This window comes from Aphis gossypii, chromosome 3 (assembly GCF_020184175.1).
Source record: "Aphis gossypii isolate Hap1 chromosome 3, ASM2018417v2, whole genome shotgun sequence".
In the NCBI taxonomy this organism is placed as follows: domain Eukaryota; kingdom Metazoa; phylum Arthropoda; class Insecta; order Hemiptera; family Aphididae; genus Aphis; species Aphis gossypii.
This window is the reverse complement of record NC_065532.1, coordinates 1,872,600-2,144,823: the sequence shown is the minus strand read 5'-3', so window position 1 is coordinate 2,144,823 and position 272,224 is coordinate 1,872,600. Positions and strand designations below refer to the sequence as shown.

At 25.6% G+C, this 272,224-nt stretch overlaps 10 protein-coding genes and 2 long non-coding RNA genes across 26 annotated transcripts; 7 read left to right on the top strand and 5 right to left on the bottom strand.

The window, feature by feature from the left end:
* Positions 1 to 1,537: 1,537 nt before the first annotated feature.
* On the bottom strand, positions 1,538 to 53,587 carry LOC114121243 (uncharacterized). Its single transcript, XM_050203344.1, has 4 exons — positions 53,442 to 53,587; positions 22,847 to 22,972; positions 14,585 to 14,791; positions 1,538 to 3,394 (listed from the first exon to the last, which is right to left on the bottom strand). Exons 2-4 carry the CDS (start codon positions 22,908 to 22,910, stop codon positions 3,249 to 3,251), a joined length of 417 nt encoding a protein of 138 aa, XP_050059301.1. The 5' UTR covers positions 22,911 to 22,972; positions 53,442 to 53,587; the 3' UTR covers positions 1,538 to 3,248.
* LOC126550858 (uncharacterized) lies at positions 14,655 to 21,899 on the top strand. Of its 2 annotated transcripts, XR_007604902.1 has the most exons (4): positions 14,655 to 14,797; positions 18,189 to 18,972; positions 20,515 to 20,608; positions 21,066 to 21,899. It is a non-coding gene; the product is annotated as an uncharacterized LOC126550858 (long non-coding RNA). The 2 variants fall into 2 exon arrangements; XR_007604901.1 differs by having other exon boundaries at positions 20,515 to 21,899.
* Positions 53,588 to 68,308: 14,721 nt separating the features above from the next.
* On the bottom strand, positions 68,309 to 144,192 carry LOC114121224 (extracellular serine/threonine protein CG31145). 3 transcript variants are annotated; one of them, XM_050202682.1, is made up of 11 exons: positions 144,068 to 144,192; positions 134,280 to 135,083; positions 120,865 to 120,945; positions 95,928 to 97,130; positions 94,611 to 94,703; positions 82,950 to 83,074; positions 82,796 to 82,874; positions 80,325 to 80,417; positions 78,679 to 78,986; positions 75,828 to 76,101; positions 68,309 to 71,183 (listed from the first exon to the last, which is right to left on the bottom strand). In XM_050202682.1, exons 4-11 carry the CDS (start codon positions 96,431 to 96,433, stop codon positions 70,898 to 70,900), a joined length of 1,764 nt encoding a protein of 587 aa, XP_050058639.1. In that variant the 5' UTR covers positions 96,434 to 97,130; positions 120,865 to 120,945; positions 134,280 to 135,083; positions 144,068 to 144,192; the 3' UTR covers positions 68,309 to 70,897. The 3 variants fall into 3 exon arrangements, with proteins under 3 accessions (XP_050058639.1, XP_050058641.1, XP_050058640.1); XM_050202684.1 differs by lacking the exon at positions 94,611 to 94,703; XM_050202683.1 differs by lacking the exons at positions 120,865 to 120,945; positions 134,280 to 135,083; positions 144,068 to 144,192 and adding an exon at positions 100,372 to 100,477.
* LOC114121211 (cytochrome c oxidase assembly factor 4 homolog, mitochondrial) lies at positions 144,170 to 146,579 on the top strand. Of its 2 annotated transcripts, none has more exons than XM_050202685.1 (2): positions 144,170 to 144,194; positions 146,351 to 146,579. In XM_050202685.1, the coding sequence occupies exon 2, from the start codon at positions 146,370 to 146,372 to the stop codon at positions 146,577 to 146,579; it is 210 nt and encodes a 69-aa protein (XP_050058642.1). In that variant the 5' UTR covers positions 144,170 to 144,194; positions 146,351 to 146,369. The 2 variants fall into 2 exon arrangements, with proteins under 2 accessions (XP_050058642.1, XP_027839240.1); XM_027983439.2 differs by lacking the exon at positions 144,170 to 144,194 and adding an exon at positions 145,702 to 145,977.
* LOC114121210 (peptidyl-tRNA hydrolase 2, mitochondrial-like) lies at positions 146,572 to 147,093 on the top strand. The gene has a single exon (XM_027983438.2). The coding sequence runs from the start codon at positions 146,572 to 146,574 to the stop codon at positions 147,052 to 147,054; it is 483 nt and encodes a 160-aa protein (XP_027839239.2). The 3' UTR covers positions 147,055 to 147,093.
* Positions 147,094 to 149,489: 2,396 nt separating this feature from the next.
* Positions 149,490 to 152,136, top strand: LOC114121252 (hydroxyacylglutathione hydrolase, mitochondrial). Of its 6 annotated transcripts, none has more exons than XM_050204484.1 (7): positions 149,490 to 149,757; positions 149,812 to 149,901; positions 149,965 to 150,202; positions 150,976 to 151,202; positions 151,502 to 151,605; positions 151,678 to 151,822; positions 151,880 to 152,136. In XM_050204484.1, the coding sequence occupies exons 2-7, from the start codon at positions 149,841 to 149,843 to the stop codon at positions 152,002 to 152,004; spliced, it is 900 nt and encodes a 299-aa protein (XP_050060441.1). In that variant the 5' UTR covers positions 149,490 to 149,757; positions 149,812 to 149,840; the 3' UTR covers positions 152,005 to 152,136. The 6 variants fall into 6 exon arrangements, with proteins under 6 accessions (XP_050060441.1, XP_050060443.1, XP_027839301.1 ...); XM_050204486.1 differs by having other exon boundaries at positions 149,493 to 149,757; positions 149,878 to 149,901; XM_027983500.2 differs by lacking the exon at positions 149,812 to 149,901 and having other exon boundaries at positions 149,493 to 149,757; positions 149,977 to 150,202.
* LOC114121253 (uncharacterized) lies at positions 151,998 to 153,836 on the bottom strand. 2 transcript variants are annotated; one of them, XM_027983501.2, is made up of 5 exons: positions 153,348 to 153,836; positions 153,138 to 153,208; positions 152,967 to 153,072; positions 152,672 to 152,908; positions 151,998 to 152,243 (listed from the first exon to the last, which is right to left on the bottom strand). In XM_027983501.2, the coding sequence occupies exons 1-5, from the start codon at positions 153,507 to 153,509 to the stop codon at positions 152,127 to 152,129; spliced, it is 693 nt and encodes a 230-aa protein (XP_027839302.2). In that variant the 5' UTR covers positions 153,510 to 153,836; the 3' UTR covers positions 151,998 to 152,126. The 2 variants fall into 2 exon arrangements, with proteins under 2 accessions (XP_027839302.2, XP_050060444.1); XM_050204487.1 differs by having other exon boundaries at positions 152,979 to 153,072.
* A 36-nt stretch (positions 153,837 to 153,872) lies between these two features.
* LOC114121251 (uncharacterized) lies at positions 153,873 to 173,825 on the top strand. 2 transcript variants are annotated; one of them, XM_027983496.2, is made up of 8 exons: positions 153,873 to 154,525; positions 169,495 to 171,240; positions 171,313 to 171,557; positions 171,630 to 171,747; positions 171,830 to 172,057; positions 172,129 to 172,411; positions 172,707 to 172,893; positions 173,597 to 173,825. In XM_027983496.2, exons 2-8 carry the CDS (start codon positions 169,714 to 169,716, stop codon positions 173,664 to 173,666), a joined length of 2,658 nt encoding a protein of 885 aa, XP_027839297.2. In that variant the 5' UTR covers positions 153,873 to 154,525; positions 169,495 to 169,713; the 3' UTR covers positions 173,667 to 173,825. The 2 variants fall into 2 exon arrangements, with proteins under 2 accessions (XP_027839297.2, XP_027839298.2); XM_027983497.2 differs by lacking the exon at positions 153,873 to 154,525 and adding an exon at positions 166,372 to 166,529.
* A 2,788-nt stretch (positions 173,826 to 176,613) lies between these two features.
* LOC114121225 (organic cation transporter protein) lies at positions 176,614 to 195,774 on the bottom strand. 2 transcript variants are annotated; one of them, XM_050204479.1, is made up of 9 exons: positions 195,559 to 195,774; positions 185,530 to 185,903; positions 184,225 to 184,328; positions 183,640 to 183,794; positions 182,404 to 182,572; positions 181,879 to 182,324; positions 179,000 to 179,187; positions 178,054 to 178,199; positions 176,614 to 177,050 (listed from the first exon to the last, which is right to left on the bottom strand). In XM_050204479.1, coding segments are annotated over exons 1-9 (1,653 nt in total). In that variant the 5' UTR covers positions 195,560 to 195,774; the 3' UTR covers positions 176,614 to 176,980. The 2 variants fall into 2 exon arrangements, with proteins under 2 accessions (XP_050060436.1, XP_027839261.1); XM_027983460.2 differs by lacking the exon at positions 195,559 to 195,774 and adding an exon at positions 186,738 to 186,995.
* A 13,124-nt stretch (positions 195,775 to 208,898) lies between these two features.
* Positions 208,899 to 230,343, top strand: LOC114121216 (uncharacterized). 3 transcript variants are annotated; one of them, XM_050204480.1, is made up of 11 exons: positions 208,899 to 209,011; positions 209,528 to 209,722; positions 209,826 to 210,031; positions 210,153 to 210,341; positions 211,102 to 211,301; positions 211,370 to 211,566; positions 211,632 to 211,712; positions 211,789 to 211,881; positions 212,853 to 213,072; positions 213,149 to 213,362; positions 229,829 to 230,343. In XM_050204480.1, the coding sequence occupies exons 2-11, from the start codon at positions 209,656 to 209,658 to the stop codon at positions 229,838 to 229,840; spliced, it is 1,479 nt and encodes a 492-aa protein (XP_050060437.1). In that variant the 5' UTR covers positions 208,899 to 209,011; positions 209,528 to 209,655; the 3' UTR covers positions 229,841 to 230,343. The 3 variants fall into 3 exon arrangements, with proteins under 3 accessions (XP_050060437.1, XP_050060438.1, XP_050060439.1); XM_050204481.1 differs by lacking the exon at positions 208,899 to 209,011 and adding an exon at positions 209,018 to 209,156; XM_050204482.1 differs by lacking the exons at positions 208,899 to 209,011; positions 209,528 to 209,722 and adding an exon at positions 209,018 to 209,156.
* On the bottom strand, positions 215,528 to 265,184 carry LOC114121215 (uncharacterized). The gene is made up of 10 exons (XM_050204478.1): positions 264,739 to 265,184; positions 246,978 to 247,189; positions 229,837 to 230,115; positions 224,864 to 225,097; positions 221,543 to 221,653; positions 219,378 to 219,511; positions 218,162 to 218,312; positions 217,720 to 218,090; positions 217,383 to 217,619; positions 215,528 to 217,294 (listed from the first exon to the last, which is right to left on the bottom strand). The coding sequence occupies exons 2-10, from the start codon at positions 247,153 to 247,155 to the stop codon at positions 215,846 to 215,848; spliced, it is 3,144 nt and encodes a 1,047-aa protein (XP_050060435.1). The 5' UTR covers positions 247,156 to 247,189; positions 264,739 to 265,184; the 3' UTR covers positions 215,528 to 215,845.
* LOC126551371 (uncharacterized) lies at positions 234,795 to 245,775 on the top strand. The gene is made up of 6 exons (XR_007605266.1): positions 234,795 to 236,015; positions 241,412 to 241,546; positions 243,311 to 243,389; positions 244,273 to 244,322; positions 244,536 to 244,721; positions 245,538 to 245,775. It is a non-coding gene; the product is annotated as an uncharacterized LOC126551371 (long non-coding RNA).
* Positions 265,185 to 272,224: the final 7,040 nt, after the last annotated feature.

The window sequence follows — 272,224 nt, the reverse complement described above, 5'->3', positions numbered from 1 at the left end:
CGGTTTACAGGAGCATTTAGTTTAGTTCGACGAGCCCGTTGTATTGTTCTTTTCAAACTAGCTAAGCTGGGTAATTTACCTTCAACCGATAAGGGAACCTAAGAAAAATAACCTATAAATAGCATAAAAATAAGCGAAACATTTTGAAAATTATATTACGTAAAGAAAATTGAAGTATATTTATTCTAGAACAAAGATTGACCGAGTTCTACTCAGTCTGCGTAAACGCGTTTTGTTTATGATGTACTTGTGTAAGACGGAGACAACACACGAGGGTATGACATCCCCTTAAGGTGAAATTACAATGTTTCAAAAAATAAAAAATAAGCAAAATACAAAATAAAATAAAATGCAAAAAATGTAACTTTCTTTGAAATAGTTTTAACGTGACATGTATATTATTCTTATACACATTCAGTCTAAAATTCAAGTTCTCAACCCAAGTTTCGAGCACTTTTTCATAATTTTAACTTAAGATTCGTAATATTTAGATAATTCAATTTACCTGGCTTGCTAAATTTCCTATGACTCCATGACTTATAGTAGCGGAGGTTCGTGCGTCGTGTTTCATGTTATAGATTTATTCCTTTGTCTCCACTTGAGCATTATCTGGTACATGATTATGTTCATACCTTTTGACAACTTCGTCATTTTCCAGATGAACACGACTACCACACTTATATTTTTTATACAATGAACATTTCCAATGTTTTTGTTTCCGTTTGTTTTTACGGTGGAACATGAACTATTATGTACGAGTATATTTGTTCCACAATCACTTTTTACGTATTTTAAAATCACAGTAAATAAATACTTAAATAAAAATAAAATTGGATGGTCAAAATTACTGGTTGTACTGTTGTATAATTTTTGTGACAGGTATCGGTATGTGTTAGTATTAGTATTGTTATTAATAGGTACCTAGTACCTACTATTCCAGAACACATTGGGATTTTTGTACCCATTATATTATAATGTTCGATAACGAGATACGTTATCGATATGATTTTAAAACTTCACTCATTTCACACTAAATCAAATAGTACGTTATTTATTAACTGGTATATAGATTACAAAATATATTTTATGGTAATTAAGTCTTATTATTTTTTTTTTACGAACAATTTATGCGTGAACAATATTGTCTTATTCGAATAAATGTCACGCGAGCAATTGTCGCGCGAACTATTTTCGACTAACAATTATTGACGTGATACCTAATAAAATATTAGGTTGAAAAAATTAAGAATATAATTCATAAAACATTTCTTTTATTTTCTAGCCAGTTTGTGAGACTTAGTATTTTCGTAATAAATTACTCATTTTAAAAACGTAAAGAAAATAAAAATATTTTGTTTTAAAAATACGGATCTGTTGTAAAATTTGGTGCATAAAACCTTTATATCGATGGTTTCGAGTATTGGGGATAGGTGTTAAGAAAAAAATTCAATACACATATTCATACACAAGTGTAACTTAATTGTTTAATATATTATATATATTTCGATTACATTAAGTATTATTATAAACTGTACTAAACTATATTTGGACCATAAATTATGATATTTTTGCATAATTACTATAATAACTAATATGTAGGTACTAAATTTTATAAAAATTAATCTAAAATACAAACAATAATAAATATATTAGCTATAACTCATATCAAATTTTACCATTAAAAGGACTTAGAAACTTATTTTTCTACATTACAAAATTTATATTCTTTATACATGAATATTGAAACAATATTTTTTTTTCATTTACAGCAACCTGATAATTTTAGCGAATATTCTATAGTTTAAAATAGATTTACAACTTAATTTGGGTACAATTTAAAGTAAGTAGATTTATATTTTATTAATGTTTCATCATAACGTATATTGCCATAAATTATAAACACATACATTATGTGCGTGGTATTGTAAACAATGGGGTGTAAATATTATTTTATAAACAATGATCTGGAAATATTAAAAATGTTACATTATATAATATTATTTCTATATTGTTTTTTGGTATACACATTTCATTGTATTCAAAAACAAACAACTAATAAAGTAAATAATAATAGGTACTCTATATTCAAAACCTTCACTATAATATATTTTTATGAAATAAGTATAATAAATAATATATACTAATGTTTTACAATTGTATTAAATAATATCAACATATTTTTTTCTATTTTATTAAAATTAAATCTAATGCCTTTTGTTTTATAAGTAATTGACAGTTAATAAAAGGCTTAAAACAAAAATGTATACACGATCATAAAGTATATATTATGTATATACATGTATGATGTAAATAATTGACAACTAGAAGGAAAAATGCATGTCCAAACGGTCAAATGCACAAGGTTACATATTAATATAATATATTATAAGTTCACATCAAAACATAAGATTGAATTTCAACGGGTCACTTTATATATACATTTTTAAAAAAAAAAATGGATTTCATTATTGGATAATAGGATACTTTATATGTACAAGTTAAAAAAAAAAAAATCATACTTATGATAGCGGTAATATTACTAACATGATATTTTAAAAACAAAATTACATTGAACTTTATATGTATACTATATTATATACTATACTTATGTATAGTAACTTAATTCATGTTGTTGGGCGATCGTAAATGGGGGAATAATTAAATGTTATCGAACATCAATTTCAACTTTTTTATCTCGAAAATATCTATAGAATTTCAGAGTTTAAGATCAATATTAGCTTACATTTCACCAATGATGTGGATTATTAAACGTTATGATTGTATAGTATTATTTTCAATAAAATTAAAATTAAAATAAAAAATGAAAAACCGTGTTATTTTAATTGAATGCATTTGAACATGACAAACAAGCGTAACGGCGGTCAGTTGGACTGAAAACACAATTTATTACGACATTTACGATGAAACAAAAGTCAGTGAATTTTTTTTTTTGTCGTGAATATCGATAAATCTCTGTTAGAAACCGTTACGATCTCATAACATAAATTTCCATATTATTAATTAATTACCCATCATTTCCGACTGATAATTATTACTAATATCATTATATTAATAGTATTGTTGTTCGTTTTACGTTGATTTACGATTTAATAGTTTCTTCGGTCGGTGAATTTACATAATACGTAATATTGTACAAAAATGCGAGGTTAAATGCAAATCAAAACGTATTAAAATTTTTGTATTATTTACTAGGTATGCGCTGTTCAAGACGACAACAGCGGACGATCTTATATCCATCGATGCCGGTCGTGCCACGCTATTGTGTAGTGTTGTTCCGGTTCGGGTGACCAGCAATTGTCCGATAACCAACAGCCGACTATGACGGTGGCCATGCCGATCAACAGAGCCAGTATTATGTACAATTCGGCTTTGCCTGGAATATAATTTTTCGAGTGTCATCATAAAAATATAATAAGAGTGTAAAAAACAAATTTCATATAATATTTTTTCTGCAATAATATTAACATATTATGTTAACTGTTGTGCATAAATGTTTTAAAATAGATTTCAGTAGATACAGAATATCGATAAAACAGAATAGGTAGGTACACTCTAAAATTAGAACTCAATACTAAAAACGATCAATACATTTATACCAATATTGTATACTATTACCGGTATATAGTGAATTACCCGAATCGAAATCTAAAATCCGACGTCCAAATAAAATAATTTATTCGAATCCTTAGTACTGATTAAAAATTAAAAAATTAATATAAATGTAAATAATATGTATAGTTTTATGGTTTTACCGCATAATGTTCATCTATATATTATAGTTTTTGCGTTTTTCCATTTCCTGTTTTTTTTCCTAAGCGTTTTTGTTTATTTTTTGTTATTTTTTTTATTATGTACAGCTTTCGCAATAAAACGTTTTCATTGTGGACGACGAAAACACAATGCTCAATTCAATATTTAAAACACGAGGGTAGAGAGGACGAGTCTTGCATTAGAGAAACGAATCATATGACTACAAGTACGATACATATATACGCAATGGAAAACATAGCGTTATTTTCACCACATTCAGGCGCGAACACTTTTACTACCTACACGCGTTCATAATACTATATATGATGTAGCATTGCGAAGTATATATTTCGAAAAACTCACTCAGAGCATGGTCGCCGGGGAATTACATGTGGTTACTCTCTTTTTTTCTTTATATTACTATACAAACTTAATCTCGAGAGAAATTGACAACGCACGTTTAAAAATACAGAACCTTTTCCGGCGTCTAAAACGTTTATAAGACCGAAGGGTTTTTATAAGTCCCGTGATCATGTATGAATCAAGTGTTACATGCATGTAACTGTATATTATGTCTATGGTGACAACCTTGTAACGCGTGTATAATAATAATAATAATAATAATAATATAACGAACAATCATATTATTGTTGTTGTTATTATTGTATTGTATAATGACACGAGAGAAACCATATTCAAAGGAGGAAAAAAACCGTCATATTGTTATTAAAATCCATTGACTTCGACAACACAACAATATAAAGTTAAAACATTCATTTTTATTCTAAAAACCAGTGAGTGAAATTTGTAAGGGTCACAAGGGAAAAGAAAAAAGTAAATATTTTTTATTGGTTTTTTGTTTGTATTTGGAATATTCTTTCGTGTTAATTTTTAATTTTTCTATATTACCTAATACACACACACACACACACCACACACACACACACACACACACACACACACACACACACACACACACACACACACACACATATATATATTTATTTACATATATTTATAAATATAATTGTATTAAGGTCTTTTCTTGAACCAGACATACTCGGTTTTTCAACCACTTAATTTTCAACTCAAGTAAGTACTATCATAAAAAATCATCGATCTACATAAAATATCTTCTTGGACCTCCTTTATTTTTAGTTCTTTAAAAACGAGTTATGATACTGTTATGGTTATGCTTAACAAAATATATCATGTTATACTACTGACATTATACAGTTATGAATAATACATTTTTGTGGATTAGAAATTGATCTATAGTAGGTATTATGATGCATAAATATAATATTTGTATTTATATGCCTTTAAGATGATGTTTTTGTTATTGTTTTCAATCTGACGTTCTAAAGTTACGAATAAATATTATCATATTGATAAATTATTATTATACATTTTAGTACGTATTTCTAAAATTAACTGGTTTAATGGTATGGTTCACCTGATCGATCGGAATATTTTAAAATAATAAAACATAATTGTATTAGAAAATTACCTATAATGACCATTTAATCTTGATTTAACATCAACAGTGGTGACATTAAGATTTTATACCAGGTAGGGAAAACTTAAAACATGTAATTTTACTATAGGGCCAATTTAATATAATACCTATAATAAGATATGAAATATTTGTTCCATGCTTCCTGTCAAAATCGTATGCAGACAACGAATTTATGAGGTCTAGACTCCAACAAATGTTTTGTTAGAATAATGATTATTAATGAAATAATCATTCATACGAAGGTTTAAAAAAATGATCGTCAATTTAGGCTCCCTCCATAAAATAAAATACAAGCTACATCAATGCTTTCTATTTCATAGCACCCAATTAATTCACAATATCATATTTAAACCATAATACACATATACACATTACACATAATACATTATGTAATAATATATTTTGTATAAATCAAAATAATAAATCATAATATTTGTATTAATTTAATAACACATTTTTTATGAAATACATACTTTTAACTATTCACTTGTATATTTAAATAACTACAAATATTAAGTTTTATATGTTTTTTACTAAAACGTATAAGTTTGAAAATTTTTATTTAAATAGAATAACTAACATTACATAAAAACAAAATGTGTATTTAATTTATTTTAATGTTTTCCTTATATTTTTATATCCATAACAAAGAACGTTAACAATAACATTAAATACTTCATAGATTATTGAAGATACTATTTATCGTGTTTTAATAGTTCGCAGTTATATTTTCTCCTCATATACGTAATATACTAATAAAAGTCAATGAAGAATATTTAATAATAACTAAGTTTTTGTGTGAATTTTAAAATTTAAAATTTCAAGGAGGTAGAAGACCCATTCGTGTTTGCTCTTAGTCACCACCACTCGATTAAAGGCTAGTGTAAATAGTCTTCATCGATTTGTAACATTCACGCCGTTTAAGCAAAGTTAGCTCCTCAGGAGAACCACGCGAGTCAATATTTATTTTCTAATTACTATGTAGATAGTGTAGACCTTATTTAAAAGAAATTTAATATCATAATGTCATCTTATAATATATTTTATACATAGGTACTCGTATATTTCAATATTTATTCCAATACTTTTTTTTTTTTTTGCGTATACTAATATAGTTATTTAGACAATTTTATGATTGATTTAATGACTACAAATGATTTAGTTGAAGTATGTTTTTCAGAAATGTCATTTTTAAGGAACGATGAAAATGTTTTTAAAAATGAAATAAAGTTAGTTGGAAAACGAAGGACTAAAGAATTTAAGCAAGGGTAAAAAATGACAAAGAAGAAAATACTCTGTAAAATTAATTTTGAATATATTGATAAGTCATAACCGAAGAACAAATATATTGAAACGCCATTTTAAATAATTTGTTAATATTGTTAACAAATTCGAAGTATTAAACTCGCTTAACAGATAAATGAAAATTTCGTTTCAATAATTGTTAACATTTTATAAATTTAACATTAATGAACGGATATAAAAGTGAATTATCGTTAATTTTGCATGGATTATTACAACCAAGTGTATATGAAAAAGAAACCTCTTCAAATAAATGAAGTTTTGAAGTTTCTGATACATCGAGATATGCTTTCTTGGTATCCAAATTTATGCTCGTTGTATACATTTTATTATGCATTATCAGTAAGTAGTATAACTGCAAAAAAAGTTTCAGCTGACTTAAACTTCTAAAGATTTACTTCGTTCGACGATGACTGAAAAACAGCTATCAAATTTAGCGATAAAAGCTTTGGAAGCATCATAGCTCAAATAATTGATTTTAATATAGTGAGAAATTTTTTTTTTTAGAAGAAAAAACAATGTAAATTACTGTGATTTATAGTTTTTATTTTTTTTGTATACAAATACATTTACGGGTAAAATAAATTATTTAATTGTTGAAATTGAAAATACAAGATGTAAAGTCAACAATATTATCATTTTATTAGATTATGACAAAATGATAATATTTAGAGCTGGAATTTATAAACATATTTTTTTTTCAGATTTTGATTATTGCTTTAGTTTGAAATATTTACGAATACGTCATGATAAAACAAATAGTAATTATTTTATTTTGCATATTTTTGCATATTTTGAATGAAATGCATATTACTGCATATTTCAACAGTAATCACAAAAAATACATATTTTGTGATATATTTTAGCCATGGCGGTTAGTAAAAGAAGAAAATAAAATATTACCAATCCAAAGTTAGGGCTTTATATTGTCGTGAGTTGAAATTCCGAGATCTATTTCCTGAATAACTTACCAAATTTTCCAAATCTAAACTTATACGATAGAAAACTTGGCTAGATGCCGTATTATATTATGCTGATAATTAATTAAATTCTATAAAACCAGTATTTTTATCTTTAACGAAAACACTAAGAAGTTTATAATTAAATATGTAATAGTTTTATTTTAAAATAGGAAAATGAAAATTAATTTTTGCTTTATAATTCGTTTTATTTTAAAATTAGAAAATATGTCACTTTCACTTTAAGAACGCTTAGAAATTGTTGGAAATATTTAAATTAAACACCCTAAATAAAGGAAAAACTACTAAAAAGGTCAACAAAAACTTCTAAAACATTTTGGAAAATTATTGAGGACAAAATTCTATGTTTGAAGAAGTACACGATAGAACTGATTTAGATAAAGATTTCATTAGGTACAATATAATTCCTGATGAAATTGAAATTATAGAATTAAAAAACGAAAAACTACTTCATAGTTCATGCTGAACTAGCTTTAGTAAGTACAAAAACATACTAAGATTCGTCGTTTATTTAGGGTGAAGATGAGGAAGATATATATCCTCCTCGACTGTATTAGCTTGTATGGAAATATTAAAAACGTATATAGATAATTTTACATTTAATCAAAAAGTAATGATTATTAAAATTTATAATGCATCAGTGGCGTATTTACGGGGAGAGGGGGAATGAGAGAGATATATTTCCCCCTTGACCTTTTTTTTAGCTTATATCACATTGTAATTAGCATTATAGCTTGTATCAAAGTATTAAAAATATATTATATACATATAAGAAATTCTCTATTCGTTAATGAAATATTTGTTGTATTTATTAATTGTTTAAATTTTGAATGTTATTTAAATTTTAGTCTAGATTGAATGGGCTTACAAAGTTTTACATTCATAACAACATAAAATTGGATGTTGAAGAAATTATTAACGAAATAGCTAAAAAAAAAGAAGGCTATAGTTTATTTTGTAAATGATAAATAGGTAAATAAATGATTCATTATTTAATATGTTCTAATATATTATAACTATAAGGTTTATGCACCTACTATGAGCATATATAATAAGGGCTCGGATTTTAAAGCATATGCTCCTTTTTATACATGAGATAGAGATCTAGTTTGTATACATAAATTCGTTTTACGTCATTCTGATTCCAAATGAACTAATTTTCTTATTGCTTATTTTAAATTTATTCTAGCTGAGGATTTTTTATATTATGCTAATTAAAAAAATTCTATTGTAATAAAAACAAATGAATTAATAAAAAATGTAAAAACCCAGAATATGGACTAAACGGTTATATTGGATTATTATTGTTTTTATTATCAGCTTGTTTATTAAATGTATTAAACGTATATAGATTATCGATTTACATATGGCTTCCCGTACCTATACGATCAGTATGCCTATAACATCGATATCGATCGTTTCAAAATTTAAGATTTAGTGTTGTAATTTAAAATCTCTGATATAAAGTATGCACCGATCACTTCAGTGAATTTAGATAGTTAATTCTTTTTCTATGTATACAAATATTCTGTCAGACATTAGAGTCAGTTTCACGACTAATACAAATCTAGGGAAATACATGGTACCTAAATAAATCATCTTTTTATTTATTTAAGTAAATTTTTCAAATTTTTTTCAAATTGGTAAAGTTCAAATAATTATTGTAGTTCAAACTTTTACAAACATGATATTTTAAATCTCAGGATAAAAAATATTATTCTACTATGGTAAAGTTCTGATCTATATTTCGAAATAATTACCGCATAAAAGTTTATTGAACAATTATAGTTTTGTCCCAACGATATGTTGATATGAAATAATTTAAATGTTTGTTTTTATGTAGATAAAATGTTTTTTTTTTTAATGTATTAATACATTACTCAGTTTAGTTAAGCTATATTTTATTACGAAATAAAAATAAATGGTTTATTTTTTATTATATACAAATATAATATAATAATACCAATGTCCAGTATATATATCTTTTAGAATAACTGATGGTTTATAAATATTTTCAGAGAAGGTAACTTAATTATCTATATTATATTATATTCGTACTATAAACACAGCTGTATATTTAAATAGTTTATGAAGAACTTTGTATAAGAGATTGAATTTTTATTACTATTCTCGTTATTATGCTATAGTTGACAAAATGTATATTTAAGTCTCGAGCTATTTTAATGTATGCCAAAAGCAACATTTTGACAAATATGTCGTCTGTTCCTGAACATGATGGATTATCTAATCTCGTCATTTTAATGATTTTTGATGGATAATTCCGTACATTAACCCTTCGTAAATCATAACCGCAATATTATCACCTTTAACGTTAATCAAACGTATTAAATGCACATAATTTTAAATTAGTAAATATTGATATTTTATCGAATAAAATAATTATAAGACATAACTTAGTCACTTAATGACTCACATTTAACCAAAAACGGTAAACTGTGTTATGAATGCTATTTTGTAAAGTTGTGAATATGATGTTTATAATAATATTGGGAATATTTATATTATGCAGATTATCTTTGTTTTCATTTAAAGTAGTTTAAAAATAAATTTACAATTTTTCAAGTGTTTTAGTAAGAAATACTGTATAATATTATGTTAATAAAACATTCATATTCTATATTTTTATGAATTAATTAAGGCTTATTCATACATAATCCAGACTGTATGACGTTTCATTTTATTATATTTACACGATTTAATTTAAATGAAAAAGGTATAGTACACAATAAAATCATAGGCCGGATGGTATATTTGCTATATTATATATTTTTTATTTAACACGCATTTATAATACTTTTTTTATTTTAATAATTTGTCTACATTTTACTTTTTCTTGTCTGATTAATATGCCTACACGGTCCCTTACTTTTATTAATCTTGTATAGTAACAAAATGCAATTTCAGAAGAAAAAAGTTTAAAAAAAAAAATCGTGTAAAGGTTGGTAGACGTAAAAATTATTGTGTGATAGAACCTACGACAAATCTCGAAAAAGTTTGCGCATGTAAAATACTCAAAATATCCGTTAAGAAATAAAATGTGTTAAATTTCTAAGTTTATTTCACACTTTATGTGTGCTTCTGCTAAGTCAATGTACATGTGGAAAAAAAGAATTAAATTATTTTGAACGTCAGCGGCGTGATGTACGCGAAATCCTTTTGGTTTTTTTTTCGCTGCTAGTAAAGTTTAAACGAAAACCAGCCAACCAGAAACAGATCGTGCACGAAATGCACCACCTATGCGAAGTTTTTGAATAATAAAAGCATTGCGTGTACATTAGATACGTGTATGCGTGATGGTGATAGGTAGGGGTGGAGGAGTTGGTGGACCTATATTAAACGCGCAGAACGTAAATCCGGACAGTATTTAACTCCACGATCCGCCCGACGTTATTTAATAATAATAATAATAATAACATAGCCGTTTGAATCTTCGCCTTTAAGTTTATACGATGTTGATACCTTTCGTTTCCATGAACAATCCACACAGCATCTGGTGAATGGCGATCATTCGCTTTATTACACAGCGGTGATAAGTACGTGCGAAATAATATTATACCAAGTGGCAGCATGATAATATATTATCAAGTTGGCTTGTGGAAGGAAGTGCACCATGTATCGTAAAGTTATTTAATAGTACGACGCTAAATAAAGTGCCGAGTAGGAAGCTTAAATGAGGAGGTTTAAGACGCGTAAACACAATGAAACATATTATAGTAAGTTATACTACTATATTATCATTATACATATTTTTTATACTTAAATTAAATTACGATATTTCCATAAATAATGTCATACAGTATTTTCTATTAATGACAATTAATTAATATATCAATAAACAGTTGATTTGATATTGTAAATCTTTACTATATATTTTAAACCATGTTAAATTACGACCAATAAATTAATTTTTATTTATTTAATAAATTTAAAAAAAATATAACATTTTTAGATTTTTCGATTCATGGACAATTATTTATATTTTTTAAATATCTGCATAGAAATCAATATATATATATATATATAGACATACATTAGAACTGATATATTATTTTTTAAATTAAAAATATAAGATTACTTATTGGCTATTGGTATAGTACCTACTAGAATAGTGTCTGAGTAAATATTTACATAAGGTAATACTTTTAGTTGTGAGATCTATGGTACAGTAAATTCAACTACACATCTCAAAATCTAAATTTATGACTCAAACTCTCTTCGGTACGTCGTAACTGCCCGCGAATCGTGGCAATACTATAAAATATTACTTTAATTCCGCATACAATTTTAACCGTTTTATCAATCCATATTCTGTAATATGATAATTAATTTTATTTTTATATACATTGACATAATTTTTTTTTATTTAGTATAAAATAATAATAATAATAATAATAATACAAATTAAAACAAAAAAACTACATTTACATTTTAAACATTTAGTAGCAACCCAAAAACAAATAATAATTTTTTCACTTTTTAATTAATCTTGATTTTGATGTATAGAAAACATTGTTGGCTTACACGTAATAAGTATAGTACTTTAATTTTAAATATTTTTTGTATTATAATTTATAATTGTTTATAAATTAAAATATTATTAAATTATAAAAGTTCTAGTTATTTATTCTGCCTGTATACCATTGATATATATTTATATATATGAGAGAAATATTTAAATTTGTACTAAATTAAATTTATTGATTTTTTATTTCTCAAAACTGTTTTCCATTTTGTGAAATGGCAATTTTATTTAGAAAAATAGTTTTTATCTATAGACATCACTGCCTTTTAGTTGTAAATTTAATTTATTTCGACAGCTAAATAAAAATACCCATCAAATTATTATGATTTAAATTTTAAATTGATTATACTAATAAATAATTAAATTTTACTTTGAGTAGACCTCTGTATAAGATCTAACAATTTTTGAATGAATAGGGATTATCAATACGAGTTTTTTGTGAATTAAGTATAGTGTACCAACGATTCGTGGTAAGATTCATGCGTACTTATATAATATTCGTATATAGATATTTCGTATGAATAAATTACTATATAATACATAATATTATATATACTTTACATCAACAAAATGGCCCATCATGGTTTATCGAATTGAACGAGAAAACTGGAAAACACGGCGAGCCTTCCTCTGTATAATATAATATAATATTACAATATTATCCTTCCGGTGAAACTTAATCGTTGGTGTATATGAACATTCAGATAATAATAATATAAAATTAATAAATTGCACCGACGCTCATATTCCACTATAACCATAAATTAATAAGAATACATGATAATATATCATATTATCATATATTGACTCATCTTACAAAACTGGCGATAAATATAATACGTATTTAATTTATATAGGACAATTTACCAAACATGCATAGTCCCCTTTATCTTCAATATTGCAGTTATTCTAAATCTAATTTTTAGAATTTTTAAGCAAACTTTAGAGTTTAAGGCCGAGTTTTAAAATTCTTGATACTTTCATTTCGATTCATGGTGATAAAAACTTTTGTTTATTTTTTTAATAAAAAATAACCTTTTCCACTATATAGTTATTTATTGGATAATTTTTCTGAAAATGTTAATGTGTTAAAATTAAAATTTGAACGAGTAGTTATCTTCCTACTCTATGTCCGAGGTCCACTCGATACTTACTATAATATAGTAATATTACTATATTATAGCAGAGCGTTACCCACTTTACTACCTTTTTTTTTAATTGAAAATATAGTCTTTGAGTACAATATTTAAACATTACAACAATCAGAATTTGAATGAATGCATTATTAAATAAATAAAATTGTGTTAACCACGCTTGGTGATTCATTCTGAACATTAAAATATATTATAGAGTAGCCGAATGTTATACAGTATAATATAATCGTCTCTTGCAAAGGGTTTGGTGGATATTATATATATGTATATATACTTATAATACACGATGTAGGTACCTAAGTAGTTTCCAAATGCACAACACACGCGTATTTTATACTTGAATATTAATATTTCGACTACTTAATAATAAGTATAATAATATTATGCATATAATTATGTGTACATCTATTATAGTAGTCGTATATATATTGTACGATAACTACGGTGTGTGTTGTACCAGTAGTTATAAATAAAATATTTATACGTGTGTATATCCGGGCGCAAGGTGAGTTGCTTATACATACATATATATATATATATATATTATATGTTATACTATTATAAATAAATATGCGAACCTATTGCATATATGTATAAGATAATACACGCATTTCCGTTCAGTTCTTGTTTTATTCACAGTCCGCACGCCCCTGTAAATTTTTTATTCATAGCTGGCATCAACGATCGCTACCACTACACCTTTGCAGTTCTCCGGTAGTCCGGTACCATTACTAGCTGTTATTCACTGAATGCCGTTGAGTGAAACACACATTATTTATTTGTTTTATTTATATTTGTAAAGTTGATACAAACTTAGACAAAAATTGCGGAATATAATCATCCATATAAGGAAAACAAAGTTATTAATTTAAATTGATTAACAAGATAGTATATTGGTAGGTATAGGAGATTATATTTAAACTAAAATATAGTTGGATGATAATATATAGAAAGTATATTACATCGTATATCTTATGATTACAATTATTCCCTCGATCGTATAGTCCAAGAATATAACCCGTCAAATGAATAAAGTACATGAATAAAGCAATTAAAATAATATTATGTAATACAAGAGGATCCACCGAGCATATTCACTTCTATTTTTTTAATTTAATAATGAATTTATTCAAATTCTTGTGATAAAAATTTTGAAAATTAGATTATAAATAGCTGCGTTAGATATTTAAGAAGAAAAAAGAGGTTAGTATGTTTTGTAAATCGTTCTACCTAAAATAAACTTATTAATATGGACTATACAATATAATGCCCTAATTATATTAATGTTCTACGTATTTTGTTTGCACAAACTTACCGAGCGGCTGATCACTGCTCTTCCAAATGGAACTGTACACCGTGCCAGGATCTGTTCGCCGCCATTCACCCCGCCAACCACGACGCGATATGGCGCTGTTGTTATTGTTGATATTGTTGTTATTGTTGTTGCCAATACTTGAGTCCAGAGGCGATCCGGCTTGTGGTTGACTTGCAGGTTGTCCTGTTTGGGGTCTACAATTTCCATCTGCGAGTAGGTATAAATAAGATATTATATAATTTGCAATTTTAAAAAAATGACAATACAATAAAAAGTACAAATAGTTATACGAATAACGTAATTACTAATTAGATGTAATATTATAAAAGTGATCAATAGTTATCTCTATTTTATTTTGTACAATTCCCTTTATTTAAAATACATACATGAATTTTAAAATGTTACATTTTGGTTATTTAAGAATATTGTTTATAATAAAATATCGATTACAATAATAAATATGTTCATTTTCAGTGCACTCGTTCATTTGAATTCTACTTTTTAATTAGGATGATAAAAAGTTTCCTAACTTGCATAATATATAAAATATTAATTGATGTATCAGTGAAAATTATGATCAACAACTTAAATTTTTATTTGTAATGTGCACCAACGACGTTGGGACATATAGACTTAAAGAGATATAACTGTTTTTTAATGCATTACAATAGAATTATAATTATATTATATATATAATTCAATAAAAACTAATAAAGTGTTAACATTATTCAAATTAATTTTAAATTATTATTAAGATGGTATTTTTTTTAATTTATTGTATGAAAATCCCAATATACTAATCATATAATCTTTGTTTATGAATTATTTTGTCTTCATCAACAAACAGAGAAGTTAATTTTTCTTCAGATATCGATGGTTTACCGAAGATCTAATTTTAATGTTTAAAATATTTGTTCACCTTCACATATAATACAAATGCGAGGAAGTAAATAATTAAAGAACATATTTGAACCCTATGCAAAATATATTGCTTAAGTTCGTTACTGTGGTTAGTTTCAAAATAATTTGAAATATTTCACTACTCGTAAGTGATTCAAATATACATTTTTCAATTTGACTATGCTTCTCCAATATTTCAAAATACCCAAGAGTACTTGTTATTGAGAAAATAGGTATTTAATTAATAGCTTTTAGTTCATTTAATATATTATTTAATAATATGCTATTAAAACAATTATATCCAATTATATTATAGTATACGTGAAATGATTATTTAAAATATACGAGTAATAGAATAAGTTTTAATATGATGAATTAATGAATTATTATTGCAGTATTTGATCTTCTGACTGGTGGTGATTAATTACAACTATGCCCACAATTATACATCAAAAACACTAATGGTGTTCAAAGTAGAAATATTGAAAACGATCGCTTCCGCGTGTTACAAGTTCAAAACATTTATACAACCATAATAAATATGAATTAATTTACAATACGTCGAATTCATTTTAATGAAAATTGTATTAATCCTTCAATGATAAATCGATAATTTAAGTGCAAATACTATACCCACATACATCTTATTATAAGTATACAATAATGTCTAGTGGGTTCCAAACTCGGTGTTCCAATTATTAAAGAATAATATATGTATTTTTAAATATATAATAAAATATAGGCCCTAAATTATAAAATTCAACCAAGACGTTTATTTCATTATTATTTAATTTGGTTTATACATTGACGAATTGTTTATGTAAATTGTTATGAAAGGATAATTGAAAATTATGTCATCGCTTAAATTATTAAAGGTTACGATGATTATAACTTTGTGTTCAAGTATTATTGAAAATTAATAGGATTTAAGTATTCATAAAATTATTTTTTATGAAACCGACATTAAAATATGAATATTACATACTTAATACATAAAAAAAATCCTTATTCTTATCCTAAAAATAAATGAAACTTACTTAAATAAATTACTAGCAATAATAAACTTAATGATAAATAATAACTGATAAATTACAATGAGTTTTTTTTAGTAAATGTTTGCCAAAAATAGACCAAATGAAAGCGCAGGTATTTGTAGGAAAAAATGTCATGCAAAACTAAAATTAAAATATTGTCCGGTAAATTGAATATTCAAAGAAAAGTTAATTTTCATAGTTATATTTTACTTGACAAATCAACTTTTCTAATTGTAGGTTATTTAAACCTTAAAATAAAAAAGTTGTAATTGAAAGTTCTCAGAGAAGCAATCTGTTTGATTACTTTTTAGATTCCGAGAAGAAGGATGATGAATGTATTGATTTTACAATGACGTGTGGTTTTTTAAAACTTTTTTTGTGTCATTATATACATTTTGTAATAGAAAAAAATGTTTAAATTTTCAACTTGGATAGTGGTTTCTGGGAGAGGTTTCCAATGCCTATACAACGAGTTATACATGAGACTTTGAGACTTGACACCTATTATATACAGCAGAGCAACTGCCTTGGTTTTTTTTTTTTTTGGTAGCTTATTTTAGATTAAAAGTGGAAGTTAGAATACTTTGCTTTTATAACGGTTTATGACTTATTTTTCTACGCATGTACCAGTCGTCTTGTTTTTGAGTTAATAACGTGAAAATGGAAGTATGTAATAAACACCAGCTTTTAACAAAATGGCTTATGTTTTTGTTGTCATTTATAAAGGCAATAACCTTTTTCCGGATTTTAACGAAATGTTTTAATAAATAATAATGTTTATAAATGATATAATATTCAAAATATTTTAACTTCTTAGTTTATTATTGAATTCAAAATGAATACATCTACTATAGTGACCCATTCAATAATAATATACATTCGACAATTATTATAATAATATAACTATTCGATTATTGTTTCCAATATTTTTGTTTCATGGTAAGATATGTAAAATAATACAAGATTTTACTTATTATTATTTATTATTATAGCAGTTCAATGTAAAAGTACATATTTAGGAATTCACAATTTTACTTTTTAGTGTTTGAAGTAAGAATATTACGAAATCAGAAACTCGTATGTAATATAACGATTTTTCTTCAAAAGATTTTTTCCGGTAACTCTGTATATAATATGAATATAATTCAATTGCAGTAGGTATATATTATTATATTCAATTATAAGAGTTGAATTTTTAACAAAAATCGTTTAATACTATAAAGACTATAAAGAACTATACAATGGGCATTAAGTTGATCGATATACAACAGGACAATTTTTAGAGATTAACTAATCTGAGATGGCAGAAGGGTAACTCCATTATAAGCCTTAAATCGGTAAACCTATTCTTGGCAGACATTCCGTACCAACCTGCGTAGTAAAAAAAGCAATGTATAGAAACTAACACATCTCTCTTGATGGTCTGATCGCCTTTAACGCATTTTCTATTTGTCGCTTAAATACAGGTATACACACACACACACACACACACACACACACACACAAGCATACACTTAAATGAAGAAAATGTATTGTAAAACTTTAATGTGGCTCTATGCGAGTAAAGCGTTCGAGCAATTATTTAATTCGTTTATACCGTACGAGAAATGCAGTCGTTAACCGCACACTAGTCTTTGAGAGGATATTAATTTATATTTTTTTTTCGTTAGCACCAAATCCCGTGAAGTCTGCAATAAAATCTCACATACCTGCCTAACATTTGAGCGAAGTGTGTGTGACATGAAACTACTATCTCTGATGCAGGATTGGACACGGTGACACTACGACAGGATTACAGGAGCAGGATCCGCCAGGACTTGACCCCGTCGTCGTCACCAGGGCATTCTGTAATTTCTGGCACGGTCATTTGTCATTGGAGTTTTCCGGTTGAACGTCATCAATCATGGTCTTTAACATTGTGTGCGGCGTGCCATCCGTCCGCCCGTTCGTTTTAGGACGCACGCGCGCACGATAATGCGACGACATGCTGTCATTATGCGCGTGTGTCTCTGTGTGTACCTACTACGGTCACAATGACGACACGCCACTAACTGGCGGAGCAAGAATAGAGGCGACGGCGGTGGTCCCTTGTGTTTTCACACGCGTTTTCGTTCACACGTATCCCATTACTACGGTCTTATATACATATTTATACCTGGTATATACCTGGTTAAGGGTTATGCTGTGGACGCGAGCCGCACGTGACCGGCTGTGCGGGGTCGATATTATTCAAATCGTTCTACCACGACGCGTGGGCGTTCGGCAATCTGGACTGCTAAACGATTTCTATATGATAAAAATAAGTATAATAATATCATGATAGGTGTGTAACGACTGCCGTCATTTGCAGTGATGGCTGCAAAACCACCGGCGGTTACTAAAACCGTTCGAACACAGCACTACATTCGATGTGTGCTCATGTGTGTTTTCAATGGGTCACATATGTCCCTCCTGGTAAGTGCATATGGCTATATAATAGTACCCAACAGTGGATAAAATCCGTTAATATATTATGTTATTATGTTAATAGGATAAGGTATTCGACCATAATATCTTATTCCAACCCCTGTGACCACCATATCCTCTAGACTCTAAAGGTTATGATAATGCATATTGCAGTTAATATAATACAAATATCCCGTATGAGTTTCGTAAAAGAGTTAGTGAGTTCTGAGAGAAGTCCGATTTTCAGAAGCACGATAATCGAACTAAAACGATTTTCCGTCGAATTCCTATTGACGCCCTTTGCGTCGCTCATTTTCAAAGCCGTTGATAGTACCTATAGTGTCGTGATGGATTTTTGCCGAGTTTTTTTACTATGATGTATATATACATAAAAAAAAAAAAAACAAAAACTAACGCTCGTCGATTCATCAAAATGTCACACGGTCGCCCGTAGTTGAGAACGACGCCGGCAGAATGTTTTTGCGTAAATAGAATCACGTGAGACAGAATATTTTAAACAATACTTACACCGGTTGTAATATAATACAGTGTGTTTAATTTAATAACTCATTCTTTATTCATAAAACTATGAATATTTTTAAATATATTTTGTTACATAATTTCGTGTTATTGAAAATAATAAATAATATGTACATATTGTACGCCTTTAAAGAACCTAATTTATTTGCAAAGGGATAAAATAAAATTTTTTTAAAAAAAAATCAATTCACTTTTAGGCTTATTGCAAAGACATCAATAATAGTTAAGATCTTTTTACAATTTGGATATTAAAATGTTGGTATATCAATTTTTAAAAATTTTAATTTATTTTTAAAAAATGTAATAGAATAGAGAATTATTATAATAGGTATATTACATAAATTAATTATGTATTATTATTATAATTAATTTAATTATACAACAATAGAAATTAAATCAAAGAGTATTTATTATTTTAAATTTTAAATATTGTTTTTATTATAATGAATTAATTAGTTTAAATAAATAAAACCAATAGTTATCCAAGACATATATTTACAATAGCAAATTATTTTTTTTGTGGAAACTTTGAGATACATATAAAGTGTATTACTTTTTTTTTTTACAAGTAAAACGAGTCTAGCTAATAGACATTTAATTGAATTTTATTTTAAAATTTATACTTTTTCCTGTTGCTTCGTTTAATAATTTCATTGTTCAAAGAAATTTAATTTTATATACATTTCTTTGTCTTTATTCCAACCAAAAGCCTTACACTTTTAACTTTTATAAGAATAAGATTTTAATTTTAACCTTTATTTTTAAATTTAGTCCAGGCTAAAAAACTTTCTTTAAACGTTTCTATTTCTTTTTTGTTTTTTTTTTACTTTATAACTTCAATAAAACATTTGTTTAAACTGTATTCTTATATTTTTCTTTAATTAGTGCATTATTATGATGTTAATGTTATTGTTATGAATATTTTTTTGCCACTTCCAAGACATAAAACAATTTTCATCACAAAATATAATTTAATTTTCGTATTATATCACTATACTGATTTTATTTTAGATACTAGACAGTTAATAATCATTAAACGTGCAAGCCATTCTTAAACAGATGAATCACTAAATGTGCCTGTGAGGAATTCAAGAAATTTATGAAGGTAACAAAGAAAATTGAGTTGTCAAAAATAGATATTGAGCTGTCTGAATTTCTCTTTGACCAAATATAAGATAGGTACTATGTAATAATGGGATTTTAAAGTAGATGCGATGGAGAGGTTTACTTTCATAATAAATGGTAAAATCCGAAAAAATAATCTAAATATTTCAGTGGAACAATTGTGTAACTATGGCATCAGTAGTAGTTCTTCACTTTTAAGCTATATAAGATTAATAAATTTTTTTTTTTTAATCTTGAAATTTAATAATGAAAAAAACATTATACACTAAACATTCTCCGTGGCGTCCCCAGTCGGTTTATTTTTGCTCTTGTTCTCCCATGTATTTCATACAATACTATTTATCTTTGCTTTTATCGGTTTGCTGATAAAATATTCACAGGATTCCCGTTACTGTGGTGGTAGTGTAATGCATATCTAATGGGAAATTTACCGGTAGGATTTCAATTCACAAGAATAGAGGAGGCCGTACGGAACAAATATGAAGGTGGTGGTTGTTTTGCAATAACAGTTACAGAAATTGGAAGAACCGGCGGAACGGGAAAGTTATTATACGTATACCTTAGCCAACGGTTGTATTGTACTGCTCTTCCGGTGTAAGCTATGATATAAATTATTGCTAAGAGCGGACAACGGCAATATCGTTTTCAAAACTATCGGTACCTAACCAAAACATGGATACATATATGTAGCATCGGTATACACCTACAACCGCTGTATCAACTTTGCTATCCAGTAGTTACGTTGAAATATTTTTCAACCAACATTATCTGTTTCAAGGTAATTTAGTTAATAAGACCGTATAATATTATGTATCCTGTATACACAATAATATGTAAATCAATTTTATTATATTGTCGTGCAACGAAATAATTAAAATAATTATTTAATCTTAAATGTGATTGTTTCTGTAAAATTAAAACAAATAACCCGAGTAATATGCGACTCGTAAGGGCGAGCTTTTAGTTTCATGTTAAATATTTATGTGTAAATTAAACTTTTAAAACCGGATATTGTTTACATGCATGCAATTCAGCCGTTTTCCTTGAGGATTTGAGAAGTATAATTCAATGAATCAAAAAAATTGAAATAATAATTTTATTACAAAGAAATGTATGTATTATTTTGAACCACAAATATGATAAATTATGTACTTTGAAATAGCTTCAGGGAAATTGTAATCAAATTAAATAAGTCACTGATATTTATTCTAGAATATTATGCGTGTTAAATATTATTTGATATATTATTATACATCAAACAGTTGTATAGGTTCTGCCATAATAAATGTACAATTATAATACAAATTAAAAGTAAAAACATGTTAAATAAAAATTTTAAGATTCTAAAAAAATAAATAGTGTTTATTTTAAAATAATATTTTTTTTTTCAAGACCAAACAGAATAATAAATTTAAGACTTTTGGACGTAAACAGAATCTCAAAATACATATTATAAATGTATATTTATTAATTAAAAATATGTTATTATATTATAATACTCCTACAAAAGTATTATTATAATAATATACTACAGGAGTATCAGATATGTAAAGTATTTATAGTTGTAGGTCTATTATAATAAACGACTCTATCTGAATTGGTTCCCACTGGGATACTTATATAACATCATTTCAGGTCCTATTTTTGAATAGAATACCGCTTATAACATTTACGACAGTTTAATACCCTTGCATAATAAGTACCAAAAAAAAAAAAAAGATAAATGTATTGAATAATAAACCAGACATAAGTTGGTAGGTAGATATTACTTTTAAATAATTTAAATATTAAAGTTTTGATAAAACCTAATGTTAAAATTTTATAAGTGTTTATTTATATAATTTAAAAACTTAAACGATATATTTTAAAACAAGAAAACATCTAAATAAAAATCCTAATCTAATCGCGGGTATTCATTTGAGACATTTTGGAACTATCAATTTCAATTTTGTAGAAGTTTACAACATACAAATCTAAATTCATGATTTAAAATGATGTATGTATCTAGGTTAAGTTATCGAGAACTAAATTGTATTACATTTAAAATAACAAAATTGTTCACTGCGTGTATAGTTATAACGTAAAATACTGCATTTTTATTTTATGTTACTATAATATTATAACCGTTACTAAATGTATAATATAACATATGATATATTATGACGTTTGCGTAATTATAATATCGTTTTGTATTTTAAATCAAATATGGTTGACGTACAATTATTTACGGTTATGAATATCAGTATCAGCAGTACATGGATCACAAATGGTAAAGTCTTCATGGTTACGTGGCATTGTATATTGTTGGAAAAATACTGCGTCCAAACTTCCAGCTCAGCGTCATCTGCAAAAGGAAACAAACATTTGTAGTCTTAAAAAAATAAAATCTTATATTTACACGGATTTTATTTTATTTAATAATGGTGTTCTTGATTTTGTTCACTCAACCAATATATATATATATAGATTTTTACGATCACGGTTTCTAGTCTCTTGTGCACACAAGGAGTTTTATTAATAGCTGATGAGACACGTCTTCAGATGAGTACAGGGACTTCCCAACTCATGTTGACCGAAATGCATATAAACTGTGCTATTTTATGTCTGTATATTTTATTCCAGTCTGCACGTCGATTGAAATATGAGTTTAAGTACTAGGATGTAATTCAAGTGAGTAGTAAAAAAATAATAGGATAGGTTGAAACTAGATCGATACATTTATACGACTTGGTTCTAATAAGAAATTTTATTTAAGCAAACACAAATAATATTAAATATTTGTTAGAACTTTGTAACAAATCAACAAAATCGTTTTTAGTTCTAATGAAATGTAGGAATATTTGAGTTACAAAAACATTTATTAATGCTCAATTACATTAAATATTATATTAATATATATTATTGCTTAAAACTTGAAATTAGCAATGTCAAATAATTTATTTATCAGATGTATTAATAATTTACGTATCATTATTAACTTTTCGTCGTTATTTAATTAATATTATATTTTGTTGATTACAACATAACGTAACATTCGCTCTAGTAATTACATTCAAATCGATTTTAGTATACTTATTAAGCACTCTCATATACGCACATACCAGATAAAGACTAACATTAAAATCCACTTTGTACTTAAAGCAAATAGTAATTAGCTACAATAAAATCGATTTGGAATTATATTAACTTGATTTGAATAAATACCATAGTGATTAAGTATAAATGTAAACATAATAATTAAATTTTAATAAATTACTCAATAAACAAGTAATTAATAAATATTGTATTCGCGTGGACACGATTATGAAAAAGTTTAAAATGGGGGAAGGGGGTCCAATGTAAAGGTAGATTATAAAATAACGATAGTATCTGTACGTGACGTTTGAACTATTGCAGCAAAACGTTACAAACCCGCTTTATATAATGTGTTTTCAATATATTTTAGTAAAAATTCATATTACAATAATATTGTATAATAGAACAAAGGTTTTCAAGAACAATAAATTGAATAATATTAATTATACAATGTATTTAGCTATAGAGTTTGACAAGCGCTTGTTTTTACCATGGCTTACATTGAAACCACGAAAACGTATTCAAAAGAAAAACAAATTACATCGAAAATCATATAGGTATTATGTCGTTATAGATAGATTTCATTTTAGAAAGCAATTATTGATCGAATACAGTTTTTCAGCATTTTAAATAGCCGTGCAATGCTTTAAGAGTCTTAATAACTGACTGATTTTAACTTTTAAATCTCTATATTTTTTATTGTATACATAAAAAAACCACAAAAAGAAGAATACAATTAATAAGAATGTTAACACTATACTGGAAATATAAGTATAGAATTTAATATTCTTAATAGGGTGTAAATAATTTCACTAATAATACCAGTCTGTAATTTATATTTTAGTTTAATAAACTCATTGACATTTGACATTGACGTAATTAATACGGTTAAACAATGGTAGCGGTTTGATTCGCAAGAAAACTAAAATTCCATTAAATAGTTAATCCAGAGTTTGAGGTTCAATTTAGAATCCTGTTCAAAAGTTTTGTGTGATTTTATCCATTTTATTATAAATTATATATATATATATCTATTCTCTATAATATATAATAAATATGCCTTTTGCAAGGAGTTTTATTCTTTTTATTTTAAATTAAAAAATAAATAAAATGATAAACTATTGGAGACGACTTTGAACAGAGCAAAGTTAGTCAAGTGGTTATTTAAATTTAAAATTATTAAATAAATTATTGTAAATTTCCAAAAAGTACAGCATATAAAATTAAAATATTTTCCAGTGAATTGAATTTAAATATAGATAATTTTACATTTAATCAAAAAGTAATGATTATTAAAATTTATAATGCATCAGTGGCGTATTTACGGTGGGGGCAGGGAATGAGAGAGATATATCTCCCCCTTGACCTTTTTTTAGCTAATGAAATATTTGATGTATTTATTAATTGTTTAAATTTTGAATAATATTTTAATTTTAGTCCAGATTGAATAGACTTACTAAGTTTCACATTCATAACAACATAAGATTAGATGTTGAAGAAATTATTGACAAAATAGCTAAAAAAAACCTTGAAGGCTACAGTTTGTTTTGTAAATATTAAATAGGTAATAAATGATTCATTATTTAATATGTTATAATACATTATAATTATTAGATTTATGTACCTACTACCTATGAACATATATAATTAGGGCTCTGATTTTAAAGCATATATACTTCTTTTTTTATAAATGAGATAGAGATCTAATTTTTATACATCAATTCGTTTCAAGTCATTCTGATTCCAAATAAATCATTTTTTTTTTTTTTTTGCTTTTTTTATATAAATGTGTTTACATAAATATGTTTATTATGCTATTGCAATAAAAATAAATAATTAATAATTAATGTAAAAACCCAGAATGCGGTTATTGGATTATTATGGTTTTCGTTATCAGCTTGTTTATTAAATGTATTAAACGTACATAGATTATCGATTTACATATTATAGTCTGCAGTACATATTCGGTCAGTATGCCTATAACATCGATATCGATCGTTTCAAAATTTAAGATTTAGTGTTGTAATTTGAAATCTCTTGTATAAAGTATACACCGATCACTTCATTGGATGTAGATAGTTCGTGTTCTATGAATAAAAATAGTCTGTCGGACAATAGAGTCAGTTTCACTACTGAAAATCTAAGGATATACATGGTAAATAATTATTTTTTTAATTTTTAATTTTTTTTTTTTTAAAAAAAAAAAAAAATAAATATGCTTCTTTTTGCATTTTTAAAACAATTGTGTGGTTTTTTTGTTTGTTATTATGCTTTAAAATCCGAGCTCTACATATAATATATACTTGGTATGCAGTTATAATAAATTGATAGTATCTTCATATATTTCGATTGGAGAGAAAAAACTATTTTAGTCATATCTCCTCCTCAAATAAATCCATAATACGCCACTGTAAATGCATATTATACAGAATTACAATCACAATACACAAAATATATTTGATATCTGTAATAGAAATAAATTAAACCATAACTTTAACTCAATATTATTTTAAATACTGTAATTTTAAAAATTAATTATAAAAATAGAATAGGCTGAAGTAATTTTTTTGATAATCCAAATTGCTGATACAAAGGTAATTGAAAAATATTACAACTTTAATGATAGATACATGGTTGACATGAACTTCTTCTAATTTCCATCATACAATGTGTTTATGCTTGTACTAAAATTAAAGCTATTTATATGCAGTTAAATAATTTAAAATTTAAATGTATTAACAAAATAAAGACAGAACAAGTAAATTAATTTTAAATTTAAGCGTATTTTTAATTTAAAATACATTTAATAAACTAATATGTAAATAATTTGAATTTATCAAATGATTAACTGTTACTTAATTTCGCAACTAATTTTCATAAAATTCTATATTTATTTTCTGTTTCACATAACTTAGGCATGATGATTTAATATAGTATTATATTATTATATTATATTTAATATTATATTAAATTGAGTATTTATGGATCCAATTAGAAATGTATGCTTCAACGCTCAATATAATACATAAATATTAAATATAATACGTTGTGTTGCCTAAGTAAAATATCCTACAGTGAAATTCGAAATATCTCCAATACTGAACGATTTCAACAATCATGCATCAAAAGTTCTTGAAATCAAAATTAATAAATCCCATTGGTATATAGGGAATGTTTTATCAAATACAGAGTTGCTATTTTTATTTATAGCGTTATTCTGTTTAATATAATATGATAATAAACATTTCATGTTTGTTTTTCTTAATGTCAGTATACGTCTTATTGTCTATTTGATTTGGATATAGTTAACAGTTATATTGATCGGTGTGATATTTGTTTTCTCGTTCTACATCCTATTGGGAGCTAATGTCCTGTTGAGTATGTGTATACACATTATACAATGAAGAGTGAAAGAAAGGTTCATACATCACCTTAATAGGTTTAAAATAAATATTTTGATTGTACATTAAATAAGTTGTTTTTTGAATCATCCAACGGTATGTAAAAATAATTGCGAAAATGGGAAAAATAAAATAGTTGAACCATTCTGTTTCACAAAAAAATATATATAACATAGGTATATATGAAAAAATTGAGATCAACCTGCTATTTGATCGTTTTTTATTGTTTGGAATTTATAGTATTATAATATCATTATTTTTAGCTATAAACATACCAGTCCTGGCGATCAATACTTTTTACTTACAGTCATGGTAATCGATTAAACTTAAGTAAAGTTTTTCTAAACAATATAAACTACAATCAGTTTTTAATTGTATCATATTAATTATTGCATGAATTTCGTTAGTTAATGTGGCCCATGAACCTAATTAAGTTACGATGTTACTACCGTAGTTGATATTACATTGCCCAATATAGAGCAAGTTAATACAATATTTATAATTTATTCAATTTTTTAAACTATAGTATATGGGTATGAACTAAACCTAATATATTCATTTTGGAGAACGAAAAATGAACTTTTTTTAGTGTCCTAAGTACATATTTTAAGAAATCCCTTTGAATAAAGCAAAACAAGTCAGTGTGACTTGTCCATATGCTCAACGGCTGAAACATTATTATAGAAGTACTGACATAAAAATAACCGTTAAATTAGCCCCGATCTTAATATTACCTAATTAATTCGAATACATGTCAATATTTAAAAAAATAATTACAAATAGTTGTGAAATAGCTTTTAAATTTTGGAATTCATTATTTTTATTTAAATTAATTTATAAGTTTTTTTCCAATCTTCTAACTATTTTAGATTCGAAAATAAGCCAATATTTTTCAATCAAACAAAGTTTTATGTGAGGAGAAGGGAAACTTCAATAAACATAAATGAGACGATATGACAAAAACTTTGGTTATTAATTTTTAGCAATAAATACACTCGCCACGTATCGTAATACGTCATACGTAGGTTATATTTTAAAATGCCTGAATACATTATTATTTTTCAGATAAAAATACAATATATATATATATATATTATACTGAAAATGCAAGTCATTTTGAAGGAGTATTTGAAATTATATTTGAAATATAACTCACTCATCCAGCTTTGAGTGAAGTATGTCATAATTATACGTACCACGTATGATTATGGTATCGTTTTAATAAATATGAATTTTATAAAGTGTTTTCTACTGTTTTCTATATTCTGTAGATATTTATATATATTGTATTGTACACGTTGTGCTTCATAAAAAAAATAAACACATAAAGAATTCACATGTAAGAATAAATTGTTTCATTTTCATTTGTGCATAGGTTCTGAGACGTATCACGTTAAATCATAAATGAAACATTTTAATGCGTCACACAACGTCCACGTGACTTCAAGATACATAACATACTGCTTAAGTATTTCACTTTTAATGCATTGATAAAATGTACATAGTAATTCATCTTTTGTATGGTATAGGTAGTTAAAAATATGCATGTTAAATTTAAACTATCTACACATCGTAAAAAAAAAAAATATTATTATTTTTCTATAAAGTAATAATAATTACAATGATCCACGTCATTTACTTATTATCATAATTTAAAAGTAAGTCCATTATAACTATTACTATACAATTAGTAATGAATTGAAAATTCTTGATACATATTCGTGCAAGTCAGACAATTTTTAACCGTAAGTATCAATACAGTCGTACCTATTTTATTTTCTGGAAGATGTAAATAATTGTAAAAAATAAAAATAATTTATTCAATTGAAATATGTGTTCATCGAATAGGTTTTTAAAACTATTCTCTAGACTATATACTATATGACTATCGTGGATATATTGTCAGGTCAATTAGTTATCGTTAAGTTTACACAATATCATATGAGTTGTCAATAACACATATTGCTGCTTATATGGATTTACGTGTGTGGTGATACGCACGTGTTTGCTACTTCCTATTTAATTAAGTTATAAGAAATTGATAAAAAATAAAAACAATAATATTGAAAATTTGACATTTTATGTAGATGTAATTTCAGTCTGAAATTCTTAAACCTGCAGCTGCACTCTGCATAATATATATTGTATTATAGATAATTATATTTCTCAACTGTAAAGCCAAATTTCTGAAATCTACTATTTAAATATTAATATTATAATAATATGGTTTTACAAACATTTAATGTTATTTTTCGAATTAAATTGGTATAAAATACTAATTTTGTCTTCATCTTAATAGCTCTCTCACACTTTCACCACCCCTCTCTACAAGTGACAAGAAATGCAATTGAACTGTTTTTGTGAAAACTAAACGCACACTTTGGACAATATCCAACTCAGATTGGCCAGGAAACAATGCGCTTATAACCCGTGGACAGGCGATACCTATTGTTCTTAAGTGAAAATCAGTTGGCAAAGTAATATCGCACACGATTCCACAAAGGTCACAAGAGGTGGATTTCTATAAATTTAATTTCGGCCACACAATCTATTTTCTCTGTTTTATTTAATTAACCAATGCTTCCGGAAAATTACAGAAATCAATTTCACATAACACTGTTAAAGTTCTTAAAAGAGATTATAAAAACCAAATCGATATTGGCGAGGAGAAAAAAAAACAAAACCACTCAAAACGGTTAGAACTAATGATTTAATTTTATATTATATTGTGTTATTTAAATATATTTTATGTATTAATAGCATAATATGCATTGCTTTATTATTATTATTATTTATTTATTTTTTTTTAATGGCTATATAGATGAAGAAAACCTAAAAACTCTTAGAACATAAATAGAAATTAATAAAAAAAAAATTGAATTAAATTTTAAATTTTAGTATTTTATAAATGTTGATACTAATAACTTAAAAAATACCACAACAACTCTATTTAACATACAAAAATACTTGAAAATTACGGATTTGACACTTAAAACTAAGTTTAGTAATTTTAACAAACTAATGAAAGTTATTAGAGTTTATTAAAGTTTATTAAAGTTTTCTAGAAATAATTATGTTACATGTACTTTACTGAAGAAAGTTACACTTAATAAATTTGAAATAGAAATTGTATTTTATATCATTTTTCTTTAATTTAAAAGGTTTTACTTTTATTAGTGAAGTGTGAAGTATCTACCTTTTTTAAAACAAAAAAAAAAAGATATTAATTGCATTTAATAAATGAAATATTTTTTGTTTGAAAATTCAACATATATTAATTATGCTTATATTATTTTTTCATAAAGACTAATGAATTATATTACTTTAATATTGTTTTTATTTTTATAATACTTAAATATTTTTGAAAAGTCTTTAATTATAAGTTATAATACATAGATAAACTAGCAACACATCGATTACATTTTTTAACTTAATACTCTTATTGTATATACAGAAATATTTTTTTCCTTTATAAGTCGTTAATTATTATAATCATTGTCGTTTCTCTACGTTTTCAAACTCTTGACATAAATATTATTTATGAGAATGTGACTTTTCACATGGTCAAAACACAAAATAGAAACTTAAGAAACGCCAAATAATTTAAGACAAACTCTATTTTTGACAAGTTGTAAACACTTAATAACATAAAACTTAAAATAAGTAACTACATACAAAATTAATGTATACATTTCACAAGTTTAAATCTCAATTAATTATCATTAGTTAAAGTATAAAGTTTAATAAATTTAATTGAAAATTAAATAAAAATGTATAAAACCGATGAAGTGATTGATTTTGAAAACTATTTAAGAATTTTAGAACCATCAAACTATACAAAAAAATTTTTTTTGAATGTTATAATAATTATTGTTCATTATTGTTTTTAATTTAAAGACATTGTAGTGATCTATTGAGCTTATTTTTTTATATATTTTAAAACATTTAAGTCATTGTGCTTTTTAATAAAATGTATACAACAACTTTTATCATTAACAATTACCTTTAAATAGTATAGTACATACTTATTATTATTATTTTTTTGTTATACGTTTCTTTAAAGAATTAAAGAATAATTCTAGTAATCTTGTCATTCTTAAAAATAAAACGATTTGTATCATTTCAAGTCTCAATAAGACAATAAAATATAATCTATGTTATAATATAATGCAAAACTTTTAAAAAATATATTAATATATATATTATATATAAACAATAAATTGTGATCTATAATCAAACTATAATCAACAAGACGTGTATAATGTACATAATATTATAAAATATGTAAGCTTATATTATGTTATTAATTTTATTATACATATAATATACGTATATTAATGTATTATTCGTAAACAATATAGCTATTGCACATTAAATATTGTATGTATACGTATATAATACATTTTAGATCATACCTAATTCATATTATTTAGGTAAAACATTGTAACCAATAGTTTTATGGGTGGTCATCGTTTCTTCCAAATCTACTTCTACTTATATTATTGAGATGGAATTTGAGAACCCCTAGTTTATCTGTAGTTGTATCAATCATCGATATATATCGAGATTCGGGATAAACCATTGGGCTACGCAATAGAAAAATATAAAAATAAAACAATTTCAAGAATGACATTTTTAAAAAAGGTATGCAACAATTATTTAAAATAATAAATAATTTAAAGAATTATCAAAAGTACTTGACTATATATATACACAAATTTAACTATCTTAATTCAATTGAAGTTCAAAAATATTAATCCGAAAATTAAACAATTTTTATGAGGCAATAAGAACCATCTCCTCGATTTGGCCTCTGAGTAATTCTAAATGGTTTTGAAACTATAATTTAGACAGATGAGTAAATATAGATTTGGTGGAAACGAAAATAACCTAACCTTTTTTGTTTTAACGAAAACGACTGACGCCTAATTTTATAAAATATGAAACAATATAGTATATCTATTCATTTAATACTTTCCACGACATTGTGTGTATGCAAAATAATTATACGATTACTATAATTAATTTCTCAAACTATTCTTTTCATTTAAAGTTTTTCATTATTCAATTCCATAGATACGATGAGCCATCGACTAAAGTACTTAAATCAAGAACAGACCTTATAGTAAGAAATTTGTTCCAGATATTCAATAGTTCTAAATGAAACATTAATATTAATTTCATATCATTAAATAACCTACTTTGAATAATAATTTTTTTTAAAAAAATCAATCAATTTATTTCACATAAACAAATAAACTTAAAAATAAATATAATATAATTTTTAGACCAAGTCATAAAATATCGAATGTTATAAAAACTTAAGACTATATTTTGAAATTAAAAAAAAAATGATTATTCCCTAAGTTAAGTTGTATTAAAGATGCAGAAAATGAAGAAAGTAAAATAATAAATTTCTAAATATAACTGTAACATGATCATGTGCACACTTAATGAATGTTATATTAAAAGTTTAATGATGGATATTTGAGTAGGTACTCGTAATTACTATTCAATCAGTTTTGGTTGTGACTTAGAAAATAAAGGTTTTCATCTAAACGTATACAAAATTCGAAAATAATTGTTCTAAATTGTATATTATTATATATGTATACCTATATGATAGTACCTAATCGTTTTTTGCACGTGAAGATGTATAAACAAAAATCGTAAATTTTTAGAGAATATTATTTTCTTTTAATAATTATTATCATATATATTAAATAATATTAAAATTGAATGCAATAAGTAGAAAATTAATTGCATCACAATAATAAAAATAATAATCAATAATTATTTCTATATACATTACTAATAAATAACGCATTCATTGATTTTGGATTCTCAATTGCATTGTCATCAAATGAAAATTAAATTTTAATTTTAAACCTATTAAGTATTGAAAAGTTAGTTTTCTACGTGACCAAAATATTTTCCAAATCATATTATTTATTTAAGATAACATTATACTTTCCGAAAACTATTTTTAAGTCCATTGATAATTTAATACAATATTAAAACATTGTTTTCTGATAACATACAGAGATAATACAGTTACCGTAACATTTTTGGAAAAATTTTATGTAATTACACATAAAAATTTAATAAGCTGATTATTTTGAAACGTATATCTATAAAAAAGATTATTTAGTAAATGTACTGGACGATTAAACAATTTTTAAACACTCCCCTGTCATTGTATATTGTAATAGGTAGTTAATATTTTAAATAAATGTATATTAATATAAATATATATATATATATATATTTGGAACTTTGCCTGGTAAGTGAACACCAGTGTATTGTTTGAACAAAAATTACCTTGTGCATTATTTTTTTCTTATTTATTTATCTAGAAACATAAAGATGGGCCACTGCTGCGTGATAAAATGTAACCACGCAACGTATTAAATCATTAATGTATATACCTAAACTTTACCATCAGTGCTCACGATGTTTTCTAAAAGTTCAAAGATTGCATTATAATATATATATAAAAAAAATCATCTAAGTGAATAAGAAATATAATTATTTTAACAATTTAAAGGTAAAAGTATATTCTTTATTATGGTACTTTCATATATTATATAATATATTTCTTTGATAAGTATAATAATAACAGTAATATTAATAATAGATGTATAACTATTATCATGATAATATATATGACATAATAAAAAATATATTTATTTTAATATAACTTTTACAATACCAATATCAATATTTGTTTCTACTCAAATATATAACAATAATAATAATATATAATATATATATTTATCTGTGTTGTTGAATATTGAAACCTTTTCGGATAACCTATTATTCATGATCACTCAAATACGATTGTATTATGATTCTGATACCAAATAAATGATAAAAATAAAAAATTGAAAATTTCAATTGTAGATGGAAAATATTTTATAAGGCATACACGAACAAATATTGTATCAAGAAAAAATAATATCGTTGACAAAGTACATCGTATCAAAATGTTGCTATTAGAAGTAATATTACTTATATAGGAATTGTGAGTAGGATATTATTATATGTGACATCACAGGTACATAACCTTTATTATACTATACATAGTCTTGTACATTAAAAATAAAGGCCCTGTTTTCAGATTTGTTGGTACATTTTAAGTTGTGAGCAAAGCTATGGTTTTGTTTTATAGTTATGAGTTTTTTTTTACGAATACTTTTTCTGGTAGTAAAAAAAGATTAAAAGTCTCGTGTTTTACCTTTAGAGACAGGAAACCTTATTTACACGATGTTTTATAAAAAATATTTTAAATAATTTCTTTACAGTTCCCCTGAATCTATCAAAAACTAATAACCTACTAAAAAATAAATGTATAAAAAAAAAATAATAATCAATTGAAATGTGAGTACTACTTAATTGAAATTAAAAAAAAAAAATATGAGCATTTAAAGTTTTAACAGATATATATTTATCAAAATTATAGCAGTAAATCGATATTTATTCAGAATTATATTTTTCATAAACAATTATTTATTGATGCGTTCAAATATTTAAAATATTATAAAATAATTTTAAATCGCCAATAATATGTAATTTAATGAAGTGATATAAATTATAATATTTTTAATATTTAGTTACCAATATTACGTGTATTAAAGCATGTGAAATTTGTGTTTATATTTATGGAATACTTTCATAGACATATTATAAATGTCATAATCAAATCATTAGTTCTTTGCAATACTTAAACTACGTCTGTATTTTTTATAACAGAATAAAATAAGATATATGTTTTTAAAACGCGATAATTATCAAATAATAAAGGTTTTAGTAATTATCTGATAAATTAATTTATATACATTTTTATCGAGTACTTTATATTTTGTATGTATTTTAATATTTAACTGTCATAATATTATTTTTTGTGCACATTTTAAATTTAATTATTAAATGTCAAAAAAGTTATCACTAATATTGTACAGGTAAATTATTGTCTTTAAATGTAAAACTTATTTTTCCTGTACATTTAACGGTCTCATTTAAAAACATAAAGAATATATCTATATGAATAAAACAAAACTGTATTTTATCAACATTCATTTCCGGTTATATTAAGCAATGGTTTAAAAATAAATAACACCATTAAATAAAATATTATTTAGATAATAATTGGTGTAAATTCTCTTAGTACTCGTATTTATATAGTGTTTATTTGAAGTTGTTCATGGTTTACTAATAGGTATTATTGTTATTACTACTTTTCCGTGTGTATATGAGAAGGAAATAGAGATAAAAATTATTAAATTGTTAAAAATACAAACTTTACTGTAATGTATTATTTTATATTATTTAATCGTAACATTTGTAAAAATCATGTTCTATAATATAAAAATTATAAAAAAATACAATATTTCACCCAATATAAAAGGAAGCATTAGAACTAAACATTGAAAACATCTCAAACAATAAGCTTTCTAAGAAAAACCAACTTATACAATACGATTTAATAAATATATGTATTGTATAAACTAATAACCTTTGTTGTTGATGTTTTTTTGTCAAATGAAAAAAATATATATTTATTTAATTTTTAAGTTGAATGGGTTGCTCAGCATTTATTTAATTAAATTAGTTAATTTGTTTTCTTATCAATAAATTTAGAATTATTGTTGAATTAATCTATAATACTAAGCTACTAGTTTAATCGTATTAAGTATATTATAACAAACAACTAAGAAAATAAACGCTTTTTGAATAATAATTACTTTTTACTTTTTACTATTCTTGCATACGATAAAATATATTGTTCTAAATACTATATTATTTAAAATTGTATTCTTGTAGTTTTATACGTTTGGATGTTGTGATCAATATAATAATTTCTAGTATAAATAAAAATATTTTTAATATTTAGAGTAAAAACTTATATGAATCCTTTTTTTGTGAATATGAATTTCTGAAATTTGAATTCAATATGATTTTAGAAAATTTGATTTAAAATTTATTTTTCAGTTATTCCCTTTATTATTACATACTATTTAATATATTTTTATAAAATTTATTGTACTAATTCATTATTTTATTGCATAAATTTCACCAAATCCCATAACTTACCACCTTTTCAGTTTTCAACATTTCTTATTAATATATTTTAATGATTAGCTTATAATATAAGAAAATATTGTATTATCAATTAATGTCTTTTGATATTATAATATAATTCAGAATTTCCTAGTCACATTTGAATCATATTTAATCAAAGATATTAGCTAGATAATACATTATTAAAGTATATACAGTAATACAAATATTATTATAACAAAATAAACTCAGTTTTTATTGATATCGCCTAATTAATCAATTTTAAAATTCTAAATACACTTTATATACCGATATCCTTTCTAGATAATACCTACTTATCTTTGGCAAAAATAAATACAATACAAACATTTTCACTGTAGCTATGCCATACTGGAATTACTAAGTACAAATATAGCTTATTGAAATTTAAATAATTCAAAATAGTTTTAATGCAATACGTGCATAACAGTGCAGCGTACGTCTTACCACATCAAGAACAATCTAAACTCAACCCGTATAAAACTGATAGCCGGCGCATTGTATAGGCAAATGTGGTACATTAGCGTATTTAGTATAGAACAATAACTATAATAATTCCTCAGTATGTTTTTCATCATAAATTGACAATAACGATAATTATTAATTTCTAGGTCAAATATTTTAGGTATATTTATCAATAAATATAAAAATTTTATATGCAGAAACAAAGTAAAAAAAATTGATATTTTATATAAATTCCGAGCAATATTATAATAAAAGAATGGCCAATGCAGGTTGAAAATGTTTAAATTATCACGTAATAACAAGACATTTTATACGATTTAGCAACAATGTAATACACGAAGAAATATTTCTAGTGTTATTTAAAAATTACTAAGTAAAAACTATAGAAAAAAATGGTTTCAAATTAGAGAATTTAGTTCAAAATTACTTCTAAGAAATATTGAATGTTATAAAGCAGTTTACTAGCTTTAGCTCTTTGCATTTCATTATTTATCGTGTTAAACATTTCTTTAAGTATTATGCGTATTTAAGTATCATATTTAATTATAGCTGATTCCCGCTAGGTATAAGTTATAGTCATAAGTGTGCGCATGGGGTAGATCTAGATAGTTATGTCCTAATATAACATAATATCACGTTGTAAGTATAAAAACAAATAAATTTTAATGATTTTAACGATATTAATACAATTTTTATAATAATTTTAACAAATTAATTATGTGTAGGGTGGGAAATATTATATAATTTATAATAATAATAATATATAATATCAATAAATAATAAAATATTACACTTAATCAGTAGTTATTATTTACTATGAAATAAATTTAAATGTATTTCGTTCCTAAATATAAGAATTATGTATTAAATTAAATTATTTAAGTTATTTTTACATATTTTATTTATTATATATTTATTATTAACATAAAATCATCAATATTGACGTTTTGTACATTTGTTTAAATAAATCCATAAAATAATTGTACGTAATACAGTACCTATACATGTATTTATTACAATATCATAACATTCTTTGATCTGATAATTTATTTTGTAACCTCATTTATTAATGTTGTAATAAAGTTTTTCGATTATTCTAAGTATAAATAATACTTTATTTATCTTTATGCATGCATAACACGTTTCTTAAAAAAAGTCAGATAATGATGCCCAAACTAAAGTGTGTAATCCAAGTATGACAATAAATTATATAATCAAAAGGGAGATAGAATCAATCATTCGAACCAATGTTTGTTTTTGAATCAAACATAGGTATATAGATTAAGTTGATGTTACATTATTTTTGTAAAATCTGGTGTATTGTGGAGTAAAATATCTTTGAATTTTGATCGATTGATGTAACATGATCAATCCATAAATATTCGCATATTTTAGATTTCGAGCTTCAAATATTTAACAAAGATGTAGTACTATTTTATTTTAGCATTATCAAACAATATTTTTTGGTATAATATAAAAACGCTCAATAAACTACGTACATTATATTTTTAAATTGAAAATTGAATTGAGATAGTAGTGTATTATGTCTTATATACATTTTTATAAAATGTATAGGTAGAGACTAGAAAGTATAACTAAAAAATAGTTATAATAATTCGTATTGTATACAAAAAAAAAAATAATAATAATAATTAAACACTTGTAAAATATACTATTTTACCTATATAAATTCAATTAAATTTAAATAACATTTACTTAATATACATATTTATTATCTATAGGAAATTATGAAGACAATGTACCTATTAAATGTATTGATGTTAAAATAAATAATTTGACTATGAAAAAACTAGTTATTATTGTCTATAGAATTATTCTTGCTGTATTAACCTAATTTACTTTTATTTTTAATATTAATTATTAATTATTTTAAATTATTATTATGTATAACATTAATCCATTTATAAACATAATATTAACAAACTAATTTAATCCCTAAAAACAAAAATCATTATAGTTAATCGTTGAGTTTTATTATCTATACAGTTTGCAATGATTATCTTGATTTCAACAACATTTTCAATTTCATTTTCATTCTCGAATTGACAAGCATAGATCGATCAAAGTATTAACATTAAGTTATATATTTATTAAAGTTGAGTACCTAATGTATTTTTTTTTGTTTTAAACATAGTTTATCGATCACTGGAACAAGATTAATCAATTTTACGGTGCGAATATAATAAGAAAATGTGCAAATATGATTGACAGACTTACAAAATTGTACGTTGGTAAAGGTTTTAAATATAATATTATATCAGTTACTATATATAATATATAATATATAATATATTATACTAAACATAATAGATAATGGAATCTGAACTGCTAAAAATTAAACTTTGCATATGGTTTGGTATCATTGTACTTATATTTTGTCATTATTAAAATAGAGAATAACAAATGGCATTTAATCTAAAAATAAAGAGTTTATATTATTATATAAAGACTAAAGAAAGTCGCTTTTATTTTATATAATATTTAAAACATTGAATGACGACAATATTTTTTAATCGAATGACATACTATATGTTAACTTGTTAACAAATACTAAATTATGTTCTAATAACAATAAATTATAGTAGACAAAAACAAACGCAAAACAAACAAAAACGTTATGTTCAAAAAATTAAAAAATAAACAAATGAATAAAAATTAATTTATGCACATACCATTCATATCTGATAAAAATATGTACAATTTCATTCAGAAATAAATTTTTATTAAAACACAAAACACATTCAATTTTTTTACCGTCGTAAATATTTTTAACGACATCACTTGTTAATTATATATAAATATATAGTTGTGACTACAATCCCACATTACTTGACTAACATATGTTCCAACTACAACAAACAGGATAGAAAAGGATCTGCTTTTGACAGAATTTTAAAACATAGTAATTCTCCGATGTGGACAATATAGAACGTTGGCTGAAAAACAATATTCGTAGTATTCGAGTGTATTCTTTATATAATAAAGTATAGTCGGCCGAGCAAATGATAATAATAATGACAAAAATATCAAAACCAATCGAGTCTTTATCAATTAAAATAAATGTACGTAGTCACGTGTATCGCGCATGTGATTAAAACATTATATTATTGTTAATCTGATTCATCTGTCTTTATGCAATTGTCATTTTAATCATTTTATCCAGTTATCCTAAATCATTTTAGCTACAACCAACGCTAAAATTAAACAAGCGTAGTCTATTATATTATCGGTTAAGTAGCAACAAATCACTGTGCTATGTCACTCATCATCTGGTTACGCGCGGTATCACACGCATTTTTCAAACGCTTTCAAGTCTTGGCAAAAACAGTGTGTACTTGTCATACGCCATTATCAAACATTTGTATAGGTACCTGTCACACGAATATCGTGACGTAAAGTGTTTCGGACGTTTTTACTTTACCGCGCACACAATATACCTACCATTATATTATTATGTATGCAATATCATGTTATATATTATTATGAGAACGTCAACGAGAAAAAAAATAATATACCGTCCAAACTGCATAAAAACGTTTCAGGGGTTGAAATAATCATTTTTGTGGTATTTCATAATGCCAGTTTGTATACTAAGGACCAGATGATATAATAACATAATACGAGAGAACACTTTAGTAAGATTTTGATTTAAATTTTCAAACAAGTTACGCGACTCGTTGCCTGTAGGTATTATTATTATATACGTATATAATATACGACACGCGACAAACTCAATGGCCACGCGTACAACCTGTGCGGTTTTATCGTTTGTAAATATTATATTGTTCACCAGAAATAATCACGACAATACACGACTTCCACCTTGATTCGACTACTCTAAACGCAAGCTTTAAAATAGGAAATATAAGAATGGGGAAGGGATTACAGGACTTAACCCGCCTTAAGTGATTCTCAAAAACAAAAATCTCTTAGTTTAAAGAGTATTATTATTTTATACCTAACTGAGTAATGTTGGGACGATTTATTGTTAATTTAAAATTGGATAGTATTTCGCTTATATGTTTGGGATCAATAGCAAGTTTTTATATTTGGTACGGTCGTATTATTTACAATGATATTTAATAAAAAGTTACATATATTTATTGTTGTTTTTTTTATTTTAGAAATTTTATATTTTTAATTATTGTCCATTCCTTCTGTAATCTACATGATTTATGCATCTATTAAAACTTATTGTACAATAAATAATAATTGTGCGAAGGGATTTTTTTTATATATATATATATATATTTTAAATAAAATTGTTTCTCCGAGTGTAAAGTAGCTTTAAAAGTGTCAGTTAGAAGCTTAAATCCGTTCGTATTGTTCTAAACTAGTATTTTATAATCGGCTAATAATAATATAATAATAGCATAAAAAAAAAAACAATTTAAAAATCGTTTCCAAGTTACACGTGCAATATGATACTATCGTATATTTGTGAAAGTGAAAAATACGATAGGTATCGGTTGATAACTTTGTTGGACATTTGTAAATTGATATAGATTTAAAATTGGGGTCTGAGCACAACCATACATATTATTATTTCTGCGCACCACCCATATAAAATACCTCGTAAAATACGATGACTGTGATTGTAGTGATTTATCAGAAAAAAAATGAACAGAAATCTAGTCAAGATTCATGATATTGAAATTCAACAGTGTATAGGTACAAAAATAAATGTACATTTTTGAAGTATCTAAAAATTCTAGTTGAAGAAAATTGAAGAATTGTATAGAAGCATAAATTTACCACAGTTATTTACTAAAATATAGCAGAACTATCCGACTCTATAATTGATATTTTCATATTTAATAAATTTTATTTTAAACTCTTCATTTTCTCAAAAAATAATAGTAATGTATTACGTACATCTCTAATATATCCTTTATTTAATAATATATATAATATATATATATATTATATAACATTTAGAATTAATAAAATAAATCAAATCGAACTTTATGCTTTAACTACATTTATAAGAAATACTGATTATATTTACGACACAAATTTTAGATTAATCTCTCATTAATCATTATACAATGAAACACGTATTCTTATTATGACAACACGGAATACAAATAATGACAATATAAATATACAAATAGATATGTCTTGGGTCGTAATATGACACGGTACGCAACGGTCGCCAGTACAAAGTACAGGCACCGCAACGACCGGTCGGCACCTCATCAACCGCCACCACGACCTACGACGATACGACTTAGTTGTCTCTCCCACCAATGCCTTAAAGGCTAGGCGGGACGGGAAGACAAGTCGCGCCGGACGAGTACGAGCCGCCGGCGATCGTGGCCTGCGACACGCAAAACGCAACGTCAACGCGACAACACGGTGTTATATGATCGCCCGTGTTGTAAGAACGTAAGAACGACGACCGACAATCGTACCACGTTGGATACGCCAGCCCTCGTCCGACCACGGAGATCGACCGATCATTATCTCCGTCACCAGTACATTATCGACAACGGTTACAGCTCAACAGACGCCGACCATACACCTGCGAGGATGACCTACAATCAACCTCCGCCCGGTCCGCGTCAAATATTAGACTATTAGAGTATATTATATACTCGTATTTCTATTAGATTATATTAAATTATATTCAAATATCGAACAAATATATTATGTTTATTCTGAACATAGGTTCAGAATATATTGAATGATATTATACTATTAAGTTTAAATAACAGAATACCACTAAAAAGACTTCACGCTGTGTATATAATCCTTTCCGATATAGGAAACGGCACTCAGGCGCATTATCAAGCTTTAGACGTTATTTTTATTTAAATTATACAGTATCTTACTTCTTCTACTTATTCTTATATATTAATTATTCATAATATTTGTAAAATATTTGTAGAAAAATAATATAAAGACTATTTTGAATGTTTTAAAACAGGTAAGACATATTTATTTATGCACAAATATATTATACGCCCCTAACTATATCTAATAAGTAATCCTAAGAGATTTTCGAATTTATTCTCCGTTAAAATATCTATAAGACAAGTTATAGATATGAAATTAATTTTATTTTTGAATTTAATAATATACATATAAATAAACATAATATATTAATAATTTAGGAATATTACTTCACCATCTTACATTCACGCAAACGTTAAATTTACTATTGATGCTATTTTAGCCAATAGTTTCTTATTTTATATTTTTAACTCGTTACAAATGTCAAATTTATTACGTAAACATTTATGCAGCTGCATTAGGCTCAATAGAATTTTAAAATTATGTTAGGTAAACAAAATTGTATTGTAAATAACCTCATTAGAGAATAATAAGCAGTTTTATAAATATTAATATTATTTAAGTATTATTGTTAAGCTAATTATAACTTAAATATGACATGAGATTCTCTCGAAAAAGACATCGTTTTATTTATACTGCAACGCAATTTCAATGTAGTTAAAATATAAAATATAAATTTACAAATAACATAAAATAGTTGCTTATTATAGATATTTTGTAAAATAATAAAAATAAATGTAAAATATAAAATATAAATAAGCATAATAAAGGTATTCTGTTCATTTTTAGTAAAAATATCAATGCATGACATTTGAAAGTTAAAATTTATTCACGTGAAAATAATATGTAGTCGATTTGTAAAAAATGCCAGTAAATAGCTGTTGAATAAAAAAATCATATAGTATTTTGCATCTTTCGTTGAAAACGACAAATTTAAAACTCAGTAGTCAGTTACAATATAGGTAGGTATTTGTTTTAATTAAGAGACTAGTAGGCAGTACTTCATTTATATGAATATATTATTAGTTATTACACATACGTATATAATCTTATAACTACTTTGTGTAGGTAATTACTTATTATATATTAGCATTCTATGATTGCATATATGTTGAAATCATCATTATCAGATAATTTAATACGTAGGTACATGTTATATATTATTATCTTAAAATTATTTGTGGTATAATTCGCTAACTAAAAATAAATAATGTTTCTAATGAGTTTATTTATAGAATTTTTTTTTCCTTCACTGGTAAGTGATAACTTTGAAATAAATTACTCCAAACATTAGCTTCAGAAAGATTACTTTAACAAAAACATATATAATAATATCATCTAATAAATTAATAATTAATATAATAAATTATAAAGACAAAATATACGGTTAATCAATATCAGTTACGTATACTCGATTACTAATCAGCATCGTGGGTGCAGTTATAACACGGGACCCTAATAATAGCATATGATTCGCCTTCCGATTAGCGCTGTGCTATTGTGTCGTAAACTCGTAATGATATAATCGCTACATAGGTACCTATCTCGGGTCGTTGCGAAGACTACACAAAAAGTAAAAGTATTGTACGAAAATACCTACTATTGTAGTTGTCTACAGACGGAAACTATCGCAGGGGTCGATCAGTAAGTCGCTTACCCGTCAGATACTTCCGTAATCGTTTTAGATAGCAGTGGAAAAATTACGTTAAACATTATGGAATATTTAAAAAAAACCATTTAATTTGTTATATATTATCACGAGGAATTTTTCACGAAAATAATACCTATAAGTCGTGTTTTTTAAGGAATAAAGCTATACATTTCAAATACAGCTAGCCAAAATAAATTATATTTTATAATATAATAATATTATAAAATTAGTAAGTGAAGGTTTTCGACTTTGGTGATATAATATATAATATTATTATGTTTATAAGCTATTGAGAGATTTTTTAGCTAATTGTTTCTGATTTTTATGAGAGAATATGTGATTTAAAAATACAATACATTTAGGCATTTAGCCATAGGTCAAATAAAATGCTATCAATAGTCATCTGAATTTGAAAAGTTGTCTATAAAATGTTTTCATAACAATACACTTTCCAAAAACTTATTAAAATAATTGAAGAAAATCATAAATTTGTTAAGTTACTGAATAATATAATTTTAATCAGCAGTTAATTTATATAATACATGTATATACCTAGCAAATAGTGGTAATAATTTACGACTTGTGGGTGGTAACAAACTCGTCAACGATATTACTGTATAATATAAATATACAATAATTATAATAAAAGTTACTTTTTAAATACATTTGTCTATAAAATAAAATTCAAATATAACTTCGCATTGTTTAATATAATAAAAAGTATAATTTATGTAATTATAATTATTTAAACGTTAGGTAGGTAAATAAATAATAAAAAAAAGTGACTAATAATATTATTAATTTTAAACTCAATATTATCTTAGTATATAAAAAAAATTTCATTATTATTAAATAGTAAGTTGTATTATTATTATTATTATTTTTTTTTAATGTACTGAAACCCATTTTAACCCAATCGATTTGAAACTGTTTATCACTCTAAGTTATTGTTTATAACTTAATTACTGAATTATTGACTTGAGAGATTTTAACAATGTGTTTTTGACTGAAAAGAACAAACATTCTACGTATATGAATAGTGAATACATAGTAACGATCAAAACAAAACAAAATATTTACTTAAGTTCACAGCCTCTAAGTACACATAAATATTTTTTTAATTTAAACTTATAATCATCCCTAAAGTTACATTTATCCCAAACCCAAGAAACAATAGATGGATGGATGGAGTATGTCAAAATCCATAGAAATTAGAAGTAATAGATAGGGAGAAAAAGATTCGTGATTATTGGAGGTTGTGATAGTGGCAACTCTGAGTTTCGAAGGTATAAACAATTTTATTAATTAATTAATTTTTAATTTTAATTTTCCATCTATATAATTTTATAGGTATAACACAAACTAAATCTAACTATGGTATAACACTATAATAACATGACTAAATGTAATCTCGTAATGTCTAATACGAAAAATAATTTTCACGAAAGCAGTCGTTTATTGACACTAAATTCGTTAAATATTAATATGTATAATTTAAATATACATATAATAATATTATTTATAATATTTATGTATATATAATATATAGGTATTATGATTGCATATTATAAAAGATGTGAATTAAATATTATAATGTGTTTCCACTCGATTAAAAAAAAAAATTATTTTTATATTTTAAATAGATTTAACTTTAATATTAGATAAATGTATTATTATGTTTCATAAATACAGATGGTTCTAAGCATTGGTCTATATTTTTACTCGTGATTTTCTTAAAGCTATATTTTCTACTTTGTTAGACGTCATCAATTATACATTTTCTAAGAACATTCCACAACAAAAAACCAATAAATTTAAAATCATGTTCATTAGATATCGGGTAAATAAAACCTTTTGGTGGTAGATAATTATGAAATAACTTTTTTTAATCATTTCACTAGAACGTTAGATTTAATTTCTAAAATATTTCACAGCTGCACGATTAATTGATGTATTGAAATTCAATGTATTTAATAAATATGTTGAACTATGAACATTATTATGCATATTTTATGTATCTTTAATTACTGTAGGGTAGGTAATAGTATATATATAAAACATTAACAAATAAAATTCTTTACTAGTTTTATATCACTCTTTAAAATTACTTATATAAATTCAAACATCTTTTACAAACCATTAATTTATGTTACGTAAAATGTTAGAATATCTAAAATATAATAATATATTGATTAAATAATAATATTTACTTACAAAACATAACAATATCTATTTTTATGAGTTTTTAATCAAGTATGAAGATTTCATACAATAGGTTATAATTAACATATTTTTATTATTAAAATATTCAAATCACTATAGGTACTGCACTTAATCAAAATATGAACGATTTCTTAAATATGTTTAGATTGAGTGTTCAGAAACTTAATTATTATTATAGATCTTCATTAATGTTAGATGATTTTTATAGAATGTATTACATTAAAATATTTTTACCTATTTATGGAAAATTTATTTCCTCATGTTCTTAATTCATTATAATGTACGACAAGATGTTAAAATTTCCCTATGATAAAAGTTCAACTTTCTCGATTTGGTTAGAAAATAAATGCAATATTTTTTCACACTTTCTAAATGATTGAATATAAGTTTGACATATTGAATAATTCACAAAAACATAAAATAAATATATGGAACGAGGCTTTACACATTCCTACATAACTTATAAAAATCTAAAATGAATGTATAAAAAGTTATGAACGATGACATTTTGTCTGTAGATGGAATACAACCTAGTATAATCTATTTACATATATTTGGTGAAAAATGATTACAAAAAAATTATATTTATATAATATAATGTATTTATATATTTACATTTAATAATATTTTTTTAAGTTTATAACTATTTTAATGATGATAATATACATTATCAGTTTGAAGTTTCATATTCTATACTTAAATAAAACTTATGTAAAAATAAAAATGTATAATAATCGATTTTCGAACAAAAATTGATTAGTTAGGTATAGATTTTAAATTAACTGAGAAATGGATTCTAATATTATATACTCTACCACATTTAGTTAACACACTGTAATTCAAAGAATAATAACGGTAAAATAAGTCAAAACTTATTTGATCATTTTAAATATTATTTAATTACGTATTAAAAGCAAAAAAAAAATATCATTTTCAAAAATTTGAAATAATGAATGTATACAAATTACAGTGATGTATAATTAAACTACATGGGCGACATCGATATGATTTTTCACATTTGTAGTTATTACTTTATTATAGATTTAGTAATACAATAAATATATTATTTTCTATACACTTTCAATCGTGGACGTAATAATTTTTTTTTTTATAAAAAAAATGCAATTCTTTTAAATAGAGTTAAATAAATTCATCTTTTAAATATTTTAATTTAATTGAATAGTATGCATAAAATATTAAGGATAAGTAAATTTTAGTTTATATATTAGGTACTTTTGTGTGAAAAAAAAATTTGAAAATTCGATAAATTGATAAATGTAATTATTAATAAAAGCAATTAACACTATGTCTATCTACCTAGCAAATAATTTTTAATCGGAATTCATAAAAAAAAAACTGACAATTTCTTATGCCTATAAATAGCTCAACAGTTGATGAAATATTTTGACATTTTATTTTAAATAAGAAACAATAATATAAACATTTTGATAAAATTGCTAGCATCTATAACAGTTGTTATATGTTATCGAATTTTATCAAAAAAACAAAATTGATTTTGTTGAAAATTGGATTTGCATAAAAAGTTTTGTTTTTTTTCGTTTGTTTTCCCAATTATAAAAATAAGTTATAGGAATTTCTTTTCCTCTTCAAAGTGCAAACTAGATCCAATTTTATATCCAAAACTACCCTATTTTTTAAAATAGAAGCAATTTAGCGATGACTTATCATATACTAAGTACTTACACAAAAAAAACTCATCATGATAAAATCAATACATTGCTCGTTCCGCTCAGAATCTAAAATACTTCAATAAATTTAATCTTTTCATTTAGTATAGCCGGTTAATATAATATGCTAGCAATATTTTTTATCGTTTACGCTCGAAATTTTTTATAATATAATGTGATTCGAAAGGAATAATAAAATGATATTGAATATTATACATTTGATAATTATATCGAGTTATTAATTACAGCCCACTTATTAATAAATCGCGGTAATCAAAAAACAATTACTTGAACTCAAATAGAAAGCATATAGCTTCTCGTTTTCCCTACATTTTCAGGAATAAGGTAACATACCTATTTGTATCTTTAGATCGATATTTCCCATACACTTCAAACGAATATACCTTCGGTAATGGACTTTGAACGTTCATCAAAATTGTAACTTTAGCAAAACACTTATGTTTCGTAGTCCTTTTACATCAAAGAAAAAATACGTTATAGAGACTTCACCCATTTCATAACAAATTTAACGTCCTTATTCAATTTAATTGTAGTCTTGTAGTACATTAGAAATTATTTTAACTGTGTTATCCTAATATAGTTAAAAAATAATATTTTTCATGAAAAATTATAACAAATAAAATAATACATGACTTAAAGTTATATTGAAATTACTATCGATTTTATATGCTTACTACTATTTACTCAGTCGTGATAGATGTTAAAAATGAAAAATGCTGTCATACTATTGGTTATTAAATGTTCATAAACTGTTAATTGTTCATACAATAGTCTGTATTCTACACTATGCATCCATTAACAACAAAGAAGACATAATTTTGAAATTTATCCTTAAAAATATCTTCAACATTTTCTTCATATTTACATGATATTTTTTTTTTTTATTAGCATTTAAGATTCCGTTTATGACAAAATTCATCAAAATTACAAAAATTATTTTTAATTAAAAATATATAAAATATTTATTTTTTTATTTAAGACTTAAAAATTAAATACAAAGTACTTCAAAAGAAGTTAATTCATTAAATAATAATTCCAAACAATAATATATTAGAACTTTTTCTAGACATCGTTCAAATTTGAACGAAATTAAATATTCACTCAAAATTAATATATAATAATAATAAATTATAATATAATATATATTCGTAAAAAATGTAATCTACCTACCATAATATTAATAGTAAAATAAATTACTAATAATGATATCAAAAAACATATGGTATTATTATGCGTAATATAGGTTGACAGACAGTCTTCGTTCAAAATCGTTTATAATTGTGGGCAGCAGTTCATTGTTAAATTTAAATTGTACACGTACATTACAATGACTTACATTAAATATGTTTCTTAATAACGAAGTACACTTGAGATCTACCATATAACAAAGTAGTTCTCCCTTTTTTTATTTTGTATTATTGCATTAGTCATTATATAATTGTTTTTTTTTTTTTAACTTACACATTATTATAGTATCAAACTTATTTTACCAAACTATTCATAAAATCGACAATTTTAAATAATACTATTGAGTATAAATACAATTTTTATAAATTAAATAAAAATACCTCCACTTAATAATTTTAATAATAGTAGATAGTATAATATATTATAATAGTTTTGAAATCAAATACACAAATAGCATAGCTTAAATATTATTATTCATATTAATATACCTAATATGACACTAATTTATTTTCAAAACATATCTACAATCTACATATTATATAAATTATATAATATTAATTAAATACCTGAGATGGTCTTTTCACGCTAACAAGTTTGTTTCCTATGTGTTTAGTTTTATTTAATCGATATAAAGTACTTTTAAAATTAAAAAAATATATATAATTAAATAAATTACCATATTTTAATAATTAAATACTATAAAAAATAAAAATATAATAATTTGTTTTTATTATTTACAAATATTCTTAATAAAAATGCAATAAATATTTAAAGAGTTTAAAACAATATATTTTATAAAACTTTTCTGAGCTACTTATTTACAAAAATGTTTACAAACAACGATTTTGAATAAAGTCTAAATGAATAAATTAAACTTTTTTTTACAATTTGACATTTTGTTTTATATAAATGTATTTATATATTAATATAGGTAAGTACTATAATATATTAGTTAGGTATTATTATTTAGACCACCTTATCTGAATAACTATACTTTTGTAGCCCAATTTCTTTTGGCATGTTTCAAAAGAATGGATTAATTTAAATATTCAATATTATTAAGTATTACAATTGGTAATTAAAATGTTTTAAGTATGCCTCTATCTCAAAAGATTTAGGGTTAAGAAATAGTTTCTTTTGTGAAATGATTCATTCAAAGAAAACATTTACAATCGATTTATAAACTATATAAATACGAGTTACCTGTTATTATCAACTAGGTTAATACAATTTTAAACAAAAGGAATGTACTAAACAATTAATCTAAAGCAAAAGCTTTTTAAAACATTTATAAAATTAAACTCGTATATAATATCTTAAAACGTGCATAATATTCTAATCTGATAACTAAAATTTGAAAGTACCTACATATGTGATTTTTATAATGGATAGACTTTTTTACTCAACTGAATAGCCAACAATTGTTTTTGTTTGTCTTTCATTTTATAATGAAAATAAAATTAATAAAATTATAAATATGCATACATGAATATAATTTATAATGTTATTGAGGACCTGTAGAGTAATATAATATAAGAAAACGAATATTTATAAATGATCATTCAGTTTATCAGTTCAGCGAAGCGTACAATTTTAAACTGAAAGACGTGTTCCGTGTAGTAAAGCTAATAATAACTGGAATAGTGGCAACTCATATACCAAGTAAAGTAAATATGGGAAAATTCGCCTACCTCGTGTTATCATTACAAGTACACTGAATATTTATTTTACATATTATAGGATCAGTTTGTATTCTTACATCTTAACAGTTTACAACCACATTGTATTCAATAGAATGAATATAACGAATAAATATGAACTTCCTCAATATAAGTAAATATACATGAATTTTACGATTCTAATATAAATTAAAAAAAAAACTATCTAGTAGATAACCACTTTGCTGAACAATTGCAGGTGTCAAGTGCACCTTGTCGTGAGTAGGCTATAAAAGATGTATTCAATTTGAATTGAATGATAAATCATTATATTATACGATTAAAAACATTTCTAAGCAAAGACGGTTAATTGTTTGGTTACCCTTGATTATCAAAAAATTATTTTAACATTATAATAGATGTTGGTATTTTTAATCCCTAGAATATTTTAAAAAGTACTACGAGTTTTAAATTTTGACCTTCCAAAAGCAGATCCAATTTGCTATCAGAAACCTCCATTGAAGTTGATTATAGGAGCATTTTTTCCACTAGAAAAAGTGTTTTCAGACATATAATAAAAAAATTAATAAAACCGTACATCATTGTAAAATCAATACATTCTTCACTTTGCCCAGTATATCACCTTAAATATCTTACGTTTTATTTTTAAATTATTTACCAAATTAACCCAACATACAATGTCATATATAAAAAAAAATAATAATAACGTATTAGAGTTATTAGACAGTTTTCGAAAATAATAAAAATATCCCCTAATAATATTTTAAATAATATCAATTAGTTTTTTTTAACTGCTTAATTGAGATTTTCCAAAAAAAAAAAAAAATGAATCATGTACTTATCATAGAGTTTTTAGTTAAATTGTTGGATTATAATTTTTTAATATGCCAGCTAATATCTGAACATCTTAGATCTAAGTATGAAAAATTTAAATAAAAGATAGTTGTTTCGTTTCGATAAAAAAAATATAAATAGTCTAGCTAAGTTTGTATTTATTGTATTAAATATTCTAATTCATTGAAAAACTACCATAACATAATATATCCTATGGTAGTTACGAATAGGAATTGAAGAAAATTTGTATTCTATTTCAATGATACTTATTTTATTTAGGTAGGGAAGTTAATTTATAAAAAAGTGTACTACAATACCTCTAACATCAGTGTTTAAATATTTTATAGTTTACAAATGGTTTATCAGTTTATAAAACTATAAATATTTAATTTATATTTATAATATGATTTATATGTAAATACTAAATATTTTTTGTTTACCTTTTTTTCCTTTACCCAAACCTATATACGATAATATATGATTATGTTATATTCTGCAGTATATTATTGCAATAATTTAATATTTTATACAATATTAACTACGTTATAATGTAAATGACATAAGCCTAACATCTGGAACAAATGTTGTCATTACAATTATAATTATCTTGTGTATAAACTAAAATCTATGATTAGTTAAGTTTATTCTCAAAAGTTAATAATGAAGAAAATAATTAATGGTTTATACCCCTTGTAATAATAAGTCATTACAAGTTGTGTCGGTGGCAACCTTCATATTATTAAGCGTCATACTATATTTTTTCTTAATAAAATTAGTTAAAAAACAAAAGTAAAATGTAACGTTTATTATTAAATATTTAGATACTAAAACCATCGACATTACGTATTCCATGGATGGTATTATACTTTATATTATATATATAGGTATTATAATATTATAATGGTTATTACTATCTAAATATTGTTATGCATCTAAAATTGTAAAGAACATTTTAAACTTCGTAATCGTGGAATTTTTATAATTTTATCGATTAAGCTTTGTTTAACATTTTTTTAATATCCTGAATTTTTCCATTTTAACAACATAAAACAAATAAAGGGAAATAGTATATAAACTATTCATTTTTAACGAAGTAAACTTGTATATGTATGGGTAATTTATTTATTAAGATAAGTTTAATGTACTTAGAGAATTATCATAATAATTTAGAGAATGGCGTAAATTATTTCTCAAACAATTTTTTTTGAAAGTATTTTGATAATTAGGTATATTATTAATGCATGCACGTTTCCGCAAACGGAAAAGGTTTTTAAAAGCCAACAAAAACTTAAAATATATATTTTGCGCTGTATATCGAGAAAATTGAGTAGCTATTTTATAAAAATCGTTATTTCGATATTACGACAGTTATATAGTTATACTATACCTACTTACATATAGTAGTAAATTGCGTTTCTGAACACGTGCTCAAATAAAAAAAAACTATCGGATCTAGCCATTTATATAGGAAGATTTCATCCATTAGATCTTTTATATATTAGTTACTATGAAGGCATGATACAGACCTAATCATTATTACAATCAACAGTTATAATATAAAGTATTAAAGTATGCATCATTTATTTTTATTTTACTATATTTTTCGAGGGCTTTTAAAAAGGACGTCGAAATTTTTCCGAATTTTATCTTTAAATGCATATTTTACACTTACCTTTTTTTTATTTCGTTATTTTTTTCTCTTTTCGATTGTAGCCAAGACAATCGTCATACATCTACGGTTCTAACATAATATAAATTATATTCGCGGTACTAGAGTAGATGTACCACGCGAACCTCCAGTAATTGTAAGTATATGGGTATCAACGATCACGCACTACAACTGAACGCATAACGAACGACGAGGAAAACTTTCGATCGGAGCGCGCGAGTGTCACGTGCACACAGTTCGGCGGCCGGTGCGTTAATGTCGTGGCGGTTGCAGGCGGCGGCGTCGTCGTCGTCAGACTACCTGTTGGGGTGCCTAATGTTTAATATTATACTCGGTTGTGGGTCAGTCGTGCCAACGCCTGTCGCACCGCGGCTGTAGGGTATAAAATAATGTTATGTCTCGATAAATTCTCGTTACGATGTACAGTTTGGTTACTTTTGTAATTGTATATTGTGATCAAGTGAAATATTGATGTGTTATTATGGTTACGTACAAAATTATAGATTAGGTATAATAACATAATATTCTTATACCCAAGAAATTTTATTTTCTGTTTTATCAAGCACTGCTACACCGGTACCAAAACACTAAAAAGTAGTAGTTATTATATACTATTAGTGAGCATAATTGAACTTTTTTACAAAGTTTCCTTTGAGATTGACTTTTCCGAATTTTTAGTTTTATCTTTCTAAGACCTGAATAATTTTACGAATGTAAGCTGGCAGTTAAACATTGTATTATATTAGTTTTAAAGGAAATAGAAATGAAAAAAATCGAACATTTTTGGAAATTGATCTCAGTTCATGACATAATTATATACTCAATACAAATTTCAAAACGAATCTACTGTAAGTATTATACAGCTGAGCTACTTCCTTGGTTTATTATAATTTTGATTTTACACAGATAAAAAAAATTCAAAAACTTATTATAGCTTGTTATTATTGTGTTATTTTGTAGTTATTATTGTTATTGATTTTATCCTTATTATTGTGATAAGAAACAAAACTTAATATACTTTTATATATTAAACTTTTGACGAATTAAAAAAACGTATGCAATATGAACGCATATACAATGTACTCTCGATTATTCGTGGAATAGAGTGGCAGGGCATCCACAGATAAACAAATTCCGTGGATAATCCGTGAATAATGATTTTTTTTTTCATTAAACGTATCAATAATTACCAAAAAACATTAATATTAAACAAGAGTATTATATTTTACGTAGTTATAGATAAATCGATTATCACAACCCAATTAAGCCGATAATGATGTATAATAAATGTATAATACAAAGATATATATATATATGTGTATGTAGATGATTCCGCTGAAGACAACGGATAATCGAGAGTACGTACACTATATGACCTTAAATATTTTACTATTTGTAAGTTGTAACTGTTTAATACCTAGGTATATACATTTTTTAGTTAATTGAAATGTTTCACAAAATAGTTTAAAAATTACAAAGGTTGGAACAATAATAACTGTCACAAGTTATTGTTTTATTCGGTCCAACGGCTAAACAAGAGTTTTCGTTGTTGGCGGGTGTCATATCAATATAAATTTTCACTCAAGTTATTACCATAAGCCGTCAGCGAGTACGAAAATCACAATAGGATTCACCAATGTGTGTCCTATTTGTTTTCGTGAGTAATCAAGCACCATGCTCTCACACAAACCAAAAAACATTTTATGTGGACAAGTATTCTGTCCTTGGACATAAAAAAGCCAAAAATGAACATCTCCCAGTTATACAAGACGGAGTGCGATTATTTTAAAACAAAATTGGTCAGAAACATAGGTACGCAGTACGAACAAAATGCACATCACACAGATTTTTTACTGTACATTTAGAATGAACTGACGATAGATTTCTAAACCATAGAAAGGAATAGATTAGATGATTATATTGAAACTATTTTTTCTGGATATCATTGTTCAGGCTATTTTTTTTTTTTCATAATACATATTTATTCTGAACGAAGTGATGAATGTCTTAAAAAAGTGACGGAAAAACGGGAATTTTTACGCAAAACCAGTTTTCAACCAAATCGATTTTTTTAAATGGTGGTAACTCAAAAAACTAATCACTGTAAATATTTGAAATTTTCTCCACGTGTTTATATTATCGTTATTAATACACGGCTAAATTTTCAAAATATTTTGACTTTTTTTTAGCTATTTATAGACCACTGAAATTTTCTATTTTTTCTGAAAATTTTATTTTAAAGTGTCGATAAAAAATTTCAGATGGACAAAAAATCTTGAAAATTTAATACAAGGTTACTTATGAGTTGTTTTTATTGTAGTTTAAAAAAATCAAAAATCATTCGTCACAATTTTTTTATACAAACGTTTATAATTCAAATGTTTACGAAATTTGTCGAAATCGCGAAAATTTGCAAGTAATTTTGAAGTTGCAAATCATAAAAATGTTTGTGTTTTTAACTAAGTTTTTCATAAGTTTTCCTTCAAGTAGCTATAGAGGAAACTTGAAGCATCATTATATAAAAAATGTTAAGTGCGTTTGAATTTAAAATTTTTACGAAATAGCGTAACGATAACAATTTATCCTCAAACGATTTGAAATATTTGTTATTTTTCAAAAAGTATTCGTAGATACTTGAAAATTTCACCAATTATTTAGATTGACATATTCATTATATGATTTAATTTTCAAAATATTTCGAATTTTTTGGAGCTATTTATAGACAACTAAAATTTTTAATTTTTCTGAAGTGTGGATAAAAATTTTTTTGCTGCGTCAAAATACTTGAAAATTTAATACAAATTTTTTCATAAGTTATTCTTATTGTGATTAAAAAATTATAAGAACACATAGGCCCAATTTTTTTTATTAGCATTTGAAGTTCAAATATTGACAAGAATTCGTCAAAATCATGAATATTTGCAAATTATTTTATAGGTATAATTCATAAAAAATTTGCATAAGCAGCTAAGAGTTGAAAATTTAATACAAAATTTTTATAAGTTAAGCTTACTATAATTATAAAAGAACTTAAATTTTGGTGTATTTGGGCCATTAAAACATAAATCACCTTTTTCCCCAACCACTGGAAATTATATCCTAGGCTTACAAATCATCTTCGTTCAGAATCATTTTTTGTATACAATGATACCTAATATTGGATTAAAATTTAACACTCCTATAATATATATAATTGATCCACACGGCACCTAATGTACAGCAGAGTGGTACCCACTTATTTTTTTAATTTTTATAATATAATATACTCATATATTTTTATTATTATATTTTACAGATCACGAATGGTCGGCAGGTAATGTCTAGAGGTTTAAGTTTTTACCTATAAAGTAACAGCTTGAACATTAATTTTCCTTGTACGCAAACGCACCTTTATTGCGGTATCACGGCACAATATTTTAGGCTATTAAATTGATTTATTATAATATTTTCCTCTCGACATAAAAGTTTGCTGAAAACAAGAACCTTTTCCTCTCGATTCTTGCTACTCACCTTGCCATTATTCTGTCAAAATTTAGTGTAACTCATACCTTTATACGCACAAAATCGATTTCTTTTATATTGACCAGAACACAAATTTTTAAAAAATTATTATATGTTTACTTAGTGAAATACAGTAAGTTCCCATTTCAACGAATACCGATACAACGAAAAATCCCGTTATAACGAAAGTTATAGAGGTCCCCTACCGAAAAGCTACATACAAAAGCTATTTCGTTACAACAACATTTCCGTTATAACGAAAAAAAAATTCGGTCCCTTGGAGTTCGTTGTAACGGGAACTTACTGTATATCAATATTGAGATCAAGACTGTTGTAAGTATTTATAATTATTATAATAAAATATATTTATTATTATTATTATACAGTTTCAGAACATAGAACATAAAAACTATCATAAATAATTTAAACTATTAGTAGGTATTTAATAAATATGGAGACTTAAAAAAATATATCATGTAGATTTATATAAATACTTACCTACATACGTTTTTGTGAGTTAATAGTTACGATAAACTTATATAATAACCATTCATTAAAATATTTATAACTACTTATAAGAAAATAAGAATAAATCAGCATTAAAAATATACTATTAAAAACATGTATTGGTAAAAATAAAAGCCGTGTATAATTCAATGTAGTCAAAAAAAAAATTATTAATATTTTAATTACCTATAATATCACTGAAAAAGCATTTAGTGCACTGACTATTGAAATGAGCTTTCAATAACGGTCAAGTTAAAAATTGGTATACTTTATGAATTGTACGTTAATTAAAACAGCGAATCTAATATAATTGTTGACAATCAGTTAACAAAAATAATTAAATACAGACCAACTAAAATCTATTCAATTTTCAATTTTACAGACCAGCAAAATGTAATATTAACAAAACTGATTCAATTTACTTAAACTAAATTTCAGTATGCGTGCTTTTAATTACCTTGAATAAAAGAAACCTTGCCAAATATTAATTCATTATATTGTAAAGTAATGATTAAATACAATACCTACCAAATAAAATCATAAACAATTATACGCAAATATTCACAATTACCTATAGAGTAAATTTGTTGTTTAGTATCCAAATATATGGCAATCGTATATACTAATTGCTCATAATTAGTCCTAAATGTATATTTAATTACACGTCTACTGACATATTAATCATATTGATTTAGTAGGTACCTAAACTACGTAGTCTAGCAAACCAATTACTACGTATATATGTATACCTACTTCATGTGTAAGTAAGTAAATAAATTAGTTGATATTTGAATTAATGTGCTTAAATTATTAAATATTTTTTAAATATTTTTATAAAATAAGCTTTAAGTGTGAAATTAATCGCGAAATTTTATTTTCCATTATATCTAGATTTTATTATTATTTGTTGGCAAAAAACGTGTAAAATATAAACTATTAACTACAGAGATATTATTTCGATAGCTTCGATTATCTCTACATTGATTGTCAACTCAAAAAGACCAAAGAACTCTTACCAAATAATGTTTTATATTAGTTGAATTTTTGTATAAAGTTATATTGCCACTTTCTATGCCATTACTTCAGTTATATATATTTTGACTTATCTCGGGAATGACAAATAATGAGAATTTAACATAATTTAGATAAAAACACTTATTTATGATTTTTCAACCCAATTTTTCAAAAACTTCATCTTCCGTTTTTATTTTAATACTATTTAACGACTCATTTTTATTTACTTAAAGTATTTAAATAGAGTTTTTCATGATTTTGACTACTAAAAACTAGAATATTTTAATATTTAATCTATATTTATTGTTAATTAAATATTTAAATTTTAAATATAAAATATGTCTTAGAATACGTTTTCAATATTTTATACTCAATTTGACTGTAAATCTAGGGACCCAATTGTACGGAACTTGACAAAATTATAATAAAGTTGTTCATGTATAAACTTATTTAAAAATTAAAATAAGAAAACTGCTTGGAAAATATTAAAAAGTATACATCGTCATTTTATTATGTAGGTAAATCAAATATGAGCATAAATGATCACTAACAAGCTTTATACATATTCCAATACATTATATAATGCATGATCATCATCTTGATAACTTCATAGAAACAGTATCATTATAATTACTATATCTACTTATATTTGTGATTACATTTTATATTGTGCAAATATGTATGCATTTTTATATCTGGATATAGTTTTTATTCTTATTTTAAATAAGTTTATACCACCTATGTGAATAATAAACAAGGAGCATTTTAAAATTTCAACATTTTATTTTTAATTTATTTAGAATTTAGATGATAGGCGTGTAATTTAATTAATGAATCATAAACTATTATATCTCATTATTAAACATTGTACGTACATTATTGTTAGTTATTAATTTACTCGTATAAGTTCATAAATGTTTTCATAAAGTAAACGTGTTCAGTGTATATAATATAAATTAAATTATAATTTATAACATATAATTTTAATTAGTGCACCGATATGGTCCTTCGAACACAAAAATTAAATCAGTTGGAGTTTAAAAATGTGATTCTTATGAAATAGCATTGCAATTAATGAATAAAATATTATTACTCATTGCAGTAATAAAAAGTTTTTAGTTAAGACATAATAAGAGTGTATATAATTTAAATTTATTTTTAGATTATTTTTACACTATCAAAACTATGAATTTAATTCAACTTAAGTAGGATATACTTGAACCTACTTAAAATATTTATTCCCCCAAAAAAATTCTTCTTATATAATTTCTATGAGGTATTTTTATAAAAGTATAATTTTCAGAAATTAAATATTCCGGTCTTTAGGATTATACATATGACTCTGATAAGTGTAGAACAAATTACGATAGTTACAATGAATAAAGTTTACATACAGCTACATAAGAATTATCTGATATTAATTTTACGACTTTAAATTTTCAACATCAAATTTAATATTTTAAATAATAAAAACTTCCCAACAAAATGTAAATGTTAAATGAATTATTTTATCACTATTTATTTATACAGTCTATATTTTTTAACTTAAGTTTATTAATATTTTCCAAAATATTATAATAATCTCTTGGTTGTTAAGACTTATATTGTTAGTTGTTACATAAATATGAATATTAATTGATTATACAAAAAAATATTTTCTTTCAATTCATTTCTTATGAAACCTAATGGTTGAAATAATCAGAAAATTGTATATACTATTTTTAATTAATATTAAAAGAGGTAACATTTTAAACTAGAATAAATTTATCAATATTTTACAAATTATTATGTATTTTAAGTATGTAATTTATAAAATATTGTAATAATTATTCGTGTGAATCACGTACATGTTTTATAGTAGATAGTCATAAAAATTCGTTTAGTATTATGACTATAAATGATTATAAGTGCATTATACGTTACATCCTCAATCGTACCTAATTTGCAAAACTAAATACCGAGACGCGTTAAATCAGTAATGAAGCCAAGTTTATTAGATTAAAAATTGTTTATTAAACTGTATAGGTATATCAAGGTGTAGTATTAACAATATATTGTTATTATAGATCTATTAAAATTAAAATATTATTTTGTTTGTTAACTCTTATTTTAATATAAAACTTATACTCGGTTTGTTGTAACGGCTTGTTAGAGGTCAAAAATAAAATATTGTGAAGAAAAGTTAATAAGTATATATATGGATGCAAACTTTTTTCATTTTGGTATATTCTACCATTATAGTGTTACATGTTTTCAATCCCAATAACAAATTTAGCTTTTAATAAAGTTTAAACTTTATATTAGAGTTAAATATTAATGATTATAATTAAATCAAATATTCAATTACTTAAGACACATATTAATACTTTTTATTATTTATTTAATTATTTCATTAATAAAAATACGTAGGTAACTGATATAAAAGGTAATTAAATTTATTGAGTTCTTTCTTTTTATATTTAACTAATTTTTAGAATTTATTAAGAAGTTTTTTAAATTCTTATGTACTATACATTTTCTCCGCAATAGTGTACCTATAACCTGTTTAGTTTGATGAATTTAAATTAGTGGAAGTCCATAACACCTAACATATTTGCTATAAAATATTTATAAGTCATATAGCTGTAACTATAATATAAATTCTGGGAAAACCTTTCAGTCTCATTTTGTTTGATTCTTTACTTAGCAATTTTAAAAAACACGACATCGGGTGACGGTTCATTAGGAAATGATCTATTGTGTTGTTTTGTTGAGTTGTTTTCAATTAAACAGTAAATTTAATTAATTATAATTTAAATTACTAATTAGTAATAACTCTGATTCTAGTTATTATTATATTATTCAAATTATATGTCTATCAGAGATTATATAAACTTGTCATGATTACATGAATGTTTTAGACATGATTAATACGATAAAATAAATGAATAAATAAAATAAACTATAAAAATAACATTTCTACTTTAATACTTTTTATACTATTTCAGTTACCATAACCCTTTGATATCAATATTTTATTATTTAGTTATTAAATATTATAACGTAAACCAAAATAAACAACGATTATGTAAATCCTCTAATATAACCATCATTAAGGATTTCATTTATATGCAATATAAAATGTTGTTTAATTAAACGTGAGCTACATTACAATATGTGCATAATAATAATTAATATCGATTTAAAAAGATAATGTCTTTATTATTTTTAACTGTGATAATAATATTTCAAAACATCGAGACATTCAAGTAATTAGCTTTTATTTATATTTTAAATAGTAAAAATAAATTATTATTTTAAAAAAACCGAGTGATTAGATATTGGAAAACAAATAAATCAATAATAATATTTTAATACCTAATAATATAAGTAATCTTTAAAGCACTCTTTGACATTTTTATAGCTTAGAATACATGTTTTAAATAAGTCAAGTATGTTGATGTATTTATTATTCATATTTTTAATTTGAACAGTCAGAACAGGGAGACAATTACGAGTAGTGACCCTATAAAAAGCTATAGTAATAAAAATACATGCCTAATATACTCCCTTTTGTTGTCAATGAAACCCAAACATCCCTTTTGAATTTAATGTCCAAAAACCAGGTCATATTGTCTGTATCTTAGACCTTAATTATCCTAATTATCCTAGCTTATTTATTGTTCTGGTACTACGGCATTAATAAATATTGGAAATTTTTTTAGTCATTAATTCATTATATTAATTACCTGAGATGTATTTATACCTAAATATAATACAATATACATATATAATTAGCAATTAATTTGAGAGTGATTTTAATTTTATTTCTGGCCAATACCATCAAAAAAGTTTTAAAAATCAAACAAAAAATAATTATTAGTCCTTAATATACAGTTATGGAGTGATGAAGGATTAAAAAAATGTACACCTCAAGAAAATTTATGGATATCCTTCATAAAACAAAACAATAAATGTATCTGAAAATATAACCGGTCAGTTTTTATAAATCTGACTTCGAACAAATTACTAACCTTTGTTAATTTCTCTCGGTTAAATTACCAAATGTTAAAATATTAAATGCAAATTCTCAAGAAGAAAATGAATAATTAGTACTTCGAGTTAAGAAATCTTAATATCTTATAATACTTTTACTGTAGTTTTATTTTTTGATAAGTTATTATTTTTTTTTTTTTGTGCATACCATTTATTCTCAATAAATTAATTATTTTGCATTAAGTCAGTTTTACATAATATGTTAATAAAAATAAATGTTTTTAATAATCAAGAAAAAGTATATTAAATAATCTAACTATAGTTTAACTTTTATCTTTATTTATATACAATTTTTTATACCTACTCTTTTCAATTTTGTTTAAAATATATTTCATAATAGTTATTTATTATTTTATCATTTTTATTACTAAATAATGATTGAAAGCCAATAAAATTTATTAATATAGTTAAATTTGAAAAATAATAAAATGATAACTTGCAGTAAGTTATAAGTTATAACTCTTCTAAAAATATAAAACTATTTATAACTATTAATTATAGCTGTATGAATACAAATAGTATAAACAATATTGATATTATATAATAATACTAATTCGGGTTACATAAATATAATCAACAAGTAGGTAAACATGTTCAGGCTTTTTTGATGAATTAAAATAAAATGTACTTGTTTGATCTTTTAATTTTATTTAAAAATGGCTAACATTGTACGAACTAAATTAACTATTTTCACAAAGCTATAATAATAAGTTCAAAATAGAAATTCACAATTATAGCTATACTAAACCAAATAATAAAAACTAATAACATAGTACGAATGTATGATTAAAATTAAATTGGGCTGTATAGCGCATCATATAAATTGAAATCAACTAAACCATTAATATAAATTATAAGTTAAGTCTAATACAATAGTCTTATAATGTCACACGCCATCCCTTGTGGACTGTTATACTGAAAAATAATTATGAAACACATCTCTGAAAAAAACTATTTATTACTATTCTTGTCAAGTTTTCATTTTAAGATATGGCTGAAGATAGAAAGGGAGGTAAATTCAGTGTATTAGATATTATACTTATAGGAATATTAACTTCAAAGTTATCTAATTATTTTTCTTTGTCAAATTTTGGCGTTTAAAAGAAACACAATCATTTTCAAAATTATAATATTTGAAAATAATAATCGATTATAATTTCATAAAATGTATACAATATAATAATTTCAAAATTATACAAAACCAAAATAAATTATTTTGAAGAATATTCATATTTTATTTTAGAATTGTATGATCAAAATTTCAAGAAAAAAAAATATTTTTTAAAATAATTTATTTTGGTTTTGTATGATTTTTAAATTATTATATTATATACATTTTATGAAATTATAATCGATGATTATTTTCACACAATGTCATATTGAACGAATTAAAGTAATCATTTTAATATAAAACGAATCAAGATATAGGTAAAAAGGAGTTTTTAATGTATCCATTTAAGTTTAAAAGTGAACCAATAGCCTTTTGAAGCAAAAATCACTTGATTGAGAACACCTATAAACTATAAACCATTAAAAATATAAAGACCGTAGTTCAGTTTAGGATTTTTCCACATAGCGATAAAATATATTTAATCAAAATCATTATTACAAAAAAATTTAATACATGGAATAACTTTTTTTTGGTACCTACAAAAAACATTTAATAATATTAATTAAAAAAATTATGGTTACCACGAATTTATGGGCTAGTGGCGTAAGTCTTACTACGATCAACAATTTATTACGCTGAAATTATTCTTTCCATTTGAGCTTTATGCACATGTAAATCGTATGAAAATATAATTCTTTATTTTGTAACAATTGTAATTTAATTGTATACCTACATGAATTCCTTTCTAAATTATCATTATCAGTTACATAAATATTAAAAATTATTACCTATGTAATAAAAATCTTGTACTAAAATTAATATTTTAGTTCTCACTATAAATAAACTTCATACTGTCTTTGGTTTAACGTTTAATACCTAATAGCATACATTTTAGCCAATGTATACTTACTACTATTCAAATAAATATATATTAATATTTATTGCACTTACAAAATAATTTATCAATCATGGTATTCCGTGTTTCAATGATTCGAGACATTATTCTCAATAATTTTATTTACGACAAAGCAATTCGATAATATTTTTTCCACTTGAAAACCATTATTTGGACAGTAAAAGTACACTACATAAGTTTCACATAGTAAATTTACCTTTATCTATTGGATAGTGAACGAAGGTGATAATTTAGAGAGGTCCGTTGCCAAAATCGACTAAGGTGTATTACTATATAACCATTATCCACGTTGTTTTAACAGTTACTTCTTTAATATTAATGCGAAACCGTAGAAATATTTTACAAACTAAGATAAATATTTATTTGTTTATGAAAAGAGTATTTCAAACATAAGTATTATTATACATCGTAGTATATTTCTTATAAATGCTATACATGTAAATTAGCACTTATCTATATTAATTTAATTTTAATAGGTAAAAAATTTTTTTTGTTAGATTTTGATTATTTTAGTTATAAGTAGGGCTCAAATTTTAAAGCATAATAAGCAACTAAAAAGCACAAGATTGTTTTAAAAAAGCAAAAAAAAAGTACCTATATTTATTTTAAAAAAAAGCAAAAAAAAACATGACCAAAAATTAACATGAAATATTTATGTAAAAAGAATTTTAAATATTAATTTAAATAAAACACAGAATTATTTACCATGTATTTCCCTAGATTTGCAGCAGTGAAATCGACTTTTGACCGACAGAATATTTTTATACATGGAACACAAACTATCTTCATCCATTGCAGAAGTGATCGTTACATACTTCGTACCAATAAAGGTTTCGAATTACAACACTAAATCTCAAATTTTGAAACAATTGATATCAATATTATAGACATACTGACCGTATAGGTACTGGAAGCCACATGTGAATCAATAATCTATATATATGTTAATACATTTAATAAACAAGCCGATAACGAAAACAATAATAATCCAATATAAACATTTAGTCCGCATCTGGGGTTTTCCCTACGTTTCCTTATTAATTTTTATTTTATACATTTATTTTAAATAATTAATTGATATAAGTACGTCATATAATATAAATTACTTTATATAAAACTATAAAAGTTCATAAAAAAACTTTTTGTTAACATTTTAGAAATATATTATTAATGATTATTGTAATAAGCAATGGGTATTAATGTATTATAAATTACTTATTACAACCAAGCAGCAACTACTGTCTACTGTCACCAAAAATGTATATCCTAGTATTACATTTTTACAATAATTATGAATAAGTTTACTTCGTAATATTATTTACTTTGTATAATAATTACTTACATTTTTAAAAGTACCTAAGCTAAATTAAGTTGTTTAAATATTAATACTTAAAGTAATCACTGTAGCTATAAGTGAAATGTATAATGGATTCAGAGGTGATAGGGGTGGTAGATAAAAATGATTATAATTTAGGCCAAGTCTTTAAATACGTTTCTGAAAATAGATAAACTACATAACAATTAGCAATAAATAGTCTAAAAATAGACAAAATATTTTTTAAAACAAATAAGCTTATATAAATATTTGGTGAAAATTTTTAAAAATGTTGTCAATAACGAGTTTTCTTTAAAATTTTTCGAATTTTGATATTATTTTTTTCCTATTTATTTTGAAAAGAAATATAACTTTTTTCTTTTTCCAATTTTCTGTCATAACTACTCATAAAATTCAAGATTGGTAAATAAAAACCAATATAATGTATATTAATCATTTTACTCAGAATCTAAAAAAAAGTCATTTATATTTTTATCTCATATTATGATAAGAAAAAAAAATTTAATAATTTTAATCTTAATCAACTTTTTACACGTATAAAACCTGTATATATTCCTACTTTATCTCTATCTACTGGAAATGTTCTCAACCATATTAAAGCAGTACAATAACAATAATTTACTTGGTATATAAAAATGTATGATTCTTATTTTAAGTAAAAAATATATATACTTCATACTTCCATATTTTAAATATTTGTAATTCTATAATTTAACATTGAATTATAAATAATGTAAATAAAATTAATGTTTTTCTTATGATGAATTTCTTTTTATAGTTATTATACTTAGATACTCATTTTAGTTGCTTTTCGTTAGTCCACTTTATTTCTGGTAGATGGCATTAGATATATTTGATTTAAGTAGAGGAAAAAATTATATATTTTATAAATACATTTGTACATTACATATTATGTTACTTGAATAACATACTTAAATAAATAAATAAAAAGTAAAAAAAAGCCGAACACACAGCTAATTAATGTACTGTTTAAGTATTGTTCAGTATTTGTAAGTCGTGATAATATTACCTATTTATAATAATACATTATAATACGAGTACCTATACTATAATGATGAAATTTATAATTTTCATTATCATCAATTTCATAATTTATGAAATCACTTTGTTCATTTTAATTTGAACATTTAGTCATTTTTCAGTACGCCAATACACAAAATGTACAAAAAACTAGGTACGTAGTTAAGTATTTAAAATATTAAAATACATTTATAACCATATGAACACATTTTAATGTCATTCTTTATTTTAAATATTTAATATCAAATGTTTACATTTGAATAGTAATAATATCTTTTTTTCTATAGTAACACAAACAGTAAGTTGCTGTATTTTTTTTTTTTTTTTTTGAACGGATAAACGTCAAAAAAATACTGCTGACTTCAGTTTAAATAGATTTAAAAATTACATATTATATTAAAAGTCTCTAGTTTCTAATATTATAATTTAATATTTACATTATTATATTATAGTAAAATTATCTAATATCTTTTATTTGAATCTTATGACATTTTTAAATACATCGATAAATTAAAATCCAAATATTGAGACAAAAACTAGAATAGGTAATAAAATATAGTTATTTATTTTATAGTTACCTGTAATAAAATTTATCATATTTTAAGTGGAATAATTCTTAACCATATGTTTTTTTGCTTTTTATTTATTTTTTTAATCAATCAATAATGAAATTGTAGATTGTCATTAATTATTTTGTAACATACAAATAGAAAAAATATTTCTTAATTAATCCTTTATTATTTAAATCACGTCATGCTTTATTTTAAACTTAAATATTATAATATTGTAAGACTATTTTTTTTATTATTAGTTTATCGTAATAATTAAAAATTATTCAATTTTTGGTTTGACTTAATAGTGCAAATACGTATTCTGACAATAACTAGATTACAGATCACTATATGTTCTAAAATTCGGATAAAGATACTTTAATACAACTTGGATATATTTTGTCATTATGTATGTTTTTGATCAATTAGTGTTTTATACAAAATGTGGTTTTTCATGAGTAATTTTGGTGTTAAAATTTAAAACCTCAAAAATATGTGACACGTTAAAAACTCGCACATCTGTTGTTTTCGAAGAAAAAAAATTTATGCGACTAATGTATGTTTATCGTCATGTGTCTATCCACATGTTTGTTTAGCTCATCATACTATGCAATTTACAATATTTTACATTTTATCTTACATATTATTTACTATGACAGTATTAACTTTTTTATAGACATAGCATATGTTCAAAAATAGACCAATTTTATGTACATATATAGGTACTTGACATATTCGATAACATATTTTAGCACCTACATTTGTAATATTTATAAAATGTTCATTTATCATAATGGAGGCAAACAATAGTTCATAACTTTCAAGCTACGTGTTATTGTACAAAAAAATAACAATAAATAACAATAGGTAGTATAAAAATACTAAATTTATTCAAACACTTGTAACCAAATTCAAATGTGTAATAATGTCATAATTCATTACACATCTGTAAAATATTTGGATACTTTTTATACAGGAATTTCAGCATTTCGTTTCTGATTAATATTATAATGAAAATTATGTGTAACATATAAATTAATATAACTTTACTTTAAATAAAATATATACAAACAAACAATTTTAACATGTATAATACATGTTACATATCAGTATAACCCACTAACATTGAACAGTGGTAAGTATTAAATATAAAATCGACTATACAATATTGGTAGGTACATATATAAATATATAATTATTTCAAAATAAACAATACACGCATAAGGCATAACATACAATACTAATTATAGGCTTATGAAGTACTGAACATAAATCATTTTTTTTTTTTTTTTTTTTTTTTTTTTTTTTTTTTTTTTTAATCTAAAATGAATAAAAATTAACAATCAGTATCATTTAATATTTTATTATTTGTTTTGTAATTAAGTGGGCTGAGCATTAAAAATTAATAACATCATAAAAATATAAATATATGCGTTTTAGCGTTTTATAAAGTTTAACATTGAAAACAGTACATATATTTATTATAATTTATTACGTTATTGGATAATTTTATAAAATTTTACTGCAATATTGTGATTATAGTTTGATTTGGAATAATATTTACTTGGTATAGCTTTGGAAAAACATATTAAATATTATACTCTTATGGTACCTACCTATGTATTATATACTATTTATTTACACATAAATAAAATTTAATTTAAAAATTAATATTTTTAAAGCTTGGAAACACTGGAATGTCTAAGATAGTATGACAAAATTATTCTTAAGATTCTATGGTACCTAATATCTTTGATTTTTTTTCAAACCAATGTAGAACTTGACTATTTTTTAATATATATTATAATCAAATAAAAAAGTGAAGAAATATCTGTCAAAAAAAATTAATAAGTTTCATTTAAATATTTTTTAAATGTAATAATTCGAGCCTAAGTAACCATCATGTACTTTAAACTTCATAAAGGATAACTCCTATCATAGATATGGGGGAAAATTTAGCATAATTTATGAATATCACATTATACGTGTAAAATATTATTTACTACACATTTGACAGGCGTGGCGAAGATTATTCAATAAGTAGGTATATTATTTATAATAGAACAATTAAAAATATAATATAAATAGGAATCGTTGTCAGTTCCTTGAACTATAATATTTTACATAAAAATAATTCTTATCATTATAGGTCCCTACCTAACGTTATTTATACAGTGACAATATTATGTTATTCTTCTACAAAGATATCAACACGTTCTTTAGGGTTCTATGTCTCGCAACCCTCAAGACACAATATATTACAATATAGTTAATAGTATAATATATATAACCAATATAATTATACAACAGTTGTCATGAATGCATCGTAACATTGTCTGAACCAAAAAACGCCATCGTTTCAGGTTATTTGTATATGTGTATTGTGATATGACATAAGACTAATGTCTAATCGTAAAATGCATTATGATTATTTATGCGACACGTCTTTCAAAAACAAAAATATATAATATATTATAAAGAACTCTTATAGGTACTTTACATTATTGATATCATTCTAGATGAGTAACTAAAGTTTAACACAATATTATCGGATACAATAATGAAAAGAGAACAATGAGAATCAACAAATTATAAAATTACAACGATAATCGAACATTTTCCACGATATTATCGATTATAATAAGACCCGTAGAGGCAGCTAATTATAAATAATAATAATAATGATAATGGTTTACGACAAAAAAATTATATTTACTCAACATATTGGAAGATCGACGCATTTAGAAAATAAAACCACTTAACCACGACAGGTGTCCGAATTACACAACATTATGAGTCTGAAATCCGAATTGCATGCCATCTCTTAAAAATTATGTATTTATTATTATTTTTTATTGACCTAACAACCTCATACGATATCGATTGAAGAATTACTTTGACAGCTTTTTTCGTTAGAGTTAAATTTATCTACATTTATTTTATACATTACATGTTTACCAGGCAAGTTATTATAATTGTATTTACTTTGCTTAGTTCTTAATTTATTAAAAAATAATATCAAACATTTTATTTGCCACTAAATACAGTAACTATTTTAAACAGTTGTTATAACCTGTAAAATATATGTTAACGTATTTTAATTAAACCCTAAAAAAAATTCTGGTAATAGTTGATAGAAAAATATGTGAATTTGGGACTTAAAAAAATATCAATTTTGATTTATTTTTTTCATTAAAAAAACAAAATTATCCTACAAATTGACTTCCAAAAATTTTAACCAGTAAGCAACAGTATCTATATGATGTCGATGGACCGAGTGGCTTCCAACTCGGACAGACCCTCGAGATGGCAAGTAAACCGGACAGACGTGACCCATAAAACATTTAATATAATATAGATTATATTTTAGTTCGACGAGCGTCGACTCGATCCGTCCGGAAACGAACACAAACGGAGCCGGTTCAGAACCGAAAAAAACAACATTCATCAGTCTTGCGTTACATCCCTGGACCTGGCCGTGTACTTGACTTCCTGTCCCAGATCGCCCGTGTCGGTGTCAAACGTAGCATTTGTGGCGGTCCGGACACGCGTTTCGTCGGCCGTGTCCTCACCACTCATCGTGCTGACCGACAAACATTCGCGGACTTTCTGCAGCACGAGTCCTACACGTCGATCGATGGCTGTCAAATGAGGTTCCCAAAGTATGGGAGACAGTGGGTCTTCAGCCATAGATTCTCTCATGTGTTCGCTGAGTTTTTTGACGTTGTGAAACCTGAAAACAACCACAACAACACGGCCGTTAAAAAATCATGCGGAGAATGTTAATTAATTTTTATACTTCATTAATTAGTATAGTAATTATTCATCAAACATCGTTATGATGACGGACGTTGCATGAGCGAGTGTAAATATGTACGTAAATATATAAACTTATAATAGTAAATTCAACCGTAACTAAATATAGGTAGTTGGTACATATATTGTAAGAAAAAAAAAATTGGTAGTTTATTTTCACATAGTGAATATTAGCGAGTTGGTTATCGTTGGATTGTTCGAAAAATTTGTTGGAACGTTGTTTTTGGGGTCAAAACGCTCTGTAAAAATTAAGCTAGATAAAAACAAAACGGCTTTATAAAATAAACAAAGTCCCAACAAATGTTGGGACCAAACCAACGATGATCAACAAATTTGTTGGATGATTTCCAACGTCGACCGTTGACTTTTCCCTGCCAAATTCATGGATATTGCAGTGGGCGTAACAATATAGGATTCAACGAACTTATAATTGGAGATAGATTACCACTGGCAGCTGTACTAGTGATCGATAAATATAATATTGCAACAGATAGAGTGGCGTATATATTATATAGTGTGTTTGGTTCAAACGGTGTGTACACTTTTGTAATGTCATAGAGTCACCAAGAATTGGTTCGACTAAAATACCCTTTTACTCAGCATAACGAACTCGCCACGGCTAAACATTAAACCAATATAATGTTCATCGATATGTGATTAGAGTATGAAAGAATACGCATTTCGAAATTCAATCGTACGATTATTTTGTGCTACACATAATTTTTATAATTCATATACGGCTTAATGATATGACTGCGTAATCGAAGAGGATCGAATTCACTGTTTTCCTTTCCATATGCTTTGACGGTTATTTTCATTCAATAGTGTTTACTAACATTAAAGAGACACAGGGAACACAAATATTATTGGTTCTCCGAAAAGGATTTATGAGTAATACATAAAGCTTTTACACAATTTTCAGATACGTGGGGGTCTTTGCGGTCTGTCAAAATTCATCCAGACCCCTAAAGCAGTGTATCCCAACCTAACCTGGGGATGGTTAAACATTGCTGATGAAGAGCAAACAGTCATTGCAAAGTAAAATATTATTTATTAAATAATTTTTTACTTAACAATGAATGAAAAATAAATTACTATAGGAGGGGAACGCGATAATTTTAAAAACCTACAAAGTGGACAGTAGGATAGGAGAACTGCCCTAAAGACAAAATAATCAAAGAACACTGTCATAAGTTAAGCAAAAAAAAAATGTATTCAATCTAGTCTTAACTGAAAACTCCCAAATCTTAAACAAAATGATCAAAGCCCATATATCTACTATTATCTATTAAGTATAAATTATTTAATGAAAATACAAATTTAGGTATGCACAATTTTTTTTTTACACTTGCGTCCTCCTTTTATTTTTTCCAATTGAAACACAATCAATTATAAAAAATTGATTATAGTTTTTGATATTGAGAATTACAAAGATAAAAGATTATTATTACAGTAAAAAAAAATGCCTTATATTTGTGATACACCATTTATTGGAACCTTTGGAACTTAAATAAGTCTATAGTAAAGTATTAAAAGAAATCCACAAAACAAAAGTACATTGTTATTTATGCGCCTATATAAAAAAAAATATATGCACCTAGTTTAAACACTATAACATATTCCCTTTATTTGCAATGTTCCACTTCACAAACCCAATTTCATCTAAAACAGCTATTGGTTTCTCGCAGTTCGATTACCAGGAAAATGACCAGACGTTTAAACTTTTCACATATAAAAGTTTTTTTTCAAATTGACTTTTCAAACGATTATATTATCCGACGCACATGTGTATTTGTCTCAGATTGTTTAGGTATTACATTTCAGTTACAATCAGAAATACATTTTATGTGTAGGAATCTATAGGTAAGCATGGACCAAACATTTATTTTTACTTTTATTACATTTTTCTCAGTAATTTTAATACATTATTTTATATGGTTAAGTTCCTCACTACCAACCATTAAAAATTGACCTTCTAACCACTTTTATCAACTTTTTTTTTTTGATCCAATAAGTTATTTTTTAAACAATTTATGATTTTTTTAAATAACTTTTTTTAATAAAGTAACACGCCTTATTTTATGCAACTATTAATTACAACAATTAATACCTATAGTTGTTTATTGTTGATAAATAGTAAATACTATCGTTCAATGGCCAATAAACATTAACAGACGAGGTATGGGATCATACTATTGTGCTGAATCCTGAATTATACGAACGTACGTATTGAATTAGGTATTGATTTTAATTATTTGTACCTATTAGCTATTATTAACAACTTAAAGTCATAATAATTATATCACACGGAACTCGTAGTTAATATATAGAAACTTGGTAAGTACTCATTTTAAACTTTAAACCAATTTTGTTTATTTTTAATTAAATTATTAAAAAAAAATACCCTGAACAAAACATTAGAATAATAATATATACCTATATTGAGTAGTCGGCGTTTAAAGTCAAACCGTGACAACCAAAACAATAATAATAATTATACATAAGTATTATACAACGCACACATATTTATTTTGTGTACACCAGCAGCTGTTGTATCTAGCACAATATATTACGTATATATATATAAATTGCTGTTGTTGACGTGTTCGAAGAATTATATTATTATTACACAGGTACATTGGCACTGCCGTATTTTATCGAATTCCGGTAATAAATGCGTTTCCTTTGAAGAACAGTTAGTAGTCGCGGCTAAAAGCCGTATCGAAACGTTAAGCGCGTGTACAAAAGTACACGGATTCAAAGAACTACACCAAAACGCGAATGCATATTATTTTCATTCGTGTGGCCTGGTCGAAATGCACAGATGCAGCGGGCAAAACCGCGGTGCAGTGCGGTTTATAATATAATGTATATTATATACCTGTACCTAAGCCTATGTTATACGAACCGAATGATGATTTACCAATTGTGCACTGATGACTGGGAATTATTTGTACCAATATAATATAGTCCGTCATGATGATAACAGATAATTATGCTAAGTGCCTGTGACGTGTAAATGTGCAGATGCGGTGCGCTAGAATGTATATAATATTGTGGTGGGCTCGCACTAGGGCTTTTCAAAACGTCGTCTGGCTTTTTGTCCTCGTTGAATATTTTATTGGGTCCACCTTGTGTGTTTGCGAATGCTCGTAATGGGTTTTCCCAACCTCTTAACGGCTGCCGTTTATTTAAGATTATCTCTATCGTACATACTATATATATATAATATAAATATAGGTATACGCGAGGCATGGACCAATCTCCTTACCACTTTCCGCCATCCACCAATCGCTGGACAGCATTGGCACACCGCCGTTTATTCTCCCGAGCCCTTTTATCCGTCGACGTGCAGTTAAGTCCGAATATCTGCGCTACCGACAACTCTTCCCCCCTACACACTCGGCAATAGACACCCACCAGACGCCACTCGATAGCAGTGGCGGTGGGCCGCCGGACGTACGTAGCAGAAAACAAACACACTTTGGTGGTATTATATATATTTATTATATACATTATACATATACAGACGACGCTTTTCTTCACTACCCAATACTTACGTCCTAAAGAGCGTTCGTTCGAAAAGCCGTTTTAAATTTCTTGACGTTTTACGTTTTTGTCAAAACGTCAATTAAGTGAACGGTTTTTTTTTTGTACCGAAGAGAATATATATTATCATTAGTCTAAATAATATTATATAATCTTGAATACGATAGTATAAAATGTAAAAGCAATTTAATATATTATATAGACGATCGTTATTGATGCGCAATTCTCGGAGGAGAAGATAAGCAGTTTTAAGATCAATACACTCGCAATTTAGTATGTTAACAGACTAACTCAGATATATTATTATATATTTATATCCGAAAGATTGGCCAGATAAATTTGATATTATGACTAGAACTTCCACTGCCTAACGTCGTAACCTTTCTCCAACAAACAAAATTGGATAAATTAAAATAACGCATTGGGTGATTATTATTTTTAATTTAATTTGTATTGTATTTTACTACCTCCTACCCTAATAAGAAAAAAAATAATGTCACACACTCGCTAATAAAAAAAAAAATTGTATATATATTTATAAAAAGTGTAATTCCCGATGAACATCATGCCGAAAGTTATTTCTCTGAATAATTAAATAAAAATACGGAGATGTAAAGAATTTGTCCTATTAAATGGATAAATCGCTTTTCTACACTGATAATATTTTGAAAGACACACTTTTATCCACTATTAAATTTTGTAAGACTATATTATTTGCAACGCCGTCAAACGTTGGAATGCCTTTTGAACAATATATGAAACGTTGTTTTTTTTCTGTCCTTTAATAATATTTATTTTCACACGACTAGTAAGAGAAAAAAAATAGAACTTTATTACTGAAGTCCTACCAATGCTCTACATCATAAGCATGTGATTACAGTTGTATACATACATTAATCGGATTAACATAATATTACATGCCTCCCTAATGCCTAATAATAATTCTCCAAACCATGGAGTTCATGCATTTATATTTATTTAAGTTAGTTAACACAATACGAACAACCAATACCTGAGTAAAGTCTCTAGCGTAGATTTTCGTATATGACAGCACTGTATGATTGGAGCCAGTATACTCATCTCGTCGTGGAACGCCTTGCCAAACGCTCGACCGTGGTCGAGGTGAATAGGAAACGAATCGTTGCCGAACAGTGTAAACGTTTCGTAATGATGACGGTCCATGTTGCCCATGAGAAAGTCAAACACGGACAAGTCCATAATGTCCAACATCCGGCGACCGCTATTATACGCCGGCACGTTTCTGACTAATTCACAGTAATTTGGATCTACATCGAATATGAAAAAAATAAAATAACTATTACAATAAGTCATATGTATTAAGTAGTACAGTGCCAACTAATAAAAGATAATAAAAATACTTTGGGCAATTATAACGCAAATATGTTTTATTATTTATTTGCGTCACCTCGAGTACGATATTCACATTGCACAGTGCTATTTTATCCAGATTACTATTTTAATATCATATTTTTATTACAGACTTGTTTTGTTTTATAAAAAACTACATCTATTCAAATAAAAAATCTTGTTGATCGCAATAATTGATTCTGATCTATTTATTTTTGTTAACCTTGTGTCAACGTTTATTTTTAATTTTAAAATAGTTAAACAATACGTGATTAAATATATTTGCTACAGCCTACAGTAAAGAATTACAGTAAATTCAGATGTTGACATTTGTACTTTAAAAATAGTAATCTGATGTTTGAATTAATATGTATGTATTAGGAATAATTATAAAATTCCATACATTTATTTATTAATTACTTTTGTTATCAATAATAAAATTCACTGTATGGAAAATTTAAACGTTTAAATAAAACGTTCAACTATAACTATTCTTTAAACCAGTGCTATAAAATAATAATGATATGTAAATATAATTTTATTGTTATTATTTAGATTTAAAAAATAATCTGATAATAAGTCGCTATAATAACATTTTTATTAGATAAAATAACTTATAATTGAAATTTAAACAATATCGTTTTTATAAAACAAATAAGTTAAACATCAAGACGTAACTCAAATTTCAAATGAAATATATTTGTCGCAAAATTAAGTAATCATATGTATGTATTAACAAGTATATTTTTAATCTAATTTCATTATATATTATACTTTCAAAAATCAAAATTGCTTAACTATGTATAATAATTGATAATTGTCTAAAAATGTTATCACTACAATATTATGTCCTATTAAGTTTTAATTTTAAATCGACATAAATAAACATTTTTGAAGGTTATAATATAATAGGTTTTAAACATGTCATATGTTTTTTACAATAAAAACTGTTAACGTAACGCGTTGATAAAAATAAAAACTTTATTTAATTTCAAAATCATAAACTACTTAAGTATTTAACAACTGAATATTACAAATATAACTAAAAAATAAATATCATGAATCACTCGTAACATAATAAATTGTTTGTTCTTTATCTGCACGTGATTCTATATTAGATAAATAATAGTATCTAATTATTTAACAAAAAATGTCTATAAGTTATGGGTCATTGTTGTGAATAAAACAAAAAAATTATCCACCGTCAAAAGATTTCTATTGATAAATCTATTATAAATGATCATCGTGCAAAATTTTTATTGCTCAAAATAACTTTTATAATGCATAAGTATGTTATGTTTTTTATTTAATTTTAAAAGTTTAAAAATACCAGCTGCGCCTATAACCGAAAAAAATCTCATAAAGAAGCCCAGGTTATCGAGTAATTAATAAAAGTATAAACTACAATCATTGTATTATTTTGCAGGTACCTATTATATTATAAATTATTTCATCTCAAATTTTAAGGAACATATTATTATTTCATAATAAAGTCGATACAATTAATTGCATATTTTTCTTCATACTTAACTGAACTTATTATAATAATAGAGTAATTTAATAATTAAAATAAGAAATGTACCATCTATTAATTTACTCAAATTTGTATGATATTCATGATGTTAATATTATCAACTAAATAAACATATTTATTATTTTAATAATTCCTTGAATTTAATTAATCAAAACCATTAATAATGAGGATAGATTTTAATTGATTTTTTAGTTTCGAATAACTTTCAAACGCGACAATCAAAAAGTTGCAACAATACTTCATTAAAATATATTTACCATGATATAAAAAAAAAAAATCGGAAAATAACATACAAAATTCACAAGTTTTAATTGAAAACATGTTCAGGTATATTTAAGACTATGATATAATTATCAAAATATACTACAACGTTATAAATATATATACTAAATATACCTAAACTTACAATAAAATAAAAGTCAAACATATTTTGTTAATAAAAAAAAAGTTCAAATTTACAAAATTTCAAAAATATAATTGTTGGTATGAAAATATTAAAAACATACACTTTTAATGTATTCATGGTGCGAGACTAACTTAATGTATGGCATTAAACATATGAATTCAATTTTGTTTGCTCTTTTAATTATTTTATCTAGAAATAAAAATATATAGATATAAAAGATTTAGTACCTTATGGTCCTATTTGAAATTTTATTAGATAATTTTTAAAGTATTTGACCAGAATTATTGTGCATATCGTTGATAAGATTAAAATCAATAGATTACATTTTAAAATTCCAATGTTCGATATTAATGTCTCACAGGCACGTATACAAAATAAAATTTCGGGGGGTTCATAAAAAAATTTATAATAGTAAATATTTATCAATGAATGATGATATAAATAAACTACGCAACTATTAATTTTCGGGGGGGGGATTGAACCCCCAAACCCCCCTGTATACGTACCTGACGTCACACATAATTAATCATAAGTAATATCGTTCATGGTACTGACCTGTTTCCCATTTGGCCTTCCTCCGCTTATGGTAGCTGCGCCTCCACGGATGCCTCCACGTTTTTCTCTCCAAAATGTCTTGGCTTGGCAAGTATGCGGCGAACGAGCCCTCTAACATGTCTGGATTTCCACAAATGGCATGCGACGTGTCACAATAATAGGAACACTGTCCGTGAAAGCACACATTTTTGTCGGGCGACACGAAGAACGTCTTCAATAAATCGGACGCGGTCACCTGGGCCATGAGTTCAGATGTAATGTTCACCAATCTGCCACTGACTGGCATTGCTCTCCGAAACCCCAATATCCTATGAACCATATTATTATAATATTATTAAACAAACACTTTCTTATTTAACTCGTTTAAAAACTGTGACGCATAGAAAAATATACAATAAGTATATTATGACTAACTATGTGTTCATATAACAATGCTATAGTTTTATTGAATATAATATAATTCTATTGATCAATTTATTTTTATTATTGTTGTGGTGTGTAATTGGTAACAAAATTTGTTTATGTATTACGAGTTAAAAAAGCCAGTTAGGATTAGGTATATTAACCTTAGGTAAATAATTCTTCATAATTTTAGGAACCACAAGATATCTGTATTATATTATTGGTTAATCTATTGACAAGTCACATGGATGCATAAATTATATTATAAAAATGTATGTTTTAGCTTTTCTATAGACCATAAACATGTATGGTGAAATCCAATAACAAACTACACTTATTATTTAATATATAAAATGCATTTATAATGCAATTATATTCTTAAAAGTTTTAAAACAAGCTCTCAAATTTCTGAAAAAAAATCCACGCGAGATTATGTTCAGATCTGGGATAAATACAAAGTGAGATATAATGAGAAATACTTAATGGCTCGTGAATTTCATTGTTCTAAATATTGTTTTTAAAAACATTGGATTTGAATTACTTGATAAAATAAAAATGTAGTGCAAATAATATTTACATATATCTTTCAATAAAATTATTATAAACGACGTATACGACATACGTTGATAATTGTATAGTTTTACGTCTCAACAATATACCTATACATACTATAACAGAGATTATGTGTTTATTTACTATATGGATAAAATAACTAGAATCGTTATAATAATATTATAAAACATTGTTATGAAATAAAATAATAATGATAGTTTTTCATAATTTCTTAGATACATGATGCCACCAAAAATAACTTTAACTCTATTTTTTTGACCTATTGCTTGAGTTAAAAAAAAAATAACAAAAATACAATTCTAAGTACATTTTATAATAGTTATCAAATTTTATCAATTACCCCAGATATCGATACTCCGTTTTTTGATAATTATCTGAAATTGGTAACAACCACATCACTTTTGATAGATCTCACTAAAATTATTACTCTTTTTTTTCAGATAACAAAAAAACAAGATATCGTATTTATTGTATTATATATATATATATGTTATATTACATATATTTTATATAATTTTTTGGATCAAACTGCGTTGTTTCACAGTGTACAACACCGTGATGTAATGCACTGGATCGCACGGACGAGGGAATTGCTTCATTCACAATAACGTTTACAACCAACTATCATTCGGAACTAATGCGTATGATTTTAGTTTTAGCGATGGACTTACCTGTCGAGATGAAACGCAGCAATTTCGGCATTGTGCCTTTCGTAGTCGGTGAAGTAAAAATGATTCGGTAGAGTCTGTTGTTCTCTGGTGAACCTGCAATTGTATAAAAACATAATATTTTCAAATATATCTATCTAACTCATGTTTTCCCACTTATATAGTGGACAATATGTAATATATGTATAATATTATAATATGTTAAATATATAAACCTATACGGGTTGTTTATTTAAAAAAAGCTTTGTTTTATAAACTACTTCTTGATCAAATGTTAATTTATTATGATTACCTGTATTACATAACTATGGCTTTTTACTTAATACACACATAATTAAAGGTATTATACGAATACTATATTATTCCAACATGATCCAAAATTGTAAAGCGATTGCCAAAAAATGTGCATGTTCATGTAATAACAAATATAATACGAAGGTAAACTTAGTGGACTAAATCGGCTAAAGAAATTTAAAATGCGTATAAATAATATCATACTATAAAAATTACAGTCAGGATAGATGTTTTTTGGCTGTGTCTCGATTTGTTCACCTTGGTGCAAACCAATATATTTTATTGTTTTTATAGGAATAAATATATAAAATGTTGCACTAAAAAAAAAAGATACCAACCAGAGTTACAGTGTACATAGAAATGAAGTTGATAAGATATTTTAAAAATTGGAGATGTTAAGATTAACATCTTTATTAAAGATATAATACAATTATTTTATACATTTTATTTTACTGAAGTAAGAGCCTACGAGGATTAAAAATGAAGTATACAGTACATTGAATTAAAAAATTTAATTTTTACGTAAAATACTATTGTTTAAATTCATTAATTTTTCTTTTACATAAATTCAATATATATAAATAACTAATTCTAAAGTTTTTATCAACGTAATATTATAATTATATTCAAATGAAAATCTATTTATTTCCTTTATAGTAATATAACGTTGTATAATTTTTGTTTCTAATATTTCAAACGGTATTAGATAATAAATAAATAAACTTGTAAGAAAATTAATAAAAAAACTTTTATAATACAATCCAAATAATATATTATAGTTAATAGTTATTTATAGTATATAAATTAAAGAAAATGCGTCTATAAATTTAATAATATGGTTCTTTAATCAATATATTTTTAATGTGTAAAAAAAACGCTATTGTTGGTGTATATTATTAATAAATGATATAACATTTTGAAAATTCTAACTTTAGATAAGTATTGCATTATTGTAAAATATTACGCAATACATAATATTACTGCGAAGGTAATGAATGATACACCAATTTCTATCTATCTACATATTCTTATACTATATGAATAATTTTGTCAGTTTTCACAAAATAATCTACATTTTATATACCTATTAAAACTGAATAATGATTTAGCTAGTTTTTTATAACCATATTATTATTGTATCTTATATTAAAAATTACGAAATCGATATAATACGATATAGCAGTTTAATATAATATTCGTAAATAGGTACATCAACATTCTCAGTAATCAACATCTATACTATATACAAACACTATACGTTGTACATTATTCGGTAGTTATTCTATAATAAATATTTCATCTAATAATTTCTACCTGTCTAGCTGTTTTATATTGTAGATGATATTGTGTTTTCTATTTTTATTATTTATTCAAAATTATCGACAAATTGTTAATTTTTATTTTTCTACAATTTATAGTGCAATAATATGATTCGATTACTGAGTCATCATGAAATATCGCTTCGTTACAATAATTTAATATAACTTTAGTAGTAGTTGAGATAAATATTGAATAAAAAGACGTTATCTCAATTCTCTAGCTAAAAATCAATTTACTTTGGTATTTTTAGATCTAAATATTTTTATAACTATATTTTTAATCGACATCAATGAACCTAAGCTAGGTACTAAGTAGTGGGAAAAAATTATATTATTTTCTAGAATTTTTTTTTTATTATTATTTATAGAAATCGTTAAAATAATACTTCCAATAAAAAAAAGAGTATATAAGATATAGTAAATACTAAATATAGAAAGCACTACAGTATTATAGTGGATAAAGGGAATTTATGATACGCAAACAGTCAAAAATTCCCCGAAAAAAGTATCTTCACTGAAAAAGTGTCAACATCGAAATAAACAAGTTACAAATTAGCAGTAGTGAATTACCAATTATTTCAACATTAAAAAATACCTGACGGAACTAATAAGCTATAGAACATGCTTTTAAAACATCAACATGACTGAGTCAGTTTCAAATAATAAGTACGAAGAGCCCATTTACATACATTAAATACTAATGGTTCAATTAACTGTTACTTTATTTTATTTTCATTTTATATTATATTTCAATTATATAATTTAAAAGTCATTTTTTATATATGTAAATAAATTAATAATACGAAAGACCAACCTCAAAAATATTTTGAAAAAATACTTTATTAATAAATATTAATTTACCTCATAGGTTTCATAAGGGCTTTGTCTCCGTTTAAATACTCAATAACAAGTTTGAGTTGTGTGCCTCCTTCTTTTTGGGCTAAAATATAATAATTAATATTAGAAAACTAAATATATGAAATTAATAATAAACAGGTTAAATCGAATTACTTACCTACGCTTAAAATAGGCGAAACAGACATGTTTTTTAAAATTAATGGCACATACGTGTCGTTCTTAGGATACATTTCTCTTTTTGATATTCTTGAGTGAAATATTGTTAATGCCGTAGTGTTTAGCCTGAAAAATATAATGTTTAAGTTATTAAAACCATTCATTTTAGTAAAGTACATATATGTATATTTAATTTATAAATAATATTATATCCAAGTACATAGGTAGGTACCTAAGTGTTTAATATTATTTACACAATTTAACTTTTCGTGACTCCTTTATTAAAATGTACATTTCAAAAGGTATACAAGTCTCCCTATAACGGTTTTGAATGTAAAATTAAATTTAAAAGTAATTAATGGAAACTCTTGGTGGAGATTTCTTCGCGGTTGATTAAAGTGAAAAACGACCCAATTATGCGCCATGTTTTCAGTAATACAGTAATAATAATAATAAAATAAAACCATCGGGTTTTATCGCGTGAGAATAAAAATCAAAGATATATGCGCTTTTTCCTCCTACCTATGGAAGGTCTTAATGAGAATTTTCCCATTTTATTTTTAATAGAAAATATTATTTCACTGGTCTCAAAAACATTGCATAACCTTTAAATTCTTGATAAATCAAGAAGATTTAACAGGAATTTTTTTTTATAAATAACAATATAGTATCTATTTTTATAACTTAATGCTTAAACTATTACATAAAATATTTTACTTCAATAAATACTAATAAAAATGATAAGTTATAACTAATCAATGGTCTATAATTTATGCATATTAATTTAAAGTCAGATAATTTTATTATATTACAATAAAACACAATTACAATCTTAAATGCTTTGGATGTCATTCAAACCATCATTCATCTTCAACAAACACAACGATTAAGTTCTTATTTAGGTACTCATAATTTTCATTTAAAAAGCATTATCGTTCTGGTTGGTATTTTAAATTTATTTTTCATTATGTCATTTTTTCATAAATACATTTCAGAATATTTAAATTTTGAAATAAATATTTGTTATGTTCTTTAATCTTCATGTCTAAATACATAGTTTAATAAATATAGATATATAATTTAGTTTATATAGTTTATTAGGTATTTAATATAATATGGATAGATACTAAAAAAACCTTTGGTAAATACAATCAAAAAAATTAAAAAATAAATATAGTCATTGGCTTAGTATTACTTATTTCATATACATATATAGGTATATATTTTAACGATGTCAATTCTTTATTTTTTTGTAATTTAATGAAACTTATTGTACAAAATGCGTACACAGAAGAATAAACGTCTTGAAATGTTAAAATTAATTGTAATAGGTATTAATTTTATGAAGATCTACCAACAATTTTTTTTTAAATTCAAATTAAAATTCCACAAATAAACTACTTTATTTACTTTATAAGTATACAAAATAAATAAATATTTATTAAGTTTTTAGCTGATTATTTTTATCTTTCATCTAAAATATATGTTGAAGATACATTAAAAAATATAATGTCAACAATCATAATATTAGATATGTATATCAAATCTGTTTAAAAAAATGGATATTTAAATTTAGTATTAAATTTTGAATTTTGACACAAACATAAAATAATACCGAATACAAAAAAATTTTAATATCAAAGTTAATATTCTTAAATCATAAATAACTAACATTTATAAATAAAATATATATTAAATACAATTTAGGATCACACTAATAACCTTACGATTTTATCATATGACTTTGAAACCTAAGTCATTGTTATATTATTTAATTTATGAATAGTATATTATATTTTATACAGCACTATGACTTTTTATAACCAATAATATAAAGTTTCTTAAACTTTATAAATAATTCAATGATTATATTATAATAATATAATAGGTATGAATTTAATTATTATACAATAGTCAAATTACAATCATTTGAAAACATTATTTTAGTTTAATTTCATAATATTTATTAATAATAACGTTGAAATATTTTAGATAATAACAGCAAAATTATTATATGAGTATTTATAAAAACGTATTTGATTTTAAATTCAAATTTTTAATATATATAAAATGAAGAGGTATAAAAACATATACAAGTTACAGTCCACTCAACAAAACTTTAAATACTTATAACAGTTATACCTAATAAACGACTTGTCCAAAATTTGATTTTTACATATTAAAATACTTCAAATTTAATAATATTTTACTTTATGATATTAATTAAAAATGTAATAATTAAAACAGAAAAAGTAAAAAAAATTACTTTCCTTAAATATTGTCTTTTTAACAATCAAAAATTATGTAAAAAAAATATTTTTTTAAATATAATATTCTGAAATAATGAGTAATAACATTGTTTTACTTTCAATAAACCATCCTATCGTATATACCATGTATATAACTATACTCTTAAAATTTAAACCAACGTCTTAAATTTTATTGTTAATACTATTTTCGTATTATGTATTTACAATAACTTTTTTTCGTTTATGATCTTCGAATGATAAATTAGCAAATTAGTTTAATTTCCCAAGTCCTAATTAACAATTATAAAGATATAATATAATATTTTAAAAGTACTGACATAATAATATAAAGGGTGACATTACGAAGAATAGATTAAGAAATACGATACATTTAATAATATCGCGATAATTTCTTACGAAACATATTCTGTAAAATAAGACGTTGATACAAAGCAGTAATTATAAACGACTGCTGTAAAATAAATTTTAATTTCATATACATTGCATGTGTAAATTATATTTAAAACGTATAATTAATTACCTAATTATTTCTCAGAATCAAAATAATATACGTATTACGAACGTCAATCGTATTTGACTTTGACATTCTACATGAATGCATAAATTAAATACCAGGGTGGTTGGCCAACGAGAAGAGCACCGTCGTGAGGCGCATCGATAAATAGGTGTAACGTGAGCGAGAACCGACAAAATAATGGTTTAACATAAGTTCCGTTTCCGCTGCAGTCACGGTTGAATGCATTTATCTCTGTTTTATACCGTACATCTGAGTACGTCTATAATATTGTATACTGTTTTTCGAAATCACCGATAAAATAATATGCTCTTCTTCTTCTTGGAAGGCTGTTCAAATGTTTTACTTAAATCATTTTCGTATTTTACTCGATGATGAATACGCGTTCACTATTTACCATCCCAGAGTGAAACCACGAAAAGTAGGTCTAACGTGATCTTTAGTAACAATTCAAAATTTAATTTTAACAAAACAATTTAAATTTATACCCTCTCAGAAGTTCCGGAAAATTGCAGAAAAAAACATAACGTATAGCCACAAACACAAATATTTTTAGCGTTGTAATATCATAACAGTTCAATTTTTTAGTTGTCACTTATTAGAAACGTTATTCATCGATAGCAATATATCTTACAGTAATATAATATGTAAAAATCCACAGAATATTACTATCTGTTATTGTCTATATTGATATAGTTTTCATCTTATAAAGTATAGAACACGGTACGAGGCAAGTGCGAATATTTAATACTTCAAGACAGCTGTTTACAATTTTACACACAAATTGTATGAATTATATATATTTTTATCCAAAACGACATCACGAGGCATTCCATCGGTATAGTACGACGCATATCGTCATAATATTATAAACTGTCATACCGATATACAGTACGCCTACCACACTACACGCGACGAGTGATATTACCTATGTTTCGTCGTTGTGTGACTTAAATATGGTTTTATTTAGGCACGCAATTGCGTTTTTTCTTCTTAAAACATTATGTTTTTGCGAATCGTGATACTAAATAAAGGGACATCCGCAAAGATTAGTCATGTATTATTATAATATATTATTGGACGATGCTGCAGTTGGTGCAATAAACGACTATTCCCGACATCTTCACCTTTTAACCGTACGTTTTAAGCATGGGTATAGTTCCAAAAACACCGATACAGCCGATAAATCTTCAATCGCAGCAGAGGAGCAGTGTCAAAGAGATAACGCCCCCTTTTATCTCCCCCTCCTTCGCCACAGACGATATAGATATCGTGGATGGCGGTGATATAAATTACATAAACGTCGTTTTGTATTCAACAGGGACGGTGCCGGTCATTAATATTCCATATATGTGTGCGGTTTTTTTTTCTCCGTTTTATATAACGTACCCACATTATATAGGTATACATATATATTTTTTTTGTTGTTGTTTTACCACGATTTTACGTAGATAATATATTATTATTATGTATATAAACGCGCGTAGGTGCGCGCAATGATATTGAAACGACTCGGTGGCACGGCAATAAAATAAAACAAAAAAACAATCCGTCTCCGCAGAGGTCTCGCGACGATTCATTGCACAGCGCCAAGAAATTGACCAGAATCCAAAAACACCGACTAATAAACACACAAGGGACCCATAAGTTTCACTGAAGGACAAACGCAAGATATTTGTTATTATATGTATTGTACGGATATAGATATTTATTATTGAGTTTCGGCGGTGTACGTATGCATATTGCATATCATATTATTATAATACGTGATTCAGTATCGTGCAATAATATGCATACACTGAGCGTGCATATTATTGATATAGATTTTATGATAGATATTGGGTATACATGTATACGTCATTATTAATATTATTTTTATTTAGATGTGTCCGATATACTTTTTCTTCGTGTAAAATTTTTCAAATCTACCTTATACATATACATCACTCACGAATGCATAAACTACAGCTCTGAGTGCAATACCAAACACAAATAAGTTATTCATTCTGATACTTAGGTAAGTGTACGACTGAATTAACTGTTCTAGACGGTCATTGTTGGAAATGTATGGACATGCATCGATAAAAAATAAAAAACGATATTTTATAACTGTTGGAAAATAATCATATGAAGTCTAGACGCATTACCTTTAACGTTTAGACTAAATTACATAATATTTACAATTCAATGTACAATAATATTTCCAACATCAAAATGTAATTTACTTTTGCCTTTTTGTACCTATTGGTAAATTGTTTAAAAATACGAAACGCTTCTGTTATCGATTTGTTCTTTTCAGTAGAAATTTATTTTGAATATTTTGGAAAATACTAATTTTGTAGGCACTAGGCAGATAGTTATAAGCCTAACATTAAAAAAAAAAAAACCATAATATCTAATTATAGGTAATAAAATATATTATGCGCCAATTACACAATTACATTGTTATAATTTTTAGATAAACCAACTTAACAATAGATAACGATTAAAAAGTACCATGTCGTAGAATTTAATAAACGTTGTCAAATAACGTAATAAAACGAATTTATTTTATTATAGCATACGATATATAAAAACATATATATTTAATAACCATTAAATATTAACATAAGAAGTATGGATAGAAAGTAAAGTACAGCTCAAAACTTTTTAATGTATCGAAACATTATAAACTTGTTATATCGTTAGTCGTTACAGCTACAAGTTACAACACACATAAATGCGATTTCACCAATTCTAAACAAATTTCGCAGTTATTATATTTTATCATAAAAAACTACGGTCTGTAGGCCACGTCCACGATTAGAATCACAATAATATACTTTATTTCATAGAATCATTTCATTAACATAATATTTTCAATAAAATCGGTGAACCGTCTTATTTTTATCCGTTTAACTCAAATTTTGACTTTTTTCGATGTCGAGTATTTTCATGGATTTGACCAACTTAAGAAAAAAAAAGTCTGTTATAAAAAATAGCATGTCCGACGACTGCATCAGGCTCGTCACGTATGTGTGTTTGTTATTGGTTGGGAAAATGTTATGACAAAATATATTTATATATAGTGTTTGTTCGTCCACTAGTAAGTTGGAGCGAGGACGGTACCCATTCGTAATATTTTTCAACGTGATGAAATAACAATGGGAAACATGTTTTTTCAAAAAATTGTCGAACGCGCTTGAAATTATCATTTTATTTCCTTTTCAACGTACCTATATATAATTCCGTAGAAACAAACGTGCGCGTGTTTGGTATTCTTCGCGACTACACATAGTCTACGATGTCTACATGTCGTGGTGTAAATCTATTCCAATGTCAGGAACATAATCGAAAATTTGCAACCAACAGTTGTAGTAGTTTGAACTTTGAAATAGGTATACGAGTACTTACATACAAAATCGAGTATTTAATTGTTTAATTTGTTATTGCACAAAATTCGTATGGTAGGTAACTGGTAAGTATGTATTAATACGACATACACACTATACATCATATTCAATATTATAATATAACTGCGCCCTTTACACCTACTCAACCAATGCAATGTATAATGTCGTATACCTTTTACATACAAAATATATATAATTACTGTGTAGGTACATTTAATGTACGATGTATTCGTTATGAAATTATATTATATTATATATTAATAAATACTTTTACGTAAAACGGATAAGAGGAATTCATAATTGATGTATACGTACAGTTCGTCGCGTGCAAATGGCAACATTATTTCAAATATAATATTGACGTGGGCGAGCGGTGTTCTCGTATATTATATGAACAAATTCGTAAAAATAGAACTATGTTAACTTACTTCATTAAATATTATCTTATAAGTTATAATTTATAATTTATAATCTTTAGACATCGTATTATTATTTTTATATTTATAATTATAATGTTTACTTGTCAACTAATGTAAATTAGTAATCTTGTGTTACCACTTACCAGTTATAATCTTATATAATTATAAACCTATATTTATTATTGATTATGCATTTTAAGTATAACTACAATTATAATTACGATTATAATAACCAATGTTTGAACGAAAGTAGGTATACATAAAGTACGTTTAGCCGTTGTCAAGAAATTGCGTGGACAAACACAGACAAGATTTAAAGTTTAATAAAAAACCTTTAAAGAGGGATGAATGGGAGTCAAAAATACAGACATTTCTCGGTAACAAAATAAATTCTGATCAGTTGTGACTTGTGTTAACAATGTACTGACCTCTAAAATTATATGTTTTAACACGCTACAATATTGTACCAATACTACACATTTTATAACAATATAAAATTTATTTATTACATTTCACTATTCAATAAAGAATTCATTGGCTAAATGAAAGATCTATCATCGTTCCTATTGTTTATAGACAACTTACATACAATTTATTAGAACTGTGTTCGCTAATAAATTGAATGGTTTAATTTCTATATAACGTAAATATTGTAAAGGTAAACTTATGTTAATTTAGGGAGAAAAAAAAACACCACTGATTAATAGAAATATCATCACGTAAATTAGTGCATACTAAGCTGTGTATTTAGATAAAAGTTTAGCGTAGGTATATAATTTATTATTACAGAATATATTATAACTATCTCATAATATATCTTTATTGATATTCTATGTTAGATCAACAAAATTTTATAAATTCAAAAATATAATATCAACTATATTATATTATATATTTAATATTTTTTATTATTTAGCTTATGTATTCTAGTATTGTAAATTATAACATTTGCCGAGTATTCATAATATTCATAATATAATATAATATTATATTATAATAATATTCATTATATTCATTTAAAGTTATATAAGTACTTGTTATTACTTATTATACAAAACATAATATAATGTTTGTTTTGATCTACAATCGACCGTTCATTAGAATATGATAAAAACAGTGTAGGTACAGTGTGTACACGCCTAATCATGATTCAAATATTGAATTATGCAATAAAAAAAAAAAAATATATGTTTAAAATTCTCACTTGATATAAAGACGATTACCGCGATATACTGTAAATTTTTCCACTATATTCATGTTGCACATTTACAAAGTCATGCAACATTCATAGGTACTTTTAACTTTACAGGATACAGCAGTTAAACAGCATAATTATTAGATTCAAACTATACTCTATAACACAAGGTACTGTTATATCATAAAAACAGCATCACTATACAAGATATAGGAGAATTTAGGATTACACGCATATTGCAAGCAAGATAATGATGTTTTATAATATTATAGTTTTAAATAAAAATGTTTTCCACTGTTAACGTTTTTCGTTATTATCTGTCATACATTAACAAAACGAGTCCAGTTATATTTTTGATTTTCTAAGTCTACTATGTACCGTTTCTACCGAGCACTTGAATAATTGGTTCTTTCACAATTATTTTATGGTAATCAAATAAAAGTTATATTATCTCCAATCTGCACTTTGCCAATATTCCTACATACTTTAATACGATGGAATTTATACCAATGAATATTCATTTAAATTAAAATCTATATTTATAATGTTTATATATCTACTTATTTACTAATTAAAAATAATAAATTTATACCTGCATTTCATACTATAAACATTAAAATGTTTTGAGACATTTTTATAAAAAATCAGTCATACATAATTATTTATCATCAAATATCGGAATATAAATATTAAATTTTAAACTCGATCACTTATTTTGGTCACGATTTCGATTTCAGCTAATTTATGTTAATGCACTATGTATTTAGTATTAGTATACCTAAGTGTTTTTACCGAAGAACCCAAATAATGCGTACAAAATACAAATTATTATTTCAACTAAAAACTTGAAAGTTTTTCAAAATCAACAGTTTTTAAATTAATAATTGAAAGTTTATTCAGTTAAGGTATTTGCATAATAACCATCCTTCAAATGCTGTTTCAAAATATGTTTTAATATACATTTATTTTAAAAAGTTTTAACATAAGGCTTAGATTTATTTATTCTTTGTTTAGGACGTTATTTGGTTGATCTATATAAAATGTGGTTATAACACCAGTAGGTAATTATAAAGTAAGTTCTAACTAATAAAATCAAAACGATATCCGATCAACTATATTTATTGTAAAATAAGTGTATATAATAATTTTATACTATAATAGTACTATAATAATAATATAATAGTACATTTAATATAATATATTATAAATTATAATATACTAGTTGATCAGAATGAATTTCAAACATGCATTTGTATCATAACTCATAGTTTCATTTAACCAAATTATCAAACAGCTGAGCACAGACTTTACGTCTATATACACATAATGTTCATATAAAAACCAAACATTTTAGGAAAATAAATAATACACAGACCAAAAATAGGGACTAACAATCATGAGATAACAACTGTATAAGGTATCACGTGTTAAAAGTGCTAAGTTATATTAATTATATGTTTACATGCATAACTGCACACTTGTGAAGTGTGAAGTATTTAACTACTTTTTTTTGAATAAGTCGATATACATTTAAATAAATATACTAAAAATATTATACTTGAAACACTTATTTTGTGATTTTTATATTTTAAAATATATAACATTAAAATACTGTAATTTTATTCAACGTTAAATTATATGGGCAATTTGTGAATTTACTTTGTCTACACTTAATTTAAAAAATATTTAATCATCATTAATATAAGTATTATACACTGACAGAAAAACTTATTCATATACATTTTGGTTTTGAAAAGTCACGTTAAAATGTCTTTAAAACATATTTCAAAAGTTTTTTCAACAACTATGTATGATATTATAATAATATATATATATATTTTTTTTTGGATTTTACTATTGTAAAACAATATTTGATTTTACTAACCTACAACCCCATCGGTAAAAATGCTATATACAGTTATTGGGATATTTGTAGCTAACAATTCAAAATAAACAAATATTAAAAATATTTTTTTGATTCAATTGAGAAACTATCATCGTTACAATTCATAACTGATAACATTGCAAAAATACATTTTATTTTTATTTAATAAGTGTATATATTTTGAGTCCGTATTGTTTTGTGATGATCGATAGTATAATGTGCAGATTATCGAACAAACTTAAAATACGATTTTTTTGTTTATACTCGCCATTTATAGTATAAAGAAATATTTTAAGTAATTTTTTTAAAAACAATTTTAAATTTATAACAAGTTATATAGAAATTTATTTTTACATTGGGGAACTTGGAAGACCCTATAATGGACTAATGTGCCCTAAATTTTCACCAGTGTTGCATGTCAACGAGTGTATTCGAGTATAACTAGTATAAGTAATACTTAAAATTAATTAATATATATAAAGTTGTTGATGATATATATATATATAGAAATATAAATAAGCGTATTGTGCAATTAAAACATTAAAAATAAAATGCAAAACTCTATATTATATCGATGGATATTAATTCCGGAGGTATACAGTATACACGAAATTTACCGTGTGCGAATAGAAAAACTCTATAGTTCAGTATACAAAAGGAAAATCTGGGAAATATTGTTCACTATTATTTATTTTTCCAAACACATACACTAAAATTTACTCAAAATATTATTTATAAATTATAATGCACGTTTCGCGGAACCATCGATATAATATACTACCTACGTAATATTTGTGTGATAGTGATATAGTGCTATACAACAATAAGTTTGTTAAAATATTATACTTCTTTTATACAGAACACATATGGTGGACATTTAGGAGGACTCCATACGCGTGTTTTGTCTTCATCTTATAAACGTACGACATAAGGTATAGAAAACTTATGTTGAGCAGTTTCAATTTCATTTAATAACCTTTAGGAATAAAGTAAATTGATCTATTATTAATCTCAAAGATACCTAAGAACATAATCTGTGTTTTCATGCAAGATTTTTTTTTTTGATATTTTTAATTGTTGATCGAGTTATAGGAATTTTAAATTATAATATTTTACGTACACATAACTTGTTAAAAAATTAAAATATCATAAAAAATTCTAAATGAAAACATGGATTATTTTTTTATTTTCAATTTTAATAATAATTAATAATTGGTCAATTCACTTAATTATTAAATGCTGCAACAAAAATTAAAAAATTGAAACTTCTTAAAAAAAATGTTCTATTATAATATATTGTACATTTGTAAAACGAAAACAACATATTATTGCGGGTATGGCATCTTCTTAATAATAGTTATTAAATTAAGTACCTACTCCTGACGAAAAGTTTTCTGATATAAATAATAATGTGAACATTGCAAATTAAGCAATGCATTTACTATGGTAAATGAAATATTTTTTAATTAATTCGTCGCGTTTGTGTTTTATTTTAACAATTGTTTTATCCGTACTAACTATACGTGTTATTCGATGATACAGAAAAATATGACGAAAATTATAGAAATATTTAATTTTTAAATCGTGTATTTTTAATACATCAATAAGTTAATAGAGTTATTTGATTGAATTTTAATCAGCGAGGAAAATGGAAATGAAAGAAATATTTTGCTTCCAAACTTCCGCCGTTAGTTTAATAGCGTTATTCAAATATTTATTGGATTCACAACGACCAAAAAGTTGTGGTGCATTAATGTTTATTTACAATATTTAAAGTTATATTTTGTGTAGGTATATGTAAACATTTTTACAGTTTCATTAAAAAAGTATTACCATCATTTCATTAATTTGATAATATTACAACAATTTAATTGAAAACTAAAAATTTAAAAGTGCATCGTAATATGTTGTAATAATGGATAATGATTAAATGCAAACGAAATTAAGCACAAAAGAGCCGTGAAATATTATTATGATTATTATTTACTGTTTTTTATAAGTCATATTTGGAAGTGGATCGTTTCTCCAAAACTGATACGGACCATGTGAGTGTTTGGTAACTTTTTCGGAGTTTAATTGGCTGTCAAAAATACATATTATAAAATAAATATGTGTTCCATATCACGAATAAACCAATATAATTGTTAATCACGTTTAAAAAATTAAACTATACGCATAAGATAATTGGGGTACAATACATATGATATACTCTCAACAACGCGTTTACTCTGACCTTTTCTTAAACTGACCTCTGATAAGCACATTGTCAGACGGTTTCTTTCAAAGTAATCATATTTTATAACATTGACGAATATCAAAATGTATTATTATTTATTAATAATGACGATTCGTCAAACAAAACTATAAGCTATACACGATGAGAATCTGAAATAGGAACAAAATATAAATCGCGTACGGCACAAAACGGAGCGTCGGCGTACGCTTCTTATCTGTTTATATATAATATTTATAACACTAGAAAACTGATGATTAAAAAACAATATAATATTATACAGGGTGTGCCATCGGTCTAACATTTTTCCAACTAGTCATCTCGAAATCGGTGTTATTTTTTTGTAAAATATAACTGTTTTTGAATGCCCACACATGTTTTTGCTGACAAACAAAAACAACAATAATTAGCAGATTAGCATAATTTTTTCAGGAAATTTGCACATGAATTCAAAAACCATTTTTTCACATTTCGTATAAACACGAGGACAATTTCAAATGTTTAAATAATGATATAAACGATACGAAGAATATATTTGGCGGGGGCCACCTATAATGAAGTAGTACGTATTAAATATGATTCATACAATATAATATGTCTATCAATATGAAAACAAAATCAAAAAAAACCTATATCAACTCGTAGAAAAACGACTAAAATATTATCGATTGTCATAGGTAATATAAAATAATACCGTAAAGTACCGTAGTATTTAATCCTATAGCGTGAACCGTGTGCACGCCAAAAGGACGTGCGAGATAAATAAATATTACAGCACGACTATAAGGCACAAATAAAAAACAAAAAAACCGATTTCAAGGGTGTTAGGAGGGGGTGTCATGAGTAAAAAAAATGCAAGCATTCTTATCAGTTATAATCAAAATACTGTTGATTGATGGCATTATATCATAAGTGTTTGGCATTGATCTCTGTAAGAATCACGAATGCAATCAACACACCTCTAAAAATATTATTATTATTTTTTTTTTTAATAAGGATTGAAAATCTCTCCTTTTATACGCGTACGCGGACAGGTTTAGGTGTGACAAATATCGTATCGGAAGTACTTACCGCAAACCGTCTTCCAGGTACTCGACGACGTACTCGTTGCTGGTGGTTCCGTCTTCGTCGGTGTCGTCGACGATCACGTCCCGGACGGCCGTCCAGTCGATCACGTAGCCGCGGCGTCTCTGCGTCTCGGACGATCGGGACAGGCGCTCGGTGAGATCTGCGAACCGGTCACCGGCGTACAGGTCGACCACCTCGGGTAGCGGACGTCCGTCGGCCCGGCGCGAATACGGTTGCGGCGCGCCGGGACGCGTCGGTCGCGGCTTTACGGACGGCATCAGAGTGGACACGACGTAGGACGCGGCCAAGTTCCAGGCGGACTGCGCTTCGTCCGCGTCGCGGGACCGGTCGGACCGGCCGTGATAGTGCGAAGCGGCGGCGGCGGCGGCGTCGCCGTCGGCCGCGGACAGCCGGCGGGCGCTCTCGTTCTGCATGTCGACCACGAACAGCACGGTGACCAGGACCAGCGACAGGCAGAAGCCGACCACCACGCGGTCGCGGAGCTTCATGGCGGCAGTGCGTTATCGTCGCGTGTCCGTCGGCGTCGGCGGCTGCGGTCGGCGTTAAGCGACGCGGCGACGGTTAAGTTGCAGCGGACGGCGTTGACGAGCGACAACGGCGTCGGCGCCGGACGCATCGGATCTGCCGCTGCGCGTCGCTGACAAACCGGCACCGTCGACGGCGGCGGTGACGGCGGCGGCGGCGGCGGCGGAGTGCCCTACCGCCACCCGACTGTGTGTTTGTACAATTGTTTTGCGTCGAAAATTGTTTTTCCACAGGTGTCGACCGACTACGATTTTCGTCGATTTTTGTTACCGCCGACGGATCGCGTACTTTATTTTATATATTATGTTTTTCGGTCAAACCGTTCCGTTTACGACTGGCGTATCGCGTTTGAGGCCCCGCCACGGCTTTCGGTTCGGTTGTGCCTCTGTTGCCGGGTGCACCGCAACCGACGTTATCGTCTCGACCTTTGACCGCCGACGTGGCCGCGTCATCGCCGCGCCGCCGCGTGTCCCGCGGCCGTCTCTTGTCGTGACCGTAAGCGCGCGCGCCCCCACCCCCTCCCACACCGGACAGTAGTACTACTGCCGCGTCTCGGCCGCCGCCGCAAACCTCGCGCGCATCTCGGACGCCGCCGACGCTGTTCCTAGCTACGATTCGGATCCCGCGATGTGGCGTGCAGTCCTGCGTATAATCCACGTCCTGAAACACACGGTATTTACGTATATTAGTGGCGATATTTCAATAATAGTCCTCTCTCGACAACAGTTTACATATTATATTATCATAATAATATTACGATATTCGTGCGCAAACAGTGATTGGATTATACTATACGCGTTTTTCAAACGTAATGTTATATTTTATTTTTATGTAAGGCGCAAAATATGAGTAATTCTATTAAGAAGTAATTAGTCATTTCAAAGCGACATGTGTCTTATTAGACTATCCAGGACGAAACAAATTTGAGAGCTGATAAAGTAATTCTCACGAGACGAATTTAGTTCAAACTTCAAAGTCTGCAACTGTGCACATATCAGATTTATAAATTATAACATTAATAATATTCGTATTTTATTTTGACACAAGTATTTTCCGCTCGAGCTCAGTCGAAACGCCACGAGAAACCGCATGACTACGTTAGGTATTTCTATTATAATATATGCTTATACAACTACGGTATTTGTACGCGTAATTCACGCCATAATATTAATAAATAATTTCCAAACAGAGGTATACACTATACGCAATATACATAATATATAGTCACACATTATTTCAACAACTTTGTTAGATATAAGTTAGTAGACACTAGACACCTACTAAAACGTTAGGTATAACAATTAGCGGTCGGTAAAAGACGACGCACGTCAGTGTACTCAACATTGTTAATTACTCAGTAAAATATTTTACCTTAATTATTATTAGTAATTAACTGATTTATTAATAAAATCGTGTGATGCTAATACTGTTTGATTAGTTGGTTGTGATTTAATGTGCTTTGGTGGTTTTTATAAATGAGGTCGTGTATTCATTGCTGCGTTATACGCATGCTGTTGATATACACCTGCGCGACAACGATTCGATGATCTGATGATCTATAATATTATTCTAAAACTGTATCACTATAATAATAGTTATTATAATGGTATAGTATCATCATCGTCGTCACACGTAACTCATTTCCTGTACACACCACTTTAAGCACAATCGACTTACAAACATAAAATCATTCTATAAACCTCAAACCATTTCCGTAAAACAGAAATAACTAGCTAGGTCGTTCCAGTGAGTATAATATAATATTGTGTTACTAGTTACTACACACAAGCGCGTGGTTTAGGTTTGGCGAGCAACAGGTCGCGCCGCGTGCCATCCCAACAGTCATTTGCCAATTACCCTGCGGGATCGCCCGCAAATATTTAACGAAATACAGCCCACAGGATGGCTTTTGTGCTTTTGTTATTTTCGTTATCACTTTTATACTAGAAAGTTTTTATTGCGTACTAGTTAATAACTCCTTTCTTCACAAAATCAAAATTACACAAAGTGGCAAGAAATACGTATTTCCAGCCCTAATCCTAGTAAAAATTTATTCGGAAAATTTATTTTTCAAATTTAATGTACACTATGCCTATGAACATGCAAGCTTAGTTTTAAGTTTGTACAAAAATCCTTCTTTGCTAAAATGAAATTAATGATAATGGCCAGCAACAAGTGTTAATTTTTTCAAATTTAAGCACGCTTTTCCTATGAACATGTTAACTTAATTTTGAAATGTTCACTCGGTCATTTTAGTCGTTCACTTATTTGAAAACCTAATCGAAGTCGTATAGATTATCATGTTTGTTAAATAAATCTAAGCTCGTACGATACCACATCGTTATAAGTCGTTTTTCTGAAGTGTATTATGACTGTCGAGTGTCGATACGTTTAGTTCGTAAATCGTATTCCGTAATTCATTTGCTGACAATTTTTTTTCTTCATTCTAACGCGTATTATAATCATAATTTACAATAAATTTCACGACAAGTAGCGACTTCTTAAAATCAATATCTTTATGGCGTTAGTTTTTTGCATTAATACTTATATTATAATAAGTAACAACATTACATAATATAATGTGAACTATTCAACTATTTTGTATTAGTTATAATCTGTAAGACGTCAAATTGATACATTTTTACCTTAAGAACAATCATCTTAAATACATATTTATCATAAAAACCAAAATATCATAACATTCTCCAAATTAACGCTAAAAATAAATTATAGATTGTACTAATTTCATTTGTAAGGACAAAATAATATGTATTGTTTTGATTGTTGCTATTACTAGTTATGATAATTATTACGTCCAAAACAAACTAGTAAATACATTGAAATCATTACAACATTTAAAAATAAAGAATCTAAAAAAGAATAATTTGTTATAATAATAATAATAATATATGTGATTATAATACCATTGTGAAATCATTGAAATCGTATAATATGTGGAACATTTAAAATAACGTAGATAAAACGGCCAACAGATAAAATTCACGCGTTATCGTTCCATTCTGTAGAACACTTAAAAAGTATTAAACAATGACCTCTTGCACCATAATATGTTTAAAATTTAAAGTTATAAAATAATTTTCAACAACATCGATTCAGCCTCTTTTCACAAAATAGTAATTTTGTCGTGTTATTAAATCGACGTCTACTACACTGCAATACCTAAATTAAAACTATGAATGGTGAACACAATCATTATAATTTAATTTTAATTTTAATACAACCGATTTTCATTTTAATAAACGGTACGATCATTGAAGTGTTGTTCACTAAAAATATATATTCTTAAATTGAAATCGCAATCATGATTCTCGATTATAAATTGTTAAAGTTTCGTAGTCACTCTTTGATGTTATATAGGTACATATTACATAATAAATTCGTGTTCATTCAAAACGATGTGCAAACATAATGCATACACAGTTCAAACACATTAACTGGCGTAAGTACTAGCTATATCTATACTTCCATCTAAAAGAGATACTTTTTACATTTTCAAACAGAAAATGTAATCAAATAGTCGAGTTTTTAAACTTTTTGTACATTTTATATGCATGTACACGGTTTTTTTCCATCGTATAAAGCATTGACAAAAACTGTTACCTATCTTCGTTAAGCAATTAAACAAATATCTATACTGATTTTTTTGACAGAGAATATTATGTAAAATATTGTAAACCTATGCGAACTCCACCTGGTCTTAGTGTCTTCTGCCTACAACCACGAAACTTTTATAAATTATATAGATAGTTAACAAAACCACTCATCCAAATAAATAGTCAAATTCTATCGTATAAACAATATTATATAGTCTTTGAAACAATCGCTGAAATAGTGTGCTTGTGTTTCTTTCTCGGCGTATCAATCATTATTCGTCATTTACCTGGTTCGCGTAGTTACATTTCCACTACCCAACTTATAGGAGGAGGATGAACCAATCAGACGCATGGGCTAAACACCACTGAACCTGTTTCATTAACCACAGGATCCTGGAAATATAGAGTTAAGAATATATTTTAGTACCGTGATAGAGACTCCCTGCAACTTTCACAATTTTTGTTGACGCTTTCCCCTCCCTCACCGTTTCAGAAGACGACTACGATACTTGTATATAGGTACCTATCTATTATGCATTAAGGTCGAAAAATACGGATAAGCGTGATTCCTAACTATTGATTATGATAATTTAATAGAGCTACTGGACATCATATGACTTAAGTATCTATATATTCATACACTGAAGACAATTTAAATACATAAATATATTATATAAGGTACATATTAATAATTCTATCACATTGTATAAATTTTTTTATAGTTTAAAACCATTTTATTGCTATAATATTTTATTTTTCACACAATCCGTTGTGATTTTGTGTATCTAATTTAATTTGAAATAATAAAAAACGAATTGAATAATATTATATATCTAATTTTTATAGTAAGTACTCGTAATATAATAATACACGTAGGTGTATTAATATATTATATTTTATAAGCACGATCACAAACCACCTGTTACTTGTTATAAAAATAGTATTTTTAATATTTAATACGTACTACAGACAATTTTTCATAGTTATCCATAAATAATACTATAGATTGTGCAATTATTTATAAAAATATCTGTATTACGATGTATCTATTTATATTATATAATACTAATACATAATATTTTGGATTTGGTATTTTTGTTTTATTCTATTATGCAACTGCAAGTAGTCTATTAATTCTTCTAGTTGTTCTTTTATTCTTCATAATTATTTTTATATTTTACTATTATTAATTCAAATATTTTAATAAGTATAATATCAATAATCACCGTGAAACAATTATTATGAAATACTATTTTACTAAAAAATATCTTATTGATTTATCAAATATAAAATTATTATTATACGTTCAGTTGCGCATCCAGGTATCGGTATGTAAATCGCATATGATTTTTATTTTTACAGTTATCCGAATTATAAATGTTTATTTAGACATCTGTATAAATGACAGCAATATTTATCTATCCAAATATAATACAATTGGTAAAAAAAAATGTTATTACTCAAAAATTTTGTCTATTAAAATGTTCTTACATAATGTTATAGTATTTTAAGCATTTTTTTTTTTTTTATTTGTTTTTTTTGCCGTTGACATTATTCGTTAAATTTTTAAAATCGCTACGAAAATTATACTGCGATTCGCCTATTTTAAAGGATCTTAAAATTAATACTGTGTGTTTTTAAACAACATATCGTATTCGTGATAAAAGGGTATAAATTAAACTATTAGATAGATTATAACTATCATCATTATAGTAGAACAAAGTATTTATTATTTAGAGGTCCGCTTAAATAAGTTTATATAATATATCACTACCTGCCCATAAATCTTGTAGTGTGGGTGACAAACATTCAGGTGACGTTCGTGTACAGATGTATACACAAAATGTAATATTTAGGACGTTTATAATGGGTGGCACTTAATATATCTCCATTATTGTCAGTTATGACACATAGGTTATTGTTGTATTTACCGATCAACATAGAAATTCAAATAATTACGCTTTTTTTTCATTGACACGTTTAAATAAATTAAATACATATCCACCTACATAAATGTAAACGTAGTCACATCAATGTTTTAAAATGTGTATTAACCGCATAAAAATTAATAATTATGTACAAAATAATTAATGAAAACATGATATCAAAAGTTGGATATTTATTTTGAAACAACTATAGAGTTTAGAATGAAATGAACTTCGAGGAATCTCAAAATATGCTTATAATATATTATTATTCATTCAATACATAATATTATCATATTATTGATTATAATAAATTGACTGAATTGCACAGTTTCGTCCGTATACAGTTTCGTAAATAATAATTGTACCACTTATTTAATTTAACTAATTAAATTTTTATATTGTATTTCACATTTTGTTATAATTTGAAAACATTATTCGTGAAAACTTAAAGCTTTTACGTATTTTATATTATTATAAATTTTACTATAGGTATATGCAATGCTATTTTTGATTTATTTTAAGATGATAATATAATCTATTTAATTTTAAATTTCGATTTATATGCATATATTTTTATAATATGGTTTAAATGTATATTATTATAAAAGTTAAGTACTACATTATCCAAGAAAAAATCATATCAACCTACCATAATACTAAAAGTAAAATAAATGGCTTTAATAAATAATAGCTATATCTGAAAAAAACATATCACAAAATATACTTATAATATTATAGGCTAACAGACAGTTTCCTCTCAGAATCGATTTTCGTATACAATGAGTCAATGATATACCATTGAATACAAATTTAACACACCCATTATAGTGACCCACTCGACACCTAATGTACAGTAGAGTAGTACCCATTTACTACCTTTTTTTTATTTAATATCTTTGAGATTTATTTAACATAATCTGTTGCTTTATAATTTAGTTAATATATGCCATATAACCTAATCTAACCCAGTGAATCTGTAACCAATGAAACCATTTAAATAAACAAAAAAATTTTCCTGAGCCAAGACTAATTTAATATGTGACCTACTCTAAAGCAACCTATACGAGTTGGAAAATAAACTACATAGATATCTACACATTCTAAATCTTAAGAAATCTATTGATATAACTTTTATTGAAAGTAATCTATAATAGTTTCTTCTAAGTATATAAAGGACAAAAGAAAAAAGAAACAACATTAATTTATATGATAAATAAACAGATAAATAGATAGATTAATAATCAATAATAATATAATATAGTTATAAATATCTACCTTAATAGTTGGTAAAATTACAACAATGAATTTTATTACCTAGTACGATATTATGCCCATTGCTTATAAGTTTTAATTTAAAATATTACTCTCAATATATTTTTTTCAAGTAATGTATATTTTTCTAATTCATAAACAACAGTAGTCGAGTTTAATTGAGATTTAGTTTTATTTTTATTTTATCTTATTTTGTCGTAACAAATATTACGATGATGGTTAATGATCATCTAAGTCTTAGATAATCATTTAATTAATTTGAAATTTACATTGGTTAAAATTACTTTTATAATATTTTTGATGCACTTTAAAAAATATTTTTTATTCTTCCAAAAAATAAAAATTATTGGCGTTTACTAATTATACTTTAGCAAATGGTATTGAAATTGACAGCAGATGATACCCACACCTCTGTATTGACTCATCTTTAAACAAATTACTTTGTAACTACCAATATAATATGGTTCAAAATCATATCATTGTGGAACCGTCACTTGTTTACATGAATGACTAATTTTATCCACGCCTATTAATTTATGTAACTATATAAAGTACTTAAAGAACACCGAGCAAAAATGTATTTAAACTTACAATTAAATGGATACAAAATGACAAATTTCAGCATCAAAAAATAATTTTCTAATAGTAAATCATAAAATATGTTCCAAAAAAATTAAAATTGAACTACTTAAAAACAGCCTGCTTCAATCTTAATTGTAATTTACTCATAATAATATTACTGTAAATTGTAAAAAACTCAATTAATATTAACAATTATTTTAATAAAATAAACTTTAGTTTTTATTTGCGCTTATGTAATGTTTATTTTTGAGTTGACTTTTGGGTCATATTTTACGCTTATGGGTACAGACATTATACAGTTTTTATCTTAAAATTTTACTTACAGTGTTATGTTTTAGATAGGAAAAACAAATATGTAACGTAATAATGAACATATTTTTACCTTTTATTGCTATCAATATTCTCAAACTGTAAATATAATATAAAGTAGTTATAGTTAAAATACTACGCGCTGGATTAGGAAATCATATTTTGTTATACGTATGTTTCTTAGATGATAACACGTTTTACAGTTGCATAAAAAAATAGGTATATATAATATTTATATATATTAGTTATTGTTAGCAACTGGCATCATACATATTCTTACTAAATAGGCGGACGGCTTAAAATATTTATAAATTTACAACCATACAATTTTTTTTTCTTATTATTTATTTTCTAACTATGCACAAAATATTTACAATAATACCTTTATTCAATTATACAATATTTTATCAATTTGTTACGTTAAATCACGGTTAAAATATTTTATTATTGACCACTTATGAATTATCAAAATTAGATCCTTTCATAATAAAAAAAAATACCAATACTAAAACTCTTAATCCCATACACAAAATCGTTTTTAAATTGAATTCACTAAACAAATAAACCTATAGCCTTAAACTAAACCCTTTTTTTTAAAACCATTTTAACAAATATTTATTTTTAAGTAGAAATTATAGATTACAACTGGACTATCATCTTTCAGGAAATGGAATACTACCTCAATAAGAAAAGAAAACCTTAAATTGTATTCACATTTGATCTAACATTAATAGCGTTATCCAGAACTAAATACAATTATCATCGACGTATGATGTGAAATCTAGGCCAAGATTAACACTTATCTTAGAAAACTTAACACGGTTTTTTTTTTTTTGTTTATCATTCATCGATTATATATCGAACAAAGGAATTTGTATTCTCTAGAGTCTAGATCATTAGGAAAATATGATGTAAAAACATTTCTATTCAACTACTAAATAGCTACTATAATTTACTTATTGAATTTAATAAAATAGCTTGAGATATGTGTAAAATATAAAAACTTAAGATTTTATTAATACACGATTAGAATCTAAAACTACTTAATATGCATTATGCTATTATTTTTTAATTTTACACTTGGTTTTTGTCTATATCGTGTATATTTTTAATAGTAAAGTTATCTGAATATAATAATATTTAAGGCCATTATAAGTAATCGTTTAACTTAATTTGATGATTAAATAAATATTACGTAAACTATAATAACGAAAATATATTTATTTAAATAGTTTATGTAATTTGATTTTATATTTTATTGTAAGTTAACTATCTAAAATATCATGTGTTCTTTATTTTAATATTTTAATGTTTGATTATTGATTGAAATATTAATCCAATAATTGAGATATGTGAAAGTAGTAACGTCCATTTTATTTGTACATTTTAGGCCTTAAAGCTGTAGCTTAAAAATTTTTAGTTTTACTATTTACAAATAATGTTTCACTGATATTTATATTTTAAATTTATAAAATTATATTTTATTAATGGATTTCATAGACCTCTAAATCCAAATGAAAATTAAAAATAAAGTTTCATAATATCATTATATGCTTTCAATTATTATTTTATTAAAATTTAAAACTATAGAAGACGATCAGATTGCATCTATGTATTCGCATACAATACAATTATTTTATTTATAGATTTTAGTTCAATCGAAATCCTTTTAAATTATTAGTTATATTTACGCTTAAGTTTATCAAAATCAAAACTTATCGAATTTGTGTGTAAAATTGATTTCCGGTGAGTTGATCTCCGTTTCGCTCTTCTCCGTCAAGTTCGTTTCACATTGGTCACTGATTCTACAACACAATTGTGCACCGTGCAACTCTTTGGATAATTTAACCATTAATTAATTAAATGTGATTAATGGCCCGAAACACTTATCCAACGTTAACAAAATCTATGATAATTGCTAATGATTTTTTATGCAATAGAAACTAGTATATTTAATGAAAACAAAAACGTTTCCACTATAATTTTCTTGTTTTTCAAGTGAAAAATGATACTTATTTTACTGCAGATTTCGATTTCTTTGGTTAAAACTAAGCAAACGATCTTTATTATTTTTTATACATTTATATCTTTCGAATACTGGTGTCTAAAATAGTAACACATTCATTTTATCATATTTGCAAAAATATCATTCATTTTATTATTTGTATTGCCTGTGTGATACAAATTTTATGATTTTTAATTAATCATAAAAAAAAAATGATCTATATTATTAAATCAAATATTTTAAATTGTATGTCTTCAATATCTATAGACAGCAGATATGAGGCATCTGGTTTTAAACTGGCCATTCAAGACATTATGGTTTGTGAACTGGAACAGGAGTATCACTTTAGAAGAGGCATACTTGTTTCGTTAAGCTTAGTAAGTACTGATAAAGATTAAGGCGAGCATCCTCATCTGTCAGCCACTCAGTAAATCATTCAAATAGAAGTCTCTCTGTACAGTACATTGAGTTCTAGAATCAGATTTTCCACAAATAATTTCAAGTAAATACTGTTTGACCATTAATGAGGCTGACTCGATGCCAAGGTAACAGTGAGACTTTTATGTAGATGATTTACCGAAGGACTATCAGACTGAAGTTGCTTACTTTATCAATACTTATCTAATTAGCTAAACAACGCAAATTTATGAGTAAAAAAAAAATAAGGCTAACAGCTAGTAAGTATTAATAATATAGATAATCGTCATCTTTCGAAATCAAAAAAATAATAATTAAAGTTAATCATTATAGAACAAAGAATTAGTAAAATTATTTTGACAAGTACTTCATACATTAAATATTAATAATTACTGATGGATAGGTAAAATCAATTAATTAAATGCAAACAGTTGTATTAAAACCCCTTAGTGCTTTTTAATATGCATCCATCTAAAAATACATTAAAGTTTTTCGAATAAATATTAAAATAGCGGTGAAGTAGTTTAACACTTACTAGATATAATTGAAAAAAGGGGAAAAGTAGGTGATCGCTGTATAGTAGGTATCGAGTGTACGTCGCGTCATTGAGTAAATCACTGTAATGTTTAACATATGTTAAATTTAAATTCAACGATATCTTATTGCATATGAAAAACTAAGTGGAGACGGTCTGTCGACTGCCAGCATGTATTACTAAGTATATTTTATGATATTTTTATGTATTGCTAATTGTTATTACAGTAATTTATTTTACTATTATTTATATAATAGGCATTTTACTACTTAAAAGGGTTTAAAATTAATCTAAGTATTTTGAAATTACCATTCATGTTCCCGCGATTAATGAATATTTAAATTATAACATAATAATTAAAATAATTATTGTTCGTTTAAATATTGATTTATTTTGAAATTTAAATTATTATGCTTACGAAAAAATAATATATAAGTATAATTTTTATTTATATCGTTTATTTTTATCCCCAATAACTACTATTACATAATATTAAGTTAACAAGTAAAAACGTAGGTGTTGTTGAAATACTAAAAACTACTAACAAGTAGATTCGATGAAAAGTGAAAACTAAACATATTATCCTATGTAGTATAAAATATATCAGATCTAATATGGCGAATAAAAGGAATAATTTTACACAACAATATGATTTAATCGTCGGTGAAAAAAGAACATATAATATAGAATACATATACATTATACATGCATTGTATATATCATGTATGATATTTCTTTTCAAGTGTTCGATATTCGAATATGAAATAAGAGTGTCACCTAACTAATAACTATATTATTAAATAATATAATATATTAATTATTAACACTTCTGAAACTCAAAGACTCAATTTATAACGAAAAGAACAACTCTCAAGTTTATTGAACACTATCTTATATAACACGCACTAATAACAATTTTTTTTTTTAATCATTTTTTTTTTTCATTACAATGATAATATGGTATTGAATAAATAGAGTTAAGAAAAGTAACCAGAAAGCGTGTTTGACACATTTATTAACTAAATAGACATTGTGTTATTTGTAGATCAAGTCAACGATAAACCATGTTGTTCGAAATGATCAATATTTAGTGAAAAGCGAAAGTGTAGTATATTAATACCAAGTTACAGCTAAAGTACATTTATATATATAAGACATTTGAAGTATTCAGTATTCATTACTAATTACGTACTTATTTATTTTGGAAAATGCAGTTAGGCAGAATATATTTTTTAAGTTAATGTTTAATATAAATATTATTAAATCTGCAACCTTTTTTTAACTTATTGAATTTTTAAGAATAAAGTTATTGAAGTATTTTCCTTTTTTTGAAAAAAAAAATACATATTTAAAAAATAATAATTGACGAGAAGTGAAGTATATGTACAATAAGTAATGGCTAAGGGGAGATAAACCCCAACAAAATCTTTTTACATTTTTTAAGATTATTATTAACGTGAAAATGTTACTGTGTATATTGTATAATTTCACAAACCAACGTCTAAAATGGTCTTTAATATAGTTATCAGTAAGTTATCATTCATGATTACAATAGATACAGTTAAGTTTGGAAACGTTTTATGAACCCATTAAAAATATGATAAATAAAATTAAAAAAACACTTGATTTTAATATGTTGTAAAGAAACGCTCGTATTTATCTAAATATACCTTAATTTATTGTACTTAAATCTTTTATACGACGTATTTGAAAACAGATCGTTAAATATTTGGTAAATACTAAATAGTATTAAATTATAAAAATAAATGTTTTTCTTTATCGAATGTATAATGAAACCACGTGTGTCGTGTACGGTGTATTCTAAACTCAAATAGAGAGTACAAATCGTAGACGTGTGGAACGTAATTTATGCTATGTAGTAACGCGTGAGACATACGTAGAGAAAACGAATCTGGTATATAACATAATCTTAAAGTAGATATTTATAAACATTAGAGTCTACATTATTGTATTATATTTTATTATTTTTAAAAGTTTATATAAATGTATATTATAATATGCCATATACCTATAAGTAGTATAATTTACCATATCGGTTATCGTTGGAAATTCTATTTTCTATTCACCCAACAAATGCAATCTTTAATACATTAAATATTTTGAAAGGATTCAAATTTTTTTCAAGTCGTCAGAGATGATAAACCTGATATTATATTTTTAGCTAGAGAACAATTTCTAATTTAAAAACTGATTATTGCGGATTTACCAATTACGTGGATTTCATTTATAAAACAAGTAAAAACTGTTTACAAATATTTTATAAGAATTTTAGTACTTACATTAATTATAAACACAAGCACTTCATTTTTTAAGTGATAATCATTTAATAAATTATCCCGAATCAATTATGTACTTAACCTTTATATTACATACTTAATATCTAAATATTGAGTTCAATCAATTAGAAAATATTCACTTTTGAAAAAATAGTATTCGATTTGCATAAATCAATATTTCTAGAAAGTACTTCATACAAAATTGATTCATAGGTATTAATTAATCTATTACTTATTTTCAACATCAAAAGTGATTTAGCACTTAAAAAATATCATTAAATAAATGGTTTCCACTATTTTATATCAATGGTAATGTTAATAATTATTATAGAACGTATATGACAGTTTTAGAATATTTCAAATATTTATAAGAAACATAAAATTATTCTGATGTACAGTTTAAAAAAATAGGAAATTTTGATTAAAAAAAAAAAATAGTATCTAATAAAAACGAGGATTTATTAATTTTTATGAAGAGTTCTAGAATAAACCATTTGTTTTAATCTTCAACATATGGGTATCGTTTCTGATAAACAATTTGATTTAATATATATTTTTGGATAATCAAAGTAAGTTAGTTAAAAATTCCCATTACACTTTGCTAAATAATTAGGAAAAAGTACTTTATAAAAGACAGTATTAAAACTGGAACACTTCGCAAGAACAATTTATAAGAAAATCAATTTTGTTATTTTTTTTTTTTTTTTTTTTTTGTTACGATTTAGAAATTATAGACACTTAACATTTTCACCCAATATTTGTATACGAATTTTATACATTTTCGTAAAAAACAAGGAACTTTGAAAGAAAAAAAGCCTTTTAAGGTGACTTATTAATATAATCAGAGTAAGGTAAAATATTATTTAAAAAAAAAAAATTATAATAATAAATAATAATAACAATTTTTGCACAATAATTACAAGTCAATATCATTATTACTAATGAAATATTTGATATTCCTATTCCTATTCCTAATAAAACATTTAACACTGATTTACGTGGCATTTGATATCCAGATCAAAATGTTGATAACTAATTTACCTAGGCGTATAGAAATACTTTTATGATTGTATTATACTCTTAAATGAGCTATATATGATGTCATCAATAAAATAATCTAGATTTTTCTCAGAAAATTTAATATATTCAAAAAATATCGCTTTTTTGATTCTCGACTTTACACGGTATTGCTTTTTGACCGACAGTATACGAAATAAAAGTATAATTCTCAAAATGGTTTAAATATTTGAATAATTTACATCTATTTTAGATTTTAGATTTTTTTTCGATTTATATTGATATACATTTTATTGTTTATCGATCAAAAAACTTGATAATATATAATACAATATTCTTAATAATTTTATTTATTTAGCCATTTTAAAACCCCAAAAATATATAAGCTCGAATTATACTTGTATAATCATTTGATAAAATAATATGATATTAAGTTCCATAGTTCTAGATAATAATATATCAATTCATTGTATGGTTGTATATTTATTAATAAGTATAAGACTGTACTACTAAAAAAAGATATTCCAACTTATTATCTAGCATTTATCCAACATTCAATCATCAATTACCAATTGAAGGTATGTAATCCATAAAAGAGTATATAAGCCGTATTACTATTACAATACTGAGTACTTCTGGAAAATATACTTAGTGTAACTATGGTTTATTTTCCATGAAAATTCTAATTCTGGTATTTTAATTAACAACATCTTATGTAAGAATCTGTTTGGTTTAAGCTATTTTTCATAATGTAAAAAAAAGATCTAGTTTATTATTATGTACTTTTTACTAATTTTATTATTTTCATTTTATTCACTTTTAATCGATATTCAATTATATTAATATTATACGTGTTAAATTATAATATTTGAATACGAAAATGCTGATACAAAACTCTATCATAAAAATATATAGAATATTATAAAATATAAATTACCAAAAATTACTTTTTATTATTTATCATACTAACGAGCTAATAAATACATCGTATCATATAACATGGTAATTTTTACATTCAGAAGAACCCGTTTATTGCTCCAAAATTAAAACCTCTAAAGAAATTTACACAGGACTTATAAAATTTTTACATCTAAATTTGATTATATAGGTGTTAGTTCACTCTAATAACTGGGTAAAATGATTCTTCTGAACGCAATATTTGCTGTTATACATTAGTAAGATCAAATCATCACATGCGGGTACGATGTCCTCTTGGCTCTTAATACGATAACGTGATGGTAATTGAATGATAATAAATTCTGAGCTTAAATGGAATAATAAATTATAGTTCAACGCTGGGAATTTGGAGCCGATAACCAGTTATTAAAAAAAGATTTTCTTTTTAATAAATCCTATAAAAAATCTAATTATTTTTTCATTAGTTATTTTTTAATTATCAAATTCGTGTTAAATGACAATTTTGGGATTTAATCAATAAAACTAGGGTAGTAGTCACACTATTGTATCAATTCTATTTATATATTTATAATTCTAAATTCCTTTATGGCTTATGACTCCTCCATGTATTTTTGATTTTAAGATGAAAAGAGTGCTATGCAATTTTCGAAATTAACTTTAAAAAGCAGATAAAGGAGTACTAAATATATATTTAAAAAAAATTCTGAAAAATTTTATTTTTACTAGAATGATACTGGTGAGACTTATTACGCTATAATATGTATTTTGGAATTCTGGAAAAAGAAGACGAGTGTTATGTGAATTTCAAAAATCTTTATTATGTTATAATAAATTTTTATCAAATTAATATTTTAAGTAAAAAATTTTTTAAATAAGTATTTATGTATTTTTATATTTTATCGACTGTAGTACTAATCAATTTTTAAAATTACAGTTAGTATAGTTTAATATACTCGCATTCGTTTAAAACATATCGTTTTTTTTTCAAAATTATTGATTTACCTCTAGGTAGTTTGTTTTTCATTTATTTATTTTATAATAACTATTTTCCTGATTAATTACATTAATAACTATTTTAAACCTATCACTTAAAAAGTGAATTAAAGCTCATAATATAGAGTGTGATAAATGAATAAAAAGCTATTTAAAGGTACATTTATAATTTTTTTGACTTTTGAAAGTCATTAATATTCTACTTACAATTATATTAAAATTTATGAAATACAATAGGTATTATATAACACATAACCAGACCAAGCCAGACACCGACTACAAACACTAGACACTATAGTCTATAGGTAATGGTATAGTGTAAGTACCTTTTTCATTTGTATAGAAATGACAACCGTCAAATCGGGATTAATAGAAAGTCATCAAATTTTTTACTGGATGGTGAAAATCATTATCATGTTGAAGTAATACAGACATGCAATTACCCGGTGTGTTATCTCATCGATAGTTCTTTGCGGCAAGACCGACCTATGAAAAGTGACATACTCGTGTCATTCGTTTTGACAGCGATCAGAAAAAAAAATATTTCCATAAGTACTACTTGCTATAAATATTTCGACATTTTATTAAGATTGTCAGATTTACATAAACAGAACTGGAACTACAAAATTTAGGTCAAAACGTATAATAATAATAATAAAAAAAAAAAACCATTAATTTCTTCATTATACTTTTTTTCATATTCATCATCCAGTCATACTATGATCAACATTAGTGACTAGTTGCTCTATCCTGTTATTTTTATATTTTAAAAGTATAATTTATTATTATTTTTTAAAACAAAAATGAAACTATTATGTCAAACAAATAAAAGACGTCCCTCACAATACAAAGAAACTGACAATACAAAATTGTTGTGTTTTTTAATAACTCTCAAGAAATGAACCGAACAATTGCAATTATAATATATGACTCAAGTAGATATCTATACAATTCAATAATATACATACCTACTTGCAAGTATACACTCAGATTCTCTTAATATGTAATTCATAATTTAAATGGACTTATTGGTTATATATTGTTAACTATTTATGCATATAGTTTTCAAACCATTCAATTAATAATATCGATAAAGACATTTTAATATCGTTTTAAAAAATGTAGGTTATTTCTCATTACTCTAGAAAGGTGATAAATATATTATTCACATTTTTTGACTTAAACTAAACAATACTAATCAAAATCAGATTAATCCTCAACCAAATTTATGTATTCTTACTCGCGATATTTTAACAGTATAATATGTGACTCGTTACATATATAATATTGTTCACACTCAATAACAGCATAAATAAAATTTAACATTGCACGGAAGACGTCGGGAATGTTCAATTGGCAGAAAGTAAATGAATAATAATAAATAAATTTTACGTTGCAGTTAAGTCATTTATATTTAAGATCTACGAGTTACATTAAGTTTGTATATCAAGATTTATTCAAAAACTATAATATAATATTATACCTACAATATACGGTATACATATTAATATATTTTATTATTTCCAAATAAATATTCTGGCAACAATGAATTATATTTTATTATACATAATATTATACGTCAAAAATATTTATTACGTGATGCACGTAGGTACCTATATATTCGCCCGCGAGTATATATCATACATTTTGAGACGAATAATGAGATATTGTTCGTTGAAGAATATATTATAGCGACCTCCGTGCACTCGATTGACAGGATATGCTCGGATAATTGTGCAACATAATATTAATGTTTTCCCATTAAAACCGTGAAGGTTATAAACGCTGGTATGTGTACACATTTTCCGATTGACCAAACGATTTGCCAGTCATAGTGCGTTATTTGCATTTCACAAGTTTTACAGAATTTCCTTCATACTATTTTTTTTCTTCTTTAATAATAATGAAAAATTAACCCTATTTGCGTACATATATTATATAATTAATACAAATTACGATATTCGTATATTATATTATATCGAAAGAACAAACAGTTACGGTTAGATTAACACGGCGTAAAATATCTTCATCAACGTAATGGGCTTTAAGTAGGTAGGTATAGGAATATCAAATCGAACATAGTAGATGCTTAATACTAAACAATAAACATACCTATTTTTGAGTATACCACTGTATTGATTAATATACTTAAGTATAATCCAATAGAAATATAATTGCTTTGTGAGAAAAATGGAATAAAACGCCGAAGATAGACAAAACAGTGTATGATTATAATTTTCTAAGAAAACAATAGGGTTTTTAATGTTTAAACGCATAAGAAGCTAATGGTTAGTAAATGTTCTATATTCAACGTAAGGTGATTACAGTTTGTAAAACGGTTTCAATAAAATATGTTTGTTCGATTAAAATACTCTTTTTATAAATGTATATAAAATGAAACAGCTATAAAAGACAATAGATAAAAACAATTTTCTGAACATTTGCTACTTTTTTTCTTTTTAATAGGGGTTGATACGTTTAATCGAAATTCACCGGAAATCCAGTTAAATAAATTAAATTACTTTGATAAATTGTTGATTACTAACAGTTATAGAAACCGATTTGATTTGATATTATTGTAATATTATAACGACAAGTATTGGTGCTGTCTATTTAACAGTTTATTAAAAGAAAAGAAAATATTATAATGAATGCTGCAAGTACTAAAAAATTGAATATAAAGCAAAATTTTTAAATGTTTAGTTTTCTACTCTCCGTTAATATAAATCTAAAATGTCACGAAGATGACGTCATATCCTCATGTATTGTCTCCATCTTACTACATAACCATACCAAAATAAAATTTCAATTGTGTGTATTTTGCTTAAGTATTAAAGTGAAATAACCTATTATTAAACTTGAAGGTAAGAAAATTATTAGTGAAAAACTCGTCGATTTTTTACGATGCTTTAATTTTTAAATAAATTATGAAAATTTTCAAATATTTATATTTCACACGCTCATAACCAGCATAATATTTAAAAATTAAAATACTGTAAAACCCAAGGAGAAAATAACATAAATAACACCTTAATTTTAAATTTGTTAATAGGTCATTTTATTCTAATATTTAAGCTAAATACACAATATTAGATATTAATATTAATAGATATCAGCCTATCAGTTTACATCTTGTTTAGTTCAACATCTCAATCCACTACAACTAATGAACAACAATACTTCAATATACTCTTTTACTTTTATCGCTTATATAATTAATACTTACTAGCTTACTAGCAACCTAACAATATAGGTAATGTATTGTAGAAATAAAAAAAAATAAAAAATTCAAAATTTCCTCCCAAAAAAAGTCAGACTATCAAATTAAGTATGTTTTATGTCTTTAATTAAAAAAAAAAAAAATCGACCAAAAAATAAAAGGTATTTAAAATATACGAGAGCCAATTATTTTCAAGTGTAATACCATATACCTAAGTACTCAAATATGATTATAATGATACAAAAATAACAGTGCAAAAATCTTAGTAGGTACATAAATTATAAACATAATATTACGCTAATATACGATATAATAGATCATTTTTAAAAATTGAAACATGATTTATATAATATCTTAAACTGTATGATGATGTCATAGAAAAATTATTTTGATAGTTGCATTAACTAGTATACATCCGATTCTACCATTTAACTACAATGCATTTAGCCATAAGGCTTTTTGCATTTTTTTTTAACATTTAAAAAAAATGTGTATTTCTAAACAGAGGCTTTTAAGTAAAAACGGATTTGCTTTCAACGTTGTGATAATGGTGATGTAAATATATAATATATATGTAATAGTAACAAGCATATAAGTATGATTTTGTTCGGAAAATACTCATGTGTCAAATGAAAATATATAATGTACTATATTTTGTTCGATAGTTGTTCATAATTGCAAATCGATGTTAACATTTTTTGGTTATTACGCTCTATATGCTTTCCACACAATTATTTGTAACACCAGAATACTGAATAATCAACAACAATTCATTTTCTATATATAAAATGTCATTTTCAATGAACTGATTTATTAATTCCACAACGAGAAAAATGATCCAATATTCATTTTGTTGCATCGTAGAAGTCACGGACATATTTCGATCATCCTGTCTGTACTCACAGAAAACGCCCAATGACATAATAAATCAAATAATATGACGTTTGCTCCACTATTATTTAATATACCAAAGTAAGTTATTTCATTTTTGAAAAGTTTAGTAAGCAACGTTTAAGAAAATACTTTAAGCTAATCATTTTTCCAAAAAACAATTTACATTTACGTGCTTGTAATATGTAAAAACATTACATAAGTACATAAAAAAAAATACTCAACTCGTTATACGCTTAATTATACAATTTTAAATAAATATAACGCGATGGATAGTAATTCAGGATCATTATTATTTATGTTCACTTAAAATTAGGAGAAGTAGAATAAGTACAATATAAATTATAGTTATTTGATAGGTACACTACTGCAATTATTGTTATCGTGACCCGAAATTGTTTTTTCCCGTGAAAATCAGAGTAAAAATTAAAAAATAATCTATTATAATATTATTTAGTTAAAATTAATTTCAACTACTTGCTCTAGTTGACGATTGGTTGGCACTATACTTAAAATACTTTCCATTTCAAAACAATCTACACAAATATTTGAATGTTGCATTCAATAGGTTTATGTTACGCGAGTAAAATATATGTATACATAGGACAGATAAACAAAATTATACGCGTGTTTGTGGTGTATAATTTGAACGCAATCTCGACCGCAAGAAATGTATAAGACACTGTACGATTGTTTAATAATTGTTGTTATATTATATGAAAACTTTTTTTTTTTTATTAGTGTTTGTATTTTTGTTTGGTGTTTTTGTATTCGTCACGTAAAAAAATGTACTATCGGCAAGCAAAAATCAAATTTAGTTTTTCGTAAAAAATAAAAAAAGAATTATTATACAACGATAAATCATAATACATGCGTTTTACGAGTATTGAGCATATAGTAGGATAATATATTATACTCTTATAAATATTTTATATATAGCAATATACACTACCAGAAATGAATAAACAAATATTTTACTTTACAAATTTACTACGAAATCGTGTCACCATATTATAACTTAAAACGTCTTATGAATATCTCGCCTATATTGTCTATATTTTATCCACGAGTTACATTTATCAGTACCTATGCAGTTGTGTACTTGTGTATAGTTATAAGTTATATCCATCATTTGAATTTAAAACATGATCGTTCTCTATTCGTTGAGTATAAAATTGTGTTATATGTTTAGTGTATACGTTATGTTAAGTTTAATAACTTGGAATAATAATAATAATAATAATAATAATAATTAAATGTTTGAATTTATTCAACGAAAACGCGTAGCAGTTCATTATTTAATTTCAATGGAAGCCCCTATATATATATTTTAATACGTGTACACAAAATATAATAGAAAACAGGCGCGTTTCTACATTTTCGCGTCTGCTGCAGATTTTTCCAACTATACCTTCGCAGATTCGTCTAACGTACCGTTATATACATATAATATTTAATATATATATTATGTAGTTGGTATATATTATTATTATTATTATTATTGCTATACCGCATAATATACAATAATATACACACACAATTATTTATTACTTGCGTGGGGGGACCGGCAAATTGCTCTTAATATTGTAATAATAAACGGGCGACTAAACGGCGTTGCGCTGTTACGCGCGGCGATACGTGTGTCAGCGGCGGCCTCCCGAAACGACACGCACCAACTCGGAACGGATACGATGTATTATAATACCTGCTAATAACAACCATAATAATAATAGCACGTCCTATAATGTTATACGTGTACAGGGTGATTCAGCAAGCATACTTCATCCTTTTTTTTCAGTAATGTGGTTTTTCAAACTTTTGTTTTTTAACTGACAACCCCCCTTTTCTACTATAAATTAATAACGAGTAGTTCTTAAGTTATTTAACTTTATGTTTTATGTACTAAAGAAAATATTAATATATGTCCATACCTAATTCATGAAAATGGATTTGGAAGATATAGAGACTTTAATCATTTGTAAATTTTAATAAATCGAATTAATCAATCTGCATTTATAATTTGTATGTAAATTTTTTTTTAATTATTCAATAATTTACAGTAAAATACAGAAATCCATTTAAAAAATAGAAGTTTGTATCGTCACAGAATAGTCTTAAAATACTTCAAAAAAAAATAAAATATGGTATTTAAGAAGGTATATTGAAAAAAAATACCAAAAATTAAAATTTGAACAAATTTATTATTAAAGGATGGTGAGTATATGCTTTCTGAATCACTCTGTATACCTGTGATAGTTGCAGAAATATAGCAGATAATAACAATAATGATTATAATTATAGTAGGTAATAATTGGTCGCGAGAAATCGACTAAAGATCATCGGCACGCGAGACGCACTTGTTGCAGCGTTGATCCGGTCGAGTAGGTATAAAATATAAATGGTATAATAATAATAACAATATAAAATAAATTGAAAGCGTTTTACACGTTAAAACGACGAATTAACACGTAATTCCAAACGCCTGTTGTAATACTATACATCGTCGTGTGCGTATTTTATATTATGATAATATTGTCAAGAGATTTACTCGTTTAGACTTTTCATTAAGATTAATAAGGTATTCGGGATATGAAAATATTGAAAAATTCTCCTATTGCATAAAAAAACCAATTTTTCAAATAATCTCCCTCAGTTAATTTCAATTAATTATGTTAAAACATTTTTAATATAATTTTTAACCTACTGAATTACTAGACTATGAATGTAGTATATACGTATAGTATTATTTTAACATCTCATTCTGGCAACGGCTACTTTTAAGTTCAAAAATAAATTTCATATACAATCGGACAACAATTAATGAATTATGAATTCAAAGGATGTACCTACAGGTTATTTTTTATAGTAATATGCTAATATATAATAGTTCAGTACTTATTAATTATTATACGTATTCTATTCATTTATCCCTATAAGATATTAGTATAGTGTTCACTAAAATACACAGCAATATCACGGGACTTCATGTACCACCTTACAACATAAACTAATACTTTGTAAATAATAAATTAATGTTTATAAATTTATAATTATTTTTATATAAGCAACCTATCATCATAATTTAAGTTAAAATATTTAATTTCATATTGAAAAAAATGTGATGGAGACACAAAATACTTGCTCGATTAGAAACTTACCATCACCACTACCAATACCACCCTACCCTCACAAACGGTAAAAAAATTCTGGTTGTAGTACTGGTATATATTATATAATAAAGCCGATAGAATATGAACGTCGAAAGGAACAATTCGATTTTCCGTAAATTAATATTATGATTTCTGTGAAGACATCCGTAGTGATATATTGTAGAAACTATTATATTATACCTAACAATCCAGAAATTACTTAAATATAATGTAATTGATCAGACAATAACTTTAACATTGGGTTATTGTTTCACTTTGATGGTTATTTTCTAGCGTGAATAAAATATAAGTACCGTCACCTCTAACATCACAAATATTATATTTTTTTTTATTTTACGTATTATGCTTCAATTGAAATGGTTATGACGGGAAAGTGGCGTAAACGGATGTACGAGAATCTAATTATTATTACCCATAACTTATATACTCTATAGAAACTAAATATCACTCTTTATCGAAAGTCTTACTAGTTACTCTACTAATATATACTATTTAACTCATCTCAATATTTTTGATATATAAGTGAAGTTATTTTTTTTTTATTTTTGGATACATAATTTAATTATTTCATAATATTTTTTTTCGAATTTTCATATTAATAGATATCAACTAAGACAACTATACATAAATTATTAACATAATTTCATACGTAAATACTTATAATTATTATAATTTATAAATAATAATTACCTAGCATAAGAAAATAATATTATAACTTATAATTTATAAGAGATCAATTTTATTATTAGAATAAAATACTAACAGATAATCGTTTTTAAAACTGTTATTCTAAATAATTAATCAATTGTTTAGTTTTACTATATTCATAAGCTATGATCTGTTTTTATAGGCTCTTAATTTGCTAAAATGTTAAATTAATAGTTACCAAAGTAATTTGTTTAGATTTTTAAACCGTATAGGTTTTTAAATTGTAACTAGTCAACTATAGAATAATAAATATTAAAAAAGATTTTAAGTAGATAGGGTGCCTGCTTAATTATTTAATTGTTCTATTTTAAATATGTTTGTCTGTAAATTTTTATTAACTATAAAATAACAATACACTTGAATGGTTAAATATCTTATAGTTCTATATAGCTATAATATGCTCAAATTATTTCATTACGATACGATTTGTATTATTTGTCTACTATTGTCTATTACATTAAACAACATTTTCCATCACCATTAATGATTAATAAAAATAAAATTATCTAAGTACTTACGGTATTATGACGTATTAAATGGTATAGGATAATATTCTTGTCTCTTCTTCTTTATTAATGACTGTATATATGATTGTATATCTGTATAAAAAAAAGATAAACTGTATTAGTATTTGATTTGAAAATCACATTCAAGAATAAATATTTATAAAACCCTATACTAATTAATAACAAAAATTAAATTAGTTTAAAATGTAAAATAAACTTGCAAAAAATTATACTTCTATATAGCTAATCATACAATTCACTTGTTAATATACTTTTATTTAACTTAAGAACTTGTATCTAATGAATAACACGCCTAAATAATAATGTATAACCAATGTTATACCCTCTAATTTATAAAATAAATTTCCTATACTTTTTTAAATGTCAATATTATTATAATAGAGATTTCTTAACTAAAGAATAAAATATTGAAACATTATTTTTCTATGGAAATACAACGTTTTGTTGATACTTCAATAGTTTTTATTCGCATGATATTAATTTCTAACACATAAACATTATTTGATAGGGATCATTTTTTTTTACTAGGTAGTTTTATATCGTGTTATAGGAAAAATATGACACTATGCTTTTACTCTAAACAAAAAAAGGAAAAAACACAATTCAATTATAAAAGTTATTATTAATCAGAATATACTCTTAACTTTTTGTTAGCCACAGTAAGTTATCATAAAATACTCTATGTATAATATTGTATATAAATATGAAAATGAGAATCTTTGTAACATTCATCTTTGAAATTACTAATCCAATCGTCTTGCAATTATTTTAAAATGATAGAATGTATCGCTGAGCTCATGACTCGTTTTAAGCATATTTTTTAAAAACCCACTCCTATCCATAGAATATTGAAGTATAAATTACACCACTATATTTTCTTAAGTTTTGATATTTTATTGTATTTTTATAATAGATATTCGTAATTAATCAATTGTTGTTTTTTGATTTTAATCATGATTGAACATATGGATTTTCAATATGATTAATTTAAAAAGTTAAATATTTTTGAGTTTCGATGAAAAGAAAAAAAATATGATAAAAATGTGGTCAATATTGGCTGTTGGGCAGATGAGCGCAATATTGTATTTCGACCGGTACGCCGTGACAAATTGATTACTCTCGGTAGGTTTTTAGATGTAATCCTGCGTATAGGTAAATGGTAACAAAAAATAAATATGCATATACAGGGTGGATTTTGATGTTCTGGACGATATAGATCGTAGGTATAGATAATAGTCGTAGAAATTGAAAAACGGTATAGAAGCACAGACCATCCTGTAGAGTATATGAAATAGGAACCGCCACGTTTCGATTCGAGTAAAAGCGTGGAATAATTGACGAGGAAAAATACCTCTATAGAGTAAATTGTAGACTATATTATATATGATATTATAATATGCACGTCGTATTGTTACGATAGATATAAGACATATGCAGCGGTTATAGTATTATATAGTAATGTATAATAGTATTATTCTATTATAGACATATTATATATTATAATGTGCACGTTCCCGAGCAATAAGTAAACACGATTCGGTTTAACCACAGTACACCTTATAAAATAATATAAACGGTCTATGGATTTAACAACATTTACGGGACATTATATTATTACCTATGTCCTATATTGACGAGTGTTCATAGCAGCGTGGGTGATTTTCGGCTATAATGTTAAATGTGTACATAATACGTAATAATGATAAGCCTGACGTTGAATAATGATAATAATAAGAATTAATGAAATTACTTTAATCAATAGTATCACAATCGCTCAGAGTTTATACTGTAGTAGTATATACCTAGTTACCCATACTCATTATAATTTATTGTTGTACGATATTAAAAGAAACCGAGCACCTATAATCTATTATTATTATTTTATGCCGATAATATGACCCAAGTTTAATGGTCCTAAAAAGAATGTATAATGCAATACAAAACAGTCATTCGGAGATTAAATTTAATTTTAAATAGAGAAGTTAATTTCTTTTTAAATAAATCTTATTCTTAAATAGACAAACAATTAGTAATATAACTAAACCAAGCTTAAATAAAGCTTACACTTAAATAGGTAGACAAAATATTCGCCCAACTGGAACTACTCGCTTTTCTTATAAATGAGTTTTAAATAGTTTTGTTCACGTCGTCATAAATATTATTTATATTGGGTAACTACGCCATGATATGTAAAAAATAAAATTAATAATAAATAATAACCAAACATATATTATAATACAATATCTTTTATATTTTATTTAAATAAAAAAAAAAAAATACGACAACAAATGATCAAAAACATCCAATTTTTGTTTTTGTTATAATACTTTTAATAAAATATTTTTTTTTCATTTTCATGTTAAAAATAACAGTTGAAACAAAGATAAAACTTACGACTTACTCAAAAAATTTTCCAAAACAAAATCCAATTTCCAAATAATTTAAAAAAGAAATAAACAATATTACAAGTTGTAAATTAATAATACTCGACTAATATGAATTTTCTTAGAGGAGATGGCTTTAAAATATTTTAAGAAGCCACCGTAAGTCCCCCTCCCCATTTTACCCAATCACCATCTATCTATCTATCTATACAGTCATCTATTGGATTTAGTATTCATCTCGTACTGTACTTGTACCACAGTGTAACAACCAATATTACCTACCTAATATTGCGAGTGTACGTAAAATATCAGGGTGACGGCGTCTCAGAGCACCGGAAATTAATCAACAGGTGAATCGCCAAAAAAAAAAATCAATGAATACGCTAATATTAAAAATGTATTACGCTGATCCGTTTCATAATACGAATCGATATAATCTACAGTCTAAATATTCATTCGCACATTTTTTTTTTTTTTTTTGAATTAGTAATTTAAAATACAAAATATAATAATAAGTTTATTGGCATTTTTGATAAGCACTCATAGACGCAAAGCCCGTTTCTCACTGAATCTAGCACAAGTATACATTAAACAACATAAAAATATATAAATAATTTTATTTTTTATCTATTTTAACTTATGATATTCAATGGTCACTTTGCACATGTTGTTTCGTAATATTCAATTAAAGTCAGTAAACTATTTAATATATAATAATTGTAGTATACATTTTAGTTTACAACATTTTTTTTATATTTTATAATTACAAAATCAGACATTTACTTAGAGGACATTAAGCATAAACATATTATAAATAACTAATACCGTTACTGCAATTTTATCAAATATTCAAGCAATCATTTTTCAACGTACATGAAGAAATATACAATAATATAAAGCTATGTTTTTATCCCAAATTGTTATTATTTACTATAAAATTTAACTATTTATTATTTAAAAATTTAAATGTAAACAATATTTTAATTTCGGTTATTTTTATTAAATTGTTTTGAATTATAGGTACATTCGCTTATATGGTATATACAATTGAGATACATTATAATATATATATAAATACACGACACATATTATCTGATATTATTAATCATTACAATACATCAATATATTATTTATTATTTATTTATAAATGATAAAAAGTCAATGTAATAAAATACTAGAATAATAGTTATTAATTTGTCTATATTAACCAAAAAAAGTACACTTAAAAATCGGAATAGGCTTACTAGATTAGATTTACAAAAAATGACTGGTAAAAAAATGATTCAACAGATATTTTAATACGATATATTTTTAATAAGTATGTAGCTATTAAACAAATTTTAATTCATATACCAATATTTTATAACCAAGAGTTTCTATATAACTTGGTTATAACTTATATTTTACATATTTAAGTAAACAATTGGTTCATTAGATAAAATAAAATCTATAATGAAGCTACAACTACTTACATTAACTTTAAAACCTTTATTTAATTAAAATTAATAATAATATATTAAACAATAAACATCTATGGTTATAATATGCTTACTATATTATATAAAATAATAATATATTTTTGTTTAATGACTTTAATGTAATAAATAAAAATGTAGTGAACATTTTTTAAATATTAACAGATCCATTTATTACATTATTAAAACTCCCACGCATACTAATTACAATTTATTCAAAAATCTAGTTTTGAAAATAACTATTGTAATCCCATTGGGATAATGTGTTAAACAAAGTTTTTCGTAGGTATTTAATTTATTGCCATTTTAAAGTTTTATCTCAGCTGGTTTTTATATTCTAGTCAAAAGCATCGTGTTAATTTTCTCATCAAAATTTTATTCAAAGAGAAAAATTGTGTATCACAATAAAATGACACTTGAAATAATATTATACTCACTAAAAAAAAATCATAAAAAACTACCATAATAATTATTTGTTTATGATAATGTATAACGGTATTTATATTATATATTTTTCTACAAGTCACGAAGTTAAAAAATTAAACAAAGAACAATCAAACAATATTTATAAAAATATTAAAAAAATATTTAATTAAGTTTCAACTCAAATTTTTAAAATAAATAATGATTTATAATTTTTATGTACTTAACACTATTATTATAATAATTAATAATTATCGTACATAATTTCCTTCTCATAATTTTATTTTATAAGTTATATAAATATAATATCATAATTCATATATATCACACGGAAAATCAATATAAATTTTTGCACTAAAGAGTTCGTTATTTATAAATATTTAAGGATTGTCAGGCAATAGATCATTATAACTCTAGAAATACACTACTTTGTTTTTTAAAAAAATTCAATAAACCTCTACTAATATAGTAATTTATATAACATATGAGCCCATGTGTAGGTTAAAAACAAGAATTAATTAAAAACCTACACTACTATTACAAACGTATATTATATCTACCAGGCTTTTATTGACAATGGTTTGTGAACTTTGTAAAAACAAACCTTCACCCAATAAATATATATAAATTATAGGTATACTGCTAAGTATATCTTTCCTATTTTAGATGACATATAGTCAATCGTTTATTACTTCACATTCAATTTATTGGCTTTATACTATTAAATGTTTAGTAAGCTTAATTTTTTACTTTAATTTTTCACTCGTTATAATTATCAAATAATTATTTTTCGTTTTATTTTTATGTTATTCGATAAATAAGTATCTAACAGGCGTGAACTATAATTGACCTATCATAGTTAAATTATAATTGTGAACGTATACATATATATATATATATGTTTGTGTGTGTATAGACTTACATAGTATCTAGGGATTCATTAAGCAAACTCAAGTTAATCTGAGGTAATAATGATACTTTTAATATTTTACTTATAAGTTCCTAATTAAAACACTCGCCATGTATAATTCAATTGTTAAAATTAACACATTTCGCTGTATTTATTTTGGGGGTTTGGTGTTCATAACGGTTATGAAACATATTAACATATTCATATTTATTATTATCACATCGAATATTGAACACATTTAGTTTCGTCACGTCTTAAGAGTAAAAATATGGTGTCATAAATCAAATTATAGTGTGCTTTATTATTGTTTTGCATAACATTCCAAATAGCAACCGATATGGAAACACTATGTAAAATAAATTAAATCTTTAAGTATCAATTTTAAACCCATTTCCTCTCCCTATGTTATCCAGTCATTACGATTTTAAATAAATATTATATTATATTTTCTGAATAGATTAAATGTATACTGTTTTTGGAAAATTCAAAGAATTGTTAAATAACTAAATGATTTATTATATATTAACAATATTAAATGCATAGTATTCAACCATGTAATATATTTAAATATAAATGCACTGTATGGCATTTTAAATATTGATTCATGCATTCATAAAATTATTTCTGATTATTCCATATACCGCCTCAACTAACCAAAAAGATAATAGATAATATGCTAAATACTAACATCCGGCTTAACACAAGTCATACAATTCAAGTTATCGTATTTATTAGTTTTTTTTATTCATTATCGGTGATCAAAATATTATATGAATAATAGATATTGTTGCGATACGAACAACTTCACATTTATGAATGAGTTTCGTCAGAAATTTAAATACGAATTTCTGAGTTATATTTTTATAAACATCCGATTCGACATTTTAATGCAAATATATAATTTATTTATATTTTTGAATTGAATTGCATTAAATCACTGATGACGTGCTGTAATATTATGTGCTTTTTAAAATAGTTTGCATTGTTATATCATGCCAATTAAATAAATCGATGGACATGAAATTGTACTGTCTTGTATTATACTGACCGCCACTTGAATATTAACATAATTACGTATGTATTTTTTTTTTACTCGTGGTCATCTAACCCGTATTTTCATGTTGAGGTTGCGTTAACCAATCCAATAATCATACACATATTTACGTTAGCGATCGTAAAAATCTATTGACACTTTTTAAACGTATTCAAATATTAAAAAGAGAAAAACCATCAAGATGTTATTTAACTGTATTTTCGTGTAGTTTGTAGATAAACATGAATGATGTTTGAGTAGGTACATTAAAATAATACAATAATATTATGTACATTATATTTACGCCTTTAATAATAATAAATAATATCTGCACAGTGCCTTTTTTAGTTTATATAACATATATATAGGTATTGAGTAGTATTAGTTGTCTCATTATTCTTGTAGCACAATAATTTTTGTCAAATATTTTTTGTACGCTGTTTTTAGTACGGTACACATTTGAAACTCTCATTTTTAATTGATGTTTTCGGAGCGAATTATTTTCCAATTTTCAACACGTTATTCTCCAAACAACTACTGTACACAAGATCAGATCTGTCCTACTTTCTCCGTCGCTTCAATGACAGAAATCTGCGAAGATAATAGACTGTTAACAGAAAAGGGTCCTCGCACACGTCAAACGCGTCTGTATAGGCAATCGTACAATGCGAAGTTATAAATTTATAATAATATTTAAGTAACGTAAAATCAATTAACATTTAGACCGTTATCTGCAGTGTACGAGTAAAAAACCACATTTTCATCATTACTATACATTGTGTCTGATGACTGATGCACTGTGGTGATTACACAACGATTTTTCTTTTCCATTTTTTTCCCCTTTTTTTTTGTCAATTGTAGTGGACTTCACGGCCCACGAAAATATAATCGACATTGTCCTAATAGTGTTATTGTATACACTGACATGTCTAAATTCCACAACGAAAATAACAATTTTGTTGTTTGTTTCTACTTTTTTCTCCACGCTTGTAGTTCCCTCACTATAAGTGGCAGAGGTGGTCCTACACCTAAATGTTATAATGTGAATTTGGATTTGTACCAAAATTGAACATAAATCATCACACGCTCACCGGACACAGATTATGAATCGAACTTAATTGTGTGTTTTTTTTTTTAAGACAATTATCAAAGTGCACATGAAGTTTTTCCGACGATATTTCTATTGTTGTACTCTTCTTATACATAGACATTGTATACAACATTATATTTCAGTAGTTTATTACATATAATGAATAGATCATCATAATAATAATCGTAGTATAGATAATGACAACGGGTTATAATATTTGTTAATATTTCCATTCTCCCGCTGATGCGAATTAGAACTGGTCAGAGCATTATTCAACAAAAACAACATACAGAACTATACATTTTCAACGATGTCATTTTGTATGATTTTATTTCACAAAGAAATCATTGTTCTAATTTCTTTTATATTTATATCATTTATTAAAAAAATACTTCTATAGATTATGATCAAACTAGATCTAAATGTATGTAAATTAGTTACATAATTAAATATTTTAACTACTTTTAGTTATGCCAATTTTTAAATAATAGTATAAGTACAATGCACTTAAAGACTTGTATATTAACCAACTAGATCATATGGACAACCTCGTATTAAATAAGAAGCTAAAGTAACAAAAAAATAAAACAGTAAGTACTGTCAAGTATATACGAAGTCATATTTTACTCATAGCTGAGACAACCTAATCTACATTTTATTTATAATTACATACTATTGTTATACTATTCATTGGGTATTTTTTAATTTAACCTTGATTTTAATTTCACTTTGGTATATTAGTACCTATTATAATTTATAGTAAAAAGTTTTCAAAATAGTCTTATTTATTGTTTATAAGTATATTTAATAATATAATATACCGTAAAGCAAACGCAATGCTCAGTAGATAAATAATTGTATATTCCTTATATTATTTGCTTTATGTTTTAATGACTTGAATACCCCAAAATATAAGTTCTTTTATAATTATTGTGAGCAAAACTTATAGAAAATTTTGTATTACATATTTAAATATTCATGATTTTAACGAATTTTTGTCAATATTTTAACTTTAAACGCTAATAAAAATAAATTGAACCTATGTAATCTTATAATTTTTGAATCAATATAAGACTAACTTATGAGGAACTTTGTATTGAATTTTAAAGTATTTTGACTCGGCCAAAAAAATTTTATCGATATTTATAAAAAAAAAATAAACAAATACGAATATATCAAATGCCTATAAATAGCATTAAAATAATCGAAATATTTTGAAAGTTAAATTATGTAAAGAAAAGGCAAATTTAAATAACTGATGAAATTTTCAAGTATCTACGACTTATACTTTTTGAATAATAACAAATATTTAAAATCTTTTGAGGAAAAATCGTTTAGTTATGCGATTTCGTAAAAATATAAAATTCAAACGTTCATAAAATGTTTCCTATAATTATTACGCTCCGTTTTCTTTAAAACGTTTTGAAGGAAAACTTATGAAAAACTTAGTATTGCATTTTATAACCTAAGATAAAAACACAAAAAATCAACTTCAAAATTACTTGTAAATTTTTCGATTTTGACTATAACTATTTAACTAAAAACGCTTATAAAAAAAAATTGTGACAAACAATTTTTGATTTTTTTTAACTACAATAAGAATAAATCATATAAAACTTTGTATTAAATTTTCAAGTTTTTTTGGGCAGTCAAATTTTTTTTATCGACACTTCAAAAAAAAAATACTTAGAAAAGTCGAAAATTTCAGTTGTCTATAAATAACTCAAAAAAGTCAAAATATTTTGAAAATTTAACTGTATATAGATAACACTAATTTTGTGAAAATTTCAAGTCATTATAGTGATGGATTAGTTTTTGAGTTATAACTATATAAATAAATCGAATTAGTCGAAAACTGGTTTTGGGTAAAAATTCCTGTTTTTCCGTCACTTTTTTTGTTTTTCCCGATTTCTTCGAAAACTACCAGAAAAATTTTACTTTTGATCTTAATAATGCACTAAGAATATTCACTTTTCCAGCGGTACCACCCCTGAAGTTTGAAATTGAAGCATTATTTGGATAAGTATTGCTGTACACATACAAAAAAAACACATCATTGTAAATTCAATACATTCATTACTTGGTTCAAAGTCTAAATCACAAAACTATACAGTGTAAAGTGTACCTATAATATTATATATTATTATAACAATTAGTTTTTGTGTAGATTTTAATATATTTTAATTTATGTTCTTTTATTATTATTTCAACAACGTATGCAAATAATTATTATAAATTGATATGTTATTAAAATATATCTTTAATGACTTATAACAAAACCTGATAAATCTATAATCATAGTCTTATTTGTGAAAAAAAGTACGATGCATATAATATGTTATACAAAACTCGATTGGACAAAAAAATAACGATGTGTTTTATGCACTTGAGTTAATAAACAATATAGGTAAAGATACTTATTTCATTTTAATCTCTCCGTATGAAAATTTTTATTGCCTACAGTATAAAATTCATTTTTGTTCAATTATTAACCTAATCTACTCGTGGTGTTTAATTTTATTATTACCTACTATAAAATATTGAAATACGACCTATATTATTGTCAGAATAATAAGATAATTTTTTATTTAAAATATTTATATTAACAATAATACAACCAAAATTTGTGTTTTCAATTTAAACTTTATATAGAACTTAATTCAATTAAGATTGATAATTTGTCTAATGCCAATTTACGTTTATAAATGTAGGTATTTATAAATAATGAAAAGTCCAAAAACAAATGTAAAAATTAATAACAAAGTTATATGATTATATTTTAATACGCAGTACCTATATTTATTATAATATAACACATTCGTGCTATGGTTTTAAATATTTAAAACATCGCTTTAACATAAGGTTGAATGAAGTTTAAATTAATATATAAGTAGACAGTAGTCAAATAGATAATGAATAGTACAATTTGGACCACTAAATTGTATTCAATTTACTTAAATCCAGCTCAAATTTATGTCTAAAATAAACTTTATCAATATCTGTAGACTATGATCCAAACTATGTTAGTTCAAAAATATAATATAATATTATTATATTAGGATTTAGTGTTAGCAGAGATTAGCCTATAATGTGAAGTTCAAACAAGAAACGTTAAATTAAATATATGAAATGTAAATATGTATACAGGCTTAAATAAATTAAATATAAATATTGGTAAACAATATATTAAATGTATGTAATATTTTAAACTCAACCAACGATTTATTAAAATCGTGTACTATTCATCATGGTTTCAAAAATTATATTATATTATCTAAAAACTAAGGCAGTATATTCTCATCAACAACTCCATTATTTTAATTAGAATCATACCAAAAAAATCTATTGTCATTTTGAAGAAAACAATGAAATTAAAATATACCAGTACCGTTGACTACCAATTAAAAATGCATAACAATCTACATTTTTTAAATTTAAAACATGATGTCTATGTGCACAAAAAATATTCAAAATTCTTATCCCTGCAGTTGAAGTATAACTATATTTAAGAAATAAGAATATACATGATACCTCAGTACGTCACACAAACGGAATTCACAAAAATGTTAGACAGATTAAAGCAATTTTATTAAAATTAGTAAAACATGAGTTATAAATTGTATATTGAATTATTGTTATTGTTATTTGTTAAACTATTATTGGTCAAATTAGCTTATTAATTTAATTAAATCTAATATCCTCCAAACCTAACAAACCATAAACATTAATCTTCAAGATAATAATGGACTTAGTGAACAAGTATATGTGAGAGAAGAATGAATTTACAATTTGTAATAAAATATTTAAAATATATAGTACTATAATAGTCAATAGAACTTTACACCAACAATCTACCTAGTACCTACATAATAAACGAAATAGGTATAGCAAATTATAAGAACTTATCTTCTACATAATATGACAATAATAGTATTCATTTCCCGTAATTTTCACTTATAAATATCATGATTGGTATATTATATCGTATATCAATTATACTACGTTAGTACTATTTCAAATGATTAGATTTTAAAAACAATTTAAAATATTTATTTCATACAGTAAATATAATATAATATTATATTTTGGGTACAAATAAACGCAATTTCACAAATCCGTTACATTTTTAGAAAAACAGTACAATATAATATAATAGGTACCCATTATACCCACATAATATATTATATTTTTTTTGTTTTTTTTTTCAACAGCGCGATAAGATAATGAAAAGAAAAAAACAGACAGCTTAAAGATCACCTACCAATCGTACCTCTGTACTGTTCACACAGCGACATTTAGCGATAAAAAAAATGCATCTAAGGATTAAGATTAAAAAATAACTCCTCACATTTCATTATTATTTACAATAATATATTGTAATAAATAATGTATAATGACCTGCAAAATTTTTGTATTACAGTATAATTTACCAAACATATTTAGTCACCCATCATACTTTCTTACTACATTCAAATTCTGATTTTCAGTATTTTTAGTACCTATATTAGATATACTTAAAATTTTCATACCAAACAAAGAATACCTTGATATACAATACAAACTTTATTTTTTAAACGTGAACTACTTTTTTTAACTAAAAATTATTAAGTACGTGATTTTAATAAAAATGTTGATGCATGTGAATCGAAAATCAAACGATTAATTTTTAAGTAATTAAACTTCACGTATTAAAGATAGTAATCATTAATAACAATTCTACATTAAATATAAAATAAATGTAATAGATATTTTAGTATATAATTTATTACACTTAAGATATTTTTAACAAATAATTAAGTATTAATACATTGATATTTAATTTTCAAATTATCATATTCCAAAATACTAATCAAAATACCTAACCTAATTAAGTTCTATCCTGTTTAAAAATAAAATTTTCAATTACAATGTATTTGATTTGATTTTTAATTAGTATAATCATAAAATAACGTTTTGTTGTCTTATTTAAATAAATAAAAAAATTTAGTTTTAGTTTTAAAACTACAATTAAAAATATTAAATATACATATTATAATATTATATTATTATTATTATTATTATTATACACGGATTATTATTAAAATATTTTTGAATCATATAACATGAAAAAACATTTTAAGAATTTAAAAATATATTTTTAAGAATACTTAAACATATTAAAATTCAAAATTTTAATAAATGCAATATTAAAGGACAATATGGTGATCATACTTGATAAATCACACTATAATACAAACACTTTTGCGGTCGCCGTTATACACATTTAATATTTATTATAATATATTATTGTAAATAATAATTTATGTAAAGCATTCTATTTTTATCGTAAATAAACATTTATCATGTGAGAATATAATTATTACAAAAACGGTGTTTGGATAATTTTATTTATGTATAATTAATATTTAAGTAAAGTTATTATTAAAAAAATATTATAATATTATTATATTGTATCAATCTTAGTAATATTTGATCTTCTACCAAAAAGTGATTTAATTAATATTGTACTACTGTGAAAATATTTTTAAAATAACGTCGACTACAATTATATTTTCTATAAACAAAATGCATTCTGAATAGGTCGATATTATATTAAAATGTTATTGAAAATAGTTTACAAATTTTATATTTTGGCTTTGTGTGTAGCAATAAAATCTCAAACCCCTGTACAGTATCGTAACAACTATTATTATTATTAGTAACTATTATTAGTTCACAAAATGTAATAAGTAACAACTCAGAAGCTATTCATTAAAATTGCGACTTAAGTATAAATTCAAAATTTCAAAAAATGCATGAACTTGACAATTTATAGTACAAAAAAGATGGTTAACATTTAAGCAAAATTATGTTTATATCATCGCAGAACTCCTAAAGTCCTAATAAATTTGAAAACATTTAGTCAAATAAAGGGTTACCTAAACATTTAAATAAATGGAGTTTTGAAAAAAAATATCATGCGATAGTGAGGATATTTAGTAAATACTTATACTCTGTATATACTATAAATATTATATGTATATGTACCTCTATATATTTAGATCACTATTTGAATATCGTGTTTATAGTATTATAATATAATGTTAATTACCTGCAGTAGTGGCAGACGGTTGTACGTTCTTGATTATGTCAGTCCGCGTACACACGTGAACGCCGTTTGACTAGGAACAATTTATTGTTTTTTGTTGAAAGCTGTGGTGGCATCGTTGACGACAAGCGTTTTTAACGCGGGATACCGAGTTGATACACCTGTTGATATCTATACAATTTTTGTTTATTATCGTTTTTTAATGTTATTTATTTCTTTTGGAGTCAAAAAATTTATGACAATAATCACGATGAATGCGTGTCGCGCATAGCAATATAATAATAACAATGATGCATCACCGATGACGGTAGTGCATTCTGTGATGATGGATAAAAAACGACGTCAAGATTTACGCGTTTAGGAAAAACATAATATAACACGCATATATCGCGGTTCTGGTAGGGCACGATTAAAGTGGTATATCAATATAATAGGTATATTGTTATAATAATATTATCATCACAAATGTTGCGTGGTTGAAGAAACGAAAACTGTATACAATAATTATAACTAAAATAATATTATTTATTTCAGTTATACTGCACCAATCAGATACGAATAACACTGTAGCCGCAGAGCTGTTATATACGCAATCACCGCGCACTTGAGCGGACACAATCCCAATCGTAGGAGAGCGCCGCCACTATCTTGAACGGTAAGCGGTCCGCGACTGATGCCGTGCGTGTAACACGACCCGGTGGCGAACGCGTGTTCGTTTGTTTCGGTCTCCGCGTGTCTCGGCGGTGGCGGCGGTTGCGGCGTAACGTCATCCTGTTCGCGAGTAGGGAAGAGTGACTTGCGCCACCACTTAAAAAAACGAAACGTTATATTTATATTATTATTATTATGTATTGTAATTGTGCGTTAGGTCCAGTGGTAGAGCAGTATTTAAAAATTTGACAGCAACTTATGAATTGCCAGCCAACCTCTCTTACGGAATTTGCCATGTGCAATTTCATTTAAACTAGAACTAGGGATTGTGAATTTCCATGAACTAGTAGAAGTGCACAGGAGACAAAAATCATACAAAAACTACAGGAATGTTTTATATTTTACATATAATAAGGCTAAATAATAGTGTGGTACTTAGGTACAGTTAAATATTCAAGGTTTTTGTTAGATTTCAATTGAAAAAAAATAGTGAATTAGATTTCAATTAGCATAATATAGTGAAATTCGATGGGTTCTAATATAATTAAATGATATTTTTGTTTTACATTCATCGTACAAAAATAAATAAATATACAAACAATTAATATTGTGAGAATTAAATAAAATAAAAACTAAATATCTTTATTTTAGAATAATCAATAAATAGTAAATAGGTACATATTATAAAATCATAAACCCAGTTTATGAAAAACTTAAGTTAGTTTTTCATGATGTATAATAAAATATTATTGAAATTTCTATGGTGGTTAACACGCGTGAACTTCTAAAATTAAAGTATAGGTAATATATATATATTAATGGTCTATTTTCCTATCCGTAATAAGATGATTACGTTAAATTAATAAAATGTTATATTTAGTTATACCTACATAAAAATTAGTTTGCCCCTTTCATACAAAAATTTTCCATGTTAAACTAATACAACTAACAACTTACTATACTCTACAAAGTATAGTAATAAATGAGTACAGCATTTACAAGATATAAAGAATAGAACTATATTACAGATACTATAGTACAGATCTATAATATTACTGATCTCATAATCACTTGTAATGCCAAACAGAAAAACATGAAAAATTAAAGAAATATTATTTAGTAATAGAGCACTATTATCAAAATTGGAAAGAAAATTGAGTTTTATGATACAATGTAAATTATTAATTAAAATAAGTTTTGAAATAAAATGTGTCAAATATTTAAATATGTAGATTTATAAGTTTTATTAAAATCCATATAGCTATATAACGAACCTCACAAACATAGTTCTTTGAACTTTGAAGGCTTGAATTTCATCCAATACTATTGTTTCATACAGTATAATGCACTTTTTAGAACATTATAAATACTTTAACATTTATTGTACAAAGGTTATTTTTTTCTCCCTATACTACTAATAAATATGTATATACATAAATTATACTTTATTATATTCAATTGGTATTATTAAAATAAAGCCCACTATATAGATTAGGTTAGGTTAGGTTTATATATATTTGAAAAAATATAAATTATAAATAATAATAATAATTGTTAAATATAATACTAAAAATTTCTTTCGTTCGTGTAATACGAGCGTGCTACTTATAAAAAGGAATTTTATTGAATTTTGAAACTTACAGTATTAAAGAATAATAGGTATATGTTTTGATACTTTATATTATACAGCTAACAGCGGAAAAATACTATGTAGTCTATGCTTTAACTATGAGCACGACGAGGATAAAGCACGCGTTATCGGTCACTACGATCGACTGTCTACAATATACACTTGGGACCGAATTGAGTTTTCATGTCCTCAATCATCGGTCTCATCCGAATAGCATTAATTACTCTATTGCGGTTCGATTTCTTTTAGGAAAATACTTCCACGTCATTGTCACGTCTGAGGACGTAATTCAATAGTTGATTCATGATGACAATAGTCAATAATTTATATCTTTAAGATTGTTTTAATACATTCAATTAATTTACTTAAATCAAAAATAAACAGATTTTATACTTTGTATTACTTATTAGGATAAAAACTTAAAACATATTCTTAGTAATAAATTTGATATGAAAACCTGTAATTTCTTTGTACAATATTCTATCGTATAAGTATATCCTTTTAAAGTACCTTAACTTACATAGTAAATATTAACTATGTATAGTTGTATAGATTAGGTTTAGCTTAGGTTAGACTTGTATATTATCTTACTTTAATTTCATTTATTTATACAGTATCATAAAAATCAATCTACGTTACTATTTGCAGAGCCTCTTAAGTCTTAATATTACAACCGTACCTGGGGGGAGGTTTAAGGGTTCATCCCCCCCCCAAAAAAAATGTTGAAATGAATTTTATACTATATTAAATTACCTATAAAATATTATAATAAAATTAGAACACAATTTTTTTTAGCTTAACCTCCCCCCCCCCCGGAATTAATTTCCAGTTACGGCCTTATACTAACCTATATTTAAAAAGATATAGTTTTGTAATTTAAATATATACATATATTACCTATACACTAATATACTGTGTAGACAATAAATAAATACATTTAAGTTAATTCAATAATATATTTTAGATAACTTATTGAATAGAATATTGCATAAAGATAAAAAGTCATACAATATGATATATAAACTAGCAACCAATAACGCATGGTTTATCCTCGTCATTTTTGAAATATCATGAACTTATATAACATAACCAAACAACTGAAACAACCATATTTTACATACTATTAAGTAAAATTGTATTGTTAATAGTATAATAACAATGTTCATACAAAATGTATAAATTATTTTTAAACACAAATATATATATTTATAAGTTATAATTCTTGAGTTATTTAAAAAAAGAAAACATGTCAAGGCTAATGACTAAGCTTTTTTATAAAAATAAACATTTATTATTTTTCTTTCTAAAGATACAAATGAATCAATTTTTTAATCAAATACGATCATATAACTGATGTAAAATTTGATTTTGAAGTGTGAAAGTATTAATTATTTAGATGTATTTAAATGTTGTTAATTTTTTTATATGATAAATAATACAATAATTTATAATATTATATGTATATAATAACTATAAAATCACTTATTTTATATAATTATGTATATATGTTGTACTATACGTCTATACTACTATGACTATTTAATTAATTTTTTTATATCTCTGACCATATAATTATGATTAAGTATAGTTAATAATTTTCCCTATGGGATACCTAAATGAATTGTCTCTTTTTAAATATTGTATGCTTTATACATATTTTAAATGTAGATAGATACTTAAAAATAATAATAAATTATCTTTATAATAAAAAATATACATTATTGTTCTAAAAACAATTCATGGTGTACGATTTATCATACAAATTACATTTTAAGAAAATGTAAATAATAATAATAAAAAAAACACTTTGAAATTACTCTGATAATACATAATATAGGTTTCAAGTGTACGTATACATTAATTAAGTCACTCTTATATAAATTAAATTTAAATTCTATGATAAATCATTACAAATGAAAAGTAATTTTGAGCAGGGACGGTGTCATTGGTATAAGCCACTATTTCTAAGGATATTTTATAATTTAATAATACAAATATTTATACAGTGAAATTACTAAATACCGAACACCTTAGGTCGCAAAAATATGTCCACTGTGGCACTGTTGACTGTTCAAAAATTTAGTTTGTAAATTTGTTCCCAAAAAAATCATATATTATTTAGAAGTGTTCATTAATTGTCAATTCGTATTATACAGTAAGTAAAAATATTATATAATTAACCATAGTAATTAACTTACTACTAGTTTTAGTATATTTTGCTACTTTCAACATCATTATTATTATTTATTAATGTAAAAAGCTAAAACCATTTAAATAAAAAAATTTAATTTAAATACTATTGATAATTATTAATTACAATTAACAATGATGTATAAGTATTTAGATAGGTAATCTTACTATAAGTATTATCTGTTTAATACTCAATTTAAATTCATAACAATCTAAATAATACATATATTTTATAATACTAAACAATGAAAATAGTACCTACCTATTAAATTAAATCACAGTAAATTATTATTTCTTAGCGTTAATGCAACATTAAATTAATTTATTGTGGTTAGAATCAAAAAAAGATATAGTGCTGGATGTGTTATTACCTACAAAAAAAAGAAACTATATCAAGTTTTTAGGACAGCTAGAAATAACAAATACATCATTGGTTCTAGTAAAATATTAAAATATAGGCCGGTTCCTATTAAAGTAAATTAGGTAACTTATGTGGAAAATCAACATAACTATATAGTAGTTCATAAATTAAAAATATCAGAAAGTTATTGTTTAGGCTTAGTGGGTCTAAATCAATATATTTATTTTAGAATCTTTTCGTAGAAATTACTGGATGCACATTGTATATGAACTATTCTTTTTGGAAATTTGTAATGGATTAACTCTAGATCCTTTAGATAATTAGATAAGTTTTAAGACTAAATTATACATACCACAATCCAGGGTTGGTCGAATAAGATAGTAATATAAAGTTTTTAAGTATTAAATTTTATTTTAAACTTCTATTATTCTATTAATGAAACCTAACATTTAGAAAAATTATTAATTTGATTTTTATGATACAATTGAAATGATAGATCTAAATAAAAATGTATATCTAAATATTCAGTTACTGATACTCAATTTAATTTATAACTTAATATATATTTAGATTTTTAGTGTTGGTAATGAAATTATTTTACATTTATCAGTACAATTTCTTTTTTTTAGAATTATTAGGTAATAATTGTAATGCACAGTAAAGAATTAAATAGTGGCATTCGTCCAGAACGACCGTATTTTCCGATTATCCGCCTTTTTCTATCAGCAATAGTTTCACTATAATACTATATGATACTACAATTTAATAATGGTCAATGATAATCATAATATCAAATAATTCACAGATTAAATCATTCTTCAATTATATCGTTTTTTGAAAGTTAAACTAGATACCTACCCAAAACTAATTTAAATTCTTCAAATATTTTAAATATTAGTTTTTAATGTGGGTACTAGTGGATCTAGTGTGTAGACCTATAAGTTATTTTATTTTTATAAAATTAATCATGTATCCCAGAAAATATTTAAAAAATAAAGATCAATTTTTTACACCAATGGTCAGTGGTATTGCGGAAATACCAATTTATCTGTACAGGATGGTTCAGTAGTTATATTAATAATCCTCTTTTATCTTCTTTTTTTCATTAAATAAATTATTCAAAATCTATGTTTTGTAATTGTTAAATATTAATATTTATTATTCTTTCAGAATTTTAATTAATTCACTATTAAAGGAAAATTTTAGATAAGTATACTTAGAGAATCACCCTTTATATTACATATTATAAGAAATTGAAGAATCAAATAATTTACAATAATATGTGTACGATAAATACCCACATTTAAGCTCTTGAATAAATCAGAATACATTTATATAGATAATAAATGTTTTTTATTAATCATAATATTAATAAATTATAAAATTAAATTTGTTTATACAGGTAAATAAAAGATTTGGAAAAGTTTTATGATTATAGTGAGATACATACATACCTACAAAATATAAACAAATCTCGTTTTTCTACATTATTTTCCTAGTTTACAATACTTTTGTAACCGAATTTCTATTTATTGGAAAATAAATGAGACATCGATGAAAGTTTAGTTTAAAACTTAAAAGTAATAAACACTATTTTTAAAAAAAACAAAGTAAAAATGTCGATACTCAATAGGTATACAGACTTAAGAAAAGCGATATTATTTACATTGTTAAAATTTAAAACTGCATTTTATATGGACATATTAAATCATTAATATAATGCATTATGTATATTTCATATTATAACAAATAAACCTTGGAACATAGTGCTTATTATAATACATGAATAAATTACATAATATGTATATGACATATACATAAATGCATTTCTACCCTGCATATATTGCTGTAATTGTCGTTGAATATCATATCAAAAAATGTCCCATTGCACCTACCTATATCTTATAGGTATTACAGGTTACATGTTATGAACGTAATAAGACCGTATATTTTTTCTAGCATTTATTCGAATTATTATAATACACATTTAAATATCATAATAATTATAGGTAAATAAATATTATATATATTATATTATGCATTTAAAACTTAAGTACTTATAATAATAGTATTATCAAGTAGTATTATAGTATTACACTGCAGTGATGGACATAGAGATTTTTCCTAACTGAATTTTTACGCACATGGGAAATTACGCATGTATAGTTTTGTCCTACATCAATCTCGTGTAAGAACTTATTATTAATTAACGTTTAACAAAAAAAACTTTTACTGAAGACAGTAGACGTTTCTGATGGTAATCAGTAGGGCTCGGGTTTTAAAGCATAATAAGCAACTAATAAGAGTGGTCAAGTATGAGTACAACGTTCTGCTGTATAGTAGATCACTATAATGGTTTTATTAAATTTGAATCCAATGATAGGTATCATTGTATACGAAAAACGATTCTGAAAAGAGATAATTTGTCAGCCTAGGATATAATTTCCCGTGGTTGGTGAAAAAGCTTAGGTTAGGTTAGGTTAACCTGAATACGCAACAATTTAGGTTCTTTTATAATTATTATAAGCCAAACTTCTAGAAAATATTATATTAAATTTTCAACTCTTAGCTACTCGTACAAAAGTTGTTTTAAATTATACCTACAAAATAATTTGCAAATATTCATGATTTTGATGAATTGTTATCAATATTTGAACTTCAAATGCTAATAAAAAAAAAAAAAGTGCCTATGTATTGAAATGTCAATCTAAATAATTAGTGAAATTTTCAAGTATCTACACTACAGCTTAAACTTTTTAAATAATAACAAATATTGAGAATCGTTTGAGAATAAATCGCTATCGTTACGCAATTTTGTAAAAATTTAAAATTCAAACGCACTTACCTACCCACATACGATTTTTCTAAAATGATATTTTGAGTTTTCTCTAGAGCCATTTGAAGAAAAATTTATGGAAAACTTAGTGTTGATTAGTGTGTTTTAACCTTAGATATAAACACAAAAAATGTTATGATTTTTCTACTACAAAATTACTTGTAAATTTTCATGATTTTAATTATTTTAACCATAAACGCTAGTCACAATTTTTCATTTTTTTTTTTAACTACGCTTGTATATATTTATTATCATATATTTACTTTATTGACACTTCAAAAAAAAAAAAAGGTACTTAAACTAAAAACTAAAATTTCAGTTGTCTATAAAAATAACTCAAAAAAGTCAAAATTTTTTAAAAATTTAATTGAATAAAGATATACTATAATATAAACATGAAAATTTCAAGTCTTTACAGTGATTAGTTTTTGAGTTACAACCATATAAAAAACTAATCTAACCTAACCTTAACTGTTGGAAAAAAATGTTTACTTTTGACTTCTATACTTCACCAATAATATTCACTTTTCCATAGAAAATCACCCCCGATGTTTGAAATTGAAGCATTAAGAAAAAAACAAACAAACAAACACACATCATTGCAAAATCAATACATTCATCACTTCGTTCAGTCTTAAAAGCACACGATTGTTTTAAAAAAACAAAAACAAAAAATAAATCTATATATTTTTAATAAAGCAAAAAAAAACATGACTAAAAATTAACACAAACTAGTAATAAAAATGAATAAAAAAATTTGAAAAATTAATTTATATTAAAAAAAAGAATTAATTACCATGTACTTCTCTAGATTTTCAATAATGAAATTGACTCTATATTGTCTGACGAAATAGTTTTATACATATACAGTGCACACTTCATACAAGAAGTTTCAAAATTACAACACTAAATCTTAAATTTTAAAATGGTCGATATCGATGTTATAAGCATACTAACCGTATAGGCAGATACTGCTTGCTATAATTTGCAGATCGATTATTGCTATACGTGTAATACATTTAATAAACAAGTAGATAACGAAAACAATAATAATCCAATACCAAAAACGCATTCTGGGTTTTTACGTTTCTTATTAATTCAATTTTTTTAACTATGGTAGCATAATAAACATATAAAAATGCAACAGTTGAAATAAGTGAAAAAAGCATTTATATAAAAAAAAGCAAAAATAAATTGGTTTATTTGGAATTAGAATGACGTGAAACGAATTTATATATAAAAATTAGATTTCTATCTCATATGTAAAAAAGAAGCATATGCTTTAAAATCCGAGTCCTGAATTAATCAGTGTTATTTTTTATTACTTATAGGTAATTCATCGAAAACTACTGTAAAGTCGATTTTTAAGGAGTCTTAAATAGGCAATTTAAAGACCTTTTATACTAGTATAAAAACTAATAATTTTACGATATAAAATGTATTTGAATTAATATACTAATTATTTACAAGTAGGTAAATAGTTCAATGTCACTATTATATCAGAAGGTATATCACTATTAGTTTTATTCTCGGTGAATAAATAAAAAATTGTACAAGACACATCTTTCTTAAAATTGATATAGAAGAAAATTTAACTACGGATAATTTAACAAAATTATAAGTACCTATATTTTAATTTTTATTCAAAAAACCTACTAGAAATGTTTAAAATTCGATAGTTAAAACTAATTCATAGCATCCGTGATATTTAAATAAAATACCTTCCTACAGCTAGGTCCCAGAGGCAACGTTTGAGGGAAGCAGGAGTATATACAGTATATATAATATATATACAAATATATATACATATATACATTTGTCCAACCCTAGATTTTAAAATAGCCTTAAGCTGACTGCCGGATCCACATAACGGGTCGTGCTCAATGGGACGTTATTTGAGGAGGGGGACAAAGCAGATCCTTGTCTGATTTCAGAAGTAGCCCGATGGGCCAGTGTTCAGTTGTTACCGTATAACCATTATTTATGAAAAATCATACCTATTCTTATAATGTTTTTTCAAAATATTTTTATCTGGGAATTAGAAATTATTGTCACGATGATAAATTGGTTATAAGCTTTCAATAAATAATATTTGAAATAATGTAACGTATTTATAAATTTACCTGGCGCAACAGAAAAATATACCACAACTTTATGAAAATCAGTTCTTCTGTGTTTACCCTGCTACTGAGACCGTGACTAGTTCTACTATGGCGACATTGTCTTGTGGATTTGCGTAGAATTATTGCCGTAAGTTGTAACCCGTGTTCTCTTGCTGGATACTAAACAATGTACAAACTATCTACGCATGAATACGTGCATGTAAGTTGGTGTATGTTGTGTGAAAGAAAAAGAACATTGTACAATGTCATAATGGTGTGTACAAAAACAATAATAATATCAGTTATATCATTGATTATAAATAATAGTATTTAAAATAAATGTTTAATATTGGTAATCAAAAATTCATAAATCATCATATAGTTTAATCATATAATTGCTTGTATTTAAACAAAAATTATATGGTTTTATTTTTGTACAGAATATATTTTCAAAAATTAAAACATGAAAGTCCATGAATAGTTTAAACATATTTTTGTTGGGTATTAATTAATCGTAATTCGTTAGTTAACATATTTTTAATTAAAATAAAATATAAAATATAAAATACTTAATATTTATAAATAAAAAATGTTTCGTTATGAATATTTGAGAACAATAATCTAAATTATTATAAAATATATAAGGTATATCAAGAGAAATTTGATAAATATTATATAAGTATGTACGTGGTCATGAGCGTAGAGTGAGGTTTTTTTAAGTTACCTATTTAGACCAGTTAAAATGTTGCCCCCTTCCTCGGTTAAAAATTCAAATAATACTAATGTCCACATAATGTCATAATATTAAACAGGCTCAAATAGTCATTACAGATATACGGAAAAGCTAATGTTCACCGTGAATGGTGCATGTACACTTTGATCAATAAATGTAGAATTTTTAAACATAAAGTAAAATACAACTTTTGAAAAATGTAATTTTTTAAAATACTTTTAAAGTATTCTTGTTGCCTGATAGCTATATTATTATTATTTAAAAAAACGATTACCTACTTTTATTTTTCTCTGATGTAATTTTATTGATAATATAATTAAAAATAAAAATATCGGCTTGTATAACATAAAAATAAAATAAATTAGAATTTTAAAATCATTTTAGTATCTACTATCTAGCAAATATAATACCGATTCTACGATTTAACAACACATTAATTTCCTTCTATTTATCGATAGATAGGAAAAAACTTACCAAAACAAACGTTTTAAAGACTCACAGCAGTCAACAATACTCAACAGTATTTCAAAGCATAAAAAAAGTTACCGACAAATTGAAATCTTAATTTTAAATAAATGAATACATTTTAAATTTGTAATATTAAGAGCTGAACATTTCTAACCATACAAAAATTTATAAAATAACCAATTTTTTAAATATTGAAGTTTAAGTAATTATTTTTCGATACTACTAAATAAGAATTAAAAAAAATAGTATATTTTTGTTAATATTCAATACCGAGTCCTTGAGTAAATAGTACGAAAAAATATATTATATGGTATACCTACCTTGGTTTATCTTTAGTTTATGGTAGTGGTAACAAAAAAACATAATTTAATATGAAAATAAAATGTTATCAGTGTTATATTTATCACTTATCATTTTAAAACTAAGAGTACAGACCACGGTTTAAGATATACCTCCTAAAGTAATAAGTAGTATAGTAAATATACCTTAAGTATATCTTAAACCGTGGTACAGATTACAGTAGTCTATCTTAACAATTATAAATTTGGTAAAAAAGTATTTATTTAAAAATTATATTGGTACTAATATTGTGTATTTTAAATATTAATTATCAATATTTAAGTTAATCTGTAATCATAATAATAAGCAGATAATCAAAATGAACCTAATAGTACCTTATTAGTTATTTCCACATTTTAACTCTATTGAAAATTGGAAATTGAAATTTTTAGTAAGTCTATTTGTAATGTGTATATATTAAGTTATTATATGTAGAATTAGTACCTCTATGTATTATTATATACCTAATATTCCTAAGGTTATGTTAAAATCCTGGACTAACATTTAAAAAAGGATAATGTTTTGTCAATGTCTATGACACCATTTGTTTTTTTCATATTAAATTAAGAAATAAAACAGAATTACTTCAATAAAACATCTAGTTGTAAACTATATGTATCTAGTGTAAAATAAAGATCTAAATTAAATAAATTATCTGTTATCATTAAGTTGGTATTTTAAGTAAAGTATTTAATATAAGCTCATGATTTTTATTATATAAAATAGTACTTAGGTTAAAATATAATTTATGATCATTTGTTTAGGTCAAGTGTGAGTACTGAAATGCACTCAAAGGGAGAGTCCAGTCAGACAAAAGACGACATTGATTTACTAGACGAGTTACTAAACAAAACTAACTGTGCTCACCTACACTATAAAGTCCAGGACTGCATAGCCACAACAAAAGATTGGAGGAAGTGTCAAGCTGAAGTGAAAGAGTTTAAACTGTGTATTGAAAAAAATCAAAAACTTGCAAACAAAAACAATGTTTGATATTTCCAACCATGAATTTATTACTCCATTTGTTTTTGGTCTTCTGATAGGCACAGGAGTTTCTTATGGGTATCGCAACATTCGACCGCTACTTTCTGGATCATTAAATACACTTTCTGTACACAACAAACTCGTATTAGTAGTCAGAAATGATTTGGGAATGACTAAAGGTAAAATAGCAGCACAATGTTCCCATGCTTCCGTTGAATGTTATAAAGCAGCAATGCAACATAAACCTCAAATGGCAAAAATGTGGCAAATGACTGGACAAAGGAAGATTGTAGTTAGTATTAACAGTGGTAAAAAAGGTCTTGAAGAATTATCAAATGTTGCAAAATCCTACAAAGTTCTTTCTTGTATTGTTTATGATGCTGGAGCAACTCAAGTTAAAGCGGGTACACCTACTGTAATAGGTATTGGTCCAGCTAATTCTGATGTTATTGATAAAATCACTGGCCACTTAAAACTAATTTAAGTTGTAGAATTTCAATATAGTATTTTATTTTTAAAAGTATTGATTTTGTTTATTATTTAACTGTTACCCACATTTGACATGTATATTATTATGTCATTAAAAACAAAAATTATAATACTTTTTATAGTAGGAATAATTAATATATTAAAGGTATCTATCTTATAATTTAATGACTGCTATCTGCAATTTAAAATATTATAACAATATTCCTTAAAAATAATCAAATATAAAATAATACAATTGTATTATTCGTTCAAAATGTGTTATATGGAATGTTATTAATAGCAACTACATCATATTCATTTGATACATTTACATTAGTGGCTGATCCAAAGGAGAGTAATAGGGTAACCCCCCCCCCTTGAGCTTATTATATACACATTTATTACATTATGAATTATGAAAAATACTAGTTATATTCAACGTTAAATATCATATTACCCCCCTCCCCCTTGATAAATTTCTGGATCTCCCTTGGTTTACACCCAAAAATAAACTACCTGTAGATATTTTTCCTAAGCGCATATTTCTGTAAAATATACGACACGCTTATTTAGAGTCAAACATCTTTTAAAAGTAAATCTAAAATTGAAAATAAATTATTACTACACTTTTTTTTTTTTTTTTAAATAAACCAAGAAGTATTTAATGTATTTATGAAATGCTTTTAGAAGTCCTTTTAAATTAAATTTCAAATATAACAATAATTCTTGAATATTTTAAATTATATCATTTTTATAATTAAAACATTAATAATTGTTATAGTTACTTAAATTATTTATAACTGTATTGATAAGAAAACAATTAATAATATAATACTTTATTATGCATCTACACTTTCCCTTTTACAGCTGTAGCTAGACCTACAGCTATAGTAGTATAGACCTAAAATTACCTACAATAATTGTGGTGTTGATTTCTATAGGTAATTAATTTAATAATTTGTTGGAAACTACCTTACTATACTGCAATAAATTATTCCACCCTCCAATCACATTTTCTTGTGAATCCTGTGATAAAATTTAAATATTCTATTTTTGAGCCATAAATCTATACAAAATGATTAAAACTGATTTATATAAATGCATTGGTATTTTGTTTCCCACGGTGAAAAATCAACCCCATTAAATTTTCTCTTGATTTATAACTTTTAATAAGTAAAATATTTTTAAACAAACTTATTATTTCAGTATACTTAAATATTAGTAAAACAATTTGAAGTATTTTAAGTTGATAGTATACTTACTTTTATTAGTATATAAATACACAATTTTACTAAGATTTAAATTCAGTTACTACTTCACATTTATTTAAAACAAATATTAAAATAAAATACCAGTATTATTGTATAAAGAATAGTAGAAAGTATATCAACATTTTCATCTCAAATTATTAATTAACATAAGAATATATTTATAACTAATAAAAATATAACAGAAATTTGGAAAAATAAATGTTGGTAAAACATAAAAACATGTACTTAATAATTTTGTTTCTTTGAATTGAAACATTAATGTTAAAGGATCTTATTTGAATAAATAATTAATGAATTCCATAATCATTATTTATAATTTATATTAAATACATAATACATTTATGCATTATGTAAATGTAACATAAGTAATATGTTATTGACGACCAATCACTAATAACATTTAACCGGCTTGATCAGTGTTTTTTCTTTCTTATAGCTTTTTTAAAATTGCTGACTATTTTTTGAAGGGAAATTATCTATTATAATCAGTAAAACTACAGTTAAGAATCATAAGAATTTATGAGCATTTATTATACCTAATTGGTTAGTCATTTTTGTAATATAAATTGAAAAGAGCTATTATGATTTTGACGAATTTTTGTCAATATTTGAACTTCAAATGCTAACAAAAAAAATTGTGTTTATGTATTCGTATAATTTTTTAATCACTACAGGAATAATTTATGAGGAACTTTGTATTAAATTTTCAAGTATTTACTTCGAAAAAAAATTTTCAGAAAAATTGAAAATTTCTGGTCGTCTATAAATAGCTCAAAATATTTTGAAAATTTAGCCATGTATTAATTACGTTAATATAAATATGTGGTGAAAATTTCAAGTATTTACAGTGATTTAGTTTTTGAGTTAGAAACAACCATGTAAAAAAAAAATCGATGTGGTCGAAAACTGGTAGCAAAAAAATTCCTATTAGCTACCGCATCTAACCTACATCGATAGATAATTAATTATGCAGTAAACCTACTCTAAAGGGGCATCGTGCCATCGTGTATTCGTGTGTGGGCCCCTTAAAGTTCATATTAAATCCATTTACTCCATTTTTACTTATTTCCTATTTCCATATCAATATTCAATACTAAACACAATGATAACACTTATCTTTCTAAATAATATCAAAAAGTTCTGTGTTTGAATATTTTATCATAATACCAATACTAGTTGTGTATTATTAATTATTATTTATTATGATGTAAGGTTATAGAGTATAGACTATAGCCTGTCTTAGAATAAAAAATATTTATAATAAATCGTCTTAGATCGTGGACTATAGTAAAGAAACATTGAAAGTTATAATAATCAAAACACTGTTAATAAGTTAATAAAATATGGTACTTGAGTAAATATCTATGGTTTTTTAATCTTACAGAAGTATCTTATTTATTATAATTTATAATATAACAGGTTTACTAGTTTGGAATAAAAATATACTGGTAAGATCATTAATTTTGTTTTTTATCCATAATTTTATTTTAATTTTTGATCAGTTTTTCATGATTTATAATAACTTTGAGTAATGTTCATTAAAATCTTATCCTCATTGTCAAGTACAGTAATAAAGAAATCTCCATTTCTGTGTAAGCAATTTCATAGTTTAGGTATAAGAAGATTAAAATGATAAAATATGTTAATATTTACAGGCACTTGTTTAGTACACAGGTCTTTAACCACAATGCACAGCAACATCACAACTAAGGAGTTTGGAAAATTTAAAGTACAAATACTTCCAGCATTATCTGATAATTTTATGTATCTATTAATCGATAACAGCACAAAAGAAGCAGCCATCGTTGATCCTGTAGCACCTGATGTGGTTTGGGATGCGGTCCGCAAAGAAAATGTTAAATTAACAACAGTACTTACAACACATCATCATTGGTAATTTAAATAAAGAACTGTTATTATAAATCTTTTCTAAACCTTGTATAATATTATGTCATTATGTCCATTATGATACCTACCTAGTACCTTCCTAACTAAAATGATTAATTAACAATATTTACAGTACTTATTAACATCTGTTTTTTAAAAATATTTTCCAACTAATTAATAAAATATTGTTTGATAGTAAATACATAATATACATATTTAAAGCTTCAAGTTGTATTTATTCTTTGCAGTGGCATATTTACGGGGGGAGGGGTCTAGGGTTCAACCCCCCCCCCCAGAACAAAAATAAAAAAAGTTAATTAATGTTAAATAAATATTTTATTACGGGTTCTCTAATAATTTAACGATCTAGATAGACTGTCTAGTCCTTATATAAGTATCTAAGACAGTTGGGTTATCTTAATAGCAATTTGTGTTACTCAGATAGGATTTTAAAATTCAACCCCCCCCCCCCCCAGCAGAAATCATTGAAAATACGCCACTGATTCTTTGGTTATTCTATTATTTTCAATTATTCACTTTTAATTAAAATATTTTATAAATTTATTATTGAGATATTATTTTACAAATGTGATTATTATTTATGTTTAATTAAAAGGTCGTTTTTTGTTGTCCTAGTTTGGTTGTTTGAAAAATGTATTGTTTAATTTTAAGTTTAAAGTTCAATGTTAATTTTCAAAGCAATAATTTGATTCAATGAGTTTAATTTACAATGATTTAGAATGTCAATTCAATACAATTTTAATTTCAAATGTTATCAGGGATCACGCCGGTGGCAACAAAGAACTTATTAACAGCAATACTAATGATCAATTGACTGTTATTGGAGGTGATGACCGAATTGATGGTCTTACAGTTATGATTGATACACACGGAATAGATCTTCAATTGGGAACATTGAATATTAAATGTTTGCGCACACCTTGTCATACCACTGGACACGTTTGCTATTACATTAATGAAGGAAAAGATGGTGTTGTTTTTACAGGTTATTTATATATATATTGTGTTTTTATCTATAGCTATGAGGTATATTTATTATTATAATAATTGGTTATAGTCCCTTTTTTCAATTTGGTTAAATTTCTTCAATATTGTTTTTATTCCATTTTAATTTATTTAGTCATATAAGTTACCTTTTTTTTTTTTTTTTTAAACGAACTATAAGATTTAAACTGTATCATTGATCAAGTTGGTATTTTGATAAAGCAAAACAGAAATTAAAAGTGATGTTGACTATAACTATGAGTAGTATGACTTTCTTATTTTTTTTGTATTTTATTTTAGGAGATACATTATTCTTAGGAGGCTGTGGTAGATTTTTCGAAGGTACTGCAACACAAATGTATGAAGCATTAATCAAAATATTATCACAGTTACCTGACAATACTGTAAGAAAATTAACTTAATATTAATATCATTACACGTATAACAAAATTTTAACTACTACAATATTATTTCAGGCTGTGTTTTGTGGACATGAATATGCCATTCAAAACTTGAAGTTTGGCTTACATGTTGAACCATCCAACCAACACATATTGACTAAATTAGAGGATATTGAAACCAAACGAAAAAATAATGTACCAAGTGTCCCATCAACTATTGGTAAAAATCAGTTTTTTAAACAATTACCTCAATATAGTTTTTTTTCTTTCAATTTAGGTTTAGAAAAGCTCATTAATCCATTCATGAGAGTAGAAAATGAATCAGTTCAAAAAGTCACTGAGACCATTGGTGATCCAATTAAAACAATGAAAATGTTGAGGGATTTGAAAAACAATTTATAAAAAATAATACTTGTTTTATTACAATAATACATTTGTAAACAAATTGTTCGTTAATAATATATAGGACATACAAATATAGAAATTTGAACACAAAATTTAAAAACACATAATAAAATAAACTTTTACTGAGAAGATGAGAAATTAGATGCTTGAACTGCATTTATAGATTTATTAAATGTGTATTCTTCCATATCTGCAGCATATTTTTCTTTAGATTTCTCATACATATCATAATAAACCTAAAAATAAATATTTTAATTAATATCATAATATTTATGATCAAATACTTTAATCGTTATAAAATAGAACCAAAAACAAGAATGCTTTACAGTTTACACTATGTCTTCTTAGTATATAGTCTTAAGATATGATTTTCCTACAGTATTTACATCAACTATGGTTCCAGACACACTATACATCTTAATTTTACCCTTTGATGCCGTGCCGTTTCACCTTTTGTTGTTGCAGGGAACTATACCTTTATACACAATGAAAGGGTAAAAATTTTAGTCATATTTAAAAATTATTCAGACACTGAAGACATTGAATGGCCTCATTAAAAATCAATTTATTTTGGGTGTTCTAACGATTAATCCGAGGTACGATATGACAATATAGAATTAATAACAAATGTTATGAATACAAAAACAAAATTGTTTTAACATACCTTTTTATCATTATGTTCCATAGTATTCCAAGTTATTGCTAGTCGTTTTGTTAGATCTTGCTTAGTAGGTTCTCCTTCACCTGACATAATGATTTGATCAAGTACAATTGGTCTCTGTTCTTGACAAAACCTAAAAAACGGATTTGCTGGTCTTTTTGGCAAATTAGGATCTTTCTTCTCAGTAGATTTCATGTTCAAGTTCTTTTTTCCATTTGGTGTTTCTACAGTTCCTTGATTCTTTATAAATAAAAATAGTAATATTAAATAGAAAAGCATACGTTATAAGCAGTATTACTTTTAAATTAACTGTTTCAGGTAAAAGTAAATCAGTTCCTAGATCTATTATCAATTCAGCGTCTCTCCAGTTGTCTTTGTGTGTGTCCAATCGATCCATAATAAACCTAAGTACATATCAGTTAGTTATGATTTATGACTAGTGACTATTTGACAGAATAAAAATATATACTTTCGTTCCAACCGAGTTCGTCTCAACTGTTTTGTGACTTGATGTATCCTGTGTACTAGACGTTCATTGTCCTTAAACACAAAGATTGCATAAATAAACAATTAACAGACAAAAGATATAGTATTGAAGCACAACTGTATGGGTGGTAGGAATCAGTTTTACTTAAGTTATGGACCACATCACGCTAAGGCAATGCACGATAAATTTTACCTGCTGAATAAATTCGCATCGTTCCAAGAGAGCCAAAAAATGCCGTTTGTAAAATTTTTGTTTTTTTGTGTGGTGTTCGTTCACATTCACATCTGCCGAGGCCGACAGTGCCGGTGTCGACAAAGTGACAGTGGCCAAAGTCTCCTGATCAGATTTTTCCATCGATAACTATCGCGTCATGACAATAGTAACGATAAATGTCAATATGTCGCGTGAATAAAAGATACAGTTTACAACACAAAATAGTAATGAATAATAATACAATTCAGTTAATACTCAATTGACCGTAATGGTTATTAAATATTAATTAAACGTTTACGAATTATAGAATATAGGTACGAAGTACGAAGCACCGCTGTAAACTGTAAAGCTGTAACAAACCATCGTCTTATCAAATTGATATTAGCTGTGATATGTGATAAAGCAGCTGTGTTTTCATACGCGTCTATGACAATATATTTTCGTGCTCACAATAACGATTACGCAGCCGGAGCGCTGAATTCGGTCGTTGCCCGTAGTAAGTAGTACAGCAGCTACGTCCTATATAATATTATTATTATATATATTTTTCGTGTGGTAAACGTTTTATGAAACACTGATCGGCTAGCTGCTGTTTTTTGCCCCACTGAGCCAAACAGCTGTAATCGCCGCAGTACCGCCGCGCCGTATGCTTCGTGTACTGTGTAAACTGTTTCATTTCGATTATAACTATTAATTCCGTTTCTCCACTCGAAACAGTCGAAATTTAACGATCTGCACAGTAGCCGATTGTACACACGCGTATACGCTCGCATATTTTTATTTTTACTCATTTATTAGTTATACGTTTCTTTAGTACTTTACAGTCTATACTTGTTTCGCCCTGTTACACGATTTCTATGAAATGTTTTGTTTTTCGATAATCCCCCCAGTGTAAATATATATATATTTTTTTTATACATACATATATATATATTTGGCGAAATAGTAACGACAACAATTCTGAATTCCGATATATCAAAATAATATTTTATAATCGTCTATAAGACACGGTGACGCGTAAATAGTAACCAAGTCGCCTACTTTAATATATTGCAATACAATAGAATAGTGGAAACTATAAATATCAATAATTCGCGTCCGGATCATTACGCGTCCGAGATTCAAAAATGTTCTACGACTGTGGTTTCTAGCAAAAGGTAAGACATATTCATTCCTCATATCCTGTTTCAATTGGCTACTACTAAAGAAACCCAATAAATAAATAAGGGTAGAACGTAAATACCTAGGTGTATTCTGTGTGGTTTGATTGAAAATTAACAACAAATTGTATGTATTTTTTATTATTGGTACCTATAACTAGGTAAATTGACTACCATAAATACAGTTTTTGTTTAGTGGGTTGATTAAAATATGTACCTAATTATTAGTTTTTGTTATTATACATATTATATTGGCATAGTTAAAGCGCCTGCACATCATGTGGTAGTATTAGGTATCTACCTGACTACCTTTATCATAGGCAGGTACCCACATATTTAAGTATAAAGTATTATCCTCGGTATCATCTATAATATAGATATTAAGGATTGTATATAATTGTTTGTTCTAGGTTATTTTGCAGTTTTTTTGCTATTGCTTATATTTTAATATTGAAAAACCATAGGTAATTTTTTTAATAGTTTTTTGATACTGTCTACATCTGCTCACTTATTCATTTATAATAGATATTTAATTATCACACATTCACACATAATTATAAATAATGTAAATAAATAAAATACTTTTTTTAATAGGTTAAAAATAACTTTCTAATTGGATTGAGGTACATTAATTATCAAAGTATTGAAACATTAGGCACTAGACAGTTATAATTATATTATGATTTGAAATTCATTTAAAATTCAGTGGTCTTGTGTCTAAGTTAAAAATTACATAGTATGTTTGCATTCAGTACATATCTTGTTCAGAGCCGGTCATAGACAGGGACCAGCGAGGCCCCTACCCCAGGCCTCGTGCTTTTGTATGACGTTTTGGGCCTTAGACTTACAAAAAAAGGTCTTTACTACAGGTCTCATCTAAAAAACTTTGCCCCAGGCCTCGCTCCACCCTAAGGCCAGCTCTGGTCTTGTTCACTATTTGTCACTAGATTTACCTAATAACTTATGTAATATTCCATATTTTAATGAATTAATCTCTTCAATATATTAATTTAAAAGCAGTTTATAATTATTTTAAAATTCAAATATTTTACAGTTATAAATTATTTCAAATTATAAATCATTAGAGGTCTTTGTAGTGCTCTAGATAATATTCTTACAGATTAGATAATAGGTACCTAAATTTGTTCCATTATTTAAGCTAATAATAAAAGCGAGAATAAAAGTGACTGAGTATCAATATCCTCTTAAGATTAAAATACATTTTATTTTTTTATAAAAGCAATTGAAACTTAAATAAATTAGAATTTGATAATTTCTACCATAAATGGTGCTATATTATTTCCTAGATTAGTGCTATAATGATTAGGTGTATATTTTTGAACTTTTAAAGTATGCTTTATCTATTAACAACATTTTATAATACCTACCTATAAATTTAAACTTGCTATTTGAAAATAAAATAGAATTGAAAGGATTTTATTCTTTAGATTATAAGGTTAAAGCAAAATATTGTATATTTTTAAGAAATAGGTACCTAACTAATATAACCTAATCAAAAATATATTTTTCTTATAATTAAATATTAAATAATGTTTTACTGAATATAAAAATTGATATTCTGATGGATATTTTGATTTCAACTTAAACTCAATCTATAATTATCTTTTTATTATAGCCATATAAATAGGTATCTGCACTGTAATGCATTATTTAAACAAAAACCAATCTTTTTATAGTTAATAATTGTAATAATCAATACTTAAACATCTAACCTTGATGATAAAATTAGAATTATTTGTTGGTATTAAAATATTCAATTTAAGTACAGAATATATTCTGTGATATAATTATATCTAAGATATCAAATTCTAATAATATTTAATTATAGGTGATAGATACCTATAACAATTGTTGTTTATAATATTAACATTATCATTTAAGACAAGAAAAATGCTTATGGAATATTTGTATTTGCTTGTATTATCATATAGGTATATTTGTATTATATTACCAAAGATTATTTTATAAATTATAATTAACTTCTGATTGAATTAGCCAAATAGGTATTACAATATTGTATGTTGAATTTTTTTTCTTATAATTTCAGATATAATATTTGTATAATTTTCTTTTATAAACATACAAAAAAATATATTTTTTTTTTTGTTTCTGTGTATAATTAATTACAATGATAGTTTATTATGCAACACCTATACTTTTATAGATTAGAAATTTAACACTGATAATACGTCAAAGAGGTCATATTTTTTTGTTAATTTTTGTAGCTTTTTATTATCTTGGACATTTTAATAAAATAGTAATTTAAAAAATAATTAATCAAATTTGTAAGAATTTTGAATTTTGAATTTTTTTTCAAATATAGTATAGTTTAATAATATTAGGTATATTACATTAATTATCTTAAATAATATAATATTTTTATATTTAGATGAGGTTAAGTTTTTTTTGGGATAATGAAATAATATATACTATTAGGATTTATCTTAATACAGTCAAATTGCAATATAATGAAGGTTAGTATAACAAAACAATTATTATTCCCTAGAAAATGTCTCGGTTTATTATATAAATATCGATGTAACCAATTATTTCTTGGTCCCTTGAAATTTATTATACAGCGAGTTGACTCATTAATTTAGATATTTATATTGTATAATACTATTTAATGTATAGGTATATTATTAATTTGATAGGTACTATAATTAAAAATATAGTTAATATTAACAAAAAGAACTTAATTTTATATAGTTCGACATAACAAATGTACAGTAAAACCTCTCTATAACGGAATTGCTTGGGACCATCAATGCTTTTCGTTATAGAAACGTAGAATTATATTGAATTATTTAAACAGGAACTATTGGCATTTTCGTTTATAAGAAACCGTCCAACAGAAGGTCTTATATTATCTTAATTATATGATTACTAAATTTTTATTCAAAACCGTTCATATATAATAATTAACTTTTCTAGACCTTACCAATCTATCAACTGAAAAGAAAATGGTCCACAGACCTTTTAGCCTAATAATAAATTATTCATACACAATGTTATTGAAAATATAATAAATAAGTTAGGTACTTGAATTCAGATTTATAAGTTGCCAGTATTGGAATTGAGTTACATCAGCTTTTAGTCTCATATTATAATATATATAACACTAGTTCACTGTTTATAATTTGATATAAACACAATTTTAATCATCATTGAAAAAGTGCAAATTGATACATATTATACTCTTATAAATGTTATATTTAATTATAACACTTACTGTTTTGGAATATGGTTTCAGTGTAATATATACTCTGTTTGCTCAAAAATTCAATAATATACACAGTTCATATTGGCATTTGGCAACTGTTGGGATTTGAAAAAAAAGTACTAAAACTATGAGATTATGATATTTTTCAGTAAAATATAGATTTTGGACTGCTACTTTTTCAAATCTAAGTAGTTGCCAAGGTTCAAGATAAACTGAACAGGTTATATCTGCATTTAAATTTACTTCAATATTAACAAAGAACTTAATTCTGACTAAAGACTGGATTTTATTACATACTGCTTGCAATACTTCTAAGACTTAATTTTAATTTACTAATAATTTTGTAATAAAAAATAGAACAATTAATTTTGTTGGAATAATAGCAACTTTCCCAACAATGTCCTCATAAAATATATTTTAATTTTCTAACATATTAGAATATTGAGTATTAGATTATTTTGATTTTTATATTTTTAAAGTGTCTTACCAATTATATACATAATTATATATTTTATTCCATTAATCACTAAACAAATAAATTATAGTATTATGAAATTCTGTTGTTTAAATACATTTTTAGACATTGAAAAATTATTTCATGAATTTTACGGAATCGCAAGGTTTGCAAAACAGGAAAAAATCAATAATAGGTACATTATACCCGTAATTTAACGTAAGATGACGTGTGCAAATAAAATAAAAACTAGACGAAACTTTATATTGCCATTACTCAATTGTTTAACTTGGAAAATTTATTAGACCACTAAAATGCACATTAAATTATTGCTTATCAGAATTAAGATGAAACTTGAAAATATTTTCCGAAACTACCTATGTTGTATACATAATATGTGTATTAGCCATATTAGGTATTATTATTTATTTTTCCTTTTTTGTCTCTATTTTTAATGTAATAATTGTTGAGCTAAATAGTCAATACAATCTAAAAAAAAAGCCTTATTAGATATATAGTCAGTGGCGGTTATTGGGGGGGGGGGGCGATTGCCCCCCCTCCTAGGCGATTTTTTTATATTTTATGATAATTTAACCCGTATCTCAATACCTAGATGGTAATTTGTATTGAGGGGTGGGGGTTTAACATTTTGACAACCGCCCCCCTTGAGGTTACATCAAAACCGCTACTGATTATAGTAAAGCAATCAAATAAATCATTACACCGAGTAGTGCTTTCTAGGCATTATATAGAAAAAAGTAATTCACACATGGAAATGTTTTTAAACTATCAATCTAATCGGTTAAAAATCGACAAATGTTTAGCGATACTTTAAAAAATTATCTCATGTTCTCAACAATTATTAAATAGTCTAAATATTGTATATAGGTAGTATATACAGTGTGATTTACCAAAAATGCTCAAAAATCCTTTATAAATCACTTAAAAAATAAAGATAATCCTGTGGTAATATAAATTTCTGTTTTTAAAAGTGTACTTAAACCTAACCTATCCCTCCTTTATTTGTAAACTTTTGAGGATATATATATATAATATATATAATAATTTTTATGTATTTAAATCAAAATTCGATCGAGTGGTTTCAAAATTAATACAATTTAATTATAAAGGATAATGGTTCATGTCTATAGTTCTGCTGTCGAAGTGTCGAATCTCTTATATAACCTTTTTCCTGAAATGTGAATATAAACAATGTACCGATTATTGGCGTCCGGACAATAGACACGGACCAATATCCTTTATACTTAAAGTTTAATAATTTGTAGACCACTACTTTAGATTTTAGATATTTTATCAATATTAAATGTATATAATATCTGTTTAACAATTTATAGAAAAAAGAATGGGGGTTCTCATTTAAAAAACAGCAATTTGTATATCTCCAAGTGGTAAAAATATCTCAAATATTCGAAAATTTGGTCTTTAAGTGTATTTAAAAATTTCAAAAATCAGATTTTGAATAGCTCCACTATTAAAGAAAAAAAGAAGTGGGCATCTATGGCGAATCATTCTGAGACATACATATAGAGACTATATTATAGACATATATAGTAGAGTATTTCCTAGTAAGCGGGTATACTTCTTTGTTTATTATTAGGTAACTTAATGACTAAACATACTTAATATACGTAGACTATAGTATTTGTAAAATAATACGGCTAATACGGCTAATAAAGGAATTTACCAGAATTGGTTCAATCTAAAAAAATTTTATCATCATACGATAAAATAAATAGGTACAATGATACAATATTAATACTATCTCATTAGATACTTAGCTCTAGAAAGTGTGTCATTGCATTTTTAGATTTTTTTTTAACATCTATCTAAAAATTGCTCTTTTTTTACAACAAGAAATTGGAGTTTTTGTATACCAATTATCATATTTGGTTAGATAGATTAGGTACTTAAATCATGTTCATATTCAAAATATCAGTTAAAGATATATTATATTGGAGTTGAAGTTTCATTAAAAAACCCCCCTCCCCCAGTCGTTTGAATTAGTTTATACTGAGTTAATTTTACTCAGATAGTTGAGCTCAACGTGGGCGTGGTTTTCTATAACTTAAAGAGGCCTTTATTTCGGTGGTCTGACGTGTAATATTCATTCGGATTAGGATATTAAGGATTACGAAAGATATTTGCGTAAGTTAATTTTTATTGTTCAATATTCAATTGAATCGTTCCAACACACAATATTAGTAATTATTGGGATAGAGGACAATTTTGTAGCATTTGCGTATTTGTTTTGCAAAGTAATAAATATAGCAGAGTATGAAACAAATATGTTTCATGCTTCCACAAAATGTAACTACTACACTATAATTATAAACAGTAAATTCACTTCTTTTCTGTTTACTTTCCATATTCCATGCAACCCTCCCAATTCTTGTTAATAACCTTTGTTATCGAGGCAATTTCTTTGCAAAATGAAAATAATATATTTATACTATGAATTTTGTATCAATTATATAATAATAATAATATTTATATATAGGTAATATAAGTATATTGTTTTATTACAAAGTACATATTATCATCAATCACTATTAAACTAGGTATTCATTTAATTTCCAAAATATATCTATTTATACTGTTTCATTTTTAGAAAATATTTACTTACTTATCGTTAATCAGAATTTTTAGCAATTGAAAATCATAAATAGTGTTTATCGTTAGTGTATATTATATATTACAATACGATGGTATATTTACACAGAATTAATATTTTTTCTACCTAGGTGTATATTTATCTATAAATAAGTTTTCAGTGTTATTTCTCCGTAAAATAATATGTTTTTATAAATATTAAGAAGATGACATTATGTTACCAACAGTTGATTTTCTCATCATTAGGGATTTTTCGAATTTTTGTTAGATTGTCCGATAGTTTCCATTCTTACCTAGAAATATGTTTCATGATAACCGTAATATTCATAATACCAAAATTGTATTTTGCATATAATTGCATATTTTACCATTTTTTATCTTTAAGTACTGAATTTGTGTTTTTTCTGTTTTTAAGCCCATATTTTACAGTTTTCCATGCAAAATGCTGAAAACAACGTAATTTTATAATATAACCAGCAAGGCCGCAACTGAAAAAAAAATTTCAAGGGGGGTCCAAGATTTTTTTAAACATCTATATACAGAACTTCATTTTTACATTAAAATTTAAAATTTAATTATTAATGTTATTGTAATCATAAGTCTTCATTATAATATTCAATTTACATTATATTTAATTGGTTAATAATAAAAAAATATTTCTGCTTTAAAAATTTCGGTGAGGGGATCCGGACCCCTGGATCCTCCCTCTAGTTACGGCCTTGAAAACGAGCACATAAAAATGGTACTGATACAATTTTTTGATATTCTATTAATAATTTAATTTACCTTTTTATATTTATATTGTATTTTTTTCACATTTCTTTAGTTTTTAATGCATATTTAACTGTTTTTTTTAGTGCATAGGTAAGTGCATACATATTCGTACATTTTTTAGTGCATAAATATCCTAACCCTACTCATCGTATTGTTCATAATTCATATTTCATTTCATTTTATCTATTAATTTATCAAATTTACTAATTGTACAGATTGTATTTTGTGTTGCTTAAAATGTATGTATAAAGATATGTAATAAAACTTCAAACATTTCTAAAAAAAAAAAAAAATACTAATACTTAAAATAGCAAATAATATTACATAATGTGAATGAATGATATAACACGTATGATCGAATATTATAAGTTATAACACGTATAAGATTCTTCAAATGATAATACACCAACATCACCAATATTGCCAAGTTAAAATTCTTTTCTTTATTTAATATTAAATAACTTTTTTTTGGATTATCTACGTAGTTTAAAGTTAATGTTTGTGATAAAAAAGACAATGTTAATTTATGAATTAAATTTAATTAGTACCTAATACACTTTATAATACCGTTTATACATTGTAATTATTTACAGATTTATATTGTAACTTACATAATACATATTTATTTATTTATAAAACAAAAATTTTGGTAATTAAATGAGTGGTTTTAAAGACATTTTAGTAACTATTAACTTATCTAACTATCCATCTTTTAAATTAACGGTTATAAAAATTATTTTCAATTGCTTAGGTAGTATAATAAAACTATGTACCTATAGTTTTGTAATAATAATATTTGTTTCACAAAAATGGTCTCACTTAAATGTATTTAATGTTTTGATACTATTAAATAATAATAAATTAGATTTTGAATTTTACTATCATAAATTTAAAAATTATCAATACATTAATTATTTATATAAAAATTAATTCTAAAGAGAGTTTTAATAATCTATTAATATTTGTGTGATATTAATCCAATTTTTATAAAATGTATTCTATTACTCAGTATTACATTACTAAAATTATTGATTTTTTTCTCAGCACTAACAAAAAACAAGTATAAAGTTACAGCACACTTTTTAAACCATGTTTCATGTTGTTACATAAAAAGGTACCTATTCAAAATTCTTTAAAGAAAGGTCAACAGTTTTAAATGTGTATAAATAATATTATATAACCGAAGGACGAAATTGTATTCAATTTACTTTTATAACAATGCATTGTGCTTTCTATTAGTGTTTGAATTTTCTAAATAGATTAAACATGCCTCTATAGATAAGTAAACAAATAATTGGAAAATTAGCATCGCACAATTGAAATCCATTATACTAGGTATTATAGTGTTTAAAATCCAGCACATATTTATGGGCTGTTAATTAATGCATGGGTGTTGACTGTCTAGGTATCTAACTAATAGTATGATAGTGTTTTAATATAGGTAACAATAAAAATTAATACTATTAATAAACCTACACTTATAATATATTTATATTATATTCTGTGATTATACCACTTATATAATATGATACTCTTATGTACTAATTAAACATAGTTTATAATGATTTATAATGCATATTATTATACTACATAAATATATAATATATAAATTATCATTATTTATTTATAAATGACCACTAATCTGAACTAAATTCTAAAAAAGTGTATTATTATAAAGGCAAATGACTACCTATATTATTCCGTAAAAAAGTAAAAAGTCATAAAATATCCTCTAATAGTGTTTTACTAGAAATCTATTTTTAAAAATAAGACACAATAAGTCGGTACTCAAGTATTTAATACACCGGCATAAAGAGACTAAAATATTTATGATATTATATTAATAGTATTTTATTGTCATTACTTGAAATTTTATCAAATGTTTAAAGTATAGATAAATCCTAGTCAAATAAAAACTCAAGTGGGGCGCACGCTTTTCCATTTCTATGTGATTTTTGATGAAGTCTGCACGATATATTGTAGCATTGTGCTTGTGTGAAGGCTACAATTTATATAATAATTAATAAGTTATAACTAATTGTCGTTTTAAAGAAAGTAGTTTAAAAAAATGTCTTAAATATCAAAAATAAACAAAACAAAGTTGTTTCTAACTGGTTTTTTTAACAGTTGCGCTGAGCTAGTATTACCAATATATTCAAAAGTTGCAAATGATAGAACTCTTTTACCCTACTTACCATCATATTTTTATGTTTTAAAAATATTATAACTGCGTTTTACTTTAGTATTTACTACGAAAATTATGAGTTACATATAACTTATAATACTGATGTTTACAATAATTTTACATAATATATCTAGTAAAAATAGTTAAACGTATTATAGTTCTTAGTATTTACATACAATATATTAAATACATTTTTATCAATCTCCTATAAATTACAATTACGTATACAGTTCTTAATAAATCAATGTACAGGTCATCCAAATCATATGATGTAGACATGTAGTAAGGATTTTATAAACATCTATAGTATTGTAATTAGAATCCTTACCATTTTGATAACGTACAAAATCTAGGTGACCATTACTAATATTATGCATAACTTATTATGTTTCATCTTTAATCATAAGAGGGTAAATATTAAAATATATACCTAATATTAATATTATATTATTTAAATTTAGATTTATTACCTTTTATATATTATTTGAAAGAACTAAAATAAAACTTATACGTTACTTATTCAAAAATTTTAGTAATTATAATCTTTAGTTAACTTATACAAATATTTTAAAATTTGAGTATAATAATGTATTATCTATAGAATACTAGTCACCGGGTAAATTTCGATATTTATTAACTTTTTTATAATGTATATTATAAAGTATTTTGTTGCATATTCTAATTGTTAAATTTAATGTATGATTCCTACGGGTTTCGGCTCTTACACATATTATAACTTATAAGAAATACATTATTGTAAAATATTTAAAATTATACAATAATATTCTTGCGATTTCTCTCAATCTTAAAAGACTATTCTAGTTTTTAACGTACTTCATTCATTAGTCATTACCTTAACCAATATCACATGTCATTAATTTTTTTATGTTAGATTATCTAAAACCCTAATAAATTATATTTTTTTTTGGTAAATAAATGTCATTGTATATTTATTATTTACAGTAATATTATTTTAGCATTTAAGCTATTAAAATAACTTAAACTTATTTATTTTATTTTTTTAAATTATATAATTTTCAGCTAAATCAATTTTAATTACTTTTTCTTAAACCCTCTGAAAAGCTAAAAAATAAGTTAATTTGAGTTTTTGTAGAACACAATTGGGATAAAAAAAAATATTAACACCGCTCTGTGTTTTGGCCCAGGATGGGTTAGTGGCTATTTTAAAATAAATAATTTTATTAGTAGATCTATTTAGATCTACTAATTAATATCTTAATTAAAGTTCATATTAACCATGAGGTACTGGTCTCAAAGTACATTTTGTTTGAGAATACTGCATGACTGCAAGGCCGTACTGAGAAAAAGAATTCGGGGTGGGGGTGTTAAACTCCCACAACCCCCCCTAGGTACGGCCTCGTATGATTTAATACAGCATATTATTTTCTTTGTCATAAATCTATAGACTATAATGGTTATTCTCTATAATACTTTTACTGTTTGTTTTTAGTTATTTAGTTACACATATTATATTATGAACTTCTATTTATTTTAGTAAACAATTAATACAGATAGTAGTATTATAATACGAACAAATTGTGAATTCTCATTCGAGATTCTTGAACAGTTTTTTTTTGTTATATTATTTAAAAATATCTAGATACCTAAAATAACCGTAGACTGAAAAATTCGAAAGATATATCTCCAAGCACTGCTTTAACCAAGCTCCATTCATAGTTGTTTTTTAATGCGATTTCATTATTATTTAATATTATATTTAGACAGTACATCATTGTCACAGAATAGGTGAGTTTCCTAAATTATTATCTCTGTATCCTGTCCTTTACTCTATTATAATGTTAAACATAATTTGTAAAAAACAAAATCACATAATTTACAGTATATATTATATTATATTTATATGCTTGTATATTGTATATTATCATATTTATATCTAGATAATGTATAATGTATTTTGATTTTAAGAATATTTTCAAGATCATTAATCTGAGCGCTGAGCCCTACATCTTAATTATTCTAAAAACTAATTTAAATTAAATCCCTATTATATAGTTAAATCAATTGTATAATATAATTATGTAGTAGATATTTGCTAATGTTTGTAATTTATGCTTAAATATTCATGTCGATCTATTATTGCTTATTAAAATAATAAATCATTATATTTCACAATTAATTAATTTATTCTCATTAATTTCAATGGACATCGAAAGAGATAATAGTAAATAGGTAGGTATAACATTAATTTATATGATTGCAAAGGTTCTGTTCCTAGTTACACGTTTAAATAGAAGTAGAGGTAGACAATTTTTTTCGTTTCCTACAAACTGAACACGAAATGTGATTGTATTGCGATAACACTGCTATCATTTTACTTATTATTTTTATGCTCTTAGTACCATATACAGTTATACAAATGGTAATAGTCTGCTATCGTACTTATAGTCCACTGTTTAACAAGAATTACTCAGCGGCTTAATTATAATTGTTTCAGTTAACCTATTGTAGATTATATTAAACTCGTTTAATTTTTAAGTTCAATTACAATGCTAATGATTAAGATTGGAAGAAGTATTTATATTTTAGCTACTATACCTTTTTTATGTGTTATACTACTATCCATCAGTATTAACAATTAATAGATTTTTTTTGTACGTACGTTGTTTTATTTGTTTGTTATAAAATTTATTGTGATCGACAATCGACATGACATTATGGATCCATTCATTAAGTATGAATTATTTAATTAATCTTTTGTTATTCGAAATTATAATAATAAACTACTCTTGAATTATAATAAAATCGTTATATATTGCTAACAAACGATAATTTTTTACTTTCAACATTTTATAAAAATAATTTTTTGCCACTTTAATCTTGGTAAACGCTGATTTTGCTCTACGCATAGTAGGTATGTTTATAGGTTGTATCATTAGTACTTATTCTAATAATGTTTATGATGTATTTAAGTAATACATATAATTAATTCAAACAAATCAAACACAAACAATAATTAATATAATTTTATTGATCAATTTTGTATTATTCTTTGAATTTTAACAATTTATAATTAAGTAATATTTTATAATTTTATATTCATACAAAATCGGAACATGTTCCAAATTACGAATACACCTGGTTTGACATATTCATTGGTCTAAAAATAATTTATTATTTACTGACAATGTTCACAAATATATTATGCAAATATTCATAGAAGATTGGCATATCTATTTGGTTTTCGCCCATCAAATTTGGCAAAACATCAAAGTTGTACATAATTTTCAATATATTTTGTATAAAAATATTGCCAAGTTTTCAACGTAGTTGAGTAGTTGACATAAAATAAACACATTTTCTTGTACATAATAAAGGGAAACGATGTAGGTATTCTTTATAGAATATGCAATTCTCTATTTTAAATGTCACATTTAGCAATCGCTCGAATCTCTTTAGTAATAGTCTCTTCTCTAGCAAATTCTAAGTAACCCTCCTATAATTCACTTTAAAAGAAACTAGTGGAACATATAATACTCTCCCCCTAAAATCAAACTTCACTCTCCTATCTTAAATCAAATTTTCAATTTATATAGCATTTGCTTAATGTACTATATATTAAGTACAACTTTTAAATTTACTGTAATACTTCTATCACAATATATTTAAAAAAATTAAATATTATATTTATTATTTGAAGTCGAACAGTGTTATTAACTATAAAATTACTATTCTCCACATTTTTTTTCATTTTCTCAGTATTTTTCAAATCAGTTTAAGAATTTAATAAATATGTATTATTGAAAACATAAAGTATGAAAACTATTTTAATCTTTATAATATTAAATTTGTTTTTGTCGTATTTAAAGAAATAGGTAACGGAATAAATAGTTGATACTCTTGAATCTTATTTAAAATTGTAGGTATAAGAATATATGTATATTTTTTTTTAATATTATTTATGTATGTTAATATAACGCTGTATTTATCTTGTATTATTAAGGCTGGATTTATAATTTAAAGAACTCAGGGTTTATATCAAATAGAATCTCTTATAAATGAAAATTGGGTCTAAGGTGTATTTAATGTAATGTTTTAAAACTATTTATTTCAAGACTGCTCTCATAAACTGAATTTTGTGGAAGCCCCTCCCCTAAATCCAGTCTTGGTTATCGCTGGTGATAAATTATGTAGATAAGATAACAATAAAAAAATTCCTATATCAAGTTGCAATAGCTATTTTATTTATCAGACTCGATTAGATGTATTACCGGACGGAATTTAGAAATAAATTATAATTCCAAAACTGGGGGGCTGAACTGAATATAACTTCCATTTGAAAAATAATCTAACTTCTTTTAGTAATTTTGAATAATAAGTTGTCTTTTTATAAAGTATTGAAGAACATTCAAAACTCCGTATTGTGTTGTTGTGTCGATTAAGATTGGTTAGCTTTTTGATGAATAAACATATATTTTTTTACTTGGGTCACCACTTAAATAAGTTTAAAATTTTTTTTTATTATGTGTTTTGTCTATTAGTTTCATCATTACTATTAATTGCAATAATTGTTCTCATCCCACTCGTTTACTATTAAACTTCTTAATCATCTACTCACCTCCTGTCAAAAATTAAGGAAAACCCACAAACCAATTAAAAAAATATACTGATATATCTTGTTTCCCATTTTTAAAAAAAATACTTAAACTATTGCTAGATTTAAATTTTGTAATAGTACCTTATAATTTTCCAAAATCATATTTTTATAGATAATTTATTGACAAGGGTTGAAAGGTGTACATGATGAAACACCCTACGTTTAATTTTTATTGTTAAGTATAGGTACAACTATTTATAATGGACTAAAAATATGCGTACCTGCGTGATAAGCAATAGTTAAGGAAGAATATAGCTGTAGTAGACATTTTAGATTGAGAAGCCGACCACGTGTACGATAAAATTAATGAAGAATGCGATAATAATTAATAATACAGTGTGTTCAACTACAAAGTGAACGCGAAATATTTCAAACGTAGTATGACCCTGAATTTGACTCAAATTTTTTTTACCGCATAAATAACTTACTATTACTTACATGTATTTTTAAAAAATAATTTTCTAATAATCTAACCTAGCTTTCTCTCATGTGTAGCTAAACAAATCATTCTTAAATTGCGTCCTCTTATTTATAAACAAATTTGGGTTAAATTAATTAATTTAAACAACTGGCTTTCAAAGTTTTTTTCTGTATCTGTAAATTCACTTATTGAAAGTGATTTAAAGTTTCACGTGATATTTCGTAGTTATATCACCACACCTAAGTTTTTTTTTTAAAAAATCATGAAATCACACGGAACTTTATACAATTATTGATAGCTGACTGTTAAAAAGTACAATTAACGTATTGAAACACTAATAATTTGTTTTAAACAAGTAAAACAGCTTTTTAAAGACAGTAAAAAACGTTATAAGAATTATAAAGTTTAATATTCAATATTTTGTTTATTATTGTTAATATAATAACAATTTTAATTTTTTTTTTTTTTTAATAAGTGTAATTAATGGAATTCCGGTTCGTATATAAATACATATATATTGTATATAGATAAATACTGTGTTTATTAAACGCGCGTTAATTACCAGCAATAAGCCAATAACGTAACGTGTTTCTAATTGTGTTGTATACGATTCTGTTACAGGTGTCTGGAAAAGACAGTTACTTAGAAGCCTTGACATTTCCAAAAATTAAACCGCATGGAAACCACGTTTGCATACTACAGACCCTTAAAAGATCACGACTATAATCACCGCTGCGACGGTGATCGTCGTCTGGCTGTCAAAAACGCATCGCCGAGAAGTAGCCGCATGAGGAGAATCGGGGCTAGAAAGCGCAGAAGTAAACAACGCGAGTTGACGGAATGGCGGATAACGACGTCAACGAGGCGGCCGAGCACGCGGGAGCCGATGAGCATATCGCATTGAAAAAGAACGCGACGAATGATCGCATCCCCCCCGAAAAAGAAACCAGTGATCTCCTTAGACGCGGCGTTAAGTATGATGACGGCGGCGATAAGTCGGTCGGCGACGACAAGCAGCGTCGTTGCAAACCGTCCTTGTCACGGAACAACGGTGACAATAGCAGCAACAGTGACAGCAGCAATAGGAGTAGCAGTTGTAGTAACGATAAGAGTAATAATAAAATAACTATAGAGAACAGGAACCACGTCACGTTCTACAAGAACGACGAACCGACGGACGACGACAGCAGTAACGGCGGAGGCGGTTGTTCCAAACATCACCACCGCGTACACGATTCATACGCTTCGTACACGCCGACGACCACAGCCACCGATTCGGACGAGTCGTCGTCGTCTTCTTCGTCGTCAGACCTCCATAATCGTGCACCAGACGGTGGCTGGGGTTGGGTGGTCGTGTTCGCCTCGTTCATGGTGAACATGATCGCGGACGGAGTGACGTTCTCGTTTGGAGTCATATTCATCGAGTTCGAAAAGTATTTCGAGGAGGGCAAGAGCAAGACGGCCTGGATCGGATCGCTGTTTATGGCCGTACCCCTGCTGTCCGGACCCATAGCCAGCTTCCTGACCGACCGGTACGGATGTCAGAAGGTGACCATCATCGGTGCGATAATCGCGTCCACCGGGTTCGTCATATCCGCGTTCGCCGACTCGCTGTTCACGCTGTTCATCACGTTTGGGCTCATATCCGGGTTCGGGCTGTCACTGTGCTACGTGGCGGCCGTCGTCATCGTTGCCTACTATTTCGACAAGAAACGGTCGCTGGCCACCGGGCTATCCGTGTGCGGCAGCGGCATCGGTACGTTCATCTTCGCGCCGCTCAACCACGAGTTGCTCAGCTACTACGGGTGGCGAGGCTGCACGCTCATTTTGGCCGGGCTATTCCTCAACCTGTGCGTGTTCGGTATGCTGATGCGTGACCTGCCGTGGACCAAGGAACGGGCCCAGAACGAGTGGAAGCGCAAGAAAGACGCTCGACTCCAGAAGCGTCGACTCAAGTCCACCGCCAGCTACGACAGACATTCTCAACACACGCAGCTCCCTTCCTCTCCGACTTCCGGTTGTGGAGCCGCCGGTAAGGACGATTCGATGGACCCGGCTCATCCAGGTGTCGTCGTGTCCTTCCTCCAAGGCGAAGACGGTGGCAGCGGTGGTGGCGGTATGACGGCGCAATCGGTCGGCAGGGGTGGTGGTGGCATGCACGACTGTTGCGCTGCTGCTAAAGACCAGCGGCTATGCAATTCTCTGGTCAACTTGCCCACGTTCGTCAACAACCACGAGAACGTCCCGCTAGAAGTCATCGAGGCGCTCACACAGAAAAAACAGCTCTACTCAGTGCTTGTCCAAAACTACCCTAGTCTGCTGATACCCTCTAAAAGTTTCAGTGACAGCGGACGCATTAACGAGTCGGTAAATATCACAAGTGCTGTTACTCTGTTCACTCTCCGACAATATTATATTTATATTTATGTTTTTTTCAAGGGTAATATGTCTCCAACTCAGAGTTTACACGTCAATCAAATTATTGGCATACAAAAGTTAATAGAGAGTCAAGAAAATAAAACCGATTCTGTTAGTGGTAAAAATAATCAAGTGGGCATAATGAAAATTAATAATGGTACTAATATCATTTTAAAAAATGGTGATTACGATTGGTGGATAAAAAAAGATAATCCACAAGTCAAACGTCTTCAGACCGCGTATCTCCAAGACATTAAGATTCACAGGTAAGTTTATTTTAATTTATCATTGTAGGAACTATGATTTTGTTTATAACCAAAACAATAATTATGTTACAGACATTCGTTAACATATAGAGGTGCCATGCTCAATATAAACAGATACAGATTAAGAGCATCTTCTTGTCCAAATATTTACCGCAACTCGATGACAACAATTGCTAAAGAAAAACATGAAGTACCCATAACAAATAATACAATAATTTATAATGTTTACTGTTTAGGTACATCATTAATTTTTTATTTAAAATGATTAATAGTGGTCAGCTGGACTCTGGGAATTATGGTATCTACTACTTGACATGATGGATTTTTCACATTTCAAAAACATGCCCTTCCTATTGTTTGCGATATCAAATTTCCTTTTGTATACTTGGTATGATGTACCATATGTTTACATTGCAGATTTGGCTATAAAGAAAGGACACTCTGATGAAGATGCATCATACCTAATCAGTTTGATTGGAATACTAAATATGTTTGGAGAAGTAATTCAATCTTCAATCACTTATACAACTTAATCCATTTAATAAAATTGTTTATTTTATTTTTGTTATAGATATTATTAGGATGGGCTGGTGATAAAGCTTGGGTTAACGCCAACATGGTATATGCAGTTTCAATGGTACTATGTGGTCTCGTTATTGCATTAGTTCCAGTATTTGGAAGTTATTTAAGTTTAGGTGTTTTATCTGGTTTCTTTGGCCTCTTCATTTCTGCAAACTATTCGTTCACCTCAATCATATTAGTTGAAATCATCTCCTTGGAACGATTCACCAATGCTTATGGTGTTCTGTTATTAGTACAAGGAATTGCTAATTTAATCGGACCCCCTTTAGCTGGTTAGTTCTATACAAAAAATGTTTGATTTTTATATATTATAAATTATAATGTAAACCAGTGTTTCCCAACCTATGGTCACGATCCAATTTTGGGTTATGGGACTGATGACTGACAACCTATAAATAAATATATGAAAAAAAAATTGGAGAATATTAAGAAAAAGGACATTTAAGTGCCAGTAGGGGTAGATCGTGTAACCAAAAAGCAGTACATTTTTGGGTCACCATTACAAAAAGGCTGGGAAACATTGATGTAAACTATAAATAATTAAATTGTGTATTTGTTTTGTTGTAGGTGGTCTATATGATATAACAGAAAGTTATGACTTATCTTTTTATCTAGCCGGTTTATTCATTGCATTATCGGGCTTATTATTGTTTGTTCATCCAATAATAAAAAAAATGGCACGATATAGAAGGAAACAAGCACTATTAAAAAATCACAAAAATAAGATAATGAGCATAGCTTCGAATTGCAAAAAGTAATTTTATAAATATTTATTATGCAATATAACATAAACCCCTTTCCTATTGTACATTTGAAAGCTGATGGTTTTATTTTCTTAAAAATATTGATGTATCTAATTAATATTAATAATCTATACATTTGAATGAAAAGTATCTGAATTATTAATTTTGATTAATTAATGATAATAATTCTTAATGATTTTACACCAAATACAAAACGAATAAAGGTGTAATATTTAGTGTAGTATTTATAACACTAAACAATTTTTACAAATTAACTATGATAAATATCAATTACCTACTATATTTTTAAAGTCATTGTAGCCCCTCCCTCCAATCATTAAATCTATTATTGTGGACTATTTTTCTTTATTTATAATTTGGATAATTTTATCATAAAAAAAAAATGGAGGTGAGCATAGGAAAATTAATTTTCATTTTTTTTTAATTGTGTTAATTTATTAAAAATTAAGCCATCCTAACCTTATTTTAGTTTTTGTTGTTTCTATTGTATGTTATTAAATTTCTAGTAGGACTTACTAATATAACATGATAACTTTTCATTATGATATTTGTAGTTTTTCGTACCAATAGTAAACAGATTATTCTATTTAAAGTATTTCAGTATATTATACCTAAATAATATGTATATGCTTGGTTTTTAACGAGAAAAAATGTATTGTTTAACTATTTAATTTTTAATTTTTCTTTTAACAGATGTGCAGCAATTGAAGACAATGTGATATTTACAGCTAAAAGACGTTCAAGTTTGGCAACAAGTGTCTAAATACCGACTATTACTTATTATTTATTAACAAGTTAAAATCTCCATAATGATGCATTCAAATTCCAGTTGGGTTTGATGTCTAATTTTTTTTTAAATGTGTGAGCATATTATTTGTCATTACAGTGTCATACATAACATATTATAGTTTATTATTCAATACTCCTATTTTTTATCTTACTTAATTGTTTATTCATAAATGATAATTTTCATTTTAAAACAGGTATTTCAACTATGAAATCTAGTAAATGATTTTCAATTAATATTTCTAAATTTCATGTATTTAGATTTTTAATTGACCCTGGGTATAATAGGTAACAGCCCAAAGTATATTTCTCATAAGTATTAAATAACTAATTTGAAAAGCACAGAATTCGTTAGTTTTAGAACTATTAAATAGTATTCAATGTATATCGTATACGTTTCATTTAATAAGTATTTTACTGTTATAATTGTATCTATAACATTTTAATTTTTGTAACAGTGCAGTTGTATACTTGTCGAACAAAGTTTTGGCCACTACCTACTTTATTGCTTTTATATAGACTACTTGCAAATTTATTATTAGGTATTATAATAATAATGAATTTGCTCAGTTATTAAAATAATTTTATTATTTATTTCCAATTATGCAATAATTTTTATTTATAAAATTGATGCTACTTGTGATCATATTTATTAATTATGATATTCTGATACATACCTTAATACTTAAATACAAAGAATATTATGTTTTTATGTATGTTTATGTATAAAAACAAATAATATACTTGTATCTGTAATACAATTTTCACATAATATACATTTATAGTTTTTCTTAATATTACAACTACAGTTAAAATATAACTAGTATATGAGTTATATTACAAATTTATTTTTTTAAAGACTGCTATTTAGATTTATAATTGTGATTTTAATGGCATTAAGCAATTTTTTTTAGAAGCAAATTAAAATAAATTAATTTTTTTTATAATTAGTTCAATTGAATATAATATTCACTCAAAACCGTGACTGATATAGTTCTTTTTTTATTTATTATTATATAATTATTATTTGTTTACAAATTGTTAATTATTTTATTTATGTTAAAATTCTTTAACTATGTTTCTAATTGAATTACATTTTATTATTTACATGTTTTTTTTCCAATTTTTTATCCTTTGGTAATTGTCTTTTCTAGTAACTATTATTCTTGAAAAGTACTTGATATATATTTAAATATATGATCAACTATAAATACATGGTCATTGTTACCTGGTATAGCATTCTTTATATTACAAAATGGATTTATGTCTGGTAGTAAATTACATTTTTAAATGTAATATACTTTTGTGAAATTATCTAAATTTTCTTATTTAGAAGAAAATGGTTCCTTAACTATTATTCAAAATTGATTTAACTTCAATATTTTTGTTGTACTTGTAGAGAGAGAATCAAACTTATTAACTTTTCTGATACAACATGAATTAACTGATTACGTTAAAGCTGTAAATCTTTTAAATCTTTTAATCTTTTTAAACTGTTTTATAAATTACTTATTATAATCATTTGGTTATTTAATGCAATTTATTAAGAAAAATACTGCAAATTGGGTCCCCAATAAAAAAATTGCCTTAACTTAAAAATTTGATTAGATAGTTATTAATGACTAGTGAAATTGTTTTAATTGAACGGTATTATTTAATTTGATGAATAACAAAAAAATTCTAAGCATAAACCAAAAAAATAACAGTGATAATTTTATATAGTAAACCCCCACCCACCAAAAAGTAAGTGCATTATCCATCACTTATTAAGCTGTATTACACTGTTTTATTAATACTGTAATTGTAATTTTGCAGTATTTCATTATTTTATCCATAAAATGAAAAGAAAATAAGTACCAAAAAATAAAATTCACTTAGTGAACCATGGGGGATAGTTACGGCACTACAGTTAACATTCCCGATTTTCTAAAAACAATCTCAAATTTTCATCAAATTCGGTTAAATAGTTATTTAGTTGATAAGCAACAAACATCATGGCACTGCCTTTTGATGTGCCTAAATTTGAATAACAAATAATAAATTAAATATACTGTTTTATTTTATTTAAAAAAAAATTGCATAACAATACATGTTGTTCTGCTAGTTAACATCAATTGTATTTTTCATATTATTTTCTGTTGCCAATGGTAACCCTATACAAACAAACCCTAACAAATAATTATTCGATTTTCGTGAGCCAAAACTAAATCCTTTTTTGAGCTGTAAGCCACCTTATAGAAATCTATAGAAATTAAAAAATAAAATAAAAATATTTTTTTAAATCTCGGGGAATTCGTCGAATTAATATATCTATTGAAATCGGCCCAGTCGAATAGTTTATACGAAATTAGCGCATTCAAACGTACTAACTTTTAAGCTTTATTATATTTATTAAGTAAACATATAAATTTAAATCTAAATCTGTCCCAATGTTCTATTGTATAAAGAATTATGTTCAATTCACTTTAACGTATTTTAGTAATATAAATATGTAGTTGCCGACTCTTCGTTCTGCTACTATTAATCAACACTTTGATCATTTTTGGCACTTGTAAATTGTAATAGTCTATTACTTTGTTGATTTTTATTTACACTCACAAGGGCATACCTATTATTTTGATTTGTCGTCCTAACATAAAATTGTATTATGTTAATTCTCCGACGTTAAGGTGACAGAAGGCTTTTTGAATTCAATACCGTATAATTGTGTAGGTACCAATAATACACTTAAATCAATGTTAATATAAAAAATAGTAAATATTCAAAAGGATACATTTTTTTACCGGTACGCTATATAATTTTTATAGATGAGCTTACCTACTCTTCCTTTTATCATATTATATTTTTCAAAACGAATAATTTCTATAATACTTATAAGTTATAGTTGGAAATCAGAATTTAATTATGGTATAAAATATATACAATTGTTTCCTAAAATTACTTTATTAAATATTCGTCGAGCATATATTATAATAAGAATCTAATATAATAAATGGCAAAGATTACATAGATACATCAACATTAATTTATAAAAATATCTATTTTACAATTTATATTTCATTTATGAGAAATGTACTTGATTAATGTGAAAAATCTCAAAGAAGTTGGTCATTAAAATACTTTTACCCTTTTTTACCGTAATTAAATATTCAATAATTCAATATTTACATTGTTTTCTTTGCGTGTGTATAATATTAATCTATAATGAATGACAAATGTATGACCGACAGCGTCTTCATATGGTATAAAATAATAACATAATAAAACACAATATTCACAAATTGTTTGATGTTATAATTGTTCGTCGGCTACGAATCCTGTATTGTGTGTTCCGTTTTCCGCAGTCTTTGTTGGCAATTTTCTGCAACAGAATAATTGTTTTCAACACACAAGTATAGATTAGTACACCGGGCAATCAATTTAATTTAAGATACTCATTATTTAAATAATCATTGACATTTTTCAAAATATTTTCTTAATATTATTTTATGTCATTAAAAGCTTTTCACTTTTTTAATGGTAACATGTACTTTTAATTCCTTATTCCAAAGATGACTAGTTTTCAAAGTATTTAAAAAGAATAAAAACTTAGAATGAAACTTATAAAATATAGTAAAAAAAAAATTAAAAAAATCATTTTTAATGTAATGACTTAATGACTTAAATTATGTAAAAGAAATATTTTCTAAGCCATTAGTGTTGTCTGAAATATTAAATATCTTATGGATCACTGTATTTATAATATTATGTAACTGGTTTATTCTCATATTAATATAACAGTACTTATAGGTACCTATCTAATTATATAATACAAAATTATTGTGAACGAGCACGATAAGCAATACAACCTGCAGTGCTTGATTTCAAAAAAAAAAATGGAAAGGAGATGCGAAAAAAATTATGTATTTGTTGGTTATAGAATGTCTTATTATTTGATTCGAATATAATTAGGAAAGTACTATAATAATATTATAATGAAAAATATTTTTAACAGATTAAAAAATATGATATATATTATGTAATTACTAATCGTTGTACCTAATCATAGATTTAGAAATAGTTTATTTATTATATATTAAAACCATTTACATTGAAATTTAATATACCTACATAGTGAATGTTTCACGAATAACAAACACGAGGATAAAAAAGTATAAACAATATACAACGTTGGAGTTATTACATTTTTGCATATACCTATATCCACCTACCTACATGGCGACATGTCTTAATTTTTTCAAAGTATACCTATATCAACAGTGCTGCAGTTCATATAAAATTACTACTTACACACACTTTGTACTCTGTATTTCATATTATAACGATGTTATTATAAAAAATATAACTGCATAAATGATACATACGTTACTTTGAGTCCAAAACGTTCTCCGTCTTCAATGGTTACCGGCAATTGCGCGCCTCTCGTTTCCGGCAACAATAGACACAGTAGAGCGCCAATCAGTGGCACAGTGCCGAAAATCATTGGCGGTAAGTACACGTTGAACACTCCCTTCAAACAACAGAACATTAAGAGTTTTGCGTTAGATCATTCATGATTAATTCTGTCGCAAGAGTCAATATCGTAATTCGTAACAATAATAGCAACGTGTAATATATTGTTGATCCACCGGAGCTTGACGACTTGTTCGGACAGACGGTGTCAATTTTCGTTTTTCGACAAGTATAATTCATAGTAACGAAGATAACGAAATGTTGAATACTTAAATTTTTTGTACAACAGAGGAAATTGCGTTGAATTCTTTTACAGTTTATTTATTATTTAAAATATTCAAACAATTAAATCGCTTGTTTACTATACATTTTACGAGTGTACCTATGGTTTATACTCTGATTATCGATTTTTTTAAAACGTAATACTGTAATAATATTACGTATTTGTTTTAATATTTTAATATTTAATAGCTAACAAAAATGTGAAGATAAAAAAACATATTTTAAAACAATAGGTATTTGAATATCTTGAAATAATTTTCTACATGTGCATATTTGAATGGAGTTTACGAATGTAAATACAAATTTAAATAGGTATGTATTTATTTTTAGAGAAAAATTAAATATTAGTGTGTAGTATTAATTATCGAATCTTATGGTGTAGGTATTAATTTGAATTTGCATTTAGGAAACTATTTTTTTCATTGTTTTGGGCAACGTTTTTGGTACTTTAAAATAATGTCGATCAAATTATTTTACTTAAGAAAACAATTTTATTTTTTATTTTTTGGTTTTTGGAACGTATTATAGTCATGCCCTGGTTATTGTAGTTATCGTAGTGCAGTAAAATATAAGTACCAGAGACGAGACGAACGGAGCTATTACGGAACCAATCCTAGCGCACATGGACGCTGATCCAACACCTACGTTGCGCACCACGGTCGGAAACAGTTCACCGCTAAACAGATATATGGTTGGAAAAGCTATCGATGATCCGACTATGCCCAACGACGCTAATATGAACTTGTAATGTTCCACTTCAGAATCTGCAAGACAAGCATGATAGTTATTTATTAATTATTAAACGGAACACCTGAACACTAACACAAATTATATTATAGTAAGTCTATAGCCATTGAAGTCAAGGATGTCAAAATTATAAAGATATTTATAATTTTATTTATCGATCTTATCTATGTAGGTATTATATTATTTTTCTCAATATATCGCATAAATAGGTAAAAAAAAAAATTATTATTATTTATTTTATGTGAAGATCCCGTTCACGTGGTCAAATATTTTTTTCAAAAATTTGATGTAGATATGTTAAATTTAAAATTTAAATGTACTCTATTTATCCAAAGTAATTTCGTTAATATTTTATATTATAAACCCCCAATGTCCTATTATTAAACTATAATTAAACATTTAAAAATATAACTGATCGGAGAATTAGATTATACCTAGATGAGGTACTAGCATCAATTTGCCAATTTAAAGGAAAATATATAAAAATTATGAATGTTGATATAGTTTGAATCTCATATTACTAGATGAAATAGAGAGTAGTACAGGCATTCAAAAACAATATTATTTATGGAATCTTTGTAAATTAAATAAGCTATATCGGAATCAAAGCGTTCAATTAACATAAATTAAGTATATATTATTAATTCAAGGGGTGAATAATTTAATAAATTCTTGCATTGAAATATCATTGAATTGTATGAAGAAACGTAAATTGAATGAGAAAGCACTATAGTAATAAATATATAATAACAAATCCTAACCTATGTCTTACACAAGTTAGCAATGAAATATTTATACTTATTCCAGAAACGTTAAAACCATCTGAACGTTTGTTCAATAAACTTGAGTAAGGCCAGAAACTGATTGACAGATAAAAAGTTGTCAAACCGTTTAAGCTAATAATTCACAGATAAAAGTAAATTAACAATAAAATGAATTAACATTTTTGTTATTACGTACGCCTATTGCAAATACCTTTATTTGTCTTATTCTTTATTATCAAAAAGTAATTAGTTTTTAAATATTTTTCATACTATGAATTATGAATGTTTTAATTAATAACCGACTAAAGTGTAATATAACCACTATAAATAAATAAATTATATACATATTTTACATATTTTTTTCTAGTTTTAGTTCTGTTAAACTCTTATAAATGTTATTACGATATCGCTACTATTATATACTATATAGATATAAATCGATATTAAATCCGATTTGGACTTCCCTAATTGTGTTTGTCGACTGTTACATTAAATTTCACCCTGTGATGAGTTGAACTTTAATACCATTAAAAAATCAGAACAACTTCAGTTTATTTTATGCTACAATTGTATAAAATATAATTAGAACATGATAAATCATAACTATTAAAGTACCTATCAATCTTTGATTAGATCAAAAAAAGAGATCAAAGTATATGATCTCAAATCACTTTTTTTAATATATAAATTAGGTACTTGTAATATTATATATAGGTATTGATGGTGCGATACTGCGATATGTACATTGTACGTGTATCATATATTATACCCAATATATATATTATTATTTTATAGTTCAGGGCCAATTGATGTGGTTTAAGGATGTGATAACGCATAATATAATATATATTGGTGTATAAAGCTATATGATGGTACCATGAACGATAAAATTTGCTCTAATATACAAGAGGTCCATCACATCAAAAATATTATTATAACAGTTTTGATAATATTGTTGAAAAATATTTATTTTATTTTAGTATATTATGATTATTATTATTATTTTTAAATAATTATAACAAACTGAATTTATAGTGTTTTAGTATTCTGTAAATATTCTATTAAATATCTACTTATAAATAAAATATTACAAATAATAATGAGCGTGAGAGACTTAGTTAGGTACTTAGTTTACTTTCAATGAGTTTCAAATGAACAATAGGTAAGTAACTTGAAAGATGAATTTTGAGGAAATTACAGGCGTATTTGTGGAAACAAAAGTTAGACAACTATTTTAAAACTATTTTTTTACTTATTTAATGACAGTGCCATTAAAAAAAAGGTTAGACATTTTAACGGTTTAGCATTAACTATACCTAACATTTTTTTTTGTTTTAAGAAGACCACCATTCACACGTGTTGTCCACGTCTTATAAACGTACAACATGGCAAATTTATGATCAGTAAAACCAATTTTGTTTAACTTAAACAATATTAGCGTGAAATGACCAATTATTAAACTTAAAGATAAGAACATTATCTATGTTTTGTCGTTGATTTTTTTACGATACTTTAATTTTTTAGTAAATTATGTGCTTTTTATTTTTTAAATATTAATATTTTATACATATAATCATTATTCATTTAAAAATTAAAATACCGTATAAAATGTTCGATAATGTTCTTACCTTTAAATTTACATTTATTTTAAACTATATTCATCACAATTTTAAACAAAAGCACTTGTTTAAAACATATTCCAACTCTGACACTATATTATAATAATGTATGATTTAATTAATAATTTATTTTGATTGTTTTTTTTTTTTTTACTTTTTTTCCATAGCAAAAAAAAATGATGTTACTTTTGAGAGCACATTATACAAATTCATAAACAATCAGACTATTGGTTTTTTTGGTCGTTGACTTTGTTAATCCTAGTTATATCACAGAAACAGTATATATATTTCATACGTATTAAGTAATATCATCATTATAACTCACTCTGAGGCAGGAACGTGATCAGTATGCAGGCCAGGGCTGTCACCAGGTTGGCCGACAGCAAGGTGTTCCTCCGGCCGAACTTCTCCATCAGGTATATACACAGGAACGCGCCTGGCAACTCAATGAGCCCAGATGACGCGACGTTTATGAATATATTTCCGCCGATCTCGCCCATATACTGCGCTAGACCGTAGAAGCATAGACCGCACACCATCCAATTGAAGAACACGGCCAGCGTCTTCTTTCGCAGATTGGGTGTCCGAAACAGGTCGAACAGATTTCCCTTGTTCTCATCACCACCCTTTTCCGGTTGGCTGTTCATTAGTGATTTTTCGAATTCGCCATCCAGTTTCCGATTGTTCCGTGAGGCGCCAGTGGTTAATATTTTCCGAGCCTGCTTTTCCTTTCCCACTGCTAACAACCACCGTGGACTTTCCGGTATTATCCTAAGAAATAAATCGTTTTATGTAGGTAGGAACCACCTACAAATATTGATCAATCAGTTCTTAGTATGGATACACTCACCACCAGTACGTGAAGAAAAACAACGAGGGAAGTGTAATAGCCAATTGAAACTGTCTCCAATTTCTAATGAAATACGAAATGAGAGCCATGCTCATGTGACCTAAATTGAAAGGGATGTGATGCAAAGTGCTAACCACTGTTCGCCATTTTCCGCCTACTACTTCCATGGCTGAAATTAATTATACAAAAAAAAAAAAAATAATAATAAAATATTTGGTGATACTTTTTACATAATTTATTAAAAACAATTAGAGTATAATAAGTGGCGATATTTTTAAACGCTTTAAATGTTACTTCTTTTCACTTCAAATTAATTAAATATAAACCAACATGTAACCCACCAATGTGGACACCAGTATCCATATAATTAATTTAGTATAAGTAAATACTTGAGGCATATGAAGGTTGACAATTGATTGACAAGACAATATTATGACAAAATAGCTGGCCAGATTAGGTTAGATGAAGTTAGCATGTAGTTGTAGGTCTACTATAAAAGTATGTATGTAGATGTGGATAATAACAAAAACCCTATTATTTCTAATAAGTACATGCATAAATATTTTAATTCTTGGACAGATCTATAATCAATTAATATCAACGAGTTATAATGATTGATTACATCAACCTGCAGTTGCCTTATTGAATAAAATAATTAAATGTTGTTAAACCAATTATCGTTTTTTAATGATTCATTATTTAAAATTAAAACCTTCAAATTATTTAATAAAAATTATTTTGAGATTAAATGTAAATGCATATTATGTTTACAGTATTTACACTACATAAATATGTAGTTACTAAAAAATAAAAACAAAATATTTTAAACACTATAGGTCAGAAGATTATAGTTTTCCGGAATCTAAAAACAAATTATTTTATTATGTGGTTTACCGCTGTCCATATAATTATCTATAATTTTTCAATATTCATGGTCAATTACCCAAACAAATGTTTTTTTTTGTTCTCTGTTTTACTATTACAAGGTTGGTTATATTAAGTTTTAATGGTTCAAGAAACAAATTTACTATATTATGTTGTATTTAAATTATTAAAAATGATCATTATTTATTATACTTAATACTTTTTAAAATATAATGTATGTTATTAATATATAATACCGGAAAATTGAATTACAGTACCTCTATTGATATTGCAACGGAATTTTAAGTGAGCCAATTTTTATATCATGCAACATTATAATTTTTATAAATAAATTATAAGCTTGTTACTCACTTAAAACGAAGCTACTAATCATTAGACCTCCAATGGCTAGTGCGGTCGCAAATCTAAGTGGTAGGAATAGCTCGTACCAAGGAGCTAATGACGTGCCGACACCAGCAACAAGTAATAAAACAATAGCAAACATCATTGGTATTTTTCTACCATATCTGAGAAAATTAAATCATTTTATTACAATAATTTTTTCGTACAGATATTTAATAGGCATTATTATATTTAATAAATATATATTTTTAGGTCATTTGAGGTTATTTAGATTTTAGACCCATCGCCTCTACCATTATGTCTCGCCACACATCTCTATATCAATCGCTATGCCTTTTCCATCCTTGATTCCTAGGAACTTAAAATATTCCCTGACTTGTTCGCTTTTTCGTTGTCTTAAACATCCCTTTTATTTTGTTTTATCTGGCTTCTATATTGTTACCTTATGACCTATCCTATCCTCAGCTCTCCATACAAGGCTTATCTAGCAAGCTAATTTCTGACGTTTTAGAACAGCAAATAATATTATTTTTATGTTTAAACTATTTAACCTACTAGAAGAAAATATAATATAATTTTTTACAATATACATACTTGTCAGAGAACATACCGAACAACACGTTGCCGATAAGTACGCCCAACATGAACACCGATTGTGCGATATTGGACAGTTGGAATCGGCCGCATACTAAATCCCACTATAGAACAATAACGAAAACCAAAATGGTAGTATATTTTTGTAAAAAACAAAAAAAAAATTAATCCAATTCGCTCGCAGCAACGCAAGTATAATATGTGAAATATTATAACTGAAATAAATCAACCTACAGCAGTATTATTACATTTATGTTTACCTACGCGTAGATAATGACAATTACCTATATATGATAAAATATATTATATGATTTCCACCCACAGACGATTTCCTTTCTGATATTAAGACATTTAAAATCCGTATATCAATCAGTAAAATAACTATATACTATCAGTATACAGTAATAAAAATTGAGAATAATATCAATTAGGTAGCCTTTAAATTTTTGTTTTCTATCTAGTGTTTACCACTATATCGTGCATAGGCGTAACTATATTATAAGGGAGGACTTTTATTAAATCACTAGAGTTTAAATTTACAGGCATATCTTACAAATTTACTGAACCAATTAGTACTAATTGTTGCACTCATATTTTTGAGAGTCAGGGACTGTTTATTGTTTCGTTTTTCAACCCTTATAATAGAGTGGTTCTTACATTAACTACGTTTTGACTATAAGGAAATCGAATAATTTTTTTGTTTATAATTAGAATGCCGCAATTAATTTCAGCAAATAAAATGGTTATTATGTAATCAATGGCAATCAAAAATAAATAAACAAAATAGAAAAGCGTATATTTCTATAATCTATTTAAAGTAAACTCGATGCTCTTCTGGTTGTAACTTATTAGACTCGAAAAATTATTCAATATTAGAAATATTAGACCATTATTTTTAAGATCATTATTCATTTGTCAATAAAAGTTCTATATTTTTCCTACTTTTATAATAAAAGTTAACTTATAGTTTTACATTACAAGAATTTTAAAGTATTGTCTTTAAGTTAAGTTAAAAATTTCAAAAATCAGATTTTGAATAACTGCGTTATTGAAGAAGAAAATTCATACTTAGGTCAGAATTATCCTTTGACCTATATAATATTATGTATACATCATTATATTAACGTATGTGTTTAGCACTACTTATAGGCATATATAAGTTAAATACTATTTTTTAATATCTTAGGAAGTTATGTGCCACTTTTGCATCCCATGTCCCAGAATTTTTTTTACCTATTATATTTAATATAATATAATATTAACTTTGTGGATTTAGATATTTTTGGTACATAAAACACACTATACCTCGGTGATTATGGTCTCCTGAAACACGGATCTATCGTAGATGAACTGATGGCATGGTACCATGTCGTGCGTGACTGGGTCAAACGAATTGCATCTATCAGTTACGTTGAACAGTGTTGTTGACTCGTCACCGACATCGCACCGAAACGGAGATTTGGCAGCTAAAAATATAATTGCCAACTGGTGCCACGCAATCGGAAACTTCAACAGTGATAGGGCAAACGTTATCCAAAACTGCCACCAACCAAAGTCACCTAGTGCCGTTTGCACCGGATCACCATCTGACTTGGCAATGGTCGACGACTGCTTGGCGTAGTCGCGTTCTTTATCACTACAGCAGACGTTTGGTTGTGGTTTTTTAGCATCTTCCGTCACTAAAAGTTTAAAATAAGTATCAATTGATTTAGTAATAATTGAAATAAATGTATCAACAATTTAAAAAACATTATAAACGTTTACAACAACAACATATCACTTCCTTCTCACTTATTAACATTTCTTATTGTTAATCCCTTCAACTATTGATTTATACTGGGTACTAAACTGAACAACAAATCATATATTTTGTTTTATTTTATTTAAAATACATACTCTTTTATTATAATATAATTATTAAATTTAATCTACCTATATATTCGTGTTAATCAAATATTTTCCCTTATTAATCTTTAATTATTTCACAAATTTCAAACACAATTTCATCATAAAATTTGATCATTTTCAATATTAAATTATCTACTAGTCCATCTATACAAATATAATTTTATTAATTTATACTATATATGTTTATACAATATGCAGTATACACGTGCTTGTATGATATACCTACATAATATTACTATAATCACTGTACATTTAAATGGAAAACATGAAGATTATCAAAATCATGTATAATATAATAATAATATTATTTTAAAGATGAACTTGATACTATATAAGACATAAGGAGGACATTCAATGTCATTTTACTTCACTTGAATGCATAATTTGACTATAGATTAAAGAAATATCTAATACTTTTATCGATTCCTTGTCTCAAATAGTCACGATACAAACAGATAGTGTGCAGAATCATTAATACTAATTTTCTGTAAACGGTTAGGTCAATGTTATAAATAAATTTAAAAGTTATAAGCGTAACAATATACTATTCATTATTATATAAGTATAAAATAAATTATTCATAATAATGCGTATAAATTAATTACATTTTATATACATGATTAAAATTAAATGTTTCCAATCATTGTTGTCTTCTTAAGGGAATACCCTTGACGTGGTTCTGAATAAAGTGTTAGTGTCAATGTACCGAATAAGTAATAACGATCAATATTATAATTTACTAGCTGTCACCAGCGTACTCCGGCGCCGTGGATAGTTGTTTGCAAATTATGGGGCTGTTTTTCTGTAGGGCTTAGTACCCCATTTGTTAAGGAACAAGTCTAATGTTTTGACATTTTCAGATTTTACAGAAATATGTTTGGTAGGAATTGTATCTTAACACACTATTTTAGTGTGAAAACGAAACATATCTAGGTGTTCCTATAGTAACAGTATATGTATCTTTATTTCCTTTATTCCGAAAAGGTAACATAATAAGTTACACAAAATAAGTTTTGTGTCTCACCTGTAAAATTTGAATTTTGACGTACACCTATGTATTATATATTATAATTTATAATATACAGTACTATGTTCACAAATTTAGGGAACACTCAATTTCTCAGCCGGATTATTTTGGAATAAATCTATTTTATTTTTACAAGCTGGTAATAATATATAAATACAAATTTTTAGATACATTTCAATATTTTTGAAATTTTGGTCCACGCATGCGCATTAAAACATTTTTTTTAATAGCAACACCTATTTTGAAAACAATATTTGGATAGGCTTATTTTTTAAAGTAATTTTGATGTATCAACTATGGTTCTAAATTCAAAATTAACTGAATAAGAGCCAAACAAATTTTAATAAATAATACATTTTTTTATTATTTTTAAAAATGTATAAAATCATTTATAATTAATTCTTATTGGCTACTTTTTGAATATTTTTAAGTATTTTTTTTTTTTAGAAGTGTTAAAATTGTTTGTATATCCATATTATATTAGTTTTGTTTATAACACTTCTAAAAAAAAATATACGTATAAGTATCCAAAACGTAACCAATAAGAATTAATTATAAATGATTTAATAATCTAACCTAATCTGTATACCATCAACCTTAAAAAACTTCGTTGGATTTTTTTCAAAAATGCCAACTAGATAATTTTGTTTAAAATTCTGAATTAATGAATCAAATAATACTCATATCATATTTTAAAATAGTTAATATTTTTAAATTTAAAACAGTTTCGATTTATAAAGTTAATGACCTATGAAGCTTTGATAAATAGTATCAATATGATTGAATGTAAAATCAGAGGACAATATTTAACACTTAAATCACGCACAATAAATGAAATTATTTATTCAAAATAGTTTATTTTATGGGGCTGACTATAATTTTATATTTTAGACGTCTAAATAAGACATATTTACACTTAAAAGGGTTAATTAAAAGACTATATTTCGTATATACCGTTTCATATATAAATAGGTATATTTTATGATATTAAATTAAGATTTTCTACCTGTCAATACTCAATAATATAGTTATATCAATTCCCACGTCATTACTACGTTATGTAAGATGTAAATATTGGAAAAAGTTTTATTATGTTTTTTTATAAAGTCAACTTGCTACTGTTCATTATAATATATAACAATAATAATAAATATTATCTAAAATAAAATATAGTTTCTTACTATTTACTTCTACATACATCTACTTGAATTGTAACTCTATCAGTTACATTCTATTTCCCTTATTATTATAAACAGTACCTAGTTAGAAATATTTGTATAAATATAGTAGCTTGTGCAATTATTGTACGATATTACTTTATCCTTCTTACCTAAATTTAAATTAGGTTGTCAAACGTGATTTTTTTGTCTATGGTCTTTAAATTGCATCATCTTTTTTTTTCATTTCTAGTTAAGAAAAAAAATTCATTCAAATAAATGTATTTATTTATTACTAAATAAGCGACATCGTATGCGAATCTCGAATGTAATAGTGAAAGGAGTCAAATATATACCCATTATAGTCATTTCGATTTATACAAACATAAACGAAAATAAATTTAGTTTATAAAACAATAGTAACAATAATATTAAAAATATAGCCAAGCCCAAAGCCAAGTTGTTTTATTTTGTATTTTATCTATCCAACTTAATATCAACTAAATAGATACTAATGTAAATTTAATAGACATATATTATGTAGCCATGTAGTTATTATTAATATTAAAATGTGTAAATATTGAATAAAATATACACTACCTATATCGTCTACACACATATATAACACAAACACGCAATTTACAACAACTAACCTAAATAAAGAATGCGTAACTGTATTACACTATTTTATAATTGCAGTAGTAAAATCATTCAAAACGAAAAATCAACTATAAAAAACAAAGTTCAGGTTTTCATGTATCAATTATTTGTATACGCAAGTAAAATGTCTCTGACTATTCTGAAAATAATTTATAGGTACCTTTAATTATATTTTCATATAGATATTGAAACTTACTTCCTAAATACATTTTATATTATTATAAGAATTATTACAAGTTACAATATTTTATTTTATTCACAATTCATGTTGTTTTTAGAACCTTCAACTTTCAAGTATTCGACAGTTCAACATTATTTTATATATGAATTTTCAAGATTTTAAATTTTATATCACTTATTATATTAGAATATAATAATTAAAAAATCAGATAAACTAATATATCTAGCAATGTATATAATGAAGTTTTTTATAATTTCGATTACGATTTTATTATAACTTGTATTGGTTGATACACCTCCTTTTTTTGTATACTTATATAGGTACACATTGATAAAATGTTCAATATTGAACCGAGTGAATAGTGAATACTTATACAGAATAGGTAAATCATAGGTATACAATATAGAGATTTACAAATAAATAATATAAGTTAATTAATAGATATTTATAAAAAAACTAATTAACCGTTATAAAAGTTAGATATTACCTTAATCTATATATTTTAAATGTTATTAAAGTAAAGTAAACCAACTAAATTAAATCAAACCTACGCCCACAGTTCTGTATTACATATGACTACTGCAGGAGTAACAAGTTTACAAGTTCGCGAGTTTTAAATACCTAGATGATTGCGAAGTGTAATTTATTAATTTTTGATTTTTTAAAATCACATTTCAATAATTATCATTTATCACGTTGGCTCAATAACATCTAACCAATAGCTGCAAGTGTTGAATTTCATTGTGTCGTGAAAGTAAGAGTGAATTTTACAATAAAACAATGCATTCAAACACATCCTTGTCTTATATTATAGTATACATATATCTATTGTACATATACATATTATATACATTATACACCTATAATAAATATAATATGTATTATTCCTATGGAATTTTCTTACGTAAGGTCTTTACATTGAATACCCGTCTATCATTCAAATAGAAAATACGTGAACTGCGTTGAATTCGAACTGTGGATTATAAAATATAAATGTATAGGTATAGTTTACGCATGTACATAACTTGCTCGCTCAGGTTTATATTTTTAACGGCACACGAAATTCTTAGATTAATTTAATAAACGAATACAATATATTATTGTATATGTGTTCAAAATCACGTAAGGAAAATATAAATATATATATATGGCCTATATGATTATATTATATTACATATTATTATCTGCTTATATTTACGATTTCAAAATTACATCATCAATAACATTATCGTGATCATAAAAGAAATATTTTCCAAATAATGATTTATCGAATCATAAAAACCTAGAAATGTATACTATAACTTAAAAGTATGATACATAATGACAAAACGTATTGAACTTTAAATGAAAATATGAAAAATTATCATTTTTTTTAAATAATTTAAAAGCTAAATGTGTTATGTTTTCATATTCAATCTTATTTACTTATTAAAAAAATACTAACGTAATTTTGTAAGCGTATGCTATTATATTTATTAATTTTAACAGGAAATTTCGACTACTAACTATTGAAATACGATAATTGATCAAATTATAACATACCTAACACTATTTACTTACACGAATAACCAATTGTATACAATCGTATCTCAAATAACGAAATAATAATCAATGTTTATAGTATAATTATATTTCGCGGGTATAAAAAACAAATAATTTAAATTTAAATTTAAATATACCTAAACATAATGATTATAAGTGAGTCTACCAAAAATAATTTTTAAATAATATTTAGACGGAATTAGAAAAAATTATTATTTCTATGCACAGTAAACAAATTTCATCAGATACCTTATCTACAACCATTAATACATCGAATAAGTAAAAATTATACATACTATTATACATTGAAATCGGTCGTTTTAATAGCGTGCAACTCGAAAAAACTCTTCTATACGTTTACACAGATTTTACAGTCCGTCAATGTGTTAGATATTATATTTGACGTACGCTAAGTAAGTGAGCTCACCGCAAGATATTGCGCGGATAGTATAAGAAAAAAATAGAGCATAAATAGAGCCTTATTATTATTTTTATCAGTTTTCTTTTCAAACGTCGAATTAATTTGCCGAATTTAAGATTTTTCAAGGTTTTGCGAAGTACGTTCGATATAAAAAACAACAAAAACAAGTAACAAAACTATATAATGATGATAATAATATATTATCTATATGTGTACATATATTTAACAACAAACGAAGATAATGTAAACTGGCTCGCTGTGTGTGTGTATACGCATATATAATAAACAAAAACCGCATAAAAGATCTCGTCCAAGTATAATATATAATGATATGGACAATATTTTTCATACCTAGTATAATATTAAATATAATGTGTGTGTATTTAAGGGATATACTGGAACAAGTATATATATTTTAGACCGTGTAACTATGTATGTATATATATAATATATGTAACAAAAAGACGCGTAGGTACAACTAAAATAATAGAGTCATACATAGGTTACCTACAACAGACCTTGTTATGTATACGTATACACACACATATTCGCACATTTTCTCGGGATCACATTGAAATTTTCATCAGTGTTTGTGGAACATACATTGTAGGTATTATAATGTAATACGCATATACAATGTATAAGAGCATTATTAATTTTTTCCGACCTTGGGCATAATATTTTCATATAATATATTTATTTTATTAATCAGTGCTATAGTACAACTAAATAAAAACGTAAAATTTCATTGTTTTACTTTGTAAATATAATAAAAATAATATTATAATACCATAGGTCATTTGCAACCCGAACAATCACCCGTCTATACTACACGACTGAGCAATTGACACTAAATATTATTTTAAATAATGACATTTAATGATATACTATACGCACAACATGCACGTAGATGTGTGTACGATTTTATTGAACGAGACACATGCAAATTTTATAACACTTAATATTTCGATAAAAATGTCATGATATAAATGAATAAATGATATAATTAACTATAAAAACATTAGTATGGGATACTCAACAAATGTATTTAAATAAATACTAAATTTTAAAATCGCACTAGATTACAAATATCCTATAGCAAAATAAAAAAAAACAAAACAAAAAATGTTAATGCTGTAAGTACACAATAATTTTTAAACGATATATTTTATACATTTATATAATACCTTTTTTCAGGTTGTTATACCTGTATAAAATATAAATAAATTATATAAGAACATATCAAATATGTATTCTAAAACGAAGCATAGGTTTTCACATAAATGTATATTTCCGATAATAAATAATCGGTTTATTGAGATCGTACTCCGAGCTCTTATTATAGTATTTTTAGGTACACCCATAATTTAGTATTATCGCTTATCAGCTTCACATTTTTGTATTTTTAAAACAAAATTTTAAAACATTTTTTTTTTTGAATTTAATTAGAAATAAGAATTTAAATTATTAATTAGGCATAGGATAACTTAAAATAATATGTAATATATATATTAAGTATCTGATGACAAATTATGGAAATTAATAATTATACGATAAGACTACTATCATTGGGTGTTCTAATATAGTTAGAATGTTCATAATTCATATTCTACTGGGAATAACTAGACATATCTATTCCGTATACATAATATAGTTAATTTTAAAATATTAAATATTGTCTATAGTATTAAATTTAAGTACCAACATATATAAACCACACATTTATTTTACTATAAAATATTATTGTTTATAATCTTAGAAAATTAAAAAAAAATGAACCTATATGACTATATATAGAACCTTTATATAGTAGGGCCCTATAATATTGTATCATTGTACAAAAGCAATGCATACTATGATAAAATATTGTAACTTGTAATCTATCTATGCATATAAATTATAATACCTGTGTTAGAATTATTGTCTAAGGTACAATTTACAATATTGTATTTAACGAGGTACTACTCATTAGGTACTGTGTAAATGCTAATGGCTGTCCTCCAATATTTAATATAAATTGTGTTTAAGCGTTGTTAACGAATGATGGTAACGAAAATGACTCTTCACACGCCCGGAAAATGTTCAGTGATGGATCGGGCACGCGACTCATTTAAATATTAAATGTGTAATACATGTGTAAAAATCATATTCGATTTATTAAATTTAAATGATTTAATCGTTTGAGTCGATGCAAACAACATATAAATACGTAGGTATATACTACATTCCACATATACGTATATGTAAATATATACTAATATACTACAAATTATAATGTATAATATTAATATATAAATACTACCTACACTGATAATATTTATCGATAAGCAGTAAATAATAATCAATGGTTGTAAAATAATATAGTATAATTTTCATAGCCAGTCAATATAGAATCACGAGAAAATACCAACCTATATTTCAGACTTCAGTACCTATTTGCTCTATTTGATGGTAATATATTATGTGTTATTAACTTATAATGAATACAGGATTATAAAATTATATAATATTAAACATTATACATAAATTATAAACATATACTCATAATCATATAAACTATCAGTATAAAATGAAACTCTTTTTGTATGACAAAAAACCTGAGAAATAAGAGGTATAGTATGTTATCGATAGAATTTGTTTGATGTAAAATAATGTATTTTTGCACCAACTCGGGCTTTGATATACACTTTTGGTCATGTATATTTATTTATTATTATGTTAAGTTGAGCTAAGTCAATTCATTCTAAAGTAGCGTTTTAAGTAATAGATTTAATTTATAAATTATAATATATTAATATAATAACTAAAGGTTCTTATTAGACAATAATTTCTTTAAATTTTTAATAAAATGTGAAAAATTAGTAAAGTATAAAATTGATAATAAAAAAAGCTTTCAATCTTATTTTTACCATTTTTAGGTGGAAAGTAAAATTTTAAACATTTCCTTGTTTTAAGTTTTAATTTTATAAATTGTAAATTCTTACTAAAAATGATTAAAGTTAAAATTATATTCAATTTTTATCTCTGAGTAGTAAAAATTTCCAATTTATAAAATTAAAACTTAAAACAAAAAAATGTTTAAAATTTTACTTTCAACCCAAAAATGGTAAAAATAAGATTGAAAGCTTTCCTTATTATCAATTTTATATTTGGGTTTTTAAATATCATTATTTTATTGAATTCAAATGATATTATAAGAATAATAATTAAAGTTACTTACCACTATTATTATGATCAGTGACCATCACCGATTTATTTGTTATATTATGCTAGTTTCAGAACAACCATAAATCATATTATTATGTATTATGTATACATGTTTGGTTACAATAAATTTATTATACTATTATTATTATTAAACCTACCTATATTAATAAAAATATTAATTTTATTATGTTTTAGATATTTCATTAAAATATTTATATTACCTAACTTTAGTTTTTGAAATGATTGGTGAGTAGAATAATTTTCATAACTACTGCATATCCACTAAATTTGTTTATAATAATTATCATACATTATGTTGATTAGAAATATGTGTTCAAAATTTGTTGTCTCTTTTACATTTATGTCTACCGATATCTACATAAATATTTGTCATGTTATATGCGTATATATGTATGTATAATACTGGATGATATACTAAACATGGTCATCTCCATTTTTTCTTCAATGCAGTTATTGAAAATTTGAAGTTTTGTATTTTTAAATAAAATTAAAGATTTATTTTACAAATATATTTTATATTTAGATATTTTTTGTATTACTTAAGGAGTGTATTTAAGTATCTGTGTGATGATTTCCATTTATTTCGGGAAATATTTCTATAATTAATGTTAATTTAAAATCAAAACTCGATTTAGTAACTATTTAACTTTGTGTATTGAGAATAGTTATAGGTCCATGATAATAAAAAATGGTTTTAAAAATCTAGAATGTACCTATGATAATTTTAAAATGTTAATAATAAATTTTTAACTTGTAAAAATGGTTATAATAAATATTAATAAACACTAGATCCAATACAACATAAAATGGTAAACCATATAATTAAGAAATATCATATTTAATAATATAATTAATATCTTAATAGCTGAGAAACAATTTTTATTCAAATTTATTTAAACTTTGTTCGATTTTTAAATTAGGTACCTACGTCGACTTTTAAAATAAATGATCCGATAGACGATTTAAAATTTAAAATTGTTGGGGATTTTAATTTGAAAAATAGAAGTTTATATCGCTATAAGGCCCTTTTTAAGTAGTAATTTTTAAATATATTTAAAAATGTTATTAATCAGAATTTGATTAAATTCATTATTAAAAGAAAAATGGAGGTGAGCATGATTGGTGAACTAGGATCCTGTATGAGATAAAAAAGTACACAAAAAATATTACACTTATATCAATATTATTATTATTTTAAAATCATGCTCACTGGTTCTTGGTAGAATCTTAATAATAGTTTGTTATGCGCGAATAATGCTATATCAGTTCAGCAGTACATGTCTGGCGGAGGTCTCTCGGACGTTGGTAGCGGCGGTCCGTCGTCAAACCAAGGCACGAGCACAATAAACACACGAACGCGGAGAAATTGACGTGATCCGAGCAGAGGAACGCGAGTGCAAATGTAACGTGCGGATGACCTAGCTGGGCAATTTGTTTTCAAAACATCTTAACTGTGTGCCCAAGTGTGCGTCAAGTGGGTGGGAGCAGGAACGCGATTATTATTTATTGTCATATATCGCCGTCGGCACTTTCGTCGGCCGCGATTTTATATTATTATATTATTGTTACCTATCCATTAGTGTTAATACGTGCCGTATCTCACAGAAGCTTTACACATATATTATTATGCATCCACCAGACGACACTCACTCGCGGATAATTCCGTTCAATTTGGTCCAATCAATTTATAGCCGCGCAGATACATATGCGAATTCAAGGCCGTTTTACTGTCGCGCATCATTTATCTATCATAATATATTATAGTTGACATAAAAAGACCTCCCATGTGCTAAAACCAATTTTTCAGGACACACCAAAAAGTTTTAAAAAATTGTAAATGAAATACAGAAACAGGTTTTAAAATATTTAAGCTATATTAGATCTTCATTTGAAAAAAAAAAATAATAATGTATAAATTATTATGTTTTAAACTTACGTAAAAAGTTTTTTTGAATCATATAATTGGTGTTTGATATATATTTGTAATTACATTGAAGTTTTACCTATTTATAGAAAATTTTATTTATTATTTTTTATTAATTCTATGATAGAGATAGGTGATAGGCGATAGCTTATATATAGCTTAATGCTTAAAGCTTATTATTAAATTATAACTTGTTTTTTTTTTTTAAGAACACCAAAACCAGGAAAACCTCAAGTTCGTAAATTTGGCGATTGGGTGGTGAAAAAGATAATGTCTCAGTGATCTGAATATCACAAAATTAAATCTTGTACAGAAAATGGCAATTTAAACAACTGATGTATGTTTCAAATTTCTACGACTAGTAATTATAATTATAACAAAAATCTAAAATAATTTGTTGGTAAATCGTTATTTTACGAGTGAATTTTGGATTTCATAAAAATTTGAACTTAAGATAACATTTTTTTAATTGGCCAACGTTCGAGTTCTTTTATAATTATTGTAATTTAAACCTATGGAAAATCTTGTATTAAATTTTCAATTCTTAGCTACTTATACTAATTTTTTTATAAATTTTAACTACAAAATAATTTGCAAATATTCATGATTTTGACGATTTTTTTCAATATTTGAACTTCAAACGATAATAAAAAAAAAAATTGTACTCATGCACTCTTATAATTTTTGAATCATTATCAGACTTCTTATGAGGAACTTAGTATTAAATTTTCGAGTACCTATGTTGACTTATCCAAACTAAACAAAACCGGATAATTTAAATACCTATAAAATAGCCTTAAAATAAGCGAAATATATTGAATATTAAATTATGTAAAGAAAATGCCAATCTAAATAACTGGTGAAATTTTCAAGAATCTACGACTTAAACACTTTAAATAATGTCAAAGTCAAATATTTAAAATCATTACAGAATAAATCGTTATCGTTACACGATTTTGTAAAAATATAAAATTTAGACGCTCATAACAATTTTTCTTATGACAATCGAGTTTTCTCAATAGCTATTTGAAAAAAAACTTTTTGTTGAATTTTTTAATCTTAGATATAAATACTAAAAACTTTATGAATTTTCAACTACAAAATTACTTGTAAATTTTCACGATTTTGACATATTTCATAAAAATTTGAATTTTAAACGTTTATAAAAAAAAAATGTTATGAACGAGCTTTGACTACAATAAGAACAACTTGTAAGAAATCTTGTATTGAATGTTCAAGTTTTTTGAGAAATTCAACATTTTTTAAAATTTTTTTTTCGACATTTCCAAAAAATTACCTGGAAAACTCGAAAATTTCAGTTGTCTATAATAATTGAAAAAAACCAGAATATTTTGAAAAATTAACCAAGTATAGATAATGTAGATGATTATGCTAATATAAACATTTGGTAAAAATTTCAAGTATTTACAGTAGTTTGTTTGTGGTTTTTTATAATTTTTTTTAAACTACTGGAAACTTCTTACTTTTGCCCTCTATAAAACACCAAGAATATTCTATTTACTATCGGAAACCACCCCCAAAGTTTTAAATTGAAGCATTATTTCGAAAAGTTATAGTGTACACAGATGTAAAAACACATACACATAGGTACATCATTATCAGTATAAAATCAATATATTTTAAAACCAGAATTTAATTTTTAGAAAACACTTTTAAATATTTTTATAACATAATGTATTAAAATTAATTAATTAGCATTAGATATTTTTAATTAATAATTATTATTTCCCTTACTCTACTCTGAATAATTCATTTCTTTTTTTTCTGATACTTTACAACTAACATAAATTTCAAATATAAATTATTAGGTACGTATTTGAACTTTTAATTTAAATTGTTATATTCTTCCATTAATTTTTTGATTATTTAAAATTTTATATATGAAATAATAATCATTTAATATGGATATATTATCAATTAGATGTAGGTATATAACTTGTATAACAATACGATACAATTATTGTTAGGATGGTGAAATGATAGAATAGTGAGGTAATATTTTCTTAAAATTCTCTCTAAAATTTTCTACAAATTTCTTAAAATTAAATTTATTTACTGCGTATTATAGGTACTATTATTTATTCAAAAGTTTGAGGTACACTGATTCAATGTATCTACCACTTGACGTTTTCTTATATTGGGTACTTTCTATTTTATTATTTATAATTAACGATCTACTGCAGGCATGTCAAACATAGATGTAAAGATATAATATAATCTTATTTGCAATGTAAAACGTACATAAACGTATTTTACTTAATAAATCAATGATTATTGATTATACAGAAAATCAGTATGTACAATATTATATCTATAAATATATTTTGAAGATAAAAATCGTATTGTTATACATAATTAATACATAAGTATACATATTAAATATTATAAGAAATACGAATTTATTTTTATTTTATTTAAGACTATAATATAGGACATATAGGTAAAACAAAATAAAACCAATCAATATTGCTATATCCTAATTTACTATACTTTCTACTTCACATATGAAATGGAATAAAAAATTATATGACACATATGGGAGTAGGAAGTTGAAAATTTTCAAAACTAAGTATCTATTTACACGTGTCCACAAGGTGAAAAGTGTAAATCTTATATAATTACAGAATAAATCTTGTATTTCGAAGTATTAACTCAACAACAATATTATGTAAATTATTATCTACAATATCTACCTATAACATCAATCTATTTTATTTTAATACAAGGATGCTACTAGTTACTACACCAACCTATGTACGTCTTTCCTGCGGGCAATAAAGAACAAATAACTTGCTCCGTAATTCCTCATGTGACGTATAGATACGTAACTAAGTAAGACATATGCATTGCATCAGGCCATCAGCCCCATCCATCAGGTAATTCGTATTAATGTTTTTCCCAATATTTAGCACGGGATCATTAAGACTTCGCAATAACATTAAATGCGTAAAATGAATTAAATTTGCAAGATTTTGGTTCTACAATAATATTAAAATGTTAAGTATATTAATAATAGTGACGGTACCTAATGTATCCGTGAGAAACTGAGAAGAGAAAACTTGAATAATTCGTTCTTAATCATAATATAATAACAATTACTGAGGGTTGGTGTTGAAAAATATAAATAAATCTAATTATAAAATAATGTCAGAACTTAAAATTTTTCAAGTTTTTGTGCGAAAAGCTCCTTGACGTCTTCAGCTGTACAACAAAAATATAAATAAAATACTTATTTTTGTCATTATCCATTGAATAGGTTATGCTGAGGAAGTGAGAAATTAAAAGAGTGACTGAGAAGAAGTGTAACTATAGAAACTGAAATGTATAACCTCGTCGTCATTGAGCAAGTCTCTATATTATAATGAATCTATATATAAGTATATATATAAAAATGGAACCAAAAATGTATAACAATTCATCAATTGAGAATGACTGGACCAATTCGCTTATTATTTTTTTTTTGTATTTGTGATTATCAGTACAAGATTCTTGTGTAAGAAAAACTTAAGAAAGTTGCACGGAAAATTAAAAAAAAAATCACGATGAAAAATAAAAAATTACCGATGATTACTATTACTATTATTATTGCTATTATTTTATTTTCGGTAATCATAGTAACAATTTATTATTATTATTTATTTTCCTCGTTTTTGTAATAATTTTCACTGATGATTCGCTCCTATTGGTCGCAAGAAAAGGTGCTTATGTAATACAATTTTAGGAAAATCCACCAAAAAAGTACGGAATCTGGATGTAAAAAAACAACAACAATGACATCACTGTCCAGCAAGAAAACAAACAATATTAAAGTCCCTATTGGTTCTGAATTATGATTGAATATAATAATTGTAGACCTGTTGTTATATTTTGTCAAAACCATAACAATAAAAATAAGAATTAGCGAAATAAGTCAATCTCTATACCACAGCAATAGGCTAACATAACAAGTTACCAACAGGCAACAATATAAAAACCACGAGATGGCCCATTATTGTATTTTATCCACCGTAGTAAAAAAAAATTGATATAACTTTGAAACTTAAGGGTTAGAAATTATAAATTTACGTACACATCTCGTGGGATCAAGAATCCACCACGGCTGGATTGCCTACATGATATAATGCTCGCATAATCATAAGAGTCTCACGGGCAACGTCAATACGTTATGTATGATAAACATAGAGCCTGAAAAATGATAGATCGATGATTACAATTTACACGGTACATCCGTAAAATCGTACCACAAATTTAGTGTGCAATAAGAAAGCATTTTACAAAATTCACATTTTAAAGTGGTGCTTGCACAAGTTTTTTGAGAATCAAAATGGTCAATAAAAATGTCTAAGTTTTGAACACCGTTAAACCGAATATTAAATAACAAATTACTTAATCAAAATTCGAATCTTATTATAGAATTGGAATTTTTAACGGGCAACAAAGTACACGGGGTCAGCTAGTGTGTTATATTTGAATTTAATGATAAAATAATGTATAAATACGCTGAAAATGATTCTGAGTGGTGACGCTGCGTGTTAGCTTTTATTTCTAAGACTATTTATAATTTTATTATTTTATATCACTATAATTATTAAAGACTTAAATTGGTTTAGTGTTTAAGTAATTTATTATGTTAGATTATGAGCTGAGCAATGAATGTATTAATCTTATAATGATGTGTGTTTTTATGTCTGTCATAATTTTTTGGAGAGGTAGAATGCTTAAATTTTCAACTCAAATGGGGATTTTCTGATAAAAACTAAATTTATATTATGTGCCTACCTTAGGAAAATACCTATAAATAAAAAAATATTGGCATAGTCGCTTAGAAGAAAAAAGTTGCGATGCAGTGTAAAACGTGTACCTAAATCGGAAAGCATTTTTAAAAATGTTTGAATAAATCAATAATATAACGAAAAAAGTATAAATCATAAGCACGAAGTGGGCGTTCAAAAATTACAAAAACAGATTGTGTCCACTACTAATAGAAAACGAAAAATGAAAAATGAAAACTACAAATGATGTCTATGAAAAGCTGACCAAAATCATTATTCCATTTTATAGTGACTTAAAAAATACACCAGGTACAATTTACTATGAATAAATTCATATTTAAAAATTTATTGGCGCTATTATTAAACCTGATCATAAAATTTTAGATGACACGTCATATTATAATAGTTCCTAATTTCTATTTCATAAAACAAGTAATTTTGTCTTTAAAGCAAATAATGTATATGTATACCTACAATGTTAATACACGGGGAAAGATCTTTAAGAAGACGAATAATATGCTAAGACGTCATAAAAAAAAGAACATAATTGAACGACAGGAGGTTCTTTTAATTGGAATTTGGAATAATGAAGTAACCAAGTTACCTAGTATTTACAGAAATAAACAACATGGAATATTAGTTATGACTTTTGATACGGGATGGTCCTAAGAAAGTAAAAACCCAAAATCCCAAGAAGAAGAACATTTAATACGTATAAATAAATATTTATATTTTTTTTCTTTATTTTCTATTTTTTACATACCTATACTGCAGGCTATACATTTTTGTTATTATTTATAACTATAATATTACGCTTATATAACATGAATATTTCTAGGAATTTGAAAATTAATAATAATAATAATAGAGTAATAGATGAAACATTAATAAAGGTATTAGGTAAGTTATTTATTATTTTTATATTATATTTCGTTTTTATTATTGTAACAGAACAGTTAATAGTTATTTATACTCTAATTTTAAACTTGTAGACCAGTGTTGCTATTTTATCACATACTACCTACAGATTTCGGATAAAATATATATTGACCTATATTATATTAATAAGGGTAGCATATAATTGGAAGAATTTTTTGTGGGTTAGCATTGTGCCATTGTCTATAACAATAAAACTAGTTAATAAATATACCTTACATTTTAAGGAAATATTTTTTGGAGGGGAAGGCAAAAATAGTTTAGCTTCAATCCTATCAAGACATAAAATATGCAAAGACGATTCTGATTGTAAAGTTGTAAGGAAACTTACCTATTTAACTATATAAAGAAAAAACAAAATCTATAATTTATTCAGTTGTCATATTAATATACTCATTATATTCTAGGTATAATATAATTGCATAACAATTAAACAGATGCATAATTTCAATAGATTCTTATTACAAAGAAATTATAAAAAATATATATAGGTATAAATTTATTATACAAACCATTTTAAAATAAATTAAGCTAAAAAGAAAAACCAATATGTAGGACGTAGGTAGGTACTATAGTCTATTATAGAGCATAAACATATAACACATTTTCATTGTACCAAGATGTTTATAAGTATAGTGCCTACAGAACGTTACCTATATAACTTTATAACTTTTATAGCGTTAATATTGTCAATTTCTTATATGTAGTAAACAATAGGTAACAAAAAATATGTTGTATACCTAGATAGGTACTTACCTACCGGATACCTTGTTGACTCATTGACTGTTGAAAACGATAATCAAAATTATATAAAGAAATTTTCGTTTTTCGCCTCTCATTGTAGTTATGTTGACTTTTGATTTAGACACAAAACTCTAAATCTGCAAAAATGGACAAATTAATTATGAGAGGTGAGAATCTATACTTTTTTAACATAATTTAACTATTAAACTCCAACAATATAAGTAGGTAACTACTTAATATAGGTATAACGTATTTTTCGTTATTGTTTATTCGTAATATCAAGTGTTACCTACCAAACAAACAATGGCTGAATGACCCCATACATTACAATTATTAATAACTTAAGACAAAATTCAGTGGGTTTACAAACAAAGAAATGTGTTCTGAAAGGTTTGGCCGAGGTCGATTCCAAAAACATTATTTACAAGGATATAGCTGGAACGATGTTTAAAATTAATCAATTTGTTATTTATTACATTTTATTTATTCAAATTTATCACAAGTGATAGGAAAATTAAATCATAAAATTATATTACAATATTTTTCATTCATTATTTTTAAATGTTTACAAAAATAAACTGATGAGATACCAAATGTATTTAACAGTGAGAAATCTAATTGAGTATAAAGTACATCCACAAAAAAAAAAGCGGGCAAGTGGGTACCGTTCTGCTGTACATTAGGGGGTGGGGTGGACCTCGAACTAGGGTAGGTTAAATTTGAATACAATGATAGGTATCATTGTATACGAAAAACGATTCTGAACGAAGATGATTTGTCAGCCTAGGATATAATTTCTAGTGGTTGGTGAAAAAGGTGGTTTATGTTTTAATGGCCTGAATACACCAAAATTTAAGTTCCTTCTTTTATAATTATTGTAGGCTAAACTTATAAAAAATCTTGTATTCAATTTTCAACTCTTAGCTATCTATTTTTTTTTTTTTTTTTTTTTTTTTACAGTTTTTGACTTTATTATGAAAAATTACAATCTATACATCGAGTACAATAAGTAATATAGATATTTTACAGATAGTTCACAGGTTAAATTATATACATGAAGGGGAAATCACACATTTGTGACACAAATCTATCTATACAAACATTTTTATGAATTATACCTACAAAATAATTTGCAAATATTCATAATTTTGAAGAATTTTCGTCAAAATTTGAACTTCAAATGCTAATAAAAAAAAAATTGTGCCTATGTATTCTTATAATTTTTTAATCACTATAAGAATAACATATGAGGAACTTTGTATAAAATTTTCAAGTATTTTGATTGGCCAAAAAAATTTTATCGACACTTCAAAACTATAAACGCTTATAAAAAAAAATTGTGACTAACGATTTTTAATTTTTTTTAGCTAAAATAAGAACAATTCATAAGGAACCTTGTATTGAATTTTCAAGTTTTTTTGGTCATCCAAAATTTTTTTACCGACACTTCAAAAAAAAATTCGCATAAAAATCGAAAATTTCAGTGGTCTATAAATAACTCAAAAAAGTCAAAAACTTTTGAAAATTTAACAGTATATAGATAACACTAACATAAATATTTGGTGAAAATTTCAAGTATTTACAGTGATTAGTTTTTGAATTACAACCATATAAAAAAATCGATTCGGTCGAAAACAGGTTTTACGTAAAAATTTCCGTTTTTCCGTCATCTTTTTTTTTTTGTTTTTCTCGATTCTTTTGAAAACTGTTGGAAAATGTTTACTTTTTACCTTTATAATGCACCAAGGATATTCACTTTTCCATCGGAAACCACTCCCGAAGTTTGAAATTGAAGCATTATTTCGACTAGTTATGCTGTACACAGACACAAAAAAAACATACATCATTGTAAAATCAATACATTCATCACTCCGTTCAGAATCTAAAAAAACGGGAATTATGGATTTATTATCTACTATATAGCAGAATTTAAATGCTTGCACAAGAAGTGTTTTAGAGTTTAAGGAGATTTGAGAAATATCTTAGGTAATACATTATTTTATATTTGTAAATAATAATCATATTATAGTACCCAAGTGAATAAGTGATGTACTTTCATTTATTAGGTGTTATTTGGAAGTAAAGACGGACGACTAGCACGATTTGTATATACTCATACTAGTCATACTGATATGTGATATTTATTAAGAAAATACTTTTAAAGTCATTTAAATAAACTTTATCATTTTTATTGCATTATATCTATACACTATAGTACTATACTATAATATGTTAAATTCCACATAACGTGGGAAAAATAACTCATAAGACTATAAGAGGCAATATTAATACTCTTATTATAGATTCACGTAATTTATTTTATAAAGAAAATTGTAATTTATTAACATAACTGTTATATTATCGTTTAACGTATTTTATTGATGTGAAACATCTAATGCCGCGGTACGGTAGTGAAACCGACTGTGGCGTGGTAAGCCAGAACGCGTCACCAGAACTGCTGAACCGATTTAGCTGAAAATTGGTTGAAAAGTAGCTGAGAATCAGGAGAAAGACATAGGGTATTTTTAAAAATGATAGGCTCAACCCCGGAAGATGCTCAAACAGATATTTTGAGATTTACGATGGAAATTTTAGTAATTTGATACATTTTTTTTTTTGTTTGGTTGCTATTAGTTGTATTAACAACATTAATGTTTCCATGACGATCGATTTTAAAATTAAAAAATATTTATATTAATGATTTAACAATACCATGCCGCGACCAAGACGAAAAAATCTTTCACGACAAAGCTGTAATGCAACTAGGATTCGAAACATTGCAAATGAAAGGCTGAAGAAGAACAAGAAATTGCACGTGAACTGTGAAGAGCGCAGCGTTAATTATTAGTATAATGGCTCGACTAAATGCTTCTTAATCACAAGAGCAAAGTGATTATACAATCAGGCAAAATGAGTGAAGTTGAAAATAATTTTAATTTTAAAAGTTCGTTTGACAAGAAAATTTAAAATATTAATTTAAGTGTAACTTCAATGTCCATAGCTAATAAAGAAAATTATAATAAAATAATAAATGAGGTACTTGAAGATAAACATCGAAAAAATAAGACTTCATTAGATTACAGACGTTTAACTTTAAATCGATTCGATATTATAAAAGTAGATGAAGTTAATAAATTAATATTTCGATTACATCAATCAGAAAATAATGAAATTAAATACTATTTACATAATTATGAAATATAAGATGTTCTTGAAAAGTCACATAAAGAAACTGGGCATAGTGGACTTCATAAAATGATTTATCATTTAAAAATTGTTACATTTATATATCACGTTCTGTTATTCAATTATATTTAAACAATTGGGTAACGTGTTTAAAAATAAAAGAGGAGTAATTGTTAAACTTATAGCATTTAATGAAGTCAATGCACGTAACAGGTCGATTTAATCAATATGCAGTATTGCAGTCATGCCATAATGGTGGGTATAAATTTATGTTAAATTGCCAGGATCATTTATCAAAATTTGTAATGTTGCGTGCTCTCAAAACAAAAACTGCAATTTGCAGTTGAAGTAACAAATTATTTAATTGATACATTTTATACTTTTGAAGTACCTTCAATTCTTCAGTCAAACAACAGACGAGAGTTCGTTAATTGTATAACTGATGGATTAAAAAATATGTGGCCACAACTTAAGATTGTATATGGGAAACCTTGTCAATCTCAGAGTCAAAGAAGTGTTGAAAGGCAAACAGAGATATGCAAAATATTTTAAGGGCATGGATGTCGGACAATTATATGTAAAGTATATTGTATAATAAATGGAGTGAAGGTCTTCAATTTTGCCAGTTTCAAAAAAATAGTAGCTATCACTCTGGTATTAAACAATCACCATTCGAGGTATTATTCGGCAGAAAAGCACAACTTGACCTGCCCTACCTGAGAATATACTTAAAACATTAAATTCTGAGAATGATTTACAACAAGTAATTTCTTCATTAGAGCTATTTAAATTTTAATTATGAATTAACCGAAACGGAAGTAAGTGAAGATAATATTTTAGAGCAGGCCTTAACTGCAAGTGAATAGGTATTAAAAGAAATTACAATTGTTTAAGATAAAAATTGTAAAAAAAAAATAAATAACTACCTCACAATAAGTTCATTACATCACTAAGCAAAACAATTTAAAACTGATAATATCTTAAAATATCCAGTCGTTTCAATCGGTACAAATGTAATGTTACCTGTACCAGATGTAGATAGAACAAGTAGTTCACCTCATTTTAAATAGAAAATATAATGGTTGTGTTGAATTTAATGATATGTGTATTTATAAAAAACTGTACTTAGCGAAGGAGGTGGATGGTTACGTTAGCATCATAAATGCAATTTTGCAAGTTCTCTTTTTAAATATACTAAAACCTATAAAGTATAGGTAATCAACTGCGATGTACCATAACTGCTGTAAAATATATAACTATGTAATATTATAGGTGGTACCTATTATGGTTATCAGTTAACTATTCATACTTGACATTAAAAACATATATAATTGATTAATATAATTCTGTGTCATACCATCAATCATCATAATATTAATTTGGCGGTTATTTGTTTTTTGATTTTAGTCAGCAGTCTAACACTATTCCCTTCCCATTTCTAAATCAGTGTTGTAATTTATTTTTTTAAGAGTGGGCATATTGTATGATGTGTATACACAATTTTATGTACGATGATTCTACTATGAAAAGTCATTATAATTACCTGTAATGTAGGCTGGTTGATAGTTGATATACACTGCAACCGGAAAACTATAGACGTATACGTGTTAAGCAATGTATACTCTATAATATGTCTAGTTCGATCGGCTGTCAAACACGTACTGTCTACAGTCTACTGAAGCCTTTATTCTAAATAATAAAAACAAATACTATTATCAAATGTTGAAATGTGTGACAACCAGTGCCAGATTAAGTGTTTCGCGGGCCTTAAGTAAATAGGTTAGACGGGCCTAATTGGCTAGTAAAAAAGGTGATAACTACAAATTAAAAAGAAATGTGTCAAAATCATATCGAACATATTTTGGAATTATAATTGAATGCTAAAATATATGTATATATTATACATAAGATTTCGTAAAATTTGAACTTAAGATTAAAAAATTTTAATAGGTCAAAGTTCAAGTTTTTTTTTTTAAATTATTGTAAACCAAACTAATGGAAAATCTCGTATTAAATTTTCAACTCTTAGCTTCATATACAAATTTTGCTGATTTTTTTTTAAAAATTGTTGGAAAATTTTTACTTTTGGCCTGTATAATGTACCAAGGATATTCACTTTGCCGTCGGATACCACCCTCGAAGTTTGTAAGTGAAGCATTATTTCGATAAGTTATGGTGATCATAGCCACAAACACAAAAAAAAACACACATCACTGTAAAATCAATACATTCATCACTTCGTTCAAAATCTAAAAAAATACGGGCCGAATTTTTTCGAGTGCCATAAGCAGTGCTTAATTTGCTTGCAGATTTATTCGGCACTGGTGATAACTAGCAGCGGATAGGCACTATTATTGGTGTCCAAAAAACTTAAAATCACGGTTTTTTCTGAATTTTATTTCTTAAAAATCAAGTACTTACTGTGTATATTTTATAAAAAAAATAGTTCATCACTTTATTTGGCAAATTAAAATTTCTTTTTTAAATATTGTTATTTACACCATGATAAATAGTTTTTCTTCTAAGTCAGGACAATTATGTTTATGTGAAATAAGACGTAAAAACCCATATTAGTTAAATCACAGATTCACAGAGTAGAGAAATAATATATACTGTTAATTTATATAGTATATTATTATTATTATTATTATGATTAGATATTATGTACCAAGGTATACATTATGTAGATTGTTACCTAATGGCTACTGGCTAGTACCTACTATGTTATATTACCTACCTGTCCTACCTAGTATATATATTAGGTATGATTTATATTATATATTATTTATTATGTATAGTGTATATTTTAGTATAGGATTAGAGCCATTGTATGATTTAAAATTAATTACCTATAATATAGTGGAAATATTGTAATGTAGGTAACATAATCTAAACATTTTAAAAATTACGCGGTACCTACATCACTTTGGGTTACGGTCAATGATAGTCAGGTTAATGGTATAAGGTCTGTACACTGATCAGTATTTTCTTATCAAATTTAAAATTTGAACATGTCAGTTGTCTACTTGTCTGCATTGTTCACAAATCAAGAATGACAATATTAGAAGTCAAGAACCAAGGTATAGTACCTATATTATATTATTTTATACTATACCATTTATTTCATAATTAGTATTTACTATTTAGTTCATGCTACTTATAAATTACAATAACATTTTAAGATACTAAAATATTTAAACTTGAATAGCTACTAATAATTTAATAGTAGGTAAGTAATATTTTTTATTATGTTTTTAATTAATATTATTGTATTACATAAATCATAAAAGTTAATTTTCTGTGATTGTACCATGCTTTTATTACAAAATACCTAATATTAATGCTAGTATGAAAGAATAGATTAATTTATTGTGTGATTCAATGTATAATTACATATATATTATATATAATATATATTTTAATTATATTATAATAAGTTATGTTTCTTTTAAAATGGCTGGCAATGATTGTTAAATATTTTTATAGCATACATTTTACTAGTGTCTAATTCAATTTATTAAGCGATTATCTTCCTTAATGAGTTGGTAATTTTTATTTTGTACACCTACTAATCTTATTCTTTCATAATTTTTTAGGTTTATAATTTAATAACAAACACCTATTGTTGTTTAAATAATCAATATTAGTTCAAAAAAATAATACATAAATCATTTCTTGTCATTTAAGTATTAATATTACTTATAAATTGATCTGTCCCTTCAAAATGACCCAATTTTTAAATATACCAGAATCGTATAAAGACATAACAACAGCTGCTATAAAAGGATTGGGTAAGATAATAGTCGTTTAAAATTAAATTGTATTTGTTAATGAAATGCTATAGTGGTTGATTAAAGTTTTAATAACAATTATAATTTTAAATGTTGTTTTCAGGATGTTATAATGACACGGTGATTTGTACAACGGACAAAAAACTTCTCACTTTTTTTAAAGGATGTCTGATGAAAAATTGTAACGTGGAGATTGAAGTTAAACATTTAGAACCATTTATTGTATATAATGAACCTGAAGTTGAAGTTTATTACATTTTACATGGAGACAATAAAGTCGTAATTGTCAAAGAAGAAACAAGTCTTAAGGTATAACAATTTAAAACACTTACATAGATAGTTAGGTATGTACTTATGTTTGTATGACCTATATTATTTGTATTTTATTACTAAAATTATCTTTTTTTTTTTTTGTTACTATCATTATTAGATTATTACAACTTATTCCAATGTATATGAAATGATTGTCAATGACCATAATAATTCAGGAACACCTCAACTTTATATGAGAACTGACAAAGGTTTTGAATCAGTTGATAATTTTGAAAATAAGGAACAAATTAGTAGTATACATCAAGAAACTTCTGTCGTATATACATTTTGTGTAAACAAATTACAAGTAATGTCTTATATTGTAAATTGTGTATTATACATATAATATCATTAATTTTAAATTTAAAGGCATTCATAAAAATATTATAAATAGCTAACATTGATTAAATTTAAAGTTATACCTACTTAACATTTAAGTAAATTTATTAATCAGAAAACATCTTTACCAAATGTTGTTTTTCTTCTGTAAAATTTAAAAGAAGTAGCTGAGTGACTTTTAATTGAACTTGTAGTGTTACAAAATGTATATTTTTATATAGAATTAATGTATGGTTATTTGTAAAAATAAATATTTTATATATCTGAGTACAATTCAAATTAATTATAGCTTAAAGAATTAAGAAGATAACAAGATATGTTGTTTCATCTTATTAATGTAGAGTATAGCAAATTTTTCGTTCAGTCAAACTAATTTTGTCGTTTTAGCTTAAATATTAGAATGAAATGACCTATTATCAAACTTAAAAGTAAAAACAGTATCTATAAATGCTCTTAATTCACTTAAAATTTAAAGAATCTTAACAAACTGACGTGAGTACATAGATAATGTTTTTTCATTAAGTTTGATAATAGATCATTTCACTCTAATATTTAAGCTAATCACACTAAATTGGTGATACTAAACAAAAATTTACTGTATTGTATGGTTATAAGACAAAGACCACTTATGTGATGGGACAAATCACTCAAATATATCAAAAAATCTATTCTAACCGCAGAGTTATTGTTATTATTGTTTGTTTTTTAATTGATTTTTTATTTTATAGAATTTAAAAACATTATATGACACAGAAAGAAATAGATTATCACAAAAAACTTCATCTTTCATTAGTGCTGTAATGCAAATATCAAATGATACTATTTCTGATGTTAATTTGTTATCAAATGTTGTCACTAAAAACTCTTGGCTAAAATTATCTAATGAAAATCTTGTATACGGATTTACTCTACAAAACATTTCAAAATTGTAAAGTATAATAGCAATTTATTCATTGTATTATATAAAGATAATTTCAATTACTTATGTTTATTTAGATCTGTATCAAATTTTAATATAATACTATTAGAAGACAGTAAACAAATATGGTCAAAATTTCGCTATGAATGTTGGGCTATTGAAAAAAATAAAAGTGGGTTTAACTTTTATAGTGGTCATGAAAATACTTGTATTTCAAAAAGTATTCAAAAAAGTTCTGTGAGTTTGAATTCTGAAAGCTCAACCATAATCACAAGTAATCATTATTGTTTTATATTAGTATGGTTTTTATATAATATATTTTTAAAAAATTTTTTATAGTTGTTATTGATAATTGGAATACTAAATCACTTCCATATTTTATTAATGGTATGATATACACAAATAACAAAAATGACAATAGTAAGTAGTGAGTTTGAATACTTAGAATTATAAATAAATTAGTTAGTATATTTATTTTATTTTTTTTTTATTATAGTGATTGAATACATTAATTCTGATAAAATTATGGTTACTGCAAACTTATTCTTGGATAAAGAATTTGATATATTTGTTAAAAATGGAGTTTTTGGTAAGTTTATTAGTGTATAGACTATATAAATATCTTCAAATTTATATATAAATCAATTTTATACGATATATTAATATTCCTTGATTCAGATTAAGAATATTGCTCTAAGTAACAAAAGTTTATTAATATTAATTTCCCCATAACTCACACATAATAATAATATATAGTTATAGTTATTTTTTGAAAAAATTTATTGAATTACTAATAGATTATATTAAGTTCTCATAAAAATTAATTTTGTTGTGTAAAATATTATTGATCTTTTGTATTATGTTTTGTTACTATCACATTCTATATAATTTTAAATTTATATTAAAATAATGTTGATGTATTTTGACATTTTGTGGTATATAATTTATTACTTTTTATTTGAGTTTTCGGATTTGGACATGAATTAAAATTTATAAATATGTGTGATCATTTTAAAAATCTATAAATTTAGTTCACTTGTAATTAATTAGTATATCACAGATATATAATTAATGTTTGTTTAAAACATAATATTCATTAAATGTATTAAATTGTGATATAATATAAAAAAGTATATGTTTAAAATTACCTTAAAAAACTAAAATTATCTGTACCTACTATTTTAAAAATAAATATTTCATAAGAAGTATTATGGTTAAAAGGCCTGTGGTCTTCTGGTTTAAAATATTCAAAATAAATATTGAATTACCGATCATAGGCCACCATTATGTGCTTGTGTAGAAATTGGAAACCATTAGAATATTCTAAATATATTGAAAATAAAATAGTATGTGTAATAATAAACACATTTATTAATAAAATAAAATTTATGCTAAATAAATTCACAATCAACATGAATTTAACTAAAAAATAAAATACAATAATCATTATCTTAACACTCTCAACAAATCAAAACTATGTAATTTTTTCCTTCTATGAAGTTTTTGAAAATTGATGATGACTCATTTATTTAATACTTTGTTATTTATATTTTGTTACAGTTGAAGATTTAGTGACTTTACGTTGCACTAAATTAATCTCTTGTTATCAAATCAAGAATACTATGTGTCTTGAAGATCTAAAAAATATGATGATAAACAATTTTAAATTTAATATAAAACATAATTGGTTTGTTCACAGTTCTTTATCATGGTTAAGAACAATTGTATGCTATTTGGATTTAGTATCGCCATTAGAGTATATTCTTAAAGTATATTCAGAGTATGTTTCTGATTTCATTACATAATAATGTGTACAAAAAAAAATATATTTAATTTTAATTAAACTTTTTTTGCAGCTCATTGGGGCTTACAAAAACATTTATTCAAGTACTGACTACAATGTTATCTGAACACACTATTATTAATTATCTAGATACTAAAGTACCAACATATTATAATATGGATACTGCTATACTAGATTTAAGAGATCTCCGAAGAATATTTAAAAAATATTTAAATAAACAAATAATAATACCAAGAGATCAGTGGAATATTACTCGTTGTAAATTGGTAAGTACTAGATTAAATAATAGATACTTAATTAACTTTATTTATTGTATTAAAAAGTGAACGCAATTGGTAGATTTTTGTAATAAATATGTATCTACTATCCATTTTAATGTTGAATGGATGTTTTAAAATCTTTAACTTAATAATTGCCATTGCTATCTAATTTAACAGAACTACATATATAAAATATTAGGCTGACCTATCCTAACTATGTCAAAAAGTTTTCCATCAATATTTTTATTTGTCACAGAAAAATATGCAACTAGTAATATTTCAACAATTATATAATGTATAGGTAAAAGATCAACTCAATTTATTCACAATATAAATAATTAAACACAACAATACACATGATAAAATTTAACAATACAATTTAACAATAAAAATATAATGATTTTATCATTATTTATATTTTATTAAATATTTCATAATTAATGTTCAATTGTTAATTTAACTTACCTAACTGTGTTTACTTAGTTCATTGTTATTTGATAGGTATACTAATAAAATACAACTAATTTTATATTATTTTTGATGTATATACAATACATTTAAACTAATTTTTCAGGAAATTCATATTTATCATCATTGTATAAAAGTATTACATTTTAAATTAAATATATAATTTCAATACAATAATTTAATTAGGTCATTTAATTTTATAAATGCGAAAATTTAAATTTGCATGAAAATACTATAATTAACATTATAACTCAAATAAAGTAAATTATAAAATAAAAGATTTTTATTACATTTTCATTTATTTTTACATTTTTTATTGTAGATAAAAATAATAATTTATGTTTAGATTAAATAAATAATATACAAACAAAACTTACAATTATACATCAGTCATTTTGCTTAATATCTATAATAATATATTAATTGGACTTCCAAGATAATTAATTACCTAAAAATAATTATAAAATTATATTTATTTTTTTAAAACTAAGCTTTAAAGTGATTGCATGACTCAAGTATGTAAATTTTAAAAATAAAATAATAGAACAATAAAAGCAATTAGATAATATTTTGATAATACTATAATTATTCTTAATATATCAATCAAATTTCTTTCGTTTCGATTTTTTTTTTTTTTTAATGTATTGAATGAAAATAATATAAATTTTAGTGTATCAATCATCATTGTCTATATTTAAATATATATCCACGTAAAAGAAGTATTTAATGATAATAAAACACTTTAATAGGATATCAGTTTACTATTTATTTTCTCTGTCTGACCCGTGAGCAAAATAGTAAATTTGTATTCAATAGAATAAATCTTATGTTGTTAGCTTTATTATTAAAGAATCGACGTTTTTATTTAGAGTGAATTGACCTATTATTAAACTTTAAATAAAGAACATTACATGTGTTTTCATGATATACCAATCTCACAAGACATGTATAATATTACATGCTCATATGTCGTAGAAAAATTAAAATATCATTTAAAAACCAATGTATAAACACAGATAATGTTCTTAAATTTATGTTTAATAATAGTTGATTCACTCAAATATTAAAGTTAATAGTAGAAAACTGGATTTGCCGAACTTAAAATTGGTACCTATATTGTGCTTGCACAAGATCAGAGATAAAAAATAAATAGTGTGTTAACTGTTAAGATTCTATTTAATATAAATTGATATTCATTTGTATATAAGCTTATAATATTATATTTAAACAATTAACTCTTAATGATAGATAATTAAATTAATCTATAATTGCACTCAATCCAGCCTCATATGAAAATATATTTTCACATTTTTTTATTTACAGTTTTTAGGTATATAATATTATATAATCATAAGTCATTGTATTTACTATAGTACATTAGTTACACTTTGAACACATATTTTTATATTTAAGGTTACATTTTAAATGATGTAATACCTTTATTCAAGTGTATTGCTAGTTAATTAAGACACAATAATATTTATTATTTTTGTCATTATTGGACATTTTTTTAGATTGGTATATAAAAAATATTTCCAATGTGTAGTCTTATTTAAAAATCAATTATTGTATTAAAGTTAATAAGTTAGTTACGAATATTTCAAGATTATCTAAAGAGAGAGTATTTTAATCATTATCATATTTAATAAGTAGGTACTTATAATTTTATAAAATATTACCGTGTATATGTTTACCATGTTGTTGTTTAAAAGAAAAATATCTTAATCAGATGGTTTGTTTTCAAAAATTTATTTTTAGCAATTTAATAAAGTTACATTTAACTAATAGTGATATTGATATTGATTTTTGATCAATTATGAATTATTAATATAAAGAAAGTGTTTTGAACATAGTGTTCTATGAATTTTCCGAATTTCATATTTTACAATTAAATCTAATTTTTGGTAGTTATATCACAGAATAGATTAATCTATTCTGTGGTTATATTAACTAAGAATAAATTAAAATAAATAGATAAAAATTTTAAAAAACTATGTCTTTAAATAAATTATGATTATTGATTACCAATCACAGTAATTACGGTCTGTACGTGTTTTAAAAAATTTGAAATCTGTGTCTATGCTTTCTGCTCCAGATTCATCTGTATCTAGACTAGTAGCCACCACTTTGTTGAGAGATTCGTTAGATTCAGTACTAAGATACCCGGAGTCTTCATATCTGTTATGATCAATTGGCGAACTTTTGACTGCTTGTTTGTCAGAAGCACCAGCCATGATATCGTGGGTTCGCCGGTTAAATTTTGAGCTAGAGCAATCAGATTGCATGACTCCGGGTTTGCTAGTGCTTCTGACACAAACGTTTTTTGGAGGTTTTTGTATAGATAAAGGCGATGGGCACCTTTGCCTTCGACAATGTTTTGGATCTGGTTTTAAATATTTAGAGTCGAGTTGGTTCATATTTCTTCTCTTTTGTACATCAGCCATAACATTTTTGGCTTCGTATATCTCTAATAAACTACCAAATCCATTATTGTTTATGATTTTGGGACTATTGAATTGCTCTAATGAATCTGAAGAGTATACTGTTTTCAAATTTGGTTTTATTTTGGTACAGTTTCTATCTAACGTATCTGGTTCAAAACTGTCTGAATCATCTGATGGATGATTGTCGGGACAATCTTCAACTTCAATAGTTATTTGACCTGGACCATTTTTTTTAATCTTTTTATCTAGTGAATTATTAGGTGACATGCTAGTTTTAAAATTATCGTTTACATATACTTCGCTTACTAAACTATAACGTTCGGATGACCTATTTAGTATATCAGGTAAGATTTCTTTTTTGGGTTTTTCTCGTATACAGTCCGGACCAGATATATGTTCATAATAGCTTTCTTTTTTCGTGATAGTATCATAAGTATATGTAGTTTTGATTGTAAGTTCTTCTTCCATTGGTAATGCAGAATTACTTAAAACTGGACTCAGGTTTGGTCTAACAAATCCGTATTCGGATGGTGTATGATATCCACATTTCCGTTTGTAATTCATTGATCTTTCCAAACTATCGCACTCTATATTAATGCCCTCTTCCTCGTCATCATCGTCATCAACGTCTTCTTCTTCGTCATCTTCTAATACTTTTTCTTTTTCTTCTTTTTCTACTTTGTCAGTTTTTGATTTTATTTCACTTTCCTCTAATATCAAGTCAATCCTATCCTTTTCGTCATCTTTTGTTTTGAACTCTATGGGAATACAAGGAGCTTGGTTTTTCTTTGGCTTGGTAACTTCTATAGGTACATTCATCAACCATTTTTGTATTGTGTCTGATTTAATTTTAAATTGAGTTTTGCATTTATTGCAAGAACTTAATGATTCATTTGTGTCTTCTTTTGCATCTTCTAGAATCATAACGAGATTTGGTGTGAATTTTTTCATTGTTATTTTTCTTTTTGCTTCGTGTATCACTTCACGAATCTTTTCTAAAAATTCTAACGCTGCCGGTGGAGGAGCCTAAAAATATGTATTTATTTATTTAATCATTAGGTATACTATTTATATTTTATTTAACTTATTGAATTAATTAAAATATCATTTTTACCATTAATAATTCAAGTTCAAAATAGTCAGGATTGAAATAAAGTTTTTTCCTTGGATTAGCACACACTATTGATCTAATATTATCTGGTCGATCTTCTTTGTTATCTAGTGTTTCTACTATTGAAATGTCCTCTTCTGGATGTTTTTCTATAGAATTGGAATCTGAATAATACATTGAATGGCCGATACAGGAGTTAAACGACTGAATAGGGTGTACAATAGCTGTTGTTAAATTTCTCTGTAATAAATATATAAATTATTGACATTAATTAGATACTTTATAAATTCTTATTTATTTATTTGGAAACATTAATTTTAATTCTGATTGCTTTACTTACATTAATATTATTATTCTCTATCATATCCATAGAAGGTTCTCCTTGCGTACTTATAGTATAATTTCTGTCTTCATCTGACTCAAAAGCCTCGTTATCATTGTAACTGTGTTGTAGTAGAGGGTTGTTTTTTACTATACCCTCTTCAGTAATACCATTTGACATTAATGGATTTTTAAACGCCTCTATGTCTCCATTTCGTCCCTTAGGTCGCCCTTTACGGACATGCAAGTACAATAAAATAGACGCTACGTACATTAGTCCTAATAAAATAGAACAAATTGCTACAGCTATTAGTTCGCTTATTGTTAATCCTGAACTAGAAGCAATATCCGATGATCGATTGTCAGTTGAAAATAAAACTTCCTTTACACCTATTGAAAATCAAAATATTATTTATTAAAATACATTTAATACTTTTTTTTTAAATAAATTGTTTTATTACTCGGAGTTCCTGCTATTCTAAACGAAAGACAAGGTGTTATAGCTTGATGGAAACTGCTATCATAATCTTGTGATAACGTCTCTTTACAAATCATTTCGATTAATACTAGCCTCCCTTCGATGTTGGTCCTTGATTGTAAATCGCCTAACCACTATAAAATATATTTTATATATTATAAATAATTGTTATATATTTTTATGTATGTTGAAATAGTAAATAGGTATACTAAACTATTAATTTCTACTTTTTTACAAAATTATTTTATTTTAAAATAATAGCAATATATCCAAGAAATGTCCTCCGTTTTACATTAAAATGATCAACGAATTTTAAATACGTTTTTACTCCAAGAATATTTGAAATCTTATCTAATTTATAAATTAATATTGTAGTAGTTTTAAAGAAATCTATATTGTTTTTTAACATTTAGTATCCTCAATATATTTTTATCTACACGGCATTAATCGTTGGAAAAAGGTACAAAAATAGTAAATAAAATAAAATAGTTTAATAATAATGTTGTTTATAAAAATATTTGAATAATTTTCTCATTAACACAACGGGATATAATTGAGATAATTTGTTTGTAAAATATTCTTTGATAAATATTATTGTTAGGTACAACTTGCTAGTACCTATGTTACATACAAATAATTCTTAATGTCTAAACTTCAACAATTTTAGTTTTAAAAGATCTAATAATAAATTATAAAAAATATTATAGGTAATACGATGTTATTTTTATTTAAAAATAAATTAGAAATTATTTTTCTATTTTTGAATTTTGAATTATTATTAAGCAAGTTAAAAAGTAAAAACCATTGATCAAATGGTCTAACATTCATACATACATGATTGTTTATTGTTGCTTTATCTTACCTACCAATTAATAAAAGAAGAAAATCAGGTATATCCTACTAGATTTAATTTATTTACATAATAATTGTGTATATCATTGTATGCATTCTAAACCCGTATATTGCCGTAGTTTAAAATAAATAAATAACACTATACATTTTTTATTATTATTATAACACTATAATAAGCTATACATTTTAACTGTTGAAATGAAATTTTAAACAATTCAGTTCATTCAATTTAATTTATTTAAGTAGTTTTTATTTATTTTTATTGATATGTTATAACTTTAAAATTTAAATGTATAAAATAGAGTTTGTTGATAATAGAAATAATTATTAATGAATAATCAACTTACTAATAACATGATGTGTCCATTTTCGCGGTGTATTTGGAAAGGAATTTCGAAATCTGATTGGTTTTTAAAATTTATCCAACCTCCCCGTGTTAGGTATGTCGCTTTTGAAATAGCACAAATAGGATACTGCATACCTGTAAAATAATACGATATTATAATATGATTAAATAAGTTAATGATTTTTCTAATAATATTCTACTGTTTAATGTTTACAATACTTCTTATAGTCGTATATTGCATTGACTTAATTAGTCTTGCGAGTTATAGACGTCTTATTTGTAATTAAAAAAAAAAGATTGATTAGAAAAAAACATTTGATAATTTAATATACATTTTATAATCGTATAAACCAAAAACCTTATGTATGGCTTTAATCCACATTTATTTTATTATCCAAATCTTTAAAAAAATTGTTGAAGAATGGTAAAATAATCAAATATATTATTAGCATATTTTATATTAAATATTATTTAGAGGTTCAGATAATCAAAATAGTTAAGTAATTGATTTGTTCTTCTATAAGTTTACTGAGTGAAAAACATGGTTAAAATTTATAAAAATGATTCTGAGTAAGATAAACGAAATATTGACACCTGTTACATATGTTCTAAACTAAAATTCACAAATGGCAATAATTTTATTAGGTAGTGAATAATAAATAATAATTGTTGTTGATCCCAGTTAAAGATATAAATCAGCTTAACTATTCTAAGTTGTTTTGTTTTCATTAGTGGTACAAACTAGTACTGGTCGTGAGTTACAAATTAAAATGGGTTTTAGTAATAATCTTTTTAAACTAAAATAATACATAATATATGTCTTTGAATTTGTATGTATAGTCAATATTAAATAACCGTTTGATGGTTGTATTTAAGTATGGTAGATATTAAATAAAATGTATGCCGCGAGGATATGTAAAATACTAAAATAACGAGTAGATACCACGTGCAGAAATTAACTTGGTAATTTGAATCCGGATGAATAAGTTCAGTTATAACGCTTTCAAAGTAAATATTTATAACTACATGCAGCTTATGAGTATCTATACCCTAAGGGTTGACACGTGCATTCCATACGTATAACACGTTTGTATTTTAACATCAATAGAAAAACTTATAATTTTTATTTATCATGATTGTGTTTTTAACTGATAAAGTGATAAATATTTGATATTTGTATTGTCCTTTTCAATTGAACTTTATAATATATATTATTATTAGCAACATTAGCGAACAACATTTCTTCATTATATTTTGAATAGCTAGATAGCTAAATAATAAAATATACAATGGTGCGAGCGAGAATACTCTTTAATTCTAAAATACGCCACATGTACAACTTTTATTTAATACATTTCGAATGTTTAAAAGATAGTTCCATATTCTATAAACTCAAAGACTACACGCAATAAAATATTTATTACAGAATTCAAATAATCATAATTTAAAAACCGAGTTTTTTCGATCAACCGATGTCGAGCCAGTGTGTAACATATGAAATTTAAACTCAAAAGTTACATTTAGGTTTTAATATTAATGTGAGTTAGACTGTTATCGAACCTTAAATTAATAAAATTGTCTGTATGTTATTTGAAGAATATTTTTGATATTTTAATTTTAAATTATGCTGTATAAGTGTATAAAATATTAAAATTTAAAAATTCACCTTCAGCAAATCACAGTCAATAATTATGGTACCTTAGGTTTGATAATTGGTGAATTTCTTAAATGATATAACTAAGGAAGCTAAACGTTAATTATTGAGCGAACATTTTATTTTACTTGTAATACGGAAAAAACAAAAGCGAAGGAGATATTCTCCAAGTATTAGCTAGTTTATCGTATCTATAGTTTTAAGTGTTAACTGTTAACTCTGCACATTTTGTAAATATGAACCAATGGCCCAATAAAAAATGTACCTTTATAATTATATCTGACGAAAAATAAGTATAATCAGCCGAAATAGTTCTATGCAATTTATTATACAGCGTATTTAATATTATCATCAATTCTATATTCCTTTTATAAACGTGTTACATTTAGTTGGTTAGGTATGTATTTAATGTATTTATAGGAATTTTGCTGTAAAACTTGTATTTTTATGTTTTTTATACGCCTATTTTAAAATAAAAATTAATATTATATTATCCAAAATAAAATACGTACCAGCAATTTTAATTTCAGCACTGGGGTATACTATTTGTCCTTGTAGTGGTAAAAATACATAAGGTATCTTTTGTACCGTTGTGCCAGACACGAATGAAGCTAACGAACATTCTGTGAACAGTTAAACAATAATTAATAGTACATTTAAAACAAAAATCTTAAAGACATCTTTAATCAGTTTATGCACTAATAATAAACTCAGATGTTATTTACGAACCCTATAGCTATATACTAACTGCCAACTATAACTTCCTTTAATATAAAAATCATATAATTTACGATTTTATCGTCATCTGGTAATGACGAAATACAAGTTGTGCGTATAATAATTTAATAATATAAATATATATTCGAATATAACAAGTAATTTTTTTGCAATACATTTTTCTTCAACTAGTATTGCCCATTGGTTATTTAATTGCAATTTTAAGATGCGGAAAATTTGTATATTAATGGAATCTCGAAGAGTTATGATATGTGCGTGTTGTTTCCTATATATAGTTTAGGTTTAAGTAAAAATTCTGATTAACGGGTCATCAGCCTCCATATAGGTATATAATAATAAACAAGCCAATAAAATAGGTAGGATTACAGGCAATGCATAAACGTATTTTTACGACCCAAATTAAATGTATATTCTACAGTTAGTCGTTCACAATCGGCGGCTTTATATAAATGTGTATTATAATATAATATACTACGTCGTTAATAAATGTTTTTTCTCTAAATCACTTGATGTTATAAGAAAACAAAAATTAATAGCTTTATTATCAAATAAGACGTTAGTTAGCTTGTAGAATGTTTCCAAAAGTAACTGTCGTGTGACATCGTTCGAAGGTGACATATTTCATCGTTATGAAAACTCTTGATTTTGTTATTTATAATCGAAACATCTCCATTTTTTGGACAAAATCGGTATTTTATGTCATTCAATAGGAAAAATCTCTATGGTTAGGACAAATCCGTTTGTGATATAGAGTATAGTGTAAATGGATTAGTCTAGTTTTTTGTTCAGCGCAACAATAAGACATCTCCGGAGATGACATATTTCCTGAAAAATTGTGCAAATTGGAGATGTCTGGTTGTTGCTTCTAAGTCTTTAATTATTGTCGACTTATAAAATGTGATATAATGGCGATAGAAAATCGAAAGCCTTTTTAAAGATTTTTACTGATTATAGTCAAATTGTTTTAAAAAAAAATAGTTTTTTTTTTTTATTGATAATTCGTTTTGATTTTTATATTATTGTAAAAATATTGATTGGGATCAATTTGTAGAAATATTTAAAGCTTAACGCATATCAAATATCAATATTCAACATGGTAAACTGTTGTACAATTTTTTTTCTTTAAATATTTTAAAAGTTATAATTTACATCTCTTGGATACTATCTTGACGATTACATCTCAGATAATAGCGCACATTACCAATTGTATTTAGTACAATGAGTATATGTGTAGCTTTTGAAAAAAACATCATATTAGGACTATAATAAAACTTTTTGTCTTAGTAGTTTTACATTAAAATAGTAAAATAGTTGTATAATTTAATAAAGAAAACGCGTGGTCTGGTATTTATTTTAAAAACTATTAAATAACGTCAGTGAAGAATAATTTAATAAAATGAAAAAAATCTCATGCAGTATATTATTAATAGGTATCATTCATGATATCGAATATGTATTCATGTGTCTAACTTGACAAGCAAACAATCAAAACTATAATTTAAAAAACCAACAAAATAAATCCAATAGAAATATCGTTCTGACTAGGAAAATATTCAAAATAAATTCTAGATAAATTACAAATGAGGACTTGTTGTTTGGAATGCGTGACGAATGTACACCGTATAATTGTTAGTAATATACATTTAAATTATGGGTCAATATAGCGTCATAGATTTGGTTACGGTTTTGGTTTTTATATGCCAAATATATATCACGAATTTAGATTTTAATACAAATACAATTTTTCGATGTTAATATGGGTACAATTTAGATACGTTGGTACTAAGTACAAATTATAAAATATAAGTACTTATATATTTTATACTATTATTTAAACTTATATAAATTAAAACTATAACTATTTTTTAAATTATGGCATTTTAATTTTCTGTTTGTTGTAAGTTGACGAAATAATGTTCGAGCTTAGAAAGAAATTAGGAGACTTAAGAGTAGTTAAATATTAAACGGAAAATCGTTTAAAATAATATTAAATGAGATGTGACTTGCCAACAATTAATTGAAAATGCTGCATTGGTGATTTATATACTCGCATTGTTTGTGCAATCATAGGTATTATGATATAACTTAATTACTTATATCTATACATTTATAGTATATGTATATCGTATATATTATAATACAAATATGGTATTATAAATTCGGGATATAAAACTACTAGGTACTTATATATTCAAGTTTTAATATTCTTCCATTATTTGTCATGTTTTAATATTATTTTTTTAAAATGTTAGTGAAATTTTTTGAAATTGTGTTTGATTATCAAAAAATGAATTACTCGGTTTAAACACAAACATTTTTTTTTTGTCTTGCGATATGTTTACAAATCAGTAATTGATCCACATTAGATTCATCGAATCCGTGTTACTAGGTTATCGTTGTTATATTTTAAAATATTTTACGTTTTCCGTATACATATTGTTTCTTATCGGATTTCTCTATACACATGTAGGTATATAACACGGCTGATTTAATTTTTCACGGTTTATTTGCCCACTGCCAGATAAAATGTTACTTTATTATTATTATTTGTTATTTATGTTCGTATACAAAACTAATACTTTGCGGCAATGTTCAATAAGGTCTTCCGTCGCCCGTTGTCATACAATAGATGTAGGTACCTATTATTGTACGCACATGAAGGAAAATGTACGTTTATAGTATAGACATATTTTATACTATATTACTATGTATAGTTACATCGTTATGATTAATAAGTATTCATTTCATAGACATATTATATATTATGTGTATGATTCATCTACAGTTTTTCAAAAAGGATTGAATAGAACAAGGATTTTATAAAAATAAAAAAATTATATTTTTTGTTGTGAATATTCTATAGGAAAATAATTTTTGCGCTGAAAGTAAAAAAACGTATGTTTAAGATTAATTTCCATTGTTGCGTAATCAAAGTGTACTTTTCATTATTCTTCTTAATTCTTTTATATAATTTTAGTTTAATAATATTGATTAGTGAAAATCTTGAAATTGCGATGTGCCCCGGACGCGAAAAGTTAACTAAAATACGAAATGCAACTCTGTAGGACGCTATAGTAATCATAAAATGCACTCACCTTGCAGGTCGTCGACGCATATCCGTAAGTCGTCCCTGAACACAGGCACGGGTTGTATGCATTGACACCTACAATTACCGTTGTTCGACGATTCTGCAAACGTTCCGGTCGATTGTTTGTAGCCTCTACTGCCGACCGATGACGGGTAATCGCGTTCTACCGATACGATGCCGTCGACCAACGACGCCGTACCGCTACTCACTCCAACACAAGTTTCCATCGAACATTTCACGTCTGTAGAAAAGAATTGGTTAAAAATTGTTCGTCTTTTCGAAACCGTTAAATTGTTGTTATTGAAGAAGTTGAGGGTAAGAGTAGACACATAGAAATATAGTCAACAAATATCAATTAAAACTCATTCTTGAACCACTTTGCTTATAATTTGTAAGTTTGGAAATCACTACTACTGGTATTATACTTTTAAAAGTGTATGAATTAATATAAATCAATATAACTGTTTGGTTATTGATATTTACTGAATATTTAAATTGTGGAATAATATTTTCGGTGAGATTTTCACTTTGAATAATATATAGGTATTTTATTGCATGTTCAAATGGTTCCCCAAAAAGTTTCTTTCAAAATTCATCTGCAATAATTATGGTATGGCTCTTTTATAAATTATTCCTTTATATTTATTTATTTTCACCATTTATACCTAGAATCATAACTGTGTTGCTATTATATAACACACGGATAGGACATACATTTAACGAACACTAATGCGAATTTCTCGAAGAAAGGTATATTGAGGTTTTAGAGAAATATAAATTTAAATGTTTTTTACAAACTCATCTGATTGATAAGATTCTAAATCTCATCAATTTTTATTAAATTAATTAATAACTGCTGATAAAATATACTCGTTTTTTGTGAAATTAATACCTACCTATACAGTATACACTTGATTGACTATCCTTACATAGTATTTTTGTTGAATAAATATTAATTAATTATAATGTTCGTAAGATATAGATGAAATTTATTTTGTGGTATTACCTTATACCAATTATCTTTTTAGCTAGCACTGTGTAAAATTATAATCTAATTAAAATTTTAAATTATGAGAAATCAGATTAATACTTATGTGATATTTTTTGTGTTTAATTAAGTCTGGACAATTTGTATTTAGTTCATCTAAATATGCTCCGAGCTTCAGAAAATAACATTTCCATCTGTTGGAAATTGGATGAAGTGGGTGTTTTTTTAAATTTCTCTAACTTGTAAATATTTTAAATGTCGGGAAAAATACACTATACTTTACGCTTTGAAAACTTGTAGTATTAATAGTTATTGCTTCCTTGTTTATCATTATGATAACATACCTGTATCAGGCATCTTCCAAATATAGTTGTATGATATAATTATATTTTATTTTTATTTTTACACCCATTTATTTTATAAAGAATTCCCGCTTTTTTTATTCTTGTTTTTTTTTTTTTGCTATAGTGAACAAATAATTATTTTAACACTGCTGTTATTAAAATTGAAAAAACCTTCTTAAGTTAATTCGAATTTTATAGCCTCATAGGTATGTAGTTAAAAATAATATGAATATTGTCAGTTTTCAGATTGTATACATCTCAATTTGTACTCGACTATAATAAGTAATAACACTAAAAATGAGTAATAAGTCACTAATAAGTAATAACTTATAACAACTACATTGTCTATTGAAATACAATACTCAATTTATGATTTATGATTTTCAACATAATACTATATTATTATCGCGGATTACTGTCATTCTTTATTAAGATTAATCTGTTTTAATAATTTACTGATACCGTCACGTGCCATTTGCTGTCCATATAATATTATAATAATTATTAACATCAGTTTAGCCTTCAGGTATGTTGTAAAACTTGATATTATGACTAGCGTATAGGTTTGGATAATTTATTATGTTATCGGTCAGAAAATACAACATGACGGAACATCAAAGTAAACAATTTGTCAAATAATTGGTTTAAAAAAAAAACTTATACAGGTAGTTGATAACATTATTGCATATTTGATATCAATTATTAATAGTTAATTAATATTGGTATTGTATCATTTTATTGACTTAATATTTTTTAGGTTTTTTATATTATTAAATATACTTTTAGTTGAGTTTTTTTTAAGTTTTATAGCAATTTACTCTAGGGGTTTTTTTTTTGTTTATTGATTCATATTAAAATATAATACCCAACATTTGGTTTTTAGCCAAAAAATTATAGGTACGCAATTCGCGTAGAATCTTTCAGAAAAAAAGTATCCTTATAATATTAAAAACTCTTAACTAAACCATTAACATATTTTTTATGAACCCGTTTATTATAAAGTACAAGCATTATAGTATTATTAAGTGTAATGTCTTATACTCTTTTCAAGTTAAAATATTTATTATTGTCGTATATATTTTGTATCAATGGGTACAAAAATATTGGTTGTCGCTAAATCGACAGACTTATATAAGATATTGTGTACGGTAAAAACTAATAATAATAGTTAAATAAAAATTTTATAATATTATATACATTATACACGCATAGCTGCACTAATATTTAATATAATAATATTATCCGAACAAGTGTCGTTATCATGATTTATTGTGAGCTACCGCTGTGAAGTAAGTTGTAGATATGTTAGTCATCTGTATATATCAAAATAACTTTGCAAAAATACATTAACCTTCTACACATACATGCTTATCATAATATATACGAGTAATACACGAAGAGGTCGCACTTTGATGATCACCACAATATAACATACCTAAGTTTAGTTTTTTTCTTTATCGATTTGTCGGCATGTCGTTGTCGCCAACGGACTGTGGGTTTTTCAACCGATTATTATTGTGTCAAGTTTATGTGCTGCGAACGAGGGCAACACGCCTCGATATTTTTAACGACCGTAATTTTATAATACGTTTTATAAGTTGTTCTAAAACCGTTGTCGTTTGTATACAATATACATACACATACATTTTGATCATTTTTGAATTACGATTTACGACTCATTCCTCCGTTATATTATTATTATTATTATTACGATTCAATTCCGCAGCTAAAGTGGTACATATTATACGTAGGTATACATCAGCGTTTCTTAACCTAGGGGTCGCGATGTCATGTAAGCTAAAAATAATAAAACTTCAATTTATAAAACTAACCTTTTTGTTTAAAATTTTTTATTAACAAAAAACAAAAAAAAAAACTTAATATACTGATATTTGTTCTTTGTTTCATTAGATTTTGACTATTATCTCTCTATAGCTAACAATTATCATGCTCTACACTTAAAATAGTTTATTGTTTTATATATTGGTACATAATTAAATGGTTTACAATCATAGTTTAATATACATATACACCCCTCCCTAAATCTTTGTCATAATAGTTTTATTTTATCAACCTATATAAAGCATATCGAAGGAAAGACTCGATCATAATTAGGTTAGCCGCCATTGCTGACCCTCTATAAAAGAAGCAATGCAAAGAAATTAAAAAAAAAATATGAGGATTATTTGTGAGCTAACGGATTCATTTTATTATTTCAACTAGATTTATAATAGACTTGTATCATATAATATAGTAATTAAATGTTTTTATCATTTATTTATACGCATTTTATTGCCTATAAAAAAAACTATATATTACTTGATTCGGATATACTATATACCTATATTTATCAGTAAAATATAGTATTCCATATATTATTATAATATTATATACTCCTATGTTCCGGTACCGTTTCGTGACTGTATTATATATGTATATTTACTTATAATTAGAGTTAGGATGTTGATGATTTTTGCATTTTAGATTCTAAAGAAAGTGATGAATGTATTGATTTTACAATGATATGTGTTTTTTTTATATCTGTGTACAACATAACTTGTCGAAATAATGCTTCAATTTCAAACTTCGGGGGTAGTTTCCTATATCAAAATGATTATTTTTAAGTAATTGGTGCATTATAGAGGTCAAAAATAAGAATTTTCCAACAGTTTTCAAAAAAATCGATATTTTTATATGGTTGTCACTCAAAAATTAATCACTGTAAATACTTAATATTGTCACTAAATGTTTGTATTAACGTTATCTATACAAGGTAAAATTGTCCAAATACTTTGACTTTTTTGAGCTATTTATAGATAACTGAAATTTTCGATTTTTTTTTAGTTTTTTTTTTTTGAAATGTCGATAAAAAATTTTGGGTGCTCAAAAAAACTTGAAAAATTAATAAGCACAAGATTTTTTTTGTAAATCGTATTTATTGTAGTTAAAAAAAATTCAAAACATTCAAATTTTTACAAAATATGTCAAAATTGCGAAAGTTGGCAAGTTATTTTGTAGTTGAGAATTCATAAAAAATGTTATATTTGTATCTAAGGTTAAAAAATTCAACACTTAAGTTTGAAGTTTTCTTTCAAATAGCCATAGTCATTATAAGAAAAATGTTATGTTACTGAATAATATATTATTTTCAGTATCTATTGTAATTCATGTTCATCGAAATTATCAGATCACGGGCACATAACCACTAACCAGTCTTATATTCAACAGCAGCGGTTCTCTAACTTTTTTTTTGCGTACCACTAGGTGTATTATTAATCAGTCACGTATCTCTAATGAGTAAAAATAGAAAGATCCAAATTGTACAATCAAATACTTTACATTTTAGTTAAATACATTTATTTTAAATAACAAGACAATAAAATACTACAATATAATTGCTTTTATATTGGATGCTGACTTTATTATGTAATTGTATATTGTAATGTATTATGTATTATTATGCATATTAATTAATGAGTAATTGTTGAGGTATCATAGTTGTATACTAGAACTTAGAAGCTAATAAAAAAAAAAACCAGCCTTATAGACACTTATACACAGTGTAGTACTACATCTTCAAACTAATACACGAATTATAATATTAATCAGTGTTCATTTTTGTTATTTGTTTGTTACGCAGTTGTTTACCTGACACGTCGAATACGTCTCCACGATGATGCCGTGTGATGGAAACGGTGGCAAAAACAGCATCCAACAAGATCGCGATTAAGAATGCCGTCGTTAACGCCGGCAAAGGCTGTGAACGAAGCTTCATCACAACTCGTGTCGTTGATGTCCGCGCACGCTGCACTGCAGCACGCGTGACGACGGCGACGATAACTTTCGCCGTTCGTTCTTCTTCAGCCAGCACCGTCACCGCACTCGTCCTCCATCCGATCAACAAAGCGTCCGCCGCTGATCTATCTTCTATACATTTTCGGTAAACACGCACCAAAACAAAAGGAAAAAAAAACATTATAATATCGTTCATACTTCATTTTGTATTATCGACTTTTGTAATAACAATTGGCGTGTCGTAATGAGCCTTATCGTAATATAGGTATTAGGTATGATAATTGTGAGCATTAAAAACAATTTACGTTTTATTACATAATTATGTCTCCAAAAAAATAATAAATGCATTGGTTTATCGAATGATTTGAGTAAGTACATATTATATATATCCTTATGAAGTACAGAACAGGGTGATTTTTCAAACATAGTCACTCCCATTTTTCATAGTTTAATAATGTATTTATTTTATTATTAAGTTTTAATTCTTGTAGTGTTTAAATATATATTTTAATGACCGTAGTTCCGAATTTTTGTGGCAAGATAAATTTCTGTTTTTTAAACCAGAACCTCCTATTTTACTTTAAATTATTTATAGTTTATTTACAAAAAAATATAATATACGAATATACCTAGGTGTCATATTAGATTTATTATACTACTTAGACGTTTTTTATAAATTATAAATATTTAAAAATCAATATTAATTACTAAAAAACTTTAAATTACTATAAACGCCCTTACATATTCCAAATACATTATAAAATAAACAATTATCTTTAGTATATAAAGTAATTCAAAGATTTAAAAATATGTTTATTTAAAAAAAAGAGCCTTGAATCATAATTTTATACTCGCTAAATAGTCAGTAGTCACTTTCTAGGGAGTAATTATTTATATAGATTATATAAAAAAAAAATAATTAGAATAATTAGTTCGAAAATGTTTTTTTTGCAATACTTACTATAATACTTTCAGGTTTTTGGATATAAAATTATTTACTTTAAAAAGGTTTCAATTTGAAGAATTTATCAACTTTAAAGTAGATTTCTATCGAAGTTTTATAGTCCTTGTTTCTTCTATAGTGATACCTTTGCAATTTGTGGTTCAATTAACTTTTTTACCCGGCACGTGTAAAACATTAAACGATTTAATCTATAATGATCACAATTTAATACAATTAACGGGAAACTACAAACAACATCATTGCTTCGTATACGCAATCAATTTAACGGTAAAAATAAACTTCTAAGTAAATTGTGTTTTTAATTGAAAAATTCTTATTTACTTATAGAAAGACGCGTCATTATATGGTTCAGAATGTTACATAAGAAACATAAAACAGTCTTATTATATCAAAGGTATTAATAATTGGTTATTATTATTATTTTATTTTTTATGACAACTAATTTATTAGTCTTGAAAATTATGATTAATTTTAAAATAGTAGGGTACAAATTCATATTATGATTCTATATTATATAGTATAATATTTTATCCTATCTATTTGTTAAATTCTTTCTTTAAATTTAGTTAAAAACTCTTGAACCTAAACATTTAAATGTAAAAGTACTCGTATTTTTAATTATATTTAAAACTACTAAAACTTATTAATTGTTATTCGATCCGGTAGTAAACTCTGAAATACTTCCACATTAGATATAAAATAATAAATTATATTTTAATATTCCGTATTATATTCAGTAGGTACTCACAAATTTTTTTATAGATTTTGTATAGTGATAATAAGCTGTCATTTATCCCTAAGACAAATACATTTCACTTCGAGTGCTATAAAACTACGGATATAAATAAGTATAATAACAAATAGAATACAATCGTATTTTATTTCGACAGAATGATAATTTTCGTGGAGAGCTGATATACATCAATGGGTATAAACAAAATACGTGATAATACTGAATAAATTATTGTACGTAAATAAGTATATTGTTCGGATTTTTATATTAGGTATTGTAATCTCAATCAAGTCGTTATTCGTCTGCAGCCTACAGTGTGTTATAACTTATAGTAGTGCCAGTTCGTATGCATTTATAATGATATCATAAAAAATATATTATTAAATATTATATACACGTTTTATCGTGGTATTATAGGTACCCTATATGAAGTACCTATACGAGTATGAAGCGTATAAGATATTTATGTGTTATATTATTATAACTCTATTATAATTTGTACATAATATATATATATATATATATATATTATAATGCCAGTAGCCTGTTAACGTACTATATGTGTATAATATAGTTGATTGTATAATAATATAATTAGGCTCATATCCTCAAAATTAAGTACGATCGGTCACCCTGTCTCTCTCTACTCTCTAGTCTCTATATAGTCTCTAAATAATATTATATAATATATTTTACTATATTATATATGTATTTCTTGTGCCTGATTTACATTATTTAAGTTCGTACTCGACCATCACTACATGAAGCCAAACACGCTATCAAGTTGAATATATTATAGACACAGACAATATGTTTAAATGCATGGCTACAACGGCATACCTTTTAGGTAAGGGATTATGAGTAGATATATTTGACCCCCGTAGAAAGTATTTCTTAACTATATTAAATTGTTTTATGTTAGATATTGAGATTATATTTATCGCATCATTAATTTAATGGTGTATTCCATTATAATTTATTTAATTAACTATCTAATTTTAAAAACTATACTATTACAAGTTTATAAAGTAAATAATGCTAATCATTATACTTAAAGGCATTTTGGTATTTTTTGGTGTATATTTTATTTGTTCATTTTCGTATGATTAAAATGCAAATAATTTACACTATATTTTTTAATTATATAAATGTTGTACTTTAGTCAGTTTATTTACTATTAATAATACGCTTTTATTTATGTTTATATGCTGTAAATTTAAACCGAAGTTGCACTCAAGAATGGGCCAAGAACGAACTCATGTGGATTAGTATTGCAACACAGTATGGAAATAGCTATAACAGTAAGTGATATAATTAACAGTTTCACAAATATAAATAATCGAAAATTAGATTTTATCCAAATAGAAAACTTAAATTTACATTTTGTATTGCAATATCAAAAATTATATATTCTTTTAAATTTAATGATGTTTGCAATGTAGGCGTATTTAATTATTATATAAGTAACAATGAATTTATTAAGTGTTATGGGAGTGGAATTATAAAAAATAAAAATGATTTAGGGATGCAAAATATTTAACACACCATCTTCTACTATATTCAATAAAAATAGTCCAGACACGCGATGGATATGATAAAATAAAAATGTATACACATCCACGATAATTCGATAATAGTTATAACTCATTATAATATATATGTAGGCCTCGTTACGATGATCGTATAGCTTGCTGTGTATACAAGTAATATATAATATTATTTTACTGTAAAATGAAGTTAGACGGAACGCCACGCATAATTTATAATAAATCTGTGAAGATTTTTCAACCCATTTTAATTTTCATTAGGCAGTTGTCCCGTGTGTTTGGAATCCACTGGAAAGAGTATAATCATGAATCATATTATTGTAGTTCGTTATTACTGCTGCAGTAGCCTATATATATAATATATATTGTATTATATAAATTATAATATATATCGCGCGTAAATAACAAATCGTCCGAGACGCTTAGCCAGCAGCTGCTGTTTACCTAGACTAATTATACGCGCGTACACGAAACATTATGTACTTAACGGAACAATAATTGTGGTTATATGTATATTTCTATAATGCTGCGACGCCTCCGAAAGAGTTCATCCCGAAAACGTAAGTAGGTACTTATATGACGTATAAATCGGTAGTATATAATATAATAATAATGTATGCGAGGTTAATGGATCAGAACGTGTGCTGCCGACAGGACGTGCATCTCGTTGAGCATAATCATGTACGTGCGCTTTGCACGTTTATATGTAAACATAAATAGGCAGATACATAAGTCGTTCAAAAATATTATTAAAAAAGTCTTCGCACATTGCTCAAATATTTGCGTCATTTCTATTACACTTGTTAAGTTTAAACAGATCACAGCTATCCGTAAAATGAAAAATGACTAATTTTGTATGATATAGGTAATTATAACGAGTACGATAGAAACGTATAATATTGATTTATGCATGAGCTCGAGAGAAAAAAAACGCGTAATAGGTATAATATGCGCGTAATATAATATCGCAGATAAGTCGCGTGCTCGTTTTCTCGCGTACATAATATTATTCATTTATATACCTACACGTATAATATATGGACGAAACTATCGGGTATTTAAATTTTTTAATAGTAGTCTTGAAATTTTAACCGACTTATTGACAATCTAGACTACATACGGACGTGCACCTACCAGACGGCTATTTCGTTAATAACGGCCGAGCTACGACGATTAATTATTCGATTTCTATACATTATACATGTATATATAATTGTATTATTACTCATGTGTATTTTACTACTTTGTAGTGAGACGTGAGTTGCGAACGTGCCTCGCGGGCGAAAATATTTTTACTGAACGAAATATTAATATATTATGAGTAAAACGTGGAATCACACCGATACATATCTTTAACGATTTGTCTTAACTAAACAACAGTTAAATCCTTAAAATATTATCGTAATTATAGTTTGTTATATATTTATATAGTTGCGATTTCTAATACTCGTATTATAGGCGGCGTAGCAGTATTATTGCGTCAATAATACTTCATCTTTCATATCGCACGTAGGTAATATACAGTAATGTATAATGAATATAATAATATATACTAAACATTTACTCATTATACCTACTTACCGCTTGTATATAGTTGTATTTATTGATATATATATATATACTTAATACTTATATATATATTGATATATACGCGTATACATAATACATAATTATATATATAGCGCATGTCTCCGTTGTAGAAAATAATAATTGTTGTAATGCAGTTATTAAAAAAAAAAAATCTCGGTGCATCAGTTTTCTGTATATGGTATCATACCGACGGACAAGGCAATTATATAAATGAAAAGATACACACGAATGATATACAAAACGCACGGCTTATATTCGCCGCTATACATCATATAGATATATACGCGCATTGTAAAAAGATACTATATTTTTTGAACTGTATATGTATATGTAACTATATGGTTTGTCGTAGATAGAGACGATAGAGCATAATGTTCAAATCGTATATAATTTACACGATTATGTGCCTGTAATGCGTAATACATTCAATTTGTATATGAATAAGTTATACATTAAATACGGCACTGCAGTATACTTTGATCGATTGATTTTTATAATGTACTATACATAGTAGGTATATACGTACACCGTTACAATAGAATACTCACGTATTGAATACGTGTACATTAGATATAACTTGGTCTGCTGACTGCTTTGGATCATTTAGGAATGATTTTAATGTTGTATGAGAGTACGAATTTCTAGTTATACTGAAAACGATATGTTTATAAAAATCGAGTCGTATTCAGTTATAGACTTTACAAGGTCAAAATGGAGGGACTTGACCACTGGAGTGTGTTTGCCTGTTTATTTGATTAGCGGTTATTTTAACAAAACGTATAATATGATTGATACATAGGTATATATGATTTGTATGTATTTTGTAATGAATATGTAAACAAAGGGGGAAAAAGGAATCAAGACGAAGCTTTATTCGCATCTGCAGATATAGTGAATTTTAATAAAAAGTTAAAAACTATCGTTTTGCAATAAATATTAATTATGATCATAATAATATTATTATATAATTAAGTTTATGTTTTTGGACAGTGGACCTATAGTGTAATGTTGTTTTAAAAATGGAAGACTTTAACGATTGGTAACAACGAAGCCAAATATATTACGACGTACAATAATTATATCAAGATAATTCGTAAGAAGAAGACTTTTCTAATGGGCAGTAAAAGTTGACAGTTAATTTGGAAGTAATTTTTTCCACAACTTTCGATTCATACAATTATTTTCAGCTCTTTCATAGGTAAGTACAACTTACAAATTATTTTTATTTTTTTTTCTAAAACATGCGAAATTTAATGCAATATAGGTTAACTATTAATATAGTTAACAAAGATATTAATAAAATTGTGTAGTATACTAACAATAAAAGCGAGTAGTTTATAAAAATACTATTTTACTATAATATACTTAAATTTAATATCAAGTACATTTAAAAATGTGTAATTTATTTTTAAATTATATATCATACCTACTATAAAACTACACGAATACCTATATAGGTTTAAGAAAAATTCATCTTGACCTAACTTTGACGATTGGCGACCAGAGCTTGTCTGAGTAAGAATAATAACAAAACCTATTCGGGTAAGATTCTTTTAAATAATTACAATTTTGTTACAATGTAACTATAATAATAATAATATATAGGTACATATATTAATATTTTATTACGATGATGTTTAATTAATGTCGATCCGTCTTGGTTAAGTAAGTCGGTGATAACGCGCATGGTTCGCACACGAGAAACTATAATAATCTAATATAATTTAACAGTATTGCGTTTAGGCACCTAAATACGCATACAACGTATAAAATACATACATGGTATATAACGTTGTATACAAAATAATGTGCGCGCTGTTATAATTAACTGGGCACCGCCAACGCCCACAGGCGTGCAGTAATAATTATAACAAATCTCGAAAATGTGTGAACTGTCCGGTTCGTAGTCGGCACTGTATAATATTATTATTCGCGCACGCGAGAAATTAAATATAGCATCTTAATATATGTATATATACACACATAATAGATATTATAGTAATATATATGTGTGTGTGAGAACACGCGTAACAGCACGAGCTAGCTATAGTTCGCGCAATTTTCTTATAGAAAAGATCAGCTAGTGAGCGGTTTAATCGGTTGGTCGGCCCTAAGTCCTATAGGTGTATATAAAATACGCATCGCTAAAAGTATTTATAATACACTTATAATAACTGTATGTAATATTATTATACGTTTCAGCTGGGTGGGTTATCGTATATATACAGGGCGATTCACCAAGCATGCTCACTCCCATCTTTTTATTGTAGTAATAATGTATTGATATCCATGAATATTCTTGTACTATTCAAGGAATTTTCTGTATAGCAATAAAAACTTCTAGTTTTTAAATAATAACTCCCTTTTTTTAATGTTAACTATTAAACGGACAATTTTTCTGAAAAAATTGACATTATCTAAAAATCAAAATAAGAACGAATAGTTTATTGAATTTTGTGTATTGAGGATACTAATGGATAATAATGGGTTTGGAAAATACGAGAATTGGCCATTTGAAATTTATAGTAATTAGTACATATTAATTTATCAACATTTATAATTTATATAAGAATAGGTAGTTAAGTATAATAAATAATAGACCCATTATTATCTGCATCTATTTTTTGTTTTATCCATTTTTAAGGTACCTAATCAACTTTTGTATAAACATTGTTGTAACTGAAAAACTACTTATTCGAATTTACTTACTGAATAGTTTACAGTAATTAAGGATGGGAGTTCTTATTTGAAAAACAGGAGTTTGTTTCTAATTTGCTGGAGTACAACAATTAAACAATTTAATTTAAAACCATATTTTAAATGAAAATATGGTTTTAAATTAAATTTGAAAATTCTAAAAATCCGATTCCGAATAACTTCATTACTGAAGAAAAGAAAGAGGGGTTGATGATACTTGGTGAATCACTCTGTATGTGTGTGTGTGTGTGTGTGTGTGTGTGTGTGTGTGCGTGTATGTGTAACCGAATCGTTTTTGATGTACATATCCCAAATTCGTATTGTCGGCATGACTGCTTCGTTTTTATGATATTTCATTTTGTTTTAAAGCCTATCATACTGTGTATTAAAAAAAAAGAAAGAAAGAAAAAACAGCACTAACGTACAAGCAATTATAATTTATAATATTGTTAAAAGAAAAATGCACACATAATATTAAGTACGATGATGTACGTGCGATATCTCACGGCCCACGGGTTTGACCAACGATGGTAACCAACCATCTTACTACATAATAATATAATGTATAATGATGCACATGTATTGTATAGGCCGTTTCGAGCTCCCGGTGTCATCGTCTGACCGGTGTTTTATTTTTTATTTATTTTACACGAGATATTAATAATATATACGAACGTATATGGGTAATAATAATAATAAATTATGCGAACGGTAGCCCAACTCGTTTATGTAAGTTGTAGATATATATTATATAAATATAAGATAGGTATTATTATTATTATACATACATATAAATATATATTATTTGGTGGTGACTGGGTAGCATTATATAATATATATGTATATTGTATATCGAACTACATGTCGACAGATTGTGGGTTTTAAAGTGTGTAATAATATTGTACACGATGATAGGTAGTATAGGTACTAGGTAATAATATTATAAATCATAATATAATAACTCAGACACAGACTCACAGTATATTATATTATTATATTTGTATAGAATCGCTGGTTACCAGCAATGTAGGTAAACATAACAATATGATATTGAATTCTTATAAGTCCCGAAGTAGTGCCTATTATAAAATATGCGAAATGATTACCTACTCTAACAAATAATATTCAGCAGTAAATTATTATACATGTGCATAATGCAAAACGTATATAGTTATAATATTATGGTCTATTTGTTGTAAAAAAAAAAAAAATACCACGTTTTGTTTTCATTGAACTATATTTGATACGGTGAACAAAAAACGAATGTGAGGATGTATCCTATAATTTTACAGAAGTGTAATGTTATGTTTTACCTTCTGCAGTACGCGTTGTTCATGTGGTTTTAAAATTATGAAAAATATCTTTAAAAACAAGTTTTTAAATACATATATTATTTAGGTGGTACAATCGCATGTGATCATAATTCGTAATAATAATGCACGCGTAACCGGTGAACACAAAAACGCCAATATATACGAAGCTCTACATTTATGTTAATTATTTTTAATTTTTCAAAATTCAACAAGATTTTCTTGTTATAGACACTTGCGTGTACATACTACAATTTTATCGCGATTTCTATAATATGCCGACTTTGTGAAATCGTTAAAACATTTTTCTAGGCGTGTAAGAACATTTTTATATGAAACATGTCTTAAAAACACTTTAATAATGTTGTTCACTCGTCCTAGAAATTATTATTAAAATATTATATGACGGTAGCCGATAGGGACGTTACATTTTTATTTTTAGCTAAACGAAAACCGACGTATATTTACATAATATATTATTTATTATTATAATTATTATAAGTACCGTAACTCGCACAACACCGCGGTATAGAATAACAAGTTCGTATATTATAGGCTCACGCAATAGCATATACAGAATTTATATTATTTATTTATTTTTGTTTGTGGGAGAAGGAGTTGTAAAAAATTAATAAATAAAATTGTTATTGTTTTTTTATTTTTATGTGATTTATTTTTATTATAATTATACATTTTATTACTCTTTTTACAATTTTTTTTATGAATATCGTAGAAGTTTAAATATCTAAATATTAATGTTTTTAACACTATAAATGTACCTATCATCATTTTTTGTTTTAAAATGTTCGCAAGTTCATATATCTAAAATGTTATTAATTAATGCTTAACTCATCTTATTAAAGACATTAAATAAATAATAAAATGCTTCAAATACAAATCACAACAGTCACTCCACAATCAATGTAATCACAATATATTACGTACAGACTGACTGCCTAATATTTCAACACCGACAATATTATTATAAAAACGATACTGAAATTCGAAAAGCGCCTAAAATTGAGAATTGTAACATATCGGATATAAGCTATAGCATTTTGTACTATTATTATATTATTAATTGTATCATGTAATGTGGCCAATATGAGTTAGCGGCGGTAGTGCATAATAGTACCGACGTACTTGCTAGTCACTATAATATACGTTGTATACAATATGCGATATCTTAGAGGAGTCTAATAGTTATATTTTTGACAATATATTATGGTAAGTGGTAACTGCTGGGAGTTTAATCTAAACGAGCTGTAAGGAACTAATTTTGTCTAAAAATGATTTTATTCGATACAATATTATAGTAAACGATAGTATCTACGATACACACTATTTAAATTATATTTGTAACATTTTATAAATCATTGTGTTTTGTTTGTACATATTTTGTATTAATAATAGTATTTGAATATTTAATAATTTTCGGAGGAAGGATTATAACCCCATAACCATCACCTGGATTCATCGCTGGACACATTTCCTTTTTTAATTTTTTTATTTCACCTAAATAATAGTTGTACTATATGTATAGTATATACATTGTACACTATTACATGATAAGAGTAATAAAAGTTGTTGTAACGAGGTACAATGTATAATAATAATAATAAAAATAACAACAATATGTCTGTGGCTGTCTAGACGAATAACCCCACATCACATTACAACGGTTTGAATGTTAAAATAATAAATACTACGATGTCATAAATTCATAACACTCATAGCTTGTTTTTCAAATGCTTACACGTATTAAATACCCATACATAGTTTTTAAAATGTTCTTAACGGCAAAGAACACTATTTCCATTCGTTTTAATTTTATTAAAAAAAAAAAAAAAAAAACATTTAATTATAAAATGTCTTAATGATAGATAATATTAAAACTTTTATTAATATATTATTATTAGTTATTGTTAAATAACATTTAAATATTTTATAATATATTAAAATAATGTTTGTGATCTGTCACTTAAAAACATTATATTAACTGTTTCTTAAGCGAAAATATAATCTACAATATTCTTGTATACTTGTAGAGGTTAGACCTAATATAATTATTGTGAATTTGTCTTGAGTTATTTAGATATTTAGTTGAGTGAGTATAGACTTTTACTAAAAATGCGTAGTTCGATATTACATTGATATTGATTTATGTATTTCTATATTCAAAAGAACAATTTGTATTATTTATATTTGTGAGTAACTACTAACTACCTATTAAGAAAACCGGTACCCAAGTAAAAGTCTTACTATTTGAGTTCGACTTAAATCATCCTGGATCAGCGTTAAAAATAACATGTGCAGATATTAACTGCCTATAATATAAAGTAATTAAAAGTATGTCCAATGGCGACTAAAATAGTTATCGAGAAATTGAAAAGGAATTTTCGTACATTGTAACTTCTTAAAGAATATATTATTATATTGTATTTTTAGTTTCATAGGTAACGTAAAAAATTGATATTTTAGAAACCTAGAAACCTAAGAAAAAATAAAATAAATAAATAGGTACACAAATTCTATAATACTTCTAATATAATGTAAATAGGTTTTAATTTTTTTTTTTTTTTTTAAGGACACATTATTGAGCAGTGGACGATCAGTTCTAAAAACTTTATACGTACATCTCTATAAACCCATTAGGAATGAATACTATAATGTCACTTTAAAGTGGTTATAGCTTTTTTTTAGAATCTTTATGAAAATCTAGGTAAGTACTAACAAAATTTTTCAACAAGTAACTACTGTTTTTTTTCTTTTAAATACGTAATATATAATCAAATATTGATTTAAAATTATTGTTATACATCCACAACTATATAACACAGCAAAACCAAATAGTGACCAATACAGGGGGATTTTATCCTGTGGAACTTCTTAATTTTAAAACACTTAATTAGTAGGTATAATAATCGTTGAACCAAATGTATTAAATTATTTGCTCTAACTGAAATAGTATATTGTGTGGCAAGGGCGGGAAGTGAGCCATTTCAGTCGCGGGCGTTGTGTGCGGCACGAGCCGTAGGCAAGTGCCGCATTTCGCCCAAGACTGAAATTGCCTTCCCGCACGAGCCACACATACTATTTTTTGTCACGCCCAACAGTGCAAATTAAATATGTTTAAATGTTTATGCGTCATGCAAGGAGGTTACTATACATTTAAGATGTAACCAAAAGTTTATGTTTTGTAAGAACCGTGGTAGGTGTACATTTTAGTTTCTGGTTGTGCAGGGGATACCTACGCGCCCGGCGGCCGGCACTTTTGGGGATTTCCTCTTTTCCGCCCGGCACTTTTGGGGAATTCCTCTTTTCCGCCCGGCACTTTTGGGGATTTCCTCTTTTCCGCCCGGCACTTTTGGGGATTTCCTCTTTTCCGCCCGGCACTTTGGGGATTTCCACTTTACCGCCCGCTGGACGGAAAAAGGACGCTTTCGAACGCTTCAACCGTGGTCGAAAACCAAACTTTCGGTGCAGGCGTGACAAAAAATGAATTTCTAGAAGATTTTGTTTGGTAACACTAATTTAGAAAGGCCTGATATTGATTTTCTGGAACATTATTTTTGATCACTAAAACAATGCCAAGAAAGCATTATTGTGTAACTGAAGAAATTAATATGTATTGTGTTTAAAAAAAAAATAATATTAGTATACGCGTGCATTTGAATGCATATAATATAACAGCTGCATTAATTATGAACAGTTCCCAAACTGTTTATTTTCTCATGATAAAATTTGTCATAATTATAATTATGTCTGCAAGGAAAAAATGATTTTATTCTGCTATAACTGTATTTATCATTCATACATTTTATTATACTGCATTACTGCAGTTATGCGTGAGGCAACATAGCTACGTATATACAAGTTAGTATTTACTATATATGTATATTATATGTGAATAAAAGACAATGGTTGTGTGCGTGTGTGTGTGTGTGTGAGAGAGCAATCCACAGTCAAATTTATCGTAGTACTCGTGGTTCTAAAATGTACATATAGGTAATCATATACCCGAGGGTGTGCACGTCAAAGTCAAAATTTTACATTTTACATTTTTAAACAGGTACTTAACCTATGGGTTTTTATAGATTTTTCAATGTTCCCATGATACCCAAATTTGATTCTCATATAGGATTCACGAAAAATAAATATTTCTTCGTTTGGTTATTGATTTTAATAAAATAAAATATTTATTACAATTGTATATAATTTTATGCCTGTATTTTATATTTGGCCAAAAATGCCCAAAATTACTATATGATTAGCGTTTAACGAAATTTAAAACTGAGTAAATCCGTTAGAATTTTTTAATTTACCTCACATACTAGCAAGATAACCTAGTAATTTATAAATCGCAATATCAACTTTTTATATAATTGTAAGTCATAACATTTTAGTTATTTAAGCTTTAGTTTTATAGTTGTTAACATAATTTGCTATTGATCTTTGATTAATTATTTGTGAATTATGTTCATAGTTTATATTTATTATGCTCTTTGACGATACCGCGAAGTCCTGGATGGTTACCTGCACTTTGACGATCCAGTTACAAGTAGGTAATACAACTATGATAATTCAAGAAAATGTTATACATTATTATGACTGTGTGTGATGTTTTATATCAACACACAATAATTTACGTTCATTAGTGTTTTTCCAGACATTTAGCAAACGATTTTTGGAATTCAACCCTTTTCCTCCTGTAAGAGTAGTTCCTCGCTTTATACCCACAGGACGGCGCGTGCCTTATACAATTTTATCTTTATATATCTACTCGCTGCACGTGCAACTCGCACACACACTAGTTTCTGTAACCGAGGTATTACTCTGTCGTTCGTATAATTACCGGTTAACTGCCACGTTTGGATAGTTCACATGTTTTCACGTGCTTATATCTTTTAGCCACTGCATTCGTTAAGTTGTTTTAATTGGTTCAGAACCAGGGAATTGAACTCATGGCTCATCTTCTTCTTTATCTGCACTCTTTAGTCGCAGCTAGTAACAATTCAGTAGTCATTGTTACTACTGATACTAGTGCCATGTGTAATAACACAAAGAACACATCGCACTAAAATACATGATATATTGTACACTGCAATCCTACTATGTATAACATTATATAATATAAAACGTAATCAAAAAAAAAAAATGTCTATAATACATTGAACATTTTTATTTTAAACAGATATATTAAAATAATTTGAATTAACACATCAACAGTATATAACCTTCAGTATACCGGTGTAGTTCTATATTAAATTATTATTCCTAATATTGATAAAAAAAAAAAAAAAATATTACTTAATATATAATTGTGAAATATAGCAATAATAAAATGTATAAGATTTTGACAGTAATTTAATATAATATGAGAAGACATATTTATAAAAAAATATGTTTATTTTTATATAACAGGGTAATGAATATTTAATATTTCAGGAACTTTTTAGGAAGCTGGTATGCAAGATACACTAAAGCCTCCAAAATTGGTACCTATAGTTAAATAATTTAGATTATAGATGGATTAATAAAATATTAATTAATTAACAAAAATCATAAGCTAAATAATATATTATAGATTACAATGATGTAGTGTTTGTTAGTTTTTAATCTTTGCTAAGTTTTATATTTTATAAATTCAAATACACAATTCGAAAATAAATTTTTCTCACGTTATTATCTTCATTAAACATTTTTCTTAGATCTCGGGCCACATTGTGCTGCATTAGGATTAATTTCTTTACCAAACTAATGACATTCGCAAAACCTGCATTACCTACTTGGGCGTTCAACTGAAATTACTAATTGGTTTCTCGTCGAAGAAAAAACTAATTCAAGATTATACCTGCGTACACAAACGTGACATCAGAAGTCCGGAACTATAAGAAGTGAGTAGTATCATTAAGATAAAACACTTGATAAAAACGTGTTTTCGGACAAACCAAAGAAAACACACTTTCATTGTCATAAAAATGATAAAAATCTTTTATGTATACTGTATAGACTGTATAGGAAATATTGTATATAAGAGGTACAGGACGATTATATAATAATTAATTTAGTAGTCTTGGCGCTCCTTATCAGTACTTACGCAGTATAATATATTAAAATATATTGAACTTAGCGTTGAGGGTATTTTGTACATGATATTATGGTTCATATAAAATAAGAGTTTAACGATTTTGTACTTTTTTTTGTCAGAAAAATGTATTTTGTTCACTGGCAAACGGCCGAGTCTTATTATATATATTATATAATATATATATACATCATTATAATTTACTAAATCGAACAAGTCTATATAGGTATCTAACTACATATGTAAATAGACTCTATATACATTTTATTGGTAATATTTACGAGAATTAATATGAATAAACGAATATATTATAATATTATAATACGGCGAGATATTTTTAAATCACTTAATTAGTACGTTATTAATTATTTTTTTTTTTTTTATGTTATATTATTTAATATTAATTAAGTTTTTGAAGTGCACTTAGATACGTATTTATAAATAAACAAGGGTTATCATCTCTCTAATGAAAATTTTATTAGGAATTTAGTGGTGTCAGTATTACTATCCACAACCTACATTGTCCATATACTAAAGATTCCTATTAAATAATTTCAAAGTTTCACTTTAATTTATAAAATTATAAAATTATGGTATTTCCCCCGTGAATGTACAAATTTATCAGATTCAGACGTTATTTTGGCAACTGTAAGGACTGTAACCAATACTCAATCATTCGATGAAGAAGAGAAACAATAATGTACTGAGCCAAAAATACAAACACGGATTCATTATAAAGAATTGAGGTGATTTGTTGAAAACTAACTAGCAGAGATCAGTTTGAAGCTTTAAATAAAGTTTAACAATTTACTAATACTTCGATCAACGGCAAAACATTAAACAAAAATAAATACTTTTCTAAATGATTTTTTTTTTTATATATAATTTGTTTAAAGTTATACTATATATAATATTATACATAAATCTATACTATAAAAGTAAGTTCCGATATTTTGTCACGCATACACATTCACACCGTTCAACGTATCGTCACAAAATTTTGATGTGAAACATCTTTTGGGACGGGTGTAAGGCCGACTGAGTGCCACCATGGCATTACACGTTTACGATGGAAATTTTAGTAATTTGATATTTTAGTTTGGTTACTATTAGTTACAATAACAATAATAATGTTTCCATGGCGATACATGAATCAATTTTAAAATTAAAAATTATTTATTTTAATGATTTAACAATATCATGCAGCGGCTAAGACGAACAAATCTTTTATGACAAAGCTGTAATGCAACTAAGATTCGAAACATTGCGAATGCAAGGACTGAAGAAGAACAAGAAATTGCACGTGAAGAGCGCCGTGTTGGTATGATGGCTCGACTTCGTGCTTCTTAATCACAAGAGCAAAGCGTGCATTCTACTGATGCTCTTAATCGAATGTATTATAGTTCATCCAAAGAATTATGAATGATTCTATTTGCAGTTGTTTTTTGATGTTTCACATCTGCCAGGCATCCTAAGACGAGACGGCTCAGTTTTTAACTGTTATACCTGATAGTTTGCTGGATGTTGGTAGTACCATTTTTGTTAGAAAACATGGCCAATATCTTGAAATTTTCAGATTTTTACAGAAATAACGCAGTATTTGGCGTGAAATCGAAACATATCTATGTGTTCCTATAGTAAATGTGTATCTTTATTTCGTTTATTTCTAAAAGAGAACGTAATAAGTTACACAAAAATAAGTTTTGTATCTCTCCTGTAAAATTTGAATTTCGACGTTAATGTATTATATATTATAATATATTAAAATAATTGTTTAAAGCGTACTTATAGCTAAGAAATCGCCCACGACCCACCTCAGAATGTGAAAAGAATCGAGTATCGACGATGAATCAATTATTATTGTCGACGTATATAAGATGTGACATTATTATTTTTTATTTTTACGCGAATTGTTATAACTTATGAGGTACTTTAAATGGTAAAATAAATTTAAAAACACAAAAATATTGACTGAGAACACTTTAGTAGCTAATGTACCTACGTTAAAAAATCAACTCATATATAGATATTCTCCACGTATATTGATATCTTACGGATAACTCACGGAAATATGCATCATGATTAATTATGTATCTGAGTATCTCGTTCATTGCACTCGGTTTTCTGTTGAAGATCCGATTGGTATAGACTTCACTTTTAGTGTTTATTATTATTTTTTTTATATCCAATCGTTTATCCCGTATTCGCGTAATTGCGTGTAATCTTGTATTCTTCCATTTCATGGCTTGTATAACCGGTGCGCCTCGACTGTAATACCTATAATATACACAGTTGTCGTTATATATGGAAAGAAGAATTTTACTAACGAAAAACATCGCTCGTTATTCGAATCCTTTTCCGGCAAACTTTGTACTGTACATATAGGTACACGCTCATCCCAACACGATTCCGGAGATGTGCTGCACTGTGTGCTTCTCTAAGACAGTGACCGTTAATGAAATTTTATTGCACGTTTATATATTATTATATTATACGCTGCGAATACTAGTAGCGGCGGGGATGTGCCTTATGTTCCGGTGAGCCTGCGTCGGCAATAAATCAATCCATAATTAGCGATTGATATGATCGAGTCGCGGAGTTCGACGGCAGCGATGATGGTATAGATATAATATTATATGCTTATTATATTATACCATCGTCTTCTCGTATAGTCGGGAAACGGGTACGACTACGAGCGCGCGAATGTATAATATACGCAAACACTACTGGTTTTAACCGGTTCCTTGGTCGCGCGCGACATGAAGATATTATAAACAATAATAATCGTTTTTTATTAATTCATCGCGTGTCAGTGTCGCCGCCACTGCCAGAGCTATAGTACGCCGCCGAAGACTGCAACAAGTGTAGTACGTCATGTCTTTCTTATTTATTTACATTTACATTTATGCGGCACGTCACATCGTCAAGCGTCGAGTGAAAAAAATAAAATCAAAACGATATGTATTATATATACTATATAGGTACCTTTAATACCTACATCCACTATAGATTCTAATATATATATATATATCGCAAACGACTGAATGAGTATAGGCTATATATTGTAATATATTGTTGTATAGGCCGGAAAACCGCTACTTACTATATCGATTTAATATATATTAAATATTATATTGTTGATGTGTATGCACGGTGATATAGTTATACCTATATAGTATATTATAATAAAAACAGTAAAAAACATTTTTCACAGGACAGAGACTCGATTCTCGTACGTTATACGAGGAGATATTTTACTTAAAACAATGATAATATAAAATTATTTTCTCTTAAAAATGATTTTAAAATCATCATTGTGGTTAGTAAATAATTTTACCAAAGATCTAAAAATGGGATATAAATATAAGTGGTGTGTGGGGGTCTAATCCCACCGCATGGCCTTTTCTTTTATAATGTTATCAAATATTATATACAATCCTACACGTATAGGTACATGATTAAGCAAACGTGTTTGTTACTTGTTAGCTATCTTAATGACACCGAGTTCGGAATTGCATGAAAAAATGATTAATTTAATAGCTCAATAAAATATAATTGGCCAATTATGGGTCAATCAAGACGTCTAAGGGACAATTAGCTCATTATTGATTCATTAGTAATTGTTCATACAACCCGCCATGATATCTTCAATAAATCGGGTTGGTAAGTAAATAATGGATTTTATGAGTTTATGACTAATGATACACTGCGTGATGGTAACTACAACTATCTCTCCACCATAGGTAATACAGAATAACATAATAATAATTTATATATATATGTAATATATATGAGAATAACTCTGTGCAAGCCATACTATATATCTATGGCCCTAGTATGTACCTAGGTGGATACCTTTTGACTCTGTGAAGTGTGTACAATAGCTACACTGTGTACATTGGTCTATCAAGCACACTTGTATGTAAACATTGTCCGATAAGTTTTTATCACGAACAACTTAAAATTCAAATATATTTATAATTTTCACTGTTTAATCGTAATGGTATTGTTTTAACAGCAGCGCTTAAAAACATTCCTATAACTTCTGAGGAAGTATCAAGTAATAAACAAAATAACAAAAAAAAGAAGACATTAAATTTTATCATTGAATCGTATTATGGTAAGTACATACAAGTGCATAAAGTATATTATAAATATATTATATGTAACGTTTTATTATTATTATCATAAAATAATGTGTAGGTAGTTGATGATGTTAAGGTTTATTTGAACTCAACAATTTATAGGTCAATCATATAACTGTAATACGTAGTCATAACTAGTAACTAAGAAAACTAGATAATTATAATTTGGTGGCTTTAATTTCACATAAAATTAATTTTACATAGGTACATTAATATTTTAGATAATGAACAAATTAAAGACGATTTTTTTCAAACATACATGATGATGAGTTAGAAATTATTTTCCATTGTCTTGAATACACTCTTTCCAAATATATAAATATATATTTATATAAGTTAGTTATAAATATAAATACCGCTAGCTAATATAAGTGTATTAATTGATTGGGTTTACATCATAATTTGTAAAAATATCATAAATTAATATATAGTAAATACAAATCAATTATAAAATAGAAATCGATAGAGGAAAAGAGAATAACCTGATATTAGAACTTAGAATATGCTTATAGGTTATTACTTATCACTTAGTAACTTAAGTTAAATATTGCTCTTTGATGGAATTTCTTCACTATCTAGTGAAAACATGATTACGATTTTTATAAAGTGAAATGGATCATGGTTTAGTTTTCAATCGAGTTTCAAAAAATTATAAAAATAAGATGGTATATTTATGTTGAAAAAATATGGAATCAATTGATTTTTAAGGTACGTAGGTATACCTTGATTGTATTTTTATTCAGTAATTTTCATTGAATATTTTATTTTGATATTAACAAGGATAGTTACTTTTATTTAATCATTTAATGTAGTCTATTCGTTGAGTATAGAGTATATTAGAAATCAGATAAAATAATTTATAGTAAACTTTTACTCAAGCAAACAAATGGCACATCAACAGACAACAGTAATATTAATGTTTTATTAAAACATCCACTTTATTGTGTCTTCATAATATTTTTATATATCGGTGATGCAAATGCCATATAGACGAAAGTGAGAGTAACAATAGATGAAGCTGTTAGTTCTAATTTTTAATTTCCATAATGTATTTATATATCGAATTTCACAACATTTTTCTAAATAATTTGATGTATAGATTTAACAAAGTCATACCATAATACAATTATTATAATCGAAACTTTACCGTACTGTTACCAGTTTTCAGCTGGACACTCAATTACATCAATTATATTATTTTATGCCTATTACTATCACTAAACTAGTAATAAATGGTTCCGTCTCGCACTTGTTCACTTCAGCTATTGACGAATACAATAATAGAATAGAATGTTTCTAATATTTTTTAGCAATAATTTCACTTCGAGTACATTGGATTTCTATAACAAACAAAATAATTCTTATTAAAATCGCCTTATTAGTTTTAACTTGACTACCTGAGTCTTGTCTGTCGTAAACTAGCAGCAAATTTTTTTTTTTTGGCATCGGGGAAACAGATTATTATAATAATTTAAAATCATGTCAATCAGCTTTAAATTGTGTCACTAAGTATAATTTATAAGCCCATTTGGCAAGAAGTCCACTTTTTCATCGTCATAAGGACAATTTCACCAATTTCGGTATTGTGCTGTCTTGCATCGATTGTCAGAATGTGCTTAAATATTTGATTTGAGGGATACTGATGAATAAATGTATTGATGTGTTACTCATCAGTCATCACTATCAGAATAAAAGAATAAAGCAAAGACGAAATCAAAGAAAATTAGCATATACCTACGTCATAATATAATATATATAATATGTATATTGTATGTGCGGCTGTAACACAAAATAAATGTGTGTTTAAGAATTAATTAAATTGTATGACGTATAACATAATTCGGAAAAATGTACAAACATACCTACAAATAATAATTATGATTTACCGCACGTGTTCATGGGAGTACTATTATCTACTGCAGGTGCATAGTTACTACTATAATTATTTGTCGACTATCGAGACCTATATTTATTGTACAAATATTAAAATAAAATTGTTTATTGCATCGGATATTTTCATTTTTTATGTTAATATTATTATGATTTACCATTTAAGTAGTTTAATGAAATATTATGAAAATTATTGAAAATTTTAAGCTAAATCTTTATTAAAAACGTTCAATATAAAGATACGTAAATTTAGACGTTGGTACAAATTATTATGAGTACGGATTTCAGTCTTTGGGTATTAAACGTAAATTTATCAATAGGTATAGTGTAAACTGTGAAGTTATGTTGTTACGTGTAGAATTATAGTGAATACAATTAAATATTGTATTTTCGAATACTTATATAGTTTATACTATTCCGTTTTCGTTCAAAAACAATTACGTTATATTATAAGTATTAATACAATCGTTAAATATTTTAAATTTGCATAAGTAATGTACGTATATTATAAATCTCTAAAAATGATTGAATCTCATCAACATTTTTTATTTAATTCCATTCTGTGTACATAATAAATAAAATTTATGTAATATTATTACATCTAAATTCGACATAAATTATTTTATAAAAGTATATGCTTAAATTTTTAAGAAAACTTATCGCACTGTTTTTCGTATCGCCTTTCCATTTCTTTGACTCTATAGATTATTTTAATATACATTTAATCTTTAACATTTTAATTAAATCCTATAACATATTAATAAATAAAAGAATATTCTACAATATTGCTATAACTATGAGTAATAGGTATCTACATTGCATATTAATATTGTATAAATTCCTATCCACTATAACTTGTAATCTAGTTTTTTCCTCAACGCAATTAAAATTAAAGTTCTTAATGATATTAACTTTTATCCAATGTAGTTGACTCAACAACACTACTTGCCCATTTATAAAGAACGAAGTTCTTTCCTATTCCTCTCAAACATCACTTACCATCTATGGGCTAAATTCTTCACTCAATAGGTGTACGTGACTTGTCAATACTTTTTATTCTTTGTTTGTATTTTTTTTAGCTATGATTAGCATATAATATGGAACAAAATCGATGGATTTTTGGAAAAAATATATTTTAAACGTTTTCAATGATACAATTTAATAATTATGTTAATATCAAGCACATTATGTAATCAATATTATATTTCTATTCACCATATTGGTGTTTTGACGATGAAGTTAATTTTTTCAAGCGCCCAGAAAAAAAATTAACATCACAAAATACCTGAAATTCAGAATAATTTGTTCTAAACACGAGACCTCCAAAAAGCAAAATATTCTAGATCATTATTAAACATACTCGTATATAACGGGCTTAATTTACAAAGACGGGAAATAACAGATTTCATCTACCAATATTATAACATTATATGCTTATTATTTAAACGTCCGATGAGCGGTACATAGTACGCTAGTCTCGGCCTGAGGTCCTGCAGATTCCACACGAATCAATTATTTTTTATCATTTATATACAGCGTATGTAAAATGTTGTCGAAAACAAATATACGAGTACATACCTACCTAAATATCTATGTCATACAAATATATGGGTGTGTGTGCGTGTGTGTGTGTGTTACTTAGGCCATAAAATACTCGCTAATCATGTATTATTCGGATTTTACTGGCTGGCTATTAATTTATTTTTCTGCTTGTCAGTTAGCCACAAATCAAAATTTACTCTGTTTAAACATACAAAAAATATGGGAACTCGGAACCGTTGTCTTGTTTGTCAATCTTTAGATATTATAACAAAACTTAAAATCCAAAAACCAACATGAAATGTCTGCTTAAATTATTATGTATTATTGATATACTATAAATAGATTATACGCGTATAGACATTTTATTTTACAAAATAATGTTCAAATTGTACTCATAGGTACCTGAGATAAGATAGATAAGTACATAAGACTTTTTATTTAGTTCTCGGAATTTTTAAATATATTGTACTTGGAAATTAGTAGACTGTTAAAGCTATAATTATACTTTCTTAGACCATACTTACTAAGTCATTATAAAGTTTTTTATTGATAAACAAATTAATACAATGTTGCAAAATTTTTTATTACCTATAAGTTTTTTCTTTGGAATTCAATCAAACTGTACAATAATAAAGTACTTTATTAGTTTTCTGAAATAATACTATAGGCCATTTCATTAACAACTATTATAATAATACTTAATAGTGTTAAATATAACCGTAAAAATATTTCCTTAAATGTTTTTAGTTTTTTCCAATTAATTTAAGAAAAGTATAAGAAATGTTATTCTTTAAACCCTTCACCAAGAATCGGTCCAAAATATCACCCTCAATGTTGAATATCACAAAAGTTTTTCTACCATTAAAACTAGTCATATTAAAAAAAATAATAATAAACACACATAATTGTAAAACATATTATAAGTTATAAACTACATACAATTCCACTCGGAATCTAATAAATGCGATGTTTTTGAAAAAATAAGGCGAGTTTATTTTGTTGATTCAATATTTATATATATATAATCTAATTTTTAAGAATAAAAATAACCTTTCTGCTACAAACCCAAATTGCACTTACTGATTGACGTTCTTAAACAATTTTCTTAGTGTTTTTTATTCCAATTAAATTTATTTTGTGTCAATATTTATATTTTGTAATTTAGAATAAATTTAGTGGTTTTTAAAACTTACAATCGAGTTATCTTTTAATATACATACATGAGGTAACATTTCATCAGGAAGATATTTTTATATTATTTCAATAGCTATAAAATTCGTCTAGCTTTAAGTATTATAGATTATTAGATTAGCAATAATTCCCAAAAATATTAATTTTGGTTACACATTAAAAACATTCGTAAATATAAGTAGGTCTTGGCTAAACTCTAAAAGATGGAATTCAAAATTGTATTTTTCCGTGATGTGTAATATATTTTATTGGTTTACTTAATACATGATTTGCCGCTAGATAGTAAAAATTAACTGTTCACCTGATATAGCTACCTATATAACTTATTGAGTCACTAATTTTTTAAGCTACTTAAAAAATACTGAAAAAAATAATATATAAAGACATAAAGATGATTCGCCACTACGTTTTTCTTATTAAAAAACTGGTTTGACAATGCCATAAAACAAAAAGTATTGGTCAACTAGTTTTTCGCTACCATTATAATAATATAATATATAACGCTTTAATCGTCAATTATATTACGTATATTATATTGCACATCATCATATGGTGATGGTAATATTAATTTTTATTTTAATACTACTTTAAGCCCTTAAAATATTTTAACAGTTACCTATCTATAAATTACTGTAAAAAATATTTTAAATGCATTTTTTTCAAAAGTATTCTGGCTAAGCTTTAATTTGGAAATTATATGCTTATATACTTATTACCTAGCTATATATTATAAGAATACACTAACATATTTTCTAATTATTATTGATAACTAATATTTTTGAAAAATTGAACGTCATCAAGTAATAGTAAATATAGAATAAGAGAGTAGATTACCGATCAGTAATCAATTAACTAGCTTTTTAGAGGGAAAGTGGGTTTGGCTTGTGATAATTATAAAAAGGTTTCAGAGGGGACTACCAATCATCGAAGCTAATATAGATAGTGGAAAGCTACTGCAGGTTATATTTTCTTATCTACGGGACTTTCGTTCTTAGTATTATAAAAATCAATGCACACGTAATTTTGTTCTATGGAAACTATAGTGTGGTATTTGTTGTATACATGCATTTAAGTATCTATAAAATATTTAAAAACACATACATTTATTTTTGTATTTATAATTTTTTTTTAAATTTGCTAGTCAGGCTTCTATGAATACTTGGTACATATTATGTGAGTACCTACTTCAGTACTTGCCTATGAGTACAAAATACATAATAATTGTTAGTACCATTTATTTATGTAAATAGCTGTCTATGAGGTTCAATTGCAGTATGGTAATACAATTTTATTTTAATAGCACTACAAAATTATTGATGTTATTAAAATAAAACAAATAGTAGTTTAATAAACCGTAATTAATTAATTAATTTTATGAATATTTAATGATTTTAAAAATAACCTAGATATGTGCTGTACTATATGCCTAGCATGCATATTTAACAATCAAATTGTATGATATATATAAATATTAATTAATTAAAAAAAAATAAGGATCTGATGGGTATAAATCTCTCATATTAAACAAATCTAAACTTATCAACACATTACATTCTCTGGCTACAGGATATACAAAAAATGGAATTTCAAACATGGGATAATAACGCAATCGATATTGAGAAATATGGAAGTTAGATATATGGAATGACTGTAATAATTCAGGAAAAAATAACAAAATATTTACTAATTTAGACAAAAAACAAATAGGTATCAGTATATCTACGTCTATTATCGTGTAGATAATATATTTAGTATTTAAGGAAAAATAATTATTAAGTTTAAGCTTATAATATAAAGAAATAAATTAAACATACAGAAATAATAATAATAACAGAATATTAAATCTTGTAAATGGGTATTATATTGTTTTAACTATAAGAAACTATTGCAGGAAATGAGAATTTGAATATGATTAATGTTAATTTTCAAATTAAGGTTTTCAAATGTTTAACAAATTGTAAGTGAAAAATTTATTTTATTATTATATAGTTCTAATAAGAACATAAAATGCAGATATTTTCTTCTATTTTTTAGCCTAGGCATATTATAAAATCCAAAGGAATTAATTTTGGATTTATTTAAGTTTATGGTCTGTATTTAGAATACAATATATGAGTAAATACTTAGTATTATAATATAATGATATAATTCATAAATAACTGTACGATTATTATTACCTATACTATAATCTGCATAAAATGTATTCAAAATTAGTTACTATATTATAAAACTAACGGTTTTTTAAAAGTATATATATTATATATATATATATATATTTGATACTATATTTTAAAATCCAATATTATATATTTTTATTGCATTGCAATAATTTATTCTATATCATATTTTACTACAGATGCAGTTTACACTAATATTTTTTCAGGATAAAGATAAAATAAATTCAACTAAAGCATAAACTTAAGTAGTCATAGTGGATTTATGATTTTAATATTATTTTAACTCTAGAAAAGTGTAATTATCTATGTATATCAGATTGAAAAAAATACATATGGACCAGTTAGAAAAAAAATCATATTGCAAAATTCTAACATGTTTTTACATTTTTTTCACAAAAAAAATTAGCATTTTCATAAAGATGTTAATTAATAATATTTAATTATTTTTTTTTACATTAATCCTTATAATAAGATGTATTGTTACTTATTAATTATTACATATAATGACGTTCATGGGGATATGTACAATATGCATATAGTAAAGCCTTTTTGGATTATTTAGTTGGTGTTAGTGTTTTTAATTTTTTCTTAAAATGATTGATGTTTTTACCAACTGATTATGTCGCGTTCAATAACAGAAAAACTGTGTGTAACAGTGGGATTGATAAAATATGTCTATTTTAAATACATATGAAGCTACAAATCATAAAATGGCTGCAATAGTTTGCCTTAGATTTTGAAAGGATAGAATTAGCTTTTAAGATTTTAAAAATTGCATTGTATAATTATATAGTATAAATAATAATAATATACTTGTATAAAATGGTGTACTTGGTGTACAGTTTTAAGTCCCAACGATTAATATTTTTTAATTGTAACATAATAACTAAAATTTTTGGATGAATATTATTTTTCATTAAATTATTTAATTCTACCAAAATATGGACGTACAAAAAATTAACTATAAGTTTATATAAAAAAAAATGTTGACCATATATATTTTTGATATTTTTTTATTGCCGTATTAATAGCTTATGAGAAAGCCTATAAAATTAAATTTTAAACTTTTTTAATAAAATATCATAAAAATGAACTATAACTTACTTGAAACACTTTACATTTTAAATTTCTATAAATAACTTAAAAAGAGATAAAATATTTTGAAAATAATATCATGTCAAGAAAAAAGCTATCATATATATCTGATAAACCGTTTTAACTGTAAAAGAATCGAACGTTGTCGGTATTTTATAAAGGATATATTTTAGTATACGATTATGATGCAAATTTGTGCAAATATTTTAATAGTTAAATAAATAACGTAATGATATTATGAACTAATATTAAAAAGTATAATTTATGATTTGAGTTAATAATTATTAAAATTTTTATTTTAACGATTTCAATTATAACGAAAAACATGTCGCGTAATATTATTCCCATAAAAATGATTCAAATGGGGTGTATTATTATAATTTATTGATATTTAGTTCAATCAAGTCCTGGCCTGTGTATGTATAATATGTAGTAGGTATAATATTATTACGTATTATTTATGTATACAAATTAACTATTTTTTATCAAAATTAATAATTGTAATATTGTATTTAATAGTTTTAGAAATGAACCGATCTAATAAAAAATTTTCGTATTGTTCCAACAAAAACTTCAGTACCTACATAACTCACTAATCATTTTAGTGAATTTGTTAATAATATTTTATAACACTATAAACAGCATTATGTGAGTAAGACGTACGGTACAATAGTACAATACTATAATATGTCAAAATTATTAATGTGTATAAAGTATATTATAAGTGCTATATTTTAACTCCATCTCGTTTTAAAACACGAATTAGTGATAATCATCATCCTTCAACATATATATACATATATATATATATATATATATAATTATCATTTATCATAATTTTATTTTGTTTACAACATTAAATTAACGTTAAGGGTATGACATACCGCTAACATTAACGTAGCCTACATACATAATATACGTCTGTTATCATAATTGGACAATATAATATAATAATATGTTCTTTAATGATATGCGATTTATGATATTATTTACTATATAAAACTTCCAAAACAATTTACCGCGACAAATAAATTAATTTATATTTTTTGGATACAACATTATATACCTATCTATATATTTAGTGATGTCTTGTAATTTCATTAAATTACTCATTGGTATTACATTTAGTCCTCGTACAAATTACGACTATTGCCGTGAAGGTAATCAAAATTTATCTCGAAACCTATGAATAAATAATAATAAAAGAGCTATAATATTATATCGTATTATCTCAAAATGTCTTACATAGTTACACCTCTTTATTTATTATTGTCCATTTAAATAGTTATATTTTTGATTACTGTGATGTGATTTGTATTTTTTTTTATCTCAGTACTTTACAAATATCCTAACCTCCAGAGTAATCAATATCATATGTGATTTCCAATATGGATTATCGTTATTATTTTATTTTTAAAGTAACGTTTAGTCATTATACGGTACAATTTTTGTAAATTATCTTTTTAAATTTAAGTGTAAATACTTGGTAACTTTACAATGACAAACATGTAGTAACAAATTCAAAAATTTCAAAATATTTCATTCAGAAATTAACTAATGCGCCTTCCTACATTTCTAACCGCATATACACTTGATAAATATCTAAGATAAGCATCATGATAGAATGAAGCTATATTTTTTATATATAAATGATTTCACGATAAACTACTTATAACCATCATCCCAACGTGCTTATTAAAAAAATTATCATTCTTTTCTATTCCGGGAAATTCTCAAAGATGCTTAAATCATAATTGATATCACGATATTCATAATGGCTAATATAATATTATAAGCATAACATTAATTTACTAAATTCAAAATAAATAGTGTCACCAATGGGTGGGCTTTTTATCTTAAATTTCACTTGCATATATTTTATCCTTTTCACATTTAATTATTGTTCTTTGTTGAATAGATGGTAATATCATATAAAAATAATAATAAAAAATAATTTACACGAATAACGAATATTTAAGAAATTTAAAACTACTTTAATATTAATATAAAGATTTTATTGTCAAAACAACTGTTCCTATTTTTATTTTTTATTTTTTTCCGTTAATCGTTAACAGAATTTTTTGTTTTTGATTTATTGAATAATAACAACACGATTACATAGATCGTTTTTCTTTACCAACACGGCACAGCACGACGTTTGTATTATAATATGTTATTGTCAATCATTAAACGAATTATATTAAATTGTAGTTGGGTATAATAGGTTGGAAGTTGTAGATACTAGGTTTTCGTTTTTTTCTACATCCTTGTATAATAAAATATATTCGGTTTAATTATCATGGAAATCAATTTTAACTGTGGATACTTACCATATATGAATTATAAACTATACTTATATAGTTATATTATATATGATAATGGCGTATGAGTGTATGACCCAAAAGCCAGGAATTAGAACAATCGATTTGGTTCTCACGCACTATATGTAAATAATATAGGTAATATATGATGTATTATGTATATATATATATATATTTATCATCCATATCATTGTACACCTAAATTATACAAACACCGAATCACACAATAACGTTATAACGCTATACGTGTAACAGCAGACTGCATAATACAAAGGTATCTAGGTGCCGACTATGTATAATAATAATTTATTGTTGCGCCTTCCACAGAAACATAATATATCGTAATAAAATAAAAATTGGGAATCGCTGGGCTATCATTTGGCGTTTTAACTCAATTACGACCCGAAACAAAACTGTTTTGTTATGGCCAATGATGGTGACCACTATCGGCAGATATTTCGAAACCAGGGCGTATAGCTATACTTATATAGGTACTGCGTAGGTATAGTATTTCCGCAAATATAAATATACATATACGTGCGGACGAACGGGATGTTGGGTGTATTTACAATATAGGCGTAATAAGCAAAAATAATAAAATTATATGTAGTAAATAAAAATAATAATAATAAAACAACCACAAAGATATCTTTAGCAAATATCAATTGGTTGCACTTCTTTTTTCGGTATTGTATTCGCTATTATATGTAGGTAAACGTACATATTTAAATTATCGACGGTGGTATTTTTCGTATAAAATTGCAGTCGAAATGCTTTCACCGTTATATATACAAGCCGGACAATATTGAAGACGGTTATCATCCGCTACGTAACATTTTCCATCGGGTCTTCGCGAGACCCGACGTTATATATATACATTATACATATAATATATATCAATAATAATTTTCCCATATATCGCCCGAAACATAAATAACACGCGTATATGTAGGTGTGTCTTTCTAGTGTTTATAGGCGTATACATCATAATAATACGTAATATTTTTTACGTTAGGTTTTTTTTTTTTTGTCACCGGATTTTCAACAGATTATAATTATTATTATTACGAGGAACGGAATAACCCGTAGGTATATACGCGGCTGTTTGATGTATTATATTGTTGTTACCGCACCGTAAATAATAGATAGTCTGAGGATAAATACATAAGTATTTAGTTTTTGTCAAAATCTCAATACGTCGCTTTTTATAACAACCCATTTGTTTTGTATAATATATTATGTATCCGTTATATTATTATACAGTTCAAATAGTTTTTAATTTTTTTTTTTTTATGTAACCCATATTATACTAATTGATACACAATATATCATGAGTATCTATGTATTTATATACAATTATACTTCGTTTTATTAAGAGACAAAATCAAACGAGATGTTTCTTTTGTCAACCTATAATAGAAATTGGGTATTTTTAGACTTTAACGTACCTTGTTTATATTAGTTTATTAGCGGTTAGATTTACTAGAATATTATTTTATTGTCGAATCAAAATCATTAACTCATATGTTTATTTTTTATATTTTTTTATGTAGGTATATATTGAAGAATTTTAAACAAACAGTCAAAAGTTTAACGATAAAAATATTTTTATTTAATTTTATTATTCTATTCAAGAATCCAGTATTTTTATAAATACTGTGTATTAAATAGTATATCACGTATTCAGATTTCCGGTCTTCCGTTAACATTCTAATTAGGAAGATCATCTATATTCCATTACATTTAGGTATTATCATATAAATTACTGGTGGTAGCTATATTATACATAGATTGTATAACACTACCGTAACCCCAAGTCCACAATCTATTTTTATACATCATTACTATAATGTATAGCAATTAAAATAGAAATTTATTTGAAACTCACTTAAATTCATTATATTTTATTTAATCAAACAAAATACATAGTTGATTCATCCAGCATACTCTTTCTTTTTTTCCTTCAAGAATATACAAAGTTATTCAACATCTAATTTTTAAATTTTTAAATATTGTTAAAAACCTTAAATTTTTGAGATTATTTATACTAAGTACATAAGAAGTATTCTACGTGGATACAAACTTTTGTTTTCAAAAAAGAACCCTTCTTTTCTACTCTAAATTATTATTTGGCTGATATTTTTTCTGAAAATGTTAGTAATTATATTAATTAATTTATCAATATTTAATATTTAGTTTATAAAAATGATCAAAGTTTAATAAATACGTGTATACTAGATTCAATATTTCATTTTTTTTTTAAATCATTTTCAAGAACAATTTTTCTTAATATAAATATTTTAATGATTAATATCCATAAAATAATTTGCAATAAAAAAGTAAGGTGCAATTATCATTTGAAAAACAGAAAATTGTACCGTTACATCGTTATAAGACATTCCTTAAGAAGTACAAACATTTTTCAAAAATGTCCTTTAAATATAAACTAGAATTTGAATTATTAAATGAAAAAATACTCTTTACGAGCATGCTTTATGAATTACTCTGTATAGTTTAATGCAGTCTAAACGAAGTCTCAACGGTAAAATTCTTACAATAGAAAACTTCAAAAATGTGTAGGATAAATTTATATAAATTTGATTTCAATTTTAATGTTATTTTCAAAAATATTTCATTAAACAGAAAATTTCGTTAAATTATATTCCGAAGTATGGATGTATATATATTGTATATTATGTATGTATATAAAATCTAATTTATTTTATTTATGCCAGAATAATTGGATCTACACTATTAAGTATTAACACATTTGATCATTAATCATTACTCTTTAATCTTTATAATTTATATAAGATATGTAACAATATGATAAAATATTTTTTTAGAATTCAGAATTCAGATAATCGATACAAGATTCTTAAAATATTATGACCTATCTTATCTTAAAAACTAACTGGATGTACTAATCTATTTAATCAACCTAATATCCTCGTTAATAGCTAATAATAAAATGATTTAATAGTAATAACTTATAATATTCTATGAACTTTACTTATAAGTTTCTTCATGTATTCATCATAGGTATTGTCGTTTTTGTTGTTTATATTTCATAGTTGTTTATTTTTATTAATACTACTTACTAGTGAAATTGTTTTCACCGATATAAGAGGTTATATCTTCAGTGGTAAATTGGGAGTTTATACACATTATTATTGTAATTATATGTAAATGTACTATTAAATGTCCAATAAAATCATTATTATTAAACTTAGTTTGTTTATTTTAATTTTATAAATTCCTAAAATGTTAGCCTAGGCTGCTCATTGAATAATTTTTATAGTACGTTTGCACCATTGCTGTACTACATTTGTGACAAACCACTGTATAGTATTGAAAGAAAGTTTGAAATGATTGCATTGGAGATTATAATAATATAATATGTAAATATATGAGATAACAATGACTGATCAAAATTTAAAGTAATAAGTATAGGTAAATTACATTAATTATTAATTAAATTTGATTAATTTTGATCATAAACACTTAACAGTTGCTTTTCATGATACGCAAATATGCGATATAAGTATATAAATTGAAGATTTTCAAACTTTCTAGCTAACAGCTAGACCAATTTTAGTATATTATATTATATTCAACCATAGTGATCTAATGTATATTCACTTTTCATTATTTTTTAAATATAACAGTGGGTATTGTGAGATTACATAAAGTCTATTGTTTATTATTATTATTATTTGTTTAAATGTTCATACTTATCATATTAACATAATTTTTTAGTTACTTGTGTATTCATTACGGCAGTTCTAACGTCTCGCATTACATAATTCCCATGTGAAAAATTCCCATTCAAAATATAATAATTATATTTCAGTTATTATTATAATATTATGAGTAAAAACTTTAATATCGTATGAAATTATAATTGCAACGCAACCAAAACGTGAGCCGTCTTTTTACCTTATAAGTATTTAGATCTTAGTGAAAGTGTGCGATAGTTATAAATAACAATACCTGATCATTTGATCATTTAATTTAATATCAAATGTTTGTCTATTGTCTTTACTGATTAGTTAAATCTATTAGCCATAAGTTAATGATTAATATTCTAGTGCCTATTTCTATCAATTCATTTAGATTGGAATAATGCTACGTAATATCTTTTTGAAGTGAACGTCTATAATTTTTATTATAAAATTTTTCTTTAAAAATTAAATTAGTATCATAAAATGGAAAAAATGAATTAATGATAATTTAAAATACTAAATAGTATTATAATTAGATATTATCACATTCATTGCAATACGATCAAATTTTTTTTCTGTATTTTTTCAATATTATATAGTATGCTTTAATTTTATATTATGTTTATTCGAAATAAAAACATTTTATAAAACTCAAAAGTGTATAAAAATCAATTCATTGTTAACTTACATGCATAGAATTATAATAATTAAACCGTAATTCTAAGTTTTTAAAAGAAAGTAAGTCACTTAAAAAAATATACGTTTTAGAGGGTTTATATACCAAAATATACCTACATCATATTTAATTGGTAACAACCAAAATTAATCAATAATAATCATCATATTTTTAATTATATTAAAATTTAAAACATATATATTTATTTAGACTTAATAAAAATAGCTAGTCTCAAAAATATATTAATGTAGACGTAAATTAAAAGTTTAATCCTAATAACTAGCTATACTTTTAATACCTTAGTATGATTAACCATCATCATTTTATCAATTTTATAAATTATAATCACAAAAATTGTGTTTACACATATTATTAATTATATCTTATACATAATTAAGCTGAATCATCCGTATAATATATTTAAAACCGTTTTATTTTGAACATTGTGTAATTTTAATAATTTTAAAACAATTTTTTTTTAGATCTGTTTTATTTTGTCAACATTTAAAAATGTTAACTATTTTTCTTCGTCAAAAATAATATTTTATTTAGTTTTTATAGATGATATTACATAAAAACTAATCAATAAGTAATATTATTGTTATTATTATTATTACAATCAATTAAAAATTAATTAATTTTTTCGAGTTTTAATTTGTGTAACCAAAATAAATCGCGGCTTTATTATGTACGAAATGATTTTTCAAACATGTTCATCTAAATTTTTTCCTTTAATAATGAATTTATTTTAATGATTCTTATATAAAAGTATGAATTATATTTTCGAATTTCCTACTTATATTTGTTTACTATTTAACAAATGGCTAAGTTTAACTTTAAAAATAAAATGCGTTTTTTCGATGAATTAAACATTTTATATCTCTCAGCTATTGCATAGTTTGCATGTACATAAAAAAAAAACAAGTTAACAAGACGAAAAATAATTGGTCAGAACATAATATTATTACTGACGAAAATGAAAAATAATCAACAACAGTTCGTTTATTCTTATTGATTACTATAATATTTATTATTATTATGGTTATACGGAAGTCGGCACTCACTTATACGTAGGCGTCTGGCTTGGTAACGATGACGTCCCCTCGGTGGCTGCTTCCAGCTCCAGTGCGGTGTATATGGTCAGTGGCGGCCAGCGGCACTAGTATAATATGCGACAACGGTCGTCGTGAGATTTACCGGACTATACACTAACCTTTATTAAAGTGTGATTGCATTAGGTACGTCAATGGTTAAGTATGATATAATTATGTACATCGCATCGTGCGTCTGTGTATGACTACGCAAGCTACAAATCCGTTGTCACAATACGGAGCGACTTAAGACCGACGAAACGATCGTGTAACGACGAAGAAATAAAAACCAACAGCGCGATATTTTCTGTTATGGTCACATGCGCGTCCCGACCGACTGTTCGTTATCGACGGTATATCGTGTTCTCCGGCCGACTGTTAATTCGCGGCCGCCGCACTATCGCTCGCTGGTATGATTTTAGTGCCACTCTCCGCGATCGCACGAACACGCCCCTTCCGTGCCACCGATCAACGCGCTCATCCGAGGTATCATCTTCATTATAAAAAAATCAAATTTTTATAATTTTTATATATATATATATATATATAAGGTAAAAAGTTACATAATATTCTATTTATCAATAATTATTATTGAAAAATTAACTACATAATCGAATTAGCTACAAAAATACATACTAAAAGACACATTAGATGAACATTTTGTAGAATAAAACCATAAGTGTTTCGATTTAAGCCAAATATTTAAAGGTTGATTCGGGTGTTTTTAATAAAATTCATTTGATTTATATGGGTCTGGCGTTTGGAATTTTAATTATTTTAAGAGTGTTATGAGTTCTATAGTTAGTTTGACTTTTGAGTGCAAAACTTATTAAATATTCTATAAAAAGGTATGTTATATTTACTTTCTTAACTTATTATTAATTATTATGGATTACTTAGATATTAACACATAATTATATACATAATATGTATTACATATAGTTATGTACATATTTAATAACTCAGAAAATCAACATTTTCAAAAATTGTCAGATGATAAAGTACAATAAAAAAGTGGTTCTCATTTGATAAAAGTATGTTATACAATATACATTCCTTAAATGACAAGATCTAAGTTAATATTTAAAAATATAGTCTACTTGGAAATTTAAAAAATTTAAATTTACATAAATTCGCAGTCAAATGATAAAAAGGATTAGGTTATGTTAGTCATATATACGAGTAGTCGTCATGCAAGGTTAACCAGAACCACCCTGTAAATATTGTACGTATTTTATATCCGTATTTAACACTATAAATTAGAATATTATGTAGTACGCAAACGTATAATTTTATGACGATATTATCATTATGCATATAGATAATATAGTGTCTATATTATTATGATTTTTGTGCATAACAATTTCAATGTAAACCTAGGTAAATATCATCCATAATTTTTGGTAATTACGAATTTATTACGAAAAGAATATAATTTTTTAGGTATTTTGTACACGTTCCTATAATTTGCTAGAAATCTTAGATATTAATTATTAACTACATTTGTTTTCAAGTTATCCACGGTTATTATAATACAATCTATTATTTATAATGCTACGTAGTATAGTTTATTTATTTTAGGGGAGGAGTTTTTTTTTATTTCAATGAGAGTTTTCAACTTAAGTCTAGATAATAATATCTCATAAGTACTGTGTACGAAAATTATGTAAAAATTAGAACAAATGTTGTATAATAAATTTTTATCCTTGTGAGAAATATTTTATGCTAAAAGCCTGAAGCAATCTAAATTAAATCGTAAAAAAAATTAAATTTGCAGAAACATACTACGAATGTGGTGTTTTTTAACGAATGGATATTATACAGTTATGTTTTACTATTTGATTACTGATTTATTTGTAAATCATATTTCTGTACATATGCTGGTATAATTTATCTTGAATATCAGAATGGCATATATTATATTATTTATATATTTGTACATTTTGTTGGTTTATACTGTCAATGACCTAAAACAATTTTCCAATATCAAGGAAATATTAATAAAAAGAAAAACTGATATGTGACAGTTATGTGGATGGTATGATGACATATAGTTTATGATAATTTTCGATTCAAAATAAAAATAACAGTACTGTCAATCTGAAAATATAAATAAACTATTGTGAGTATTATAATTTGCATTCGAATTTTAATATAATAGGTACAACAATATACAGTATGTCTAGAAAGTTTAGAAAATCTATGGTCAAGGGTCACTGATGTAATGATAATACATAGGTTAGGTACTTGTTGTTAATAATGATACCTACATAAATTAAGCAAAAATAAGCTTTTGCATACCATTATATTTAACAACCTTTGAAAATATTGAGAAATTTAAAAATATCTATTTATGTCAATAATAAAACTACAAAATATACTGTTTATATTTAAAACATTATAAAAAATAGTACCTATATCCCATATGGCATTATAGGTAAGCACCTATAATGTATCTACACGATATGCGTGAGATTTGAATACTAAAATATGATGTATATAACTACAATTGAAAATTATTATACTCAACAAAAATGAAAAATAAAATTGTTGTTTCAAAGTAATTAAATATAATGCAAAAATAATACTTATTTTTAAATGTTAACCAATTCTAAAAAGTTTTATTTTCAACGACTTCACTGGGGTTATTTATTATTCTATAAAAAGATCGGACAAAGAACGACATAAACTAATGATTTGTCACAACGGTCAATAATATAACTGTATTAGATATTATGCTATACATTTTTCATAACTATGTGTCTATAAATGACTAAATGAAAGTGTAATTTTATTTTCAATCAAATAACTTGTTAGAAACGGATTTTACTTAGTACTCAAGTCTCAAAGACTTAAATATTTTACAAAAAATTTATATAGATGTAATCAATAACATCATACATTTTATAATTGTATATATAAATTAAATAAAAAATAAAAAAACATAGAAAATCATTTAAATAATAAATATTTAATACATTCAAATAGTAATGACAAATATACCTACCTTCATTATTTTCGATTTTATAAAACTTGAAAAATAGGTACATATTTATAATTTTTAGAAAGTTTATAAATCATTTTCAAAAACAATTAGTTGATAATCAAAAGATTGTATTAATCTAATTAACAATAATTAACACGTTATTATTTGCACGATTTTCTTTATTAAATGAAAGATGAAATATTGTATGTATTATATTGTACTTTTAGAGTTTTAGAAAATAAATTAAATTTGTAAATTCTATACAGGTACTTGTATGTATTATGCATATTGCACGTATAAAAAATATAAAAATATGCATTTATATTCTTGAAAACATTAAAATATTGTACATATTTAAAATGTTTAAAGTAGGTTAGTCAATATGACGTTATGATGACCACGACGAAATAAGTGATAATAACCTTATGTTAACCTTTCGTCGGGAAAGCGAAACTGCAGAATAGTGAATACTGTATGTTAAAGAAAGTATTATTTTCTTGCTTTTTAAAAAACAACTCTTTATTTCTTTTTTAAACAAATATTAGTTATACTTTGACATCGATAAGTTGTTATATAATATATATATGTATATATATTATATATAGTAATAAATATAGAAACGAAGTTATCGTAAAAATAAAAGTTTTTAATGCCAAATTTGAAAATAGTATGAATTATTGATCGCATGTTTTATGCATTATGTAAATATAGTGTGAATTTAATTTTATACAAAACGTAAGATGTTGACAATGGTTGTACAATTATATTACACATTTAAAGATTAGAAAAATAAATTTCCAGATAGGAGATTAATACGTTCTTTTTAGATGGTTATTCTAGAACAATACCTATAACCTAACCAGTAATACCACCCAATTATTACCTATATAATTTTTAATTTATATTTATATATATATAATAGGTAAAGTAATACCTTTAAAATTTTCAACTTTTAGTGCAACTTTTAGCATTTTTAGCCTTTTTAATAATTTAATTCATTTTCAGAGTATATTTATACTGCTTTCTTTATCCAGTTTTTAGTGCAAAAATAAATAATTAAAAATATTATTTCAAGAAGTGTTGTTAGATTTAAATTAAAGGCTCATCATTTAACAAATGTGTAATAATTGTAGATAAAATTTAACATAATATTTGACTTATATAGCTGTATGTTTTGTACATTTGATTGTTTGAAATAAATAATACTGCACAAAAATTATGCAACCACAAATAACAATTTATGTTATTGGTTTATATTTCAGATCCAATTTTTTTGACTTGCATTTTTAATCTTTGAATCATTTAATAACTCAAACTTTAAAATATTAAAATATAAGTTCATTTATTTTTGTAGTAAAATTCAGAAAAGAAATGATGGCATTATTAAAAGAATTATGGTGGACAAAAGGATTTAAAAAACATTTGAAATCTGAATGTCTAATATATAATATATGAAAATGGGATAACATTTAACTGTATTCATGCTACTTCTATGTATTTGTATTAAGTATAGTTTATTATCTTAATATTTTTGAATTGAGTCTGTATAGATATGATATCGTTATTATCTATAATAGCAATAAAATAGTCGGCGACAACAAAGTTCGGTAAGATTAAATGCATTTAAATTTTTATCAGCCACTATTAAATGTTAACGCAATTATATTTTTATATTATTGCATCTAATGATTATTTCTATTATAATTTTTAATATTTTTTAAACTAGTTAACTTACTGTTTTAACAATTCAAAAAAAAAAAAATAGTAAAACAATCGCACACATTTTTAATAACCAACTCAGTCAATCTTCACATCTCAGAAGATAACGTTATGAGTTATGACTTAACTCGGACAACCTATAACAAATATTGATTGGGCTCAAATCCGATAACCCAAAAGTATTTGTGGGATTCAATTCAATATTAATGATATCAGTGAACGATATTCTTCGACATATTGTTCAACCATTAAACCTCTATAATCAGTACAATTTATTTGTACATTTTGTATAATAGTTTATCGGTGATAATATTAATTTCTATTTACGGAGTGATTCATCAAGCAATAAGCATGTTCGCCCCTATCTTTTTCTGTAATAAAAATTTTATTTAAATTCTGATTTTCAGAATTTTTAAATACACTCAAAAATCATTATTTTTTTAAATTTTGATTTTTTTTTTTTTTTTTACTGTACTCTACATATGAAATGAATTAATGATGATCCAAACTTTTATTTTTCAAATGAATATTCCCTTTTCTCCTTTTAAGACTAGTTTTAACTATAATATATATACTATATGAAACTAGTAGGTAATTTATTTATAAATTATGGTGTACCTAATTCATTAATTAATAATTGCAGTAATTAAAATATTATAATATTTTGACAATTTTTATAAATTATAAATATTGATAAATTAATATAAATAACTAAAATGTTCATATTACCATACACTTCAAAACCATTATCATGAACTTATTGTCTTAAGTATGGGCTAATCGACCTGTGTGCTATATTATTGAATAACGACTGCGCGATGAGCTCGTCCCGGCGTACGTACAGATAATTGGATCGCGTTTTTGGTACTTCATTCCTTTATAATACATATAGGTATATGGTCATTATTATTATCATATTATAATTTACGTGTTCACGCCAGCCGACTTCCGAGGTGTTGTACAATCACCTAGTATTGAGAAGGTACAATTATAATATTATACAGGAGCGGAGAAAATTTGCGAGCACACGCTGTCGGCTCCGCAAACATGTGTCGATCTACGGCAGCAGCTAAACCAACATATTATTATACGTGCAGCCTCCGGGTCTGAACTCTACAGGTCAGCGACGGACGATGGCGCGCGCGGTCAGATATTAGACGAACAAGAAGAAGACCGTCGCTGCAGCCACGTCTGTGTCCGGTTCGGCCATCATCTCCGCCTTTATAATGATAATATTATATAAACGTCGTTTTCTTCGCGGGCATATTATATTTATTATTATTATACCTGTTACAGTTGTCTCGGCACTTTTATTACAGTGGTGGTCACGTGATCACAGACGATACCGCTACATTACATTATTATGTATAAATACGTACCTATCTATCTATATAAATATATAAGTTAGTATACAGTCGCGTGTGCAAAGTACATAATATATTTTAATTATTATCATACCACCACCGTTCGTACAAGATAATAATAATATAATTGTGTGTCTAAACTTATTGATATATATATCGTTGTATTATACCTATTATCCACTGCAGATCGATTTCGCTGCACCACCTCGTCAATAAAAAATCACTTGTGTATAGGATTACAAGAGTTGATTATCATGCATAGGTATGCCATTTATAATGAACACATATAAGCATATATTTGCACGGTATATAAAGAAAATCAAACAACTCTTTATAAATTCAAACAATATCTCCGATACTGGCAATACTCAGAAATAATAATGCCTATATATTATTATATACCATATTACACAACATAATAAATTTTTAGATGGTAAGTACATTTCTTTCCAGTTGTAATAGTTCCATGTATACGAACCACGTCTTACTTCAAACAAAAAATCATAATTAATTAAATAGTCCAATTCAATTGATAACCCATTTTTCGAAATTCTTGCTAGTAATTTAAGGACAAGATAAGTTTATTGGGGTTGGGGTTGCGCCGCGGCAGTAATGCGGAAGCAGTCCCCGCGGCGTCGTCGATTCTAAACCGAAAAAAAAAGTTTATTGGGATTATTATAATTATTTTTTTATTTAAATGAAAAATACTTAAGTCTGAAAAATAAAATACTGAAACAGAAATACAATTGCCTACTCAAGAACAATTATTAAAAAATAATAATAACAAATCGTTTTGAATTTTGAAAGAGTAAAAATGATGTTCAAATGCAGTGATGTATTTTTTCAAGTGGAAGGGGGTGTTGACGAAGGATGGATCGGTAAACTCTTGATTTTATGTTTTATTTTGTTTCAATTATATATTTATAACTATACCAACAACAATAAAATATAAAGACTTATTTAGTTAATTACTATCGGAGCAGCATTATATATTATATAGACATAGTATAGTCTATATTGTGCAGTATTTCCCATTAATAACCACAATTAAATCCATAATAATTTGTATAGACTTGCTAGCATCGACTCCCTTTAAATTGTTGATACTTCTTAGATCGCAGATTACTCTATACTTACAAACCGTTAAAATCAAACTGAATACTTGATACATTGATGCCGACTGTAGCTCTTTACAACTATAATATATAATAATATAGGAATGTCAATATTTTATAATACGTCCTACATGCCTGTTTATATATATGCTGGATAAGTATATTGCCATTACATGCCGAATTCGTGTGTGGCGTGTTTTAATCATATCCAAAATTATTGTGTAATCTGAATATACCTATAGTGTATTTATAATGTATCGCGTGCGTTGAGTATA

Excerpts from the sequence above, each read along its gene's own strand:
- LOC114121243 (XM_050203344.1), bottom strand. The coding sequence starts at position 22,910 with ATGAAGACTTTACCATTTGTGATCCATGTACTGCTGATACTGATATTC. Across the intron at positions 14,792-22,846 it reads ATTCATAACCGTAAATAATT|ATGGAAATTGTAGACCCCAA; the intron begins GTACGTCAACCA and ends ACCTACTCGCAG. Across the intron at positions 3,395-14,584 it reads GAGCAGTGATCAGCCGCTCG|GCAAAGCCGAATTGTACATA; the intron begins GTAAGTTTGTGC and ends ATTATATTCCAG.
- LOC114121224 (XM_050202682.1), bottom strand. The coding sequence starts at position 96,433 with ATGAAGCTCCGCGACCGCGTGGTGGTCGGCTTCTGCCTGTCGCTGGTC. Across the intron at positions 82,875-82,949 it reads TTCGCCTATTTTAAGCGTAG|CCCAAAAAGAAGGAGGCACA; the intron begins GTAAGTAATTCG and ends ATTATATTTTAG. Across the intron at positions 71,184-75,827 it reads ACGCTAGAGACTTTACTCAG|GTTTCACAACGTCAAAAAAC; the intron begins GTATTGGTTGTT and ends GGTTGTTTTCAG.
- LOC114121211 (XM_050202685.1), top strand. The coding sequence starts at position 146,370 with ATGCACTCAAAGGGAGAGTCCAGTCAGACAAAAGACGACATTGATTTA.
- LOC114121210 (XM_027983438.2), top strand. The coding sequence starts at position 146,572 with ATGTTTGATATTTCCAACCATGAATTTATTACTCCATTTGTTTTTGGT.
- LOC114121252 (XM_050204483.1), top strand. The coding sequence starts at position 149,841 with ATGTTCATTAAAATCTTATCCTCATTGTCAAGTACAGTAATAAAGAAA. Across the intron at positions 150,203-150,975 it reads CTTACAACACATCATCATTG|GGATCACGCCGGTGGCAACA; the intron begins GTAATTTAAATA and ends AAATGTTATCAG. Across the intron at positions 151,606-151,677 it reads CACAGTTACCTGACAATACT|GCTGTGTTTTGTGGACATGA; the intron begins GTAAGAAAATTA and ends ATATTATTTCAG.
- LOC114121253 (XM_027983501.2), bottom strand. The coding sequence starts at position 153,509 with ATGGAAAAATCTGATCAGGAGACTTTGGCCACTGTCACTTTGTCGACA. Across the intron at positions 153,209-153,347 it reads GATGCGAATTTATTCAGCAG|GACAATGAACGTCTAGTACA; the intron begins GTAAAATTTATC and ends TTTGTGTTTAAG. Across the intron at positions 152,244-152,671 it reads TGGAACATAATGATAAAAAG|GTTTATTATGATATGTATGA; the intron begins GTATGTTAAAAC and ends ATTTATTTTTAG.
- LOC114121251 (XM_027983496.2), top strand. The coding sequence starts at position 169,714 with ATGGCGGATAACGACGTCAACGAGGCGGCCGAGCACGCGGGAGCCGAT. Across the intron at positions 171,241-171,312 it reads GCGGACGCATTAACGAGTCG|GGTAATATGTCTCCAACTCA; the intron begins GTAAATATCACA and ends GTTTTTTTCAAG. Across the intron at positions 171,558-171,629 it reads CAAGACATTAAGATTCACAG|ACATTCGTTAACATATAGAG; the intron begins GTAAGTTTATTT and ends ATTATGTTACAG.
- LOC114121225 (XM_027983460.2), bottom strand. Across the intron at positions 179,188-181,878 it reads GATCACGTTCCTGCCTCAGA|ATTCTGAAGTGGAACATTAC; the intron begins GTGAGTTATAAT and ends CTTGTCTTGCAG. Across the intron at positions 177,051-178,053 it reads CGTTTTGGACTCAAAGTAAC|AAAATTGCCAACAAAGACTG; the intron begins GTATGTATCATT and ends ATTCTGTTGCAG.
- LOC114121216 (XM_050204480.1), top strand. The coding sequence starts at position 209,656 with ATGACCCAATTTTTAAATATACCAGAATCGTATAAAGACATAACAACA. Across the intron at positions 210,032-210,152 it reads AAGAAGAAACAAGTCTTAAG|ATTATTACAACTTATTCCAA; the intron begins GTATAACAATTT and ends TATCATTATTAG. Across the intron at positions 213,073-213,148 it reads ATTCTTAAAGTATATTCAGA|CTCATTGGGGCTTACAAAAA; the intron begins GTATGTTTCTGA and ends CTTTTTTTGCAG.
- LOC114121215 (XM_050204478.1), bottom strand. The coding sequence starts at position 247,155 with ATGAAATGGAAGAATACAAGATTACACGCAATTACGCGAATACGGGAT. Across the intron at positions 225,098-229,836 it reads AGACGTATTCGACGTGTCAG|ACGTGAAATGTTCGATGGAA; the intron begins GTAAACAACTGC and ends TCTTTTCTACAG. Across the intron at positions 217,620-217,719 it reads TAGAGAATAATAATATTAAT|AGAAATTTAACAACAGCTAT; the intron begins GTAAGTAAAGCA and ends TATTTATTACAG.